A 260,405-nucleotide genomic window follows, 5' to 3' on the forward strand; every position below is an offset into this window, starting at 1 on the left:
TCATCATTATGGATGTAAATGCAACTGGGCGATAGTCATGGAGGCAGGTTACCACACTCTTCTTGGGCATCAATATGATTGAAGCCTGCTTAAAGCAGGTGAGTACCACATACTGCTGAAGTGAGATGTTAAAGATCTCAGTGAGCCCACCAGCCAGTTGGTTAGCCCAGGTCATTAATACATGGCCAGGTATCCCGTCTGGTTTGGATGCTCTCCCTGATTCACCATCCTGAAGGCAGCTGGCACTTCAGCTTCCGATACTGAGATTAAAGGATCATTGGGAGATTTGAGGGTTTGTGATGGTTCCCCCATGTTCTGATGGTCAAAGCGAGCACAAACAACATTGAGCTGATCTGGAACTGAAGGCCTGCTATCTCTCATGTCGCTTGATTCAACTTTGCAGGGGAAGATAGCATTCAAGTACTACCATAGCTGTGATTCTAGTTTGGGCTGAAATCACCATTTTGCCCATGAGATGGCTTTCTGGAGAACATACCTGTAGCCTCATCCTCCAGACCTGAACGCCTCTGATGTGGCCCTCAGCAAATTTCGGATCTCATGGTTCATCCAGGGCTTTTGATTGGGGAAGACTCTGAATGATTTAGTGGGGACACACTCATCTACAGCTGTTTTAATGAAGTCTGTTGAACCATGGTGTATTCATTCAGATCTCCAGATGAGTGCTTGAACATGGCCCAGTCCACTGACTCCGAGCAACCCTGTAATCATTCCTCTGCTTCTCGTGGTTTTCCTAATCTCTGGAGTCACTGTCTGTAGGCAGGTATAAGGGAGGGAATTCCAGAGCCTAGGGTCTCTTAAGATGCATTTGCCTGAGGTGAGCCATTGAATTTGGAGATAATCATGAGGCCAGAATTGGAGAGGTGCAAACGCTTTAGACAATTATGGAAATGCAAAAGATTACAGTGAAGAGAGAACCATGAGCTGGTTGACGAACATTCAAGGGACTGTTTAAAAATCTGCAGATGGAAAACTGAAATAACAAAGAGGAAATACTGGAAGTATTCAAAAAGTCAGTCTGCATCTGTGGAAAGAAAAACAGAGATAATATTTTAGGTTAATGAGCATTTCTGACCCGATTCTGATGAAAAGTAAATACTTACAGCATTCCCTGTTAGATGTGTCAGTAGACTTGCTGCAAGTTAGAAGAGTGGGGCTCTGAATGACTACGTAGTTTAGAAAGGAGTGCATTGGTGCAGCCAGGTCTAGCATTATCATTAGTTACACATGACAGATTCAGCTGCATTCCTATTATCCAAGTTCAGAGTCAGCAGATATTAAACTGGGTGAGACCGAGAGGCATTAATATGCAGATGACATGAAGGTTGGTGGTGTTGTAGACAGTTAGAAGTAGATTACAACAGGACATTGATAGGATGCAGAACTGGGCTGAGAAGTGACAGATGGAGTTCAACCCAGAAAAGTGTGAAGTCATTCACTTTGGAAGGGCAAATTTGAAAGCAGAGTACAAAGTTAATGGCAGGATTCGTAGCAGGGTGGAGGAATAGAGATATTTTGGGGTCCACATATATAGGTCCCTCAAAGTTGCAACACGTGTTGATGCGGTGTTTAAGAAGGTGTGCACGTCAAAGGATTGAGTTGAAGAGCTGCAAGGTAACTGTGCTGTCTTTACGACAGTTATTTAGTTTATAATATTTTCGCTTAGTAATTCATTCAATAGTATTTTCTAGTTAGAATTAGAAGTGTTTAAAGTATATTCATTGCATGTAAAATATATCGGCATGCGATGACGTCACATCCGGTTTCGCCGCGTCTTGTGGGAAAGTACCGGTTTGAAATTAGCGCGAGGGTGGGGGCTCACCTGAGCAGAAGTTGTTTTGCAGGCATGAGAAATCACAGTGAGAGCAACGCTGTAAGTTAATAGATAATCGATATATTGAACTAAGATGTTAATGCCGATCCTGTTAGAAGTAACGACGGTAGATAATGTTTATGCTTTCGTTAGTTAAAGAGTCGCGGATAGTTTGCATGGAAGTGTATTTAAAGTAGTCAATGGAGCAGGTAAACTCTCCCTGTATACTGCACCTTAGTGTAATGTAGTTATAGTCACCTTTGCAAGTATTTACACTTGAAATGTGATATTAAGGAAGGAACAAATACTGTATCAATCTTGTATTGTTTTATCAACAGTTTTCACCATATGTTAATGTGAAGAGTGAACAGTAAATGGTTAATCTTACTGCGATCTGGTTCTTATTAACTGTGGTTTATCTCGACATTAAATTCGGCGTTTCGTGACACGCGAAGGAGAACGTTATAGTGAAAAAGCGGCATTATCAGGTGTTTCAAGTGCTGCAATGTCAGCTCAATCCAGCATCAAGTCGACGCCGCCCAGCGACAAGGGCAGTAAACCGACATCAAGTAAGCCCACCCAGGCATTATCAGGTGTTCCAAGTGCTGCAATGTCAGCTCGATCCGGGATCAAGTCGATGGCGCCCAGCGACAAGGGCAGTAAACCAACATCAAGTAAGTCCACCCAGGCAAGAGCCAAGGCAGAAGCCGCCAAGGTGCGACTGCGTTACGCCAGACAAAAAGCAGTTTTGAAAATGAAACTGGCCATCAGAGAAGCCGAAATCCAGAAAGAACTGGCCATCAGAGAAGCCGAAATCCAGAAAGAAAAGGCTGCCAGAGAAGCCGAAATCCAGAAAGAAGCCGAAAAGGCTGCCAGAGAAGCCGAAAGGGCTGCCAAAGAAGCCGAAAGGGCCGCCAGAAAGGCAGAAGCCGCCAAGGTGCGACTGCGTTACGCCAGACAAGAAGCAGTTTTGAAAATGAAACTGGCCACCAGAGAAGCCGAAATCCAGAAAGAAAGGGCCTCCAGACAAAGAGAAGAGGCTGCCAGAGAAGCCGAAATCCAGAAAGAAAGGGCCTCCAGACAAAGAGAAGAGGCTGCCAGAGAAACCGAAATCCAGAAAGAAAGGGCCGCCAGACAAAGAGAAGAGGCTGCCAGAGAAGCCGAAATCCAGAAAGAAAGGGCCGCCAGAGAAGCCGAAAAGGCTGCCAGACAAAGAGAAGAAGCTGCCATGGCGGAAGCAGAGTACATAGAAGAAGCTGAAGGGTCGCGTGATCTGACCGAAGCAAGATCTACTTTAGAAAGGACCAGACTGGAACGCACAAGCGACTATGTACAATCTCAAATAGACAGGCAGGCTCGTCTCCCCTCTCCATACGTATTCGATAACTTCCCCAGCTACGAGGAACCTCAGAGAGTCACGATTGCATCACATCCATACGAGGAAGGAAATTTACCCTCACGGCTCCGTGATGAAGTCAAGAATGAAAGAACCGACAACGCTCCTTCACCCCCACAACAGGACGGCGGGGAGGGAGAGTTTCACTCCAGGACAACAATTGTCAGCTCGAACTGTACAGAAGTTTGCGGTCAAACTCAGTCAAGCCGTTCTTGTTCCAAGATCTGTCTCACTGAGGTGTACCCTAAAGAAGCACAACAAGACATTACCAAGCGTAAAGTAACCGACGAGACGCTAGGTCAGTCAGTCTTCGTTGAAACCGAGCACGGAAACAAACTTGCACAATCAGCTCAAGATACCATTTCTTTAAAACCCAAAGACACCAAGGTCTTCAGAGATGAAGCAAATAATGGGGTTGCCCCATTGCCTTTCAGAGAACCACGCCAGCGCTCACCAGATAACAAAGAGCAGGCAGTCAAACGGTTCACGTCCTTATGGAAAACCCAGAAAAGGAAACCTGAGATGCAGCAACGCACCCAATTGGCCCACGAGGTATTGTGCACCCTAATGGCAGAGGTCACAGCCATTATAAACGCACAATCATTCCTACCTGTGTCTTCTGACCCAGAAAACCCCTTTATACTTTTGCCATCAACGCTCCTTACGCAGAAGGCAGGAGCACCTCCTCCACCAGGAGACTTCTCAGACAAGGATTTGTACACAAAGCAATGGAGACAAGTCCAGGCTCTGGCAAATCAGTTCTGGCCTCGCTGGAGACAAAAATATCTACCTTTGTTGCAACAGAGAGAAAAGTGGACAGAACCCCGAAGGAATCTTCAAGTTGAAGACTTAGTCCTGCTCAGGGACAAGCAAATCGCCCGCAACAGCTGGCCAATGGCCAGAATCACTGCTACATTCCCTAGCGGGGATGGACATGTCAGGAAGATCGAATTGAAGACTACCGACCAAGGCGATGTGAAAATTTACCAAAGGCCAGTTACAGAAGTTATTCTACTTCTACCCAATGACTGATTAAGAGACTAAGTTTTGTACTCTGCTCATTGTGACCTTACGAAGGTCAAGCGGGGAGTGTGCTGTCTTTACGACAGTTATTTAGTTTATAATATTTTCGCTTAGTAATTCATTCAATAGTATTTTCTAGTTAGAATTAGAAGTGTTTAAAGTATATTCATTGCATGTAAAATATATCGGCAGGCGATGACGTCACATCCGGTTTCACCGCGTCTTGTGGGAAAATACCGGTTTGAAATTAGCGCGAGGGTGGGGGCTTACCACGAGGCTCACCTGAGCAGAAGTTGTTTTGCAGGCATGAGAAATCACAGTGAGAGCAACGCTGTAAGTTAATAGATAATCGATATATTGAACTAAGATGTTAATGCCGATCCTGTTAGAAGTAACGACGGTAGATAATGTTTATGCTTTCGTTAGTTAAAGAGTCGCGGATAGTTTGCATGGAAGTGTATTTAAAGTAGTCAATGGAGCAGGTAAACTCTCCCTGTATACTGCACCTTAGTGTAATGTAGTTATAGTCACCTTTGCAAGTATTTACACTTGAAATGTGATATTAAGGAAGGAACAAATACTGTATCAATCTTGTATTGTTTTATCAACAGTTTTCACCATATGTTAATGTGAAGAGTGAACAGTAAATGGTTAATCTTACTGCGATCTGGTTCTTATTAACTGTGGTTTATCTCGACGTTAAATTCGGCGTTTCGTGACACGCGAAGGAGAACGTTACAGTAACGTTGCAGCTCTATAAAACTCTTTAGATCACACTTGACGTATTGTATTCAGGTCTGGTCATGTCATTATAGGAATGAAGGATGTGGAAGCTTTAGAGAGGGTGCGGAGGAGATTTATCAGGATGCTGCCTGGATTAGAAAGCATGTTTTAAGGCTGACTGAGCTAGGGTGACGGATGAAAGGTGATAGAAGTGTATACGACCATAACAGGTATAGAGTGGACAGTCAGCACCTTTTACCCCAGAGTGGTAATGGCTAATACAAGAGGGCATAATTTAAAAGTAATTGTAAGAAGGTATGGGGGTGGATATCAGAGGTAAATTTCTCTCCTTTTTAAACTGAGCAGTAAATGCACTGTCAGGGATGATGACAAAGGCAGATACGTTCAGGACATTTAAGTAGCAACATGGATGAAAGAAACAATGGAGGGCTATGTGGAGGGAAGGTTTAGATAGGTATTGGTTTACGTCTAAAGGTCCATACAATATCATTGTCCAAAGGGCCTCATACTGTTTTATGTTCTAAGAACAGAGTTGGAAGTTGAACTCAGGGTTGACGGTGATACATTCTGGGGAAAGGTCTAATTCAACCACATTTAGCTGCCAAGGAAAGAAGCAGAATCCGTGATTAGTGAGCAGTGTAGTGGATGTTTATGAAGATAGCTAATTCAAATGAATTTCTGTTCCTCCAACATTGACAAGTAGCCCGAGAATGTTAGAAGCAGGAGTGCAGTGGAGATGTATTTGGCATTGTAATCTATTTCTTCAGATGATATTACAAGAAAATAATATGTAGCCACAAAATAAATGGATCAATAAATATCTGGAAGACATCAGAAATAAAATAAGACAAAGGAACAGAATTAGTCCATTTTGTCTTTGCTGATCCATTTCTCTCACAGCCCCAATCTCCTCCCTTCTCCCTGGAGAAGGGGTGCGAGAATGAAAAGGAAAGCAGATAATTATTTGGACAAATGGTTCCGCAGATGTTGAAAATCCAGAATAAAATACATAATATGCTGGAGAACTCTGCAGGGCTGGCAGAATCTATGGAGAGGAGTATATAGTTGCCCTTTTGGGTCAAGTCCTGATGAAGAATCTTGACCCAAAATGTTGACTGTTTATTCCTTTACATAGATGCTACCTGACCTGCCAAGTTCCTCAGCATTCTGTGAGTGTTGCTCCAGATAGCCACCTGGCAGTGACTGGTAGGGTAAGAATGGGACCATCTTGTGCGTGGTTCCACACCGATTAGTAATGGAGGATAGTATAGTTGATTGTCTCAAAAGGCTACAGTTCAAAGGCCATACAGTGGTTGTGTAGGGAAAGGGATAACAAGGGAAAGGCAGAGAGAGGGTGGGAGTAAGAATGGGGAGGCAGATGATGAAGCCAGTCTGGCTACACCTGAATGGAGAGGATTGTTAACCATATTGGCTAATGTCAGTGCAGGAAGGGGCATTGTGTGGCTTGCAGTTGGTGGGAGAAGGACTGAGAGAGAGCAGGAACTGGGTCCTGTGGACAAGAGAAGCTCAGAGAAAGCAAACTGAAGGAGAAAGGGCATTTCATCAGCTGCATCATGTGACTTAGGAGCCATCTGTCCAGTTGCTATGTTCAACACTTAGGCATCTCCACTGCTGAAACCTATAATGAATCAGCCTATACTTGGCTCCTCATTCCAGATCAACTTCAAATCTGCCCTCACCAGGATGTAACGGAAATTTACAAATGTATTAATATTAGTAAATAATGAACAATATTGCAATTCTATATCATTTAAACACAGCTGTTTTATTCAATTTTTCCTTCTACAAACAGCAATTTCTTTTGACAGATAAAATGTCACAGAGCTGGTGACCTCTCATTGACTACACAGCACAGGGTGTCTACATTCGTTTTGCCGGGATGGAAATAAAAGCAGAAATGTTGCTTCAGTAAGTACATCAAACTAGAATGTTCTGTGAGTCCGAGTCAATTATTTAGTCCTTGAATTCCAATTTTCGAAAACTTAATTGAACCCAGTTGTTGTCAATTAGTGCATTCATCTTGAAGGAATATTTAAATCTAATAGTAATGATAGAATTGTCAGCTCCCCTTTACAAAGATTATTCAGACAGCTGTTCTCAATACCTTTAGGCTCACAGAGACCTTCTGACCCTGTAATAAAGTGTGATACCACCATACAAACACTCAACACATTTATCAAGAATTCTCTCTCTCCATATTTTAACACATGCTCATCCTGTTAAAGTAGGAGTTAAAATAGGAGAGTGCAAAACTTCCAAATGAGAATTTAGTCTTCATGAGTTAACATCACACCAAGTGATCTGAGAAACTACATTGTACACAAATCACAGGAAACTGAGTACACATTCCAGGTGTCCATAAGACCAGAAGACATAGGGCCAAAATTAGGCCATTGAGTCCAAACATTTAAGAGGTAGTCTATGTTCGATGCATAATCAATGTTCTTCAATAATTTTCCTCCCCTATTCTCATGACAAATCTGCCTTTTCATGGAACATGGAATTGCAGTAACTATCAAGATATCCTGATGAAAGGGAACCCAGCAGTGACAAGGTTTTTAAATATGCAAGTTTTCCCATAGCATTCCCTGTCCTTCCCTGAAGGTCAACTCTCATATGCAATTTCTAACAGAAAGCACTGCATAATAATCAGGAATAGCGACCTTGACATACATTTCCATTCATTTTACACATATAATTACTCCCCGCCTATCAAAATCCAGGAGAAAAATGTTTCTATTTGTGCCAAAGTGCTTTGCCTTTGGTCATAAAAGCACGGGCAATAAAGTTCAAATGGAGTTTACCCTTTTGCCAAGTTCAAAATAGCTTATCTGAAAAGATCAGAGTCCACAAGGAGGCAGGATAACATGCTCACTGAATGAAAAAAAAAGTCTCCTTTAGTTGGGAACAGTACATCTAACACATTGAAGTATACCACATCTGGCATCAGGCCAAAAGAGTACACAATTAGCATAAGTGATCATGTCAAAATTGTCCTAAAAGTAATTCTGTCATAACCAGTGGTGTATTTGCAGGAAGTTGGATAGCAATAGATAGTAGTCAAATATGGCATTTTTATATGCATAGTGTACTAAAGTATTGACTGAAGTGTATTAAAGTCACACGATAGAAAACAATAAAACACAAGATAATCACCTCAGTGTTTACTTGGACATTAGACTTTGCACTGTTCAATTCATATGCAAAAGATTTTTTTTTGGAGACATTTTTCACATTAAAGGAAATATATAAATGTCAACCTTGTTTCATTTAACATGCTATTGCATATTTGGCAGAGTGGATCGTTTGATAATTATCACTAGAAACTTTGATATCTCAAGAGATTGCCAGAAGTACTGGAAGTGGCAATCTTCAGGTGTCAGCATCTCACTTGTTTGGGTTGCAAATTAACAACTGTATGTGGAATTTTGCAGAAATATTGGCTTCAGTGAATCACCGTCAGGAATACGTTTGGCCATTATTTTTGCCTGTAAGTGCTATTTCACATACTTTCATGTTTTCCAGTTGACAGTAGGGATACTATTTTAACCTGTGTAATTTGCTGTAATCAGATTGCTTTGGAGTGTATCCATGCAACACACTTGGTGTCCGCTTTATTAGATACATGATACTATACTTTCTGCTGCTGTAGCCCATCACTTCACAGTTCAACATGTTGACCGTCCAGAGATGCTCTTCTGCACACCACTGTTGAAATGAGTGGCTACCACCCTCCCGTCAGCTTGAACCAGTCTGGCCATTCTCCTCTGACCTCTCTCATTAACTAGATGTAATTGTCCACAGAATTGCTGCTACTAGATGTTTCTTCTTTGCTTTGTTTTTACACCATTCTCTGTAAACTCTAGGGACTGTTGTGTGTGAAAATCCCGGGAGATACTCAAACCACTCCATCTAGCACCAACAATCATTCCACAGTCCATATCACTTAGATCACATTTCTTTCCTATTCTGATGCTTAGTCTACACAACTGAACCTCTGGACCATGTCTACATGCTTTTATGCACTGAGTTGCTGCCACCTGATTGGCTGATTAGATAATTTGCATTAACGAGCAGGTGTACTGAGTACCTAATAAAGTGGCCACTAAATAGATAATCGGAGAGCAAAAAGCATTTATGAAAAATTATTATTGGTCTGTTAAAGAAATGATACTGTATCCAGAATGGAAATATGCAGAGAGATATTTATTGTACAAGCTGGAAATCTGAAAGAACAGAAATGTGAAAATGGTAAGCAGATCAGGCATCCGTGGAGAAAGAAACACCTTTCATCAGCCCCAGGGGGATGGTACAGATTGAACTGACTACGTAACAACAGAACCAGCAACAAGGCCATATGGAGGGTTATGCCCAGTTGCAAATCACAAGGGAGTTTAAACAACCTCTGAAATATTATGTTCTTTCTGTTACGAAGGATGAACAACTCTGATGGGCAGAAGGGTACAGAGTTGCCCATGTTTCCCCCTCCCCGGGAGAATCACAAACTGTTACTGTTACCACGCTGCTCATGAGAGAGATGAGAGAGAGACACAGATAAGAGGAAAATAAGTTGGAACATCAGCTGCTGATAAGAGAGAGGAGAGGAGCCATTGATTTACTGTTATGTCTTTTGGAGAGGGCTGTTTACTTGGTACCATTCTGTTCATTAAAATTCCTCAGTGGACAGCCGGAGTGGGCTGGTTTGATGGACTAAGCCATTCAAAACTGATTGACACCTGAGACCCCGTGAGTAGGGATAAAAGTGAGGTCTGGGGAGACACACCAAGAGACGCACTAGTGAGCACTGCTTAAGTGTTGGAACCCACGAGAAAGTGGGAGACATCAGAGACCGAATGAAGGATCGGTCAATTTTAACTCACAGTGTTTATAGCGAGGCCAGTGGGGGCTTGTGTGTGTGTCCACCCTTGCCTGGGTGATGAGTCCACCATAGAAGAACGGTCTAGCTAAAGGACAGAGAGGTCATACCTGAATGGCCACAACAACACATCGACGGATCAGGATCGTAAAGGAAGGTTTGAATTACTGTAGCTGTCACTGTTTGCTCGCCCCCTCTCTCTCTCTCTCTCTCCCTCCAATGGTTACAACAAAAGAATGAACAACTACCTCAGCCTACATGAACTGAACTGAACTTTATACTTTCCCATGATAATTCATTATCCCCAGACAACGATAGAGCTTGTTTATTATTGATTATTATTACACCCACACTTTTAGGTTTAGTATTGCAAACGTGTATTATCTGTATATTTGCATTGTTGATATTGATTTGTATATTTTACTAATAAACACTGTTTTGAAAATAGTACCAGACTCCAATGGATACTTCTATCTTTGCTGGTAAGACACACAGTTACGGGGTACGTAACATTTCAAAGAGCAAACATAAAAGAGGCAATAGCATAATAAAATGGAGACACATGACGAAGTAAGCCAAAGTCAGCTCGGTTTCCTTAAGGGGAAATCTTGCCTGACAAACCTGTTGGAATTCTTCGAGGAAATAGCAGGCAGGATAGACACAGGAGAATTAGTGATGTTGTGTACTTGGATTTTCAGAAGGCCTTTGACAAGATGCCGTACATGAGGCTGTTGAACAAGCTAAGAGTCCGTGATATTACAGGAAAGATACTCGCATGGATAGAAGATTAGCAGGAGGCAGAGAGTGGGAATAAAGGGGTCCTTTTTTGGTTGTCTTATTGTAATTAGTGGTGTTCTGCAAGGATCAGTTTTGGGACCATTTCTTTTTCACGTAATATGTCAAAGATTTGAATGATGGCTTTGTGACCGAGCTTGTGGAAGACACACAGATAGATGGAGAGGCAGGTAGTGTTGACTAAGTAGGGAGAGTGCAGAAGGACTTGGGCAGATTGGAGGACCGGGCAAGGAAGTGGCAATGGAATGTAGGGAAGTGCATGGTCATGTACTTCAGTGAAAGGAATAAAGGTGTAAACTATATTCTAAATGGGGAGAAAATTCATAATCAAAGATGCAAAGGGTCTTTGTGCAGGATTCCGTAAAGTTTAACTTGCACATTGAGTCAGTAGTAAGGAAGGCAAATGCAATCTTAACATTCATTTTTAAGAGGACTAGAATATAAAATCAAGGATGTAATGCTGAGGCTTTATAAGGCACTGGTCAGGCTGCTCCTGGAGTTTTTGGGCCCTTATCTATGAAAGGATATGCCGGCATTGGAGAGGGTCCAGAGGAGGTTCACAAGAACTATTCTGGGAATGAAAGAGTTAACATATGTGGAGCATTTGATGGCTCTGGGCCTGTACTCACTGGAATTTAGAAGAAGAGGGGATCTCATTGAAACCTATTGAATATTGAAAGGCCTGGACGGAGTGGACATGAAGAGGGTGTTTCCTATAGATGGGGAGTTTAGGGCCAGAGGACACAGCCTCAATAGAAGGATACCCCCTTACACCAGAGATGTAGGATGTTCTTTAGCCCGAGGGTGGTGAATCTGTCGACTTCATTGCCACAGACAGATGTGAAGGGCAACTTATTGGGTGTATTTAAAGCAGAGGTTGATAGTTCGTTAGTAAGGATGTGAGAAGTTACGGGAGAAGGCAGGAGAATGGGGTTGAGAGATAATACATCAGGCATGATTGAATGGTAGAGCAGACACGATGGGCCAAATGGCCTAATTCTACTCCCATGTCTTATGGTCTAAGGACAGGAAAAATCAAAAATTAAAGAATGCAAAGAACTTATGCAAATTTAATCAGTGCATCAAAAATATATTACACAAAGCATTAAACACAATGATATTTCAGCAGATCAGCAGTCCTAGTGTCCATTGTACAACATGATAAAGCTGCGGGCTGACAGCAAGAAGCAGGCGACAGCAGTTACAGCCCGAAAGGAATGCCATTAAAGTCTCAATTCACAGCAGGGAGCGAATACAGGTTCAGATTAAACACTGCCACAATTCATCACTGCACCCTGCCTGCTGGATCTCTTAACTGTTCTTTCTAAACAGGTGATTAACCCATTAGTTGATACAATTCCATTAAATATACTGTTTTATAATCTTTTAGAGGGTTAAAAATGAACAACACTTTGGAACAATATACAAAATTTATATATTTGAGATTGAACTACTTTGGTATTTGTAAAGGTAGATTGCGACATCCAACATGCACCATATAAAATAGTCTTTGTTATTTGAACTAATGTCCCTCTCTAGGACACAAGAACATCAAACTGATGGGAAAAGTAAACCTGAGAATAAACAAAAGTATTTTGGTGCATTCACCAAGTTACGGGTGGATTCAGTTCCTGTGACCTGATTGTAACCAGGACAGTCTGCAGGTCGGGCCACATTCCCATGTGGCAAAATCTGCCTCACAACAACCAAATCCATCCTCCTGGAGTCATCCTAACACACGCCTATGTATAGGCAATACACAAGTTGGGCTTATGTAGCCTGGGGAGAATTTGTAGCAATTTTTACATAAGTATCCAAAGTATTTTGTAGCTCATTACTAGGCACACAGTTCAGATGGTCTAAAGTCTGGTCTAAAAAGTGCCGTGATGTGAATGGGGGAGGGAGATCAAAGCTTGGCCTCTTATGGCTGAAAGATAGCTCCCATTGGCAATGGATCCAAATCACAAACAGAATTGCAAAAAGAGGAGAAATTGTGGTAAGTTCAACTTTATTGAGGTGCGAGCCAGGGTTGGCCAAGTGACTGAGGGAAGGCCTTTTGTCTGGGGATAGTGCCACACTAAGGCTGAGCAGAGGTTTAATCAAGGATTAAAAATGATGATCTTTGGTGCACAGAGTGAAAGATCCCAAGGGCAAAAAAAAAATGCAAAGATCTGACTATGCAACACAGAGACTGCCAGGTTTGATATCGAGTAAATCAAAAAGAGCAGGGATGTAGTGCAGGGCAGTAAACCCGGGGTGAAAAGTTAGTTGAATTATGGAGCAAGCACAAGTGGCTAAAAAGGCCTTTTCCTGCTATTTCCCTCCCCCATTCATTACTTTCAAGGTGCTTCCAGGGAACAGGAAATCAAATCAACAGGTTGACTATTGATGGTCCTGCAATCACAAGATGGGTGGAGTGGGGCAGGGTAATAGAGTTAGGAGGACGCCCGTCACAAAGCTCCAGTGACGGGTTCAAATACTAACACCGGATGCTGTCTGTGTGCAGTCTGCATTTTCTTCCCGGGACAGTGTGTACGCCTTCCAGATTCTTCCCACCTTCCCAAATCCTTGCAGGCTAGGAGGTTTTGATTGGCTACCGTAAGATGCCCCCAATATAGGTGGGTGATAACACTGATGAGACTATGCTGATAATAGGTCACAGGGAAAGTTAGTAGGGGAACAGGATTTGTGATATACACTCAATGGGCAAATACCTCGTCCTCCTCCCCAAGGGAAGAGGGAAGTGTGGAAACTGTGGGACGGCTCACACCATACCCAGGGAACCAGTCACAGGCCCTGATATACAGGGGAGGTTTTTACAAAGGAGTTTTTTGCTTCCCCATTACCTTCAGAGAGGCCGGAAAGCTCATCACTATTTTCATAACTGGTTCCAGTCTGCATCTTGTCACGCTGCTGCAGAACTCCACGGTGATCGACTGATGTGGCCACGGGGCTGCTGTAGGCATTTTCTGCTGTGATCGAACCCTCTGAGAACTCCCAAGGGATCTTTTGCCTTCGTAGATTGAAATCAAAATCCCATCCGGTCCAGCCGTAAAATGCAAGGGTGCTGAGGAAACCCTGCATTGGATTCAGGATACTCTGCAAAGGAACACAGCATCAGGCCTGAATATAGACACTGGACACTGGGATCTTGGAAACTAGGTTACACAATTTATTTGAAAAAAAATCAAAAATAGACGCAGGAAACTTCCAACTACAATAAAGATAACACTTCTTTTGCTGTATTGATTAGTAAACATGTAAAAGATCTCATACCTTCTTCACAAAAAGGAGAAAGTAGTTCCAATAATTAGCAATTAGTTCAGAGGAGGTGACTAATAAATTGGAGAGAGTGCCAAAGAGGTTTCTCAGGATACTGCCAAGAGAAAGAGAAGTTCGACTAAACTGGGATTGTTTTCCCTGCAGCATCTGAGCTCGAGAGATGACCTGATAGAGTTGTAAGAGACATGGACAGGATAGAGTCATAGACATGACAGCACAGAAACAGGCCCTTTGGCCCATTTAGTCTGTGCCAGACCATTAATCTGCCTAGTCCTATCAATCTACATCTGGACCATAGTCCTCCATCTCCCCCTCCCATCCAAGAATGTAACCATATAACAATTACAGCATGGAAACAGGCCATCTCGGCCCTTCTAGTCCATGCCGAACGCTTACTCTCACCTAGTCCCACCGACCTGCACTCAGCCCATAACCCTCCATTCCTCTCCTGTCCATATACCTATCCAATTTTTTTTTAAAAAAATGACGATATTGAACCTGCCTCTACCACTTCTACTGGAAGCTCGTTCCCCAACGAGCCAAATTTCTCTTAAATGTTGGGATCAAACCTGCATCCACCACTTAAGCTGGCAGCTCGATACAGAAAATCATTTTCCTCGGGTGGAAATATCCAATATTAAAAGGTGAGAGGAGGAAATTTAAATGAGATTTACAAGAACAAAAATTAAAGAAAAACAGCAGATGCTGGAAATCTGAAATAAAAATGAAATACTCTGCAAGTTAGGCAGCATCTGTGGGAGGAGAATTGAGTATTGTGAACAGATGAACAGTTTTGGGCCCCCCATCTTAGAAAAGATATGCTGACATTGGAGAGGGTCCAGAGGAGGTTGAGGAGGTTCAGAACAATGATTCCAGGAATGAAAGGGTTATCATACGAGGAACGTTAGATGGATCTGGGTCTGTACTCTCTGTAATTCAGAAGGATGAGTGGGAATCTCATTGAAACCTTTTGGATGTTGAAAGGCCTAGACAGAGTAGATGTGGAAAGGATGTTTCCCAAGGCGGGAGAGTCTAAGACAAGAGGGCACGGCCTCAGGATAGAGGGGCGTCCTTTCAAAGCAGAAATGCAGAGAAATTCCTTTAGCCAAAGGGTGGTGAATTTGAAGAATTTGTTGCCGCATGCAGCTGTGGAGGTCAGATCGTTGGGTGTATTTAAGGCAGAGATTGATAGGTTCTTGACTGGACATGGCATCAAAGGTTACGGGGAGAAGTCCAGGAACTGGGGTTGAGGAGGAGATAGAAAAAAGGATCAGCCATGATTGAAAGGTGGAGCAGACTAGATGGGCCAGATGGCCTAATTCTGCTCCTATGCCTTATGGTCTTATGCAGAAGCAGACTTAACATTTAACATCAAAGATCCTTAGAAAGGGTGCAGGAGAAATTTACAAGGATGTTGCCTGGTTTGGGGAGCATACCTTATGAGAATAGGTTGAGTGAACTCGGCCTTTTCTCCTTGGAGCGGTGGAGGATGAGAAGTGACCTGTTAAAGGTGTATAAGATGATGAGAGGCATTGATCATGTGGATAGTCAGAGGCTTTTTTCCCCAGGGCTGAAATGGATAACACGACAGGGTACAGTGTTAAACTGGTTGGAAGTGGGTACTGAGGAGATGTAAGGGATTTTTTTTTTTGCAGGGCATGTTAAGTGCTTGGAATGGGCTGCCAGCAACGGTGATGGAGGCAGATACGATAGGGTCTTTTAAGTGACTCCTGGATAGGTACATGGAGCTTAGAAAACTAGAGAATTATGGGTAACCCCAGGTAATTTCTAAGGTAAGGACATGTTCAGCACAGCTTTGTGGGCCAAAGGGCCTGTATTGTGCAGTAGGTTTTCTATGTTTCTATGTCTTTGACTTGTACATTTCTCTTCCAGCAGATATAGCCAGTATAATCTGCAGCATTTTCTGTTTTTGTTGCACACTTGTTTGTACACTGAAACATGCTCGTGTTCCAAACTAACATCCATCTAGGACGCCAGCAATGAGTTGACCAAAATCCAGTCTGACACAACACTAGAGTGGTTCACATCGTGAACCAAAAGCTGAGATGGATCCTGTGCTATTCCCGATTGGACCTCACTATCTCCACTGCAGAGCGTTCAGGGACGGGCATCAGCTCTCAGAGGCACACTCACCATAGCAGCCACACAACAGTAGCAGCGCACACTTCGGCTGCACCAGAGACAGCAAGCTCCGACAATCACTCAGAGAAACATGCAAATCCTTGTTAGAGCCATTCCAGGAAGAACGTCCTGTGAATTGGGGATCCAGGAGATGTGACAGATTCCCCACAAGGAGAGGCAGATAGGAGAAAGTCACGATTATCTCCACCTAGAGTGGGAAAGCACACAGCAGAGCAGGGCTGAAGGAAATGTCACAACCATTCCGCCAGAAACACCAAGCTAATCCACACATCATCGCCCACAGCAGCAGTGTGGAGATCCTCGACGGAGTACATATCAATCAGAGCACTTTAAGTGAGGCGCTCATCATCGGGAAGTACAGAGACGTTGAAGCAGATACTAATGTACCTGCAGAGGGATTTGTTCATTCATGGGTGAGGCTTACTGCAGGTGAGAGGATCATGTGGGTCACCTGGTCTGTTATAATTGCTGTATGATATCTGTGCCAAGGATTGTTGAGGTTGATGGAGCTCTGCTACCTCCTTCCAGGACTGAGACCAAACTCTGCACCATAAACACCTGTCCTCACCATTGCTCCTCCAGGACTGAGACCAAACTCTGCACCATAAACACCTGTCCTCACCATTGCTACTCCAGGACTGAGACCAAACTCTGCACCATAAACACCTGTCCTCACCATTGCTCCTCCAGGACTGAGACCAAACTCTGCACCATAAACACCTGTCCTCACCATTGCTCCTCCAGGACTGAGACCAAACTCTGCACCATAAACACCTGTCCTCACCATTGCTCCTCCAGGACTGAGACCAAACTCTGCACCATAAACACCTGTCCTCACCATTGCTCCTCCAGGACTGAGACCAAACTCTGCACCATAAACACCTGTCCTCACCATTGCTCCTCCAGGACTGTCATTCTAACACAACTCCCTTTTTCCTTCTTCCATAACTTGCTGCTACCCATATCTCATCTGCACCGCATTCACCAAGGAGCAGTGCTCACTGATCTGTAGTGGTCACTGGGCAAGCACTAGGCACTACCACGTTTCCCAACACTCATCCTCATTTTCATTTCCTCCATGGCTTCACCTTCCTTCTCCACGCGCCATCTCTCAGACGTAGGGGAGTACAACACGGGAACGTTTGGGCCACGAACCCAGTGTTCAATCTGAAGTCCAGAAGCTGAGGAAGTCAAAAGGCCCAACGTCTGCAGTCCACCCATCGACTGGAGGCTGGAGGCCTGTCCGGGTGGGTGAGAGGAACGGGGCTTGTGTTCCTGTTGATGGTTTGATGAGGTTGCTGCTCACGTTGCTTTGTGAACACGGTGGGCACACTATGTTGGGAATGGAATACGTGGCCACACTCACGGGCTGCTCCCAGCACATCTCTAGGTTGTGTTGGTTGTTCAAACTTCAGAATAAAATTTATTATCGGAGTACATGCATGTCACCACATACAGCCCCGAGATCCTTTCTCCTGGGGGAACACTCAGCAAATCTATAGAACAGTAACTGTAAACAGGATCAATGAAGTAGATCCTGTGGAAGGAGAGGTGCTGGCATGCTTTCTTCAGAATAATATTTATATAATGGGTCCAGGACTGGACCTCTGAGAGAGTGACACCCAGAAATTTAAAGTTTTTGATGCTGTCCAGCTCTGATCCTCCTGTGGCGGCCCGCACACGTAGGCCTTGAACCGCCATCGGGAGCCGCTGGCAGACACGCGGTAGTGCATTTGGAACGACTCGCTCGGGGCGGACCTTCCGGGGACAGTCTGATGTCACGTCCATCCTGCGGGTCACAGGGGCCAAAGGGAGGGGAGATGTAAGCGAGCGATTTTGAATCAGTAAAGTCATTCTGAGTGCAGCTCTCTCTGCCTCCATGTGTTTCTTTAGTAGCGAGTTGCGCGTGACTACATTGGTGACCTCGACGTTCCAGACGGCATCTGGAGACGGTGACTCAGCGACCAGCCATGAGTTCAAGCAACTCGCACAGCGCAGTCTCTCTGAAGCTCCCGACTTTCTGGGCCACTCAGCCCCATGTTTGGTTCGAGCAGGCTGAGGCCCAGTTCAAAGTCAGAGACATTACAGCCGACGCTACATGGTACTACTACGTGGTCAGCACGCTCGACCAGGAGACGGCAGGCCGGATCATCGACTTCCTTCGCCAGCCACCAGTGGAGGACAGGTACACAGGCGCTCCTGATCCGTACCTTCGGACTCTCCCGCCATGAACAGTCCGCACGTCTCCTACACATGGACGGCCTGGGTGACTGCACGCCATCCAAGCTCATGAATGATATGCTGGTGCTCATGGACGGCCATAAGCCATGCCTTCTAGTCGAACAGTTGTTCCTCAAACAAATGCCAGAGGACATTCGCCTCCTCCTCACGAGTGAGGATTTCAGCGACCCACGCAGGGTCGCGGCTAACGCAGACGTCCTATGGCAGAGCAAGCAATGTGGAGCAGCCTCCACTGGCCTAGCCCCAAAGCCCAGGCCCCACAACCGAAGCCATCAAGACCCACGGGGGAAAAAGACGAAAGTTCGGAGAAATGGTGTTTCTAACACCAAAGATGGGGCTCAGGCGCGTGCCGCTGCTGTCCACCATGTGCTTTTCCGGGAAACGCCGGGGCCAGCCGTCACTAATGACTACGACGGTTGGCCACCGAGACAGCCTCCTGTACCTCTGGGACCAACACTCCAGGCGGCACTTCCTGGTAGACACCAGGGCTGAAGTCAGCGTACTCCCCCCTTGAACATGGGCACTCGTAACGCGGTCCCAGGCCACGAACTCACTGCTGCAAATGGCACCAGTACTCGGACGTGCAGCCTGTGAACTATCACTCTGCATTTTGGGTCCAGCCGATTCAATTGGATTTTCACGTTGGCAGCAGTGTCACAGCCACTACTAGGGGCAACTTCCTATGAGCCAACTGCCTCCTGGTTGACTTGAAAGGCCAGCGTTTGGTCCATGCCAAAATGTTTCAGACTTTCCAGCTCGGAGAAGCCAAGCTACCGGCCCTCCACCTGGATTCCGTGACCCTCTCGGGTAACGAATTCGCCAGGGTGTTGGTGGAATTCCCCTTCACAGTCACCCCGCAGTTCTCCACGGCCGACCCCAAGCACGGCGTGCAGCGTCACATCCCCACGCAAGGACCGCCGCCGCTGCACGCCCGAGCTCGCAGGCTCCCACCAGACAAGCTCCGCCTCGCCAAGGAGGAGTTCCGTAAGATGGAAGAGATGGGAATCGTATGCCGCTCAGACAGTCCGTGGGCATCCCCGCTGCACGTGGTGCCCAAGTCCGCAGGAGGATGGAGGCCCTGCGGAGACTACAGAAGGCTCAACGATGCCACAACCGCCGACAGATACCCGGTATCCCACATCCAGGACTTCACGGCGAACCTGCACGGAGCGACCATTATCTCGAAAATCGACCTGGTCAGGGATACCATCAGATCCCAGTGCACCCCGACGAAGTGCCCAAGACAGCCCTCATCACCCCGTTCGGCTTGTCTGAATTCCTGAGGATGCCTTTCGGTCTCAAGAATGCAGCCCAAACTTTCCAAAGGCTCATGGATTCGGTGGGACACGGCCTGGATTTCATTTTCACTTACTTGGACAATATCCTGGTGGCCAGCAGTTTGCACCAAGAGCGTGTGGCACATTTGCACCAGCTCTGCCAACGCCTGAGCGACCATGGACTGGAAATCAATCCAGCGATTTGCCAGTTCGGGCTGACGGTGATCGACTTCTTGGGCCACAGAGTCAACCGACATGGCGCAGTTCCCCTACCGGACAAGGTCCAGGCCATCCGCCAGTTCCCCAAGCCCAGCACGGTACAGGGCCTGCAGGAGTTCATAGGGATGGTCAACTTTTATCATCAGTCCGTGCTGGTGGCAGCGCGCATCATGAGACCCTTATTCAGCCTGATGGCTGGCAAGGCCAAAGAAGTGGCATGGGACGCGGAGTCCATGGAGGTGTTCGAACAGGCCATGGAGGCGCTGGTGAAGGCGGCCCTCCTAGTGGACCCGAGAGTCGATGTACCCACGGCCCTCACAGTCGATGCTTCCGACACGGCAGTCGGTGGAGTCCTGGAGCAGCTCGTCGAGGACCAGTGGCGACCACTCACTTTCTTCAGCCGGCACCTATGGCCACCAGAGGTGAAGTACAGCGCCTTCGACAGAGAGTTGCTAGCGCTCTACCTGGCTGTCCGGCGCTTCCTCGAGGGAAGGGAGTTCACCGTGTATACGGACCACAACCCCCTCACCTTTGCACTGGCCAAGGTATCGGACCCATGGTCGGCTCGGCAGCAGAGGCATCTGTCCTTTATTTCAGAATCCACCACATCACAGGGAAGAACTGTCTCACCCCTGTCTCACCCCTGTCTCCACTCAGTAGGCATATCGTCCTCAGGAATAGACTATGCAGCACTGGCGGAAGCACAGCGGTCGGACACCGAGATCCTGGCTTACCGCACCGTCGTTTTGAGGCTCCAGTTGGAGGACGTCTCCTTCGGCCTGGCAGCGGATCAATTCCTGTGCGACGTGTCTACCGGCAAACCCCGACCTGTGGTACCAGCGGCATGGAGGCGCCGGGTATTCGACACGCTGCACGACCTGGCCCACCCGTCCATCCATCAAGCTGGTAGCGGACAGATTCGTCTGGCACGGTTTATGCAAACAGGTCGGACACTGAGCCAGGACCTGCGTACACTGCCAGACCGCCAAAGTCTAGCGGCACGTGAAGGCTCCCTTCTAGCAGTTCCGGCCGACGCACAGGAGGTTCCAATACATCCATGTGGACATCGTCGGCCCCCTGCCAGTCTCCCGGGGCGCCGGGTATATCTTTACTGTGGTAGACAGGTTCACCAGATGGTCAGAAGCTGTACCGCTCGCAGACACGTCCACTGAGTCCTGCGCCAGGACACTCATTGCAAACTGGATTGCCAGGTTCGGCCTCCCAACGGACATCACCTCCGACAGAGGGGCGCAGTTCACGTCTGGTTTGTGGACAGCACTGGCACAGCTCCTGGGCACCGAGCTGCATCACACCACAGCGTACCATCCCCAGTTCCACGGTTTGGTAGAGCGATTCCACCGGCATCTCAAGTCGGCCCTGATGGCACGCCTCAGGGGCCCCAACTGGACAGATGAGCTTCCCTGGGTCTTACTGGGCATCCGCACAGCCCCCAAGGAGGACCTGGACGCCTCCTCGGCGGACTTAGTCTATGGTGCCCCCCAACGGTTCCAGGTGAGTTCGTACCAGAGGCTCGAGGTTCGGAAGAAAATCCAACAGTGGTGCTGACGAGGCTGCGGGACAAGGTAGGGACCCTGGTACTGGTTCCGACCTCCAGGGATGGTCCCACGCCTCTGAGGTTGTGAGTATGTTTTTTACTTGCAGGGGCATGCACAGGTCAGCTCTACAGTGGCCGTACGAGGGACCCCCAAGGTGATCTGGGACAACGGAACCACGTGTGTGGTGGAGGTGGGTGGCCGGGAAGAGACTTTTACAGTGGACCGCCTCAAACCGGCGTACTTGGACATTGTGAGGGAACCCACACCGCACCGGCAAGGCCGGCCACACAGACTGGGGGCTCCATACCCCCGATGGACATTTCTGGGGGGTGGGGCAGGGTGTGGCAGCCCGCACACGCGGGACTCAAACCGCCATCGGGAACCGCGGGCAGACACACTTTAGCGCGTTTGGAACTACCTGCTTGGGGCGGACCTTCCGGGGACAGTCTGACGTCACATCCGCCCCGGGGGTCACAGGGGCCCATGGGAGGGGAGATGTAAGCGAGCGATTTTGAATCAGTAAAGTCATTCTGAGTTCAGCTCTCTCTGCCTCTGTGTGTTTCTTTAGTAGCGCGTTGCGTGCGACTACACTCCAATGATTACTGACTCATGGACCCCTGCTTTCCCTCTCCTGAAGTCTACAATCAAGTCTACATTGAGTGAGAGATTGTTGTTATTACACCACACAACCAAATTTTCGGTCTGCTTCCTGCATGCTAATCCATCACCCCTTTGATACAGCCCACAACACTGGTGTCATCAGCTAATGCCGATATGGTGTTGGAGCTGTATTTAGCAACACAGTCATAGGGTTAAAGTGATAGTCATATGTTGTTAACACAAACAAGGCATTTCACTCTATGTCTTGATGAACATATGAATAAATGAATCTGATCATATTGAAATTTAAATTGATATCATCCACCTGCACGAAGTCTATACCATCCACTCCTACCTGTTCACGCGCCTGTATAAATGCCTTGCCAATGTTGCTATTGTAACTGCTTCCATCACCACCCCTAGCAACAAAATCCAGGCACCTGCCACTGTGTCCATTAAAAAGGAAAATTGCCTTAAGAGATTCTTTAAAGCTCTGCCCTCTAGATATTTCCACTGTTGGGAAAAAGATATTATCTGCCTTATATCTCTCATCATTTTACAGACTTCTGCTAGCTTGCTCCTCAGCCTCAGACTCTCTAGTGAAAACAAGTCAAGTCTGCCCAACCTCTTGTTATACTTTCTATTTCAGGCAAGATGCTGGAAAACTTTCCTGCACCCTCTCTAAAGCCTTCACACCCTCCCTGTAATGTGGTGACCAGAACTGCACACAGTATTCCAAATGTAGCCAAAGTTTTCTACAGCTGCAACGTGACTTTCGAACATCTATATTGACATTGCTGTTTTATCTTGGCAACTCTATCTGCTCATGTTGCTATTTTCAGAGGGCTGTGGGCTAGCACCCTAAGGCCCCTTTCTACATCAATGCTCCCAAGGGTCCTGCTATTGACTATATACATTTAGACCATAAGATACAGGAGCAAAGTTAGGCCATTTGGCCCATCTAGTCTGCTCTGCCTTTTCTTACACTTGACCACCCAAAGTGCACATTTCTCCAGATACAGCATTATGTGCCACCCCCCCCCCACCCAAATTCCCCACTGATTTCTATCTTGCTGTATCCTTTGAAAAACTTCCTCCATTCCAGCAATCTTTCTGCCACTGGAGTACTATCTACAGTTCTCCGTCCCTCACTCTGCTCCTAATAGTCACATCTGAGCTTCTATAAGGCTCTGGCCAAAATGCACTTGTAGTTTTGGGACTGTTATCTAAGAAAGGATGTGCTGGCATTGGAGAGGGACCAGACAAGGTTTATGAGAATGATCTCAGGAGTGAAAGGGTTAACATAGCTGGAGCATTTGATGACTCTGGGCCTGTACACTAGGGCAGCACAAAAGTGTAATGCTTAGACAATGCTTTGCAGTACCAGTGACCCAGGTTCAGTACCCACTGCTGTCTGTGAGGAGTTTGTACGTTCCGCCCATGACTGCATGGGTTTCCTCTGGGTGTTCTGATTTCCTCCCACAGTCCAAAGCCATAACATTTGGTAAGTTAATTGGTCATTGTAAATTGCTCTGTGATTAGGCAAGGGTTAGACTGGGGATTGCTGGCTGGTGCAGCTCAAAGGGCTGAAAGGGCCTATTCCGTACTGTATCTCAATGAATAATCACTGGAGATTAGGAAACTGAGCAGGGGGATCTCATTGAAACCCATTGAATATTGAAAGCTCAAGAGAGAGTGGATGTGGACAGAACGTGTCCTATAGCGGGGGTAGTCTAGGACCAGAAGACACGGCTTCAGAATAAAAGGACATCTGTTTAGAATAGCAATGGGGAGTAACTTCTTTAGCCAGAGGGTGGTTACTATCCAGAATTCATTGCACAGGCAGCTCTGGAGGCCAAGTCATTGGGTGTATTTAAAACAGAGGTTGACCGGTTTTTGATTAGTAAGGGGATCAAAGGTTACAGGTAGAAGGCAGGACAATGGGGGTGAGAATAATCAGCCATGATGGAATGCCAGAAAAGACTTGACGGGCCAAATGGCCGATGTCTTATGATCTAGTACCTGTTACCAACCTATTGCTCACCTGCCTCGGTAACACGTGCAAGTCAGAGTCAAGTTTCACTGATTGTGCAGTTTGCAAGGCCCAGGGGAGCCTTACTTGGTAAAAGGTGCTGGTTAAAAGCTAATTGTTCCAGTCAGGAGGGGAAGAAAAGAGAAAAGAAATAGAAACGGCACAGATCTCTTAGCAGCAAGTATACTGTTAATGATGCAAGTCAAAGCAGCAGCTCTTCCTCAGTCAGCCTGAAGCACAAACTGGATTAATCAACGCTCAGAGTAACCAACCCCTGCAGTGCTGTCGCGGTCACCGGGAGCGGGACAAAGCAGCCAGTAATGGGCCAACGGCACCCCCTGCTGGCCACTGTACACACATGCACCGCTTGCAAAAGCAGAACAACCCAGAAAAGTAACAGCTTTGGTAAAGGTGTGACTTTTGCCAACAATCCTAGATTCTACATAAGAACAGATAATGCTAATGTTTATTTTTCTACAAAATTCAAATAAGCATTTTATAAATAATGTTATTTTACTAAGAAAAACACATTGGCAGATACAGGTGTCCACCGCTTTACTCCACTCCGCTTTTACAAAAGACCTACATCAGTAACATCTCCTCCACAATCTCCAGCAACACAGATGCGCCACAAGGCTGTGTACTAAGCCCACTGCTCTACTCGCTTTACACCGATGACTGTGTGGCTAAGTACAGCTCCAACACCATTTACAAGTTTGCTGATGACACCACAGTTGTGGGCTGTATCAAAGGGGGTGATGAATTAGCACCCAGGAGGGAGAATAAAGACTTAGCTGAGTGGTGTAATAACAATGTCTCTCACTCAATGTCAATAAGACGAAGGAACTGATTGTGGACTTCAGGAGAGGGAAACCAGAGGTCCATGGGCCAGTAATCATTGGAGGATCAGGGGTAGAGAGGGTCAGTAACTTTAAATTCCTGGTGTCACTATCTCAGAGGACCTGTCCTGGACACATCATATAAATGTAATTGTGAAGAATGCATGACAACACCTCTACTTCTTCAGGATCCTGCGGAGGTTCAGCATGTCGCCAAAAACCTTCACAAACTGTGGGAAGTGTATTGACTGGCAGTATTATGGCCTGGTATGGGAACACCAATGCCTTTGAATGGAAAATCCTACAAAAATTAGTGGATTTGGTCCAGTACATCATGGGTAAAACCCTTCCAAACATCAAGCACACCTAAATGAAATACCATCATAGGAAAGCAGCAAAGATCCTCACCACCCAGGCCATGCTCTTTTCTCACTGCTGCCATCAGGTAGAAGGTACAAGAGCCTCAGGACTCACAACACCAGGTTCAAGAAGAAAATGACAGGCTCTCGAATATAAGAGGTCAAACGCACTCATCAATAGAGACGTTACCACAACCAAAGATCTCACTTGAAGGATTCTTTATCTCATTATTTCATGCTCTCATTATTTACAGATATTTATTTATATCTGCATCTGCACAGTTTGTCATCCTCTGGGCTTTGCCGGTTCATTGATCCTGTTTACAGTTACTGTTCTATAGATTTGCTGAGTGTTCCCCCAGGAGAAAGGATCTCGGGGTTGTATGTGGTGACGTGTATGTACTCCGATAATAAATTTTATTCTGAAGTTTGAACAACCAACACAACCTAGAGATGTGCTGGGAGCAGCCCGTGAGTGTGGCCACGTATTCCATTCCCAACATAGTGTGCCCACCGTGTTCACAAAGCAACGTGAGCAGCAACCTCATCAAACCATCAACAGGAACACAAGCCCCGTTCCTCTCACCCACCTGGACAGGCCTCCAGCCTCCAGTCGATGGGTGGACTGCAGACGTTGGGCCTTTTGACTTCCTCAGCTTCTGGACTTCAGATTGAACACTGGGTTCGTGGCCCAAACGTTCCCGTGTTGTACTCCCCTACGTCTGAGAGATGGCGCGTGGAGAAGGAAGGTGAAGCCATGGAGGAAATGAAAATGAGGATGAGTGTTGGGAAACGTGGTAGTGCCTAGTGCTTGCCCAGTGACCGCTACAGATCAGTGAGCACTGCTCCTTGGTGAATGCGGTGCAGATGAGATATGGGTAGCAGCAAGTTATGGAAGAAGGAAAAAGGGAGTTGTGTTAGAATGGCAGTCCTGGAGGAGCAATGGTGAGGACAGGTGTTTATGGTGCAGAGTTTGGTCTCAGTCCTGGAGGAGCAATGGTGAGGACAGGTGTTTATGGTGCAGAGTTTGGTCTCAGTTCTGGAGGAGCAATGGTGAGGACAGGTGTTTATGGTGCAGAGTTTGGTCTCAGTCCTGGAGGAGCAATGGTGAGGACAGGTGTTTATGGTGCAGAGTTTGGTCTCAGTCCTGGAGGAGCAATGGTGAGGACAGGTGTTTATGGTGCAGAGTTTGGTCTCAGTCCTGGAGGAGCAATGGTGAGGACAGGTGTTTATGGTGCAGAGTTTGGTCTCAGTCCTGGAGGAGCAATGGTGAGGACAGGTGTTTATGGTGCAGAGTTTGGTCTCAGTCCTGGAGGAGCAATGGTGAGGACAGGTGTTTATGGTGCAGAGTTTGGTCTCAGTCCTGGAGGAGCAATGGTGAGGACAGGTGTTTATGGTGCAGAGTTTGGTCTCAGTCCTGGAGGAGCAATGGTGAGGACAGGTGTTTATGGTGCAGAGTTTGGTCTCAGTCCTGGAGGAGCAATGGTGAGGACAGGTGTTTATGGTGCAGAGTTTGGTCTCAGTCCTGGAGGAGCAATGGTGAGGACAGGTGTTTATGGTGCAGAGTTTGGTCTCAGTCCTGGAGGAGCAATGGTGAGGACAGGTGTTTATGGTGCAGAGTTTGGTCTCAGTCCTGGAGGAGCAATGGTGAGGACAGGTGTTTATGGTGCAGAGTTTGGTCTCAGTCCTGGAGGAGCAATGGTGAGGACAGGTGTTTATGGTGCAGAGTTTGGTCTCAGTCCTGGAGGAGCAATGGTGAGGACAGGTGTTTATGGTGCAGAGTTTGGTCTCAGTCCTGGAAGGAGGTAGCAGAGCTCCATCAACCTCAACAATCCTTGGCACAGATATCATACATCTGAGTATCATCAATTGCTGTAACACTGAGTGACATTCCTGCCTGTGGCCATCAAACTTTACAACTCCTCCCTCGGAGTGTCAGACACCCTGAGCCAATAGGCTGGTCCTGGACTTATTTCCACTTGGTATAATTTACCTATCATTATTTAATTATTTATGGTTTTATATTGCTATATTTCTTCACTATTCTTGGTTGGTGCGGCTGTAACGAAACCCAATTTCCCTCGGGATCAATAAAGTATGTCTGTCTGTCTGTTGTGACGGGTCACAACCTCTCACAACCTGCTGAGTGGGTCCACCTGCAGTAAGCCTCATCCATTTATTGCTCTTCATTTATTGCTATTTATTTAGTGTATATCTACATTTGCAGCTTGTGTACTGTTCCTGATGTTTACAGTAACTTTTCTATAGATTTGCTAAGTACGCCCTCAGGAAAAGAATCTGAGGGTTGTGTGTGGTGACATGTATGTACTCTGATAATTAATTTTACCTTGAACTTTGAATTTTTGGGGGGGAAAATTGGTACAGGAAGCAGGTGGTAAATGGAAGTGTTGTGAAGGAATAACTATTCCACTACACTGTCACAAATGAAAAATTTTCATTACAGAGGACTTATTGCCCTCTATCTATAGATAATGGGACTGTATGTTCAATATTTCAGATTGCAACTCAGGAAAATGTAGTCACCATGAAAGGTCAGTCATAAAAAACATAATGACACACCAGTTTTGTCTGTCAATCATCTGAAACAAGACACAGGGATTAAGATACACCAGGCTTGTGCTTGTATTGATCTAGGACATGTTGAGATCAAATGTTGGGTCTATTGAAGAACAAGTGTCCACAGGACACTCAAAGCTGCTGCACAGGTTGACTCTGTGGTTAAGAAAGCATATGGTGTATTGGCCTTCATCAACCGTGGAATTGAATTTAGGAGCCAAGAGGTAATGTTGCAGCAATATAGGACCCTGGTCAGACCCCACTTGGAGTACTGTGCTCATTTCTGGTCACCTCACTACAGGAAGGATGCAAAAACTATAGAAAGGGTGCAGAGGAGATTTAAAAGGATGTTGCCCAGATAGGGGAGCATGCCTTGTGAGAATAGGTTGAGTGAACTCGGCCTTTCCTCCTTGGAGCGATGGAGGATGAGAGGTGGCCTGTTAGAAGTGTACAGGATGATGAGAGATGTTGATCGTTTGGATAGTCAGAGGCTTTTTCCTAGGCCTGAAATGGCTACCACGAGGGGGCATAGTTTTAAGGTGCTTGGAAGTAGGTACAGAGGAAATGTCAGGGGATAAGTGTTTTTTTTTAAGCAGAGGGTTGCAAGTGTGTGGAATGGGCTGCCGGTGACAGTGGTGGAGGTGGATACGTTAGGGTCTTTTAAGAGACTCCTGGATAGGTACATGGAGCTTAGAAAAACAGAGGGCTATGGGTAACCCTAGGCAATTTCTAAGGTAAGGACATGTTTGGCACAGCTTTGTGGGCTGAAGGGGCTGTATTGTGCTGTAAGTTTTCTATGTTGCTATGTCATCAGGGGCTGATGGGATCTGTTGAGGGGCATTGAGAGAGAGAGAAGACAGCAGATTGCTGTAGACTTGGCAAACATCATTATATTCTCTGCAGCAACGGGCAGAGGCTCTGAAGACTGCCTATTAGCCAATATTTTTTCCTTTCTTGATGAAGGATAATAGATATACTCTGAGAGATAAAAGGACCTTGAGTTACACATCAAAGACCGGGAATTTAGTGGAGAGTATGGACTTGTGCACAACAGGTCACACCTTACAACCTTTACTTAGTCTCTTTTTGAGGTGATGAAGGTGATTGAACAGAGTAGTCCAGTGAATGTTGTATACATGGAATTTAGTAAGCATGGATTTTGACCAGTTCAAGCTGACAGGATGGAGACAGGAGCTTAAGAAACCATACAACAGTGGTGTGCAGAAGAGCATCTCCAAACCCACAACAGATTGAACCTTGAAGTGGATGGGCTACAGTACCAGAAGACAACGAACCTACTTTCAGTAGCCATTTTATCAGCTATAGGAGGCACGTAATAAAGTGGCCACTAAGTGGATATGTTAGTACTTCTATATCATAACCATCTACTGATGATGATATACAAATTGGATGAAAACATAGATGAGCTGATTAAGTTTGTAGACAACAAGAACTGGATGGAAATGTAGACAGTGAAGCTTGTCAAAGGACTCAGCAAGATATAGCCAACGCAAATACAGGCAGAAGAATAGCAGATGCATTTTAATCTGGGCAAGTGTGAAGTGTTTGGAGATCAAATGCAAGGGGAAGGTACAGCAAGGCCCATCAGAGCATTGCCATACAGAAGGACCTTGGGACACGAGTCCAGTTAACTGAAAGTGGTAACACAAGTCGAAGGCATATGGCATGCTTGCTTTCATAAGTCATGGTGCAATTGTGTAAAACCCTTGGTCAGGCTATATTTGGAGTACTGTATGCAGTCCAAGTCACCCTGTTACAGGAAGCGTATGAAGGCCTTGGAGAGGCTGCAGGAAGGTTCACCCACATGCTGCTTGGATTATTGATAAGGAGAGATAGGACAAACTTGGGGTGTTTTCTCAGGAGTGGAGGCTGAGCGAAGACCTGCTCGAACTTACTAAATTATGAGAGGCATAGATTAAATCAATAGAATCTTTCTCTGCCCCTTCCCTGAGTGGAACTATCATATACCAAAGGGCGAGGGGGGATATTTTAAAGGAGGGAATGTGAGGGTAAAATTATTTTTAAAACCAACACAGAATAGTAGGTGCCTGAAACACACTGCATCAGTAGTGGTGGTGGAAGCAGATACAATAGCGGGCTTAAACAAGCATTTAGACAAACACATTAACATGCAAGGAATGGAGGGATGTGAATTATCAGCATATAGGATTACAGTACGTTAGATTAAAATGGCATCATGGGAAATGCTGTTCTATGCTCAATGTCAAGATACCGTTCCCTGGGAGACAATAGTTCAGCATCTTGCCTTGAATATTAGCAACGCTTCACAAAGCACAGCTAGCTGATCTTCCTTCCAGGTTTTATTTCACCCAGAATGCAAAAGTCAACAGCTATTTATTTGCAAATCACAGCAGACTTGGAAACTGCTTTCACCTGCTTTCTTCCCGACACACAGGGGTAAAGATGTCAGGGGATCAACTACAAAACCTCAGCAAACCCAAGACTAACCAGCCGATGTTCTTCTCAAATTAGCAAGGCGGAGGTAGGGTGTGGACTTCTTTCATGTTTTAACACTCTGCATTTGTCAGAGTGGTGGGTTCCTCCTGGTAAAATACCCATGGCAAATGCGATGAGAAGCATCCATTGACAACTGTGTTGGCTGTACTTCATAACAATGTTTTCATTTGACTGAATGAGCACTTAGCTTGATTCCCTTTTTATCTCCCACGTTGACATTTGTAGGTCGAGTCGATCAGACTAATTAATCATATTGAATAACTGGTCTCTTGCTGTATTCTATAATCAGGTCTTTACACTTCAGTATGGATTATGATTTTGTGACAGCGTAATTTGTCTGAGCTGACAGGTGCACTTGCTCTGTGCTTGCTGGCACAATGGTGGTCATTGGTATTGAAATGAGAGCGAAGCACTTGTGGATCCAATTCAAGTGTTCAAAGCCCTCAGTGCCACCATTACCACCACGTTCTACAGAGACAGAAGCCTTTGGATTTGGAAGTTAATCCACTTGGAGAAACATTCCCTTTCTTCTCACCACACTTTCTCTCCTGTTGGATGCCAACTAGCTTTTCTTCCTTCCCCAGCAAAGTGCTGGAGGAACTGCGCAGCGTCTGTGAAGGGAAAGGGATGCTCATCATTTCTGGGACTGGACCTTCCACCTGGGCGCTTCCTTCCCAGTTCTGATGAGAAGTCCAGGACCTGAAATGTTGACCGTCTCCCTTCCACAGCTGCTGAGTGTTTGCGGCAATCTCCGGACCAAGCTGTTAACAGCCTTCCAGGCAAACCAATATGTTTTATATGTCAATGTGATGTAACCAGATTTCTAAGACGTCCTTTGACAAACTCGGCTAAAGAAAAACTACAGTGAACTTTTAAATTAAACCCAACAGTTAGCTTTTATTCTCATGAAGCATCGCTGTCCTGTTGAGGAATGATATGTGCTGTAGAATTTCAGACAGATGCCTTACCATGATAAACCAAGTGATGAGAGCTGCATTCTTGACATTCTTCTGCAGATCTTTGTTCATGTCTGGCTGCAGTTCAAGGTAGAATAAAAGGCTCTCATTGATGAGGTTTGGCAGCCAACTGTGTAGAAAGAAACAATATCTGTATCATTTCAGAAACACAGCAACGGACATAAAAGCTGCCTCTCCATCTCACACAATGGATTATTTGGTTTGTCAGTTATCTGACTGGTTGAACCATCGTCTGGTTTAGCAATCTGAATACACAGGAATGCCAGAAGCTGGAGCTGCGGACTCTGGCCGATACATCCCCCCCCATCAATGGGAGCATCCCCAGGTGGCCATGCCTGGAGAAGGCAACCTCCACCAAAGATCCCCACCATCTGAACCAAGCCATCTTCTCACAGCCCTGAAGTCCCACACCACCAAGTTCAAGAGCAGCTACTTCCCTTCAACTATTTGGTTCTTGAACCAACCGGAACAATCCAGATCACTAAGATACTATGGCCACTTTTCTCTAAAATGTGTTTTTTTTCTGTTCCAGTTGTGTTCTTTCTAGTACAAATTGGGCCTGACTTATGACTGTCTTCTGAATGTTGGTGCCATGGTGTTACAATTCCAGCCCGTGCTGCCTGTAAGAATGTTACCATTGCCCTGGGAACACACGTAATTGCACATTTGACCACAAATTCAACTATTTTAATGCACAGTTTGAAGTGTTCAAGCATGGCCAGTATTTTCCCCACATAAAAGGACCCAGGGCGTCAATGAAACGGGGACAAAGTGTTTTATTTTGGTTGGGAGAGGCAGTTTGGCCTGTTTTCTACACAGCAGGATATGTCTAACTGAAAGAATGGGACAAATTGGCTTAACACAGCACAGGGACACAAAGACCCCACCCCCAGGATGCGCCCTCTTCTCATTGCTACCATCAGGGAGGAGGTACAGGAGCCTGAAGACACACACTCAATGTTTCAGGAACAGCTTCTTCTCCTCCGCCATCAGATTTCTGAATGGACAATTAACCCATGAACACTACCTCACTTTTTTTTTGCTTTATTTTTGCACAACTTATTTAATAGAAGTATTTCTTATTGTAATTAAATGATATTATATGCCAGTGATATTAAACCTGATTCTGACTGATGGCGGTGCACTCTCTCAGAAGCCCACTGCAGTTGTTTAAAATGGAACAAGCAGCAATGACAATTCATAGAATGCAACAGACATGTAATTTAGCAGTGCTGTACACTAAATAAACACTGTCTGTTTCTGAAATGCAGTACTAGGATCTAGAACACAGAACATTACAACACAGTGCAGACCCTTCAGCCAACAGTGTTGTGTTGACCTTTTACTCAAAGATCAATCCAAACCTTCCCTCCTACAGAATCTTCAATCTTTCTATCCAATGAAAGAAATAGATGACCCATTACCAGCACTGTCTTATCGGGAATAAAGCAATCACAATGAAGGGATTCCAAAGTCCCCTGCCCAATTCAGAAAAATCAAATGCATAAGTAGGGTTTGAGAGGAAATTTTTTTTTAAAAAAGTGCAGAATAATGGTGACTTGGGTCTTGCTACCTTTAAAGTTCAAAATAAGCTCTAGAGGCTAAACAGTTTCCAGGTATGCAGGAAAAAAATTTGGGAGACAACTGGGAGACTAATATCCAACCTGAGGACCATAACCTTGAGGGCATTTGCTAGAGCTGCTGGGGAGGGTTTAAACTAAGTTGTCAGGGGGATGGAAACCAGATTTAAGGGGCTGAGAATGAGGCAGTTGGTATACAAGTCAATGCAGGGTGTAGTGACACCGTGAGGAAGGACAGGCAGATGATGGGGCAAGGTTGCAGTCAATGTCATGAGTTGAAGTGCAACATGGGGGCAAAATCAGAAAGGGTGATAAAGACAATACCAAGGGTGTTATATTTCAATGCACACAGTATACGGAATAAGGTAGATGAAATGCGCAGTTAGAGATTGGCAGGTATGACTTTGTCATGGCTTCACTGAGTCATGAATGAAAGAAGATTATAGTTGGTAGCTCAACATCCAAGGATACACATTGTATTGAAAGACTAGGCAGAGAGGGTAATTTGGCCTCTGTGGTAAAAATAGAAACAAAATCAAATCCCTAGAATGAAAGGACACGAGATCAGAGTCATGGAGAAGTACAGCACAAAAGCAGGCCCTTTAGCCCACCTAGTCCATGCCAAAACCATTTAAATTGCCTTATCCCTTCGACCTGCACCGAGACCATAGTGCTCCATAACCCTACTACCCATGTACCTATCCAAACTTCTTTTAAACGTTGAAATTGAGCTTGCATGCACCAATTGTGCTGGCAGCTCATTCCACACTCTCATGACCATTTAAGTGAAGAAGTTTCCCCTCAAGTTTCCCTTAAAACCTTTCACCCTGAACCCATGATCTCTAGTTGCAGTCTGACTCAACCTCAGTGGAAAAAAACCCTGTTTTCATTTACCTGATCTATACCCCTCATAACTTTGTATACATCTATCAGATCTCCTCTCAGTCTTCTACATTCTAAGGAATACAGTCCTAACTGATTCAAATTTTTCCTTATAACCCAGGTCCTCCAGACCTGGCACCATCCTTAAATTTTCGCTGTATTCTTTCAATCTTGTTTACATCTTTCCTGTAGCTAGGTGACTAGACTCAGTACTTTGATTTATGAAGGCCAATGTGCCAAGAGATTTCTATATGAGCCTATCTACCTGTGATGCCACTTTCAATGAATTATGGACCTGGATACCCAGATCCCTTTGCTCTACCACACTCCTCAATGCACTACCTGTCTTTGTGGCAGACCTACCCTGGCTGCCCCTACTGAAGTGCAAAACCTCACACTTGTCTTCATTGAATTCCATCTGCCCTTTTCCAGTCCACTTTTCCAGCTGATGCAGATCCCTCTGCAAGTCAAGGTGGCCTTCCTCACTGTCCACTACACCCCCAATCTTGGTGTCATCCGCAAATTTGCTGATCCAGTTAATCACATTATCAACCAGATCATTGATATAAATGATATACAACAAAGGACCCAGCACCAGTCCTTGCAGGATACCACGAGTCACAGGTCTCCGGTCAGAGAGGCAGCCATTTCCTCCCACTCTCTGGCTTCTCCCACAAAGCCAATGTCTAATCTAATCTCATCTTAAATTGTAAGTGACTGAACCTTCTTGAACAACCTCTCATGCGGTCCCTTGTCAAATGTCCATGCAGACAACATCCACTGCATTGCCTTCATCTACTTTTCTAGCAACTTGCTCAAAAAAACTCTTATAAGATTGGTTAGACATGATCTACCCTACATGACTATCCTTAATCAGTCCATGTCTATCTGAATATTTACATATCTGGTCCCTTAGAATACCTTCAAATAATTTTCACACAACTGATGTCAGACTCACAAGTCAATAATTTCTTGGTTTCTGTTTAGAGCCTATTTTTTAAAAAAAAAGCACAGTGGAGCATCATCGGCTATCCTCCAGTCCTTGGGTACCTCTCCTGTCGTTAAGGAAGAATTAAATATCTGTGCTAGGACCCCAGCAATTTCTGCACTTGCCTCTTGTAGGGTCTAACGACACACTTTGTCAGGCCCTGGGGATTTATCCACCCTGATTTGCCTCAGGATAGCAAATACCTCCTGCTCTCTAATCTGTACAGGGTCCTTGAAGTTGAAGCCACTTTGCCTCACTTCAATAGTCTCTGTGTCCACCTCCCAAGTAAATACAGGAGCAAAAAAAAAACAAAATGTAAGATCTCCCCTATCTGTTTTGGCTCCATACATGAATTAACATCCTGGTCTTCAGAGACCCAATTTTGTTCCCTGAAATCCTTTTGCTTGTAACATAGCTGTAGAATCCCTGAAGATCCTCCTTCACCTGGTCTGCTGAGAAACTTCATGCCTTCTTTTAGTGCTCCTGATGTCTTTCTTAAGTGTTCTCTTGCATTTCTTATACTCCATAAGACCTCATTTGTTCCTGCCAACTTAACCTGCTATGCACCACCTTTTTTCTCTTAACCAGTGCTCTAATATCTCTTGAAGACCAAGGTTCCCTTCACTTGTTATCTTTACCTTTTGTTCGGACAGGCACATACAAGCTTTGTACTCCCAAAATTTAGTTTTTGAAGGCTTCCCACTTACCAAGTACACCTTTGCCAGAAAACATCCTGTCCCAATCCACACTTGCCAGATCATTTCTGATACCATCAAAATTGGCCTTTCTCCAATTTAAAATCTCAAACTGTGGACCAGACCTATCTTCTTGCATATTTGCTTTGGAACTAACGGCATTGTGGTCACTGGATGCAAAGTGTTCCCCGACACAAACTTCTATCACCTGCCCTGTCTCATTCCCTAATAGATCCAGTATTGCACGCTCTTTTGTTGGGACTTCTATGTACTAATGAAGGAAACTTTTCTAAACACATTTGACAAACTCTATCCTATTTAGTCCCTTTACAGTATGGGATTCCCAGTCAAGATGTGGAAAGTTAAAATCACCTAGTACAACAAACTCAAGTTTCTTGCAACAGTCTGTGATCTTGCTACAAATTTGTTCATCTAAATCCCTAGGACTGTTGGATGGTCTGTAATACAACCCCATTAACATGGTCATACCTTTCTTATTTCTCAGTTCCACCCATAATGCCTCAGAAGATGAGTTCTCCAGTCTGGCCTGACAGAGCACCAGAGTGAAAATTTTCCTGACCGGTAATGCCACTCCTCCTCCTATACCCACTTCCACTTTGTCATGTCTAAAACAACAGAATGCCAGAATATTTAATTGTCAGTCCTGCCCCTCCTGCAACCACGTCTCACTAATGGCTACAATGTCATAATTCCGGATGTTGATCCGTGCTCTGAACTCATCTGTGTTTCCTACAATACATCTTGCGTTGAAATATACGTACCTTAGAACACTAGTTACACCATGCTCAACCTTTTAATTACTGACTTTGTTTGAGGTCTTACCAACATCTGACTCCACAACCTCCCACTAACTGTCCTGGCCTTGATGGGATTTATATACTGGTCGGCAAATAGTAGCCGGGATGTGGGATAAAAATTTCAATGGGAAATAGAAAATCCATGTAATAAGGGCAATGTTACAATAGTCATGAGGCACTTCAATAGGCAGGTAGATTAGGAAAATCAGGTTAGTGCTGAAACCCCAAGACAGAGAACTCGTAGAATGCCTTTCAGATGGCTTTTTAGAGTGCCTTGTGGTTGAGCCCACTAGGGGAAAGGCAATTCTGGATTGGGTGTTGTGCAATAACCAGATTTGATTAAGCTTAAGGTAAAGGAACCCTTAGGAGGCAGTGATTGTAATATGATAGAATTCACCCTGCAGTTTGAGAGGGAATGAAACTGGAGTCAAATGTATCAGAATTGCAGTGGTGTGAAGGGAATTACAGAGGTACAGGAGAGGAGCTGGTTAATAGCTAGAAGTAATGTAGGCAATTCAGAGGGCATAGAATAAATACAGCCCAAAGGTGAAGAAGTTTTCTAAAGAAAGGATGATGTAACTGTGGCTGACAAGGTAGTCAGAGACAGCATAAAAGCAAAAGATGGGACATATAATTTAGCAAAAATTAGTAGGAAATTAGAGGATTGGGAAGCTTTTAAAATCCAACAAAAGACAACTAAAGAAACCATAAGGACAGAAAAGATGAAATATGAAGGTAAGCTAGCTAATTATATCAAAAAGGATATTAAAAAGTTTTTTGTTAAACATATATAAATAGTATGAAAGAGGTGAGTGTTGATATTGAACCACTGATAAGCTGTTCTTGGAGGCAATAATGGGGGGGACAAAGAAATGGCAGATGAAGTATTTTACGTCAGTATGCATCACCAGCAGTATGCAAGAAATTCAAGTGTCAGATGGCAGAAGTGAGATCAGTTGCTATTACTAAGGAGAAGGTGCTTTGGAAGCTGGAAGTAGGTATGTTACATGGACCAGATGGACTACACCTGACGGTTCTGAAAGTGGGAGGTGAAGAAATTGTGGAGGCATTAGTTTTGATCTTTCAAGAATCAATAGATTCTGGAATGATTCCAGAGGACTGGAAGATTGCAAATGCCGCTCCACTCTTTAAGAAGGGAGGAAGGCAGGAGGAAGGAAATTATAGCCCAATTAGCCCAACTTCAGTGGCTGGGAAGATGTTTGAGTCCATCATTAAAGATTAGGTTTCAGGCTATTTGGAGGCACATGATAAAGTACGGCAAAGTTTCAGCATAGTTTCCTTAAGGGGAAATCGTGCCTGATATATCTATTGGAATTATTTGTGAAAATAATGGTCAGGGAATAAAAAGGAGAGTCAGTGGATAGTGATTACTTCGGTTATCAGAAGGCCTTTGACAAGGTGCAGCACGTGAGGCAGCTTAACAAGATAAGGGTCCATGGTATGACAGGAAAGATACTAGCATGGATAGATGATTGGCTGACTGGCAGGAAGCAAAGAGTTAGAAAAAAAAAAGAGGGTGGATTCTAAAAAAGAGGACTAGTGGTATTCCGAAGAAGTCTGCATTGGGACTGCTTCTTTTCATGTTATATGTCAATGATTTGGATGCTGGAATTGATGGCTTTGTGGCCAAGTTTGCAGACAGTACAATTATAGGTGGAGGGTCAGGTTGTGTTGCGGAAGCAGGGAGTCCGCAGAAGGACTCAGACAGATTGGGAGAATGGGCAAAGAGGTGGTAGATGGAATAGAGTGGAAGGAAGCGTATGGTCATGCACTTTGGGAGAAAGAATAAAGGCATAGTCTATTTCCTAAATGAAGAGAAAATTCAAAAAATCTGAAGTGCAAAGGGACTTGGGAGTCCTTGAGCAGAACTTGCTGGCTGAGTTGGTGGTGAGGAAGCAAATGCGATGTTAGTGTTCATTTCAAGAGGACTAAAACATTAAAACAAGGATGTAATGCTGAAACTTTATAAAGCACACGTGAGCCTGCACTTGAGATTTGTGCAGCTTTAGGCACCTTATCTAAGAAAAGTTGTGGCATTGAGAGAGCCCAGAGGTGGTTCACGAGAATGGTTCCTGGAATGAAAGTGTTAATGTGAGAGGAGTGTTTGATGGCTCTGGGCCTGTACTCACGGGAGTTCAGAAGAATGTAAAGGGGGAACTCATTGAAACCTATCGAATACTGAAATGCCTGGATGGAGTCGATGTGGAGAGGATGTTTCCAATAATGGGTGAGTCTAGGACCAGAAGGCACAATCTCAGATTAGATGGATAACCATTTAGAACATAGATGAGAACATTTTTTTTTAAACTAGAGGGTGGTGAATCTGTGGAAGTCATTGCCATGGACAGCTGTGCAGGCCAAGTCTTTGTGCACATTTAAGGCAGAGATTGATAGGTTCCTGATTAATCAGGGCATCAAAGGTTACAGGGAGAAGGCAGGAGAATGCGGTTGAGAGGGGTATTAGATCAGCCGTGATGGAATGGCTGAGCAGATTCAATGGGCTGAGTGGCCTAATTCTGTTCCTATATCTTATGGACTGAATAGCATGTTCATGAGGGAGCAGAAATGAACTCAATGGACAGAATAGCCTTTGTTTTTGGGCCATTACCACTAATGGCTCCAAAAACCCTGACCAACAATGATACCCACCTCCCCACAGCATTGCAGAAACCACTGGCTTCAGCAGCAAACAATCCTCATAATTACTGTACCCTACATTGAGAAGTCCTGCTTTGTGTGCTTTATGAGGGCTTATAACTGAGATCAGACAATTTCATGTGGAGGAAGGTTTTGAAGCAATATTGTCGTAGGCACTAAGATTGAGATCAAGCATGGCAGGATCAAAAGAACTAAATGTTCTACTCCTGCTCCAATGTCTCATTTCGTCTTGGTAATGCACATCACTGCACAACCATGTGTTATGGGAGTCTTGGATAAAAAAAAATTAATTCCTGTTTAGTAAGTACAAATGATAGAAAATAGCCAATGTAGTTAAATGCCATCTCTTACCAAATAATAAACACAAGCAGAATCTTGAAAAACCTTAACTTAATCTCTGTTGACAAACGCCTTTCATTTTCTGTGTAGATACCCTGTCTTTCCTTCAGCAATGAAGCAACTGAAAAATAAAGGACTTGTTATAGAACATCTTAACATATCCGATTAGCACAGATAAGATGGATCATTGACATACAGAATCCTACAATATCATCACATTCAGAAATACTATCATATACATGATACAGTGATCCAAATTGAAAGAAACTGACTGACAACGTTGTTAGTCATTTTCCTCAGTGAATTGCACACAACAGCTTCCACAGGCAAATGAAAACACGATGCCTGGTGAATTAATTCAGTGCCTATAAAAAGTATTCCACCCCCCCTCCCCCGGACGTTCTCATGTTTTATTGTTTTACAACATTGAATCACAGTGGATTTAACTTGACTTTTTTGACACTGATCAATAGAAAAGACCCTTTCATGTCAAAGTGAAAACGAATTTCTACAAATTTGGTCTAAATTTATTACAACTATTAAACCCAAATTATTGATTGCATAATTATTCACTGTCATGAAGACAGTATTTACCTTTGGTAGCAATTACAGCCTTGAGTCTGTGTGGATAGGTCTCTCTCAGCTTTGCACATATGGGCACTTCAATTTTTCCCCTATTCTTCTTTACAAAACTGCTCAAGCTCTGTCAGATTCCATGGGGATCATGAGTGAACAGCCCTTTTCAAGTCCAGCCACAAATTCTCAACTGGATTGAGGTCTGGACTCTGACTTGGCCACTCCAGGATATTAGCAGTTGTTTTTAAGTCATTCCTGTGTAGCTTTGGCTTTATGCTTGGGCTCACTCTTGCAGCAAAACAAATCTTCTCCCAAGTCGCAGTTCTCTTGCAGACTGCATGCAATAGGTTCTCCTCTAGGATTTCCCTGTATTTTGTTGCATTCATTTTACCCTCTACCTCCACAAGCTTTCCAGGGCCTGCTGCAGTGAAGCATCCCCACAGCACGATATAGCCACAAACATGCCTCACGGTAGGGATGGTTTGTTTTTGATGATGTGCAGTGTTTGGCTTATGCTAAACACGTTAAATCTGATGGCTAAAAGTTCTATTTTCATTTCATCAGTCCATAGAACCTTCTTCCAGCTGACTTCAGGGTCTCCCACATGTCTTCTGGCAAACACTAGCTGAGATTTCATGTGAATTTTTTCAATTGTGGCCTTCATGTTGCCACTCTCCTGTAAAGCTGCAACTGGTGAAGCACCCAGCCAACAGTTGTTGTATGTGCAGTCTCTCCCATCTCAGCCACTGAAGCTTGTAACTCCTCCAGAGTTGCAATAGGTCTCTTGGTGGCCTCCCTCACTCGTCCCCTTCTTGCACGGTCACTCAGTTTTTGAAGACAGCCTGCTCTGGGCAGATTTACAGCTGTGCCATATTCTTTCCATTTCTTGATGATTGACTTAACTGTACTCCAAGGGATATTCAGTGACTTGGAAATTTTCTTGTTTCCATCTCCTGACTTGTGCTTTTCACAAGGTTACTTTGAATGTTCTTTTGTCTTCATGGTGTAGTTTTTGCTGGGATACTGACTCACCAACATTGGACCTCCCAGATTGAGGTGTATTTTTACTACAATCAATTGAAACACCTTGACTGCACACAGGTGATCTTCATTTAACTGATTTTGTGACTTTTCAAACCTATTGGCTGCACCCCAGTGATGATTTGGTGTGTCATACTGAAGGGAGTGAATACTTATGCAACAAATATTTTGTGTTTTATATTTGTAATTAATTCAGACCACTTTGAAGAGATTTGGCTTCACTTTGATATGAAAGAGTTTTTTTTCTGTTTATTAGCATAAAAAAGCCAAATTAACTCCACTGTGATTCAATGTTGTAAAACAATAAAACATGAAGACTTCAGGTGGGGGGATGAATACTTTTTATAGGCACTGTAAATGCACACACAAAATGTTGGAGGAGCTCAGCAAGTCAGGCAGCATCTATGGAGGAGAATAAACAGTCAACCCTTCTGAAGGGTTCTGGTCTAAAATGTTGACTGGTTATTCCCCTCCATAGACTCTCCAACATTTTGTGCATTGCCAAAGATTTCCAGAATCTGCAGAATCTCTTGTGTTTATGACTCGATAGATTATTTTTTCCCCTCACTCACTCCCACGGCACAAATAAATGACCCTCAGTCATCAGGTAAATTAATTATACTCCTCACTTACTAGGTTGTGTTTGCTCCTCCTGCCACTCGAAGGCCTTGAATTATTCTTCCCATGAGACTTTGCCAACTGTCTGCTCAGCTTGAATGGAAAGCAGAATGCCACCACAAGCCACCAATAGGAATTGGAATTGCACAGCACCAATCATTAGCAGAAGGAAAGAGTTGTGGATCACACAATTCCATTTCCACCTTTCAAGGAAAGCCAAGGTCTGTGGCATCAGGGATCCCATGATTCCTATTCACTCATTGGATAGCTAGAGACAATGGTGATTCACCAAGGAGAAATGCACTTTAATTCTATAATCCATGCTGTTAAACAGAGGGTAAAGCAAATAGTGCCAGAAACTGGTGGAATGAAGCAGCTCCTGGTGAATGGTATGTAGCTTACATCTAGCTAGTAACATGAGATGGCAGGCAAAGGTGTGGAGCTAATTCCCTGACCAAATACCAATTAACGGGTGACATTATATTACCTGTGAATATTATTCCCTAGGAGTATAAGCACACTAAGTCAACCATGGGAACGTTACAGTAAGCCCAATGTCTGTACAGGATTTTCCAGTGGAAGGAACTGGATAAAATCCACAGAGATTGAATTTTCCCTAATGAACTAGAGGCACGGTGGTCAATAGTTCCTCAGCAGAGACCAACCTGTGCAGGATCTGGAAACAAAACCTCAGGCCCTTAACAGTTCATTAATCACCAAAAGCCTCCGCAAAATACCACTTGTTTAGATGTTGAAAACGAGCACATGAGCAACACTGGCATAAATCATATCAACATTGAAAACTCTTATTGATCCTACCTGCAGATGCAGCTTTCCAAAACAGAATGGGGTTAATAAACAGAACGAGCAACAGCGGAGCATAGGTAGTGACATAATGTGGAACTGCATGCTGAAGTCCATTTTCACAGCTGAAAGATGATTAAAATGATGTTAGCCATACCTGGGAATTGGTGGTAGGGTAACTCTCCCTACCACAAACCGTGGTCTCAGACGAAGTTGAAATGAGCCGGCACAATGTTGTGGGCTGAAGGGCCTGTACTGTACTGCAGTGTTCTGTGTTTCATTTTACAACAAGAGTGTGCCGTGAGAACTCTTAAGACCTTAAATGGACAAAAGCAAGTCCAAATTAAATGTTTTCTCACTAGTAGACAAAGATTACAAGTTACATGAGTTTATCTGGATATGCTCAAAAGCTCATCTGTATCTGAAAGCTGTTTCCCACTATCTTGCTCCTATGACCTCCATTTAGTAGCTTTTGAAGTCCGGTGTGGGGCTCAGATTTTCAAATTGATCCGTTTTGAGAGTGAATTATGGGATTCATAACATGATAATGGCATTACCATATCAGGGGTCCGTCCTGGGTCCAGCATGCAAGTGCCATCACAAACTGTGCCTCTACTTTCTTAGAAGTTTGCAAAGATTCATGTCACGTCTAAAACTTTGACCAACTTCTGCAGTGGACCTGACTGGTTGCATCGTGGCCTGATATGGAAACACCAGAGCCCTTGAATGGATAAGCCTACAAAAAGTAGTGGATACAGCCCAGCCCATCACATGCAAAGCCCTCCACATCATCAAAAGCATTTACAATGAGTGCTGCCACAAGAAAGGAGCATCCATCGTCAAGAACCCCCATCACCCAGGCCATGTTCTCTTCTCAGTGCTACCATTGCTCTGGATGTACAGGTGTCTTAAGTCCAGGTTCAGGAGCAGTTATTACCCTACAACATGGCTCCTGAACCAGTGTGGATAACTTCGCTCACCTCAACACAGAAATGACTCCACCGTCTGTAAACTCTTTTTCAAGAACTCTGCAACTCAGTATTATTTATTTACTTTTTTTATTAGCATTTGCACAATTTGTCTTCCAGTGCCCTTTGGTTGTTTGTCAATCGTTGCTGTTTATAGTTCTTCCTAAATTCTACTGTATTTCTTTATTTTTCTGTAAATGCCTGTAAGAAAATAAGTCTTGAGGTAATATATGGGGACGTACATGTACTTCGATATTAGATTTACTGTCATCTTTGAACTTTGATGATGGAACAGCTCATGGGCAAATCAACTCACCACTCTGCAGAACATCTGAAGGGAGGTTTGCTTTTACTGTACACCCACCAGACGTATTGGGCCACATTATAGGTCTATGATTTTTATGATGGAATTGATGGGTTTCTGGCCAAGATTGAGCATGATAGGTGGGTGGGCAAGTAGCATTGAGGAAGCAGGGACCCTGCAGAAGGACTTGGACACAAAGGATGATACACAAAGAGGTAGCAGATGGAATACAGTGTGGAGAAATGTATGGTGATGCATGTCAATAGAAGGAATAAAGGCATACACTACCTTCTAAATGGGGAGACTATCCAGAAATCATTGTTGCAAATAGGCTTGGGAGTCCTCGTGCAGGAATCCCTAGAGCTTAACTTGCAGATTGAGTCAGTGGTAAGGAAGGCAACTGAAGGATTAGCACTGTCTTATCCCCCCCTTGTTCAATCTCTTCCCACCTATGTTTGTGACACTTCTCACACTTGAATTTTTTCAATGATTTCAAGTTCCCTGGCCCCCACCACCTTATTTTCACCATGGACATCCAGTCCCTATATATCTCCATCCCCCACCCTGACGGTCTCAAAGCTCTTCGCTTCTTTTTGGATTCCAGACATAACCAATTTCCCTCTACCACCACTCTCCTCCGTCTAGCGGAATTAGTTCTTACTCCCAATAATTTCTCCTTTGGCTCCTCCCACTTCCTTCAAACCAAGGGTGTAGCCATGGGCACCCGCATGGGTCCCAGTTATACCTGCCTTTTTTGTTGGCTTTGTGGAACAGTCCATGTTCCAACTCTATACAGGTATCCGTCCCCCTCTTTTCCTTTGCTACATCGACGACTGCATTGGTGCTGCCTCTTGCACGCGTGCTGAGCTCAATGACTTTATTAACTTTGCTTCCAACTTTCACCCTGCCCTCAGATTTACCTGGTCCATTTCCGACACCTCCCTCCCCTTTCTTGATCTTTCTGTCTCCATCTCTGGAGACGGCTTATCTATTGATATCTACTATAAGCCTACAGACTCTCACAGCTACCTGGACTATTCCTCTTCCCACCCTGTCTCTTGCAAAAATGCTATCCCCTTCTCACAATTCCTCCGTCTCCACCGCATCTGCTCTCAGGATGAGGCTTTTCATTCCAGGACAAAGGAGCTGTCTTCCTTTTTTAAACAAAGGGGCTTCCCTTCTTCCACCATCAACTCTGCTCTCAAACACATTTCTCCTACTTCCCGCACATCTGCCCTCACCCCATCCACCTGCCACCCCACTTGGGATAGGGTTCCCCTTGTCCTCACCTACCAACCCACCAGCCTCCAGGTCCAACGTATAATTCTCCGTAACTTCCGCCACCTTCAACGGGATCCCACTACCAAACACATCTTTCCCTCCCTCCCATCTTTCTGCTTTTCACAGGGATCGCTCCCTACGCGACTCCCTTGTCCATTCATCCCCCTCAACCTTCCCACTGATCTCCCTCCTGGCACTTATCCTTGTAAGCGAAACAAGTGCTACACCTGCCCTTACACTTCCTCCCTCACCACCATTCAGGGCCCCAGACAGTCCTTCCAGGTGAGGTGACACTTCACATGTGAGTCGGCTGGTGTGATATACTGTGTCCTGTGCACCCGGTGGCCTTTTATATATTGGTGAGACCCGATGCAGACTGGGAGACCATTTCGCTGGACACCTATGCTTGGTCCGCCAGAGAAAGCAGGATCTCCCAGTGGCCACACATTTTAATTCCACGTCCCATTCCCATTCTGATATGTCTATCCATGGCCTCCTCTACTGTCAAGATGAATCCACAATCAGGTTGGAGGAACAACACCTTATATACCGGCTGGGTAGCCTCCAACCTGATGGCATGAACATTGACTTCTCTAACTTCCGTTAATGCCCCTGCTCCCCTTCTTACCCCATCTCTGACATACTTAGTTGTTCATTTTTTTTTTCTTTCTCTCTGCCCATCACCCTGCCTGTTCTCCATCTCCCTTTGGTGCTCCCCACCCTTTCTTTCTCCCAAGGCTTCCTGTCCCATGATCCTTTTCCCTTCTCCAGCTCTGTATCACTTTCGCCAATCACCTTTCCAGCTCTTAGCTTCATCCCACCCCCTCCGGTCTTCTCCTGTTGTTTCACATTTCCCCCTCCCCCCACTACTTTCAAATCTCTTAGTATCTCTCCTTTCAGTTAGTCCTGATGAAGGGTCTCGGCCCGAAACGTCGACAGTGCTTCTCCCTATAGATGCTGCCTGGCCTGCTGTGTTCCACCAGTATTTTGTGTGTGTTGTTTGAAAGGTTAGCATTCACTTTGAGAGGACTAGAATATAAAAGCAAGGTACAATGTTGAGGCTTTATAAGGGTATTGGTCAGACCTCATTAGGAGTATTGTGAGCAGTTTTGGGCCCTTTATCTAAGAAAGGATGTGTTGGCATGGGAGAAGGTCCAGAGGAGGTTTGTAAGAATGATTCTGGGAATGAAAGGGTTAATACACGAGGGGCATTTGTTGGGTCTGGGCCTGTACTCGCTGGAGTTTAGAAGAATGAGGGGTGATTTCATTGAATCCTGTGAAATATTGTAAGGCCAAGACAGAGTGGACATAGACAGGATGTTTCCAGTAGTGGGCGAGTCTAGGCACAACCTTAAAACAGACGGACATCCTTTAGAACAGAGATGAGGGTGAATTTTTTTTTCAGGCAAAGGGTGATGAATCTGTGAATTCACTGTCACAGATGGCTGTGGAGGTTAAGTCAGAGGGTATAAGTCAAGCAGAGGTTGATAGGTATTTGATTAGGAATGGTGTCAAAAGTTACAGCAAAAAAAGCAGGAAAGTGGGTTTGAGAGGGAAACTAAATTAACCATGATGGAATGGTGGAGTAGATTTAATGGGCTGAATGGCCAAATTCTACTCCTATGTCTAATGGCCTTATCCAATGAACTCATGCACTAATGTTATTATGTTAATTTTGACATGTAAATAATGTATAATTTATGTTAATTTAAGTCTTTTAACCTATGCTTGTAAAGCTTATAATATACTGCTGCTGCAAAAAGCCCATTTTCATGGCATTTATACCATGTACGATTATGACAATAAACTTGAACTTGAGCCCAGTGCCAGGGATGTTGTGATACAATTGTTAACCATCATGCAAGATGTCCCTTTGAATAATATAATTTAGAAGCTGCAGAAGGGGTTGAAATTCTACTATTATCTTATCAGGCAAGTGTGTGGGAAGTAGTGTTCAGCAATTTTGAACAATCACAAAATATTTCTTTAAACTGTGTCCAGTTTGTGAAAGTTAAGAGGAAAAAAAAGCTCTTCCAATCCCAACCTGAGTCAGAGCACCGAATCATACCTTTTGGCCCACCAGCTCCCTGCTGACCATCAATTATCTATATAAGAACATAAGAAATCGGAGCAGGAGTAGGACATCCGGCCCGTCAAGCCTGCCCTGCCGTTTAATAAGATCATTGTTGATCTTACTGAATGGCTGTCTTTCCACCTACCTGTCTTGCCCCCATAACTCTTAATTCCCCTCATTTGTAATGTACAAATCACATTTACCAGTATGGCCCAAGGCCCACAGCGCCTTGGCAATTCAAGTACTCATCTAGAAGCTTTTTAAATGTTGTGCGAATATCTACAAACGTTTGTACTTCTACAACCTTTTCAGGTCACATGTCCCACATTCCAGCTGCCCTCTCAGTGAAGAAGGTCTCCTCTTAACCTTGATAGTCCTCACCTCAAAACCCATGCCTCTTTGCCTTTAGGCACCTCTTCCATGGGTGTGGACTTACCTGGAAATCGAGGGAAAGTAGAGCATGCCTACACCTTCAACGCACAGGAGGGTCACCAGGCCCCAGGTCAACATGTGGTACAGCACAAGAATACTAAAAAAAAATGAATAACTTTTAATATCTATTATTAGTCAAAGTGCAACTGTTGAAGAGTTCGGATGGAAGAATGCAAGGTCAAAATCGCAGACGACACCAAGAGCAGGGGCGTAGTGCACAGCGAGGAAGGCTGTCAAAGGTTGCAGCAGGATTTGGACCAGCTGGAAAAATGGGCTGAAAATGAAGGATTGAATTTAATGCAAACAATTGGGAAGTGCTGCACTTCAGGACAAACCAGGATAAGTCTTACACAGTGAGCAGTAGGCTACTGAAGAGTGTGGTAGAACTGAGGGATCTGGGAATACAGACCCGTAATTTATTGTAAGTGGTGTCACAGGTAGATAAGAGTTGTAAAGAGAGCTTTTAGAACATGGGCCTTTGTAAATCAAAGTACTGAGTACAGGAGTTGGGATTATTTTAATGTTGTATAAGACTTTGGTGGACCCCAATTTGGATCACAGTGTCCCATACTGGACACCTATCTACAGGAAAGATATCAGTAAGATTGAAAGAATGCAGAGAAAATTTACAAGGCTTTTGCCAGGACTTGAGGACCTGAGTTATAGGGAAAGGTCAAATAGGTTAGGACTTTATTCCCTGAAGCACAGGAAAATAAGCAGGGATTAGACAGAGGTATACAAAATTATGAGGGGTATATAAAGGTTAAAAGCAAACAGGCATTTTTCACTGAGGTTAGATGAGACTACAACTAGAGGTCATGGGTTGGGTGAAAGGTGAAATGCATAAGGGGAACACGAAGGAGAACTTCTTCACTGAGGGTGGTGAAAGTGTGGAACAACCTGCCAGTGGAAGTGATGGAAGCAGGTTTAATTTCAATATTTAAGAGAAATTTGCTTAGGCATATGGATGAGATGGGAATGGAGGGCTATGGTACAGGTGCAGATCGATGGGACTAAGCAGTACAATCGTTCATTATGGACTAAATTGGCCAATGGGCCTGTCTCTGCTGTAATATTCTAGAAACTATAAACTATAGGGCATCATAAGGCCACAGATCCCCATCTTTGGATACTGTGCCACATCTTCATTTGTAAAGATCATCAACCCATGCTTTCCTCACCAAAGGGGTGGCTGCACAAGATTGGGGGATGAGGCAGAGGAAGGGAGGGAAGGATATTACCAGTGGAAACCCGACAGGGGGGCAGCACTGTCCAACTTCCACTACAGAGGTCTCAGATGAGGACTTCAAAGGGCAGATTTCACCAGGCGGTTTGCAGTGGTGCTTGCACCATAGATTCCCTGGAATGTAGGAGAATGAGGAGAGATTTGATATACAACGTTATGAGGGGCATAGATAGGGTAAATGCAACCATGTTTATTTTTTGTTCTCCCACAGACATTGGGTGAAACTAGAAATAGAGGTCATAGGTTAAGGGAGAAAGCTGAAATATTTATGGGGAACTTCTTCATTCAGGGGGTGCTACCAGTGTGGAACCAGCTGCCAGTGTAAGTGGTGGATTATGGGTTCAATTTCAACATTTAAGAGATGTTTGGATAAGCACGTGGATGGGGAATAGGGAGCTATGGTGCAGATGTGGGTCGACAGGACGAAGCAGAATAATGAACTAATTAGGCACAAGGTGTTGTGCAGAGTGTGAAGCTCATCCTTTCCTGTGATTGTAAGTGGCGACAGGGTGTGCCACCGCGAGCATTGGGGCAGAGTTACTGACAGAGTGGTAGGGACAGGCTATGAGGTTGCCTCCTCTTGCTCGGCAGCTACTCACACAATATTGGTCGGGAGGCTATATAGCAAGAGGCAGACCACCACCGATCTTGGTTCCCTCTCTGCAGAGTGCTCCAGGATCTCTTGACACACTTACACACCTGCCAGCACAGCAGTCTGTCCAAGATATGGGGTTTTCTTTCCAACACCGAGGCACATCAGTTGGGCCAACCTTATCACCCCTCTCCAGTCACCCTTAAGGTGCTCATGGCAAGTCCCCTTCTTGAATCTCCCAGTCCTTCTTATGAAAGTATTCCCATACTGCAGTTGGCCAGGGAATTCCAGGATCTAGACCCAGTGACAATGGAAGACCAGGGATGCATTTCCAAGCTGGAATGTTTTGTGACTTTATGCATTTCCATCTATCTGTAAGACCATAAGATATTGGAGAAGCAGGCCATTCGGCCCATCAGGTCTATGCTGCCATTCAATCATGGGCTGATCCAATTCTTCCAGTCATCCCCACTCACCTGCCTTCTCCCCATACCCTTTCATACCCAGGCTAATCAAGAACCTATCTATCTCTGCCTTAAATACACCCGTTGACTTGGCCTCCACAGCCGCAACAAATTCCGTAGATTTACCACCCTCTGATTAAAGTAATTTCTCCGCACCTCTGTTCTAAATGGACATCCTTCAATCCCGAAGTCGTGCCCTCTTGTCCTAGACTCCCCTACCATGGGAAATAACTTTGCCATATCTAATCTGTTCATGCCTTTTAACATTCGTATTGTTCCTATGAGATCCCCCCTCATTCTTCTGAACTCCAGGGAATACAGCTCAAAAGCTGCCAGACGTTCTTCATATGGTAACCCTTTCATTCCTGGAACCATTCTCGTGAACCTTCTCTAAACCCTCTCCAATGTCAGTATATCCTTTCCAAAATAAGGAGCCCAAATCTGCACACAATACTCCAAGTGTGGTCTCACGAGAGCCTTATAGAGCTTCAACATCACATCCCTGCACTTATATTCTATACCTGTAGAAATGAATGCCAACATTGCATTTGCCTTCTTCACCACCAACTCAACCTGGAGGTTAACCTTTAGGGTATCTTGCACAAGAACTCCTAAGTCCCTTTGCATCTCTTCATTTTAAATTCTCTCTCCATCTAAATGGTAGTCTGCCCATTTATTTCTTCCACTAAAGTGCATGACCATACACTTTCCAACATTGTATTTCATTTGTCACTTCTTTGCCCATTCCCTAAACTATCTAAGACTGTCTGCAAGCTCTCTGTTTCCTCAACACTACCTGTTCCTCCACCTAACTCCACTGGTAACTGGCAGCCAGTCAGAATAGAAGCCCTTTATTCCCACTCTCTGTTTTCTGCTGACCAGCCAATGCTCCACCCATGCTAGTAATTTCCCTGTAATTCCATGGGCTCTTATCTTGCTAAGCAGCCGCATGTGCAGCACCTTGTCAAAGGCCTTCTGAAAATCCAAGTACACCATGTCTACTGCATCTCCTTTGTCTACCCTGCTTGTAATTTCCTCAAAAAATTGCAGTAGGTTTGTCAGGCAGGATTTTCCTTTCAGGAAACCATACTAGCTTTGGCCTATTTTGTCACATGCCTCCAGGTACTCCATAATCTCATCCCTAACAATCGATTTCAACAAATTCCCAGACACTGATGTCAGGCTAATAGGTCTATAGTTTCCTTTCTGCTGCCTCCCACCCTTCTTAAATAGCAGAGTAACATTTGCAATTTTCCAGTCAACCAGTACAATGCCAGAATCCATCGATTCTTGAAAGATCATTGTTAATGCCTCCGCAATCTCTCCAGCTACTTCCTTTAAAACCCGAGGGTGCATTTCATCAGGTCCAGGAGATTTATCCACCCTCGGACCATTAAGCTTCCTGAGTACCTTCTCAGTCGTAATTTTCACTGCACATTCTTCACTTCCCTGACACTCTTGAATGTCCAATATACTGCAGACGTCTTCCACTGTGAAGACTGATGCAAAATACGCATTCAGTTCCTCTGCCATCTCTGTGTCTCTCATTACAATATCTCTGACATCATTTTCTATTGGTCCTATATCTACCCTCATCTCTCTTTTACCCTTTATATACTTAAAAAAGCTTTTAGTATCTGTGGCAGTAGAGGTCACAAGTTTGGGAGGCCAATTGCTGCAGGAGAAATTTGTAGATGGTTCACACTGCAGCAACTAGGCACCAGTTGTGGATAGGATACCAATCACTCATCCTGCTTTGTCCCAGGAGGTGCCGCTTTAGCGCTGTTGGAAATACACTTGTGCAGATGAATGAGGAATGTGGAAAGGTATAGTTAAATATCTTGCGCCATAGGTTCACTCTAAGGGTTCACTTTGCCCCCCAAAAATTTGTGCTCATAAATCCAGTTCTCTATCTCAAACTGCTCATGATGGGGCTGATGGTTAGAAATAATTCTTTAAAAGGGACAAATATTATCCAAAAGCAAGAACTGAAATGGTTAGGAAAAGAACATATTTACTGGTAAGAACATAACAAAGTTTACATGGAGAGGTCTGAGAATGGGGTTGAGAGGGTTAACAAATCAACCATGATGGAAAAGTGGAGCAGACTCAATGGGCTGAATGGCCTAATTCTGCTCCTGTGTCATGGTATTATAGTGCAGGATTAAATTAAGAGGAGAGATACCAGAATGTATCAGGACCTCAAAAGTACAAAAATCAAAATTACAGAATTCATAATTTTGTAAATCAAGACCATTTTAAAGCAAAGAAAATCTAGAGAAAAGGATCAACATTGGGTTAAAAATATGGAATAGTTCAGCAGAGGCACAGGCCCTTCAACCCACAATGTCTGTGCTGAATGTGATGCCAAATTAAACAATCTTCTCTGCCTGCATATGATCCACATCCTTGAGTGCTGAACGAATATCTGCTGAAAAAACTTCTAAATGGTATTGTATCTGCATCCACCACTATCCCTGGTATCCACTTCTACCCAGAGAGAGAAAAAACATTTTTCCCCTTGGGTAGAAATGTCAAATGCTAGATTGTCTACTCCGTTCCCTCTAAGTTGCTCAGGCGCACCACCGCACAGCAACTGAAAAGCTCCCACGAATGCAGCCTTCGTTGCTATGCAGCTGGAATTTTATTTTATATAATATAAATATAATTTTAAAATTATGCTACTATAATTGTGAAATATCCTATAATTACATTAATGAATATAATCCATTAGTTTTCTAAATAATAAGTGTACCACAACCTTTACTTTGAAACATTTTAGGGCTTCAACATTTTTACACTGTCGGTGTTTCAAGATACAACACTGTTACAAATTGTAATAATAGACACAGAATGGAAGTCAGTAACTCATTGTTAGTAAACTTTAGGCCTGCTGAACATTGACATCGCCTAGTCAGTATTCTTAGTATAGATAATAACCAAAAAAAAGGGCATTTAAAGTGCTGCACAGTTTTCAGGCTGTGTGAAAATGTCCCTCTTTGGGCAATGGTTGGACTACGCAGTTGTTAAAAAATTAGATGGAACATTGTTGTCTACCCTGTTTACAATAAACTTCAATCACGTCAGCCTCCAGTATTCCAGAGAAAATACGAGAAATTTGCTCAACCTCTCCTTACAGCTCGCATACTCTAAGCCAGTCAACATCCTGGTAAGCAACTTCTGCACCCTTTCCAAAGCCCCCACACCCTTGGTGCAAAGGGGCAATGAGAACTGTACACAATCAATTAATACAAAACACATGAAACACCGGCCTGGAGCACCCCCTTCAGACAGATTAACTGGCAGCACAAATCAGGTGTCCAATGTGGAAATCTCCCTGATATAAATGACTCAGTAGTTTTTGTTCGATGGCTTTTGAGAACGGAGATTTAATAAATATATTGCTAAAAACAGAATGGAATGAAAGAATACTAAAGATTGGCTTTGTCACATGTACCAGCAAGGATTGTGCTGGGGGTAATCTGAAAGTGTTGTCATGCTTCCAGTGCCAACATAGCATGCCCACAACTCACTAATCCTAACCTTAGGTCTTTGGAATATGGGAGGAAACTAGAGCACCCAGGGAAAACCCACATGGTCACAGAGGGAATGTACAAACTTTTTACAAACAGTAGCAGGAATTAAACCCCAACTGGTGATGCTGGCACTGTAAAGCAATGGTGCTAACTGCTATGTTACAATGCCACCCCAATCTAATCTTCAAATATCGGTCTCCTCCAAATCTTGTTCATGTTCATTGACAACAGATGATAGTGGTCCTGAATTGTGGGCTAAATGGCCTGTTCCTGTACTGTACTGTACTGTTCTATGTTCAAACTGTGAGGCAGACCTGACCAGCCTTCTCAAGTCCAGCTATAGACAAACAGATTGGTCTCCATCAGCTCCAACCAGCACCACATCGCCCGCATTAAGAGTCAGAGAGTCAGAGCATTACTCTTAGATTCCATTATCTAAAGCTATACAGTCAGTGGCCAATTTATTAGGCACCTCCTGTATATAATAGAATGGCCACTGAAGGTATGTTTATGATCTTCTGCTGCTGTAGCCCATCCACTTCAAGGTTCAATGTGTTGTGCATTCAAAGATACTCTCCTGCACACACCACTGTTGTAACACGTAGTTTCTTGAATTACTGATGCCTTCCTGTCAGCTTGAACCAGTCTGGCCATTCTCCTCTGATCTCTTTCATTAACAAGGCAGTTCACTGGATATTTTTTGTTTACCACACTGTTGTCTGTGAACTCTAGATAGAGTGCTGTGTGTGAAAAATCCCTGGAGATCAGCAGTTTCTGAGATACTCAAACCACCCCATCTGGCACCAACATTTATTCCACAGTCAAAGTCACTTAGATCACATTTCTTCATGTTTCATCTGAGCAACAATTGAACCTCTTGACTGTGCCTGCATACCGTAATGCAATAAGTTGCTGCTACATGATCGGCTGATTAGATATTTACATTAGCACGTACTTAATAAAGTGGCCAGTAAGTGTACGTGTATACTTAACAAGCTGCGTTGTAGACAATCTAAATAGAATTGCTGTATAAAATGAGGTATGATTCCTGTTGTAGAATTAGAAAATGCTCTTCATCACTGTGGACTAATTACTTATGAAACATTTATTTCATAATGGGTGATAGGGAGCAATTTTAATCATACATTATATGCCCCTGTGGCTTGGTAGGAACATATCTGAAGGCAGCAAGTGCTAATTATCTCACCAAGAGATCCTCCATAATGTTGCACTCAAACATCAGCACTTTTGTTCATTGTATCCTCAAATTAACTTGGTGTCTCTCCAGTTTTAAAATTTGCCACTCTAGTCAATGACACAGAGGTAATTACTATATTTGGAGGAGCTACAAGGAAATCATGACTGGCGGAGAATGATTACCGCTTTATTATTTGCTTTTCAGAAGTCTCCAAAAGAAAAGTCCCTTTGCTAAGTGTAACGTGGACATGTAACATGACAGGATTATGATGGGAAGGAGAGCAGAAGCAGCCAAAGAAAATTGAAATAATAGAAAAAAAAAGAAAATTATTAGCAACAGGAAAATCACATCAAGCAGACATGTTTCAATGATTCACAATTTTTTTAAAAAGACATCACTTGAACCCTTCTCTCATTTGCACACATTTGATTCTTTACACATAAACAAGATCTACCACTAACTTTCCTCATATTCTCTCATTCCATCCATCTAAAAATGTCTAATGTGTTTCCAATGTCATTGTGTTATAATCAACCTCTGTCAATAGTCTTTACATACACTAAAAATAACTCAATTAACATTCAATGCAACCACTTCAGCAAGAAGTTTTGGTTGCCTCACTACAGGAAGGATGTGGAAGCCATAGAAAGGGTGCAGAGGAGATTTACAAGGATGTTGCCTGGATTGCGGAGAATGCCTTATGAGGATAGGTTGAGTGAACTCAGCCTTTTCTCCTTGGAGCAGCGGAGGATGAGAGGTGACCTTGTAGAGGTGTATAAGATGTTGAGAGGCGTTAATCATGTGAATAGTCAGAGGCTTTTTCCCAGGGCTGAAATGGTTGCCACAAGAGGACACAGGTTTAAGGTGCTGGGGAGTAGGTACAGAGGAGATGTCAGGGGTAAGTATTTGTACTCAAAGAGTGGTGAGTGCGTGGAATGGGCTGCCGGCAATGGTGGTGGAGGTGGATACAATAGGATCTTTTAATAGACTTTTGGACAGGTACGTGCTTAGAAAAATAGAGGGCTATAGGTAAGCCTAGTAATTTCTAGGGTAGGGTTACGTTTGGCACAATTTTGTGGGCCGAAGGTCCTGTATTGTGCTGTAGGTTTTCTATGTTTCTAATTCTTAAGCTTATTATGGTATATTTTGGTGTAATAATTGAATGTAGCCCCAAATTACAAAAAGTGCAAATTAATTTTTAATGCTATAACGCACAAGTTGAATGTTATTCCTGGCTGCAATGTACGATGCTGTTAACAAACTCTTTACAGATAATTTACTCTGTGAACTTGCCTTAGTCCAGAAGATCGTTTTACAATAAGATAAACATCCACAGCATAGCAGAACAACCACCAGAATGTGGCACTGTAGAACAGCTGAATCCATATCTGAGAGGAAGGGACAAAAATTTAAATGCCTTTATTGCCATCAGATAAACAACTTACAAATTGATCATCTTAAATAGATAATAAGGGTGCAGAGAAAATGTTACTTCATAAACATGTTTTAATATCTTAATTGCAACATTAGAAAAAAGCACTGTTGAGTTTTACAAGCAATTTCTACTTACAGCACTGGCTACACAAAACGCTGTCGGCCACAATTCGGACTCATTAGCAGAGATTCTTGATGCAAAATTTGGAGAGCTAAGCCATACTGATGATCTGATTATAATACCTAAGGGGCAGATAGTCGTGAGAGAATTCTGAACATAGAGTAAGTAAGTACATTAGTAGCAGGAAACCTGCGATAAGTCAATCTCTTTTAAGCAATTACTAATGCTCTTTTTAGACCATTTCACTAGAACCCTTTTCACATATGGACACATCTAGTGCAAAAGAGAAAAAAGGAATAATAAGGTAGTGTTCATGAGCTGGTCAGAAATCTGATAGCAGAGGAGAAGCTGTTCCTAAATTACTGAGTGCAGGTCTTAGGCTCCTGTGCTACTTCCCTGATGGAAATAACAAGAAGAGGGTATAAGGGCCTTTCTGAGGAACTACCTTCAGTAGCTGTCCTTGACATCAGGGATTGTTTGTACCCATTATGGAACTGACTGAGTGTACAACCCTTTGCACCCTCTTGCAATCTTGTGCATTGGAGGCTCCATACCAGATTGTGATGTACCCAGTCAGAATGTTCTTCATTGTACACCTCCAGAAATTTGCAAGTCTTTTTGACTCCAAAGCTTCAGATGAAGGAGGGCCACTGGTGCGCCTTCTTCATTATTGTGTCTGTGTTCCGTGCAAGGTAGGGTCCTCGAGATGTTGACCCCAGGACGCTAAAGCTGCTCACCTTCTTCTCCGCTGACCCTTCAATGAGGACGGGCATGTGTCACCCTGACATCTCCTTCCTGAAGTCCACAGCCAGTTCTTTGGTCTTGCTGATGTTGAGTACAAAGTTATTGTTGTGACACCATGCAACCAGCTGATCTACCTCACACCTTTAAGCTGTCTTGTCACTATCTGATATTCTACCAACAAAGTAGCACCAATGACACCTTTAGAGATGACAGTTGAGGAGGAATGGATTCTGTAATTGGTGCTCTGTAGCTCTGGACTCACTTTCAGGGACTCTGTGTTTAATGGCTGATGTATTATTTGTTGACTTTTTTATTGCTTCAACGATTTGTTCTTTTTTCACACATTGGATGTTTGATGGTCTTTGTTGTGTGGATTTATTTTTAAAGTGGGTTTTATTGTGTTTCTTTGTTTTGTGGCTTCCTGCAAGAAGATAAATCTCGAGACTGTATAAATGTACTTCAGAATCAGGTTTAATAGTATCTGCATATGTTGTGAAATTTGTTAACTTTGCAGCAGCAGTACAATACATGCAATACATGATAAATATAGAAAAAAACTGAATTACTGTAAGTATGTCTATATTTAATAGCTACATTAAAATAAGTAGTGCAAAAATAAGTAATGCTTTGGCAGGATAGATTAGAGGGCTCATCTAGGGAGGCTATTTGGGTGGAATTGAGGATTGGGAAAGGTGTAGTAACACTTACAGGAGTGTTTTATAGACCACCTAATGGGGAGCGAGAATCGGAGGAGCAAATTTATAGGGAGATAGCAGATATTTGTAGTAAGCACAAGGTTGTGATTGTGGGAGATTTTAATTTTCCACACCTAGACTGGGTAGCCTATTCTGTAAAAGGGCTGAATGGTTTGGAGTTTGTAAAATGTGTGCAGGATAGTTTTTTGCAGCAATACATAGAGGTACCAACTAGAGAAGGGGCAGTGTTGGATCTCCTGTTAGGGAATGAGATAGGTCAGGTGACGGAGGTAAGTGTTGGACAGCACTTCGGTTCCAGTGATCACAATGCCATTAGTTTCAATATAATTACGGAGAAGGATAGGACTGGTCCCAGGGTTGAGATTTTTGATCGGAGAAAGGCTAACTTTGAGGAGATGTGAAAGGATTTAGAAAGAGTGGATTGGGACAATTTGTTTTATAGGAAGGATGTAATAGAGAAATGGAGGTCATTTAAAGGTGAAATTTTGAGGGTACAGAATCTTTATGTTCCTGATAGGTTGAAAGGAAAGGTTAAAAGTTTGAGAGAGCCATGGTTTTCAAGGGATATTGGAAACTTGGTTTGGAAAAAGAGGGAGATCTACAATAAATATAGGCAGTATGAAGTAAATGAGGTGTTCGAGGAATATATAGAATATGAAAAGAATCTTAAGAAAGAAATTAGAAAAACTAAAAGAAGGTATGAGCAAACACAAGGAAATCTGCAGATGCTGGAAATTCAAACAATAACACACACACAAAATGCCGGTGGAACACAGCATTTTGTGTGTGTTGTTGTAAGACGATATGAGGTTGCTTTGGCAAGTAAGGTGAAAATAAATCCAAAGGGTTTCTACAATTATATTAATAGCAAAAGGATAGTGAGGGATAAAATTGGTCCTTTAGAGAATCAGATTGGACAGCTATGTGCAGAGCCAAAAGATTTGGGGAAGATTTTGAACAATTTATTTTCTTTGGTACTCACTAAGGAGAAGAAAATTGAATTGTGCGAGGTAAGGGAAACAAGTAGGGTAGTTTTGGAAATTATGATGATTAAAGAAGAGGAAGTACTGGCGCTTTTAAAGAATACAAAAGTGGATAAATCTCCAGGTTCTGACAGGATATTCCCTAGGACCTTGAGGGAAGTTAGTGTAGAAATAGCAGGGGCTCTGACAGAAACATTTCAAATGTCATTAGAGACAGGGATGGTGCCAGAGGATTGGCATATTGCTCATGTGATTCCATTGTTTAAGAAGGGTTCTAAAAGTAAACCTAGCAATTATCGGCCTGTAAGTGTCTTTGAATACCCCTGCCAGTTGGTTGGCACAAGTTTTCAGAGCTCTACCACTTACTCCATCAGGACCTGCTGCCCTGCAAGGGTTCACCCTCCTAACATCAGCCCCTGAGACAGAGATCGTGGTCACCAGGTGCAGCAAGGAACCTGACAGCTGTAGTTTTATTCTCCCTCTCAAAGCCAGCATAAAAAGCGTTGAGCTCATCTGGTAGTGAAGTTTCACTGTCATTCACGATGTTGAGTTTCAGTCTGTAGGAAGCAGTATCTTGCAAACCCTGCCACAGTTGATGTGCATCCAATATCGCCTCCAACCTCACTCGGAATTGTCTCTTCACTCTTGAAATCGTCCTCCACAAGTCATACCTGGTCTTCTTATATAGACCTGGGTCACCTGACATAAATACCACGGATCTAGTCCTCAGCTGACAACGAACCTCCTGGTTCATCCATGGCTTTTTGTTTGGGAATATACAGTATATCTTTGTAGGCACACACTCATCCACACAGGTTTCAATGAAGATGGTGGCAACTGCAGCATACTCATCCAGGTTCGAAGACGAATCCCTGAACACAGTCCAGTCCACCGATTCAAAGCAGTCCTGTAGGCGCTCCTGTTCCTCTCTTGGTCCTCACTGCTGGTGTTACAGTCTTCAGTCTCTGCCGATACTCAGGGAGTAGAAGTACAGTCAGGTGATCAGACTTCTCGAAGTGAGGGCATGGAATAGCACAGTAAAAACTCTTCATCTTAGTGTAACAGTGGTCCAGTGTGTTGTTTTTTCTGGCACTACAACACATTGTAAAGGCAAGTGTCACCCAGTTTCTAAATAGACACTGAAACCATGAATACTACCTCAGTATTTTCTTATTTCTGTTATTTTGCACTACTTATTTTAACTTAACTATTATAATATATATATATATATATATATATATATATTTGATGTTACTCAGGCCTATCTCTATATTTATTTATCATTATTTCATTGTACTGCTGCTGTAAAGTTAACAAATTTAATGACATATGTCGGTGATGTTAAATCTGATTCTGATTTGTTGATAGTAATTATTTAGTGACTTTTTCAAGCTGACTTGGTTACTTTGAAAGTTTTGAACTTCTTTCCATTTAGTACAAGTTTTGCTTCTTTCTCTCTCCCAAGATATTTTAAGTTCTGGTGTGTCAGAGTAAAAATTAGCTGACTCTTACTTTTAACTTTCTTCTGAAATGTCATGATGCAAGAAATTCATAGTCTTGGCTTGTGTTCATGGCCACGTTAGAAAACAGCTTTGCAATTCCGACATGAGGGATGGGACAACAGAAGACAGGGAATAATACATATCCATCTCCATAAGTAATGTTGACAATGATATCCATTATGAAGTAACTACTGTAAAGTTTACACGAGGAGATCTGCAGATGCTGGAAATTCAAACAACAACACACACAAAATGCTGGTGGAACACAGCAGGCCAGGTAGCATCTATAGGGAGAAGCGCTGTCGACGTTTCGGGCCGAGACCCTTCGTCAGGACTAACTGAAAGAGAAGATAGTAAGAGATTTGAAAGTAGTGGGGGGGGAGGGGAAAATGCGAAATGATAGGAGAAGACCGGAGGGGGTGGGATGAAGCTAAGAGCTGGAAAGGTGATTGGCGAAAGTGATACAGAGCTGGAGAAGGGAAAGGATCATGAGACGGGAGGCCTCAGGAGAAAGAAAGGCGGGAGGAGCACCAGAGGGAGATGGAGAACAGGCAAACAACTAAATATGTCAGGGATGGGGTAAGAAGGGGAGGAGGGGCATTAATGGAGGTTAGAGAAGTCAATGTTCATGCCATCAGGTTGGAGGCTACCCAGCCGGTATATAAGGTGTTGTTCCTCCAACCTGAGTTTGGATTCATCTTGACAGTAGAGGAGGCCATGGATAGACATATCAGAATGGGAATGGGATGTGGAATTAAAATGTGTGGCCACTGGGAGATCCTGCTTTTTCTGGCGGACCGAGCATAGGTGTTCAGCAAAACAGTCTCCCAGTCTGTGTTGGGTCTCACCAATATATAAAAGGCCACACCGGGAGCACCGGATGCAGTATACCACACCAGCCGACTCACAGGTGAAGTGTCGCCTCACCTGGAAGGACTGTCTGGGGCCCTGAATGGTGGTGAGGGAGGAAGTGTAAGGGCAGGTGTAGCACTTGTTCCGTTTACAAGGATAAGTGCCAGGAGGGAGATCGGTGGGAAGGGATGGGGGGGATGAGTAGACAAGGGAGTTGCATAGGGAGCGATCCCTGCGAAAAGCAGAAAGGGTGGGGGGAGGGAAAAATGTGTTTGGTAGTGGGATCCCGTTGAAGGTGGCGGAAGCTACGGAGAATTATACGTTGGACCTGGAGGCTGGTGGGGTGGTAGGTAAGGACAAGGGGAACCCTATCCCGAGTGGGGTGGCGGGTGGATGGGGTGAGGGCAGATGTACGGGAAATGGGAGAGATGCGTTTGAGAGCAGAGTTGATGGTGGACGAAGGGAAGCCCCTTTGTTTAAAGCAGAATTGATGGCGGACTATAGACTTCCTTTTTTTTTAAAAGAATGACTCCAGAAATCCTCAACTTTTCAGAAGACTTTATGGGAAGAACCAAGTTGAAAGAGACAATACAGTTCAGGCAATTAGGAGAGCAATGCTCCTCTGTATATTTACTCTTTATTGTGTGCACCTGGATTTGCAAAGTAATGGAAAAACTGTGCACTTTATTTGGTGTTGGGATGGATACTTCCAAACTAATTCCATGTCCCCTTTGACACCCATCAGTTTTATCAACACACCATAGAAAGCACCATATCCGGATGTATCATAGCTTGGTAGGGCAACTGCTCTATCTGAAACCAGAAGAAGCTGCAGCTCAGCAAGTCATGGAAAGCCAGCCTCCTCTCCATGGACTCTGCCAGAGTCAGCATAATCAGAGCCCTCCCACCCTGGACATTCTCTCTTCTTCCCCCTCACATCAAGCAGAAGACAAAAAAACCTGATATTTGCTTCATGTAGAGGGGTTATTGGAGTTACCCCGAGTCATTATTTATTCAGACAAAAACCACAGAGGGAATTCTTTTCTAAAAGACTTCAACCTATAGATATGCTGTTGGCCCATTCACTGTGTGGACTCAGTGGAAACAGTTCGAGTGAGGCTGGGAAAATTCTTGCTTCAGACGATATTATAACCGTGCTTCTGTTTATGATTTAGTATTCGTAAGGAAAATAAAGAGGAAATGTATGGGCATAGAATACTTACAACAGTGATGAAGATAAGTAAAAACACATTTTACAGAAAACAGTTAGAGTATCAGGGAACCTCTTGCTTCAGTATCTTTGGCCTGATGAGGCTACCTCCTCAAATCCTTTCCATCCATTTTAAAAAGTTGCTCTCCCAGGAGAGAATGCAAGGGTAGTTCTGAGGACTTGTGCAATTTGCAGCATACACAGCTAACACCTTCCTGTTTAAGAATGGGCCTGACAACCCACCTGGTCTTGAACTTTAGTTCAGTTGAGTTACCTTTGGTCACAGTCAAACTTATAAAAGGACAAAACTATAAATTCTCCTTTTATAAAAAGTACAGAAGTATAAATCCTACTTTCTCATGAGAATGATCCCGGGAATAAAAGTGTTAAGAATGAAGCTTGTTTGATGGCTCTGGCCCTGTAATCACCAGCGTTTAAAAGAATGAGGGGGAAATATTATTGAAAACTATTGAATATTTAAAGGCCCAGACAGAGTAGATGTGGAGATGATAGAAGGATGTTAGAATGAAAGGACATCTCTTTAGAACAGAGATGAGAAGGAATTTCTTTAGCCTGAGCGTGGTGAATCTGTTACCACAGTTGCTTATGGACACCAAATCATTGGGTATATTTCAAGAGAGGTTGATAGTTTCTTGATTATTAAGGGTGTCAAAGGTTACTGGAAGGCAGAGAATAGGATTGAGAGGGATAATAAATGAGCCATGATGGAACGGCAGAGTACAATTGATAGGCCAGATGGCCTAATTCTGATCCTATGTTTTATTCTGTTAAATTACTTTCCTTTCACTCATCCAGGGGACTTTTTTTAAAAAAAAACTACTGTACCTGCTTTATGGTTTACATTCTGATACAAGTATGAAAAGAGAAGAGTGCAGCCATAGGAACTCCTAATTGTAGTTCCTCAAAGCACGATGCAGGAATCATAACAAAAGTGTCCAAACAACTAACTGCATACTTATTGCTTTATAACCAGTTGGCTTTGAAAATAAATCAAGAAACTGCAGATTCTGGAAATCTCAAACAAATTAGAAAAATAGCATGAACACTCAGTTGGTCTGGTGACATCCTCAGAAAGAGATGCAGCTCAATATTTCTGCTCAAAAGTGATGAAGGAATCAGTTGAAGAATGTTCAATCCAAAATGTCAACTGTTCCTCATTCTGTAATACTCAACAAGTATTTCCAGTAAATTCTGTTTTTAATTTTTCTTTCTTTTTAACCAATTCTGCCATTTATAGTATATTCCAGTTAATTGGGTCAGTGGTTATTTGCAGCAGCCACTTATTTGGGACAACACTTAAAAAGAACAAAACCTAATTGAGAAAATAGCAGGGACTCTCCTCGTTTATTTGGGACACTATGTCATTTAAGTGAGGCAGGAGACTGTTGCCAAACAGGTTTTAACAATCAGTCGTGTGTCATGGTTGTTAGACACTGCGTCATGTTTAGAGCAAACAGTTTTTAAAATAGCATCAGTTGCTTGTGATTGTGTTCATAAAGTAGTGAATTTTGTCACTGATAGTTGGCATGAAATAACCAGTATGACAATTCAGAACTGTGTCATTCACTGCAGATTCAAGCATTCAGGCTTAGAAATGCCAGAAACAGCAGTAAGTGAAAATGAAAATAATTTCATGATTTCAACAAGTTAGAAACTGCAAAGAATTTGAAGGTATAAACAATCATTTTGAATGTTACAATGAAAATGAAGATTTGAAAGGTGAAATCTTTGAAAGCATTGTATGAAGGCAGTTCATTATGTTCATGCTGATTTTGTACATTTACAGTCAATCAAAAGAACACGGCACATGCACCAGATGAATTCCTCTGTCAATAACTGTTGGATAACTAATAATGTCCACAGTTTTACAGTACTGTAGTAGTTTTGATAATATTCTAGCTTTTTCTATATTTCATTTAAATACATAATTTGGTACTCAGTCAAATGGGAATTTGTCCTTTTTATATATTTTTAACTATTTCCATGAACTTTCAGCTAATTGGGGTAGTCACTTAGGTAGGCCAAAATGTACTGGTCCTGAAGTGTTGCCAATTAACCAAAGTCTACTGTATAACATTATAGGCCAAGCCTAATCTTTTTTGAGGAAAAAGTTTTTCACTTACCTTCATCACTGTTATAAATATTCTGTACCCCATACATGGCTTTATTATTTTCCAAACCGACGCTGCATCATAAACAGGACTAATGCACAACGTGAATGACTCTGGTGCATTTGAATATATCTGTCACCAAGCGCTTCATCTTCCAATTACATCAGATTCATGTCCATTGATTAATGATCTTGAAGTGGATTTCATTGTAGGCTTGATATTAAAAATGAAATTAAGTACTTTGCTGTTTCATGTGTACTTTGCCAGTTTATGAAATTATTTAAAAATTCATGCCCCCAAACAAGATAGAACTTTCAAAAATGTAGAATCTTCACAAAGTCTGTATCCCAACCTCTTTGTTACAACATACTGTAGGAAAGGCAGCAACCTACTTTGTATGCATCAAGATTTTTTTTTTATGTTCTATAAACAAACAGAGGGCTGTGTAGGAGGGAATTCTCTCTAATTGCTAAGGTAAGTAGAACTCTAACAATACCTACGAAACCAGATATTATCTAAGACAGGGTAACCTGCTCGACCCCATCCAACAGCCTAAATATCCACTTCCCCAATTACTGGTGTATTTTGGCTGACAAAATGAGCTGCAGTTATTCGCCTCAGTGATTCCAACAGCACTTCTGAAACCAGTAACCTCTGTTCCCAAAGGACATGGGACTCAGGTTCTAAGAATACCACCACCTGCAAGGTCTCCTCCCAGATGGAAATGCAGCTGGTGCCCCTTTTATGTCACTAGGTCTAAATCAGGAACTCCTTTCACCACTTTGAGAGTGGCGTCGACAGCAGTTCAAGAAGGCAGCTCACCACCATCTTCTCAAGGGTAATTAATGCTGGCCTTGCTTGAAACTCTGCTTGAATAAAAGCAAAAGAAACAGAAGAAAAAAGAACTGGGAGCATTGGAGTTTGAGATGGATACTTAATTCAGCATTTTCTTTTAACATCTTGTCTGAAATAAGTCCATTCCAGGAAAGGGCACTGAGTTGGGAAATATTCGTGAACGTAACAAAGTAGATTGGGAAAATTTGGCTTTGTGAATGGCATACTAAAAACAGAAATAATGCTTATTCTTGTAAGTTATTGGCTGGGTCTTCACTTAGATTACTGCATATAAGCATGGATACCATGCTTGGAAAGGATGCCAATTATAGGAGTGAATATTACACTAATGCCCCAAAAAATTAAGTTGTACTTCTTTTCTTCAAGTATGGTCAACATTATTAGTAGATCCAGGAGGAGTTATGCAAACTTATTAAGAGCCTTGACAGATCAAATACGGAGAAACAGTTTTGACAATAAGTTAACAACAGAGTCATGGTTTTCAAATACAGTGGATTCTTGGTTAGTTGGGCCACAGGTTAATAAAGGAAGCTGCTTATTTTGGACAACTCTTAAAGAACAAAAACAAATTGAGAAAACTGTCAGAATTCCCTACATTATTGGGACACTATGCTGCTTAATCGAGGTAGGAGATTGTTACTTATTTAAAAGAAACACTATTTCTATCATTTCCAGAATTTCAATAAACAAAAAAGCTACTGCATATTCAAACAAAGTTTAAAAAAATTTTATTTAATGTCATGATTTTCTTAATTCTTTTCTTGGGATGTGAGCATTAAACACAAGCATTTAGTGTCCAGCATTCTCACTTAAAATACTACTTTACGCTATTGTATTGTATCAATCTGTGCTTTGAAGATAATTCCATGCTGCTCTTTGGTGGAGGCACCTTGATTCTGATCAACTGTACTGATTATTTTCCAAATCATGATACAGGCCTTCCTCTAGGGCAATCCTTGTCCTCCTCTCCCATAATCCCTGCTTTTTGTGCCCTTCATTATCTCTGTTAAGCAACAACTAGGTTGCAAAATGCTCTTCTTTCAAATCTTACAATGATGTTATCACTCTATCTCTGTAGTAGTCAGGAGGCTAACACTCACACATGATACTTACAATCTTTCCATTCTGATCTGTTAATCATCCTCTGGTTTAATCATTCCACTAATGGTGACTGTGCTCTAGAATTCCATTCCTGACCCTCTCATCCCTTTTCATTGAACAAGAGTTTTGTTATCTGCCATAATCACACCTCATTTTAAATATATTATCAAAGCAGGTACACCTTGAGATTTATCTTGCAGGTATTCACAAAACAAAATTCACAACAGAATCCACACAAAAATACACAACGAAGTCTGCCACACATCTGATATGCAAAAGAGTTCAAATCATGCAAACAATAAAAACGTAAATAGCACATAGTACATGAGCTCCAGTGTCCCTGAAACTGAGTCAGCTTAGTGCAGAAGCAAATGAAGCCCATGCAGGAATCCGATGGGTGCAGGGCAACAATTGTTCCTGAACTTGGTGGCATGGTACCCAAGCTTCCTGCTGATCCTGCCCAATGGTAGTAGCAAGAAGAGGGAGAGAACGATCAAAAGCAGTCATATGACTCAGAAAGACAACTTGTTTGATTACCCTCATGCAAAGAATCTTGCATTAATGTGTGGCAAAGCATATAAAGCAAGTATGTAATTTTTCTTCAGTCGTGAATGTAACAAATGGATTAGTGAGAGTTAAGTTGGCTCCTTCCTCTTGTTTTTCCGCTGGCCAAGCACGCTCCACTACTTTATTAATCTCTGGTACAGTTCTCCCATTTTGGATGCAACTTTAAAATATTAATGAGGAAGAATTGGTATGATTCAATGGGCAGAGATTACTGCCCGAAATACAAATTAGGAGCAGAACAGGCCACTCTGCTCTTCAAACCCAATCTGCAATTTTGGCTGAGCAGCACAGCGTCACAGAATAACCTTTCACCCTTTACTCATTGATAATCTGTCTTTAAAATATCCAAATACTGTTTCCATTAATATTTAAAGAAGAGAGTTCCAAAGAGTCATGACAACAGTGAGGAAAAAAATATTGACTTTGTCTTTGCCTTAACTGGGCAGATTCTTTGTATTAAACAGTTAAAGAAACTCCCACAAGAGAAAGCATTCTCTTCATATCCCCACACCACTCCCACTCCCCATCAGGAGTCCCTGCCAATCACATACCTCATACCTTTCATAGAAACTTGTGTTTCTCCATCTGCTTTGTTGTTATTTTATCATGATACAACTTATAGTTTGCTAAGCTATTGCAAATACCAGTTGGACATCAATACACAAGCAAGAGTCAAAGATTTCCTTCTGTCAAAGGTGCTTGGGTATCAGTTTTGTCTTAAGCAGATCTGGTAATCTCCTGGTTATCATTATGTATGATAGATTATTATTAGATTTAATTAATTCAATAGCTGAATTTAAATCCCTCAGTTGCCGAACTCAACTCCTTAACCCAGGCTTCCGAATTGCTGACAGAGGCTCATATCTGCAGCAGGAGAGATCATAGTAGCATATTGGAGATCCATCTTCAATTCCTGGGACAGGACCAAAGTCAGAGACAGAGAAATACCGCACAAAAACTGGCCCTTTGGCCCATCAAGCCCAAGCCATCTATCAACTACCCATTGTACATTAATCCCATTTTGCTCATAGAAACATAGAAAGCCTACAACACAATACAGGCCCTTTGGCCCACAAGGTTGTGCTGAACATGTCCCTACCTTAGAAATTGCTAGGCTTACCCATAGCCCTCTATTTTTCCAAGCTCCATGTACCTATCCAAAAGCCTCTTAAATGACCCTATCATATCTGCCTCCACCACCGTTGCCGGCAGCCCATTCCACACATTCACCACTCTCTGCATAAAAAACTTACCCCTGACATCTCCTCTGTACCTATTCCCCAGCACCTTACACCTGTGTCCTCTTGCGGCAACCTTTTCAGCCCTGGGGAAAAGCCTCTGACTATCACATGATCAATGCCTCTCATTATCTTATACACCTCTATCAGGTCACCTCAAGCCCAAGTTTACTCAACCTATTCTCATAAGGCATGCTCCCCAATCCAGGCAACATCCTTGTAAATTTTTTCTGCACCCTTTCTATGGTTTCCACATCCTTCCTGTAGTGAGGTGACCAGAACTGAGCACAGTACTCCAAGTGGGGTCTGACCAGGGTCCTATATAGCTGTAACACCATCTCTCGGCTCATAAATTCACTTCCACAATTGATGAAGGCCAATACACCGTATGCCTTCTTAACCACAGAGTCAACCTGCACAGCAGCTTTGAGAGTTCTAAGGACTCAGACCCCAAGATCCCTCTGATCCTCCATGCTGCCAAGACTCGAGCCATTAATACTATATTCTGCCATCATATTTGACCTACCAAAATGAACCACCTCACACTAATCTAGGTTGAACTCCATCTGCCACTTCTCAGCCCAGTTTTGCATCCTATCAATGTCCTGCAGTAACATCTGTCAGCCCTCCACACTATCCACAACACCCCCAACCTTTGTGTCATCAGCAAATTTACTAACCGATCCCTCCACTTCCTCATCCACGTCATTTATAAAAATCACAAAGAGTAAGGGTCCTAAAACAGATCCCTGAGGCACCGCACTGGTCATCGACCTCCATGCAGAATATGACCCGTGTACAACCATTCTTTGCCTTCTGTGGGCAAGCCAGTTCTGGATCCACAAAGCAATGTCTCCTTGAATCCCATGCCTCCTTACTTTCTCAATAAGCCTTGTATGGGGTACCTTATCACATGTTTTGCTGAAATCCATACACTGTACACTACATCTACTGTTCTTCCTTCATCAATGTGTTTACTCACATCCTCAAAAAATTCAAACATACATCTGCATCATCATCAACTCCCCTCCACCCCAGATTCTACCACTTGCCTCTACACTGGGGGCAACCCCAGATTCTACCACTTGCCTCTACACTGGGGGCAACCCCAGATTCTACCACTCACCTCTACACTGGGGGCAACTTACGGTGGCCAGTTAACCTACAAACCTGTACCTCCTTGGATGAGAACTGGAGGAAAGGCACTCAAGCAGAAATTAAGGTCAGGATTAAACCCATATCTCTGATACTGTAAGGTACCTACTCACTGTGATGACCAGTGGGTAAAATCTAACAGCTCCATTCCCATGTAACCTCCAAGGCTACTCATCTTGGACCAGCTCAACCATCTGATAACTCCATCACTGAACAGTTCCCATAGTTTACTTTCAAGGGCTCATCATCTCATATTCTTGACACCTATTGCATATTTATTTATTGTTTCCTATTTTTCTTTTGTATTTTCTTGGATTTACTGGGCATGCCCGGGAGGAAGTTAGTCTCAGGGTTCTATATGGTAACATCTATGTACTTTGATAATAAATTTGCTTTGAACTTTTTGATCCTGAGAAGGACAACTGGCTCAGTGAGCTCCCTTATAGTTGGAGTTTGTAGAATGAGATAATCATTTCCTTACGAAGCAATTATGACCGAAGTTGTGTTGCACGATTGTGAAGCATGCGGTGAAGGCTTGGTCAAAGTGCCTGCTGGCAATATTCTTACTTGGCCATTCTGATGGCTTTCTCTAGACCAGGCGAATGGAAAAAATGTTCAACCAGATCTACAAGCCTCTCCCCTCCAGAGCGCCAAATGTCTGCCTGGTGGCCTGAGGTTCGATGGAAAAATCCTCGGTTTCCACAAACCCCCATAAGACCAGCAGTTAAAATGATACCCCCTTTTCACCCAACTCTCTATTGGCATTTTACTCCCACATTTCGGAACCTGAGGCATCAACCCCACACAGCACGTTTACACTCTACGGGGTTGACAAGCTGGCAACGTTAGAAGCATTTCCAGCGAATATCCACACACCAGAAGATTTACCCGTTTTTTTTAAACCAGCATATATTCGGTGGACTAAATGTTGCGGCGTGACTAAGTAGCAGTACCGACATAAAGTACTGAAGACGTCCGCTATAATATTTTCTACAACTTAAAAACTTTGATTGAAAGTAAAGGTGGGAGTGGAGAGCCACCTACCTACACAGCCTAAGATGTCACAGATATTGATGATGAGCAGGATTCGAGAAGATGCTGATGGCTTCTGCAGAGGGTACTGGCTGAACCTGCGGTAGCTGAACCTCCGTTTTGGCAAGATCTGAATAAGTGTGCCCACAAGACTCAGACTGGCGCTGGCAACGCAGATGCCGTTGAAAAAGACAGGTTGAAAACCGAGGACAAAATCGGTGGCCGGGTCCCGAGTGGGGCAGCAAAAAGTTTCCAGGCGTGGAGAAGCCATAGGGACCAGGCGGACAGAGAGAGCGGGAGGATCATGAACCGCCTCTCTCCTGGATCACGGGACGAACATCATGTGTATTCTCTCAAGTCTCATCGCAATCTCACTCGCTGAGTCAATTCTCTTTTAAGTGACTGGGGGGAAAAAAACATTAGATTCCTTTGATAGACCGCGATTCCCGAGACTCTTTGTAGTAGGAAAGGAGAGGATCATTCGTTACTTTATAATTACGCGTGGATCCCCATGATAAACTTGTTCAGCCTTAGGGTAAGATGACAATGGCTGGGCCACCGTTGGTGAAGGGAGGTGTGGCGGTCTTCCACGTTCCTGATGTAATGATTTTAATGAATGAGATGCATCAAAGAACAATAAATAGTAACTTGATGCAGTTGGGGCCTTAAAAGGGTTATGAAGGCGGGTGCCTCTCATTTACTGTATTGTTAAAGCTCATTTTTTAAAATGTTAAGTGTCTCTCTTCAAATCATCTGAGGAATCTTTAGTTGCGGAAATAGTGAATAACTTGAATGAGGAATGTACTATATATTCATCTTCTTAAAACAAAAAGCACCATTGTAAATGGGGGAATTTTGAAAGAACACTTCAAACGTTTGAATAAACGATTACAATGTGAGTATTGTGTACACATCCCAAGCTAAAGGCCTCGTGCGTAATCACAAGTTTATTAAGCGAATGTTAACTACAGTTTGTAAGAGCCATGGAATGCGGCCATATTTTAAATTTATCACTTCAGTGGTAAAACTATCTTTTGAGCTAGTTCGGTGGAAGTCTTTCCGGCCGTTATTTGTGCCAGGCTTAGTGCTTTCTTCACACACATTGTGGCTTGAAATATTGGCGCCAACGCTTTTTATTAGTAGGAGTGCCTCAGAGAGGACAGAGCCAGGGATCTTCTCCACAGAATGACAAGTGTAGTGTAAATCTCCTGTGAGGCATGGATTAGATAATGCACGGGCAATAAATAGCCAGGTTTCCATTACCTCTCGGCAGTTTGCGAGTCTCGATTCTATTCATTTAAGTAAAACATAGTTTACACTTGTAGGTGTGAATAGTTGGAAACGACTTGGAGATGAGTTACCTGAATTCCTCTTCCTACTTTTCCCCAACACTTAAGATACTCTAAAGCCTGTATACCAATTTGCCCCAAAGGTTACCCATTGCTCCAGAATTTACTGACCTGTATGGGCTCTAGGTGGGTAAAATCTTAGTATTAAAATTGAAATTAGTAAACCCTACTGCACTAAGACCAAGCATTTCAGGCCACTGTGTCTATGCTGGCCATTAAGAACTTATCCCCAGTGAGGCCATTTACCAGCACTCTCCACCCTCTATGCAGCAGAGAACACAGGACATTCGGCCCAACTCATCCATGCTACCCATGTTACCTAACTGGGTTAGTCCCTTTTGGCTCATACTCTCTCTATACCTTTTCTAGCTAAGTGTCTTAACTATACAACAATTACAGCACAGAAACAGGCCATTTCAGCCCTTCTAGTCAGTGCTGAACACTTACTCTCACCTAGTCCCACTGACCTGCATTCAGCCCATAACCCTCCATTCCTTTCCTGTCCATATACCTATCCAATTTTACTTTAAATGACAATACCGAACCTGCCTCTACCACTTCTACTGGAAGCTCGTTCCACACAGCTACCACTCTCTGAGTAAAGAAATTCCCCCTCGTGTTACCCCTAAACTTTTGCCTCCTAACTCTCAAATCATCTCCTCTTGTTTGAATCTCCCCTACTCTCAATGGAAAAAGCCTATCCATGTCAACTCTATCTATCCCTCTCATAATTTTAAATACCTCTATCAAGTCCCCCCTCAACCTTCTACGCTCCAAAGAATAAAGACCTAACTTGTTCAACCTTTCTCTGTAACTTGGGTGCTGAAACCCAGGTAACATTCTAGTAAATCTTCTCTGTACTCTCTCTATTTTGTTGACATCTTTCCTATAATTTGGTGATCGGAAATGTACACAATACTCCAAATTCAGCCTTACCAATGCCTTGTACAATTTTAACATTACATTCCAACTCCTATACTCAATGTTCTGATTTATAAAGGCCAACATACCAAAAGCTTTCTTCACCACCCTATCCACAGGAGATTCCACCTTTAGGGAACTATGCACCATTATTCCTAGATCACTCTGTTCTACCGCATTCTTCAATGCCCTACCATTTACCACGTCTAGTCCTGACGAAGGGTCTCAGCCCGAAATGTCGACAGTGCTTCTCCTTATAGATGCTGCCAGGCCTGCTGTGTTCCACCAGCATTTTGTGTGTGTCATTTACCACGTATGTCCCATTTGGATTATTCCTACCAAAATGTAGCACCTTACACTTATCAGCATTTTACTCCATCTGCCATCGTTCAGCCCACTCTTCTAACTGGCCTAAATCTCTCCACAAGCTTTGAAAACCTACTTCATTACCCACAATGCCACCTACCTTAGTATCATCTGCATACTTACTAATCCAATTTACCACCCCATCATCCAGATCATTAATGTATATGACAAACAACATTGGACCCAGAACAGATCCCTGAGGCACACCACTAGTCACAAGCCTCCAACCTGACAAACAGTTATCCACCACTACTCTCTGGCATCTCCCATCCAGCCACTGTTGAATCCATTTTACTACTTCAATATTAACACCTAACGATTGAACCTTCCTAACTAACCTTCCATGCAGAACCTTGTCAAAGTCCTTACTGAAGTCCATATAGACAACATCCACTGCTTTACCCTTGTCAGCTTTCCTAGTAACCTCTTCAAAAATTTCAATCAGATTTGTCAAACATGATCTTTCCAAATTTTTTTTTAATCTCAAGACTGTACCCTGCTCTACCACTTCCTCTTGCAGTTCATTGCATGTACATACCATCCTCTGTTTGAAGAAATTGCCTTTTAAGTCCTTTTTGAAATCTTTCCCTTGTCATCTTAACCCCATGCACTCTAGTTCTGGACTTAAATACCCTGTGGAAAAGACTATGGTCATTTGTCTTTTCTTTGCCCTTTATGATCCTTAAAAAAACTCACCAAAGGTCACCCATCAACCCCTGGGGAAGAGGTCATATCTTCCAGCCTTATTAATATTTTAAACCCTACGGTCTCAGTAATACCTTCAAATCTTTTAGACCATAAAACCATAAGATATAGAAGCAGAATTAGGCCATTTGGCCCATCAAGTCTGCTCCACCATTTCATCATGGTGGATCCAATATTCCTCCCAGCCCCAGTCTCCTGCCTTCTCCCCATATCCCTTCATGCCCTGACTGTCAAGAATCTATCAGCCTCTGACTGAAATATACATAAAGACTTGGCCTTCACTGCTGCAGGTGGCAAAGAATTCCACAGATTCACCACTCTCAGGCTAAAGAAATTCCTCCTCATCTCTGTTGTAAAAGAAGGTCCCTCTATTCTGAGGCTGTGTTCTCTGGTTTTAGACTCACCCACTGTAGGAATCATGCTCTCCATATCCACTCTCAAAGCCTTTCAGCATTCGATAGGTTTCAATGAGGTTATCCTTTATTCTTCTGAATTCCAGTGAATGCAGCCCCGGATCCATCAAATGCTCTTCATATGACAAGCCGTTCAATCCTGGAACATTTCCAAGCACCTCCGTTGAACCCGCTCCAGTTTCAGCACATTCTTTCAAAGATAAGGAGCCAAAAATCTACTCACAATACTCCAAGTGAGGCCTCTGCAGTGCTTTACATTACATCCTTGCATTTATATTTTAGTCCTCTTGAAATGAACGCTAACATCACATTTGCCTTCCTCACCACAGGCTCAATCTGCAAATTAGTGTTTAGGGAATCCTGCACAAGGACTCCCAAGTTCCTTTGTGCCTCAGATTTTTTTGGTATTTTCTTTCCATTTAGAAAATAGTCAACCCTTTAATTTTATCTAAAGTGCAAGGCCATACAGTTCCTGAACGTGTATTCCATTTTCCATTCTTTGCCCATTCTCCTAATCTGTCAGTGTCCTTCTGTAGCATCTTTACTTCCTTAAAATTACCTGTCCTTCCACCTATCTTCATATCATCTGTAAACTTTGCAACAAAGCCATCAATTCCATCATCCAAAACATTCACATATAATGTAAAAAGAATCGGTCCCAACATGGACTCCTGTGAAACACCAATAGTCACCTGCAGTTAACCAGAAGAGGCTCCCTTTATTCCCGCTCTTAGCCTCCCGCCAGTCAACCACTGCTTTATCCATGCTAGAATTTATCCTGTAATACAATGGGCTCGTAGCTTGTTAAGCAGCCTCATGTATGGCACCTTGTCAAAGGCCTTCTGAAAATCCAAGTACAGAACATCAACTGATATTCTGCTTGTTATTTCTTCAAAGAATTCCAACAGATTTGTCAGGCAAAATTTTTGGCCTATTTTATCATGTGCCCCTGAGACCTCATCTTTAATAATCAACTCCAACATCTTCTGAACCACTGAGGCCAGAAAACTTGTCTATAGTTTCTTTTCTTCTGCCTCTCTCCATTCTTGAAGAGTGAAATGACATTTGCAATTTTCCAGTCTTCAGGACTCATCCCAAAATCTAGTGATTCTTGAAAGATTATTATTAATGCCTCAATGATATCTTCAGCCACCTCTTTCAGAACCTTGGGGTGTACATCATCTGGTCCAGGTGACTTATCTACCTTCAGACCTTTCAGTTTCCCAAGAACCTTCTCTAGTTATGGTAACTTCACACACTTCATGAGCCCTGACACCATACTGCTAGTGCCTTACACAGTGAAAACTGATGTAAAATATTCATTCAGTTCATCCGCCATTTCATTGTTCCCCCATTACTACCTGTCCAGCATCATTTTCCAGCGGTTCGATATTCACTCTCACCTTTTGCACTTTATATGAAGAAACTTTTGGTATCGTTTTTAAAATTATTGGCTTACTTATTTTTGTATTTCATCTTTTGCTTTTTGATGACTTTTTTGTTTGCTTTCTGTTGGTTTTTAAAAGCATCCCAATCCTCCTACTTCCCACTATTTTTTGCATTATTATATGCCCTCTTTTTGGCTTATATGTTGGCTTTGATTTCCCTTGTTTGCCGCGGTTCAGTCAACTTTTCTTTATAATATTTCTTCCTCTTTGGGATGTATATATCACGTGCCTTCCAAATCGCTTCCAGAAACTCCAGCCATTGCTGCTCTGCCATCATCCCTGCCAGTGTTCTTTTCCAATCATTTCTGGCCAACTCCTCTCTCATGCCTCTGTAATTCCCTTTACTCCACTATAATATGGATACATCTGACCTTAGCTTCTCTTTCTCAAATTTCAGGGTGAATTCAATCATATTATGATCACTTTCCTCTAAGGGTTCCTTTACCTTAAGCTCTCTAATCAATTTTGGTTTACTGCACAACACCCAATCCAGAATAGCTGATCCCTTAGTGGGCTCAACCATGAGCTGCTCTAAAAAGCTATCTCATAGGAATCTTGTTAGCCTTCCTGGAATCTGGCACCAACCTGATTTTACTAATCTACTTACACATTAAAATCTCCCATGACTATTGAACATTACCCTTTTGGCATGCATTTTCTATCCTGTTGTAATTTGTAGACCACATCCTTACTATTGTTTTGAGGGTCTGTACACAAGTCCCATCAAAGTCTTTTTATCCTTGCAGTTCCTTAGTTCTATCCACAATGATGTAACACCCTCCAACCCTGTCACCCTATTTCTAATGACTTGATTTCATTTTTCACCAACAGAGCAACACCACCCCCTCTACCTTCCTGCCCGTCTTTTCAATACAATGTGTATCCTCCGACATTAAGCTCCCAGCTATATTCTTGTTTCAGCCATGATTCAATGATGCCTACAACATGATATCTGCCAATCTGTAACTGTGCTGCAAGTTCATTTACCTTATCCCGTATACTGCACACATTCAAATATAACACCTTCAGTTCTGTATTCACCCCTTTAAGTGTTGTCTCCTTTTATATTGCAGCTCATCCTGCTGACTGCAATTTTGCCCTGTCAACAGCCTCTCCTTGCTACACATTGCTTCTGTTTGTAAACCAGCTACCTCATCTTCAGCACTATCATCCATCTTCCCTACGATATTTCTTGCATTGAAATATATACAGCTTGGGACACTAGTCGCACCATGCTCAGTCTTTTGATTCCCAACTTTTGTGTCCTTTCCAGTTTAATGACATCCTTCCTATAGCAAGGTGACTAAAATATGGCTTTATAAACATAGCTCTAACATTTCAATACTTCCTGAAAGTTGCAGAGTCTCTGCCTCCATCCCCATTCAGGCAGTGTGCTCAGATACCAATCAATTGGATGCAAAAACTCTTCCTCAGATCATTTCTAACCTCTTACCCTATACTAATGCCTTCTGGTTTAAGATGCAAAATGCTGGAAGAACTCAATGAGTTAGGCTGCATCCAAAGGAGGGAAATGGACTGTTGATTTTTCTGGTTGAGAACACTTCATCAGGACTGGAAAGAAAGAGAGGAGATAGCTGGTATAATAGGGTGAAGGGATGGGATGAAGCAAGAACTGTTGGGTGATAGGTGAGGGAGAGGTGACAAGCAGGGAAGGGAGGAGGTGTGGGGAAATGATGTCAGTCCTGGGAGATGTCTGGTATAAATAAATATTTCAAACAACCCCAAGGTCAGGTTTGGTGTGAAGTTATAGAGTATTACAGCATGGAAACAGGCCCTTTTATCCTGCCTAGTCCCATCAACCTGCACATGGACCTGCCCCTCTCATACTCCTCCCATTCATGTACTTATGTATGTTGCATTTCTATTTGTTCCGTGTCTTCTGTAAAGGCTTTCTGTTCTTATAGATCTCAGAAAGGTCAAAATTCCTTCTCCATCAGTCATATTACTTGTTGATGACTATGTTCCAAAATGAGGTTCCACTTGATCATCCATCTGACCTTGACATAATGGTCATTTTGATGGTTTAACTACTAAACAGTTCAAGTTAATATTTACTGCCCAGCTTTACAAAGGACAATATGGTTTATGTAGTTTAGTCCTACACCTGTTGACCACCTTATTTGATATAGAGCTTGTAAGGCTAAAATATTAGTGATGCCTACTGATGTCTAGTGATGCCATCAATGCCTACTTGGCATAAGTTAGCAAGACAAAAAGTGCAATATTAATTACACTTAATTCAAGGATTTGATTGGGGAAATTAAAATCCCATTGAAGCATAAAATGGAGACGACAAACCAAACAATCAACTTCCAGATCAAAAGAAACCCAAGGTATTGCACTTAACCAGTACAACGTACAATCTCAGGCAACACTTTCTATTTGCCCTACATGGTTATTTTCTGCCTGTTTCCACCCAATTTCCTCACAACTGTTTCTGTGCATCATGCTGCTCACATCCTGTAATACCTATGCCCTACAGATGCGCAGTAGAAAGCATCCTAACATGTTGCAGCATCTCACAGGACAGAAAATACAGAAAGGCTCTACAACCTGTAGTTAAATACCGATGCTGGGAAAAGGCCAGCGGCATCATGAAGTGCTCATGGACTGTTTTCCCCACTTCCATCTGGAAGGAGGCTACATCGCATCGGAGCCAGGAGCACCAAACTCAAAAGCATTTATTTTCCCCAAGAAGTAAGACTGATCAATATCTCCAGCCAATAACCACGAACCCATCACCACCACCACCACCACTATTTTATCATTTCCTGCCAGTCACCTTGCGTACAGACACTCTTTTATCTTGTGTCACTTTATGGACATATAGTCAATGTATGTAAGCTATCTCCTGTACTTATATTTATTGTGTGTTTTTATTATTATGTTCTTTAACTAATTATGTATTTACTGCAGCAGAAAAGGAGAAACAATATTTTGTTGTCCTTTACACTTGTGTGCTGGACATAAATAATCGTGAATCTTGAATGCTACTCAGATCAAGCTGACATTTACTGGTTAGCGTTATAAAGGACAGAACAGTTTATGTAGTTCAATGATACACAATGACATTTCTGACCACCTTCTATCATATTTGCTTTGCTAGTTCTATAAGTATTAATGGTCTGCATCAATGCTGACTTGGCAGAGGTCAACAAGACAAAAAGCCAAATTGCAATATTAATTTCACTTAATTCAAAGTCCTGATTGGGGAAGCTACAAACCCATTGAAGTGTGAAATGGAAATGACAAACCGAATGATCAAGTTCCAGATCAAAAGAAACCCAAGGTACAATATTATTGCATTTAGCCAGTACAACATATGATATATACATATACTGTAATTTATTTACTTATTTATTATTGTTTTTTCCTCTTCTTCTAGATTATGTATTGCAAATGTATTATAACAAATTTCACGACACATGTTGGTGATTTTAAAACTGATTCTGATCTCTGGCAGCACGCTCTATTTACGCCACAGTTATTCTCTGCACATTTGCACCCTATTTCCCCACAATAATTTCTGTGCATCGTGCTGGTATACCAATAATGAATTGCAAGGACAAAAACCACAGCACCAGTACAATCCAGAGAAGGTTTTATTTACTGTTACATTGAGCCTAGCCATCGTGTATGAAGTCATTCTGTCACACAAAGGGATGTTAAAAAGCATACTTTAAGTCTGAAGCATTGAAATACAACATCAGCTTCCAACAATGATTACAAATGTAATGTGACAATACATTCCCTTGAAATATTAAATTTGTAAATTTTTGTCAATGTAAAAATGTGGAATACCCCACAAAGAAGGATGTTCAGACCTGTTTAATGAAATAAACCCCATTTGAATATGTTTAATAGCTTTTAGTTTCAAACCAAGTTGAATATTTTCACATTGTGTCTACTATTTGAACAGCTAATCAAAAAGTAGAGAAGAGAATATATTGACTTTGCAGTATTGCACTGCAATGATTATATAGTAAGATCGCTTCAAATTTGAACCACCTCAGGAATTACCTCATAATTGAAGCAAATTGTGTACTCCTGCAACTTCACACCATTTCAGAAAAAGACATCTTCACTGGTTTACAAAGCTAAAATATGAAATATGTAGAATTAAAATATGTCAACATACATGCAGGATATACATCTTGACTTTATGACATGCCTAGCATGCACTAAAACATCTATTAAAAATTACATGAACTTCAATTTTCTTTTTACTCTGATTGTTGTCACAGCTTAAAAATACTGATACCAAAAACAACCACAATGCTCAACAAGATGGATAAAATTGGGGATAACCACATCAAAATTCAACATGTCAAGAAAGTCAAATTGATCAGAATGCATGCACAAACCTTATAGGAAGCAGCACGTATACCCTTCAACATAAACACAATAAAATAACCATTACCAGTGTCCCTGTACTTAACAGTCAATATCAGAAATATCACCAGGAACTTAACCATACTACTCACAGAGAATTGTTCGATATAAACAATCGCTTTCATTTTTTTTGATATAAATAATAATTTTTTTCAATACTGCAATGAAGTCAAAAACATCGTGCAGGAAAGTGTATTTTCAACTTTCTTTTTTGATTATTAGGTTGTAATTCATGTTGCTTGTGAAGGGGAGGGGTTAGTGTAGTCATGGACAAGAGCTGCTATGTGAAGCATAATTGCTGGCGGCTAATAAATGGAGCAGTGATAAAGAAAATTATAGAAGCAAATTGGTACATTGAAATTATTTAAATAATCTGTTCAGACTACTGAAAGTCCATCATCTTTAATGAATAGGTGGTGAAGTATAATGGCCATTGATTTGAAAGTAGTTATTACACACACCACTGATTGCAACTGAGGTTAGGACCAATTGCTCTAACTACCCACTCTTCCTTCTCATATAAAAAGGGTTATTTGTAGCAAGTACATTATGAATGAGAGTTGCATATACTTTGCTTTGCTTTTGATGAGGTGCAGCATAGTGAGGGGGTGTTCATTGTCCTAACACTGTGTGGAAGAGCCGCTCAATTTGTCTCATACCTCTCGCTCTTTCCCATAGCTCTGCCAATGTCCTATTTTAAATATTTATCTTATTTCTTTTCAAACTGTTTCATTCTCTATTTCAGGCACTAAATTTCAGATCACACTAACTTGCATGTATGTTTTTCTGATGAAGTTGCTGAATCTTTAGCAAATGAAACAAGTTCTCTGGTCACTAATACTTCTGCCATGGGTAGATTCCTTTCTGATCAAAATTCTATCTGTTTTGAACAGCTCATCAAACATCTTAACTGTCTTTGGTTTTAACTATCATCAACTCAAATCATTATTTATGTTACTCTCTCTCCAAAGATGCTGCCTGACCTACTGACTACTTCCACTACTTTATATTTTTATCTTGGATTTCCAGCATCTGCAGTAATTTGGGTGTTGGATCAGAGATGGATGCCTTTGACATCTCTATGTAGTAGAAGACTTCACTTTATTTATTCATTCACAGGACGTGGTCACACTGACAATGCCAGCTTTTATTCGCCTTTCTGTAATTGCCATGGATAGGAATCAACTGCATTGTCATATTTATTCAATATAATCTAGACTGAGGGAGAATGGCAGATTTCCTTCCATGAACAGCATTAGTGCAGCAGAAGGGTTATTAGTTTGTGCTGTGTTTACTGTGACTGAAACTATTTTTTTAAATCTTGAAATTAGTTTAATTTAAATACCCAGTTACCATGGTGGGTTTCAAATTCATGTCTCTGCAGAGAATTTTTCTCCCTGGTGGAATAATCAAGAATAATGGGATATAATATTTAAATCAGAGCTCTGCTCTCAGGACCCATTAAGGAAGCTTGCCTACTGTGTAAATTTTGTTGATTTATGTCATTCCAAGTGATCATGGGCACTGACTCAATTGGACCATTCAATACAGATACCAATAGACTTTATCAGTTCATAACTTCAAAGAATATAAAGCTAAGGCAGGCAATATTATTATTAAATTTATGTTTAATGTGGTCATCTAGGATTGGCTCACTTTAATCTTAATTGTCACATTAGCCAATAAAAATATTTCTTAAGACTGACATCATAAAACTGTGATATTTCTCACCGTGTTTTCAATCACAGCTTTTGTGTCAAATGAAACACAAGACTGTAGATGCTGAAATCTGGAGCAATAAAAATCCCAGCTTTTAGAAAAAATTCTGAGGGTCATCTGTGGAGGCAAAGGATGGTCACCATTTCAGGTGATGACCCTAAATCAGAATAGTTGGGTTCACATGTTGTTGAAAAATGATTACAGGTGCATTTCATCTGCATGTGTGACACAGATTACACCATAATCTCAGTAACTGATACTATATTTCAAGGACTTTGAACAACTATCATTTATCAAGACCTTGTACGCCTTCTCATTATCTTTCATGCACAACCTTATGCAGCCGGATATCTCTGCTGTTAATCCAAAGACAAGTTTGAATGCTATCAAATTGAAATGATTACATAAACTTGGAATTAAGATCTGCTGGCCTTTCTAATACAGTGATAATGAAACTGATGGATTGTTTGAGGTGCTCATCTGGTTCACTGATATCCATCAGGGCAGAAATCTGCCATCCTTACACATCCGGCCTATATTTTACACCAGATCCCACGTGTAGTTGACCTTTAACTTTCTCCTCAGTTCAGGAACAATTAGGGATCAACAATATATGCTAGTATTGCCAGTGATGTCTACACTCTGAATGAATAAAAATTGATTACCTACTCATGAGGAGTGTTTGATATCTCTAGAGTACTCGTTAGAATTTAGAAGAATGAGGGGTTATCTCATTGAAATCTATTGAACATAGGAGGGCCTATACAGAGTGGATGTGGAGAGGATCTTTCCAATAGTGGGGAGTCTAGGGCAAGATGGTACAGCCTCAGAATGCAGGGGCCATAGCCTCTGAGACTACATTGCTACTGCTGGACAGTTATAGATTTGAGCACAAGTCTCAAGAGGACTTGATCCTAGCACTACCACAAGAGCTACTGTTGACATCGTAAAGAGTTAATTTGAGCTGGCTAACAGCTTAAAAGTCTGTCTTTGAAGAGTAGTATATAGCACAGGAACTTTAGGGCTAAAATCCTTAAACTACCAGGTATAGGGCTCAGCCACTCCCCCACTAGTATCACAATGGGCATTGGGAACTTCAAGTACTCCAGGTCTACCCCATCAGCAAGCTTCTGATTGGCAGAGGAGTTGGACCTGGTGTAGACTGTGTTATGCCCTGCTACAGAAAGGTATCGGAGTTGGTTCACGAAGACATCGTGCCGTCCAACAGCAAGTGATTGTTTTGGAGGTTTCTCTTGTGATTGCAAAACCCTGGTGGACAATGATAATGTAAAATGCTGTAAGTCTGTTTCCCTTGTTTATTGGTGACACAGGCAGCAAGGGAGCTCGTGGCCTTAATTCCTTAATTGTAGTGAAGCCTAGGCCTCAAGCCGTGGGCTTGTCTGTTGCAGCAGTCAACACCATAGGTGGTGTAGTATGGCATCCATGCTGGTTGGGACTGACTCCTCCTGTCAGTGCTGCTATCCAGTTTTCAATGATTGTGCGCATGATTGTCTTCATCTGTGGACTGCTGAGAACTTCTTGCTCTTGCAGATAACCCCCATGCACCATCAATTTACAGGACATATCACTCAACTACTTGGACTATATATAGAAACATTTTATGTGTGTCTGTATGTTTACTTGTTTTCTTATATATGCCTTGTGCTGTGTATGACTGTTGGTACTGTGTTTTGCACCTTGGCCCCAGAGAAATACTGTTTCATTTGGCTGGATTCATGTATGGCTGAATGATAATTAAACTTGAACCTGAATATCGGACTGGTCTAAATCACAGCCTGTGCCTTTAATAATCGATTCATAACGTACGCTCATTGTAGATTGTCCCCATATGGCTTGACTTCATTTGAACCAAATCGATAAAGCAGTCACCAAAGATACAGAAGGAGCATGCAAATACAGTGACAAGCTTCAAACAAGATTGGAAAAGGGCACAGAGATAGATGTTTCATACATGACTGCGCATGCTTAAAATCTAGCCTCACCTTCTCATATCTTTAAAATTTATGTGGCAAGGCACATCAGAGAAGATAGTTATCATGGCCAGACCTGAAATACCAGGAATGGATGAACCAATTCTGAGTTCTTAAAATTGGCATTTTAATTAAAGCGGAAATTTTCTTGATCGCCAAATGCTTGATTTTCAGTCTTCTTCTGAATCGTCACCTGACTTTGAAAAAGAAATTATACAGCAACTGCAGAGTACCAAAAGGCCTAAAACTGTATGACTTATGATCAGAACAACGACCGAGAATATGTACACTGTTTTGTCACAGTAATCTTGCGGCTGATGAAAAGGTGGAATGAAATTTGGCAGAAACACGGAGAAAACCCAGCAATTCCCCAGTATAAACCAGACAAACAGGAACAGACTGAGGGTGATATGGATGTAATATCTGTGCAGATTTTGTCGCCAAGGATACTCGTCGTCATCATCGTCGCCGATCATGACTGACTTGTTAAGGAGGCGTCTCATTTTTGTGGAATCATACAAGAGGAAGGAGACCTGTGTGGTTAGAAAAGCAGAACAGACAATGTCAGACAGACAGAATTGTCTAATCAATCAGTAAAACACTTGGTACTGACTTCATGAACATCAGCAAAGTAGTTTAGAGGATGTGTCTGTATGAAATACGATATAAAACAAGAAAAAAAAATAAGACCATAGAACACAGGAGCAGAATTAGGTCATACTGTCCATTGCGTTTTCTCCATCATGGCTGATTCATTATACCTTTCAACTCCATTCTCCTGCCTTCTCCCTGTAAGCTTTGTTGCCATAACCTTTCTCTTGCCCTCCACGGCCACCATCGGCAATGAACTCCAGATTCATCACCCTACCCACTGGCTTGAGGAATTCCCCCTCTTCCCTTCTAAAGGGACTTCCTGATATTCTAAGTCTGTGCTCTGCCTCTGACTCCCCCACTATAGGAAACATCTTCTCCACGTCCACTCTATCAAGGCCTTTCAATATTCCATAGGTTTCAATGAGATACCCCACTCATTCCAGTGAACAGTGTGTACAAGTCCTTAGCCATAAAATGATCCTCATACGTTAACCCTTTCATTCCGGGGATTATTCTTGTGAGCCTCCTTGCTAGCATATCTTTTATTAGATAAGGGACACAACCAATGGATTCACTTTCAATGACTCTTCATCTCATGTTCTCAATACTTATTGCTTATTTATTTTTGATTATTATGACTTTTTTTCTTTCTTTTTGTATTTGTATAGTTTGTTGTATTTTTCACATTGGTTGTCTGTCCTGTTGGGCGCAGTCTTTTATTGACTCTATTATGTTTACTGTATTTACTGTGAATGCCCACAAGAAAATGGTTGTGACATATATGTACTTTGATAATAAACTTACTTTGAACTTTCAAAACAGTTCACCATACTCCAAGCCCAGTCCTTTTAAAGCATTATATCCTTGCAGTTATATTCTAGTCCTCTTGAAGTGAATGCTAACATTGCATCGACCTTCCTCACAACTGCAAGTTAAACTTTAGAGAATCCTGCATGAGGACTCCCAAGTCCCTTTGCACTTTTGGTTTCTGTTTAGAAAACATTCCTTCTATCAAAGTGCATGACCGTACTCTTCCCAAGACTGTTCAACCTGCCACTTGCCTGCCTATTCTCCTAATCCTTCTGCAGACTGCCTACTTCCTCAAACACTACTTGTCCCTCCACCTATCTCTGTATCATCCTCAAACTTGGCCGAAGAGGTATCAATCATTGACATGTAATGTGGAAAGAAGCAGTCCTGCCCAACACCGTCCCCTGCAGAACACCATTAATGAATGGCAGCCAACCAGAAAATTAGATTTAACCATTCGACAAAAAGATAAATAGAGACTTCCAATAATATAGCTGGATTTTATCTGTCTTTTAAATTTTTCTTAATGGTGATTGCATTTGTCAAGTGGAAAGCAATTAAACAGAAATGTATTGCTTAGTTAATTCCCAGAACATGGATCTCTCTGGCAAGGCTGTTTTTATTGCCCATTCTAACTGACCAACAACAGATCGGCTTACTGCACTATTTCAGGAGGACGTTGGAAGGTCAACTATTTTAATGAAGCTCCTACTGGATGAAGATTTCAGAGTGTTTCCCTGAAGGACCAGAGGGGTTTCACAACAATAAGGTAATTTCATAGCTAAGATTACCTTCCTTTGTAACATGTACATTAAAACATGCAGTCAAATGCTTCACTTGCACCATCATTTACGATGTTTTGGGGCAGCTTGCAGGCATCACCATGCATCCATTGCTAACAATCTACTAATCGTAACCCGTACTCCTTTGGAATGTGAGAGGAAACCCTGATGCACATGGTCATGGGGAGAATGTTTAAAAGCAGTGAGAATTGAGCCTCGATCTTTCGATCACAGCGCTGGAATACCATAACACCACCGACAACAGCTACTTCTTCCAGATTTACTTACTTATATTCTGCATCTGCCAGGCTGGGATCCAAACTCATGACTCTATTACTCATCCGAATCCCTGGATACCAGTCCAGTAACCCTGGCATGATGCTACCACAGGTTAAAAAAACATGGCAAAAATCACTTATGGCATTATCGGGAACAACTCCTGTTAGAGATGTAAATGAAAAAGCCCAGCTATCAGTTTACACCAGGTAAGTCCGCATGTAGCCAACCAAAAGAAATCTAGTTACAGTTTAGGAAAGCCTTTAGAATTTACCTCAAAATCTGCGGATGTGATATATCCGTACTCACAATACTATTCCCCAGCCTTCCCCAAATCTTGTTTCTACTTCCATTAGACTATAAGACACAGGAGCCAGAATGAGGCTATTTGACCTATTGAGTCTGCTCTACCATTCAATCATGGCTGATCCTTTTTTCCCCTCCTCATCCCCACTCCCCGGCCTTCTCCCCATAACGTTTGATGCCGTGTCATTCAAGAACCTATCAATCTCTGCCTTGAATACACCCAGTGATCTGGTCTCCACAGCTGCCTATGGTCACAAACTCCACAAATTCACCACCTCCTGGTTAAATACACTTCTCCACATCTGTGTTTTAAATAGATGCCACTCTATCTGGAGGCTGTGCCCTCTTGTCCTAGACTCCCCCACTATGAGAAACATCCTTTCCACATCTACTCTGTTTAGGTCTTCCAACCTTTGAAAAGTTTCAATGAGATTCCCCTCATCCTTCTAAATTCCAGTGCGTACAGACCCATCAAACGTTCCTCATATGATAACCTTTTCATTCCCCGAATCATCCTTGTGAACCTCCTCAGAACCCTCTCCAAAGCCAGCACATATTTTCTTAAATAAGGAGCAGAAAACTTCACAATACTCGAGGTGAGGCCTCACCAGTGCCTTATAAAGCCTCAGCATCACATCTCTGCTCTCATATTCTAGACCTCTTGAAATGAGTGCTAACGTTGCAACACACAAGATGCTGGTGGAACACAGCAGGCCAGGCAGCATCTATAAGGAGAAGCACTGTCAACGTTTTGGGCTGAGTGCTTCTCCTTATAGATGCTGCCTGGCCTGCTGTGTTCCACCAGCATTTTGTGTGTGTTGTTTGAATTTCCAGCATCTGCAGACTTCCTTGTGTTTGCTAACATTGCATCTGCCTTCCTCGTCACCAACTTAACCTACAAGTTAATCTTTAAGGTGTTCTGCACAAGGACTCCCAAGTCCCTTTGCTTCTCAGATTTTTGGATTTTCTCCCCATTTAGAAAACAGTCTGCACATTATTTCTACTACTAAAGTGCAGGACCATGCATTTTCCAACATTGTATTTCATTTGCCACTTTCTTGCCCATTCTCCTAATCTGTTTAAGTCCTTCTGCATCCTACCAGTTTCCTCAACACTACCCGCCCTTCCTTTGTATCATCTGCAAAACTTGGCAACAAAGCCATCTGTTTCATCATCTAAATCATTGATGTACAGCATAAAAAGAAGTGGCCCCAACACCAATCCCTGCAGAACACTACTAGTCACTGGCAGCCAACCAGAAAATGATCCCTTTATTCCCACTCACTGCCTCCTATCACCAATAGTCAATGCTCTAACCATGCCAGTAACTTTCCTGTAATACCATGACCCCTTAATGTGGTAAGCAGCCTCATGCGTGGCACCTTGTCAAAGGTCTTCTGAAAGTCCAAATATACAACATCCACTACATCCCCTTTATCTATCCTACTTGTAATCTCCTCAAAGAAATCCAACAGGTTCATCAGGCAGGATTTTATCTTAAAGAGACGATGCTGACTTTTCCCGTTGTAACTGCTTCAGTGGTGAACAAGACTAGCCTAGAAGTATCTGTAGGTTGATGTTCTAATCCCTCCATTTCCTACTACTGTATATCTTACAAGCTGGTCAGCTGTGGGGAGAAATTGATCACCCAGCACTACATTTTTGACCAACATGGGATTCAATATCTAAGAAGAGCAAAATATAAATAAACACCAGGGACTAGCTTCATGACTCCAGGTCTCAGTAACACATGTCTGAACCCAGGCTTGTGCAGTAGTTTCCAGTAACAACCTCTTTTCTCGTTGCAATCAGGAAGGTGGTACAGGAGACTTAGGCCCTACACCACTAGGTTCAGGAACAATTACTACCCCTCAACTATCAGGCTGTTGAACTGCAGTGAATAACTTCACTCACCCCATCACCGACTTGATTCCACAACCTATGGACTCACTTTCAAGGACTCTACAACTCACGTTCTCAATAATTATTTATTTTTTAATTGTTAGTTTGTATTTTTCTTTTTTGTATTTGCACAATTTATTGTCTTCTGCACATTGGTTGTTTGTCTGTCTATGGTGTGAGCAGCTTTTCATTGATTCTATTGTTTTTTGCATAGAAAAGCCTATAAAGGGTGTAGATATGGCAAAGTCCCGTACGGATACAGCTCTCCCCACCATTGAGCACATCTACACAGAGCGATATTGGAGGAAAGCAGCATCCATAATCAAGGAGCCCTACCATCCAGGCCATGGTCTGTTCTTGGTGCTGCCCTCAGGAAGGAAGTACAGCAGTCTCAGGACCCACACCATCAGATTCAGGAACAGTTATTACCCCTCAAACAACAGCTCTTGAAGTAGAGGGGATAACTTGACTCAAATTCACTCGCCCCATCACTGAACTGTTCTCACAACCTACAGACTCTCTTTTATTGACTCTTCATCTCATATTCTCAATATTTATTGCTAAGTTATTTTTCCCCTCTTTCCTTTTGTATTTGCACAGTTTGTTGTTTTTTTTTTGCATATTGGTTGTTTGTCCGTCCTGGTGAGTGTGGACTTTCACTGCCTGCAAGAAAATTAATCTCAGGGTTTTATATAGAGATGTATATGTATTTTGATAATAAATCTACTTTCAACTTTGAATTACTAATTTCAGAAATGGGGGTGTACTTCTAGATCATTTACTTTAATGCTTGAAGGTCCTCTTAGTTGGACCATGGATTACATTGGGTAAAGCATATATTTTCTCTGACTTTAAATAGCCAACTTCCAGATAATACAGGATTCCAACAATTGATATGTAGCATTTTGAACAGAGAACACAGAAGAGGGCATGGTATTAAAAAAAAGCATCCACTTTATCATCTCTACCCTGTTATGAACATTTTTTGGAGTGAGTACTCCAAGTGCCCCTTTTTGCACATTTAATCAGTCTGGGTTTACTTGCTCTTCACAAAGAACACACACCCTCTCCCCAAAGGAATGCACTTTGATTCTTTCATTTAATTTTGTCTGACCAGTTTAAGTACAAGAAACAAATGGAGGGATCCGGGCAATGGGACAAAAGGAGGACCTCACCCCCAAAACAATACACATTGTATTTGACAAACACAAGAAGATCTGCAGATGCTGGAAATCCAAGCAACACACACACAAAATGCTGGAGGAACTCAGCAGGTCAGGCAGAGTCTATCCAAAAGAGTAAACAGTCGACGTTTCGGTCCAGGCCCCTTCATTGAGACTGAAAGAAAGATGAGAAGTCAGAGTCAGAAAGTGGGGGGGAGGGAGGAAGTACTAGGTGGTAAGTGAAACTGGGAGTGGCGGGGGCTGAAGTAAAGAGCTGGGAAGTTAATTGGTGAAAGAGATAAAGGGCTGGAGCAGAGGAAATCTGTTAGGACAGAAGACCACCATGGAAGAAAGGGAAGGGGGAGGAGCACCAGAGCCAAGTGATGGGCAGGAAGGGAAAAAGGTAAGGGGGAAAATTGGAATGGGGGATGGTGAAGGAGAGTGGGTGTCAATTACTGGAAGTTTGAGAAATCGGTGTTCATACCATCATGTTGGAGGCTACCCAGATGGAGTACAAGGTTTTGGTCCTCCAATCCGAGTGTGGTCTCATTGTGGCAGTAGAGGAGGCCTTGGACTGACATGTTGGAATGGGAATGGGAAGTAGAATTGAAATGGGTGGCCACAGGAGATCCAGCTTTTTCTGGCACAATTGATATGTAGCTTTTTTCTGGTAAGTGCTCAGCGAAGCAGTCTCTCAGTCTATGTTGGGTACCTCCTTTTCTACTGATAGTTTTTTCTACTGATATCTTTTATAAACCCACTGATTCTCCCAGCTACTTTGACTACAATTCTTCCCACTTTGGCACTTGTAAAAATGTCATCCCCTTCTCTCAGTTCCTCCATCTTCACTGCATCTGTTCTCAAGATGAGGCTTTTCATTCCAGAACTAATGAAATGTCCTCCTTCTTCAAAGAAAAAGGCTTGCTTTCCTCCGCCATCAATGCTGCTCTCAACCTCATATGTTCCATTTTGCATATATTAGCTCTCACCCCGTCCTCTCACCATCCCACCAAGGATAGGGTTCCTCTTGTCCTCACCTACCACCCTATTAGCCACTACGTCCAGCACATAATTCTCCGTAACTTCTGCCATCTCCAACAGGATCCCACCTCTAAGCACATCTTACCCTGCCCCCCACTCTCCACAAGGATTGCTCCTTACATAAGAGATAGGAGCAGGAGTAGGCCAATCAGCCCCTCAAGCCTGCTCCGCCATTCAACAAGATCATGGCTGATCCAATCTAGTTATCACCGAATCCCACAAGGCAACAGTGCCAACCAACAGGGCACCATGCCGCCAATTATATTTTATTATTCATCCCGCCCAAACCCATGTGATCACCCAGGGAAAAAAAAACGATTTGCTAATTGAGGAGAAAAAATCTGGAAAATTCCTCTCCGACCCATCCAGGCTATCGGAAACTGGCCCAGGAGATCACATGGCTGATCTAAACCTAGCCTCATGTCCACTTACCTGCTCGCTCACCGTATCCCCTAATGCCATTTTTATCCAGGAAAATGTCTATCTTCGTTTTGAATTTATTGAGTGTAGAAGCTTCCACAGCTCTCTGGGGCAGTAAATTCCATAGCCCCACTACCCTCTGAGTGAAGAAATTTCTCCTCATCTCAGTCCTGGAACGGCATCCGCTTATTTTAACATTATGCCCCCTAGTCCTAGTTTCACCCATCATTGGGAACATTCTCCCCACATCCGCCCGATCAAGCCCCTTCACAATTTTATATGTTTCAATAAGATCGCTTCTCATTCTTCGGAACTCCAATGAGTAGAGTCCCAATTTACTCAACCTCTCATCATACACCAACCCACCCATCCCTGGAATTAACCTAGTGAACCTTCTCTGTACTGCCTCGAGAGCCAGTATGTCCTTTCTTAAATATGGACACCAGAACTGCATGCAGTACTCCAGGTGTGGTCTCACCAATACCCGGTACAACTGCAGTAAGACCTCCCTGTCCTTATACTCCATCCCCCTAGCAATAAAAGCCAGCATTCCATTGGCCTTCTTGACCACCTGCTGCACTTGCATACTAACTTCTTGTGTTTCCTGCACCAGGACCCCCAGATCCCTTTGCACAGAAGCTCTTTCCAGTTTCTCTCCATTTAGATAATAACTTGCTCTATTATTTTTCCTGCCAAAGTGCAAGACCTCAAACTTGTCAGTATTATATTTCATCTGCCAAATGTCTGCCCAATCACTCAGCCTATCTATGTTCCCCTGCAGGGTTTCAATGTTCTCCGCACTCATTACACTCCCTCCCATCAACAAACTTCGATACGTTGCACTTCGTCCCTTTCTCCAAATCATTAATATAGATTGTAAAGAGTTGGGGTCCCAACACCAACCCCTGCGGAACACCACTAGTCACCAACTGCCAGTCTGAGAATAAACCATTTATCCCAACTCTCTGATTTCTGTTAGAAAGCCAATCCTCCACCCATGCCAGAATATTATCCCCAATCCCATGATTTTTTACTTTAAGTAATAATCTTTGGTGTGGCACCTTGTCAAATGCCTTTTGGAAGTCCAAATACACCACATCCACTGGTTCCCCTTTATCTACCCTATATGTTATGTCCTCAAAGAACTCCAACAAATTTGTCAAACATGACTTCCCTTTTGTAAAGCCATGCTGACTTTGTCCTATTAAGCTATGTTTGTCCAAATGCGCTGTTACTGTTTCCTTAATTATCGATTCCAACATTTTGCCAACCACAGATGTTAGGCTAACTGGCCTTCTGTCTATTGCCCTTTTTAAATAGAGTTACATTAGTATTTTTCCAATCTGCCGGGACCATTGCCGAGTCCAGCGAGTTTTGAAAAATTATCACTAATGCATCCACAATCCCGACCGCCACTTCCCTTAAGACTCTAGGATGCAAGCCATCCGGTCCAGGGGATTTATCCACCTTCAGTCCCATTAATTTATCAAGTACCATTTCCTTGGTGATTTGAATTGTAGTTAGCTTCTCTCCCCCTAGAGCCCCCTGTTTATCCAGTGTTGGGATATTTTGAGTGTCCTCTACTGTAAAAACTGATACAAAATATTTGTTCAGCGTTTCCGCCATCTCCATGTCCCCTACCATTAATTTCCCGGTCTCATCTTCTAGGGAACCAACATTTACTTTAGCCACCCTTTTTCTTTTTATGTAACTATAAAAACTCTTACTATCTGCTTTTATGTTTTTCGCCAATTTACTTTCATAATCTATCTTCCCCTTCTTAATCAATCTTTTCGTTATTTGCTGCTGATCTTTAAAAGCTTCTCGATCTTCAATCTTCCCACTAGATTTAGCTACCTTATATAACTTTCTTTTTAGTCGTATACTTTGCTTTATTTCTTTACTTAGCCACGGATAACTATTTTTTCTTTTACACCCTTTTTTCTTCAGTGGAATATATTTTTCTTGATAGTTGTAAAATAACGCCTTAAATATACACCACTGATCAAGTACCGATCTACCCTTTAATCTATTTTCCCAATCCATCTTAAGCAATTCCACTCTCATACCATCATAGTCTCCTTTATTTAAGCTCAGTACGCTTGTTTGAGATCTAACCCTCCCATCCTCTTATTGAATATGGAATTCGACTATGTTATGGTCACTCATTCCAAGGGGATCCTTTACTAGGACATTTTTTTATTAGTCCTGTCTCATTACACAGGACCAGATCTAAGACTGCTTGCCCCCTTGTCGGCTCAGTAACGTATTGTTCAAGGAACCCATCCCGAATACACTCAATAAACTCTTCTTCAAGGCTGCCGTGTCTGACTTGATTAGTCCAGTCAATATGAAAGTTAAAATCCCCCATAATTATAGCTGTTCCCTTATTACAAGCCCCAACTATTTCCTGATTTATGCTCCGACCAACTGAGTTACAGCTGTCTGCCTTGTCTGTTCGTCCCTCCCCACTTTCCTCCTTCCTGCTTTTTATCCTTGCAAGTGGAAAAAGTGCCACACCGGCCTCTACACCTCCTCCCTCACTACCATTCAGGGGCCCAAACAGTCCTTCCAGGTGAGGCAACACTTCACCTGTGAGTCTGTTGGTATCATCTGCTCTATTTAGTGCTCTCGGTGTGGCCTCCTGTATATCAATAAGATCCAATATAGGCTGAGAGACCACTTCGCTGAGTACCTACGATCTGTCCACCAGAAAAAGCTGGATCTCCTGATGGCCACCCACTTCAATTCTACTTCCCATTCCCATTCCTATTCCGACATGTCAGTTCACGGCCTCCTCTACTGCCACAATGAGGCTACACTCAGGTGGAAGGGGCAGAACCTTATATTCCCTCTGGGTAGCCTCCAACCTGATGGCATGAACATTGATTTCTCAAACTTGCATTAATTCCCCCCCACACTCTCCTTCACCATTCTCCATTCCCATTTCCCACTCTCACCTCATCTCCTCACCTGCCCATCACCTCCCACTGGTACTTCTCCCCCTTCCCTTTCTTCTATGGTCTTCTACTCTCTCCTATCAGATTCCCCTTCTCCAGCCCTTTATCTCTTTCACCTGTCAACTTCCAGCTCTTTACTTCACCCCTCCTCCCCTCCTGGTTTCACCTATCACCTACCACCTTGTACTTCTTCCTCGCCTCCCCTCACCTTCTTACTCGGACTTCTCGTCTTTTTTTCCCCCAGTCTCAATGACTGAAACGTCGACAGTTTCCTCTTTTCCATAGAGGCTGCCTGGTCTGCTGAGTTCCTCCAGTGTTTTGTGTGTGTTGCTGGAATGATGTATTTGACTTTAAGCATTCCAGACTAGTTACAATTACATTTGCTTCACAAACTGTTGACTTGGTTTTGCACTCATACTGTACCTTCAAACTGCCAATGATTCCTCCAACCAGCAAATACAGTGGGATCAATGGCTGAATGGGGCAGCTATCCAAGAACTTCATTCCTGAAATATATAATCAGGACAGAGATTGTCAGCAAGCTGTGAGTTTTATTGCTCACTGTACACACCATCATCGAGTGTTCAGTTTTCCTTTCAAAACTGATCTTGCTTAAAATCTTCCCAATAGTATTGAAGTATCATGCACATTTAGTGTGGGGAATGTTATCAATTGTTCCATTTCAGAATTCTTCCTAGTATTAATCAGTAACTATCACTCACAGCTAGATGAACTGTGGAGAGCAATCTAACTGGTTGCATCACCATCTGGCACAGTGGGGCCACTGCACAGGATAGGGAAAAAGCTGCAAAATGTGTAGCCTCCTGCCATCAGGGACATCTTGAAAAGGAAATGCCTCAAAATTACAGCATCAATTGTTTAAGCATCCCACCCATTACCACCATCAAGGAGGAGGCAGGGGAGCCTGAAGACACACACTCAGCATTTTAGGAACAGCTTCTACCCTCTACCATCAGAGTTCTGAACAGTCAATGAACCCATGAACACTACCTTGTTCGTATTGCTTGTTCTTTTCACAGCTTGCTTATTTAATTTAATATATAGTTCTTTCTGTAATGTATAGTATCTTTTTACATATTGCCCTGTACTGCTGCCAAAAACCAACTAGTTTCATGACATATGTCAGTGATTCTGATTCTAGAACTGAAATTGGTTTGATATTGTCACATGTGCCTAGATACAGTGAAAAGTTTGTCTTGCATACTAGTCTTACAGACTATTCATTCTTTTCCCTTGTCCTCAGGTTGTACAAGGTAAAACAATAATAGAATGCAGAATAAAGTGTAACAGCTGCAGAGTAAGTGTAGAGCAGGCAAACATAAATGTCCAAATCAGATATATTTTAGAAAGAAGCATCTCAAAGATATATAAAATTATTCAGGTAAAGCCACAACCTCCACAGACAGATGAAATAAGACCCCACTGCCACCTACTGTCATTTTCATGGTCTTTTGCTTGAAATTGAATTCGTGAAAGACAAGAAGTTCTTGCTCTTGTAATAAAAACAATTTGTATTAATAAGGTTCCTTTTATAAGCTGGCGGGGTGGAAATACACAAAGGAGGTGTAAGGCCCTCTTTCCCTCTGTGAGCCTGCAGGTCACACTTGGACAAGGTGTAGCATCTGTGGAGCCCCCCCAGTTAGGGACATGTAAAGCCATGGGAGCAGGTGGTGGATGGTCGTATGAACAGCTGGTGCATGTCCCAAATCCTGGTTATGCAACCACTGGCGCCAGGCAGACAATCTCTGAAGAGTGTTGATAATGGCTGGTGACATATATCTTGTAAAGACCCTGCTCAGAAGAAGACAATGGCACATAACTTCTGTAGAAAAGTTTGTCAAGAATAATCACAGTCATGGCCGTGATCGCCCATGTCATACGACATGGCACATAATGATGATGATGATTTTATACATTTTCCCCAAAACTGCTAGCAGCTTTCCATTGAACTGCCAGGGGAGCCCACCCATACATTCAGGAAGTTTGATTGGGATTCCTTCACAAAAGTGTCGTCGTCCTCAGAGATGCTCAAATCAGGGTAAGGAAATCCAGTTCATGCTACCTTAAGCTTCATAAATTAAAAAACTAAACATTTTCCCACTAACATTTAATGTGAACACCTAATCTGCAATGTATTTGGCTGTTACATGATGATTTCTTAAATTACAAGGCCAGGCGTCCAGGAATAACGTTGACAGAAAGCCCGCAATATGGTTGCACTCATGTGGAAGTACTTCTGTTACTGCTTTCATATAAAAATTCCTTATTTTACATTTCCTTCCTGCTGGTGGCTCAGGAAGCTGCATTAACCCCAATTCTCCAACTAAAAATATCACCCAGGAAGCAGATCAAGGCATTTTCATGCCACTGTTGTACTGTATACCCAAGCAGATCAAAACTATTTCTCCACAAAGACACATACTTGGAAACACAATCATTGCTCATCTATTTCAAATTTCTCAGGGTATTCGGCCCATCAAGCCAAAGACAGCTCTCTAAGTATTTCTGTTCCCCCACTCAGTGCCTTGTGCCCATTCTCTCTCACATGCCCATCCCTTCACCCTGATTCCCTGATACTTTGTACTTAATTAAAACAAGGAATTAAAACCTTGACAAACTGAAACTGATTAACTGCAGGTTTCAATTGCTGGCAGGTACATTGCAGGTTCATTTAAATCAAAATGCTAACAATTTCAGTTTAATAATAAGACTGAAGCTTACATAATAAAGCTAACATCATAAAATACAGAATACACTTTATTTATTCTAATACAATGCCCAAAGAAATAAAGTTCCTTACCCACAAAAGCCATTGACAGAGGTAGAGCAAGGAAAGCAAGTAGACCAAAGATAAAGCAAGCTGTCGATGCAGATAGAAAAGAGATGAAAAACTTTATGGAGTTATTATTTAGAAATAAAACATCCAGGAAATCAAGGTTAGTAAAGTATGCTTCATATATTCAACATCCAACAAATTTGTCCAGAAAATACATTCTTAAGAATCAGGTTTCAATAAAGGAGAAAATGTTACAACCTTTCTCTAACATAATATTTTTCCCAAACACAGCCAATCAACGAGTTACACTACCCTATTTTTGAGCCATCACATCTACTCCTGTTCTCTCTACAATTTAACCACCATCTTCTCAAACCCTCTGTCCAACTGCATTCTTCCCCTGATACTAGAACCTAGTATCATGAAGCTGGAGGAGCTCAATGGGGCCCACAGCATTTACGGAAGGAAATTACCAGTTAGTTATTCATTGTACCGAACAAATGAAGTGTCAAAGCTTGTTCTTGTCATTTGCAAGTACAGAGGTGAAGGACGCCCTAATAGTCTTAAGAAAGACACAGGTTCCAGCCCTGATATATTTAGTTCAGAGAACATGAAAGGACAGATATAGTACAATAAGCAGAACTTACACGTCGCGGCTGAAAATCAGGGGTTTTGTCAATTAGATTAAATACAGTTGAACTGTTTTCATAACAAAAGAAAAAGATCCCTTTAAATTGGATAGTACACAAAAGATGAGACTCTCACTGATTAGTTAGACACTTTAATGGGATTCCTTGCAAAGGTTTGATTGTGGTCATAGACTGAATCCCAAAGGAGTTTTTATTACTGTGATCTTTGACTGCAATGAGAATGCATAACTCATTTACAGAATATCATTAAAGGTACTCAGATGGAGTTTTGCATTGTTTCCTTCGATCATGTTGGTTGCAAGTTATCCGTCAAAATATTAACAGTATTGAGATTTGGCATTTTAGGGACATATATTCTAATACATTCACCACTATTGAAGGAAAGAGGCAGTCGATGAAACGTTATTAAATAAAGTGTCAAACATGATGGTCAATGATTCACCATCAATTTCAATGTTGTTTATGGATTTACTGTAATGTATTCTAGATACTGAAGGAATGGATAAAGCTCTTTATATATCATTGGCATCTGCTGTAACATCGCATTTCTTAGTGATTCCTCTATTGATATTAAAAGAGTTCTTGAAATCAGTAGAAAGATGACAGCTGGAATATTAATGTTCTGAAGATTTCCTTCTACCATAAAGAAGATAATTGGGTCATTAATAAACCTAGGTTAGAGTTTGTTGAGCCTAACATGATTGACAAATCTACCCTGGGCCAGCTCTACATATGTAAGGCATGGCCATACCAGCTTCAGACAGGTGTCTCTGCTGTCTGCTCAGAAGAGCACATTAAATGATTTGAATCATGATGGGGCATTCCTAAGTACATCACTTTAACAATTTTAACTCCCTGCTCATTCAGCTCCCACCAGGTGGGTAAGGTCTAAAAATCACCTCTGATTTAAACAGCACCGCAATCAAATATGTTGTTGTACTCTTACAAATTAAAACTATAGGTAACTTCAGAACACAAATTTAGAATAGAAACAATTTTCAATATCTATCAGGTTGATACACATTTCTTTCTGAATGTACACATTTAATCTGGCACAATTTTGATGTTTAAAACCACTGTCTCAACCAGCTTCTAAACATTCCCTTTTCCAGGCTTTTCGTTTTATTCTCCACATTATGTGTGCACCTGCACAAAACCAGAAAGCATCCTCCCTCCTGACAGACCCCTCACCTTTCTATTTCATCCTGCTTTCAGTAAGCGAGCAACTGACAATAGGTTTCCTATGTATCCAAACCATTTATTTCCATGGTTACCAAGCATTTTTTTATCTATGCGATCTATTTTCTCATTATCCTATGATTGAGTTTTATTCTGCTGCAGTGTACATTAATGTCTGATGTACTATGGCCAACATCAGTAAAGAATCCTCATCCATGCAGAATATAATCTCTAAAACTATAACACACAGGAACAGAATTACACCATTTGGCCCATCGAGTCCGCTCCACCATCCCATCATGGCTGATTTATTAATCCTATAAACCCCATTTTCCTCCCTTCTCTTCATAACCTTTGACATCCTTACTAATCAAGACCTTATCAACCTCATCTTTAAGTATACCCACTGACTTGGCCTCTGCAGCCATTTGTGGCAATGATTCCCACAGATTCACCACCCTCTGGCTAAAGAAATTGCTCCTCTTCTCCGTTCTAAAAAGATGTCCTCGTATTCCGGACTTCTTCCCTCACCGATATACAGCCTTCCTACAATCTGTAAAGCACATTAAGTGTATTTAACCAGCCAGTGACATAAAATTGCTTCATGATGCTACTTGTAGTTGGTTTTCACATTGTTGTCTTCACGTTGTTTTTCATGAAGTTTCCTGTGAATTTCCCTAATGATCAACTCTAAGCAAATACACTCAATGGCCACTTTATTAGGTACACGTGTACACATGCTCATTAATGGAAATATATCTAATCAGCCAGTCTTGTGGCATGAAAGCATGCAGACCTGGTCCAGAGGTTCAGTTGTTGTTCAGACCAAATATCAGAATGGGTAAGAAATATGACCTAAGTGACTTTGACTGTGGAATGATTGTTGGTGCCAGACAGGGTGGTTTGAGTGTCTTAGAAACTGCTAATCTCCTGGGGTTTTCACATACAACAGCCTTTATAGTTTACAGAGAAAGTTGTGAGAAACAAAACACATGCAGTGAGTTCCAGTTCTGTGAGTAAAAACCCTTGTTAATGAGAGAGGTCAGAGGAGAATGGCCAGACAGGTTGAAGCTGACAGGAGGGTGACAGTAACTGCAATAACCACACATCACAGCAGTAGTGTGCTGACGAACATCTCCGATCCTTGAGGTGGATGGGCTACAGTGGCAGAAGACCAGAAACATACACTCAGTGGCTATTTTGCTAGGTATAGGAAATGTGCCTAATGTTTGTGAAACATGAGCAATAGTTTTCATCCTAAAACCCAACCTGCACATGATGGTTTGCTTCTGCCCCACTGTAGTCTTATTGGAGACTGGTAATTGGTCTTCAAATAAACCTCCAATGGCCTTCTAAAATTATGCACCACTTACTAATGGACTGCTATTGTGGCGACCCATTTCCTGGCACATCCGAACCGACTCACAATTAGATAGCCTACGGGGGTTTGCGAGCACAGAGCTTTGGAGCCTCTGCGCCATGGGGGGCAGGTTGAGGGAGGCTTAAAAGTGAGGCTGAAGATTTCGAATAAAGTTTTTTCCTTCGACTGCAGTTACCGACTCCGTGTCGTAATTTTAGCGCTGCGTGTAGCACACCGCTACACTATCATTTTGAGTCCATTAGAAGTGATTATTTAAGCTCATATTACCAGATCAAGTTGGACTCAAAATTACTCAGACTGTTGTAAGGATAAATAATAAGTATGAAAGTTAATACTGCTCCTTAACAGTCTGTCACGTCTGAATCCTAGTGATCCAAAGTACTTCCATATCCAGTTCCACCAGAACTTGTTTAGAATCCTGAAGCATATTTTGATAGGATTGTTTATCCTGTTTGCTGCATTTCTACCATTAGCTATAACCTGTGTCCAGTAGTGGAAATCAGGATTATGCTGTAGAGATAGCCCAAGTGTGAGGTATTCCTGAAGGCAGGCTCTGGCGATAATTATTTTAAGGAATATGTAATATTTCTAATTATTTTTTTATAACCAATAAAGATAAATATTTCATGCTTACCATTGCTGGCAATTTTTGAAATGCATCGATGACAAGCCTTTTCCACACCGGCTGACATTTTCCCAGACCTTTGCTAGTCCACAGGGTTTCTTTAAAAAAAAGATGTTTCTGAAAAAAAATGACAGTTTAAAACATTAATTCTACAAATATATTCTAAACATATTGATATTAATTAAATTAGTGCTAGTATTCTTGACTCAGAAACATTTAATTCCATGTTATTGTTTTCAGTATTTTCTATCATTCTTACCTTGAACTGCAAATCTCCTATTTCATGGTTGAAGACCCAACTCCCTATGACTGGGAATTACACACAGTGGCCACTTTATTAGGTACACCTGTACACATGATCGTTAATACAATCAGTCAATCATGTGGCAATAACTCAAACAGCCATTGTTGGCAGAATCTCAGATGGTGATGAGAGGGCATACAGGAGTGCAATATACCAGCTAGTCAAGTGGTGTTTCAGCAACAACCTCACGCTCAATGTCATTAAAGGCTTGTCACCAAAGAGCTGATTGTGGACTTCAGAAAGGGTAAGATGAAGGAATACACACCAGTCTTTATAGAGAGATCAGGGGTGGAGAGGGTGGGCAATTTCAAGTTCCTGGGTGTTAACATCTCCGAGGACCTAACCTGGTCCAACATATTGATGCAACTATAAAAAGGAAAGACAGCAGCTATATTTCATTAGGAGTTTGAAGAGATTGGTAATGTCACCTAAAATACTCAAATTTTTCTATAGATGTGCCTTGGAGAGCATTCTGATAGGCTGCATCACTGTCTAGTATGGAATTGGGGGGGGAGGGCAACTGCACAGGATTGAAGTAAGCTGCAGGAAGTGACAAAATTAGTCAGCTCTATCACAGGTACTAGCTTCTGTAGTATCCAAGACATCTTCAAGGAGTGGTGTCTCAAAAAGGCAGCATCCATCATTAAGGACCCCATCTCCCAGGACATGCCTCTTCTCACTGTTACCATCAGGTAGGAGGTACAGAAGCCTGAAGACACACACTCAGTGATTCAGGAACAGCCTCTTCCCCTCGCCATCTGATTCCTAAACAGACATTGAATCTTGAACATTACCTTACAGTTTTTATTTCTGCATTTGCACTACTTACTTTACTTAACCATTTGATAAATAAATAAATACAGATAAATATATATATATACACACACTTACTGTAATTCAGTTATTATATTATCACAAATTATATTGTACTGCTGCCACAAAGTTAACAAATTTCACGACATATGCTAGTGATATTAAACCCGATTCTAATGCATAAAAGCATGCAGACATGATCAAGAGGTTTAGTTGTTGTTCAGACTAGACATCTGAATGGGGAAGAAATGTGATGTAAGTGACTTTGACTGTGGAAATGATTGTTGGTGCCATATGGGGTGGTTTGAGTATCTATCCACACTATCCACAACTCCCCCAACCTTTGTGTCAACAGCAAATTTACTAACCCATCCCTCCACTTCCTCATCTAGGTCATTTATAAAATTCATGAAGAGAAGGGGTCCCAGAACAGATCCCAGAGGCACACCACTGGTCACTGACTCCATGTAGAATATGACATTTAGAACCACTCTTTGCCTTCTGTGGGCAAGCTAGTTCTGGATCCACAAAGCAATGTCCCCTTGAATCCCATGCCTGCTTACTTTCTCAATAAGCCTTGCATGGGGTACCTTATCAAATGCCTTGCTGAAATCCATATATACTACATCTACTACTCTACCTTCATCAATGTGTTTAGTCACATCCTCAAAAATTTCAATCAGGCTAGTAAGGCATGACCTGCCTTTGACAAAGCCATGTTGACTATTCCTAATCATATTATGCCTCTCCAAATGTTCATACATCTTGCCTCTCAGGATCTTCTCCATCAACTTACCAACCACTGAAGACTCACTGGTCTATGATTTCCTGGGCTATCTCTACTCCCTTTCTTGAATAAAAGAACAACATCTGCAACCCTCCAATCCTCTGGAACCTCTCCCATCTCCATTGATGATGCAAAGATCATCGCCAGAGGCTCAGCAATCTCCTCTCTTGCTTCTCACAGAAGCCTGAGGTACATCTTGTCCATTCCCGGTGACTTATCTAACTTTCCAAAACCTCCAGCACATCCTCTTTTGTAATATCTACATGTTCAAGCTTTTTATTCCACTGTAGGTCATCCCTACAATCACCAAGATACTTTTCTGTAGTGAATAATGAAGCAAAGCATTCATTAAGTACCTCTGCTATCTCCTTCGGTTCCACACACACTTTTCCACTGTCACATTTGATTTGTCCTATTCTCTCATGTCTTATCCTCTTGCTCGACATAAACATGTAGTATGCCTTGGGGTTTTCCTTAATCCTGTCCTTCAAGGCCTTCTCATGGCCCCTTTTGGTGCTCTTAATTTTATTCTTAAGCTCCTTCCTGCTAGCCTTATAATCTTCTAGATCTCTATCATTACCTAGTTTTTGAACCTTTCATAAGCTCTTCTTCATGACTAGATTTACAACAGCCTGTATACACCACGGTTCCTGTACCCTACCATCCTTTCCCTGTCTCACTGGAGCGTACCTGTACAGAAGCCCATGGAAATATTTCTTGAACAATTATCACGTCTTCTGTACATTTCCCTGAAAACATCTGTTCCCAATTTATGCTTCCAAGTTCCTGCCTGACAGCCTCATATGATAGCCCTTACTCCAATTAAATGCTTTCCTAACTTGTTTGTTCCTACCCCTCTCCAATGCTATGGTAAAGGAGATAGAATCTCCAAAATGCTCTCCCACTGAGAGATCTGACACCTGACCAAGTTCATTTCCCAATACTAGATCAAGTACAGTCTCTCCTCTTGTAGGCTTATTTACACAGTGTCAAGAAACCTTCCTGAACACACCTAGCAAACTCCATCCCATCTAAACCCCTTGCTCTAGGAAGATGCCAATCAATATTTGGGAAATTAAAATCTCCCACCACGACAACCCTGTTATTATTACACGTTTCAAAAATCTGTCTCCCTATCTGCTCCTCGATGTCCCTGTTACTACTGGGTGGTCTATAAAAAACACCCAGTCGAGTTATTGACCCTTTCCTGTTCCTAGCTTCCACCCACAGAGACTCCGTAGACAATCCCTCCATGACGTCCTCCTTTTCTACAGCCGTGACACTATCTCTGATCAACAGTGCCACACCCCCACCTCTTTTGCCTCCCTCCCTGTCCTTTCTGAAACATCTAAAACCTGGCACTCAAAGTAACCATTCCTGCCCCTGAGCCAACCAAGTCTCTGTAATGGCCACAACATCATAGCTCCAAGTACTGATCCACGCTCTAAGCTCATCCGCCTTGTTCATAATACTTCTTGCATTAAAATAGACACATCCCAAACCATCGGTCTGAATGCATCCCTTCCCTATCCTATCCTCCCTCACACGCCATCTCCAAGCTTTCTCTATTTGTGAACCAACCACCTCTACCTCCATCTCTTCAGTTCAGTTCCAAACCCCCAACAATTCTAGTTTAAATTCTCCCCAGTAACCTTAGCAAATCTCCCCACCAGGATATTGGTCCCCTGGGATTCAAGGGCAACCCATCCTTTTTGTACAGGTCACACCTGCCCCAAAAGAGGTCCCAATGATCCAGAAATTTGAATCCCTGCCCCCTGCTCCAATCCCTCAGCCACACATTTATCTCCACCTCATTCTATTCCTATACTCACTGACACATGACAGAGGTAGTAATCCCAAGATTACTACCTTTGTGGTCCTACTTCTCAACTTCCTTCCTAACTCCCTGTAGTCTGCTTTCAGGACCTCCTCCCTTTTCCTACCTATGTCGTTGGTACCAATATGTACTCTTGGTACCAATATCTCTGGCTGTTCTCCTTCCCACTGAAGGATATTGTGGACGCGATCAGCAACATTCCAGACCCAGGCACCTGGGAGGTATACTACCATCCGTGTCTCTTTCCTGCATCCACAGAATCGCCTATCTGACCCCCTAACTATAGAGTCCCCTATCACTGCTACCGTCCTCTTCCTTTCCCTATCCTTCTGAGCCACAGGGCCAGACTCTGTTACTTCCCCCAGGCAGGCCAATTTCCTCGGGATCAATAAAGTATGTCTGTCTGTCTGTCAACAATACTCAAACAGGAGTACTCATTGTTAAGGAGGACAGCCACAAGGGTACTCTCTAGTATCTGACATTGCCCTTCCCTCTCCTGACTGTTACCCACTTATTTGTCTCCCAAGGCCCCAGTGTGACTACCTGCCTATAGCTCCTATCTATCACCTCCTCACTGTCCCTGACCAGACGAAAGTCATTGAGCTGCACCTCCAGTTCCCTAACCCGGTCCCTAAGGAGCTGCAGCTCAACACACCTGGTGCAGATGTGGCCGGCTGGGAGGCTGGGAGTCTCCAAGATTTCCCACATCTGACACCAAGCACAGAACACCAGTCTCACACACATACTTCCTGTCTGTATTCTACACAGGCAACCTACCTTGCCTCGACTCGCTAGCACCTAAGCCCCATGGAACCAAACCACTCCTACTCCATTGTCTAGTCCTCTGATGCCTGTTCTATAAAGCTGTCTCCTTTTAAACTCTTCTCATTGTTCTAACTGGCTGACGTCCACGTGCTTGCACTGTGGATATTTCGCTGGACTGCGCAAACTTTCCCAATACTGTGACTTTACAGGTGGACTTTCTGATGTATTAATATACGGGCTTGTATGTGGTATGCAAAGTCAAAACACTCAAAAGATGCTACCGTCAGAAAGAGACCTAAGCTTAAAACGGGCATTTACGGACAAGGCCGCAGAGGGTGTGTGCAAGTCTGATCAGAATCATTAACCAAAGAGAAAATAAAAAGAGAGTGTAAAGTTTCAAACACAAACCTAGGTAAATCCATAAAATGAATGAATACGAAGCTGAATCGGACAACACAGAGTCTGAGAAAGGTGAGCTATCATGCCTAGAACTGTATAGCATTACTGAAGCAGAGCGCAAAATCATCAGGATCACAATAGATGTGTCTGGAGGAAAAGCGAAAATGGAGCTCAATACAGCGTCAGCTTTGTCTATAATTCCAGAGGCTGACCACAACAGTCTGTTTTCTAAGATACCATTAGAAAAGACCTCAGTGATGCTAAAGACCTACACAGGTGAAAAAGTGTCTCCCAAAGGCAAACTGAAAATAATTGTGACATATGGAAGCAAAACACAGCAGTTAGAGTTTTATGTGTTGAAAAGTGGAGGGCCAGCACTTTTCGGACATGAATGGTTCAGAAAAATCTGACTAGACTTGCACACAATCAAAGCTCCCAGTCTGGCATCAACCGCCAACTGCAGCCCATACGGTAGCACTAACCAGAGACTGGCACTGCTGCTTAATGCTAATGAGAAGGGGTTTGAGAAGGGGGTTGGTAAACTCAAAGGCATGAAGACCAGAATTGAACTGGATGAAGCAGCAACGCCAGGATTCCATAAAGCGTGACCAGTGCCTTACACACTACATGCTAAAGCAGATGCTGAACTGCAGAGCTAGGAGGCATCTGGCATTCTCTCCAAGACTGAATGGAGCAATTAGGCCAAACCCATTGACCTTGTGATCAGGAAAGGGAACACTGGAGCTGTTTGCATATGCAGAGACTTTAAAGTGAGCAAAAACCTTGTGCTGTGTACTGTGCAGTATCTCCCGTCATGAATAGAAGACATTCTTTGGATCTTTGGCAGACAGGGAGAGGCTTTCAAAGATTGACTTTTAAACAAACCTATCTACAAATGGAGATTGAGGAGACAAGCAGGAATTTCCTCACAATCAACACTCACAAGGGTGTAATCATCTCATCTTTGGCACTGTATCAGCTCCAGTAATTTGACAGAGCAATGGACCAAGTGCTCTAAGATATCCCAGGAACACAATGTTACCTTGATGACATCATAGTGACTGGCAAGAACGATGAGGAGCACCTCCAGAACCTTGGTAAAGTGCTCACCAGGCTGGGTGAGTATAGTCTGTGTGCAAAGAGAGAGAAATGTGAGTTTTTCAAGAATGAAAATCTCATATTGTGGACATGTCATTGACAAGCATTCTATCTTCACTTAAGTCACAAGTGAAGATTGAAGCAGTGCTGCAGGCACCCGAACAGGACAATGTATCACAACTGAGGTCATACTTGGGCCATGTAAACTACTACCGCCAGTTTCTCCCATACTTTGCTACAGTGCTGCACCCATTGAACTCACTGTTGAATACAGGGTCAAAGTGGGATGGTCAGAAAGATGTAAAAGAGCATTCAAGGAAACAGATGAACTGCTCACCCATTATGACCCTCCTTACCCAAAAAACTGGTATGTGATGTGTCCTCTATGGCATTGGAGCTACTTTGTCACACATTATGTAAGATGGATCTGAACGCCCAGTCGTATTCCCCTCAAGATCACTGATGAGTGTGGATTGCAACAACACACAGATCAACCAAGAAGCCCAAAGACTAATAGGGGGAATAAAGAAGTTCCAGCATTTCCTCTACAGACAAAAGTTTATACTAGTGACAGATCACCAGCCCCTTGTTTCCACTTTCAATCCCAGTGCTGTCCGCTACCCGGTTGCAACATTGGTATTTTTTCCTAAGAAGCCCAATCTTATGACATAGAATTCAGGTGTACCAAACAACACAGCAACACTGACAGCTTGGCACATCTTCCACTATTGACAACTGAAGAAGACAAGTCTTCATACTGTGACCCAGCTGAAGTGTTCCACACCGCGTTGGTGGACAAGTTGCTGGTAACAAATTCTGAAACACAAAGAGAAACAAGGATTGAACTGACATTGTCAAAAGTCTATGACATCACCATGCAAGGATGAGAACAACTGTTTGTATGTCAAAGAAAGCTGATGTGTGGATCTCATGTTGTGTTTCCCTCTAAACTGCATACCAGAGTGTTAGGGAATCTGCCTGAAGGACACCTGGGTACATTCCAGATGAAGAGTCTCGCCCGGAGCTACGTGTGGTGGCTGGGAATAGTCAGATTGAAGACTTGATCCAAAAGCTGTTTGGGATGCCAAAAAGTTCAAAATACAATCCCACAGGTACCATTACACCTGTGGGAGTGACCGTCATCACCATGGCAATGAGACTTTGCTGGGCCATTCATGGACTCCATGTTTCCGACTGCTGTGGATGCTCATTCAAACTGGCCTGAGGTAATACCAATGAAGTCAACCACCTCAGCAAAGACTGTTTGCACTATAAGGGCTGTCTTCCACAGGAATGGCATACCTGAACAAATTGTGAGTGACAACGGATCACGATGCAGAACATTCATGAAGAAAAATGGCATCAAACATTTCAAATCAGCTCCTCACCACCAGCAATAAATGGGTTAGCTGAAAGGTTTATCCAAACCTTCAAGAAGTCCATTAAAGGGATGGACCAGGGGGACATTTCTCTACAGCACAAGGTAGACACACCCCCTTTTGTGCATCAGAACTCTGTTCATGTGACAAGAAATCAAGCACCTGCAAAGCTGTTCATGAGCAGGAATCTGAGATCTCCTGAAACCAGATCTCTGGAGGGAAGTGCAGAATAAACAGTTCAGCCAGTTGCTAAGTAAATCAACAAGGAACTTTCAGGTTGGTCAGGAAGTCCTAGCATGTGATTACTGAGAAGACAAGTGGACACCTGGTAGGATAGATACAAGAACTGGGGCACTGATGTACACAGGGGATGTTGGAGACGTTATGTGGAGCAGATACTGGACACTATGCTGAAGGTCACACCTGAGTCAACTGCATTCAACAAGGTGGACACATCACAGCCGCCAGACTTACCCCAGTGACGATCATGTCACAAACAGCAACATGACACCTGCAACAGAAAAAGTTGTCTTTGACAAGCCACCAGCCAAACCTGGTGCCACTCCACAGGTCCAAAGGCGCTATCCTGAAAGAATCAAAGCGCCACCCAAAAGACTGGATCTTTAGTGTAGTGAAGTTAGTTATGGATTGTTATTGTGGAAACATATTTATTTGAATATGGTTTGCTAAAGGGAAATTGAACATTTTGTGACATAGACCATTTGATGGTATGTTAAGCTAAAAGGGGAGGAAGTGTAATGTATGGATCTATTTCTTTTAGTGCAATGACCCTCCTTAGAACTGATTATTCACTGATAACTACGCATGCACATTGATCTCTCTCTCACTACAATGTGAATACACCAGTTAATGCCACCTCTGTGTGTGTGCCTTTATTTAATTGATATGTAGTTGTACAGACACAACAAAGAGCCCTTGAGAGTGAGTCCATAGTTTGTGAGAGTTCAGCTATAGGGCAAGTGTAATTGAGTGGTTATCCCCTCTGGTTCAAGGGCCCGATGGTTGAGGGGTAGTAACCGTTCCTGCACCTGGTGGGATGAGTCCTGAGGCTCCTGTACCTTCTTCCTGCTGGCAGGCGCAAGAGAAGAGTGGGATCTGCATGCTGGGGGTCTCTGATGTTGGATGCTGCTTTCCTGCGACATCACTCCATGCAGATGGGCTCAATGGTGGGGAGGGCTTGACCTGTGATGGGCTGGGCCGTATCCACTGCTTTTTGCAGTATTTTCCATTTTCCACAAAAAACAATTCTGAGGAAGCAAAACTTTTTAAAAAAACTCTTTTTTCTCACTAGAAAGAAAATGAACATAATTTTCAAAAACTGCAGACAGACCATTTCCACTCAATTCCGCCCTTCCCACTCGGATGGATGAACATCACAGACACATCTTCAAGTGTGTGAATTGAATAATTGATTCAGAAGTAGTTGGTTGCCATGCACAGAAGCGAATAAACCATGCGATATGCACTTTGAATGTGGCTAGGCATGCCGTCTCAAGCCAGCATTTCAAAGATCTGTTCTAGACGTCTTTAGTTACAGTCAAGGCACGGAATTTAATTGTAGCTGAACTGGCTGTGGTTTCAAAATGCTGGGCATCATGCCAAACTTAAGTGAAAAAAAGCTTCATTTCAGTCACATTGCTGTTTGAACAGCATCCAAGAAACCAGTTACATAACGAAGGCTACCTAACCGAGTCTGACACACTGGTATCTATTGTTGTTCCTCCATCACTTCTCATCTCTGTGTTGCCACTGTCCGAGATTGTGACATCAAGTCCCACATCAGAGCTCTGGACATCCAAAACTCCCAAGTCGCAGTTCTCTTGCAGACTGCATCTGATTTTCCTCCAGGATTTCCCTGTATTTTGCTGCATTCATTTTACCCTCTACTTCCACAAGCCTTCCAGGGGCTGCTGCAGTGAAGCATCCCTACAGCACGATGCAGCCACCTCCATGATTCACGGTAGGGATGGTGTGCTTTTGATGTGCGGTATTTGGCTTACGCCAAACGTAGAGTTTAGTCTGATGGTTCAAAATTAAAAAGTTCAAACTTTGTTTCATCAGACCATAGAATTTTCTTCCAGCTGACTTCAGTCCTCCACATGACTCTAGCCAAAGTTTCATACAAGTTTCCCCCACCCCCACCCCCAGGAGTGGCTTTCTCCTTACCACTCTCCCATAAAGCTGTGACTGGTTAAACACCTGGGCAACAGTTGCTGTACGTGCGGTCTCCCCCATCTCGGCCTCTTAAGCTTGTAACTCCTCCGGCATGCTACAGGTCTCTTGGTGGCCCTCCCTCCCTCAGCTCCTTCTTGCACGGTCACTCCGTTTTTGAGGACAACCTGTTCTAGGCAGATTTACAACTGTGCCATATTCTTTCCATTTCTTGACGATTGACTTAACTGTACTCCAAGGGATATTCAGTGACTTGGAAATGTTCTTGTTTCCATCTCCTGACTTGTGCTTTTCAATAACCATTTCAGGGGGTTGCTTGGCATAGTCTTTTGTCTACATGGTGTAGTTTTAGCCAGGATTTAACTCACCAGTAGTTGACCTTCCAGATACAATGCATTTTCACTACAATCGATTGAAACAACTTGATTGCACACAGGTGATCTCCATTTAACTAATTATGTGGCTTTTAAAACCAATTGGCTGCATCAGGGATGATCTGGCATGTCATATTAAAGGGGGTGAATACTTATGCAATCAATTATTTTGTGTTTTATATTTCTAATTAATTTAGATTATTTTGCAGAGACCTGGTTTCACTTTGACACCAAAGAGGCTTTTTCAGCTGATCAGAGTCAAAAAAATCAAATTAAGTCCACAGTGATTCCACAATGTGATCCACAGTGAACAATAAAACATGAAAACTTCTGGGGCGGGGGGGTGAATACTTTTTATAGCACTGTACATTCAATTTCCACCCCAGATAAGCTCTAGTTTTCTTTGATTTAAAAAAAAGTTAAGTAATACCATTAGGGTTAGGGTTAACACGAGGAAATCTGCAGATGCTGGAAATTCAAACAAAAACACACAAAAAATGCTGGTGGAATGCAGCAGGCCAGGCAGCATCTATAGGGAGAAGCACTGTCGACGTTTCAGGCCGAGACCCTTCGTCAGGACTAACCAAAAGGAAAGATACCTGATGAAGGTCTCGGCCCGAAACGTCGACAGTGCTTCTCCCTATAGATGCTGCCAAGCCTGCTGTGTTCCACCAGCATCTTGTGAGGGTTAGGGTTAGTAATGCCATTGTCTTTGGCAGAAAAGGAACTTTGATGTTTCAGGTTGAAACCCTCCATCAGGACCCCTGTAGTACTGATGCAGAGCTGCAGAGGGCTGCAAACTCAGCCAGCTCCATCATCATCACTAGTCTCCCCAGCATCGAAATGGCAGTATCCATCATTAGGGACTCCTATCACCCAGGAATGTCCTCTTCTCATTGCTACTATCAAAGAGGTACAGACACATACTCAAGGTTTTAGGGACAGCTTCTTCCCCTCTGCTGTCAGATTTCTAAATGGCAATGAATCAATCCATGAACACTACCTCACTATTTTTGCCTTCAGTTTACACTATGTATTTAAGTTAATTTTTAAACTATAGTTCTTATTGTAACTTATAATTTTTTATGTATTGTGGTCTTACTGTATTGCACTGTACTGCTAACACAAAAACAACAAATTACACAACATATGTAAGTGAAACTAAACCTGATTCTGATCTGAAATGTTGACAATCCCTTTCCTCCCACAGATGCTGCTTGACCTGCTGAGTTCTTCCAGTGGATTGTTTGTTGTTCCAGGTTCTGGAATCTACAGTCTCCATGGCTACATTTTCTTTTCATTGTTCTGAACTCGTTCCTTCAGCAATCATCCCATACAGTTCTCTAGCTGGTATCTCGGTGAATTAAATTGTTTTAGAGTAAAAAACAGAAATTGCTGTTCACACTCGGCAGATCAGGCTGCATGTGTGGAAAGCAGATTTATTGCTTCAAGTGAAAAATCTTCCAAGAGACTTCAGCTGAAACATTAACTCAGGGAATTGAGAGCTATGACAACTGACACTGTAAAGGAGATCAGACCTAGCCAGAGCAGCCATGATCATACAAGCACAGGCTTGAAGGGCTGAGTGGCCTACATCTGCTTCTACTTTCTTATATTCTTTGTTTCTCTTTTCATAAATGCTGCTTGGCCTGCTGAATATTTCTGGTATGTTCTTTTTTTAATTTCAGATTTCCAGCAAGTGGTGTTTTCAACACGCATAGATGTTTCAGAGCTCCGATGTCTCGCCTGATGCTTTGCTGAGTCCTCCCTCAGCCCCACCTTCACTGCATCGGGGACAGGTGGCTTTTCACCACGGTGCCTTTCTCTCCACTCAGCCCTTCCACTGCTCACACTGCCCGTCGTCTCAAGACGATGCCAGATTAATGCTCTCCATACAATCCTGCACCTTCTCCCCACTGGAAAACTGCACCTATCCAGAATCCTGCTGCCAGTATCCCAACCTGCACCAAGCTTTGCTCTACTATCACCATTGTGCTTCTATGCTTAATCTGTCTTAAAAATTCCCTCCCTTCTTCAGCTGTATACTGTGTCATTGTCTCATCAAGGACTCTTTGATAATACCTTGCTGGGCCATTAACTCTATCACATAAAAGTAGGTGCAGAGGAATGTCACGGCCTTCCGAGCTCCCCTTCAATATAGAACATTACAGGCCCTTCAGCCCACATTGCTATGCCAACCTTTTAACCTACTCTAAAATCAATCTAACCCTTCTCTTGTAGATAGCCTTTGATTTTTCTGTCAGCCACAGACCTATCTAAGAGTTCCTTAAATGCCTCTAATGTATCTGCCCCTACCACCACCCCTGGCAGGGTGTGCCACACACCCGCCACTTTCTGTGTAAAGAACTAACTCCTGATATCCTCCCTATACTTTCCTCCACTCGCCTTAAAATTATGCCCCCCCCCCCCAAGTATTGGCTATTTCTGTGCAGGGAAATAGTCTCTTGCTATCCACTCGATATATGCCTCTTTATCATCCAGTACATCTCTTTCAAGTCACCTCTCATTCTCCGTCACTCCAATGAGAAAAGCCCCTTCGCACTCAACCCATCGTAATGGAGTGCGTGGAATGGGCTGCTGGCAGATGCGGAAACGATAGGGTCTTTTAACTTACCCCTGGATGGCTACCTGCAGCTTAGAGGGCTATGGGTAAAGTTTAGGTAGTTCTAAGGTAGGGACATGTTCAGCCCAGTTTTATGTACATATTGTGTACGGTATTGTGCTGTATGTTTTCTATGTTTCTATAAGACATGCTTTCTGATCCAGGCAGCATCCTGGTAAATCTCCTCTGCACCCTCTCTAAAGCTTCCACATCCTTCCTATAATGAGTTGAACACAATATTCCAAGTGTGGTCTATCCAGGGCTTTATGGAACTGCAACATTACCTGTGACTCTTAAACTTAATCTTCTACTAATGAGAGCCAACACTCCACACACATTCTTAACCACCCTATCAACTTGCACGGCAACTTTGGGGGACCTATGAAGGTGGACCCCAACTTCCCTCTGTTCTGTTGCATACCCAGGATCCTGCCATTAACCCTCTATTGTATTCCAGCTTTTAAACTCGTTCTGTTACTTCACTGCTGACTCAAACCCCTGGAATTACCCATTTCCTCAGTAGTGGTTCAAAGTTGCACTTCAGGAAAGACAGTTTGTTTTAAACTTCAAGTATGATGATCCATAATAATCAAACCATTGAACTAATTTAACAGTTCTTATTCCCCGCTAATTCTAACTTCACCTTTGATTTGCATTGAATTCACTTGAATATTTACAGTCCAATATTTCCACTACAATTTAATTAACTGACATCGAAAATATTCCAAGAGTCCCATTGGTGCCAAGACATTACAGTTAACGTTTCCCTGTCTTTCCAAATATCAATTCCCTGACAGACCTGGTGCTGGTCAGTTGGTGATTCTCACTAAAGTCCTATAACTAACGACCTAGGTACACAGAGATGGTTAATGACCAGGAAGCAGAAACCCTCGAAGGAATATGAAATGTTAGAACATACGCCCGGCAACGTCTTGTAACCATCCCGATGGAGACTAACCTCAAGTGCTTTTAGCAACCATCCCACATATTCGAATTTTGCAAAATATTTACAAGGTCGCAGTTCCCCGACGCAGATTAGAATGCAATAACAAAATGCTGGAGGAACTCAGCAGGCCGGGCAGCATCTCTGGAAAAAGACCCTCCATCCGACCCTTTATGTGTTGCTTGGATTTCCAACAACTGCGGATTTGCTCATGCCTGTGATTAGAATGCAAGGAATTGCTTTTGCGTAAACTTAAACCAATCCTTTCCTATTCCCAACTCTAGGCAGGTTTTTTTTAAACCATACAAGCTGTTCGTAAAATCCAGGGACTCAGCATTCTGTGAATCGGTTCAGAGTCACGAATTGGACCAAGTATTTCAGTGGAAAGGTCTGGACCGTGTTGGGGTTTGAGGCGCCGACTTGCAGTGGTGAACCTTTACAAATTGTTTTCAACAACTCGCTGACTTTAGAATGAAGTTCATTAAGTGTAAAGCGCAAACCGAAGAGGGCGAATTAAAAACAATCCTATACCCCACGAAGACGGTCGGCTTTTGATGTGGTTCTCATCTGCCCCGGTACAGAAAAGAGGCTTTTTTTTTGTACTATATTCACATTATATATTTTTTTGTCCGTATATGTGGACGTCTGACTGAATTAGCACTGGGAATTGACCAACACCATCAGAAATCCTAGCTTATTGGGGGCGATTTTCCTTTGCTCCTGCAGAATACTGCGGAACAGTCCCCGCCTGAAAGTCCAGAAATTGTTCCCGCGTTCTCTTGCATTGTTATTTGGAGTGAAAGTGAAGGGACGACCCTAGGGTTAGCAAGCAATGATGACAAGCCCCAGAAGCAGCAGAACGGAAAGATTCCTGCGTGTAATGATAACCCCACAAGTAAAGCAGAGAAACAGTTGGTCTTTTCCCTCTGATTTACCCGGGCGCCCAGCCGACTCTCATTTCTATAACAAATCCCCAGAGTGGAACTGTGTACAATGTCAGCAGCCGTAACAGTCCCGCTCTGCAGTCTCCACTCGCTTACCTTGATAGCTCTTTTGAAGGTTGTAAGGTAAACTGCGTAGATTTAAAGAAGGTTAATTCTTAAGGAGTAGTAAGTAACTGGAACTGCTCTGGGCACTTTGCAGACGCCTTTAGCTTCGGATTGTAGACACATTCAAAACTTGCACATTATCTCTTCTGATCTTTCTTTTAATCCTAGCCCTTTAAATGGCTCACTAGTAATCCGACCCTCGCGCCGCTTCTTGTACTCTCGGGTGAGGGTCGGCAGGGGCTTCTGCCGATGTTGCAAACATATCGCTGATAGACAGCGGTCTCAGCCAACACTGAGCTCAGGAAAATGCTGATCAGTCGCCAGCGAAGTGTCACTAGGGGGCAGCGTAGGGCAACATAACCCGAAAGCTACTGAAGCCAAATCTGATCCCAATCATTGGCTGAACCCTAAACCAGGTAAAAGATGATCACTCGCTGAGGACTGTAGGTACTGTGGGCGTCCAATCACCCCCAATAAGCTAGGATTTCTGATGGTGATTGTCTGTCAAAACAGTACTTATTACAGGAAAATCAAAATGCAAGAAAATTTTATGTTACATTGCAACTTCATGTAGCTTCTTTTGTTTTGTATTGCGTCTAACTGATATCTCTGGGTAGGAATAAATACACTTTCCATTGTGCCTTTGGTTTCTTTGTCAGAGTCCTCTTTCCAGATTGCCTGAGAGAATTCTGGGGAACTCCTAATGCACAGGAACATAAAACATGTTTTTACAAAACATTGCAGTGGAACGAGTAAGCTTTAAAATGAACCCAAGATAACTATTTACCTGTGATGCACAGCATGATTTTTTCTTTGTAAATGGAGAGAGATACGTTTGACTTTAAAAAAAAGACAGAAAAATGAACAAAATTCATGGGTTCATAAGCAATGAGTACTGGGTGATTATAAAATGAATGCAAACAAAACAAGCAGAAATGGCTGGCTACACTGGAGAGATAGACACATTTGATTGCACAACAAACAACTGGGTGATATAAAATGAATGAATTGAGTAGTATTTTGAAGCAAATTAAATAACCAATTCAAAACCAGTGCCAGTGTTGTTGAGTGCAATAGGGCAAAAAGCAGATAATTTGTTTAGAAGTTTCACTGTTCCAACCAAACCAGCTGAAATGAGCTTTACTGATATCATGAACATAATGCAGGAACATTTAGAACCAAAACCATTGTGGATTTCGGAATGCTTTAGGTTTCATAGGTTGAACCTAAAGGAAGGGGAGTCCATTTCAGTTTTGTGACTGCATTGAAGAGGTTGTCTGAGCATTGCCAGTTCAGTGTTGGGCTTAATGAAACACTGAGAACATTATTTAGTTTGTGGAACCTTACAAGAATGCAGTTAAAAACAACTCGTAATTGAAGCATAACTCACATTTAAAAGAGCAGTTGAAATTGCTGTATCAATGGAAACAGCAGTCAGAGATGCAATTGAGTTGCAGTCAGGAATAAAGTGAGCATGAACAAAATTACAACATCTAAACAAATTGTGTTACTGTTGTGGTCAGGGCTCACATACACCAGACCAATGCAGGTTTAAAGGTAAAATTTGCAGAAAATGCAACAACTAGGACAAATACAAAGAGTATGTTGGCCAGTCAAAAATAAATGGACTGCACAGGAAAGAGAAAAAGACAAGAAGTCAAGTCGTAGTTTCAAAAACTGCAGTAATCTGCATGTCTTTGATGAAAAATCTGATAATGTTGAGAGTGATACAGGACTGAGTTGCCTTAGGATTTACAATGTGAAAACTAACAACAGATAAGCAATATGGCTTACACCGGAAGTGAACAGCAAATTAATTAAAATGGAATTGGACAATGGTTCAGCTGTTTTGGTCATTCAAGTGAGTTTGAGTGGTGTTTCAGACACTGAACTGAAGCCTGCAGATATCGAATGAAGAATTTATACTGGGGAAAAAATAACTCCTGTGGGAATGACATGCATAACAGTGGAAGACAATAACCAACAAGCCACATTGGGCTTGCATGTGGTAAAAACAGGAAGACTAGCATTGTGGGGGCATGATTGGCTGAGACAACAAGAACTTGATTGGAAATCCATCCACCATTTGCATGCCACATCCCCTGCAATGGAGTCAATTGAAGGTAAATTAAGAAAGGAACAGGATGATCCATAGCAGTGTTCAAGGATGGCACTGGAAAACTCAAACACATCAAGGGTAAAATAGCATTAAATGAAAATGCCATGTCCAAGTTTTACAAAACCATCCAGTTCCTTGTACTATCCACAAATAAATAGTCTGTGAGCTAGACTGCATGGAGGCTGAAGGGATTTTTTCCGAGGTTGAGCGGAGCCCATGGGTAACGCCAGTGGTCCCTGTCAACAAGAAGAATGGGTCTGTCAGGATTTGTGGTGATTTTAAGGTCACCATCCACCTAGAACTGAAAGTAGACCAATACCTTCTGTCCAGGATAGAAGATACCTTTGCAAACCTTTCTGGAGGGAAACACTTAAGAAAAGTGGACTTATCTGAGGCCCACCCACAGATGGGGATAGAAGAAGAGTCCAATGTGCTTCTCACTATAAACACTCACAAAGGACTTCATTGCTAAAATAGGCCGAGTTTCGGAGTAGCGTCTGCACCTTCACCCTGGCAGAAAGTGATGGGCCAGGTGCTGCAAGGCTGCCCAGGCACTCAGTGTTATGGGAAGACATCATTGTTACCATTGAGGATGACAAGAAACATCTCTAAAATCTCAAGACAGTTTTAGAAAGGTTAGAAAACTATGGTCTCAGAGCACAATGCAGCAAGCGTGAATTCTTTAAACCAAGTATCACTTACCGTGGTCACACCATTGACACACAAGGATTACACAAATGTGCTGAGAAGATTCAAGCAGAAAGGGTAAGATGTGTCACAGTTGTGGCCCTTTTTAGGATTTTCAATTACTATTACAGGTTCATTCCAAATCCCCCACACCTTTATTGCAGGAAAGGGAAAACTTCCTAAGGTTGTAACAGGAGCTCCATCATTCGATCTCACTGTCTTGGAAATTCATTGTGTGGTGACAGTCTCCGACAGAAGAGCAAGTTAGTTGCATTTGAATGGGCAGCTGGGTGCAGCTGTCATCGGTGACGAACTCAGACAATTCGCACTTGTTTGTCAATCACACTTCATTTACTCGTGCACATGGACAACATTTCAGCCTCTGTCACTGACCTGATTTATAATTACAGCTCAAGATTGTCCATTTTTATACAGATATTGATCCAGTAGAAATTTTGTGCACTTCACAGTCCCATTACTTGCATATTTGAGTACCAATCATAATACACATTCCAGATGTTAATAACCAATATAATCCACACAGTAAAGACCAGTATTATTTAAGAATTAGTAAAATAACTTTAAATAGCTTTCCAAATAAGTAACTAAGTAACTGTCCAATAGCTAGTGTGCCTTACAGTCCTTCATTTGTGATCTTGTCTAGGTATGCCAGTGATCTCTGGTCCCAGGCTTGGACAAAGGGAAGTTATGTTCAGCTTGAGTGACTGTACAATGTCTACACCCAGTCTCTGTCAGCACATCATCTTAAATCTTGCCCTGCTGCAACTTCAATACAACAGTATAGTATAGTGCATGACATAAATAAATATATATACTGTGCAAAAGAGGTACAGTGAGGAATAGTTCATGAACCCCATTTGGAAATATGATGGCGGAGGGCAATAAACTGTTCCTAAAATGTTGGGTATGTATCTTTAGGCTCCTGTACCTCTTCCCTCATAGTATAAAGACCTGGAGTAGATGAAAGTGGGAAATTCTGGATGACAGGGTGGTGTGGAGGTGGGGAGGGAGAACAACCATTTATTGACCAAACTCTGAGGGCATGACTGTGAGTACTACTGGGTATTAAACGTTGGATAGAATCCTAGAGTCATAGATCACTGGAGCTCAGAAACAGGCCCATTGGCCCATCTAATCTATGCTGATCTGATGGGCTGAATCATTGTGGACAGTTCTGGTCACCCCATTACAGAAAGGACGTTGAGTCTTTGGAGAAGGTGCAGAAGAGGTTTACTAGAATGCTGCCCTGATTGGAGGGCATATGCTATAATGAGAGGTTGGACAAACTTGGGTTGTTTTCTCTGGAGCACAGAGACTGCGGGTGATCTGATAGAAGTCTGTAAGATTGTGAGAAGCACAGATAGAGTAGACAGACAATATCTTTTTCCAAGGGTTGAAGTGACTAATACCAGAAGGCATGCATTTAAGGTGAGAGGAGGAGATGGAGCGGCAGAGAATGTTGGTGCCTGGAATGCACTGCCTGGGGTGGTGGTAGAGGCAGAAACATTTTAAGAGACGTTTAGATTGGCACATGAATGTGAGAAAACTGGAGGGATATGGACCTTGTGTAGGCAGAAGAGATTAGTTACCCATTTTATTACGAATTTAATTGGTTTGGCACAACATTGTGGATGAAGTTCCTGTTCCTATGCTGTACTGTTCTATATTCTATGAACCAGTTTTCTGCCTAGTCCTGTTGACCTCCACTTGGACCATCGTTCTTCATACTCCTGCTATCCATGTATAATACTTAACCAAACTCCTCTGAAGTGTTGAAATCAAACTTGAATTCCCCACTCTCGATGGCAACTTGTTCCACATTTTCACCATCCTTTAAGTGAAGGAGCTCCCCCTCATGTTCCCCATAAACATTTCATCTTTTACCTTTAACTCATGACCTCTAGTTCTAGTCTCACCCAACTTCAGTGAAGAAAGCCTGCTTGCATTTACCCTAACTATGAGGAGGCCCTCTGTTGGGTGATGGGTCTTGAGTGACCATGGATATGGATAAAAGAAGAATAGAACTAACAGTTCAGTTTGACAGCCCTTCAGGAAACCCATGTCATCTTCAAGGGAAATTGAGCAGTGAGGGAGTCAGCTACTGTATTAGTGGGTTCTCTGGGCAAATCTGTGTGGGGGGTGATTCAACAGGGGAGAGACATGTTGTGGTGAGGATGGACTAGCTTTTTCAGTTTAGAAAGAAATATTTCAAGTAAAATGCACTTATTCCCAATTCCATAGAGTTTTACAATTTCCAACTACACAATTTACTCTCACCCAGCACCTTCAGGGCCCCTTGTTAGATGATGGTCTAAGCATGTCCCACCATGCTAACCATACTGCAATCCCAGTCCCCAATACTACATATGTTGAACCCTTCCTTTACCCTGTACCACAAAATATGTGACTATACCCACTATAAGCTGCAGATGGTAAAAATCCTGAGTAACACACATAAAATGCTGGAGGAAATCAGCAAGTCAGGCAGCATCTATGGAGAAGAATAAAGAGTTTATGTTTTGCACCAAGACCCAGACCTGATGAAGGGTCTCGCCCCAAAATATCGTATCTTTATTCCTCTCCTTAGGTGCTATCTGACTTGCTGAGATCCTCCAAGATATGTGACGAGGCTGTGTCCTCCAATGGTCACAGACCTGACTGGGAAGGCCTTTGTGTACCAAAGTATGCAGGCTGATACTATTGTGTATGGTAGTTCATGCCTTGTGTATAACGGAATACTGCAGGGAGGACCAATGCATCTGAGGTACTTTGACTCACTGTGCCTGGAGCAATTACTAGATTTACACAGCTTTATTTTCCCCTAAAGTGTCCATATAAAACACTTTGACTGTTGTTTTACTGCAGACAAATGCAATGATGAAATGCACAAAATCTCATTAGCAGTGAGATGATTAGCCAGCCTGTTTTGTGGTAGTTTGTGGGAGAGAAATATTACAAATGACAATAGTAAACTTCCTGTTAATGCTCCAAGCAACACACACAAAATGCTGCAAGTCAGGCAGCGTCTGTGGAAATGAATAAACAGACAACATTTTGGGCCGAGACCCTTTGTCAGGACTGGAAAGGAAGGGAGAAGAAGCCAGAATAAGAAGGTGGGGGAGAAGGGAAGGAGTTCAAGCTGGAATCCAGGTGGGTGGGGGAGGGGGGATGAAGTGAGAAGCTGGGAGGTGATAGGTGGAAAAGGTAAAGTGCTGACGAAGAAGGAGTCTGACAGGAGAGGAGAAGGGAAAAGGTTAGAGAGCAGTCAGAGTGGGGAAGTGAAGAAGAGAGGAGAGGGAGAGGGAAAATTACCAGAAGTTAGAGAGATCAGTGTCAACATCTCTGAAGATCTACCCTGGGCCCAAAATATTGTTACAATTACAAAGCAGGAGGCACAACAGCGGCTATATTTCATTAGGAGTTTGAGGAGATTTGGTATGTGGAAATTGTTCAAGATTCAGGATTGTTTATTGTCATTCATCAGTGACCGAGTGTAAAAACACAATAAAACAAATACAATCAATGTAAATACATAAGTTTAGCTTATATACATAGACTGATTGTATGTACATAAAGTGACATACAATATCTGTACAGAAGCTGACTGACAGGAAATGATATAGTAGTGGAGGTGGGAGTGTGGTTAATAGGTGCAGTTGCTGATCAGCCTGCTGGCTTGGGGGAGGTAACTGTTTCTGAGTCTGATGGTCCTGGCACGGACACTGTGTCACATCTTCTCTGATGGAGTATAAATAATAATCTAAAACAGGATTTTTAGAATTTAGAATTTATTTATATCTTACATCCATCCCACAACGTGAGGGAGTAAAAACCTTTGCACTATGACTCTGTCACAATGTACAGACATATGAATTTAAAAGTCTAATGGCTTGTAGAAAGAAGCCCTCCCACAGCCTGTTAGTCGTGGCTTTAGTGCTGCGGTACCATTGCCAGACGGAAGCAGCTGAAACGGTTTATGGTTGGGGTGACTGGTGTCCCTGATGATCTTCCAGGCCTTCCTTGCACACCTGCTGCTGTAAATATCCTCAACGGAGGGTAGTTCACATTCACAGATGCACTGCATTGTCCGTACCACACTCTGAAGTGCCCAACCATTGAGGTTGGTGCAGTTCCTTTACCCAGTGGTGATACAGCCAGTCAGGGTGCTCTCAATGGTGCCCCTGTAGAAGGTCTTGACGATTTGGGGGTTCATGCTGAACTTCTTCAGTCGCCTGAGGGTGAAGAGACGCTGTTGTGCTTGTTTTGCCACAAAGCCAGCGTGTACTGTCCAGGTGAGACCATCGGTGACGTATATACTGAGGAACTTGAAACTACTCACCCTCTCAACTGCAGACAAAAACTAAAGAACACAATAATAAAAACACAATAAATATAAATATTGTACATAAAATAGCTTATGTACATAGATTGATATTATTTACATATCTGCAACGTGATGCTAGGTACAGGAGCGTCTGACAGAGGTGTGCGAGGATGCATGCCAAGTTCTCTCCCTATGGTCCTTATTATTGTTTGCCCTCTACTTACTGCCCCATCACCATGTGATAACTCACTCACACAACTGCAAAGTATGGATTTATTACACTGGTAGAAGCCATACTATTGATTTCTGCTACTAAATCTCCAAACAAGCATTCATAAGTAATAGGAAGTCCAGCTCTGCTTATTCCAAGTTGCTAAGCAACAGAAAATGAGGATGAGGGACGCTGTTTATGGAACAGCAAGGATCTTTTAATTAATGGCTCTTCACTAATCTGTTTCAGGGTTTGTGCCGTTTTTCAGTGAGTGAAAAACATACTTGCTAGGGTGCAGCTTTAGCAACCAAATTTTTTTTAGTAAATTTGAAAAGCATTAAAATGAATTTCCTCCTGTAAAATCTGAACCTTTTTTTCATGACTGTAATTGAACCAGAGACACTCATTAGCACAATTTAACAAAGTTTAAAGTAGATTTATTATTACAGTATACGTTGCCATATACTACCTTGAAATTCATTTTCTTGCAGACATTCACAGTAGAACAAAGAAATACAATGGAATCAATGAAAAACTTACATGTAGAAATTGTGATAAGTTCAAGGTCAATTACCTTGTTCTTACCATGGGAACGATGCATTAGAATCCCATTTCTAAAAGATGAGTGTGGCTATAAATTATTGCACACTTTATAGACAGATGTAAATCTACGTTCATCATACCCGATTCTGTAGAAACATGATCTAAAACATTCTGCCATATTTTAACTGAACAGCAGTCAATTGCTTTAAGATCCTAAGTTGCTTGGTTATTAATCAGATAAAGACCTCTGCCTGAAGCAAGTATGGAGAGGTTCGTAAACAAGTGGGCTGCTTGCAACTTAAGTAGACCCTTGGAGATTGGTAGAACACATACTCCTTTCTAGAATCTAACAATGTCAAATGATGTTACAATGATTATGCAACACACACAAAATGCTGCAGGCCAGGCAGCATCTATGAAAAAGAGTAAACAGTTGACATTTTGGACTGAGACCCTTCATCAGGACTGGAAGGAAAGAGGAGGAGTCAGAATAAGAAGGTGGGGAGAGAGGAAGAAGAAGTACAATGATTATATTCTGTCTAAATGATTTCTGCAGTGTGAATACAATATGAACCGTATGTGGGCGTTTTGAGAATAAAATTGGTCCCAGGGAGAACTTCTCTATTTTCTGAAATGTTGCTTCAGGTGAGAGCAGATTGAGGCTCAGTTTATAATTTCATCTGAGAGATGAAAACATGTCCTTAAATATCAATACGCTCAAATGTAGATGAATTTCGGTAGATATTTCCCTTTTCCTGCCATGGTTTTTTTAATAAGTTGTTTATGGATACTGTATTTATCTTGTCCATATTTTCAAAGGGGATTATTTTCTGAAGTGACAAGCTCAGTGTAGCTTGAAATTCATCTTACCACAGTTTACACTGTTACTGCAGAGAGTTTCAATTTTTTTACAACGTAATCAGTCAATTAGCAATAGAAGTGCTTAAAGGTAAGAACAGAGTAGATTATTGGCAATCACAGGATATGAAAATTGCTTGGTCAATATTGTCATATGAAACCTAGGATTATGTTATTAGAGATCTGTGTTTATCTCAGCATTTTATTGTGATGTGAATATAGTCCTCTTATTATTACATGTGAATGTGCATCTGGAGAATCCAATATTAATTTCCCTTTATACATATTCTGGCACTGTATCAAGGCCCATACCAGATTTACATTTTTTCAGGAAGTATAATTATTCTGTACAGAGACTGCGGCATTTCCTCCTGTACTGACTGAGCACTAGCTCTGCGAGGAATTCAACAGCAAACTGGAAATAGGGCTTCACTGAATATTCTTCAAGATTCACAGCAGGGTATCTTTTCAGTAGGTTTTCCATCCCCCGGCAGCTGGCTTGGTGCACCAATTGCATTGTTGGTGGGGAAGTAGGCAAGAAGCAAACGGCAGGTAAGGGAGGAGAAGTAGGAGCATGACATGGCAGTTGTTTTAGGAAGATGGGAAAATTGATGAATTATGGGAATCAGATTGAGTTGAACATTTACAAGGCTAGTTCTTGGGAAGACTGTTCCAGGCCACACAGAGGCAAGCTTGTTCAGCCTGGAGAAACCACGTTGTTTCTTCTGTACCACAGGTCATGCTGTGAGTGCAACTACTTCATGGATCCTGCTCTTCTCACCTCTGTTTATGTGTCGGCATTCTGGATCTCTGGGAAATAGGCAGCAGAAAACAAACCGGAAAACATGAAAACATACATGCGCTTTAAAGGCAAATTAAAGAGCAAGTTGATCCTTGCAGTCCCAATCCACGGCCATCAGAACTGGAAATCAGTTAATTGGAGTGCAATTTGAAACTTAAACTATATTTTTTTCCACAGTGCATTTGTGGGGTTTAAAGTTATCCCTGTTGTTGTTTATAAATCCCAATTTCATTCCTATTGTGCTTCTTCTGCATTAGTTCAGCAAAGTTTTTCACAACAATGACCCTGTTGAAAATGAAACTTTAAGAAACTGCAATTACATACGTTCATTTTCCCAATGAATAACTATAAAATGTTAGTTAAATCTAATGTGTGTCAAAAGTACACTACGTGGTATACCGAGTCCTTGAAAGGTATACTTAACATTGCTTTCTCTTAAACGGAGAAAAGAAACACATAAACAATCTGCCTACATACATAAATTCATACTTTCAGTTAATGATTGAACATACAAAGTTGCAATAATTAGCTAATAATGAACAGAAATACGTATACATGGTTATATTGTGTTAATCACAATTTCCTCTTTGATTATTTCTTAAGGCTCTCTGTCATTGTGCCTCCTCTTTCACATCATCTTATCTCCTGACTTCTATTCTGCTTCCTGTGATTTCAGAGGGCTCCTCTTTCCTGCCCCCCCCCTTAAAATTAACACCCACGATGTACTCATTCTGAGTCACCCGAAGGACTCTCGGTCTATCTCAGACTCTTCAATCTATCTTGCCGCATTTCAGTTAGGCTGCATCAGGCTGACAGTAAACCTCCGGACTGCAGATGCAGGAATTTAGAGCAAACAGGTAAAGTTGGAGGAATTCAGTAGGTCAGGCAACATTTATGGAAAGAAATGTTTTGGGTTGCAGTCCTTCATCTCTAGTCCAGATTATGGTTGTCATTCCAAAATGTCAGCTCTCCATAGGTACTGTCTGACCTGCCGAATTCCTCCATCTTTTTATTAGTAAATTCATACCTATTGTGCTTGTCTCATAAGATCTCTCACATTGCATTGCAGTCCTCTCTTAATGGATCCAAATGGTTCTGCACTTGCTCCAGCCCATTCAACAATAGTGTTAGCAACAGAAGTATTGTAGACAAGAAGTTCTTCTCCATATTGTATGGTCCAAGCTCAGTTCAAAGTAACTCACTACACTGTTCTGTACAAAACCTTTTGCCTTTCACCTCATTTGTAGATTCTTGTAATGACGCAATCATTATCCCAAAATTTCACTGAACAGGCTCACTTATCTCCCCAAAAGATGATGGTGTTCTTTTAATTGCTTGCTACTAACTTTGGCAAATAGTGCAATTTACCATGATAATCGATAAAACAATTGAAAAATTAACTACCCTCAATCATTATCTGCTGCCTCCTATCACCTCGCCAATTTCAAGTCCAATTTGCCAGTTAGTCCTGGATCCATGTGCTCTTACCTTGTTGGAAAAGGAATCATCAAGTCATAGAAGGCCTTACATGCAGCCTACTCTCTTCAACACACTTACCTCTTCAAAACTCATCCAATTGCCTTCCTCTTTTTGTGTACAGCCATGATTATCAGTCTTGTTCTTCCCATGGATTTCAACTATATTATTTGCCCAGAAACATCTTCTGTCGTTTCATATACAACGCAGATGTTTGTCATCACTTGTAACTCCTAAGCTTATCGACCTATCTGGCTTATCCACAGCTTGTCATGATCACCTCTCTACATAGAAAACCCCACTCTCTAACTTTGGGCTGAATTGCCGACTCCCTCGAGCAGCAACATCCCAACCTTAGCATCGGTAATATTGGTATAGGCTCTTTGATTCAAACCAGCTACAAAATATCTTGCTTGAAGGCAGTTAACGAAAATCGCAATGACATATCAGGGATGCGGCACATTCAGTTTTTAAAGTATACTTATAATTAGTTGCACTTCAACATGCGATGGCATGGTAGTGTAATGGAGAGCACAACACTCTACAGCACCAGTGACCTGGGTTCAACTCCTGCTACTGCCAGTAAGGAATTAGTACATTTTCCCTTGACTGCATGGGTTTCTTCTGGGCACTCCGGTTTCCTCCAATATTCCAAAGATGTACTGGTTGGCAGATTAATAGGTCATTGTAAGTTGTTATGTGATTAGACTAGGATTAAATGGAGTGATTGCTGGGCAGTGGGGCTCAAAGGGTCAGAAGGGCCTACTCCATGTTGGTGTATGTAATAAAATAAATGCAGGTGTTATAATGGGAATATTAACAGTTAAGAATATAAGAGTTGGAAATGGTTCTGAAACCTCAAATAATAATTAACTAATGTAATGTGACATAAGGGATATGGTCCAGGTGCAGGTCAGTGGGACTAGGCAGAAAAATGGTTTGGCACAGCCAAGAAGGGCCAAAAGTCCTGTTTCTGTGCTGTAATGTTCTGTGGTTCTATAAGGAGTGCCCCTAGAGTTGGGTTAGAGCCACAAGGTAAGGATACAGCCAGGTAAGAAACCCCAGGTAAGATAACACCTGGAATATTGTATTCATTTCTGGTTGCCTCATTATATGAACAATGTGGAAGCTATAGAGAGGATGCCGAGGAGATTTACCAGGATGCTGACTAGAGTAGAGAGCATGTCTTATTGAAGAAAGGCTGAATGAGCAAGGGCTTTTCCCTTTGGTGAGGGAGGATGAGAGGTGGGTTGATAGAGACATACAAAATGATGAGGCATAGATTAAGTGGACAGCCAGAGAGATCTTTCCAAGACAGAACTGGCTAATACAAGGTGGCATTTTTAGGGTGATTAGAGGAAAGTATAGGGAGAGTGTCAAAGGTTGATTTTTTACACAAAGAATGATAAGCATATGGAACACACTGCCAGGGATGACGGTGGAGGAAGAAACATCAGGGCTATTTAAGAGACTATTAGATAAGGCAGATGGATGAAAGAAAAATGGAGGGCTATGCAAGAGGGAGGAATTAGGTTGATCATGGAGCAGGTTAAAGGGTTAGCACATCACTGTGGGCTGAAGGACCTGTAGTGTGCTGAAATGTTCTACACTTCAAAATCAGAATCAGGTTTATTATCACCGGCATGTGACGTGGAATTTGTTAATTTAGCAGCAACAGTTCAATGCAATGCATAATCTAGAAGAGAAAAATAAATAAATAAAATAAGAAAAAGTAATAGTAAATAAACAAGTAAATCAATTACAGTACACATATATTGAATAGAATTAAAAAAAAACACATAAAAGAAAGAAATACTGTATATTAAAAAAAGTGAGGTAGTGTCCAAGGATTCAATGTTCATTTAGGAATCAGATGGCAGAGGGGAAGGAGCTGTTCCTGAATCGCTGAGTGTGTGCCTTCAGGCTTCTGTACCCCCTACCTGATGGTAACAGTGAGAAAAGGGCATGCCCTGGGTGTTGGAGGTCCTTAATAACGGACGCTGCCTTTCTCAGACACCGCTCCCTGAAGATGTCCTGGATACTTTGTAGGCTAGTATCCAAGATGGAGCTGACTAGGTTTACAATGCTCTGCAACTTCTTTTGGTCCTGTGCAGTAGCCCCCACCCCCCATACCAGACAGTGATGCAGCCTGTCAGAATGCTCTCCACAGTACAACTAGAGAAGTTTTTGAGACATGCCAAATCTCTTCAAACTCCTAATAAAGTATAGCTGCTGCCTTGCCTTCTTTATGACTACATCAATATGTTGGGATCAGGTTAGATCCTCGGAGATCTTGACACCCAGGAACTTGAAGCTGCTCACTCTCTCTACTTCAGATCCCTCTATGAGGATTGCTGTGTGTTCCTTCATCTTACCCTTCCTGAAGTCCACAATCAGCTCTTTCGTCTTACTGACGTTGAGTTCCAGGTTGTTGCTGCGGCACCATTCCACTAGTTGGCATATCTCACTCCTGTACGCCCTCTTGTCACCACTTGAGATTCTACCAACAATGGTTGTATCGTCAACAAATTTGTAGATGGTATTTGAGCTATGCCAAGCCACACAGTCATGTGTATATAGAGAGTAGAGCAGTGGGCTAAGCACACACCCCTGAGGTGCGTCAGTGTTGATCGTCAGTGAGGAGGATATCACCAATCCGCACAGATTGTGGTCTTCTGGTTAGGAAGTCGAGGATCCAATTGCAGAGAAAGGTACAGAGGCCTAGGTTAACTTATGATTTGGCTTCCAGTTATCTAGCTAAAAGTTGAAAATCTTGCTTAACTTATGCATAACCACCAGTAGAGTTGCTATAAAAACTGCTTAATTATTATATGAATCAACTAGTTTGTTATTATACTTCTCTGAAAGCAACCTACCCTTCCTGCTTTCTCAGACCTAAAGTGATTCCTAGACTAAACGATTCAGTTGTCCTACAAGGGCTTTTTGAATGATCCATTAATAAAAAAAATGATCATGACAGAGCTCAGCAGGCCCCAGATCTTCTTTTATGGGCATCCAGACATGACCAATAAGTGCAGCCTGGATGGTTTTGCCCTCATTCTGAGAACAAATTACCTCCTAGGTTATAGAAGTTGAAAACTATTTCTAATCCTCCTCTTGGCCCGAAACGTCGACAGTGCTTCTCCTTATAGATGCTGCCTGGCCTGCTGTGTTCCACCAGCATCTTGTGTCTGTTGTTCTAATCCTCCTACTTCCTCAATGCTTCTTCTCCCATCTCCATAATCTCCCTTGCGGTGTTTTCGAGATTCTTATCCTGACAGGAACATCCTGTCATATCTTCAGTGAGGGGAGGGCTGTTGGTAAACGCACCCCTAGCACACATGCATTTACACACACACAAACGTTGCCTTGCCATTCTGTTGTCATTGCACTGAATGCACGCACTCAATGCTTCCCTGGTATATTCCAGTGATGGGTCCTAAACCGAACCGATGCGTTCGGGTTGGCTTTGTGGTGCCTTTCCCGTCATACACGGCAGAATATTCCATTTCTTTAGCAAAGGGGATGTGTATATATTGTTTGTTTACTGTATTGAAGGTAAGTATTTTGTAACGATTGGAACTACATTGTGACTACATTCTAATTCATATGTAGTCATAAATTAACTTCATTGGTAATTAAAGATGGTCTGTCCTGGTACCAAATAAGTAGGAGCTCAACACTCTGTGAGGGAGGGAGATTGGGGCTGGCAGGAGCTCACACTGGATAAAAACAGTATGGAGCTATTTTTGTGTTTTTGGGTAGATATATTTTTATAAATATTAGCAGTTTTCTTTTTGTCAATTTTGCTGATGTTTGTAAGTTTGATTTTTGATATACCTATTACACACCCTGGCACTAAAGTGCTAAGTGACTCCAGCCGTTTTTCCATTTGGTCAAATCCCATATATTTAACATCTTCTTCAGCAATTTCATCCAGTTTTTCAAGTTCATAGTGTTTGAAATTCACTTATTCCTTGTCTCTGCTGTACATTGCTGTTGGTTCAGTGTGGTGCTGCTCTGTCAGGATCATTTCTCTAGATCCCTAGATCTTTAAGGGCCTTGGGATAGTTCCCTCATTATCCAAATACTGTGCCTTTAGCCTTTCCTAATCAACCAATAATTCCACTTCAAGCCAGACTCTGTTACTGATAGCACTCTTCAGAATTCAAAGCTTTTGAACAATGCATGGCTGTGTTTCACAATAGGACCACTTAGCTTCCTTGTTCGTACACCCACACACAGATACACATTTACATCGGTAGATTGCAGCCGCTCCTGATATGTTAGAAAAGAAAATTACAGCTTCCAACTGTCATTAGCTGATATTGAAGCATTTACCTCATAAAGCGAAGTAATCAAGAGGAAATCATTGTGACAATGAGTCCACTTGGACTCGAAAGGTAATTTAATCAAATGATCCTGACTGCCTTATTTAAAGAACAGAACAGTACTCATGCTATTCTGTGAGAACACTTCACATGTCCAGGTATTGTGACTTTAATTAGAACTGATCATGGTGTAAATAACCAAAGTTCCTTAGCTTTAGCTTTTAGTATTTTCAGAATAAGATGCAGTAATAGTGACACTAAAAATATTCCACTAATCACATTCAAAATATTGATTAAAACAGTAATTAGCAACATAATCATTGCAAAGTGGTGCATTAGAAGATGGTCTGAAATCATGGAAAAGATACAACTTATTTATTTCTCAGAAAATGTGTAAAGTGATGGATAAATTAATGGATTTCTTCATCTCTGTGATAGTCATCCATCCTGCTTCTTCTATTGTCATTCCTGGCCATCTCTTCATACCCCGATTGTCATACTTTTTACCTTTCTTTAGTTCACAAGCTCTTTCCCATATTCTCCATGAAATATAATTCTGGCTTCCCAATTTCCCTCATCTTTTGAGTACACATGGTTCACAACAGCCTTGGTGCTTGGTCAAACTATTTCTCCTGCTCCTCTGTTCGTCAGTATTCTCCACATCCATAGGTTGAATTTCCTCTGGGCTTCTCCCGCTTTGCTGCTGCAACTTTGATGCCAACTCTGTTTACAAGCAGAAATATTACCCGTGTTGAAGTAACAGCCGTGGAACATAAATAAGACTGTAGAAATCCCCAGTACAAATCATCTTTCATATCTCATAGTGTCATAAAGTTATAGCACTGAAACAGGCCCCTCAGCTCAGCTCATGCTGACCAAGTTACCTGTCCCAGTTTCTCCCATTTGCCTGCATTTGGTCCATATCTCTCTAAACTTTTTTTATGCACGTACCTGTCCAAACAAAATTGTACCCACATTGACCAGTTCCTCATGCAGTTCATTCCACAAACCCGGCACCCTCTATGTGAAAATGTCACCCTCAAGTAGCTTTTAAATCTTTCCCCTCTCACTGTAAATCTATGCCCTCTAGTTTTAGATTCTCCTACCCCAGGGAAAGACTGTGTTATCTATTATCACATTATCTATTCCTGTTGTCTATTTAATAATCTCTATATGTCACGCCTCTGCTTCCCCTTCTCCGCAGACACACCGCTGTCTGTAAGGAGCTTGTATGTTCTCCGCGTGACCGTGTGAGCTTCCTCCCACAAAGCAAAGATGTGCCAGTTGGTAGGTTAATTGGTCATGGTTAATTGTCCTGCGATTAGGCTGGGGTTGCTGGGCAGCACGGCTCAGAGAGCTGGGTGGGCCAATTCAATGCTGCATCCCAACAAATAAATAAAGTCCCAGTTTGTCCAGTCACTCTAATAACGGAGGCCCTCAAGCCCCAGTAACATCCTTGTTAATCTTTTCTGCATCTATTTGAGATTCGACCCACTAAAGTGGCGTCGTCTACAAACTTGTAGATGGAGTTAAATCAGAATCTGTCCACACTGACAGGAGTGTTTGGGGTGTCGAAGTAGATGTAGCCTTGTGGAGCATGGTAGAGGTGTTGCTGCCTGTCTTTGCTGATTGAAGTCTGTTGAAATGGAAATCAAGGATCCAAAGCAAAGGGAGGTGCTGAGTCCCAGGTCCTGCAGTTTGGAGATGAGATTTCTTGGAATTCGAAATCTTAAATCGAAGCAAGAGGCGGAGAGTGAAGAAGTAAAGGCATCTCAGAGAGAATCCATTTTTTTTAACTGATCGGGGAAAAGAGGCTAGACTGCGCAGGCACATGATGTAGCGCGCCAAAGCTTTAAAAAAAATACCACCATATATAGCGGCCATCGTCGGAGTGGACTGGGTCAGAGTGGGACGGCTTTGGCTCAACAGGCAGAGGCGAGGGTAGGTTCCGGTAAGTTTTGTTTTGTTTGTTTAGAGTAGAGAGAATGCCAGGCAGGATGTTGGAATGCTCCTCTTGCAGGATGTGGGAAGTCAGGGAGACCTCCGGTCTCCCTGATAATGACACTTGCAAGAAGTGCATCCAGCTGCAGCTCCTAACAAACCGCGTTAGGGAACTGGAGCAGGAGCTTGATGACCTCTGGATCATTTGGGAGAATGAGGAATTCATAGATAGTAGCTACAGGGAGGCAGTTTCACCAAAGGAGCAGCACACAGGTAAATGGGTTACCATCAGGTGAGGGAAGGGGAAAGGGCAGGCAGAGCAGGGCTCCCCTGTGGCCATTCCCCTCAACAACAAGTATACCGATTTGGATACTGTTGGGAGGGTGGGGGGAGATGACCTGGGACAAGCTGTAGAAGCTATATCTCTGGCACTGAATCTGGTTCTGCAGTGCAGAAGGGAGGGGGGAAGAAGAGGAGAGTGGTAGTGATAGGGGACTCGATAGTTCAAGGTACAGACAAGAGGTTCTTTGGTCGTGACAGAGACTCCCGGAAGGTTTGTTGCCTCCCGGGTGCCAGGTTCAAGGATGTCTCTGTTTGCGTGCACAGCATTCTGAAATGGGAGGGTAAGACTTGTTCTAGAGCAGCTCTGACCTATGGTTAGACCACACTTAGACCCCCTCCAGTTCGCCTATCAGCCCCGACTAGGAGTTGACGATGCCATCGTCTACCTGCTGAACCGTGTCTACGCCCACCTGGACAAGCCGGCGAGCACTGTGAGGGTCATGTTTTTTGACTTCTCCAGTGCGTTCAACACCATCTGCCCTGCTCTGCTGGGTGAGAACCTGACAGTGATGCACGTGGATGATTCCCTGGTGTCATGGATTATTGATTACCTGACTGGCAGACCACAGTACGTGCGCTTGCAACACTGTGTATCAGGCAGAGTGGTCAGCAGCACTGGGGCTCCACAGGGGACTGTCCTGTCTCCCTTTCTCTTCACCATCTACACCTCGGACTTCAACTACTGCACAGAGTCTTGCCATCTTCAGAAGTTTTCTGATGACTCTGCCATAGTTGGATGCATCAGCAAGGGAGATGAGGCAGAGTACAGGGCTACGGTGGGAAACTTTGTCACATGGTGCGAGCAGAATCATCTTCAGCTTAATGTGAAAAAGACTAACGAGCTGGTGGTGAACCTGAGGAGGGCTAAGGCACCGGTGACCCCTGTTTCCATCCAAGGGGTCAGTGTGGACATGGTGGAGGATTACAAATAACTGGGGATATGAATTGACAATAAACTGGACTGGTCAAAGAACACTGAGGCTGTCTACAAGAAGGGTCAGAGCCGTCTCTATTTCCTGAGGAGACTGAGGTCCTTTAACATCTGCCGGACAATGCTGAGGATGTTCTATGAGGCTGCGGTGGGCAGTGCTGTCATGTTTGCTGTTGTGTGCTGGGGCAGCAGGCTGAGGGTAGCAGACACCAACAGAATCAACAAACTTATTCGTAAGGCCAGTAATGTTGTGGGGGTGGAACTGGACTCTCTGACGGTGGTGTCTGAAAAGAGGATGCTGTCCAAGTTGCATGCCATCTTGGACAATGACTCCCATCCACTCCATAATGTACTGGTTAGGCACAGGAGTACATTCAGCCAGAGACTCACTCCACCAAGATGCAACACTGAGCGTCATAGGAAGCCATTCCTATCTGTGGCCATCAAACTTTACAACTCCTCCCTCAGAGAGGGAGACACCCTGAGCCATTAGGCTGGTCCTGGACTTATTTCCACTTGGCATGATTAACTTATTATTATTTAATTATTTATTGTTTTATATTGCTATGTTTCTACACTATTCTTGGTTGGTGCGGCTGTAACGAAACCCAATTTTCCTCGGGATCAATAAAGTGTGTCTGTCTGTCTAAGAATAAGATGTTCTGGAAGATGAACACATGGCTGAGGAACTGGTGTAGGGGGCAGGGTTTCAGATTTCAGGATCATTGGGACCTCTTCTGGGGTAGGTGGGACCTGTACAAGAGAGGTGGGCTACACCTGGACTACAGGGGGACCAATATCCTTGCAGAGAGGTTTGTTAGTGCTATTGGGGGGGCATTAAACTAGATTTGCAGGGGGATGGGAACCACAGTGCCAGAGTAGATAGTGGAGCGGGTGTGAAAATAAATTATGTTAAAGTTTCATGCAAAGTCATAAATAGAAGGGTTGTGTGTGGTGGTAATAATCTTCTGAGGTGTCTATTTCAATGCGAGGAGTATTGCGGGAAAGGCTGACAAGCTGAGGGCATGGATTGACTCATGAATTATGACATTGTAGCCATTAGTGACACTTGGCTACAGGAGGGGCAGGACTGGCAGCTTAATGTTCCAGGGTTCCGATGTTTCAGACGTGATAGAGGCAGAGGGATGAAGGTTGGGGGGGGGTGGCATTGCTAGTCAGGGAAAATGTTATAGCAGGACAGGACAGATTAGAGGGCTTGATTACCGAGGCCATATGGGTGGAGCTGAGAAACAGAAAAAGTATGACCACATTAATGGAGTTGAATTATAGACCACCCAATAGTCAGTGAGAATTGGAGGAGCAAATCTGCAGAGAGATAGCAGACAACTGCAGGAAACATAAAGTTGTGATAGTAGGGGATTTTAATTTTCCACGTATTGATTGGGACTCCCATATTGTTAAAGGTCTAGACAGGTTAGAGCATGTAAAGTGTATTCAGGAAAGTTTTCTAAATCAATATATAGAGGTATCGACTAGAGAGGATGCAATATTAGATCTTCTATTAGGAAATGAGTTAGGACAGGTGACGGAAGTGTGTGTAGGGGAACACTTTGGTTCCAGTAACCATAACGTCATTAGTTTCAACTTGATCATGGATAAAGATAGATCTGGTCCTCGGGTTGAGGTTCTAAATTGGAAAAAAGCCAAATTTGAAGAAATGAGAAAGGATCTAAAAAGCTTGGATTGGAACAGGTTGTTTTCTGGCAAGGATGTCATTGGTAAGTGGGAGGCCTTCATAGGAGAAATTTTGAGAGTGCAGTTTGTATGTTCCAGTCAGGATTAAAGGCAAAGTGAATAAGAATAAGGAACCTTGGCTCTCTAGGGATATTGGAACTCTAATAAAGAAGAAGAGAGTGATGTATGACATGTATAGGAAACAGGGAGCAAATAAGGTACTTGAGGAGTATAAAAAGTGCAAAAAATTACTTAAGAAAGAAATCAGGAGGGCTAAAAGAAGACATGAGGTAGTTTTGGCAGTCAAGGTGAAGGATAATCCAAGGAGCTTCTACAGGTATATTAAGAACAAAAGGATAGTAAGGGATAAAATTGGTTCTCTTGAAGATCAAAGTGGTCGGCTATGTATGGAACCAAAAGAAATGATGGAGATCTTAAATGGGTTTTCTGCATCTATATTTACTAAGAAAACTGGCATGGAGTCAATGGAAATAAGGCAAGCAAGTAATGAGGTCATGGAACCTATACAGATTCAAGAGGAGGAGGTGCTTGCTATCTTGAGGCAAATCAGAGTAGATAAATCCCCAGGACCTGACAGGGTATTCCCTCAGACCTTGAAAGGCACTAGTGTTGAAACTGCAGGGGCCCTGGCAGATATATTTAAAATGTCGGTATCTATGGGTGAGGTGCCGAAGGATTGAAGGATAGCTCATGTTGTTCCATTGTTTAAAAAAGGCGCTAAAAGAAATCTGGGAAATTATAGGCCTGTAAGTTTGATGTTGGTAGTAGGCAAATTATTGGAAGGAATACTAAGGGATAGAATCTATAAGTATTTAGATAAACAGGGACTTATTAGGGAGAGTCAACATGATTTTGTGTATGGTAGGTCATGTTTAACAAATCTATTAGAGTTTTTTGAGGAAGTTACCAGGAAAGTGGATGAAGGGAAGGCAGTAGATGTTGTCTACATGGACTTCAGTAAGGCCTTTGACAAGATCCCGCATGGGAGGTTATTTAGGAAGATTCAGTCGCTAGGTATACATGGTGAGGTAGTAAATTGGATTAGACATTGGCTCAATGGAAGAAGCCAGAGAGTGGTAGTGGAGGATTGCTTCTCTGAGTGGAGGCCTGTGACTTGTGGTGAGCCACAGGGATCAGTGCTGGGTCCATTGTTATTTGTCATCTATACCAATGATCTGGATGATAATGTGGTAAATTGGATCAGCAAATTTGCTGATGATACAAAGTTTGGAGGTGTAGTGGACAGTATGGAAGGTTTTCAAAGCTTGCAGAGGGATCTGGACCAGCTGGAAAAATGGGCTGAAAAATGGCAGATGGAGTTTAATACAGACAAGTGTGAGGTATTGCACTTTGGAAGGAAAAACCAAGGTAGAAAATACAAGGTAAATGATAGGGCACAGAGGAGTGCAGTAGAACAGAGGGATCTAGGAATACAGATACAAAATTCCCTGTAAGTAGCATCACAGGTAGATAGGGTAGTAAAGGGAGCTTTTGGTACAGTGGCCTTTATAAATCAAAGTATTGAGTATAAGAGTTGGAATGTTATGGTGAGGTTGTATAAAGCATTGGTGAGCTCAAATTTGGAGTATTGTTTGCAGTTTTGGTCACCGAATTGCAGGAAGGATATTAATAAGGTTGAAAGAGTGCAGAGAAGGTTTACAAGGATATTGCCGGGACTTGAGAAACTGAGTTATGGAGAAAGGTTGAATAGGTTAGGACTTTATTCCCTGGAACTTAGAAGAATGAGGGGAGATTTGATAGAGGTATATAAAATAATGATGGGTATAGATCGAGTGAATGCAAGCAGGCTTTTTCCACTGAGACTAGAGGACATGGGTTAAAGGAGAAGGGGGAAAAGTTTAAAGGGAACATTATGGGGGGCTTCTTCACACAGAGAGTGGTGGGAGTGTGGAATGAGCTGCCAGATGAAATTGTAAATGCAGGCTCACTTTTAACATTTAAGAAAAACTTGGACAGGTACTTGGATGAGAGGTGCATGGAGGGATATGGTCCAGGTGCAGGTCAGTGGGACTAGGCAGAAAAATGGTTCGGCACAGTCAAGAAGGGCCAAAAGGCCTGTTTATGTGCTGTAATGTTCTATGGTTCTATGTTCTATGGAATTATAGTTTTGAAGGTGGAGCAGTAGACAATAAACAATAGTCTAATATAGATGTCTTTACTGTCCAGGTGATCCAGAGATATGTGTTGAGCCAGGGAGATGACATCCACCATGGATTTCATTTAGTGGTAAATAATTTCAGTGTGTTACCATTGTATGGGAGGCTGGAGATGATGTGTGCCATGATAAAACAGTTCATGATAATGAACAACAATGGATCCAGTACCGATCCCTGCATTGCATTACTGCTCACCCATTGCCTCATTAACCTGGATTCCACATGATCAACTTGCCATGCAGAATCTTCTCAAAAGTCTTGCTAATGTCCTTGTAGACAACGTCTATTACCTTGCTCAAAATTAATCCTCTTGGCCACTTCAGAAAACTCAATCAACTTTGTGATTGATGCACACAACCATGCTGTCCATTCCTAATCAGTTTGCCTTAATAGTACCCTTAATAGCAAAATGTTACCACTCACAAAATTTCATTAAAATGGAAGCACACCAGTTTCTCCATGTGTTATAGAGTCAATATCCTATTTGCTTTAAATGTTCTGTTATTGATTCCTTACACCACTTCTCTGCACTGCTAAAAGAGAATGTCACCGTAACAAGCATTGCTTTATTTTGTTTCATAACAATAAAATTAAAATTGGCTTTTTATCACATTGCATTATCAATATTGTCTGTGGAATCACAAGTGAATCCCTTGTGATGCAAAAAAAAAGAAAACATGGTGAGAACTAATGATATGACATAACTCAACCGCAGTGCTTAAAAAATATTTTAAACCAAAAACAGAATAGTAGAGCACAGAAACAAGCCCTTCAAATCACAAAGTCCATGCCGAACATGATGCCAAATTAAACTAATTGCTTCTGCCTGTACATTATGCACATCCCTCCATTCTTTGCATATTCAAGTGTCTACTTAAAAACCACTTAAACACCATTATTGTATTTGTTTCCACCATCAACCCTGGCGGTGTGTTCCAGACACCAATCACATCTTTTTTAAACATTCCTTCTCTCACCTTAAAGCTATGCTCCCTGCTACTTGAATTTCTATGGTCTGAAAAAGATTCAGATTGTCTACTCTATCTCTGTCTTTCTTCAATTTATAAACGTTCTTTGTGCCTCTCCTCAGCCTCTGACATGTCAGAGAAAACAGTTCACATTTGCCCAATTCCTAATTAAGGCTAATAGCCTGTAATATAGGCAGCATTCTGGTAAGTCTCTTCTCACACTATTCAAACTGACCCCATCCTTTCTGTAATGGGGTGACCAGAACTGCAGACAATACCTAAAGTGTGCCTTAACCAAAGTTTACTCTCATACTGAATCTTAAAGTTCAAAACAAATATATCATCAAATATATATCACCATATACTACCCTGAGATTCATTTTAGATCATAAGACATAGGAGCTGAAATAGGACATCTGGCCCATCAAGTCAGCTCTGCCATTTCATCTTGGCTAATTTATTATCCCTCTCAACCCCATTCTCCTTTGACGCCCTGACAAATCAAGAACCTCTGTGACTTACTGAACCCAATGACTTGGCCTCCACAACTATCTGTGGCAGTGAATTCCATAGATTGACAACCTTTGGCTAAAGAAGTTCCTCTTCATTTCTGTTCTAAATGTATGTCACTCTGAGGCTGTATTACCTAATGTGAGACACACACTATAGGAAACCTCCTCTCCACATCCATTCTATCTACTCCTTCCAATATTCAATAGGTTTCAATTAGATCTGACCCTCTCCTCCATTCTCCTAAAATCTAGCAAGTACAGGCCCAGATCCATCAAATGTTCCTCATACATTAAATCTTTCATTCCCAGAATCATTTTCATGAACCTCCCCTGGACCCTCTCCAACGTCAGCACATTTTTTCCTCAGATAATGGGTTCAAAACTGCTCACAATATTCCAAATGCAGTCTGGCCAATGTTTTACAAAGATTCAGCATTCTGTTGTTGCTCTTATATTCTATTGCTTTCAAAATGAATGCTAAGATTGCATTTGCCTACTTTACCACCAACACAACCCATAAGTTAACTTTAGGAAATCCTGCACAAGGACTCCCTTTGCACCAACAATTTTTGAATTTTCTCTCTGTTTATAAGAGCCTTTTATTTCTTCTACCGAAGTGCACGAACATACACTTCCCAACACTGTATTCCATCTACCATTTCTGCCCATTCTCCTCATCTCTCTAAGCCCTTTTATAACCTCCCTGCTTCCTCAAAACTACCTGCCCTTATTGGAGAATAAAGTTGTAACGTTTGCTGTGTGGCCAGCCTGGTGTTTGCTATTTGCTATGTATCCAATTTATTGGCCAGAATATAATCTCTGTATTGCCCCTGTGCTATTGAACGCATCAGTGCCTTAAGAATGTAGCTAACAGTGAAAGTAAGCATGTAGAGATAACGGTGGTAGACAGGGTTGTGGAGAGGTGTGATGGTATGAAAACCAATCAAAGCCGGGAAGGGGGACATGTGTTCCAAGGAGTAGACTAGACAGGATCATGTGATGGTGTGATGATATGATAACCAGACAAGGCACTAGAACAAGTATATGCTAATGTAACTGAGATAAGAGAGTACTATAAAGAATACTGTGTACTAGGCTCAGTGGGCAATTAGTGACACACTCATTAACTGTTTCAGCTTTTGTTTGCAAATAAAGGCTTAAACTTCTTGAAAAATCTTCTGCGTCTGGTTATTTCAAGAAACCTTGACACCCTCCACCTATCTTTGTATCATCTGCAAGCTTGCAACAAAGCCATTAATTCTGTCATCCAAGTCATTGACATATAAAAAGCGATCCCAACACAAACCCTTGTAGAACACACAAAATGCTGGCAGAACTCAGCAGGCCAGACAGCATCTATGGGAGGAGGTAGTGACAATGTTTCGGGCCGAAACCCTTCATCAGGAGTGAAGTAACATGGGATGGTCGAGGAGGGATAAGAAGCGGGGGGAGGGATGAAGTAGAGAGCTGGGAAGTGATAGGCTGGAGGGAAATGGGCTAGGGGGAAGGTGGAGAATTATGGGAAATAAAAGAGAAAGAAAAGTAGGGCTGAGGGGAGAGATTATAGTGAGGGGGGAAAAGAGAGAGAAAGAGAACCAGACTAAAATTATAAATAGGGATGGGGATAAGGGGGGGGGGGGCAGGGGTATCAACGGAGGTCAGTGAGTTGGATGTTCATGCCGGCAGGTAGGAGGCTACCCAGGCGGAAGATAAGGTATTGCTCCATTGACCTGCGTGTGGCCTCATCTTGACGGTAGAGGAGGCCATGGACAGACATGTCGGAGTGGGAGTGGTCTGTGGAATTGAAGTGTGTGGCCACAGGGAGATCCCGCCACTGCTGGAGGACTGAGCGCCGGTGTTCGGCGAAACTGTCTCCCAGTCTGTGGCGGGTTTCCCCAAGGTATAAATGGCCACATCGTGAGCACCGGATACAGTATATCACCCCAGTTGACTCGCAGGTGAAGTGGTGCCTCACCTGAAAGGACTGTCTGGGGCCTGGGATGGTGGTGAGGGAAGAAGTGTGGGGGCAGGTGTAGCACTTCTTCCATTTGCAGGGATGAGTGCCCGGAGGGAGGTCGGTGGGGAGGGATGGGGGGGATGAATGGACAAGGGAGTTGCGTAGGGCGCGATCCCTGCGGAAAGCCCTGCTGAAGGGTTTTGGCCTGAAACGTCGTTATTACCTCCTCCCATAGATGCTGTCTGGCCTGCTGAATTCTGCCAGCATTTTGTGTTTTTTATTTATTTCCAGCATCTGCAGATTCACTGGTGTTGCCCTTGTAGAATATGATTAGTTACCAGCAGCCAAAAGCCAAAAGGCTTGTCCAAACCCTTGTCCATTCCTGGTGAAAGGTCTACCTTCAGACCTCTCAGCTTCCCAAGCAGTCTCTCTATTAATAGCAGTTGAACTCACTTCTGCCTCCTAACACTCTCAAATTTCTGGCATTCTGCTTGTATCATCCACAGCAAAGACTGACACAAAATACTTATTAAGTTCATCTGCCATTTCTTTGTCCCCCATTACTACCTCTCCAGTATCTTTATCCAGTGGTCCGATGTCCACCCACGCCTTTCTTTTGCTTTGATATATCTGAAAAAACTTGTGGTATCCTCCTCTATGCTATTGCCTAACTTACCTTCATATTTCATCTTTTCTTGCCTTATGTCTTTTTTAGTTGCCCTCTGAGTTATAACATAGTTCAGTGAATGCCCAAAAGAACAATGGTAATAGGAGAATTGATAGTTAGGGGGACAAACAGGGATTTCTGTGGCCATGAAAGAGATGCCAGGATGGTGTGTTAGGGTCCAGCTTGTCTCAGAGCAGCTGTAGATGATTCTCAAGAGGGAGGGTAAGCAGACAAAGGTTACGGTATATATTGGCACCAATGACATAGGTAGAAAGGGGGAAGAGGTCCTGCACAGTGAGTAGGGAGTTAGAAAAGTGGCTGAAGAATAGGACTTCCAGTGTAATCTCTGAATTATTCCCAGTACCACATGTTAGTCAGGACAGGAATAGGATGATAAAACAAATGAACGAGTAGCTGAGGAGTGGTGCAAGGGGCAAGGTTTCAGATTTCTAGGTCATTGGGATCTCTTTTGGGGAAGATATGACCTAGACAAAAAGGACGTGAGGAACATTATGCAGCTTTGGGCCTGTACTCACTGGAATTTAGAAGAATGTGTTGGGATCTCATTGAAACCTACCAAATGTTGAAAGGACTAGATGTGGAGAGGATGTTTCCTATGGTGGAGGTGTCCAGAACTAGAGGTCACAGTCTCAAAATTGAGGGGTGACCCTTTAAAGCAGAGGGAAGGAGGAATTCTCTCAGCCAGAGAGTGGTGAATCTGTGGAATGCTCTGCCACAGACTGCGGTGGATGCCAAGTCCATGCATATATTTAAAGCAGAAGTTGATAGCTTCCTGATTGGTCCAGGCATCAAAGGATATGGTGAGAAGGCAAGTGTATGGGGTTGAGTGGGATCTGGGATCAGCTATGATGGAATGCCGGAGCATAGTCAGTGGGCTGAATGGCCTAATTCTGCTCCTATGTCTTATGGGCATGAAACACTTTGTATTTTTTTGTGTGTGAAGCATCAAATACGTGTTTCTAATTTAAGGCTTTCATCTCTACAGATGAATGGCTAACAGAGGAGTTGACTATTATAATGTAGTGACAATATATTTAAATTTTAAATAATGAAAGTCATTTTGGGAAGGTGCAACAGTGGACAGATAACTGTCTGTGAACCTCAGAAGTTACAGCTAATTATTCCAGGTAAATGTATACAGCAATAAATGTGGATGAAACTAATTTGTACAATGCTAATCCATCAGTTACCAATCCAAATGTTTGATTTCTGATAACCTTCTCTTATAGAAATCTCCAAAGCATTTCTTAATCATCTTGACAATCCAAGAGCACTGGACTTCTAATTTCATGGGTGTACAAGTCAGTTGCTACAACCTGGCCTTGTATGTTAATTCTTTAAACCGTGATATTACCTTAAAACTGCTCCTGTCTGAAGGTGAAAACTGAGCTTGGGAGTTTCAGCTCAAGGGTAGAACAGCTCTGAGGAATGAAGAATGAATACGGTGATTTAATGAAAGGTATTGTTATAATGTTCTGAGATGACAGCCTCAGTGGAAATAGTTATGGCTATTGAAAAGGGAACATAATTATTGTACAATTGTCACTTAGGACAGTTGGACAATAGAAATATCACCATGCCTCAAACAATTCAATAGGTATTATGCTTAATTGCAGTAATCAAAATCTATTCATAATTTTAAATGCCACAACAGCATTTAGTTAACTAAGCATATTCTATAGAATGATCAATTTGTCACCCATACTTATTTAATTCACGATAGAGCTATAACCTATGAATCACCATAATTAATCATGGCAAGTGCAGTCACTAGGTATCAGAAATGATGAAAAATAAAAGTAGCAACACTTAATGAACTGTTTATCCCTTGAATGATTCAGCCTCCAATGAAAGATGCTTCATTGAAAAGGGAACAAACTAGAAGAGGTGTTAGCCACTTTCATCAGGCTAGTGTAAAGTGCTGCAGCTAACAGAGCTGCTAGCCTTGAGTGCTGTGTGTGAACTTCACATGTTCTCTTTGTGACTACATGGATTTTCTGGGTGATCCAGTATCCACTCACATTCTAAAAAAGTTAAGGTTGGTAGCAGAAGGATGACTGTAAATTGCCTCTCATGTGCAGGTGAGTAGATAATAGGGGTTGATGAGCAGCACAATCTCAGTGGGTCAAATAGCATGTTTCTCTACTTCCCCATGACTCCTATAATTCTAAAGTTCTGATGATTCCATACTTACACTGTCACAGAATGAGTCTGCTGATCAATCAAAATGATTTGTTATTGAGTGTTTTCCTGAAGATCATGTTCATCATTATGATAAGCACTGAAGAGTGTTTAGGGACAGGGAAATCCATTGGCCCAATTAACACAACCTTATTTCCATATAGGTTCAACTCAAGGTTTAAATCTAATACCATGTATACTGATTATTCGTCTTCTCAGAAGTAGGGTTTATCTTGAATTCATTTACTTTCATGCCATTAACTGATTTGTTATTCTAAAAATTAGAACATAATTACCAAATAAATAGTAGAAGTAGATACAAGTTGGAAGTCTTCCACCTATTACCTCTCACTTTAATATTTCATCGTCCTCCCCCACCCACCCACCTACCCACTCACACAGTCTCATCTATCATCTGCCAACTTGTACTTCTTCCACTCCTCCCTCCACCTTATTCTACCGCCTTCCTTCTTACTTTTCAGATCTTATGAAAGGTCTCAGCCTGAAAAGTTGACTGTTCAGATGCTACATAACTTGCTGAGTTCCTCCAGCATTCAGTGTGTGTTGCTCAAGAATTCCAGCACCTGCAGAATCTTTTGTGAGTTGAAGTGGATCATACACACCTTGAAGTTGCTTCTCATTATTGAAGATCATGACTGATCATATACCTTTGGTTCACTTTCCTGTTCGAGCCCTATACTTGGTGCTCTGATTCAAAATCATCAACCAGAAATGTTGAACCTGTTTCATCCCAATCCTACCCTCTGGCCAAAAGACACCCCGTTCCTTTATTTCTTGACTCTTTTCTCTGGGGAAACAGCTTGCTAAGATCTACACAATTAATATCATATATTTTAATGAAAACATCTTACTAGAGATAAAATTGGCTCTGGCAGTTCAATCAAAAACAAAGGAACAAAAATTAATTCATGCACAAAAGAAAATGTAATTTCCGTTACAGTTGTCCATTCCACTCTCCTATTGTAGGTGTTTGCCCTGAAACATCTAATACAGAAATGCACTGTAACTCCCATATCATTTTTCCTTTCCCTATAACCTAGTAGGCCAGACTGTGCAGAATTACATGGACATCAGTAACAAATTACATGAAGAAGCTTAACTGCTCTTCACTGCCACATTATTCACTCTCTCAGAGCAATTCCACCTTCTGCTACTGAGACTAACATGTTTCTCCGTTATGAAAGAGTGCTTTAGACCCAAGGTATTAATTATTTCTCTCTCTAGTGATGCTGCCTGAGCTGCTGAGTTTTCCAGCATTTTCTGTTCTTATTTTAAAGTTTCAACACCCACATTTTTTTTTTGATTTTCACACCAGTTCGGAGTTTACAAATATGCTAATACTTCCAACAATTTAGAAAAAGAATGCTAAATAATACAATTGACCAGCAAGTTTCATATTGCCTTTGGCTATTTCACAGCGATTGTGTTTCCTTGTGTTGCTTTGCTTACAATATGCTTGTGGATTCATGGTTTTCTATATGGCAGGGATCACCACCAGCTGTAATTTCAACTTTGATGTGATTTCGGGAGCTCGTCTGCTAACCTAATAAAAGATAAACAAGAAACTTCTTCCCAATGTGTATGTTACATTCTAAGCGTGCTACTGTTTAGACACAGGAAATATCTTATGCAAGATGTTGTACTTATGTATTAAAGGGATTCAGCAGAAGCTGGAAAGTTTGAGCAACACATACAAAAAGTCCTGCTGAAGGGCCTCAGGTGGAAGCATCAGCTGTTTATCCCTCTCCAAAGATGCTGCCTGACTTGCTGAGTTCCTCCAGTATGTTGTGTGTGTTGTTGTACATATGTGTTCCTTGATCAGAGCCTATTATAATAATATATAAAATATAGCTCTCCACAAGATAATCTTTTTTTTACTCCACTCTTTCACTGACCACTCTTTTACATAGAATATAGAACATTACAGTACCTTTTACCCTACTGTAAGATCAATCTAACCCTTACTGCCTACACAGCTATCCATTTTTCTCTCATGCATGTGTCTATCCAAGAGCTTCTTAAATGTCCCGAATGAATCTGCTGCTGGAGGGCATTCTATGCACCCACTACTCTCTGCTTTTTCCACTGAGGTTGGGTGAGACTAAAACTAGAGCCATGGGTTAAGGCTGAAAGGTGAAATGTTTAAAGAGAACATGAGAGGGAAATTCTTGACTCAGAGGGTGGTGAGAAAGCGGATCAGCCTGCTAGTGGAAGTGGTGGATGCAGGTTTGATTTCGACATTTAAGAGAAATTTGGATAAGTGCATGAATGGAAGTAGAATAGAGGGTTATGGTCTGGGTGCAAGTTGATGGAACTGGGTAGATTGATGGCTTGGCATGGACTGGATGGGCCAAAAGGCCTGTTTCTGTGCTATATTTAGAGTTCTATGACTCTACACACTGAGGGAACAAACATAAACCAGGAATCCTGAGAAAAGCAAGTACACTTTGCACTAAAAATAATAATGTCACACTTAAAATGTTGTTTTGAGTTATTAAAGGAGGGATTCTCTACACCCTAGAGTCTAGGGGTACACTGCTTTGAATGATTAATTAACCATCTCGGTTGTTATAATGATCAAACATCTAACAAATCATTCACTAACTTCTTACTGGCACAATGTGTGGTGTAAAAAACTTGCCAGTCTCTGGGAGTTTGGCAAATAGATGACACCAGCTTTAAAGGCTTCACTCCACCACCCAGCCCCAACCTACCACCTCTACTCTGACTATTGTTTTGAGCCCTCGGCTTTTGTATGAGAAATTGAGTAGATAATGATTTACACATTGCATGTTAATTCACTGAACATGAACAATCCCATTTCATGGGAAATTATAGACCAGCAAGCCTTACTTCAGTGGTTGGTAAATTCATGGAGGAGATCCTGAGAGGCAGGATTTATGAACATTTGGAGAGACATAATATGATTAGGAATAGTCAGCATGTCTTTGTCAAAGGCAGGTCATGCCTTTCGAGCCTGATTGAAATTTTTAAGGATGTGACTAAACACATTGATGAAGGTAGAGCAGTAGATATAGTGTATATGGATTTCAGCAAGGCTTTTGATAAGGTACCCCATGCAAGGCTTGAGAAAATAAGGAGGCATGGGATCCAAGGGGACATTGCTTTGTGGATCCAGAACTGGCTTGCCCACAGAAGACAAAGAGTAGTTGTAGACGGATTATATTCTGCATGGAGGTCAGTGACCAGTGTTGTGCCTCAGGGATCTGTTCTGGGACCCCAGCTCTTCGTGATTTTTATAAATGACCTGGATGAGGAAGTGGAGGGATGTGCTCGTAAATTTGCTGATCACACAAAGGTTGAGGGTGTTGTGGATAGTGTGGAGGGCTGTCAAAGGTTACAGTGAGACTTTGATAGGATGCAGGTCTGGTCTGAGAAGTGGCAGATGGCTTTCAACCCAGATAAGTGTGAGGTGGTTCATTTTGGTAGTTCAAATATGATGGCAGAATATATCATTAATGCTAAAACCCTTGGCAGGATCAAAGGGATCTTGGGGTCTAAATCCATAGGACACTCAAAGCTGCTGTGCAGGTTGACTCTGTGGTTAAGAAGGTGTACGGTGCATTGGCCTTCATCAATCATGGCATTGAGTTGAGGAGCTGAGAGGTAATGTTGCAGTTAATTAGGACCCTGGTCAGACACCACTTGGAGTACTGTGCTCAATTCTGGTCACTTCACTATAGGAAGGATGTGGAAGCCATAGAAAGGGTGTAGAGGAGATTTTTAAGGACGTTGCCTGGATTGGGGAGCATGCCTTATAGCGACGGAGGATGAAAGGTGGCCTGATAGAGGTGTATAAGATGATGAAAGACATTGACCGTGTGGGTAGTCAGAGGCTTTTTCCCAGGGCTGCAATGGCTAGCACGAGAGGGCATAGTTTTAAGGTGCTTGGAGGTAGGTTCAGAGGAGATGTCAGCGATAAGTTTTTTTACGCAGCGAGTGGTGAGTGCGTGGAATAGGCTGTCGGTGGCAGTGATGGTGCCAAAAACGATAGGCTCTTTTAAGAGGCTCTTGGATAGGTACATGGCGCTGCGAAAAACAGAGGCTAAGGGTAAGCCTAGGTAATTTCGCAGGTAAGGACATGTTCGGCACAGCTTTGTGGGCCAAAGGGCCTGTATTGTGCTGTAGGTTTTCTATGTTTCTATTAAAAATAAATGCTGCAAAATATTTCCAGTGTCAATATCTAAATATATTACTTCTTTATTCTAATATTCTTCAGTGATACACAAGTCAGGAAATCAAACAAAATTTCCTGATTGCAAACCACAGTTAAGAAACTCCAAGGGTAAAAAGACCCTAATGGGAGTTGTAGACTGGCCGCTGAATAGTAGCTAGGATGTGCAATACAAATTATAATGAGAGATAGAAAGGGTATTGTTACAAGCATCATGGGGGATTTGAATATGCAGATAGCCTGGGAAACCCAGGTTGGTACTAGATCCCAAGAGAGAGAATTTATAGGATGCCTATGATATGGCATTTTAGAACAGCTTGTGATCAAGCCCCTAGAGTAAAAGCAATACTGGATCTGGTGTTGTGCAATTAATTAGATTTGATTAGGGACCATAAGGTAAAGGAACTCATATGATAGAATTCACCCCGCAGTTTGAGAGGGAGAATTGTAAAATTATATACATTGATATCACAGTTGAATAAAAGTAACTACAATATCATGAGAGAGGAGCTGGCCAAGGTTGATTGGGAGGGACTCTAGCAGAGATGACAGTAGAGCAGTAATGGTTGGAGTTTCTGGGAGTAATTTGGAAGATGCAGGATTGGGTCATTCCAAAGAAGAATTCTTGAGTGAGGATGAGGCAACCATGGTTGCCGAGGGAAGTCAAAAACAGCATAAAAGTAAAAGAATGGGTATACAATATAACAAATGGAAGTTGGCATCTAGTTGAATTGGGAAGCTTTTAAAAACCCACAGAAGGCAATTAAAAGAGCAGTAAGGAGAGAAAAGATGACAAATGAAGGTAAGCTAGCCAATAATATAAAAGAGACTTTTCAGATATATAAAAGAGGGTCAAGAGTGGATATTGGACTGCTGGAAAATGATGCTGGAGATGTAGTAATGGGGAACAAAGAAACAGCAGAGGAACTGAATAAGTATTTTGCATCATTGTTCACTGTAGAAAACATCAGCTGCATGCCAAAAATTTAAGAGGATCAGGGTGGCAGAATGGAGTGTAGTCACTATTACCATGGAGAAGGTGTCTTGGAAGGGGAAAGGTTTGAAGGTATATATGCAAGTCACCTGAACCAGGTGAACTACATCCCAGGGTTCTGAAGGAGGTAACTGAGGAGACTGTGGAGGCATTAAGTAATTATCTTTCAAGAATCACTAGATTCTGGAATGGGTTTCAGAGGACCAGAAAAATCATAAACACCACTCCATTCTTTAAGGAGAGGCAAAACATAGGAAATTATAGGCCAGTTAAACAGACTTCAGTGCTAGAGTGTTATTACAGATGAGGTTTTGGACTACAGTGAAGCAGGATTATGTCTGCATGCTTTCTCTTAAAGGGAAATTTTGTCTGACAAATCTATTGAATTCTTTGAGGAAATAATGGGCAGGATAGACAAAAGAGAGTCAAAGGAAATAGCTGACAGGCAGAAGGCAAAGAGTGATAATAAAATGGGCCATTCCTGGTTGGCTGCCATTGGGGCAGTTTTGGGTCTACCACTTTTCATGTTGTATGTTAATGATTTGGATGATGGAAGTCATGTTTTTGTGGCAAGTTTGAGGATGATACATAGATAGGTGGAGGAGCAGGTAGTGTTGAGAAAGCAGGAAGTCTGCAGACAGGCATATTAAGAGATGGGCAAAGAAGAGGCAGATTGTGGTGGTTCAGTCTGAAGTCCGTGGTCTGGTCCGCGTACTCCACACTCCGGGTTTTCTGGCGGTCCCTTGCTGCGGTTGGACTTAACTAGAAACACCTGAGGCTCATATTGGAACTGGGAATATAAGTGGCCCTGGTATTGAGTGTGGTTGGAGGTTGTCTGGTTAAGAGACTCATAGCACAGATGGCTGGTGGAAGGATAGAATGGACTCTTGCCAGCCTTGAGGCTGTGTTGGAGAACCATGGCTTCTGGAGCCTTGCTGGTAGTAGTTGGAGTGGTCATTGTGGTAGGGATTCAGCTGTTTCCTGGGCCAGCTGGGTGGCTGTCAGCCACTCTGAGCTAGGTAGGGATTTTGTTGCTTCTGTAGCCAGCCAAGGCTACTGGCTGTAATGGCTATTTGGAGCTATCCTGATGCAGAGGTGGAACTGTTTGTTGTTCCTTGGTGTTTGTCTCTTCCTGTCCTTGCTCCTGTGGGGTAAGTCTGGCTGTTCTGTTGTTGCCCTGTGGAGGGATCTGTCTTGCCTTGCCCTTGCCTCTGTGGGATAAGTCAGGCTGTTCTGCTGTCCCCCTGTGGGGGATCTATCTTGTCTTTGCCTCTGTTGGGTAGGTCAGGCTGTTCTGCTGTTACCTGATGGATGGTCCTGCCCCACCTTTGTGGAGTTATAGATGAGTCCCAGCTTGTTGGAGGATAAGTCCTGGCTCCATGTTGATGTACAGTTCCTAGTCTACCCCTAGCTCCAGCCTCTGAGTTCCCCAAGACCAAGTCTGCAGCCTCCAGACTTGACCCAAGCCTCAAGACTCCAAGTCCCTAGCCAAGCCTTGTCATGTCCTTGCCTGGATTTGGGGGTCTGAGCCCAAGGTAAGACCCAAGTTTTGGGTCCTTGTCCAGTCTTGGGCTTGGCGTCCATCCCAGGCTCCTTGATCCCAGTCCCTTGTCCTGGTCCTGCTTCCCCTGCCTAGACTGCATCCCATTCTGTCTTTGGGTTCTGTCTTGTCCTGTTTCTGGGATTCCAGTGTCTGTGTCCTGCAGCTGGGTCCTAATTGACACCTGACCTGTGACACAGATAGAACATAGAAAGCAAATGTATGATCCTGTACTTTGCAAGAAAGAATAAAGGTGCAGGCTACTTTCAAAATGGGAAGCAAATTCAGAAATTGGAAGTGTGAATGTTAACTTCCAGGTTCAGCTGGTAGTCAGGAAGGCAAATATAATGTTAACGTTGATTTAAAGGGAACTGAAATATGAAAGCAAGGATGTAACATGGAGGCTTTATAAGGTACTGGTCACTCCACATTTGGAGTTTTGTAAGCAGTTTTGTGCCCCATATCTAATAAAGGATGTGCTGGCATTGGTGAGGGTTCAGCAAGGTTCATGAGAATAATCCTGGGAATTAAAGGGTTAACACATGAGGAGTGTTTGATGACTCTGGAACTGTACTTGCTGGAGTATAGCATTGCTAGATCGTATTGAAAGCTATCAAATATTGAAAGGCCTGGATAGACTGGAAATGGAGAGAATGTTTTCAATAGTGGGAGAGTCTAAATCTACAGGGCACAATCTCAAAATACAAGGAGATCCCTTTAGAACAGATAAATTATTTTTAGCCAAAGGGAGGCAAATCTGAAATTCATTGTGGTTTAAGTCTTTGGGCATAGGTATTTCCTTAGTAAGGGTGTCATACAGTAGGTAATGGGGAGAAGGCATGAGAATAGGAGTTCTGAGGAAAAATCAATTGGCCTGATTGAATGACAGAGCAGACTCAGTGGGCCAAATGGCCTAATTCTCCTATGTTTTATGGTCTAAAATGAAGGGAATTATCTATGTTTCCTGTTTTTCATTACTGGTATGAACCACTTGTTCTCGGGGATTCCTGGCAAAAGATTTGTTTCCACTCTGGTTGTAGGGAGGGCAAGATGCCTGCAGGTGATTTTTTTTTTAAAAATATATGTGGGGTAGCCATTGTATGCTATTACTTAGTGGGGTCTTGGTCAAATTCAAGGTATCCAGAAACCAGGATTTGCCTGGTAGACCTGGTACAAAATGCCTGTGGACCAAATTACAGATACAGTTTGAAAACACTTGCATATATATGCAAGCACACACTACTTCCTCAGTCAGGTTTCCCCAATTTATTTCCTTGCCTGATTTGGTCTAACATGTCATTTAGTTAAAAAGCAGAATTTTTTTCTTCATTATTCAAGAGGTTGCTGCAGATCTGAACATGGTACAGGTACTCTCCACGTTATAACTGAGTTCGTTGCTGAGAACTGCTCATAACTTGAACTGTTCCTAAGTTGGAATAAGTACAAAGTATGTGGGACAGGATAAACAATTGAACAGAACACAAACAGCACAGAAAAAGCAGCAACCAGCAGTCTCAGTCTCATCGAGTGAGCAAGTGAATCTGCTTAGTGCTCTCAGCTTGGCCAATAATTGTTGCAGTTTGAGGTAATGGCATGCAGAAATGCCCTGTTTCCGCATGGCACAAAATGCCAACAAAACAAAATCCCATCTATCCGGCTAGTTTATTAATCCTTGTATGTAGAGTGTGTATAAAGTTAACCATTTGCAACCTGAGAAGAACTTGTAAATTTTGAGTGGACTACAATAATATCTTGGTTACATTCTTAAATATAGAAAACATTATGGAAACATTATTAACATTTGATTAGTTAAAAAGTGAAGTAGAAAGTACCCTTATGAATATCAATGATTTCTATTGCTAATGTACATGGAAAATCACTCTATTCAGAAATGAATTGAATCAATTTGAAATGAGTAAAATATTAAAATAAGTTTTATTGCGGTTTCATGCAATACAGACTTCCAAGGAGTAAAGTCTTTAGGATTAAGTCTAGAATGGCCTTCACAAACTTAAACTTCAGAAAACTACTGTTTCAGAAAGCTTGTGTATATTTATATAAAAACATACTTCATTTATAAAACAGTTTAGTCTTCATAAGTTCACACTGTACCAATATATTTTCTCAATTCATAGTCTTCATCCATCCTCAAACACAAGCTCTTTGTTTTACACTCCAGCCAGCAGAGGCCATTCATCACATTCATCCTGAAGACTTATTCTCTGATTTAATAATTTTTTTATTTTAGTGAATTAAGAGAATAATATATTTTAATTGGGCGCAGATATTGAACTTTGGAGAATCCTTTGATTCCTTTCATCAATTTTAAATGGATGCAGTTGGTGTTGCCTTATGCTTGATTATCAAACTTTTCTATGTTTGGCTTCCTGTAGCTGAAATTGAAAATAACAAGATTGTAATTACATTTAAGATTAATGGATGGAAAATATTCTATTTTAATCACCAAATAGGTGCAATTATTTTAAAAGAAAATTAAACACTGACACTGTACTCTAATTTTAAATAAATAGTACCCAATCAATTGTCCAAGTCAATATTGATGGATAAAGCACACATTATGTCTGCATTCATCACTTATTCTATTTCAAATTCCACGGAATGAGTTTAAGAACTGGAAATGAAGAGCAGGTGCAAGAAGGAAGAAAATACCTCTTTTTTTCAACAGTGCAGGACACTAATGAGTAAAATACAAAAGTCCAATAGAATTATGGATTTTAATGCATAGTTAGAATGTGTAACTTCTATTCTTAGAATAGAGGCAGATACAATACGGTCTTTTAAGAGACTCTTAGATAGCTTTGAAATATCGAGGGATATGCAGTAGGCTGTTTCTAGAGTAGGTTACATGGTTGGCACAACATTGTGGGATGAAAGGCCTGTAATTTGCTGTAGATTTTTATGCTCTGTGCTTTATTTCCATCCCTAAACATAAAATATTTAATTAATTCCACCAAACCTAATAACTTCAGAGAGAATTTTATGTAAAGCCTTTAACTGTCCATATTTACTTCATCACACTTAAATGGCAGATTTTACTTTCTATAAACATTTCCCTTGCATGGAAAGTCAATTATTACATCCTACGAGACGATTTAACATTTCAGTATGATCATAAATGTAGTTCTACCACTTGGCTAGACAAAGATGAGCATGATATTCCCAACACAACAGAAGAATGTTCATGTTAATTGGTGCTTATTGAAAACTTCAGAAATGGATCAGATCAAAGAAGGTATTATGCGATCAATTTCCCTGCCAGTTGATATGTAGTTCAAGGGAGGTCCATTTTGTCACTAATATTCTAGTTGTATATTCAGGGAGATATCCCTCTAATTGTAACAAAGAAATATATGTTGGGTATCTGGCATTTGTGCTCAAAATTTTTCAGACCAGCCACCAGTAGTGAATATTCAAAAGGATTCTGCTATTTGGGATATGCTACCATCGTAAAAATATAATTCTGTATGTTACCAGTCTACATTTAAAATGTTAAAGTTGAGTAAATCAGCAACTGGCACTGTTGTTCATGGTTTATTACCATTTTTGTGTTTAAAAACTTTAAAGAGAAGTAGATTCTCTTCTGAAGATCTGTGGAAATGAATAATGGTCTTTACAATTCCTAATTACAGCTTCCATATGGTTCAGTTCAGTCAATTACAATTGTTACATTTCAAAGTGTTTCAAAATACCCAAGTGTTTCAAAATCATAAATCAGTGAATTTAAGCAGACTCATTATGAGGAAAAGTTAAGTACAATTACTTACAGTTTTAACAATAATGAAGAAACCACCACAGAAACAGAGGAAGCAGCCATTGCAGCAGAACCCATCCATGGCTGTAAAACCAGGCCCAAAGGCAAAAACACACCTGGAAAACACAGAAGACAGTAATCTCTTTCTCAATCTCTCTGTATGTCACACACCACACCAGCCATCACTGCGTTCAGTTAGAGAGAACGCACACAAGCAGACTGATATGAAGAATGCTGTGAGGAAATGGAACCAGTGACTAAGGTCAAAAGAAGAACCTTACTTGCCTACAAGAATGATTCCAACCTCAGAATCGGAGATGTTCTTAAAGCTGCAAAGGTGGTCCAGAAAACTGCTCATCGCTACACCAACTACTGCCTGAACTTGTGCAGCAGACACAGGAGTTGCACGAGGTATGTATGAAGGCATCAACAAGGCCATAGGCCCCTTTGTCAGCACGACTACCCGTCTGAAGTCCATGACTAGAGAATTCATACCTGATCAAGCCAAGCAGCTTCAATGTTGGGTTGAGCACTATGCAGAGTTGTGCTCAGCCCAGAATCTGGTCACAAGCCCTGCACTCGAGGCTATTCCAGATCTACCAGTCACGGAAGAGCTAGATGCAATGGAAGAACTCAGCAAAGTCATTGACTATCTTGCTTGTGTGAATGCCCCTGGAAATTATGGCATCCCTCCATAAGTTTTGAAGAGTGGCAAACCAGCATTGCTGCAACATCTTCATGAGCTCCTCTGTCTTTGATGGGAGAGACGCTATGCCAGTGGTCCCCAACTACCAGGCCGCGAGGAAACAATATGAGTCAGCTGCACCTTTCTTCATTCCGTCACACCCACTGTTGAACTTGAATGCACGCAAGGTCATCTGTCACCTAAATGTAGTGATACCCTAGCACCAGGGATCACTGGTTGGTGTTGGGTAACCAACACTGCCTTGGGCAGCCGGCGGGAAATGCTGTTGATACTGGCCTGGAGCATGGACAGATGGCCGCTGTCTCTAAACCTGTTCAGCACACCGAATGTTCGTGGGGAACCCGGGGCTAAAATATTGGCAGACGACCTAATTCAGGCTCAGGGTTTCATAAGTAGCAGAGCAGCTACCTCACTGCGATCTACTGAAAGTCATCCCTCGAGCCAAACTTTTGTTGGCCAATAGATCCTACCTACCTACAATGGGTGGGGGTGGGTGGGCATACACACCCTGTTGCACTCCTTGCTCGGTTGGTCGCTCTTTTCGGACTGCGACTGCAGCGGCCCTGGTACGGGGCCCTCCGGCCCTTACCTTGTCCTCTCACTGTGTATTGCAATGATTTTATATATTCATATGAGGAAAATATGCGCTGTGTTTAATATCAAAACGTTACTTAAGATGTTATGATGCTATTGACTTGTAAGTGTTATAATTGATTTATCACTATATTCATGCGAGGAATATATGTGCTGTGTGTTTAATATTAATCTCATTAGATACACTCAATTTCATTTCTAAAAGGGTTTATTAGTCACTTATAAGTGACTTATAGTTGACTTATCACCTATATTCTGTTCGTGATTAACTCCACCCCCCCACCGGTCAGCCGGTCCGCAAGAATATTGTCAATATTAAACTGGTCCATGGTGTTAAAAAGGTTGGTGACCCCAGGGCTATGCACAACAAGACATGTGAGCTTCAAACATTGTCAACTTGTACAAGAACAAGGGTGATCACAGTAACTGTAACAACTACTGTGGCATCTCCCTCCTCAGCATTGTGGAAAAAGCCTTTGTCCAAGTCAATTTGCATGGCTGCAGCATCTTGCTCAAGGTGTCTCCCCAGAGTTGCAGTGTGGTTTTAGAGCAGGCAGATATACAGTGGATATGAACTTCTCATTACGCTAGCTTCAGGAGAAATGTCAAGAGCAGCAAAAAAAAACACTCTTCATTGCATTCATTGACTTGACAAAGGCATTTCATCTAGTCAACAGAAGTGGGCTCTTCAGGTTGCTGCAGAAGATGGGCTACCCTCCAACCTGCTGTCCATGATCACTTCCTTCCATAAAGACATGCACAGTACTGTTTGCTTTAACAATGCAATTTCCCAGTGAGAAGTGGAATAAAGCATGGCTGCTTTCTGGCATTGACATTCTTCAGCATCTTCTTCTCTATGTGCTTCAGTATGCTTCTGGAGAATGCGCAGAGGGAATCTACCTACATACCAGAGCTGATCACAAACTCAGTATTACTTGCCTTCGCTCCAAGACCAAGATCCAAGAGGTTTACTTTAGTGAGCTGTTGTTCACCAGTGATGCAGCATTGACCTCCCACACAAAAACCTAACTGCAGCATTTCATCGACCATGCTGCAAGGAGTTTGTACACACACATACATATACACAACAGTAGGCAGAGAGGGTGGCATGGCTCTGCTGGTAAAGAATGGTATCAGAACCACAGAAAGATGTGACAAAGGGTCGGAAGATGTTGAGTTAAGAAACTGCAAAGGTAAAAAAAAAGCCTGACAGCAGTTAAACACAGGCCTCCCAACAGTAACTGGAACACGAACCAGAAATTACAACAGGAAATAGAAAAGACGTGTCAAAAGGGCAATGTTATGGTAGTCATGGGAGATTTCAACACGCAGGTCAATTGAGAAAATCTCAAAAGAATGAATTTGTTGAATGTCTATGAGATGACTTTTTAGAGCAGCTTGTCGTTGAGCTTACTAGGGATCAGCTAGACTGGATTGGGTGTTATGTAATGAACAGGAGGTGGTTAGGGAGCTTAAGGTAAAAGAAGCCTTAAGAGACAGTGATCACAATATGACTGAGTACAACTTGAAATCTGATAGGGAGAAAGTAAAGTCTGACAAAGCAGTATTTGAGTAGAGTAAAGGAAATTGCTGTGGTATGAGAGAGGAGTTGGCCAAAGTAAATTGGAAGGAGATGCTGTCAATGTCCTCTAGGGAGGCCATTTGGGTGGAATTGAAGAATGGGAAAGATGCAGTAGCACTGATAGGAGTGTATTATAGGCCACCTAATGGGGCGCGTGAGTTGGAAGAGCAAATGTGTAAGGAGATAGCAGATATTTGTAGTAAACACAAGGTGGTGATTGTGGGAGATTTTAATTTTCCACACGTAGACTGGGAAGCTCATTCTGTAAAAGGGCTGGATGGTTTAGAGTTTGTGAAATGTGTGCAGGATAGTTTTTTGCAACAATACATAGAAGTACCGACTAGAGATAGGGCAGTGTTGGATCTCCTGTTAGGGAATGCGATAGGTCAGCTGACAGATGTATGTGTTGGGGAGCACTTCGGGTCCAGTGATCACAATAGCATTAGCTTCAATATAATTATGGAGGACAGGACTGGACCTAGAGTTGAGATTTTTGATTGGAGAAAGGCTAACTTTGAGGGGATGCGAAGGGATTTAGAGAGAGTGGATTGGGTCAAGTTGTTTTATGGGAAGGATGTAATAGAGAAATGGAGGTCATTTAAGGGTGAAATTATGAGGGTACAGAATCTTTATGTTCCTGTTAGGTTGAAAGGAAAGGTTAAAGGTTTGAGAGCACCATGGTTTTCAAGGGATATTAGAAATTTGGTTCAGAAAAAGAGGGATGTCTACAATAGATATAGGCAGCATGGAGTAAAGGAATTGCTCGAGGAATATAAAGAATGTAAAAGGAATCTTAAGAAAGAGATTAGAAAAGCTAAAAGAAGATACGAGGTTGGTTTGGCAAATAAGGTGAAAGTAAATCCGAAAGGTTTCTACAGTTATATTAAAAGCAAGAGGATAGTGAGGGATAAAATTGGCCCCTTAGAGAATCAGAGTGGTCAGCTATGTGTGGAACCGAAGGAGATGGGAGAGATTTTGAATGATTTCTTCTCTTCGGTATTCACTAAGGAGAAGGATATTGAATTGTCTAAGGTGTGGGAAACAAGTAAGGAAGTTATGGAACCTGTGACAATTAAAGAGGTGGAGGTACTGGCGCTTTTAAGAAATTTAAAAGTGGATAAATCTCCGGGTCCTGACAGGATATTCCCCAGGACCTTGAGGGAAGTTTGTGTAGAAATAGCAGGAGCTCTGACGGAGATCTTTAATATGTCATTAGAAACGGGGATTGTGCCGGAGGATTGGCGTATTGCTCATGTGGTTCCATTGTTTAAAAAGGGTTCTAGAAGGAAGCCTAGCAATTATAGACCTGTCAGCTTGACATCAGTGGTGGGTAAATTAATGGAAAGTATTCTTAGAGATAGTATTTATAATTATCTGGATAGACGGGATCTGATTAGAAGTAGCCAGCATGGATTTGTGCGTGGAAGGTCATGTTTGACAAACCTTATTGAATTTTTTGAAGAAGTTACGAGGAATGTTGATGAGGGTAAGGCAGTGGATGTAGTCTATATGGACTTCAGCAAAGCCTTTGACAAAGTTCCAAATGGAAGGTTAGTTAAGAAGGTTCAGTCGTTAGGTATTAATGCTGGAGTAATAAAATGGATTCAACAGTGGCTAGATGGGAGATGCCAGAGAGTAGTGGTGGATAATTGTTTATCGGGATGGAGGCCGGTGACTAGCAGGGTGCCTCAGGGATCTGTTTTGGGCCCAATGTTGTTTGTAATATACATAAATGATCTGGATGATGGGGTGGTAAATTGGATTAGTAAGTATGCCGATGATACTAAGGTAGGAGGTGTTGTGGATAATGAGGTGGATTTTCAAAGCTTGCAGGGAGATTTATGCCGGTTAGAAGAATGGGCTGAACGTTGGCAGATGGAGTTTAATGCTGAGAAGTGTGAGGTTCTACATTTTGGCAGGAATAATCCAAATAGAACATACAGAGTAAATGGTAGGGCATTGAGGAATGCAGAGGAACAGAGAGATCTAGGAATAACTGTGCATAGTTCCCTGAAAGTGGAGTCTCATGTAGATAGGGTGGTGAAGAGGGCTTTTGGAACGCTGGCCTTTATAAATCAAAGCATTGAGTACAGAAGTTGGGATGTAATGCTAAAGTTGTACAAGGCATTGGTAAGGCCAAATTTGGAATATTGTGTGCAGTTCTGGTCACCGAATTATAGGAAAGATATCAATAAATTAGAGAGAGTGCAGAGACGATTTACTAGGATGTTAACTGGGTTTCAGCAATTAAGTTACAGAGAAAGGTTGAACAAGTTAGGTCTCTATTCATTGGAGCGTAGAAGGTTGAGGGGGGATTTGATAAAATTTTGAGAGGGATAGATAGAGTTGACGTGAACAGGCTGTTTCCATTGAGAGTAGGGGAGATTCAAACTAGAGGACATGATTTGAGAGTTAGGGGGCAGAAGTTTAAGGGAAACACGAGGGGGTATTTCTTTACTCAAAGAGTGATAGCTGTGTGGAATGAGCTTCCTGTAGAAGTAGTAGAGGCCAGTTCAGTTGTGTCATTTAAGGTAAAATTGGATAGGTATATGGACAGGAAAGGAGTGGAGGGTTATGGGCTGAGTGCGGGTAGGTGGGACTAGGTGAGATTAAGGGTTCGGCACAGACTAGGAGGGCCAAGATGGCCTGTTTCCGTGCTGTGTTTGTTATATGGTTATAGGATGACAGCGGAGCAGCATTGGTGTGAGTTTCTGTGAAAAATGAGGAAAGTGCAGGATAAATGTATTCCAAAAATGAAGAAACACTCAAGTGGCAAAACAGGTCAACAGTGGCTGACAACGGAAAGTCAAAGCTAACATAAAAGCAAAAGAGAAGGCACACAAGAAAGCATAAATTAGTGGACAGATAGAGGATTAGGAAGCTTTTAAAAACCTACAGGGAGAAATTAAAGAATCTTTAGGAGGGAAAAGATGAAAAATGAAAGCAAGCTGGCAAACAATATCAAAGTCGATAGTGAAAGCTTTCTCAAGTAGAGAAATGACAGCGGATATAGGACCACTAGAGAATAAGGCTGGAGAAATAATAACGGGGGACAAGGAGACGGCAGATGAACTAAATGAGTATTTTTCATCAGTCTTCACTGTGGAAAACACTAGCAGTGTGCCGGATGTTGAAGGGTGTGAGGGAAAAGAAGTAGGTGCAGTTACTATCAATACTTTGTGGATCATAGTCCCTTTGGCAGCTTTGCTATTGCTGCTTGGTGCGTGATGGGGAGTTAATGCTTTTGCTGGAGGGAGGGGAGAGGGGGAAGGGTGATGCTTTTGCTGCTGCTTGTGTGTGGAAGGGGGGATGGGGTGTAGAATTCTAACATTTTTCTGTCATTTATTCTTAGTGTTTTTTTCTGTTTTGTGGATGTTCACAAAGAGAAAGAATTTCAAGTTGTATACTCTAAACGTACTCTGATATTAAGTTGAAGCATTGAACTCATATACATCATTACACACACATATGCACCCATATATAGTCACATACATATATACATCCACACATATATACACATATACAAATGCACATTGATATTCTTGCAGATATATATACAGATAAATATTTACACATAGTTACATATGTACTTATACATATACACACACATTGTGTGGGTAAATGTGTACACACACATATACATATAAATGCACACATTTACAGACATTTATAAACACATATAAATACCCATATTCATGCACACATGTATACTAACATACATATGTACAAATACAGTCACATACATATACATGCACACACATATATGCATATACAGACACACATATACACATACACATGTGCATATGCATATATAGACACATGCGTACATATGCAGATATTCACGCAATACATAAACATAATTACACACTTATACACAAATGCATATATACATATTTACTCATACACACAAATGCATATTTGTATACACATACATATTTACACACTTACAAACATACACATATACATACTTGCACATACATTCTCATATATTTACATGCATACATATACATATACACACTCATATACATATTTATATACTTGTACACATATATTTATACAAACATACATATTTGCACACTCATACACTTACACATACATACACGCACCTATACATATACACATACACGGACACACATACACAGATATACACTTATCCATAGACACACACATCCATGTACTTATACATAAATACACCAGCGCACAGTGCATATATACACACACACTTACACACATATACAAATTCACTAACACATACATCTAATTTACACACACACACATACATACTTAGAGACAAACACATATTTACATACACATATACATTTATACATATATACACACATACATATTTACACACATATATAAACTCACATACATAGAAACATAGAAAACCTACAGCACAATACAGGCCCTTCAGCCCACAAAGCTATGCTGAACATGTTCCTACCTTAGAAATTACTAGGTTTACCTATAGCCCTCTATTTTACTAAGTTCCATGTACCTATCCAAAAGTATCTTAAAAGACCCTATCGTATTCACCTCCACCACCGTTGCCAGCAGCCCATTCCATGCACTCACCACTCTCTGAGTGAAAAACTTACCCCTGACATCTCCTCTGTACCTACTCCCCAGCACCTTACACCTGTGCCCTCTTGTGGCAGCCATTTCAGCCCTGGGGAAAAAGCCTCTGACTATCCTCACAATCAATGCCTCTCATCATTTTATACACCTCTGTCAGGTCACCTCTCATTCTCTGTCACTCCACAGAGAAAAGGCCAAGTACACTCAACCTGTTTTCATAAGGTATGCTCCCCAATCCAGGCAATATCCTTGTAAATCTCCTCTACACCCTTTCTATGGTTTCCACATCCTACCTATAGTGAGGCAACCAAAACTGTGCACAGTACCCCAAGTGGGATCTGACCAGGGTCCTATATAGCTGCAACATTACCTCTCAGCTCCTAAACTCAATTCCATGACTGATGAAGGCCAATACACTGTACACCTTCTTAACCACAGAGTCAACCTACGCAGCTGCTTTGAGTGCCCTATGGACTTGGACCCCAAGATCCCTCTGATCCTCCACACTGTCAAGAGTCTTACCATTAATACACACACATATAAAACTTACACATATACAAATTCACACATATACATACTTAGACATAGACATTCACACATATATATTTACAGACACATAAATACACACATACATAATTACACAAACATATTTAGACATTTTTACAAACTCACATAAAAACACACATGTGCATATACATATTTACACACATATTCAAATTTAAACAAAAACACCTATATTTACAAAGATACATATACATACAATTCTACAATAATTACACACACATACATATTTACAGAAATACACACATTTACACATACATACACAAGCATTTCCAATGCACATCCTCGCACATCCTCACACATCCTCACTCACACTCACACTCACACACACACACACACACACACACACACACACACACACACACACATTTTTTTGGTGTTTGGCTTATGCCAAATATAGTGTTTAATCTGATGGTCAAAAAACTCAATTTTGGTTTCATCAGACTATAGAACCTCTTTTCAGCTGACTTCAGAGACTCTCACATGCCTTGTGGCAAACTCTGAGATTTCATGTGATTTCTTTCCAACAGTGGCTTTCTGGTTGCCACTCTCCTATAAAGCTGAGACTGGTGAAGCACCTGGGTAATGGTTATTCTATGTGCAGTCTCTCCCATCTTAGCCACTGAAGCTTGTAACTCCTCCAGAGTTGCAATAGGTCTCTTGGTGGCCTCCCTCACTCGTCCCCTTCTTGCACGGTCACTCAGTTTTTGAAGACAGCCTGCTCTGGGCAGATTTACAGCTGTGCCATATTCTTTCCATTTCTTGATAATTGAGCCAACTGTACTCCAAGGGATATTCAGTGACTTGGAAATGTTCTTGTATCCATCTCCTGACTTGTGCTTTTCAATAACCTTTTCACAGGGTTGCTTGGAGTGTAATTTTGTCTTCATTGTGTAGTTTTTTTGCCAGGATGCCGACTCACCAGCAGTTGGACCTTCCAGATACAGCTGTATTTTCACTACAATCAATGGACACACCTTGACTGCATCCAGGACTCCAAAAGCAGATCTCTATTTAACTAATTATGTGATTTCTAAAACCAACTGGCTATAGCAGTTATGATTTGCTGTGTCATATTAAAGAGGGGGAGTGTGAATACCAATCAGTTACTTTGTGTTTTATATTTGTAATTAATTTAGATCACTTTATAGAGATCTGTTTTCACTTTGACACAAGTCTTGTTCTGTTGATGTGTGTCAAAAAAGCCAAATTGAATCCTCTGTGATTCAATGCTATAAAACAAAAAAACATGAAAACTTCCAAGTGGGGTGAATGTTATATGCCAAAATGAAACTGTAATGTACAGCCTTGCACTCTGCTGCAGGTTTCTCCATGATATCATGCTGAATAAAAGGTATCACCACTTGAAGTCATCTCTAAAAACAAGCAGACATATACATACATACAGTGGCATGCAAAAGTGGAAGCACATCATATGTAGCTCTGATGAGAAAGCTAAGTCTGTTTGCTTTCGTCTCTCACATGTCCTTCCAGCTAATTTTCCTCCTTTATATGCTTTCCCACCACATACATTGGCCGTGCTTAGCCAGGAAGACAGCTTTGCACTTCTGTCTGACTCTTCTCATCGCCGCTTTGGAATTATGACCTTCTGCCAGGTGGGTCCACTTGTTTCCAGACCTACCTGGGACTCCTTTACCATAGAGACTGATGTTACTGATACACCTTTGGACACTGAGCCACTTCTTATCATCGATGTGATGGTTTGCTTGAGCAAAATCATGGTTGTTAGTGAGACCTCATAGACAGTGAGCCACGCGAGGTAGGAGTCCAAACTGCAAGCACCAGGGCTTTAGTTTTCCAGACAGCAAGGTCTTGTCGATGTTATCCAGGCCATTGGTGATGTGTTGCTTCAGTTGCTGCAACTGTTCTTTGTCCGTGAGGCTGTCATTGTACCATCAACCCAGCTTTTGACAGGCTGTTAGAATTGGGTCTTCACCAATGAAGAACTTTGTCTTTCAGCATTCTCTTGAGACTACGGAGATACTTTGTGACTAGCTGGGTTTGACTTTCACACATATGTACTTACACTTGTATACAAGGGTGTTTATTAGGTGCATCAAAAATCATTCAAACAAAAATTAAATAATGTATTTAACTTAAGTCTACACATGAATTAGAACATGATGCACCCCACAATGTAGTTACAATCATGTTACAAAATAAACAGAAGTATAAAAACAAGACATGCACATCCCCATTACTAAAGAAAAGGCATATTCCACCATGTGTGATGGGAAAGGCACCACAGAGCCAACACAGTGCATCAGCTCAATTTAGGATCCATTATGAAAATAATAAGAGCCAACACAGTGCAGCAACAACAGAATGGTATGGTGTGGTGTTGTGTAGTGTGGTGCGGTGCAGTGGTGGGTGGAGAGAGGGAGAGAGAAAGATTTTTATTTTGTAAATAAGCAAAATCTTCCACTTGTGCAATACCTTTAGGATGATTTCTTTTCAACATTTTCTTGCCCCAATAATCTTATAACACGCAGATGCTTGGTTACCCATTGAAACTAACTTTAGAAATTATCCTTCTGCAAAATGGAATATTAAAACAACTGCTATGCATCTCACAAATGTTGGTATTCCTGCACCTACTACCCTCAACCTAATGGGCTACCAACTACAAGGTAGGGAACAAATAACATTAGTTAACAATCCGTTTTCTAGTGAAAAAGCTGTGAGTAAGTGCTAAAAGTTTCACATACATGCTAAATTTTACAGTACTTGTATGAATCTACATGATATAAAAGTAACTATCATAGAAAGGGACAAATAGCATTCAGTGGAAAAATAAAATTAAGTTCAATATGCCAATTTTTGCAACAATTACATTTGCTGCTATGATCACATTAAAGAATGTAGGTGTAAGTAGAAATGATCAGGCATTCTCTACAGCATAGATTGTGCTATAATATTGTTGCATGGCAGTTCCAGTTAAAGTAGCATGCCAACATATGTCTGATAAAGATGTAAAAGATTTAAAGATACAGTTGGCCCTCCTTATCTGCAGGGGATTGGTTCTGGGATCCCCCGCGGATACCAAAAATTGGGGATGCTCAAGTCCCTAATTTAATCTGTCTTAGTGTGGTGGACTTTAGGACCCAGTGGAGCTCCAGACCTTATTTAACATGTTTCAGTGTGGTGGACTTTAGAACCCACTGCCCGTGACTGCTGCCGTTTCTGTTCCGTTAACAGAAAGCAATCAAGATTGAAAATAAAGTAGAAATAATAAAGCAATCGGAAAGAGGTGAAATGCCATCAGTCATTGGAAAAGTGTTAGGCTGCAATCAGTCAACAATTGGAACAATAGTAAAGGATAAATTGAGAATAATGGAAAGGCCCTGCCCCAATGAAAGCTACAATTATTACTAAGCAATGCAGTGGTTTAATTATGGAGATACATATGTTTCTTAAGTGTTTTATATACATAGAAAGGTAAAATACATACTATATACTAAGACAAACATTTGACTAACTGATGCTAAATAATACTGGATGTACCTGTTCTGACTTACTTATAATACCTAATACAAAGTAAATGCTATGTAAATAATTGTTATACTGTATTGTTAAGGGAATAATGACAAGAAAAAAATTCTGTACATGCTCAAACAACAAGTGCTGGAGAGAGAGCTTCTGGGTTTTCCCGATCCGCAGTTGGTTGAATCAGCGGGTGCGGAATCCGCGGATAAGGAGGGCCGACTGTAATCGTCTTTTATAAGAAGATCACTAGTAGCTGACAAACAGTAGGTAAATTTTATAGCCGTGTAATCTAATGCAGTACTGCATTTCATTGCTGATTGACCATTGCAGAGACTGCACTCCCCCACTCCTCTCTATGTCTCCAATTCTCTATCAAAATTTATCTGGGGACCAAGCTAGCATCCAAGTTGTACAGATTTGTAATGGTTTGTGTTACTCTGGTGCAATGGAATGTTTGATTGGTATCCAAAACTTTCTAGTATTATAGAAAATCACAACAAAATCTGGAGCAAACTATGTTCTTAATGTATTGCTCACTTCTCACCAGCTCCCAACATTAGTCCTTTCCCCATTAATACTTTGAAAATGGTTTAAAATATTCTATTAATTAACTTTAAAGGGAGAATGGTTTAAATAAAACATAAAAATAGAAAAAGCATACACTTACCAGCAGCAATAGGGATTCCAACCAGATTAAAAATTAATGCAAAAATAAAATTTATTCGAATGCGAGAAACAGTTTCTTTTGATAATTTGATGCTAGCCACAACATCTAGGAGATTGTTCTGGAAGTAAAAAGCAGAATGCATGTCATCACAGAATTTATATTAAGCAAATAGAAGGCACATTTAAATACTGAATTTCAACTCATTATTTACCTTCAGGCCACAAATTGATAATATAGACAATAAAGTATCAATTCTGTATTACATTAACATTAATTAGTTAACATTTGCTCACTCTCATCAGCACAACATCTGCTGCTTCAATTGCTACATCTGTGCCAGATCCAATGGCAATTCCCACATCAGCTTTTGCCAGGACGGGAGAGTCATTTATACCATCACCAACCATTGCGACCGTTTTACCCTGATCCTGAATCTCTTGAACTTTGGCTACTTTTTGTGGGGGAAGAACTTCTGCAAACACTTTCTTGATGCCAACCTTAAAAATAGAAAACACTTCTAAAAATAGAGATATTATTCTTTTTCTTAATAACAGAAAAACTTTTTTATAGAATTAAATAATCCTTTAACTGAGTGAAGTAAATCATTCATTCAGTTTTCATACGGTGCAAAGATCTTAGCAACGTGAAATATTTTTACAAGGCCTCCACAGAGGCCAGATCTCAACATCGTCAAGCAAGCTAAAAAGCCAAAGTCTGTAAAAGAACTGTGCCAGATATAACAAGATGCTCGGAACAACCAACCTGTTGATTTGCTTCTGAAACTGCAGGACAGTATACCTAAAAGAATTGATGCAGTTTTAAAGGCAAAGGGTGGTCACACAAGATATTGATTTGATTTAGCTTTTGTTTTTACTGTTTACTGTGCTTTATAGCAATTTTTGATACTGCTTACTTTGCTTTATGGGAAGTTTTTAATTCATTATTTTTGAAAGCATTATCATTTTACAGATTTTTTTACATGTGCCTAAGACTTCTGCACAGTACTGTACTGTATGTCTGATTATCTAGAACAAATATTTGCTTGAAAGTAGGACTTTAAATGAACACTGCCTCCTTCAAGGAGATGAATATACAGTTTATACAAACATTAAAAACAAGAAGATAAATAGGGGCACGGTAGGATCACCCAAGGACAAAGAAGGGAATATATGCCTAACACCAGAGGAAGCAGGATAAACAGGTACTTTGCATTGGTGCTCACCAAGAAGGACATGAAGAATTGCAAGATCAGGGAGGGGAATGCTGATATTCTAGGATATATTGATATCAAGTTGGAGAAGAACACTAAGATATGTAAGTCTTCGGGGCCTTTATAGTATCTAACCCAGGTTATTGAAAGATGCAAGAGAAGAAATTGCTGGGACCTCAGCAGAGATGTTTGTATCCTCTTTAACCACAGGCAAGGTAAATTCTTTTATTGTCACTTGTAATGGGGTACAGTGAAAAATGTGTTATGTTCCATTCATACATTATCAGTTTATTAAAACAGTGTATTGAGGTAGTACAAGGCATAATGAAAATAGAGTGCAGAGATAGTAACACAGAAAATTCTACAGGAACACAACAGTGCTGTGTAGGTAGACAATAAGGCACAAGATCTGGATTGACAGGGTCTGATTAGGAACAGTCAACATGGATTTGTGTGTGGAAGGTCATGCTTGATAGATCTTGAATTTTTTGAAGAGTTTTCTAGGAAAGTTGACAAGGGTAAAGCAGTGGATGTTGTCTTCAGTAAGACCTTTGACAAGGTTCCACACAGAAGATTAGTTAGGAAGGTTCAATTGTTAGGTATTAATATTGAAGTAGTAAAATGGATTCAACAGTAGCTGGATGGGAGATGCCAGAAAGTAGTGGTGGATAACTGTTTGTCAGATTGGAGGCCGATGACCAGTGGTGTGCCTCCGGGATCTGTACTGGGTCCAGTGTTGTTTGTCATATACATTAATGATCTGGATGAAGGGGTGGTAACTTGGATTAGTGAGTATGCAGATGATACTAAGATAGATGGTGTTGTGGATAATGAAGTAGGTTTTCAAAGCTTGCAGAGAGATTTAGGCCAGTTAGAAGAGTGGGCTGAAAGATGGCAGATGAAGCTTAATGCTGATAAGTATGAGGTGCTACATTTTGGTAGGAACAATCAAAATAAGACATACATGGTAAATGGTAGAGCATTGAAGAATGCAGTAGAACAGTGATCTAGGAATAATGGTGCATAGTTCCCTGAAGGTGGAATCTCATGTGGATAGGGTGGTGAAGAAAGATTTTGGTATGCTGGCCTTTATAAATCTGAGCACTGAGTATAGGAGTTGGGATGCAATGTTAAAATTGTACAAGGCATTGGTAAGGCCGAATTTGGAGTATTTATTCTTTATTTGGTCTTTATTCTTTGGAGTGTAGAAGGTTGAGGGGGGACTTGATAGAGGTATTTAAAATTATGAGAGGGATAGATAGAGTTGACGCTTTTTCCATTGAGAGTAGGGGAGATTCAAACAAGAGGACATGAGTTGAGAGTTAGGTGGCAAAAGTTTAGGGGTAACATGAGGGGGAACTTCTTTACTTAGAGAGTGGTAGCTGTGTGGAACGAGCTTCCAGTAGAAGTGGTAGAGGCAGGTTCGATATTGTAATTTAAAGTAAAATTGATAGGTATATGAACAGGAAAGGAATGGAGGGTTATGGGCTGAGTGCAGGTCGGTGGGACTAGGTGAGAGTAAGCATTCGGCACAGACTAGAACAGGGGTCGGCAACCTTTACCACTGAAAGAGCCATATGGACCCGTTTCCCACAGAAAAGAAAACACCGGGAGCCACAAAACCCGTTTGACATTTAAAGTGAAGTAACACTGCATACAACGTTTTTTTTTTGCCTTTATGCTATGTATAAACAAACTATAATGTGTTGCATTTATGAAATCGGTGAGCTCCTGCAGAGAAAACAAAATTACATTTTTGCATGCAACAAAAACATTTTGAACTCCGAAAAAAAGATGTTGGGTTGAAGGTTACTCCAAAGTTATCCTACCTTGGATCGAAAAATTAAAAGAAATCGCGCACTGGCGGGTGTCAGGCATTGACAGTGGTGACGTATATTAATAGCAATAAAAAACACGTTGTAGTGGTGTGCTACACGCAGTGCTAAAATAACGATACGGAGTCGGTAAACTGCAGTCAAAGATTACTTTATTCGAACTAAACAGTCTTGCTTTTAAGCCTCCCTCAACCCGCCCCCACCCGTGGGCGCAGATGCTCCAAAAGACACGTACTCACAAACCCCCGTAGGTTATCTCCCTTAGCCGGAACACTGGCTAATTGTGAGCCGGTTCGAATGTGCCAGGAAATGGGTCGCCACAACATTTTATTTAGATTGTACAAGATCACCATAATCTTCAAATTTAGAATTACATTTCAAAAACTAACAAACTAACATAAAATACATTTTAATTAAATACTCATCATTTATTTTCCAAAGCCACAGGGAGCCACAGTACAGAGATGAAAGAGCCGCGGGTTGCCGACCCCTGGACTAGAAGGACAGAGATGGCCTGTTTCCATGCTGTAATTGTTATCTGGTTATATTATAACCGGATAGTTTGTAAAGACAAGAGTCTATCTGATTGCTCTAGGGAACTGCTCAAGTCTTATTACAGCTGAATATAAGCTGTCCTTGAGCCTGGTGGTACATGCTTTCAGTTTCATGTATCTTCTATCTGATGGGAAGGGGGAGACTAATGTCTGGGATGGCTGGGTCTTTGATTATGTTGGCTTTTTACTGAGCCAATGAGAAATGTGCACAGAGACAAAGGAGGAGAGCTAGTTCCCATATTGTACTGAGCTATGTCCACCTTTTTTTTTTCAGTTTCTTGCAGTTACAGGCAAAGCAGTTGTCATACCATGCCATGATGCATCTGGATAAGATGCTTTCTATAATGCTTCAATAAAAAATGGTGAATTTTAAAGGGGACATGCCAAAGTTCTATAGCCTCCTGAGGAAAAGTAAGAGGCACTGGTGAGCTTTCTTAGCTGTTCTGTTACCATGTTGTACAAGCCAGGCTATTGCTGATGTTCACTCCTCAGAACCTGGACTCTGCACCACTGATGTGCACTGTCCCTTTCTGAAGTCAATGATTAGGTCATTTATTTTGCTGACTTGAGGGAAAAGTCGTTGTCATGACACCATGTCATTAGGCTTCTGGTCTTCCTCCTGTACTCTGAGATATGGCCTACTCTGATAGTATCATCTGCAAAGTTGCAAATGGAGCTAAAGCAGAATCTGGCTTGAGCATATAGGGAGTAGAATAGGATACAAAAAATAAGCACAGACATCATGGGCCAAAGGACCTTTTCCCGTGCTGTACTTACATGTTCATAAGGAATTTTAATGTTTATGTAGTCTCCTCTGCTGGAATTTAGAAAGAAGACAGTTAAGAAGATTAGTTTAAAAATACTAGGAAATGCATGGTGTAACTCGACTGGAAATTTACTTTTACTGTGGCAATAATGGCACAGGTGCACTATTGTCCAAATGGAAGAAGCCAGAATAAGAAGGTGGTGAGAAGGGAAGGAGTACAAGCTGGAAGGTGATAGGTGAAGCCAAATGAGGTGGAGTAGGTAATTGGAGGAGGGGAATTGAAGTAAGAAGCTAGGAAATGATGGGTGGAAAAGGTAAAGGGCTGAAGAAGAAGGAATCTGATTGGAGAGAATGGACCACAGGAGAAAGGGGAGCAGGAGCGGTATACATTTTTACCAGATAATATGTGAGTTTTTTCAAGACAGATACCCTGAGGAAGTATCTGCTTGTGGAGCTATTTAGAAATAGAAGCTATACTATCAGAATAAGGAGTTATCCATTACAATTATGAGGAATTTCTTCTCACAGATGGTTCTGAATTTTTAGAATTCTCCACTCAGGACTGCTGTGAAGGCTAGTCTAAATATAATTAAATATATTCAAAGTTGAAGCAGACAGATCATTAATCTCTAATACAGTGTTGGTTTATGAGGAAAGGGCAGGAAAGTAAAGATATGATCTTATTAAATGGCGGAATAAGTTACAAACTTTCATTTTTTGTTTTTTTTTGAATGGAGGTGCCATCCAGGTTGTTAGGTGTTCTGCAGTATCAAGAGTAAACATTAATTGAACAATGAACAGTCCTGAGGCAGATTCCTTCACAGTTGTTGTTTGACACACTGAGTTTCTCCAGCAGACTGTTTGTTGCTGCAGGTTCCAATTTCCACTTCCAATTCAGATTCCAATTCCATTAGTTTAAAATAGAAGGAAAACAGTTTCAAATACAGTCATGTACATGGAGAGATGTTTTTAATACCTACCTGGTGAGCAACTGCTGTTGCTACTTTGAAGTTATCACCCGTTAGAAGAACCACATCCACTCCCATATTTTCTAAGATGCTCACAGCCACTGCAGCTTCAGGTTTGATTGTATCTGCAATTACTATTATCCCACATAGCGTACCTTTCCAGAGAAAAACATATTTTATAGATGATTAGAAAATGCAATAAATTTTCAGAAATAAAGTGTCAGCTCTATTTGTACCTCCTCAAAGTAATTCAAACTTAGTTGATTCTATATTAATCATCATAGTTGCCTAAATATTTACTTGCCAACAAGTTTAGTCCAGCCTTCATCTTTTTTTTAGTTATCACATACCCTCAGTTGCTGCTTCATTAGGTATACCTGCTATTAATGCAAATATCTAATCAGTCATTCAAGTGGCAGCAACTCAACATATAAAAGCATGCACACATGATCAAGAGATTCAGTTGTTGACATCAGAATAGGGAAGAAATGTGATCTAAATTACTTTAACCTTGGTTTACACCAAGGTTTGAGTATCTTTGAAACTGTGTATCTCCTGGGACTTTCACACATAATAATCTCTAGTTTACAGAGAATGTTGTGAAAACCAGAAACATACAATGAGCAGCAGTTCTGTGGGTGAAAAGAGGGCTGATAAGAGGACTTGAGTGGGAGGTCAGGGAGAATAGCCAGACTGGAAAAAGCTAAAAAGAAAACAACAGTAACTCAACCATCTGTTACAGCATTGGTGTGCAGAAGAGCATCTCTGAATGCACAACATGTCAGACCTTAAACTGGATGTGCCACAGCAGCAAAAGACCATGAACAGATGCCATTTTATTAGATACCTTCAGCTAATTCACAAAATATTAGCAATCAATAATATAATATCACTTTAAACCTATAACTTTATGAAGATGCATAAAACATCCAGGAAGATTCCAAAAGTCCAGTTTTAATTTGTAATTTTCCCTACTTTTTTTCTTGCTTTCACATGGCTATTCCTAGACTCATTTATTTTTCACATTCTTTTGAGATTTTCTTTGCAGAGCTTTGCCAGGTGTTTTTGCTCATTAACTTCTCTGTACTAAAGTATCGGACCCTTACACTGTACGTAAAGGTACTTCCTTTCCCCCATGGTTGCCCCACTTTAGCTGTTGTGTTCTCTCAGAAACAGAATATCTGACTGACTGGGCTTAAACCTATTACTTTTGTAATAGGCTCATTATCCTATTTAAAAAGTCAGCTTACCTCGTGGAAATGATGAGGTGCCTGTGCCCTATCCCATTTCAGTTACATCATATGTGCGGATTGAAAACATGTTGGGGTTGGATTTGAGGCTACTTAATTCAACAATTGACATATCATTCTTTTGGGGTGTAGGAGTTCACTCAAAGTTTAGTTTGGCATTAGTATCTACAGTTAACAGTTACTGACAATATTAGTTACTTGTATATCCGTTGATCTGTGCAACAGTTGATATGCACAGTGTTGCTATTTTTCACAATTCAACCAAAAATGAAAAAATGTTAAACTAAATGAAATCATGCAGGTGCCAATTGTTTTGGATAATGATCTGTATTTTCAATGTGACACAGCCTAAGTGGGAAATTATATTTTAGCAATTCCTTCTCTGGGCTAATTGTATTAGCTTTACCATTAATAGTAACCATCACTGCAGTCTCTCCTTTAACTTCATGGTCAACCATAGCCTTGTCAAAATCACTTTCAACATGTAAACCATTGCGTGTCATCCACTCACGGTTTCCAATCAACACAGAGTAGATCTGAGAAGTTTCTGCACCTGCAAATGAGATAAAGTTCTTTGAATTAACTTACTTGCCGCACTTACACTTGTTCCCCCATCTTTTACAAAGTTTTTGATGCACTTGGTGCATTTTTTGCCCATTTGTGGATTATTCTCCAAATATTTACTTTAGTCACAAATCTGCCTTCATTCAAATAAATACAAATTTATAAGTAAAATATTTACCTTTATTTATTTGTGAGAACACCGCAACATGTGAATTATGAATCTGTTTTTGCTTTCTGTTAGGACTCAATTCACTTTTCATTAACACAGTTTCAATGCTGGTAACTTTGCAGCTGATGCCACAGCCTGCCACAGACTGAAAATCCATACAGTAACCAAGCACATCTGTGCCAAGTTCCTGAAAAAGTAAGAAAAACTTCATATCAATATAATTGTTAATATAATGCCAAACTTCCTTGAAATGCAATACAAATAATATTTTTTTGCATTTTTAAGTTAACAAACATCCCAAAAATCCAACACCTATATAAAGAACAAAGAGGTGCTAATAATTCACAACTAATTCAGAGAGGATGACTGTAAATGAAAATTTAAGGAAAAACAGTAGAAGCTAGAGATCTGGAATTAAAATACAAAATGTTGGAGACAGTCAGATTCATACGGCTTTGATCCAAGGCGCTTTCGGAAGTTAAGAAAGGCATAAAAATTGTTGCTTCGTGATCAGTTTATTAAGCACTAGCAGAACAAAGAGAATTATTAAGCACTAACAGAACAAAGAGAATTGGAAATATAGAACCGCAAAAGTTTAGTAGCTAAGAACAGTCTAAAAAGAATAAAGAAAGATGGCGAGCCTTTGTGTTCAGCTCTTTTTATACTACTGATAAGAAACATTTCATTCAAATTTGTAGGTAAGAGTTAAACAATCAGATAATTCCTTTTTTCAGTTCCTTCCCATGCTTTGTTTGGCTCATCCAGTGGCAACCTTGCCATTTCTTTAGCTTCTGTCTGTTTTCTCGAGGCCAAATTGCTAGCTCGATGCTCTAGCCAGCATGGATGGAAAGCATGCAAGGAGCTAGCCATATTTAAACCCAAGACTCTTTTTCCGAAATGTAGTGCTGAAACCACTGCACCACCGGCATACACATATATAAAAAAAACAAGCAGCTAATTAATTATTAAACTGCACAGAAAATAACAATTATATAGTCTAATCCTATGAACACTTAGTACATCAGGCAGCATCTGTAAAATAAAAGCACTTAATGTTTCAAATCTAGGACCAATCATCATCAGAGAAGTTGGAAAAACTTGTGCTGTTTTCTCCAGGGGACACTGAGGGGAGACAGTAAAAGTTTACAAGATTATGAGAAGTATAGAAAGACAGCTGGTATCTTTTTTGTGGATTTAATTAATACTCGAGGGCATGCATTTAAGGTGAGATGTGTGAAACAAGTTTTATGCATACAAGTGGATGGGTGGGATGTTTATTTTTTTAACAGAGAGTGGTGGAGGCAAATACAAGACTCTTAAGAGACTCTTAGATAGATTATAAGTTTGTGAGATGATACCACAGCTGTGGCTGTATCTCAAAAAATGATGAATCATAGTACAGCAAGGAGCAAGAGAACTTAGTAAATTTGTGTCATGACAACTTTTCCCTCAACGTGAAACAAAAATTCTGGTCGTTGACTTCTAGAAAAGGGCAGTGCACATGCTCCCATCTTCATTGACAGTGCTGAGGTTGAGAGGGTTAAGAATTTCAACTTCCTGGGAGTGAGCATCACCAATAGCCTGTTCTAGTCTAACCATATAGGTGCCACAGTCAAGAAAGCTCACCAATGTCTCTTCTTCCTCAGAAGATAGAGAAATTTGGCATATCCCTTACGAATTTCTGTCAATGCACTACAGAAAGCATCCTATTTGAATGCAAGACAGTTTAATATGGCAATGGTTCAAGAAACTGCAGAGAGATGTGGACACAACTCAGCACATCACAGAAACCAGCCTCTCCTACTCGCTGCCTGAGTAGTGCAGCCAGCATAATCAAAAGCTCCACCCATGCTGGACATTCTTTGTTCTCCCCTCTCCCATCAGGCAGAAAGCACAAAAGTCTGAAACACATACTAACAGGCTCAAGGACAGCTTCTACCCTGCTGTTATAAGTCTACTGAACAGTTTCCTAATAGGTTAAGAAGGTATCTTGACCTCACAATCTACCTCATTATGATCTTGCACCTTGTTGTCTGTCTGCACTGTACTTTCTCTGTAGTTGATGCACTTCATTCTGCATTCTGTTATTGTTTTATTTCAATGCATTGTGTAATGATTTGATCTGTATATATGACAACAATAAACCAACTCCAATCATAAATGTGCAGAGAATGGAAGGATATGGGCATCATGTAGGCAGAAGGGATCAGTTTAGTTAGATGTTTTATTTTAGTTTAATTAGTTTTGCACAACACCATGGGCTGAAAGATAAGTTCCTGTATTGTTCTGTGATCTGTCAGAGGTGATTAAAGGAATAAATGAAGAAACAAATTTTCTGATATCACAATAAAGAAAATGAAGAATAAAAATATACTTGAATAGCTCAATTTTTAACATGGTGAAAGATTAAAAAATGTATATATGGATCTTTAGACACTGAATAAGAATGGTATTTGGAGTTTAATACATATGGGCATGTTTAAACACTTAGAAATGTTACTGAATTTGTACAACCTATTATTTCAGCTTCAACTGAAACATTCTATGCAACTCAGTGTAACCCAGTATAACATTCGTATTGATTAAAAGGCAGAGACAATTTATTAGAATCAGATCTGGAATGTGCTAGCATAGTTCCGAAAATTGAAGACACAACAGATTTTATAAAGCCAAAATCTGGAGGAACAATTGATCTGCTGGATGAACTCATCAGATGGAGCAGGATCTGTGGAGGACGAAGAAACTGTTAATGTTTGGATCGAGACTCTACATCAGGACTGAGAGTGGAAAGGGAAGTTAATGAGCATAGGAAAGAGACAGAGAGCAGTAAGACCAGGGCTAGTGGGTGATTGGTAGATGGAGGAGCGACAAAGGATAACAGGTCTGATACAGTGTCTCACCCTACAGAATCTTCTCAACACACTGAGCTCCACTGGCAGAATATTGCTTGAAAATATGAAGTTGCACTGCATGAAAAATAAAGATGGAGAGATCAGGAACTGAGATTGGTAGGTGCTGGGGTGGAAACTAAAGAAAGCAACTGCTTGTTGAAGGCAGAGTCCAGAATTATCCTCACCTCAACAAGAATAAGATATTCCAACATAAACAGAGCTCTCATTAATTAACCTGCGCAATATTCAAAATAGCATTGGGCCAATAAATAATCAGCTGGAGCAATTCAGTGACTCAAGCAGCATCTGTGGAGGAAAGGAAATCTTGATAAATTCAGGTCAAAACCCTGTAACAGGATTGTTGACATTTTGGGTAAAAACCCTGCAGATTGTTTGTTGCTCCAGATTCTAGTATCTGTAGTCTCCGGTGCATTCATAATATTATTCCAACAGGCTCTCAGTGATTCCTATGGCTAAAATTAAACCCACCATATAATCCACCAAATAAAACATATGATTTTAGTGAGAAATTCACAGTGGCTTGAAAAAGTATTCACTCCCCACAACTATTTTCATATTTTACTGTCTAATTTTCTAAATTTAAAATATATTGAAGTAGGATTTTGAGCTAATTTACAAAACATTATGCATCATGTCAAATCAAAAGAAAAAACCCCAAAACACTGTCAACATTTACTAAAAACTAAAAACCAAAATTGTGAGGCTATAAAAAGTATTCATCCATTTCGTTAACTTTCCTCAGGTGCAGAAAATTGACAGACAGAGAGACATACTTTATTGATCCCGAGGGAAATTGGGTTTCGTTACAGTCGCACCAACCAAGAATAGTGTAGAAATATAGCAATATAAAACCATAAATAATTAAATAATAATAAGTAAATTATTCCAAGTGGAAATAAGTCCGGGACCAGCCTATCGGCTCAGGGTATCTGACACTCTGAGGGAGGAGTTGTAAAGTTTGATGGCCACAGGCAAGAATGACTTCCTATGATGCTCAGTGTTGCATCTCGGTGGAATGAGTCTCTGGCTGAACGTACTCCTGTGCCTAACCTGTACCTTACGGAGTGGATGGGAGACATTGTCCAAGATGGCATGCAACTTGGACAGCATTCTCCTTTCAGACACCACCGTCAGAGAGTCCAGTTCCACCCCCACAACATCACTGGCCTTACGAATGAGTTTGTTGATTCTGTTGGTGTTTGCTATCCTCAGCCTGCTGCCCCAGCACACAACAGCAAACATGACAGCACTGGCCACTACAGACTTATAGAACAACCTCAGCATCGTCCGGCAGATGTTAAAGGACCTCAGTCTCCTCAGGAAGTAGAGACGGATCTGACCCTTCTTGTAGACAGCCTCAGTGTTCTTTGGCTAGTCCAGTTTATTGTCAATTCGTATCCCCAGTTATTTGTAATCCTCCACCATGTCCACACTGACCCCTTGGCCCTCCTCAGGTCCACCACTAGGTCCTTAGTCTTTTTCACATTAAGCTGCAGATGATTCTGCTCACACCATGTGACAAAGTTTCCCATCGCAGCCCTGTACTCCGCCTCATCTCCCTTGCTGATACATCCAGCTAAGGCAGTGTCATCAGAAAACTTCTGAAGATGGCAAGACTCTGTGCAGTAGTTGAAGTCTCTTGTACCAGAGAGTACTGTGATGCCGACAGCCACTCTGAGCAAGGTGCAGAAGTCAATGGCTGCAAGTGGAGATGAAGTTCATGGCTCCGCAGCCTCTAAAGTCTTGCACAACAAAGGTGTAGATGGTGAAGAGAAAGGGAGACAGGACAGTCCCCTGTGGAGCCCCAGAGCTACTCTATCTGACACACAGTGTTGCAAGCGCATGTACTGTGGTCTGCCAGTCAGGTAATCAATAATCCATGACACCAGGGAAGCATCCACGTGCATCACTGTCAGCTTCTCACCCAGGAGAGCAGGGCAGATGGTGTTGAACGCACTGGAGAAGTCAAAAAGCATGACCCTCACAGTGCTCGCCGGCTTGTCCAGGTATTACCTTAACAACTCACTCACCCAATTTGTTGATGTATAAAATTGGAGGATCACTTGCTTTCATTGAATTCATAAGAATAAATACCAACCCCACCCCCCCAAGGTCCAACAGTATGGTAGATTTTCAAAAGATCAAACCAAAATGAGACAAAAGAGCATTCAAGACAAGTCATCATTATCATCATCATTATGTGACACGTTGTATGAAGTGGGCAAGCATGGTATCATGAATATGATTATTTTTGGCAAATTTTTCTACATAAGTGATTTGCCTTTATCTGGGCAGTGTTTTTACAAGATGGGTGGCCCCATCTGTAATTAATACTCTTCAGAAGTTGTCTGTCTAGCCTCAGAGGTCTCATAACCAGACTTGTAATATGCCATAGCTGTACATATAACCTTCCACCATTACTCTCATGGCTTCATGTGACCCTGATTGTTGGACTAAACAAGTGTTACACTTTGCCCAAGAATGACTTGCAGGCTAGCACTTTACGCCTCCTTTGATAGAGATGTATCTCCACCTTGCCAATGTCCCTGTCACATCAGGGAAATTATCATTGAGAAGCACAAATCTGAAGAAAATACAAGACCATCTAAAAGGCTCTGAATATACTACAGAGCTCAGTGCAGTCCAGCATGAAGAAGTGGAAAACATACGAAACTGCAGCCATTGCTGCTAGGTCAGGCTACCCCTCTAAACTCAGTCACCAGAGAAGAATGGCTCTTGTACCAGAGAGTACTGTGATGCCGACAGCCACTCTGAGCAAGGTGCAGAAGTCAATGGCTGCAAGTGGAGATGAAGTTCATGGCTCCGCAGCCTCTAAAGTCTTGCGCAACAAAGGTATTTATGGAAGAATGGTAAGGAAGAAGCCCTGGCTAAAAAAAAAACAAGCATACATATCACTGCCCATAAGAGTCACTTAGAAGATACTGAACAGAAGGTCTTGTGGTCAGATGAGACGAAAGTGGAACTTCTTGGCATCAATACTAAGCTGTATGTGTGTGACACAAACCTAATATTGCACGTTGGCAGGAAACATCAGCCCTGAAAGCTTAAACTGGGGAGCAAGTTCATCTCACAGCAGGATAATGATCCAAAGTACATTGCCAGAGCAACCATGGCTTCAAATGAAGAAAATTAACATCTTTGAGTGGCCCAGTCAGAGTCCTGACATTAACCTGATCAAACATCTCTGGCAAGACCTCAAAATTGCTGCCCACCTGCACTCTTCAACTAACCTGGCAAAACTTGAGCAAATTTGCAAAGAGAAATGAGCAAACCTTGCTCCATCAATTGTACAAAGCTAATAGCAATTTATCTAAAAAGACTACTGGCTGTAATAGCTGTGAGAGCTTCAACTAAGTGCTGAGCAATGGAGGATTAATATATTTGAACTGTTGACATTTCAGTCTTTGAACTTTAGTTTTTCATCCTTTACAATTTTTCCTGTTTTTGGGCTCTACTATGAAAAAAGGAGCATGTGATTTACAAATGAAAATTCTTTTAAATTGCTCAAAACCACTGGTTGTAATACTCATTTATGTGAGCAAAAGACTGGAGGCTGAATACTTTTACCAGACACTGTAGATTCAGCTAAGAAACTGAGAGAAGCTGTGAAAAAATATCTGAGACTTACTTCTCTACAATATTTGGTGATAGCACTTCCAAGAGGATGTTCACTACCAGATTCTGCGGTGCCAACAACTGCAAGAAATTTCTTCAGTGGTAGTTCAGCCACATCTCTCAGTACAAGAACCCTAATTACTTTAGGAGTACCATGTGTAATTGTACCAGTCTTGTCAAACATCACCACGTTTATCTAGAGACAAAAGCTCTTTTCAGTACAGTAGAATAATCAAAGCTGTCAAATGCAAGCTATTTTTTTCTAATAGAAATTAAAGACCTTTCAGGAAGAGTTATAATTATAGGATTCCACATAATGAGATACAAGGAATTGTACATGGGAATAAGGAAATAGCAGAGAAAATGAGCAAGTATTTTGTTAGCAAACACAAGGAAATCTGCAGATGCTGGGAATTCAAACAACAGCACACAAAATGCTGGTGGAACACAGCAGGCCAGGCAGCATCTATAGGGAGAAGCGCTGTCGACGTTTCGGGCCGAGACCCTTCGTCAGGACTCACAAATTCATTGAATTCCTGATGAATTGTAAGTATTTTGTTTCTTGCTTCATGTAAGATGACACAGAAGAGCTCCCAGAAAGAGTGTAGAGCAGTAGAACTAGAGTGAATGAAGTGCTCAAATTAACGTTAATGTGGAGAGTATGTTTCCTATGATGGGAAATCTAAGACGGGAGGGGACAGCCTCAGAATAGAGGAACATCCTTTTAGATGGGAGATGAGAAGGAATTTCTTTAGCTAGAGAGTGGTAGATCTGTGGAATTCATTGCTACAGGCAGCTCTAGAGACTATATTTAAGGCAGAGGTTGATAGATTCTTGATTATTCAGGTTATGAAAGGAAATGGGGACAAGGCAGGACATTTGGGGCTGAGGGGGAAATTAGATCAGCCATGATGAAATGGTGGAGCAGACTCAATGGGCTTAATTTGCTCCTATATCTTATGGTCTTATTAATTAACAAAAAAGTGTATTGAAAAGTTGATTGCATTGTAAGCCAATCAGTTCCCCAAGTTCTCCTGACCTACACCCAAGGTTTTGAAAGACTGCTTAGAAAATAGCAGGTGTACTTGACTTCTTCCAAAATCCCATGGATTCTAGGATAATTTCACAAACATTAAGCAAGCAAATATAACTCCATTATTTAAGATAGAAGAGAGAAAAAAGGGAAATATAAACCAGTAAGAATAATTTGAGTAGTAGGGAAAATACTAGAACCTATTTTTAAGTAATTAGCAGCAAAGTATAATAAAAGGATTGAACACAATTTATGTGAATTTTCAAGGGGTAATCCCATTTGACGCATTGGTTAGAGACCTTTGATGACATCTTGCAGAAAAAGATACGAGGAGTAATCAGTGGGATATGGTGTATTAACACTGTAAACTTTTGGCAATTATAGTACCTGCTGTGGATTGAGGACATTTTTCAACAGTAGGAATACATGGAACAGATTAAGAGATCATAACAATGTTGAGTGACAAAGTATTAGTGAGACCCAATTGCTCACAATCAATATCAATAATTTGGATGAGAGGATCAAGTGTGAATCATCTACATTACTAATAACACAAAATCAAGGGCAATGCTGGCCCTTTATCTCCTCCACAGCCCTGTGAATAATGAGTTTTATTATCGTTTGACCAAATGCCCATCAGAATGTTCCTCCAGTGTGACAAAGGTAATTGTTTACAACCACTGACCTTGTGTGCCATCTCTAGTGGTCCTCCACCTTTGATCAGAATGCCATTTTGAGCACCGATGCCTGTTCCCACCATGACAGCTGTAGGTACAGCTAGTCCCAGAGCACAGGGACATGCAATAGACAATACAGTAATGGAAGTCTTAAAAGCGAATCTAACTATCAGCTCAGCTTTAGAAATATTTTTGCTGTATCCCTAAAAACAAATCAAGGAGGTCATTTAATGTCATAGCATCAAAGAAGGATTATAAGACAGACACTATTTAGCCCATGTAATCGTGCTGTAAAACCAAAACACAATACCCAATCCAAGTCCATCTCCTAGCATCTGGTCCATAGCTATACAGGTCACAGTTTTTCAGAAGCACACCAAGCATTGTATTAATGTGGTGAAGGTTTCAGCCTCTACCATTATTTTTGGCACTACGTTCCCTATCAAACTCTGGGTGAAAAGAACTGCATATTTTCCCTCAAATCCTACAAATTACATTAAATTTATGCCATTGACTTTTGCCTCATCATCTGAATATTATATGTTCTTGATACCTGCTAGGTACAGGTATCAATTTTTAAGCAACATTTCGATGACAGACTGCCATCTTCATCAGGAATGATGTCTAGGCATGTCTAGTCCAGTGGTATATACACTCCCGGCATCTGATTGGTTAGTCCTCAAGCAATCAGGTTTCCATTGTACCATCTCATTTACAATTGAAATCTACTTCTTACTTAGAACTAGACCTTCATCTTTGTTAAAATTCTTTTTCTCTCGTTTTATTTCAATGGCTCCCTTCACTAGCTGATCCCAAAAAGCTACTGGCGTGGCACAGTAGTTTTGTGCCAAAGTTAATTCTGTGGCCATTGCAATGCAATGTTCTTCATATCTGAAAGCAAAACAAGTTCTTCTAATTTATTCTGTTTTTTTACCTTATTTTATACACGTCAAAAATAGTTTTACTCAGCCCCTAAGAAAATTATGCCAGCTTTCTAATTTTTCTACATAGGTGAAGTTTTAAATCTTGACAACATCTTGAGTACTTCCTCAGTGCAATATTTTCATTATACTTTATTGTCACCAAACAATTGATACTAGAGTGTACAATCATCACAGTGATATTTGTTCCTGCGCTTTGCGCTCCCTGAAGCACAAATTGATATAAGTATAATAAAAATTTAAATTATAAATCATAATTAGAAAAATAGAAAAGGGAAAGTAAGGTAGTGCAAGTCAGGTCCAGATATTTGGAAGGCACAGCCCAGATCCGGGTCAGGATCTGTTCAGCAGTCTTATCACAGTTGGAAAGAAGCTGTTCCAGATCTGAATGTACAACTGCATACTATATGCAATCTGCAGCTAACAAAGATTGTCTAAAAGATACTGGCCTAATTTCCTTGCTACTAAATTCTGTGGCTCAATTAACAAAGGAAGGAATCTGGTATGCCTTCATAAAATGCATTACTGTATCTACTTTTTAAAGATCTGTGGGTGTATACTCCAAGTTTCTTTTGTTTCTCTGCACTTTCAATGTCTTTCCCTTTACTCTCTACCCCCTAGATTTTGTATCATATGCAAACACATCAAATTAATACTTACACCAATGGTTCAGTTAACATCAATTCAGTGAGCACTGCATTATTACAGTGTTACAATAAGGAATATAAGACCTCATGTTGTAATATTTGTTATTACATTATTTGACAGCAAGCCACTTCAAATTACTTTATCTCATCTAAAGGTAGAGGCATGTCCAAATGTCAACCGATGCAACATCCTTTTCCAGTCTTAGCCTTGATAAATAATGTTGATATTGTCTGAAGTACAAAGTTTGTATTTGTATAACAGCTTTTTATTATAGTTTTATGATTTAGACACTTAAAAACACGTTTAAGTTTTACCAAGATAAGTTGCATAAGCAGTAACACCGTTAAAATATGAAAAGATTCTCACCAATACATTATGCGTCTGAGGATAGTCAAGGGAACGCTAGTAACTTGGGCAACAATTTAAAGAATGAACAGAGTAAGAATTAAATGTGATGCAATTTGGTATGACAAAGTGATGGGTGAATCTTGTTCTGATACTGAAACTGTTAGAAAACTCACCACCTATTTGAAAAAACTTTATTGAAACAGGTAATAACTAGCAAAAATCTTTAATTGACAGCATCTTATACTAATTAACTTCCTTCCTGGGATTGGTATAGGGAATTTCAAGTACAAGCTCTCAATGATGCGCCACTCAGAGACATCAAAGGCTTTGAAGAATCACACAATTTTTTTTAATCAGCTGTGTTTTATTTGGCAATCAAGTAAATCTGGATGACTATGATAATTTCTCCAAAGTCTAATTCTCTATTTGCTTGTAAGGAATATTTTGTTAAAAAATCAACCAAGAAGCTGCTTCTCTTATGATGGCTAGTGTATTATTTTGTTGACTTCCATGTACACACATTTCAATGGTTCAATAGTTCCATCTAATATTAGAGAATGTATACAATATACAACTTGAAATTCTTAACTTTCACAGCCATCCATGAAACAGAAGAAAACCCCCAAAACAAATGACAGAAAAAATGTTAAAACCCCATTTTTACTTACTGCCAAGTTCTTTTCCATGATGTCAAAATTAACAAAACCAATGATAATCCAGACAGCGAGTGTAATCAAAGACATGAGAACAATAAAGGGAACAAAATATCCACTTAGTTTATCTGCAAGCTGTTGAATAGGAGCCTAAAAAGTCAAGATATATTGTATTTAAAATTTATAAAATAAGCTGAAAGTTAAAAATTGTACTCTTGTATGGAAAAAAAATCCATGGAAACCAGTTTAATTTACTTGTTTTATCTTTAACTTCCCTCCTTCATTCACTGTCAAATTATCAATACCATTCTGGATGAGAGTAGTTTTTAAATATTTTATGCATTGATTTCATTACTTCTTGGGTAATCATCAATGTTATCTAAAGTCCCCTGATTCTGTGCAACAGCTTTTAATCAAACTACTTATGAAAAAGATTTATAACTGCTGAGATGATATTTTTTGATTTAAGAATGTTTTTCTTGACAGTATATAGCACATGCTAGTAAACATCAAGTCTAATAGCAAGACTGCATCAACATAATCTGTAAACCTCAAGAGCACATCACCACCAATCTGCAGATTATTGTCAAAGCACAGAAGTAAACTTAGAGATACCTATGGGGATTTGAATTGAAGATACCTCTGTTCTTTCATACAGCTAAGAATCCTGACATTAACCTTGTCCGTTGCCTTCAAGTTTAATCTTCCAAAGTGTATTACTTCATACATTTTTGGGTTGAACTCCAACTGACTCTTCTCAGCACAGCTCTGCACTCTGCCAATGTTCTTTTATAACCTACACATATATTTCTACTCTATCCATCTGCAAACCTATTAACCCAACGTTCAATTTTCTGATCCAAGTTGTTTATAAAATTCACAAAGAGTGAATATTATACAGTTAGAAGTCAGGATTGAACCTAGCTGCACCACTGTGTAGCTACTGATCGTGTTTCGTATAACTAGACTCTAATTTCATAGCACAAAAGTGTCAGATTTACCTTGGATGTCTGTGCTTCTTCTACTAGTTTAACGATCTGTGACAAGGTTGTGTCTGAACCCACATGGGTAGCTTGAATCAGCAGAGTCCCCTGTGCATTAATAGAACCAGCAATCACTATACTTCCTACTCCTTTTACAACTGGCATAGGCTCTCCTGAAAAATAAAACCATGAAGTAATCATGGAGAACATAAATTTGTAGTTTTACTTCTATACTTAGTACACTTCAGCAAAATACAAAGTCAAAACAATAATATAAACTATGCTGAACATAGGTTAGCTATGTAACAGTCTGCTTTGAGAGAGAACCAATACTTTTTATAAAGATTCAGACACTTGGGACTCACACCTTCAAGCTGATCTTACAGAAGAAAGTAAAATTCTTAATAATGAAATATGTTTATCTGGAGTACCATCTAAATTAAACTATACAGATAACACAATGTGGCACAGATGAGTCAAATAGGTAAAATACAAATGTTGATAATGAGGAATTTCTTCTTCATACAAAAGTCAATAGTCACCATACACTTAACTTGTGTTCTCAGCAAAGCCTTTTCCCTCCAATCTCAAAATCCCTTGCCCATCTTGAACAATAGTTATTGGATTGTATTCTTAATTTTTGAAAACAATTCAGTAGTTTGCATACTTTAATGGTTTTTGAATTTTTTTTAAATGTTTCCGATGTTAGAAACTTAATTTGTTGCAGCTTTGGCAGTAGCTAAGTCAGGGGTATGATGTGATGGCTGTCATTTATTTTATTTTATTTAAAGATACAGTGTGGAATAGGCCCTTCCATCTCTTTGAGAGACATCGCCCAGCAACTCACCTATTTAACCCTAGCCTAATCACAGGATAAATTACAATGACCAATTAACCTACTAATTTGGACTATGGAAGGAAACTGGAGCACCCGGAGAAAACCCACACATTCCATGAAGGGAACATACAGACTCCTTACAGATGACATCAGAATTGAACTCCAAAGTCCTACATTCTGAGCAGTAATTGTGTCATGCTAACCACTACACTACCGTGATCTCTTTCAACTTTGGGACTGAGAATGGAGCCACCCTATTTATACACTAAATTACCCAGTGTGAACCTTCTGGGGATAAGCATAGAGAGTACATTGGACAATAGAGGATAAAGGCAATGATTACTGGGATTCCTGAAATTTTGAAGCATTTATTCAAATCTACAAAATAAATACATCCTACTTAGGGACCAATTCATTGCATAATTCTGTAGATTGATATGTACCCAAATAACTATGAAATCTAAGTATGCTTGAAACAATTGAGTAGGATGAGCAGATAATGCACTTTGCTGTGAACATCAATTCCCACAGGTAGAATAATTGAAGAGTCTGGAGTGTTAAATATGGTAAAATGTGAGGTATTATTCCATAGCCAACACTGAGATTTTCAAATTTAAAAATGGTATGTACAATATTCCCATTATGTAGAATAGATATCATCTACTTCGGAAAACTTAGCATAATCTTTTGCATTCAGAAAATCAAATTACTAAAAAAAACTGAACAAGCAATTGGCCCAGGATGACACAATGGTGCAACTAAGTGCAAATACAAATCTCATTACCTGGAGGTCCAAATTACAGTACTATGCAAAAGTCTCAGTAATCCTAGATTTTTATAAAAATGTTGTTTTAATTTTTTTTGTCTTTTGCATTAGTGTATCAGTGTAAAAGAGCAAATTTTAGATTTCCAAGCATTTATTTTCCAAAAAATTAAATGTTAGAGAAATTTTTGTATTTTGTTAAAGAAAATAACATATTAAATAATAGACTACATTTCAAATAAAAACTATTACGTTGTAGGTGTATAGCCCAGTGCATGATTAAACAAAGGTAACTAAGAGGATGCTAATGAACAATGACATAATGAATTGAATGAACTAAACTGATTAATTGAAATAGAAACAGATGTACAAGGAATCAAACTGGGTAATGGACAATCAAACTAAAAGATGGGGGCATGGCACATGTGACAGTTTAACCTTCAAATTATCAATTCTTACATCATAGCAACAGTAAGCATTGCAACAAGGCACAAGATGGTCAACTTGCATCTGCAAGGTCTCTCCCTAGCAGAAATTTTGCAGCAGACAGGAGTTTCAAGATGCGCTGTTCAAGCTCTTTTGAAGAAGTACAAAGAAACGAGCAAAGTTGAAAACCAGAAACGCAGTGGTTGGCCATGGATATTGAATGCAACAGATAAGACATTCTTTCTAAATTGATAGAAGTCCAGCACTGCTATCAGCTTCGAACTCACAGAAGCCACTGGAAATTATATACACCCCTCTGCAGTGTGGACAAGTCAACGTTTAAATTTCAAAGTAAACATTATCAAAACACATATATGTCACCATATACCACTCTGAAATACATTTTCTTGCTAGCGCAATCAATAAATCCATAACAGAACAATAACCATAATAGAATCAATACAAGACCACCCCAACTTGAACATTCAACCAGCGTACAAACTTGAATACAGGTGTTCCCCGCTTTACGAAAATTCATTTTACGCCACTTGGCTTTTACGAAAGACCTACATTAGTATCTGTTTTCACTAACCGAAAGAAATTCGAAGAGGATTTTTACTTTTACGAAAAAGGCACCTGCTTTAAACTTGTGTTTACCCCGAGAAAGACTACCATAACTGTGAAGCTTTGTGCAGGCGGGTGTGTGCGCATGTGTGTACATGCCAATTTTTTCCTATAAATTGGTTTTGGCTAAATCTTCCCGTTTCTGGTAAGTGAAACTACACTGTACATACATTATTTCAATTTTATATACACTGTGCATTTATCATATAATTCCTGCTTTTACTATATGTTAGTGTTATTGTAGGTTTTATGTGTTATTTGGTAGGTTATTTTTTGGGTCTGTGAACACTCAACAATTTTTCCCATATAAATTAAAGGTAATTGCTTCTTCACTTTCGACATTTCAGCTTACAAAAGGTTTCATAGTAACGCTCTACTTTCAGACAGCGGGGGAAACCTGTATGGCATTAGAGCTGTGTTTAGTCACACACTGATAAGTGTAAAGCCAGTAGAGCAGGTGGCTAAGCACAGTACCTTGTGGTTCACCTGTGCTGATAGAAATTGTGGAGGAGATATTGTTGCCAATCTGAATTAACTACGATAAGTGAGGAAATCGACGATCCAATTCCACAAGGTCTTGAATCTTCATTAGTTTTGAGGGGATGATGGTATTGGATGTCAAGCTGCTTTTAATAAAGAGCATCCTAATGTATGCATCTTGGAAAAATTGCTGCTAAAAAGCCACTCCTCCAAAATGGAAACAAAGCCAAGAGACTCACCTTCACACAAAAACACAAGGACTGGTGTGCCGAACAATGGCAGAAAGGACTCAGGACTGACAAATGAAAATCTGAAAGATTTGACTCAAACAGGAGGCAGTTTATCTGTAGAGCACTGTATGAATGAATGTCTGCAGCCAACAGTAAGGCACAGTGGAGGTTCCCTGCAGGTTTGAGGCTGCTTTTCTGCAAATGGAGTTGGTGATCTGGTTAGAAATAATAGAACCCTTAATGCTGTGAAGTATAAGTGGATTGTTATTCATCAGGCAATACTATCATGGGGGCACTTGATCAGTACCAACTTCATTCTGCAAAAGGATAATGACCATGAGCACATGGCCACAGTCATAAAGAACTATCTTTATGGAAGTGAAAAGAACAAGGAGTTCTGTAACAGATGGCATTGCCTCCACAGAGCCCTGATCTCAACATCATCGAGGCTGTCTAAGATTACCTGGAAAGACAGAAGCAAGTGAGACAGCCAAAGTCTGTAGAAAAACTGAGGCAAGTTCTCCAAGATGCTTGGAACATCTACCAGCCAATTGTCTTATAAAACTGCATGAGTGTACCTAAGAGAATTGATGGTTTTAATTGATACTGTAGAAAATAAAATGTTTTGTACTCTCATTTTAAAATGTTATACAGTATTGTGCAGAAGTCTTAGGCACATGAAAACATTCTGTAAAATATAATGAAATGACAAAAATTCTAAATATCAAAAAATACCATAAAGAGCAGTAAACAGTAAAAAAACTAAATCAAATCAATTTTTGGTGTGACCACCCTTTGTCTTTAAAACTGCATTGATTCTCTTAGGTACATTTTAAAGGTAAGATTGATTTGATTTAGTTTTTTTTTACTGCTTACTCCTCTTTATGGTATTTTTTGATATTGTATAACATTTTTAAATGAGTACAAAACATTTTATTTTCTATATTGAAGATGATTCCTGAAATACTAGAAGTTTTGACTGGTGGTTAGAGTTGTGAGAGATCAATCACCTGAGCCTCAGGATATCGTCGTAGGGATATCTCAAGTCAGTGTACTAGGGTCAACAATCTTCAGCTACTTCTTCCCATCATTAAGTCATAAGTAAGTACGTTCCTGATAATTGCACAATGTTCAAATCCATTTACAACTCCTCAGTAAATGAACTAGTCCATTGCTGCATGCAGCAAGGTTTAGACCTTAGGTTTTAGATGGCGGTAAATATGATCTAGAGAAAGCCTAACCAGCTGAAACACAGATATTCAGTGTATTATCATCTCTGGGTTTTATACTATAAATATTCTGTAGTAGACTCTATTGAAGAGAACCTTCACTTCTTCGGCTACAATAGCAGGTCACAAACTGATACCTTCATTATTTATAAAGCATGAGCATGGTGCATGATCCACTTGTAGATCCAACAACTCTCACCATCCAGAACAAAATGATCTTGTTGATTGATGTAGTAGTAGTTAATAGTGTTGTCCCTGCACCTCTCAGTGACTCCCACGTGTGAGGAATTCACAGACTGTACAAGGAGAGTAATCAATAAAGTCGAGTTGAATATCCTGCAAGGCTGGTGTCCTGGTGTGCCTTGTACTCTCCCTCAATACCAACTCAGCAATTGGTACCACTGACCCCAACTACTGGCATGTTGGCAATAACATGAAACACCTACAAAATGTACCAGCGCTATTTGCTGGACTGCTCCAACAGTACCATGATCTCTACTACCAGCATATGCATGAAAACTGACACCACTCTAACTTGGAAATATATTGACATTCCTTCTTTATTGCTTGCCCTAGATCCTGAAAGTCTCTTCCCAACAATTCTTTAGGATTTTCTTCACCAGAGAGGCCACAGTAAATAATAAGGCAGCTCAGTACTAATTCCTCAAAAAACTACTAGGACTGGGCAACAAATGGTGGCCTTGCCAGCAAAACCTAGATTCTGAAAATTTAAATCCCCACTAAATTGCTTTTAATTTTTTAGGTATTTGTTTTATGACAGTCAATATTATGACATCTTTAGAAGACTCAGAAAGAAACATTGTAAGCCCAGTGAATTAAAAAAAAATAAAACATACCAGTAATGAGAGATTCGTCTGCCATAGAGGAACCTTCCAATACTTTTCCATCAACAGGAAATTTGCCACCGGGAACAATCTTTATAATATCACCTCTTTGGACTAAATCCACAGCTACTTGCTCCTCACTAAAAGAATCAAAATAAAGGAGAATATTTATGCTTGGAGATAGCAGTTGCAAAATGTTCTCAGAAAATTGTAATTTCTGATATAAACTATGTAATTTTTCACTACCATTATCAAATTCAAAAGACTTGCAGGATAAAACAAATGATTAACATAATACAAGTAAATCCTACTATAGAAATCTTTCTTGGACTTCAAAAACAGAGGCATATATGACCATAAGACCTAAGAGCAGAATTAGGTCATTTGGCCCATCGAGTCTACCCTGCCTTTTAATCATGGCTGATCCTTTTGTCCCCTCCTCAGTCCCACTCCCCGGCCTTCAACCCGTAACCTTTGATGGCATGGCCAATCAAGAATCTATCAATCTCCACCTTAAATACACTCAATGACCTGCCCTACACAGCTGTCTGTGCTTACAAATTCCACATATTCATCACCCTCTGGCTAAAGAAATTTCTCCACATCTTTGTTTGAAATGGATGGCCCTCTATCCTGAGGCTGTGTCCTCTTGTCCTACACTGCCCCACCATGGGAAACATCCTTTCCACATCTATTCTGTCTAGGCCTTTCAACATTCAAAAGGTTTCAATGAAATCCCCCAACACTGCATTTTCCAACATTCTATTTCATTTGCCATTTCTTGTCCATTCTCCTCATCTGTCCCTGTCCTTCTGCAGCCTAGCTGTTTCCTCAACATTACCTGCCCCTCCACCAATCTCCATATCATCTGCAAACTTGGCAACAAAGCCATCTATTTCAACATCTAAATCATTGATATACAGCATAAAAAGAAGTAATCCCAGCACTGACTCCTGTGGAACACAACTACTCACTGGCAGCCAATCAGAAAAGGATCCTTTTATTCCCACTGGCTGCCTGCTACCAATCAGCCAATGTTCCAACCATAGCAGTAACTTTCCTGTAATATCATGGGCTCTTAACTTGGTAAGCAGCTTCATGTGTGGTACCTTGTCAAAAGCCTTCTGAAAATTCAAATTTACAACATCCACTGCATCCACTTATCCTACATGTAATCTTGTCAAAGAACTCCAACAGGTTCGTCAGGCAAGATTTTCCCTTAAGGATACCATGCTGACTTTGTCCTATCTTGTCCTATGACAACTTCATCCTTAAAAAATTGACTCCTACATCTTCCCAACCACTGAGGTCGGGCTAACCACTCTATAATTACCTTTCTACTGCTTTCCTCCTCCTTAAAGAGTGCAGTGAAGTCAATTCTGCACATTCCTCATTTTCCCCAGAAAACACACCACTGCTGCCCTGCTGTCATCCCTGCCAGCATCTCCTTCCAATTTACTTTGGCCAACTCCTCTCTCATACCACTGTAACTTCCTTTACTCCACTGAAATACTGCTAGGTCAGACTATACTTTCTCCCTATCAAATTTCAAATTGAACTCAATCATACTGTGATCATTGCCTCCCAAGGGGTTCTTGAACTTAAGCTCCCTAATTGCTTCTGGTTCATTACATAACACCCAATTCAGTATAGCTGATCCCCTAGTAGACTTAATGACAAACTACTCTAAAATGCCACCTCGTCGGCATTAAGCATATTCACTCTCTCGAGATCAATTACCAAGCTAATTTTCCCAACTTATCTGCATGTTAAATTCTCCCATGACTATCATAACATTGCCCTTCTGACATGCCTTTTCTATTTGTCCATTGTATTCTGTAGTCCACATCCTAGCTACTGTTCGGAGGCACTGCCGTCAGGGTCTTTTTACCCTTGCAGTTTCTTAACTCAACCTACACGGATTCAACATCTTTCCATCTGACGTCACCTCTTTCTAATGATTGATGCCATTCTTTATCAGCAGAGCTAAGCCATACCTTCTGCCTACCTTCCAATTCCTCTGATACAGTGTGTAACCGTGAACATTCAGCTCCCAACTACACCATCCTACAGCCATGGACACAACATCATACCCGACAATCTGCAATAATGCAACAAGATCATCCACCTTATTTTTTATACTCCTGCATTGAGATATAACACTTTGAGTACTGTATTTGCTACCCATTTTGATTCTGCATCCTTAATGACTCATACTCACCCTACTGGCTGCAATCTTGTCCTATCATCTACCTGCCCTTCCCAACCGTCTGACTGCATGCTACCTTTGCTTTGCTTTATAAATCATCTGTCCTACCCTGAGCCCCTGCATTCTGGTTCCCATCTCCCTGCCAAATAAGTTTAAAAACATAAACTAGTTTTATGTGATTGATTGACTGTATATCAGATGGAGAAACACTTCAGGCTTTTTGGGGATATTCAAGCGCTGGCTAAATAAAGGAGGTGTATAACAGATATAGGAAGCAAGGAGCAAATGGGTGCTTGAGGAGTACAAGAAATACAAAAAAACACAATTGGGAAATTATGAAGGCTCAAAGAAGGCATGAGTTTGCAATGGTAGTCAAGATGAAGGGTTTCTATAGGAATACTAAGAGCAAAAGGATAGCAAGGTACAACATTGCTCCATTTGAAGATCAATGCGGTCAGCTATGCATGGAGCCAAAAGAGATGCTGGGGGGGTGGTGGGGGAATACTAAATGGATTTTTTGTATCTGTATTTACTGAGGAAATGGTCCAAAGGCTGCAGAACTGAGCCAAAATAGTAGTGAGGTCAAGGACTGTATACAGATTACTAAGGAGGAGGTGATTGCTGTTTTCAGGCAAATTAGGGTGGGTAAATCCCCAGGGCCTAACAAGGTGTTCCCTCAGAACCTTTTGGAGGCTAGTGCAGGGACCCTAGCAGAGATACTTAAAATATTCTTAGACACAGGTGAGGTGCAGGTGTACTAGCGGATAGCTAATGTTCCATTGTTCACGAACGGCTCTAAGAATATGCAGGAAAATTATAGGCTGGTGAGCCTGACATCAGTAATGATACTCTAAGGAACCGGATAGACAATTTGGATAGACAAGGACTGCTTCGGGATAGTCACCACAACTTTGTGTGTGGTAGGTCATGTCTAGGTCTGAAGGCAGATAAATCATCTGGATCCTATGGTCTACAGCCTGAGGTTCTGAAAGAGGGGGCTGGAGAAATTGTGGAGACATTAGTATTGATCTTTCAAGGATCTCTAAATTCTGGCATGGTTCCTGAAGAATAGAAATCTGAATATGTCACTCCACTCAAGAAGGGAGACAGGCAGAAGAAAGGGAATTATAGGCCAGTTGGTGTAACCTCAGTGGTTGGCAAGATGTTGGAGTTGATTGTTAAGGATGTAGTTTTGGGGTACTTGGAGGCAGATGATAAAGTAGGCCAAAGTCAACATGGGAAAATTTTGTGTGATAAATCTGTTGGAATTCTTTGAAGAAGTAACAACATGATAGACAAAGGAGAATCAGTGGGTGTTGTGTACTTGAATTTTCAGAAGGCTTTGACAAGGTGCCACACAAGAAACTCCTTAACAAGTTATGAGCCCATAACAGGGAAGATTCTAGCATGGATAAAACAGTGGTTGATTGGCAGAAGGCAAAGATTGGAAATAAAGGGAGCCTTTTCTGGTTGGCTGCCAATGACAAGTGGTATTCCACAGGGGTCTATGTTGGGATTAATTCTTTTTATATTATATGTCAATGATTTGGGTCTTGGAATTGGTAGCTTTAATGCAAAGTTTGAAGACAATATGAAGCTAGCAGGAGGGGCAGTTAGTATTGAGAAGTAGAGAGGCTATAGAAGGACTCAAACTGATTTGGAGAATGGGCAAAGATATGGCAGAAGGAATACAGTGTCAGGAAGTGCAAATGCACTTTTGTAGAAGAAGTAATAGTGTACACTATGTTCTAAATGGAGAGAAAATTCAAAAATCGAGGGTAAAGGGATTTTGGAGTTCTCGTGCAGAATTCCTTAAAGGTTGATTTTCAGGTTGAGTTGGTGGTGAGGAAGACAAATGCAATGTTAGCATTCATTTTGAGAGGACTAGAGTATTATTAATTTGAGGCTTTATAAAGAACTGCTAAGGCCTCACTTCTCGAGTATTATGGGCAGCTTTAGGCCCCTTATCTAAGAAACATCTACTGACAGTGGATGGGGTTTTAAAGGAGGTTCACGAGAATGATTCTGGATATGAAAGATTTGACATATGATCACTGATTAATGGATCTGAGCCTCTACCCACAGGAATTCAGAATGATGAAAGACCTTGATACAGTGGATGTGGAGAGGATGTTTCCTATAGTGGGAAAGTCTAAAACATGAGGGCACAACCTCAGACCAAAGGAACATTCATGTAGAATGGAGGATGAGGAGAAATTTCCTTAGCCAGAGAGTGGAGAATCTGTGGAATTCATTGCAAAAGACAGCCGTGGAGCCCAAATCACTGGGTATATTTAAGGCAGAAGTTGATAGGTTCTTAATAAATAAGGGCATGAAGGGTTATGGGGAAAAGACAGGAGATTAGGGGCTGAGTCAGAAATAGATCAGCCCCGATGAAATGGCAGATTAGAGTCGATTGACCAAATAGCCTAATGCTGCTCCTATACCTATGGTCTTATGGTCTAACCAATTTTACAGAATTTTTCAAGGATGCTACTAGGAAAGTTGATGAAGGAAATGCAGTGGATGTTGTCTACATGGACATAAGGAAGACTTATGCAAAGTCCAGCATGTAAGATGATCAAGAGGTTCTACTTTGAGAGGACAAATCAGGGTATGTCTTACATAGTGAATGGTAGGATGGAGAAGAATGTGATAGAATAAAGGCATCACAGGTAGGTAAAGAGAGTCTTTGACACATGACCTTCATAAATCAGAATATTGAGCACAGAGGTTGGAATGTTATGTTGAAATTATATAAGATGTTGATGAGGCCAAATTTGGACTATTTCAGTATTAATCTACAGGAAAGATAATACTAAGATTGAAATGGTACACAGCAGATGCTGCCAGGACTTGAGGACCTGAGTTATTGGGCAAGGTTCAATAGGTTGCGACTTCTTTCCCTTGACATAGGAGAATAGGGGATATTTGACAGAGGTATACAAAGTGGAGAGAAAGGTTGGGTGAGACTAGAACGAGAGGTCATCTGTATAGAGGCTTTGTTTGAAAAGTCAGCATTAAGCAAAGCAGTTTATTTATTGTTTTCAATTTTTTGAATGTTTTGCATTTTATACCCCCAGGCAATAGGGATAGTAATTCTCATATTTCAAAAAAAAATCATCTGAAGTTACTAGTGGAAATTACAACCAAGAATTATAATCCTATTGAATATCTAGTTCAAATTTCAAATTGCAGAATATACCTGTTTTTCCTATATACTCTGATGGATTCAACTGTTTAATTGTCATTTTCTTTGCAGTTTAACAATTAATTATCTGCTTGTATTATAGGTCATCTTTATATGCATAAAAATTTAATATGCCTCTAGTGTAAAGTACAACCACTGGAAAGCCCAGAAAGCTTGGCATTAAAGTGTCTTTCAAATTGGTTAACTTTTTACTGCAGTATTGACTAAATACTTCCTAATTAGATTATTATCTATAGATTAGAGTGGAATCTTTCTTATCTCCATGGGTATACATGTAGCTGTTATATGCTAGGCACAATCTTCAGATCCTCTCTTTTTCAAGTAGTAAGACTCCCTGTCTCTGTTCTATTCCTGTCCCCTTTGTTCGATCAACTTTTAATAAAATGATTACGAAACAACAGGTTTTACGCCTCATTACTGACTTCTAAAGAAGTTTGGATTAAAACTCCAGAATCCAACAATTTTGGCATAGTCAGCAGGATATTCTGGAGTTTAAAAATTGTTACATTTCAAGACAAAGAACTGGGAATTTTTAGTGCTCAGTTAATGGGGTCAGAACTTCCTCTTTTCTGAAAGAAAAGTTTTGGCTTCGAATATCAGATGGAAATTAGGATTGGGAATTGCTGTGTTGCTACTGAAAAAGGAGAAACAACTGTAGTGATGTTGGTTGCAATCTATTTTTATCATGGTCCAGATCAGTTCCCCTTTAAATTTAGTTAGGTTGCGTTATGATCCGGACTATTGACTCCTTGTTCCCTTCTAATTTTGTTTCACGTGTCCCTTGAGCTTGGCAATTAAGGTAACACTCTTGACCCGAACCAGCAGCTTATAAGCCTCTGGCTTTAGGCGTTCGGGGCGAGAGTGTTATGAAGTATTAGCAAGTCGCCGTCGCTATCACAAGCCAGAGTTATCTAGCCTGTATCGGAGTGCCGACAATTCGCCTTCCTTCGCCAGAGTGGGTCCGGGCAAGGTCAAACTGCCAGGGATGAGTTGAAGGTGGAGTCCTGACTGATGTTCATGCCCAGTGTCCGTGTCTATCCCTCAAAGAAGAGTCCCGGTTCGGTGCCTGAGTTGAAGGCGGAGTCCTGATTCGATGTTCATGCCCAGTGCCCATGTCTATCCCTCGAAGAGTCCTGGCTCGACGTTCCTGTCCTATGTTTGAATGTCCACATTCTGGCTGCAGTGATCAATGGTGTCCACATTCTGGCTGCAGTGATCAATGGTGTCCACATTCTGACTGCGGCGATCAATGGTGTCCACGTTCTGGCTGCGGCGAATCAAGGTCCTAGTCTCCAGGTCCAAGGTCCGCAACGATCCATGTTCCCCATCTCCAAGTCAAAGGTCCTTGGCGGTCCCAGTCATGGCCGCGACAATCCAAGTTCCCAATGTCCAAGTCGAAGTTCTGCGACGGTCCATGTTCCCAGTGTCTAAATCATGGCCGCGGCTATCTAAGTTTCCAGTTTCCAAGTCCAAGGTCTGCAGCAGTCCATGTCCATGTCCCTAGTCCGAGGTTCGTGTTCCTCTTTGATTTCCCGGTTCTCTGTGTAGCGAGTAATAAACGCTGTTTTATTGAACCTTAAAAAGAAGTGTTTGTGTCCTGCTTGTGGGTCCTCTCCCAGCACCCCTGCCCCCACTTGGTGACAATTTTGTCCTAATCTATTCAATTACGATCTATTTTGGTTGCGCAGCCATCTATTTTGATACTTGCTGAAAATAGCTGTTTTATCAATCTATTTGTGCAACAACTGATGCACCATCAATAACTCACACTGAGACGTAGGCGAGATATCGGCTTTTATTGACTGGAAGAAGGAACCAGGAGTGAGTGTCTATCATACAAGGTCCTGGAGACTGAGGCCGATCTTCAGGCCGCAGGTCTCCTTTATACAGGGGCCTGTGGGAGGAGCCACAGGAGCAGTCAGCAGGGGCGTGTCCCGACAGGCACATAGTTCACCACATTCACCCCCCCTTCGTTTGAAAAAGTCCTCATGTAGCGAAGGTTCTTACAAGTCAAGCCGATCAGGCGGTCGAATCTGTCGCTGCGATCTACGTAGCACCGGCTGTGACCGCATAGGTGCCGGCAACATTGGCGATTGCACAGGGGACGGGGGTTGCGCGTGTTCTTGCCCACTAGGCGCCGGTGATCCCTCATGCATGTGCGAGGCGCCTGGTATAAATGCGTACGAAACGCCCGGTATACAAGTGTCGTGAGGAGTCTGTGTAGGGCCTGGTGAGTACGGTGTCACCTCTGGTGCAGGGTTCACAGTTACCGGAGAGCCTTCAGGGTAGTGGTCTGCTGCACCTGCGGGTGCCAGGTCGCGGATGGAGACCGTGTCCTCCCGCCCATCAGGTAAGACCACGTAAGCATACTGGGGGTTCGCATGGAGAAGGTGAACCCTCTCCACCAGCGGGGAGTATTTATTGCTCCTCACATGTTTCCGGAGCAGCACTGGCCCCGGGGACGTCAGCCAAACTGGTAGGGTGGTCCCAGTGACAGACTTCCTGGGAAAAGAGAATAGGCGTTCGTGAGGGGTGGCATTGGTGGACGTACATAACAGAGAGCGGATAGAGTGCAGTGCCTCAGGGAGGACCTCCTGCCATCGAGAGACCGGCAACCCTTTGGACTTAAGGGCTAAAAGTGTGGCCTTCCACACTGTGGCATTCTCCCGCTCTACCTGGCCATTACCCCGGGGATTATAACTCGTGGTCCGACTGGTAGCAATGCCCCTAGCTAGCAAGTACTGGCGCAGCTCCTCACTCATAAAGGAGGACCCTCTATCACTGTGGATATAGCAGGGATACCCGAACAGAGTGAAGAGCTGGCGCAGGGCTTTTATGACGGACGTGGCAGTGGTGTCGGGGCAGGGGATGGCAAAGGGGAACCGTGAGAACTCGTCAATAACACTGAGAAAATAGACATTGCGATCAGTGGAGGGAAGGGGGCCCTTAAAGTCAACACTCAGGCGTTCAAAAGGGCGGGTGGCCTTGACAAGTTGTGCCGTGTCAGGACAGTAGAAGTGCGGTTTGCACTCGGCACAAATTTGGCAGTCCCTGGTCATCGTCCTGATGTCCTCCAGGGAGTACGGCAGGTTCCGAGCTTTCACAAAATGGTAAAATCGGGTGACCCCCGGATGGCAAAGTTGTGCATGAAGGGCGTACAGCTGGTCGAGCTGTGTGCTAGCACATGTTCCCCGGGATAGGGCATCAGGGGGCTCATTGAGTCTGCCAGGCCGGTACAGGATATCATAGGTGTAGGTGGAGAGTTCTATCCTCCACCGCAAAATCTTATCATTTTTGATCTTGCCCCGCTGTTGGTTGCTGAACAGGAACGCAACCGAGCGCTGGTCGGTCAGCACAGTGAATCTTTTGCCAGCAAGATAGTGCCTCCAGTGCCTAACAGCCTCCACTATGGCCTGGGCTTCTTTCTCCACCGCGGAGTGCCGAATTTCAGAGCCTTGGAGGGTGCGAGAAAAGAATGCTACTGGTCTGCCTTCCTGATTAAGGGTAGCAGCCAGAGCGAAATCGGAGGCATCACACTCCACTTGGAAGGGAGCGGTCTCGTCCACTGCATGCATCGTAGCTTTGGCAATGTCCGCTTTAATGCAGTTGAAGGCCGCGCAGGCCTCAGCAGAGAGGGGAAACGAGGTAGACTTGACCAGGGGGCGAGCCTTGTCTGCGTAATGGGGGACCCATTGGGCGTAATAGGAAAAAAACCCCAGGCACCGTCTGAGGGCCTTGAGAGTGGTGGGAAGAGGAAGCTCTAACAGGGGGCGCATACGTTCGGGATCAGGCCCAATAACCCCGTTTTCCACGACATACCCAAGTATAGCAAGGCGGGTGGTACCAAAAACACACTTGTCCCTGTTATAAGTAAGGTTCAGAGCTGCGGCCACTTGGAGAAACCGTTGGAGGTTGGCGTCGTGATCTGGCCTGTCATGACCACAGATGGTGATGTTATCCAGATAGGGAAATGTGGCCTGCAGTTGGTACTGGTCCACCATCCGGTCCATTTCCCTCTGGAAGACAGAGACACCATTCGTGACACCGAAAGGGATGCGCAGGAAGTGATAGAGCCGGCCGCCCGCCTCGAAGGCGGTGTAGGGGCGGTCCTCTGGGCAGATGGGGAGCTGGTGATAAGCGGATTTCAGATCTATTGTCGAGTACACCTTATACTGAGCAATCTGGTTGACCATATCCGCGATGCGGGGTAGGGGGTATGCATCAAGCTGCGTAAACCTATTGATGGTTTGACTATAGTCCACCACCATCCTATTTTTCTGCCCAGTCCGAACAACAACCACCTGGGCCCTCCAAGGGCTTGTGCTCGGCTCAATGATCCCCTCCCTGAGCAGCCGCTGCACCTCCGACTGAATGAAGGCCCGGTCCCCCGCGCTGTAACTCCTGCTTTTGGTTGCCACAGGTTTACAGTCGGGGGTCAGGTTGGCGAACAGCGGTGAGGGAGGGATCTTGAGAATGGAGAGGCTGCAAGTGTCGGTAGCGCAGCTGTTGGCCTGGTTCTGGATGGGATGTGTGTGTCCGTGTGTGTGTGTGGTCAGTAGCGGGGTATGTGAAGAAGTCCCACAAAACTGAGGATTCTTGACAGTGAGTGGTGGGAGGGGCCCGTCGTATACCATAGTCACACTTTTGAGATGGCTCTGGAAGTCCAGCCCCAATAGCACAGGTGCACACAGATTAGGCATGACCAGCAGTTCAAAGTCCCGATATTCTGTGCCTTGCACCACCAAAGTCGCTACACAACCCGCCCGGATGTCTGCGGACTGCGACCCAGAAGCCAAATGGAACCTCCGACTGACCGGCCGCGTTGCAAGTCCGCAGCGTCGCACTGTGTCCGGGTGAATAAAACTCCCAGTGCTGCCCGTGTCAAACAGGCATCCAGTCCAGTGCCCCTCCACCTGGATGTCCATCATGGATCTTGCAAGCTGGTGTGGGGCGCTTTGGTCGAGAGTCACAGTGGCCAGAGTTGGATCGCCGTCGGGGTACCCGGTCAGCATCGGAGGGTCGGGGGCGGGGCATGCTGACGCCGACAAAGATGGCCGCTCACATCCGGGGTACCCGGTCAGCATCCGAGGATCGGGGGCGGGGCGTGCTGACGTCGACAAAGATGGCCGCCCACATCCCGGCATGCAAGATGGCGGCCCCCACGTTTCACCCGCAGCGCTGCACTCCGCTCGAGGTTGAGACTTACAGACCTTGGCGAAGTGGCCCCGCTTTCTGCAGCTGGAGCAGGTCGCTTCTCGCGCTGGACAGCGTCGTCGAGGATGTTTCTTTTGGCCACAGAAATAACAAAGCACGAGTTTCTTACGGGCCACAGCCGTGGTCTGGGTCGGGGAGCTCGTGGAATGGCGACTGGCGGCGGCGTTGGCGAATTCGCTCCCGGGAGCCGGCGGTGGCGGGGTCTGAGGCGTCCACGAAACCGGCGGGGAATCGCGCGACTGGACAGCGTCGGTGTTATGCCGCGCAGCTTCTAGAGCGTTGGCCTTCTCTATCGCCGAGCTTAAGGTAAGATCCGAGTTCTCCAGCAGCCGCTGGCGCATGTACACTGACCTCAGTCCCGTCACAAAGGCGTCTCGCACCAGCAGCTCCGCATGCTGTTCTGCCGTGAGCGTCTTGCAGTCGCAAGCTCGGACGAGGGTCTGTAGTGCTCGGAGAAACTCAGCGCACGATTCGCCAGGCCGCTGTTGCCGGGTAGCTAAGCGATGTCTTGCGTAGACGGTGTTCACCGGCCGCAGGTACTGTCGTTTGAGGGCGTCCAGTGCCCCTTCGTAGGTCGGCAGGTCCCGGATAAAGGAGTAAACTTTGGAGGAGACCCTCGAGAGTAGGATTCTGTGCATAACGGCGGGTTCAGTCGCACGAAGCTCCGCCAAGTACGATTGGAAGCATGCAAGCCAGTGTTCAAAAGCGAGAGCTGCGTCAGGGTCTTGAGGGTCCAAATCCAACCGGTCCGGACGCAAAATGGGTTCCATGTTTTAAAACTTCCAGTCAATAAAATTGATGCACCATCAATAACTCACACTGAGACGTAGGCGAGATATCGGCTTTTATTGACTGGAAGAAGGAACCAGGAGTGAGTGTCTATCATACAAGGTCCTGGAGACTGAGGCCGATCTTCAGGCCGCAGGTCTCCTTTATACAGGGGCCGGTGGGAGGAGCCACAGGAGCAGTCAGCAGGGGCGTGTCCCGACAGGCACATAGTTCACCACAACAACCAGTCAAATATTTTAACAAAATGGTAATTCAATCGTGCGCTGTTCAGAGTTTCAAAGCGAACTGAAAACAAAATGTAAAAGTATGGCTGCTACTTTAAATGGACAGTCCTGTTAGTGGTGCTACTGCTGGTGCTCTGCCCTAAGGCTGCCACTGGCTTCTGAAGCTACATCTGAGGAATTACAGCTCACATTGGACAGTTTCCTTATACAACACCACCATCCAACTCCAGAAGAGTACAGCCTACAGCAGACAGACTCCAGGAACAAAGATACTATCTGAACTCTGAAAAATTATAGGATGGACATAACATGGAGTCTACAGCTATCTGTAGTGACTCAAGTGAGAATACAGTGATGTAACAATAAGATTCACAGCTATATCATAGCTTGCTCCAATAAAGACCAAGGGATTGAAGACACATAGGGCTGAGGATGAAACCATTGTTAATCAGTGTATTGACAAGCTAGTGGCAGATCCATCAACTATTGCTCAATCACTCAACAGTCTGCTGAAGGAAGTGCTCAAAGGACCCAGTGATTCTTAATGAAGAGCAACTGAAAGTGTTTAAAACTTTAAAGGTGATGTTGCATTAAGAACTCCTGATACAGGTAGACAATTCACCTTGCAAGTCAATGAGAAACACATGATCATAGTTTTAATTCCAAGAACATGGAGACTGACAGCGTACTGTTGGTTATTACTCAGTTGATGATCTGATTCTATACACTGATGGCTCCTCAATGATTGAGGAATTCAAATGGTGATTTCTGGAACTGAAGTGCTGGCATCGGGAAGCATAGCTCTTAGCGCCTCTATACAACAAGCAGAACTAAAATCTATGATTGAAGCCTGAAACTTGGCAGAAGAAAGATCAGCTAATATCTACATTGATTCTCAAAATGCTTTTAGAGTTGTTCATGACTTTGGAAACCTATGGAGACAAAGAGGATTTCTTACAGCTGTTGGAACCCGAATCAAAATGTCCAACTTGCTATATTTTTGCCAATTTCCCCCACTCATAATGTACCAGTTTACATGATTCATAATGTATATTTGTATTGATGATCAGAAATATTACAACTCAACAAAATTACTGTCAAATAATAAGAAACTAAATGTTCAAAGAATAATATGTACTTTATGTGTGGAAATGGAACCAACATCTCTCTTCCACGTAATTGGTTAGGATCTTTTTATTAAGGGTATGTTTTTTCTGCCATGATATATACACATGCCCCCTGATTTAGAAGTAATTAGACTTTTCAGAAGGAGGATGTTTCACATCAATTTTATTCCCATCTTATAGAACATAGAAAATCTACTGTACATTACTGGCCCTTTGGCCCATAATGTTGTGCCAACCATGCAACCTATTCTAGAAGCTACCTAGAATTTCTCTACCACATAGCCCTCTATTTTTCTAAGCTCAATGTACCTATCCAAGAATCTCTTAAAAGATCCTTTGTATCTGCCTCTACCACCTATGCTGGCAGTGCATTCCATGCACCCACCAGTCCCTGTGTGAAAAACATACTTCTGACATCCTCCTTGTACCTACTTCCAAGCACCTTAAAACTATGCCCCCTCATGTTAGCCATTTCAGCCCTGGGAAAAAGCCTCCGGCTATCCACACTATCAATGCCTCTCATCATCTTATAAACCTCCATCAGGTCACCTCTCATCCTTCATTGCTCCAAGGAGAAAAGGTCAAGTTCACTCAGCCTATTCTCATAAGGCAACATCCTTGTAAATCTCCACTGCACTCTCTCTATAACGTCCACACCCTTCCTGTAATGAGGTGACCAGAACTGAATACACTACTCCAAGTGGGGTCAAACTAAGGTCTTGTATAGCTGTAACATTACCTCATGACTCTTGAACTCTGTTCCACAGTAGATGAGAGCCAACACATGATATGCCTTCTTAACAACACTGTCAACCTGTGTAGCAGCTTTGAGTGTCCTATGGATCTCACTGATCCTCCATACTGCCAAGAGTCTTACCATTAATATTATATTCTGTCTTCAAATTTGACCTATCAAAATGAACCACTTCACACTTATCTGGGTTGAACTCCATCTGCCACTTATCAGCCCAGTTCTGCATCCTATCAATGTTCTGCTGTAACCTGTAACCTCTGACAACCCTCCAGATTATCCATGGCACCCCAACTTTTGTGTTTCAGCAAACTTACTAACCCACCCTTCTACTTCCTCATCCAGGCCATTATACAAATCACAAAGTGGAGGGGTCCCAGAACAGTTGCCTGTAGAACATCACTGGAATATGAATATGGCATTGCAAGGAGTACAAGAGAGATTAAAAACATTGCTGTAGCTTGTATTTAAGTAGTCTTTATCTGCATAACAGTTTAATATACCTCTAGCAGTTATACGAAGTGTAACAACTGGAAAGTTCTGGAAGCTCTGCATTAAGTGAATAAGTGGTTTTCTCATTGGTTTAACGTGTTAATTACAGTATTGACTAAGTGACTGGATTATTATTATCTCTAGATTAGAATGGAATTTTTCTAATCTCTATGGGCATAAAAGTAGCTGTTTAGACTAGGCATCTTCTTTAAGTAGTAAACCCCTGTCACTCTTCTTTCCCTGTTCCCTTTGTTCATTCAAATCTTAATTGTGAAGTTTGTTCATAACTTCTACAAGAACCTTGGGTATAAACACCAGCATCCAACAGCCCTAAACACATTATCTTGATTATTACTGGGGGAAGGATTGAGACTAGTCACTTTCCTATCATATACATGAGTGTATGGGAAATTGTATCATGAGTCAACAGCTATCATTCGATTGCAGTTTCCAGTTAGCCTACATAATGAAGTTGTAATAGCCCAAGTGCAAATTGACTAATCACTGTACAAACATATTGAATGCTATGTATTGGGTGGTGTAGCCAGAGAGGAATAAAAGTGTTACAACAATGAAAGTAAGACTGTAACATTCTAGATTATAGAGAGCCATTGCAACAGTTTGGATTCAAATTGTTAATTTACCCCAGTATAGAGTTGTCTGGTCCCAGTGCTACCACTGTAGCCTCTATAGCTTGAAGGGAAAGAAGCTTAGCCAATGCTCCAGAAGTCTTACTCTACAATACAGGAAACTGATGTTATCATAAGATAATTGTATTTGTTTATATTATCCTCTTGCACACCCCCCACCTCATTCCCAAATCTCTCCTTATTTCCTATTAAAACCTCTCCAAGATATACATTTCTTGCCTTTGGTACCTATTTTGATCAATTACCAGGCATATCCAAGTTTGGCAATAACATTGCTCTAATAAAGACTGCAGAAACTGCAAAGAATTGTGGACATGGCTCAGCACATCACTGAAACCAGCCCTTTCTCCATGGTTTCTGTCTATTCTTTTCACTGTCGAGGTAAAGCAGCCACATCATCAAAGGCTTTACTCATACTGGGCATTCTCTCTTATCCCCCATTCAATCAGGCAGACAACCCAAAAGGCTGAAAGCACAAAGTACCAGACTCAAGGACTGCTTTTATCCTGCTTTTGTAGGACTGTTGAATGATTAGCAGTATAATAAGGTGGACTTGACCTCAATTGATTTTATTGTGGTCTTGCGCGTTATTGTCTGCCTGCATTGCATTTTCTCTGTAATTCTAACATTTCACTTAGCATTTTTTATCTCTTTATACCACCTCAGTGCACTGATGCAATGAAATGATCTGTATGGTTGGCATTCAAAGCAATGTTTTTCATTGTAACTCAGAATATGTCAAAATAATAAACCAATTTATCTATTTACCAATTTCTTCTCTCTAAATTACTTTTTTACTTTCCTACCTCAAGAGAATTGCCAATTTGAGAGTATGACAGGCATAATATATAGCAACATGGCATTGATACTGAATGTATGGTGTGCTGGTTGGCTGACAGGAGGCTGCATCTCAATAATTTATACCAGCAGACCTTGAAAGTGATTAGCTTTCCAAAGTGATGACCATCAGTATAAAATAACAGGAATAACAGGTTCATCTAATGCACCACAAAGGCCAGACCACCCTATGTTTCTCCATTAGTCAGGAAAGATAAAGTAAACTGATATGAAATTAGAAGTTAGAATTCTCCCACTGATTTTGAGTCTTTGAATTAAGTAGAGAGAGAAAAAATTAGGAAACACTCGCACAATTTAATTACCCATTTAAGAACATAAATAATTTCAAGAATAAGAACTTTATGGTCTTGGTGGCTTCTGCAATCCAAAATGTTAATAATATTTACTGTCAAGAATATCACTAGTAATAGTCATTTTGGCATCTTAAAAGCCAAGATTGGCAACAATAAAATTATATAACCCATAAACATTAATGGCTTCAGAAGAGCAAAAAGTAAAATTTAACGTAACCAAATGGAGTAAAGGTTCATTGTGGTTTACACACTGAATAACAAGTAAGAAATATTTTCAACTGGAAATGACTCCACCCAGTAAATTATTTGAACGAAGAATTACCTTTGCTACATGCTCCAGCCATCTCCCCAAGGCAATGAAGACAAACAGCATTGGTGGAGTATCAAAGAAAGTCACTGGACTTTGTTCTGCCCTTTCAGCGATGGCCACAATCAGTATTACACAGGAGTACAGATATGCAGTGGTAGTTGCCAGAACGATGAGCACATCCATATTGGCAGTTTTATGCTTAAGAGACTTATAAGTTTGAATGTAGAAGTACCATCCTCCAATAAACTTAAAAAATATATATTAATTGAAATATTTTAACAATTAAATGTATGGAATACAGAACAGCAACTTTCATCAGGTAGCTATACGTTTCCTATATTTTATTCCCAAGCTATGTATTAGAACTTCTATTAGTAGTGAAGGATACGTAATTTTCTACAATTTATTTTTGAGTGTAAAATGTAAAAATATTCTCTTGAAAATTCAAGAAAAAAGCTACGGCTGATCCAATATCTGAAATGTTTATTCAAAGTGAATACTTACGTTTTCTAAACACCTTTTTAAAATACAATTTAATGAAGATATTAATACATCAATTTAAATTTAACTAATTTAAAGTATTATAAAATATTATATATTACAAAGTTAAGTTACTGATTTTCACATTTGAATATGTGAAAATTAATTAAGAAAGACCGAGATACCAATGAGCAAAATTTATTTACAGATTATTTCTGGTCACCAGATAAATCATACTTATTATAATATATGATGATTTATAAGATTTATTGTTTAATTAGTGGGAAGGAGAGTATCTTGCTACTACACTGTTGAATAAATAAGTTCCAGACCATCTCGTAATTTTCCGGAAATAGTTCACTTCTTAAGGCACGATTTTGGCAAGCAGAAGTAAGACCATAAGACATAGGAGCAGAATCAGGCCATTTGGCTCATTGAATCTGCTCCGCCATTCAGTCATTGCTGATCCTTTTCTCCTGTCCTCAGTCCCACTCCACAGCCTTCTCTCCATCACCTTTGATGCCATGGTCAATCAAGAACTCATCAAGCACTGCCTTAAGTAGACCCATAGAGCTGACGTCCACAGCTGCCTGTGGTAATAAATTTCACCACCCTCTGCCTAAAGAAATTTCTCTGCATCTCTGTTTTAAATGGATACCCCTCTTTCCTGAGGCTCCACCCTCTTGTCCCAGACTCCCCCACCATTGGAAACATCCTTTCCACATCTGCTCTGTCTAGGCCTTTCAACATTCAAAAGGTTTCAATGAGATCTCCCCTCATCCTTCTAAATTTCAGTGAGTACAGACTCAGAGATATCAAATGTTCCTTGTACTATAACCCTTTCATTCCCGGAATCATCCTTGTGAACCTTCTCTGAACCTTCCCCAATGCCAGCACAACTTTTCTTAGATGAGGAGCCCAAAACTGTTCACAATAGTCAAGAGGAGGCCTCACCAGTGCCTTATAAAGCTCAGCACTAAATCCCTGCTCTTGTATTCTAGACCTCTCAAAATGAATGCTAACATTGCATTTGTCTTCCTCACCACTGACTCTACCTGCAAGTTAACCTTTAGGTTGTTCTGTACAATGGCCCCCAAACCCATTTGCTTCTCAGATTTTTTGATTTTCTCCCCATTTAGAAAATAGTCTGCATATTTATTTCCACTACCAAAGTGCATGACCATGCATTTTCCAACATTGTATTTCATTTGTCACTATCTTGCCCATTCTCCTAATTTGTCTAAGTCCTTCTGTAGCCTACCTGTTTCCATAACACTACCTGCTCCTTCACCAATCTTTGTATCATCTGCAAACTTGGCAACAAAGCCATCAATCCCATCATCTAAATCTAAATTTATATACAGCATAAAAAGAAGCATTCCCAGCATCGACTCCTGGAGTACACAACTACTCACCAGCAGCCAACCAGAAAAGAATCCTTTTATTTCCACTCGCTGCTTCCAACCAATCAGCCAAAGCTGTAATCGTGCAGTAACTTTCCTGTAATACCATGGACTCATAACTTGGTAAGCAGCCTTGTGCATGGCACCTTGTCAAAGTCTTTAGAAAGTCCAAATGTACAACACCCACTGCATCTCCATTATCAATCCTACTTGTAATCTCCCCAAAAAATGGAAAAAGCAGTTGTTCATGACTGCCTTCTGCATGTGTTAGATCAGCATTAGGAGAATGAGCAGAGGGAACACAGAGTTGAATAGGTGGCTGGATGAAGAAAGGAAACAGATCTCTAAGTATGAGGTCATTTACTGCTTATAGAGTCATGGAATACTTGAGGAGGAATGTGCCCACCTTGACTTCAGTGAGGCATTTAAATTTCCAGAAGAGCCTGCTCACTGAAATTTAGCAGCTGGTCCAGAACAACCTCAGAACAGTCCAGGGACTTGATTGCCAGAGGATGAAGGGGTGGCCCATGGTAATGTATCCTTACTCTTGGGAATTGTGCTCGACTGAAGATAGGGACATTTTCAATATATTGTCATGTGTCGTCCACTGTGATGTAAAGGGAATGACTGAAATCCCTCTTTAAAGAGAACTAACTATATTTCCAACTCCCTTGCCAGAGATCTCCAGAGGAAGAAAGCACACAGCTTTGTTGGGGTTACAAACTTCATGTAAGTTGCTTAGTGGGCATGATTTATCTATCTACTTCACTCTGTATCAGAATGAAGGGGACCTTATCTCCTCAGTGTCCAGCTGGCACATGACCTTAGGCATCTTCGAGGGCTATGGGTAACCCGAAGTAATTTCTAAAGTACATGTTCAGTCCAGCATTATGGACCAAAGTGCCTGTATTGTGCTGTAGGTTTTCTAATTCCAACAGGTTTGTCAGGCAAGATTTTCCCTGAAGGAAACCATGCTGACTTTGTCCTATCTTGTCCTGTGTCACCAAGTACTCCATAACCTCACCCTTAGCAATTGACTGTTAACATCTTCCCAACCACTGAGATCAGGCTAACTGGTCTATAATTTCCTTTCTGCTGCCATCCTGCTTTCACAAAGAGTGGAGTACTGTTTGCAATTTTCCAGTCCTCTGGCACCATGCCAGAGTCCAATGATTTTTGAAAGATCATTACTAGTACCTCCACAATTTCTACCACTACCTCTTTCAAAACCCAAGGGTGAAGTTCATCTTGTCCAGATGTTTTATGTACCCTTAGGTCTTTCAGCTTTTTGAGCACCTTCTCCTTTGTAACAGTAACTGCACTCACTTCTCCTTCACACCCTTCAACATCGGGCACCCTGCTAGTGTCTTCCACAGTGAAATCTGATGCAAAATACTCACTTAGTTCATCTGCCATCTCCTTGGCCCCCAACATTATTTCTCCAGCTTCATTTCCTACATCCACTGTCATCTCTCTTTTATTTTTTACATACTTTTACTATCCACTTGGATATTGAAAGTCTGCTTTCACATTTCATCATTTCCCTCCTAATGATTCTTTTAGTTGCTCTCTGTCAGGCTTTAAAAGCTTCCCAATCCTCTGTCTTCACACTAATTTTTGCTTTGTTATACGCACTCTCTTTTGCTTTTGCAATAGCTTTGACTTCCCATGTCAGCCATGTTTGTACTATTTTGCCATTTGAGTATTCCATTGATTTTGGAATACATCTATCCTGCACTTACCTCATTTTTCCCAGCAACTCTCACCACTGCTGTTCTGCTTCTCATCCCTGCCAGCACCACCTTCCAACTTACTTTGGCCAACTCCTCTCTGATACCACTGTAATTTCCCTCACTCCACTGAAATACGCTAGGTCAGATTTCACTTTCTTCCTATCGAATTATAATTTGAACTCTGTCATATTGTGATCACTGCCTTCCATGGGTTCTTTTACCTTAAACTTCCTAATCACCTCTGGTTCATTACTTAACACCCAATCCAGCATAGCTGATCCCCTAGTAAGCTCAACGACAAACTGCTCTTAGTTCAAAAACAATGCAAGATGCATTTCATTTCTCCATTGTGTCTGCACTTAAATTTCATAGCCATTGTCAAACTATCTATGGCCCTTGGGACAATTCTTATCATGATTTGCCATATTCTGTAACTACAGAAAATACTATTCAATCAAGTTTAAGAATAGCAATAAGATTGACTCATCACATTTTCCTATTTAAGACACTTCCATTTACTTCTTTTTCTGACTTTTACTATATCTTGAGCAGTCCTGCTGCACCATAATTGTGGCTTTGATTGAATTCCATGGGCCAATGGCTTCATAGTAAACTCTTACTAAGGAGTTTATCAAGCACAAATTGCATTACATTGGTAAAATTTTTACAATAAACACATGATTTAACACAAATAAAACTCAAGGATTCTAGATATAATGAAAAGTGCAGAAAAATTCCAAATACCCTCTAATTGATTACAACATTTGGAAATTGAATCACCATTTGGCTCACTGATAGATATTTCATGAGGTCCCTTCCAGCCCACAGAAGGCCTGGTATCCATGTCTCCCTTTCAACTGAGCAGAACCCTTGTTCCCCTCCTCCCTTTCAACTCACTGAAACCCCATGGTAATCATACATAAACATGATTTCATGCATAGTATTACAGCTGATATTAGTTTGTCCTTGCAAAGTCACCCAATGTATATGTAATTTTAGCAATGGTATCTGAAGAAAAGTAGATTGGAAATGTTCTACCAGTAAAGTAAAACTCAAGTCAATCAATCATCATTACTCCCTTCATTTTTATTGAAAGAGCCAAAGGGCAGTGAAGCAAAGATTCAAAGGGAAGTACATGAGTGGAGGTTGCCAATGGAAAAGCTTGTATTACTAATTTAGTTAAAAGGTTTATTTTAAATAATAGAATTCCAGCCCTACACTAAAAAGCATGGGAATACAGGTTCAATTTGACTGTGCTATGTTCAATATTTAAGCTGTTATATATAAACTTCCAGTGCCAACTCACCTGGACAGGAGTACAAAGAACAAAGAAAACCAAATTAAGAATTGATAACCCAGGAAGAATATTTTGTTCAAGAGCTCTGGACCCACCATAGTTGTCCATTATCATTACGTATATCATTAGACCAAAAACAGGAATGCCAAAAACAAGGCTAATCAAGAAGGACTTCCTCCACCTAAAATTTACATGAAAACAAAATTATAATTATGATTCAGGGTAAATTAATGATTTCTATTGTTCAAAGAAATTCATAAACAGGCTTACTGTTTTATCTCCTCTTTATGGTCCAGATTATGTACTGCTGACTGGCTTTTGACTACAGATGCACTGTAGCCAAGTCCCTGTAATGGAAATGAAGTTCAGTAAATAAGATAAAATGACGTGTAATCAAGGGCAGTGAAATAAACTGATTAACATACATCTTCAATGAAAGACTAAGTGAATAAGACCTGTGATAAGGGTAACATATATGAACAGTTTTCTCCATTTATTGTCATTTTAAGAAGACATGTTTAAACAAGGTGCTGAGAAACCTCATAAAAGTGAAAATGGGATAGATTAAAATAGTAATAATGATAAAATAATTAAATGCAAATAAGAGCAAATGAGAGGCTGGCTAGGACATCAAAAGTAGGTGAGATATTTAGAAAATGAAATATCAAAAGCTGATAACAAGAGAGTTGCTAAAAGATCTGATGAGAGGGTTGCTAATTTGATGATCAAAAATAAAATCTGCAGATTTAGTCTCCTCTTTAAAGGAAGACTATTGTTATCTTTGCTGCAGTGCAGCGATGGATCATAAATTAATTCTAAGATGAGGTAAGTGTCCATTGAGGAAAAATGGTGCAGATTTGTCCTACACACTCCACAGTTTAGAAGATCGAGTGGTTGCCTCATGGAGATGGATAGCATTCAAGGGACTTGATAGGGATGTTTTCCCTAGTGGGAGGCTCCAGAAACAGAAGACATTATTTCAGAATAAAGAGACTGCCAAAATAGTAAGAGGTGGAAGAGTGTTCTAATTACAAGTATTTGGAATTCTCTAGTGAATAGTGAATATTAGGCACATTCAGTACAAAAGCAGATGGATTTTTATACTTCAATGTGGCCAAGTGTTATAGGGTTCATTAAGGTAAGTATAGTTGAGGCACAATGAGAAGAAAATCAGAGTGACGATTGAGTTGGGAGACTAAAATAAGTACAACTATGAAGAAAGAAAGAAACATTTTAAAAGGAAGATGAAATATTGAGTATTGGATATATGAAAGAAAGAACACAAAGGAAAAAATGAAAATGGATGCATGTGAGGAGTTAAAACACCAAGCTTACAGGGGCACCCTTGTAGTCAGAAGAGATGGGATTTGCAAAGCAATCACACAGGATACTTTTATTCTCCTCTGAAAAGGAACCACAAACTGAGCAATGAAATGTGATAGACTAAGGAAAGTACACAGAAATTAGTCATAAAGAAGGAACGTTTAGGATCAGGACTCTAATGTGGGAGAAAATAAATGTACAGATATTGGATCTGTTTTAATCAAAGGAAAGAAAGACTTACATTTATGTTGCATCTTTAACTACACCAAGACCTTTTATACAGTAAACCCAAAAAATGCAGCAGACAATCTATGCCAAGCATAGTCTCAAAATCAGATATTCAATATCAATCACAGAATTTGATTTTGTGAATGGTTGAAGAATTACCATTCACCAGGACACCACAGAATATCCATTGTATTCTGGAACCTTTTCTACCCACTTGAAGGGAGTAATAGCCTCAATTTAATGTTGCTAAAGAGGAGAAAGCAAATATTGAGGCTAAGAGAGGAAAGTGAGACCAAGTGGTACTTTATCATTGTAAAGAGATGAGAGCTGAACTGTACTAAATGTGGCTTTATTACAGCCAAATGCATTGGAGCCAAATAAAGCTCTACAAATTCAAAAGGGCAGTAGATATTAATAGTAACTAACATAAATTTCAGAACTGGCTCTACCTCAATTATTCTGATGACATCGCGTGGTCCCAGTAATTCAGGATCTAGCTTAACGTGGGCTTTTTTAGTGGCAAGATTCACTGACACGTGCAAAATCCCATCAACTCTATTTAATTTGGACTCAATATTGTGAACACAAGAAGCACAATTCATTCCAGTAATCTAAAAGAGACAAGTAATGTTGCAAAAGAAAAGAGAACTTATGATTGAGAAAAAATTGCTTATATTATTTATTAATTATTCATGACTTAATCCAACTGTAAAATCAAAGAGATCATAAAATAATCTGTCAAATTATGCAACATGCTAAAAAATGAATTTACAACTACCTGTAGATAAAAAAAAAGATTCTGCTGATGCTGGAAATCTTGATCAACACACACAAAATGTTGGAGGAATTCAGCAAGTCAGTCAGCATCTATGGAGAGGAATAAACAGTTGTCATTTCGGGCAGAGACCCTTCATGCAGTCCTGATGAAATACCTTTTCCTGTTTATTCTACGGTTTATTCCCTTCCATAAATGCTGCCTGAATTGCTGAGCTCCTCCAGCATCTTGTGTGTTACACTACCTGTCAACTTTAAGAAAATCTATAACAATAAGAACACCAATGTTGAGAGCTCATTTAGATAGCACAAGCATTGATTTATTTACTCTGCAATTTTCTTCAGAAGCTAACCAAGGTTAGTTTATTCTAGGTCTGTCAATGGTGCTTCATTCATGCTCTTCCTTGCATCTCACCCAGAAGGCTCATAATACTATGCTGAGCCACACAGTAAACCACTAAAGGCAATAATGAAGAAAGCACCTTATAATGAATTATGTCTTAAAACATAGGGTTATTATACCAAGCCATCATCCATTATGTTTCATGAGAACATAGGAAAATAAAGGTAGGTGTGGACCACTTAGCTCATAAACCTGGCTATACTCTATATAACAAAAGATTATCTGGCCCCAGCATCATCTCTCACAATAAGCACCAGTCCTCATTGAAGGGTCTGCTGTAGAAAGGCTGAGCAGCTTCAAGATACTGGGTATCAAAATCTCAGAGGACACAATAATGAATAAGACATACAAGCGTTTCTAACTTCATTATAAGTTTAATGAGATTTGGCATGACATTGCAATTTCAGAAAGAAAGCATTTTGACTGGTGGCATCGCAGCCTAGGAATGCATGTGTCTACAGGGCATGGTGGTGGACTCATCCAGTCTCATCATGTGTACAGCTGTCTGCACATCAAGGATATCTACAAGAGAATATGTCTGAGGAAGGTGACATCCTTCATTAAGGACCCCTAACACCCCGGCAACACACATCTCAATGTTCAATAATAGTTTTCTCCCCACGCCATCAGGCTCTTGAACTGACCTGAAAAATTCTAATACTACTTGAAGTATATTTCCTGCTCTAATGTTGTTTTAATGTCAATGTAATTTTGTCATGTAAGTTATGTATAATTTATGTTAATTTATGTCTGCAATATTTGTAAATAATACTGTGCTACTGCTGCAAAAAAGCTCATTCTCATGACATTTATACACTGAGTGTGCATGGCCATGACAATAAACTTGAACTCCAGGGATATATCCTCTAGGTGATGACTAACCCCATCGCATAACTATGGCCTCATGTTTGAGATTCTCCTACAAGCAGAAACAATTCATTATCTATCCTGTCATGCCTCCTATGGATCATATACTATACATTTCACTGAGCATCTCTCCTGAATCCAAATTAATATAGATCTAATTTCTTTAGACACTTATAATAGTCATTTCAGGGACTAGACTAATTAATCCATTTTGGACTGTCTCCAATACTAACATATCCCTTCTTAAATAAGGAGACCAAGACTTACTATTTGGGTCTTAGCAATTTGTTGCACTTGCCTGCTAACTCATTGTGATTCCTGCAGAAGAACACCTAGATTCCTTTGTATCTCGTTCATCTGCAACCTTTCTCCATTTAGTTAATAGTAATGGAGTCATTAAGCTGATGCAGCACAAAAACAAACCATTTAGCCCTCCATACCTATGTTAGTTAACCTTTTCTCCCCATCTACACTAATCCCATTTGCCTGCATTTGATCTGTATGCTTCTACACCTTTTCAATTAAGTGCCTGGTTAAATGTCTTTTAAGACAATGATTGTATCTGACTCCAGAATCAGAATCAATTCCTTTGGCACTAAGTTCCAGATATCAGCACTCTCTGGATAAAAAAAAAAACCTTTTCCTCAAATCCCTTTAAAACTACTACTTCTTATCTTAAAACTGAGCCTTCTTGTTCTTGATGGACTGCCATCGGCTGCTTTCAGATTCCTCTAATTAAAGTATATAACACCACATGTGCCTACATTACACTCCATCGGCCAAGTTTCCAATAACTCACTCAGCCTATTTATATCCAGTCCCAACATAACCTCCCACTTAAGATAGATGAACTTGTAACAGAGTTGTAGCTTGGCATGTATGATGTTGTAGGCATCACTGAATCATGGTGGGAAAAAAGATTATAGCTGCGAGCTTAATGTTGTATCTAAAGGCCAGGTAGGAAGGCAGAGGAGGTGGTGTTACTCATTTGGTAAAAATGAAATCAAATTATTAAAAAGAGGTGACATAGGGTGAGAAGGTGTTGAATCATTGTGGATAGAGCTAAGGAATGCAAGAGTAAAAAGACCCAGACCCAAACACAGTAGTAAGGATGTAGTCTACAAATTACAATGGGAGATAGAAATTGCATGCTAAAAGGGCAATGTTACAATAGTCATGGGGGGTTTCAATACATAAGTAGATTGGGAAAATCTGGTTGCTGCTGGATTCCAGGAGGGGAAATTTCTAGACTGCCTGCAAGACAGCTTCTTTGAGCAGCTAGTGTTTGAGCCCACTAGGGGATCAGCTATGCTGGATTGAGTGTTGTGCAATGAACCAGAATTGATTAGAGAGCTTGAGGTAAAAGGACCCTTAGCAGAAAGTGATCTTAATATCAAATTCAGCCTGAAATTTGAGAAGGAGAAGCTAAAGTCAGACATATCAGTATTATAGTGGAGTAAAAGGAATTACAGAAGCATGAGAGAGCAGTTAGCTAGAATTGATTGGAACACTGGCAGGGATGATGGCAGAGCAGCAATGGCCAGAAATTCTGAAAGCAATTTGAAGGCACAGCATATATACATCCCAAAGAGGAAGAAGTATTCTGAAGGCAAGATGACAAATGAAGTCAAAGCCAATGAGAGGGCATATAATAGAGCAAAGTAAGAGGTTAGGGATGCTTTTAAAAACCAACAGAAGGCAACTAAAAAAGTTATTAAGGAGATAAAGATGGTATACAAGTTAAACTAGTGAATAAAATCAAAGAGGATACAAAAAGTTTCTTCAGATATGTAAAGTGTAAAAGAGAGGTGATGGTGGATATCAGACCACTGGAAAACAATGCTAAAGATGAAGTAGTGGGGGACAAGGGAATAACAGATGAACTTAATATGTATTTTGCATCAGTCTTCACTGTGGAAGACAGTAGCAGTATGGTGGAAGTTCCAAGTGTCAGTGGTCATGAAGTGTGTGAAGTTACCATTACTTGAAAGAAGGTTCTTGGGAAACTGAAAGGTCTCAAGGTAGATAAGACACCTGGACCAGATGGCGTACACCCCAGGGTTCTGAAGAAGGTGGCTAAAGAGATTGTGGAGGCATTAGTCGTCATTTTACAAGAATCACTAGATTCTGGAATGGTTCTGTAAGACTGGAAAATTACAAATGTCACTCCATTCTTCAAGAAAGGAGAGAGGCAGAAGAAAGGAAACTTTAGGTCAGTTAGCCTATCCTCAGTGGTTGGGAAGATGTTGGAGTTGATTATTAAGGATGAGCTCTCAGGGCACTTGGAGGCACAGGATAAAATAGGCCATAGTCAGCATGGTTTCCTCAAGTGAAAATCTTGTCTGACAAATCTGTTGAAATTCTTTTAAGAATGAGTAAATTTGCTGATTACACAAAGGTTGGGGGTGTTGTGGATAGTGTGGAGGGCTGTCAGAGGTTACAGAGGGACATTGATAAGATGCAAAACTGGGCTGAGAAATGGCAGTTGGAGTTCAACCCAGATAAGTGTGAGGTGGTTCGTTTTGGTAGGTCAAATATGATGGAAGAATATAGTATTAATAGTAAGACTCTTGGTAGTGTGAAGGATCAGACGGATCTTGGGGTCTGAGTCCATAGGACACTCAAAGCTGCTGCGCAGATTGGATCTGTAATTAAGAAGGCATATGGTGCATTAGCCTTCATCAATTGTGGGATTGAGTTTAGGAGCAGAGAGGTAATGTTGCAGCAATATAGGACCCTGGTTAGACCCCACTTGGAGTACTCCGTTCAGTTCTGGTCACCTCACTACAGGAAGGATGTGGAAACCAAAGGCTGCTTAATAAGCTCAAACCCATGATATTACAAGAAAGATTCTTGCATAGATAAAGCAGTTGCTGATTGGCATGAGGCAAAGATTGGGAATAAAGGGAGCCTTTTCTGGTTAGCTGCCAGGGTCTGTGTTGGGACCCATTATTTTTACGTTATATGTCAATGATTTGGATGATGGAATTGATAGCTTTGTTGCAAAATTTGCAGATGATATGAAGATAGGTGGGGGGGGGGCAGGTAGTTTTGAGCAAGTAGAGGGGCTACAGAAGAACTTAGACAGATTAGGAGAATGGGCAAAGAAATGACAAATGGAATACAGTGTTGGGAAATGTATAGTCATGCACTTTGGTAAAAGAAATGGAAGGGTTGATTATTTTCTAAATGGACAGGAAATACAAAAAGGGAGTTGAGAGTCCTTATACTGGATTCCCTAAAGGTTGGTTTGCAGGCTGAGTCTGAGGTGAGAAAGTCAAATGTGATGTTAGAATTCATTTCAAGAGGACTAGAATATAAAAGCAAGTCTGTAATGTTGAGACTTGATAAAGCATTGGCGAGGCCTCTCTTTGGAATATTGGGAACAGTTTTTGGCCCTTTATCTTAGAAAGGATATGCTGAAGCCGGAGAAGGTTCAAAGGAGGTTCACGTAAATGATTCCAGGATTGAATGGCTTGTCATAGGAAGAGTATTTGATGGCTCTAGATCTGTACTCACTAGAATCCAGAAGAATGAGGGGTGACCTCATTGAAACCTATCAAATGGTAAAAGTCCTTGATAGAGTGGATGTGGAGAGGATGGTTCCTATGGTGGGAGAGTCTAAGACCAGAGGACACCAATTCAGAATAGAGGGGCATCCCTTTAGAATGGAGATGAGGAAGAATTTCATTAGCCAGAGAGTGATGAATGTAGAATTCTTTCCCACAAACAGCTGTGGAGACCAAGTCTTTATGAATATTTAAGACAGGACAATAAATTCTTGAATGGTCAGGGCATGAAGGGATATGGGAAGAAGGCAGAAGATTAGGGCTGAGAGGAAAATTGGATTAGCCATGATGAAATGCATGACGAAAAGCAGACTTGATGGATCAAATGGCCTAACACTGCTCCAATATATCTTATGGTCTTAAGATGATTTCATCAGCAAACTTGAAGTTTCAGTAAAAAAAATCTGATTGGCTTCTGTCACAAGGCACACATAATCTTGGACCTTTAAATTTACCACACCACTAGTTTAATATCAAAGAGGCAAAGTGGAATTCTATTTCTGACTTCTAAAAAGTATATACTTGTCATATATACTAATTGGATGTGGCAAGGCCAGTATGTCACCTGATCAGCCTGGCACCCTAGGCCAATTCAGAGGACAGATCAGGTAAGGATTCCCTAAAGGATGTTAATAACCTGAAAGGTTCTTACAGTGGCCTGTTCACTTTCACAAAAGTATCATACTTTCTGCCTTTGGATTTCTTTATTTATCTTTGTTGATGTTGCAGAATTAGAACACATGTCTCTAGACAATAGCCCAAGCCTCAGGATTTTAGTTCAGTCAATTAACCATGGTACTACCAGACTCCCTGGAAACACATTACATAGGAAGTTGATATAGTATTTTTTAACCATGTTATTGAATCCAATATCATTAGTTACTTCAAAGAATATAAAACATACTTACACTGAGTTCCAAGTTTCCAGCTGGAGACATATCTTCTATTACAGCTGCACCAAAACCTAAATCTTTGATTAATTCTGCAATGGCAGTAGGTTGGATGATAAGTGGGTTATATTTTACTTCTGCTTTTCCTGCCATTAGTGCTACCAGAATGGAATGTATACCTAAAAGACACCCACTATGTTTAAAATGTTATTTCACATTAAGGATAAATCATAAACACGTATGAGAAGTGAAAAGGGTCACAAAATGTGCAAAATAAGACAAGGAGCTGACCCTCACATTGACAGTTGTGATACAGGGAAAATTTAAGGTGGATTTAGGACAATACTCAGAGGAATCCCTGCAGAGATTCCTTGAGTGCCATCCAATACACCTTCCTTCAACCAGTAGACCAATTTCTGCTTAATTTGCATTGAGTTTTTACCATGACTCAGTAAAATTGTGCTCTCTAGTCCAAATCTAGTGCTCTCACTTTAACCGTGGAAATTCAGCTCCTTGCCCATGATTGGACCAAGGCAATAATGCAGTCTTATTAACTTCTGGAACACAAATTGAACACTAATTAACAGATTATCAGTAATTCATTTACTGTACATGTAGCTTCACTTTAAAGATTACAATAAACTAAAACAATGACAATTGGCCAGATTAAATATGTCCTATTTCTTGTGAAAGGACACAATTATTTTTCTAGTTTCTAAGTTAATTTACAAACTTTAGTTTAACAAACAGGATGCAAGTGTTCACTGCTTTTACTGAAACCAAAATACACAACCATTTCTTGATACTATATGACTTGAAGGGTCATCAGAAGGCCGTGACTGATTATCCTACAGGCAATTCAGGTTGACAGTGGCTGCAAACATTCTGACTTAATATGTTGTAGTAACATTTTGTGTTCTGCTATGATTGAAGATGGGAAGGCTCATGAATACTTCTCCTCCTGTTAGCTGTTTAATTGTCTTCCACCAGACACATTGTAAAAATTACTGAACAGATTCTGAGGTTGCATGTAATCTTGAGGTATTGTTTCAGGATTATTTGTAAGCACACCTGGCTCTTCTTGCACTATATTGCTCAATGAATTGAGTTGGTGTAATGGTTTGATGGAATCCAATAATCTATAACCTATTGAAAAGTCAGACACTTAGGCAGAAAGGGCTGGGGCAGGGACTGGTTCTGTTGGTAAAAAGATGAAATCAAATTATTAGCAGAGAAGTGAAATTCTCTACAAGTAGTTAATGTGATTTTAATTTTCTAAAATGCCTCCATTAAATTGGAAAGCAGAAGATTGTTTCTTTATTCTCAAATGTTGTGAACTGCTGAAAACTTGAAGTCAATTAGCTTAATATCTTCACAATAGCCTTTTCTTAGTTATAAAAACAGAAGCTATTACATGACAGAATTAAAATTCTATATCATTGTCTTATGATGTGAGTTTTGGTCTTCAGGATCCTGTACCTCTACCTTGACAGTGGAAACAAGAACAGGATATGCCTCCAATAGTAAAGATTCTTAATGAAGGATGCCGCCTTCTTGAGGCACCAACCCTTAAAAATGCCCTCTGTTGTGGGGAGGGTTTGCGCACTGGCTGAGTCCTGTTAACCCCATCACATTTGCAGTTAGAAAAGTTCAAAGTAATGAGGTAAGTCATCGCATTTCACCAAACTATTGTTGCTCTTCAGGGAACATTTGTTGTGGATAATGGGGAACAGGTAGACGTACCAAACCTGGATTTCCAAAAAGCATCTGTTAAGATGCCCCATTAAAGTTAAAGAAAAACTCATGGCATGTAATGTAACATAGTGGCATGGACATAAGATTCACTGGGTGACAGGAAATGGAATAGCATAAATGATCCTTCTTTTGGTTGGAAAATTGTAACAAATGGTATGCCACTGGGATCAGTGCTGGGTCTCAGCTTTCTATACTTGAAGTAAATGGCTTCTATGAAGCTACTTCAATGAAAATATGTTAACTAACTATGCTGATGACACTCAGACAGGTAGTAAAACAAATTGGGAAACCGTCATAAGGAGGCTACAAAAGAAAATAGATTGGGTAAGTGGGTGGCCAAAGATCTGGCAAGTGTGAGAAAATAAAAAATTGCATGTTATTTGTAAGAGACTGTAGAGATATGTGCAGAACTACCTTGGTGTCCAATTGTATGAATTGCAAAAGGCTAGGGCACAGGTACACAAAGCAGTTAGAAAACCTTACAGAATACTACCAGTTATTGTTAAGGAAATTAAATATAAAAGTATAAGGCCTCAGATACATAGGACACTGTTGAAACACCTGGAATATTTGTACTGTATTGGTCTCATTAATTTAAGTGCATTAGTACTTTGGAAGTTCAAAGAAGGTTTATTAGACTTGTACCTACAACAGGTGGGTTGTCTTGTGAAAGAAGGTTTCAATCATAGTCAATGAAAAACTCTGCTGACCATCAACCACTCATTTACACAAATATTAAACTATTCCCATTTTTTTTCATTCTCTTTACATTATCATAAATTGCCCCCAGATTCTACCATTCACCTACACAAGGGACAACTTGCATTGACTGACTAACCTACCAAATCATAAGTCATTAGGATATAGCATGGAGAATCCCAAGACAGGAAAAGTAAGGGTTGTTATTGCCAGACTTCCAGCATCATCAAGCTGTCAGCCCTTTACATATAATGTAATAATCAGTTAGCACTGATTCAATTAGCACCTTTGTTTCTGGGAATGTATACCGAGTTCCAAGCAAGATACATATGGACCTGTGACCTTTTGATCCAGAAGTGAAAGTGAAATCAGTTGTACTTTATTGGAATCTAGACTATTATTCTTTTCAACTACAACTGACATATATCACTAAATTATTGACCAGTTAAAATCATTTCTTACCTTCTTCTTTTTGAAGATTTCTTTCAATATTGGCAATACAGGAAGCACAAGTCATACCAGTGATCAGAAGGAAACATTTTTCTGTTGTCACATGGTCTTCATTATTTTGCTTATTGGATCTGGTCTTGGATGGTAGAAACTCAAGGGCATGATCATTGGTTGGCAAAATTTGATTCTTCCGATCAGCTGACCGTTCATTGTTTGTTGGTGTGGAATGACTTGGAGACTCTGTTAAAATAATGACAATAATCATGTCACCAGTATCCATGGTTTGGGACGCATAAAAGTCCACAATCAGAATAACATTACTTTCTCCAAAAGCTGATTTATGGAATGAAATAATTTACATGAATTTGAGGAACAAGTGAAGCAAGCACAACAATACAGGAGTTCATCCCTGCTTTCTGGCAGAAGCAGACTAAATGCATAGTTGAAAGGGCAAGTTTCAAATACAGCTCAGGTTCAAATATTCCATACAGCTCCTAACATATACCACTTGTTTTGGCAATGGGATGGGCATTCAACAGTTTCATGAAAGCTGTATCCCTGAATGAAAATGAGGATCTTACACATCAAAATAAATTTTCAATAAAATAGATCAGCTCATTTGGGAGGATGAAATGGACCTCTAGTTGTTCATGATGCACTGGAAAATCATGCCAAAAGTCTCCTGAATGTTTCTCCTTTCCCTCCTCAAAAGTCCCTTTTAAAACAACATTTTGGCATTGGCATGAAAATAAATGGTCAGGGAAATATAGTGGAAGATACAAAGGCTGTGGCCTCAGTTCCACTGACCCAGATTCAATCCAAATTTGTGTGGAGTTCTCACGACTGTGCAGATTTCCTCTAATGCTCGAGACAATAAGACAATAAGGTAGATTGCCTTGGATACTGTTGTGAGGGATGACACCCCCCAAGGGGAATGTTACAGAGATCGGGTTAATGGCACTGAGCATGGGTCAATGGTGCAGAAGGGAAAGAGGGAGAAGGGGGAGAGGTAAGTGGTAGGGGGCTCAATAATCAAGGGAACAGACAGAAGGTTCTGTGCACATGAATGGGACACCCAAATGGTATGTTGTCTCCCAGGTGCCAGGGTTAGGGACATCTCGGATCGTGTCTGCAGCATTTTGGACAGAGAGAACAGCCAGATATTTTGGTACATATTGGTGTCAATGACATAGAAAGGAAAAGCAAAGAGGTCCTGAAAAGAGAATTTAGAGAGCCAGGTAGAACACTGAGAAGCAGGACCTCCAGGGTCGTAATTTCTGGATTGCTGCCTGTGCCATGCACCACAGGACGGTAGAAACAGGATGATTTGGCAGATTAATGCGTGGCTGAGAAGCTGCTGCAGGGGGAGGTCTGACCTGTTCAAAAGTGACAGATAGCACCTGAACCCGAGGGGAAACCAATGTTCATGTGGGCAGGTTTGTTAGAGCTTTTGGAGAGGGTTTAATCTAATTTGTTATGGGTTGGGGTCAGGATTGAATGGACTCAGGAAAGGATGGAAGGTAAAAAAGCAAAGATAATGTGCAGTCAGACTGTCAGGAAGAGCAGACAGATGATAGAACAGAATCAAAGAGGGTAGTCAAATACAGGACTTAAAGTCAAAGATGAAGCCACACTCAGATTGGAGGAACAACACCTTATATTCCGTCTGGGTGGCCTCCAACCTGATGGCATGAACATTATTTCTCTAACTTCCGTTAATGCACCCCCTCCCCTTCTTACCACATCATTTACTTATTTATCTATTTATTTATCTATCTATCTATTTATTTATTATTCCTCTCCCCCCCCTTTTTTCTCCTCTCTCTGCCCCTCTCACAATCACTCCTTGCCTGCTCTCCATCTCCCTCTGGTGCTCCACTCCCCCTTTCTTTCTCCCTAGGCCACCTGTCCCATGATCCTTTCCCTTCTCCAGCTGTGTATCCCTTTTGCCAATCAACTTTCCAGCTCTTGGCTTCATTCCTCTCCCTCCTGTCTTCTCCTATCATTTTGGATCTCCCTCCTCTCCCTCCCACTTTCAAATCTCTTACTATTTTTTCTTTCAGTTAGTCCTGACGAAGGGTCCCGGCCCAAAACATCCACTATACTTCTTCGTATAGATGCTGCTTGGTCTGCTGCATACCACCAGCATTTTGTGTGTGTGTTACAGGACTTAAGATGTTATATCTCAATGCATGGAGTATAGGAAATAAGGTGGATGATCTTGTTGCACAATTACAGATTGTCAGATCTGATATTGTGGTCATCACTGAATTGTGCCTGAAGGAACGTTGTAGTTTGGAGCTGAATGTCCAAGATTGCATGTTGTAATGGAGGAATAGGAAGGTGGACAGAGGGGGTGGTTTGGCTCTGCTGGTAAAAAATGGCATCAAATCAGTAGAAAGATGTGACATAAAATCAGAAGACGTTGAATCCTTGTGGGTCGAGTTAAGAAATTGCAAGGATAAAAAGACCCTGATGGCAGTTACATACCGGACTCCCAATAATATCTGGGATGTGGACCACAGGAAATAGAAAAGGCAAGTCAAAGGGACAATGTTATAATAGTCATGGGAAATTTTAGCATGCAGGTTGATTGGGGAAATCAGTTTGGTAATGGTTCTCAAGAGAGTGAGTTTGTTGAATGCCTACGAGATAACTTTTTAGAGCAGTTTGTCATTGAGCCAAATAGGGGATCAACTATACTGGATTAGATGCTACATAATGAACCGGAGGTGATTAGGGAGTGCAAGGTAAAAAAAAACCCTAGAAGGTATGCTTGAGTTCAACTTGAAATTTGATAGGAAGAAAGTAAAGTCTGGCGTAGCAGTATTACAATGAAATCAGAATCAGGTTTATTATCACTGGCATGTGACGTGAAATTTGTTAATTTAGCAGCAGCAGTTCAATGCAATACATGATCAAGCAGAGAGAGAAAAAAATAATAATAAACAAAATAAAATATAATAATAAATAAACAAGTAAATCAATTAAGCATATTGAATAGATTATTAAAAATGTGCAAAAGCAGAAATACCGTATATTAAAAAAGTGAGGTAGTGTCCTAAGCTTCAATGTCCATTTAGAAATCGGATGGCATAGGGGAAGACGATGTTCCTGAATCACTGAGTGTGTGCCTTCAGGCTTTTATATCTCCTACCTGAGAAAAAGGGTATGCCCTGGGTGCTGAAGGTCCTTAATAATGGATGCTGCCTTTCTGAGACACCGCTCCTGAAAGAGGTCCTGGGTACTTATCCACTTCAGTGGCAAGAACAGGAAGGCAGATTACTATCTGAATGGTGTCAAGTTAGGAAAAGGGGAAGTACAAGGAGATCTAGGTGTCCTTGTTCATCAGTCACTGAAAGTAAGCAAGCAGGTACAGCAGGCAGTGAAGAAAGCTAAAGGCATGTTGGCCTTCATAACAAGGGGAGTTGAGTATAGGAGTAAAGAGGTCCTTCTGCAGTTGTACAGGGCCCTGGTAAGACCACACCTGGAGTATTGTGTGCAGTTTTGGTCTCCAAATTTGAGGAAGGACATTCTTGCTATTGAGGGAGTGCAGCATAGGTTCATGAGATTAATTTCCGGGATGGCGAGACTGTCATATGTTGAAAGATTGGAGTGACTGGGCTTGTATACACTGGAATTTGGAAGGATGAGAGGGGATCCGATTGAAACATATGAGATTATTAAGGGATTGGACACGCTAGAGGCAGAAAACATGTTCCTGATGTTGGGAGAGTCCAGAACCAGAGGCCACAGTTTAAGAATAAGGGGTAGGCCATTTAGAATGGAGGTGAGGAAGAACTTTTTCACCCAGAGAGTTGTGGATCTGTGGAATGCTCTGCCTCAGAAGGCAGTGGAGGCCAATACTCCGTATGCTTTCAAAAAAGAGTTAGATAGAGCTCTTAAAGATAGCTGAGTCAAGGGATATGGGGAGAAGGCAAGACCGGGGTATTGGATGTGAATGATCAGCCATGATCACAGTGAATGGTGGTGCTGGCTCAAAGGGCTGAATGGCCTACTCCTGCACCTATTGTCTATTGTCTACTTTGTAGGCTAGTGCCCAAGAAAGAGCTGACCAGATTTACAACCTTCTGCAGCTTCCTTTGGTTCTGTGCAGTAGCCCCTTGATACCAGACTGTGATGCAGCCTGTCAGAATGCTCTCCACAGTACAACTATAGAAGTTTTTGAATGTATTTGTTACAGTGGTATGAGACAGGAGCTGACCAAAGTAAATTGGAAAGAAATGCTTGCAGGGATGACAGAAGAGCTGCAATGGTGTGAGTTTCTAGGAAAAATGAGGAAGGTGTAGGATAGAAGTATTCCAAAAACAAATAAATATTCAAATGGCAAAATAGTACAACCATGGCTATTAAGGGAAGTCAAAGCCAATGTAAAAGCAAAAGAGAGGGCATACAACAAAGCAAAAATTAGTGGGAAGACAGAGGTATGGGAAGCTTTTAAAATCCTACAGAGAGCAACTAAAGGAATCATTAAGAGGGAAAAAGTGAAATATGAAAGCTACTAAAAAGTATCATGGTGAAAATAAAAGGCTTTTACAAGTATATAAAAAATAAAAGAGAGATGAGCATGGATATAGGACCACTAGAAAATGAGGCCAGAGAAATAATAATGGGGGTCAAGGAAATGGCAGATGAACTAAATGAGTATTTTTGCATCATTGTGGAAGACACTAGCAGTGTGCCAGATGTTGAAGAGTGGAGAACTGAGTGCAATTACTATTACAAATGAGAAGGCTGAAAGACCTAAGGGTACATAAGTCACCTGGACATGATGAACTTCACCCTTGGGTTCTGAAAGCAGTAGTGGTAGAGATTGTGGAAGCATTAGTAACGAATCTTTCAAAAATCATTGGACTCGGGCATGGTGCCAGAGGACTGGAAAATTGTAAACATCTTTGTAACATCTGAAAACTTGGCCACAAAACCATTGGTTTTGTCATCCAAATTATTGACATATAATGTGCAAAAATGTGGTCTCAACACAGAACCCTGTGGAACACCACTAGTCATTGGCAACCAACCAGAAAAGGCCCCTTTCATTCCCACACTGCATCCAATCGGCCAGTCTTCTCTCCGTGCTTGCATCTTTTCTGTAATACCATGGGCTCTTATCTTGTTCAGTACCTTGTCAAAGGTCTTCTGAAAATCCAAATTGACAACATCCACTGACTCTCCTTTGTCTATCCTGCCTATTATTTCCTCAAAGAACTTGTCAAGCAAGGTTCCCCCTTAAGGAAACCCTGCTTACTTCGGCCTATTTTATCATGTGCCTCTAAGTACCCCAAACCTCATTCTTAATAATAGACTCTAACAACCACTGAAGTCAGGCTAACTGGCCTAAAATTTCCTCTTTTGTTTCCTTCCTTCTGAAAGAGTGTAGAGAAATTTGTAATTTTCCGGTCCTCTGGAACCATTTCAGAATGTCATGATTCTTGAAAGATCATTACTAATGTCCCCACAAGAATCTAATAGTAGAATATGGGGAGTAGACAGGAATGTGGTAAGATTAAATGGGATTAGTGTCAGATCAGGTAACGATTAGAGGAAATGGGTACGATGGTTAGCACTAACTCACTGATCTAAAGAGCCTGTTTCTGTGTTTTATGATGAAGGCTGCCTACTCCTCAAATACTAGTAAGTGCTCAGTGCCCTTTCCCACTTCCAAGTGTGGTTTGGGAGTTGAGATACCTCAGATTCAAACATTATGCTGCATTTCACATACCGTCCTGCTGTACACTCGTATTAAGCCCTATTGAGACCTGTCCCACTTTAAGATAGGCTCTTTTATGTATATCCATCCGATTTACTTACAAAGATGCATCATAAATATCACTTGAAACTTTACCTTTAAAAATGATTTCATTACCATTATCCAATGTGAAAATACTTAAAATGTGATTAAGCAGAAAGTCAAAAGTTCAGTTATCCTACCATACAGAGAGGTATTATTCCCCATTGTATCTATGGCACTTCAGAATTTCTGAGTTTATAAATGATGTATTGAAGCTATTTGTTCCCTGTTTTTTGAATGGTGATATTTTGTTCAACTGTGCTTCTTTTCTTTGAGAGGTCCTGCTCTGAGGTGGTGCACAATTAAGTATAATTCCTCCAATGCCAATGATCACATCATTGGTTGTATTACACAAATGTTTTTAAGTACTCCAACTTGCAGATATAGACATGGTTTTGATGGAAATTGAAGCTGTCTTGTTTTATTTCACTTGGAAAGAAGCCATTAAATTTCTTCAGTGTTTTTAATGGTGCACCAGTCAAGAAAGGTTCATTTTCCACAATATTTTTCTGTTCCTGAAATACACTTCTGTTGACTTTTGACAACTTCTTTAATATTAGCAACGCAAGTCAAGCCTTCAATGTATTGCCTCCGTGTAGTCAACAAGTCAAGAAGTAGCTGTTAGTATCTGAGTAGAATAGGCACCTGAATGTATATAAAAAAGTTTTATGTTATTTCAAAGAATCATTTCAAAATAGTCAGATGCCTTAGTTTTGATTCCAGGAACACAGTGGACAGTTTCAGACCATTCTATGACTTTGCTCCAATGCTCATTAGTAACTGGAAGATGTCACTGATGAGGGGATTTGGGTTTGATCCCTGAAAACAGTATTAGTTAAGAGTGGTGATGGTGAGGGTGATAGCAAAAGTTGAAATCTAGAATCTAGATCAGAGGGAGGAAAGGACAAAAAAAAAGCATGGGCCACCAACTATGAATGTAGATACTTTTAAAGAAAATAGAATTAAGATAGCTAAATCTTTTTAAAAACCTATAGATTTATCTGTTAAATTATAGTTAATCTGATAAAACAACTGGAAGCAATGCAATATATTCTCATAGATCTGCCAGGATTACTTAATGGCAAAAATGTCTATATCTACAAATTTTGACTCATTTGATACGGCACTTGTCCAGCCCTTTTAGAAGTATTGATTGAACTAACATTGTTTACCAAGGACAACATTCTATATTTACATGCATCTGTGAGCAAAATGGTAGAGGTTGGCCATTATGGTCTACATATGAAGTTTCATGCCAAATGAACGGAACCAAATTTGAGAAAGGGGTTACATGCACAAATCTAGTTATATCAAGTGTGAGACACAAGTGATTCTGAAGATGCTGGAAATCTTGAGCATCACACACAAAATGCTGGAGGCATTCGGCATCTACAATGAAGGGTCTTAACCTGAAACATCATCTATTAATTTCCCTCCATAGAAGTTGCCCAACCTGCTAGTTCCTCACATGTGAGGACCTGATAATAAATTTCCAGACATTTCTCTAAAAACTTTACAAGGCCACCTGATCTGAGGCCATGCCACTTGATTCCAGTTTAGCTCATGCACAGCTGTCCATTAGGCACCTATTTCCCAAATTACCAACATACCATATGCAACACAAAGGCATGGTAATCATAGACAACCATTGAAGTCTAATCAATCCTGACAAATGCAGGTTAATTCTGTCCCTCAGAATATCTTCCAATAATTTCCCCACAACTAATGCTAGTATAATTAGAGAGCAATTATTTTACTTCTCTGTCATAATCATAAACAGTCAATGAAACAAGTGGCTCTAATATCTACCATAATGAAGTAACTTCAAGAGGCAGGTCATGACATGTATGAACTCCAGCTTTCTCAACATTAACCCATTGCATTTTGCCTACCATTGAAACAGGTCTATGATAGATACCTTCTCCTCGGTCCTACTCTCACCCCTGGAGGATCTGGACAGCAAAGACTCCTACAATAGACTATTGCTCTGCTTTCAATACTATTATTCCAATCAAACTCATCACCAAATTCTGGCCCCTGGGAGTTAATGCCTCCCTCTGCAGTTGAATTCTTGAAAAAGAAAATCAGATCACAATCAATAAGGATAGGCAGCAACACCTCCACCACAATTATTTTAAATACTGGTGCTCCACAAGGTTGCATCCTCTGTCCCCTAATCTACTTCCTTTACACTCGACTAGGTTCTGCTCTAACTTCATTACAAGCTTGCAAATACCACAGTAGTGGGCCACTTCTCACATAATAAGTTGTGAAGGAAGGAGATAAAGAATTCAGTGACATCATTACCCAGAGAAATTGGCAGTAACAGAACATTGCATTCTCAATGGCCATAGGATGGACTTCAATGGCACAAAACTACTGTGTCGTGCCAATGGCTTTTTTGTCACCAGGTAAAGGAAGCCATTGTAATAAAACTAGAAAAAAGGAATTTTAACAAAGGCAAAGGTCTCACTCAAAGTAAGAACTGGACTTCAATTGCAAACAAGGTAGGACAGCAGAAACCTAATTTGATGAGGACTAACTGATCAGGTGGGATCAAGGATAGGGATATATATACCACCAGACTAGACATGCCCAGGCATCATCCCTGCTGAAGAGGCAGAGTTTGTCATCAAAATGTCAGTTAAAATCGATAACTGTACCTGGCTGGAAGCCCAAGAACAGTTTATTCATGAGTGACATCCTGTCATGACAACATCCTTACATCCTTTCCCTCAATGTCAACAAAAGAGCTGGACACATTCAAGTCACAGCCAAAAAATCGCACCAACACTTCAACTTCCTCAGAAGGATTGAGAAATTTGGCAAGTTCAATTCGACTCTTACCATTTTCTATTTATGTACCAGAGAAAGCATTCTGTACCAGAGAATGCATAATGGCTTATTATTTCAGCTTCTCTGTATGTGACCACAAGAAGCTCAGAGAATTGTGAACACAGCTTAGCACATCATAGGAGCTAGCCTCTATTCTTTGCATTCTGCCTTTCATTATGCTGGCTGCCTCAGAAAAAGAACCAGCATAATAAAAGACCCCACCTACCCCGAACATTCTCTCTTCTCCTCTCTCCCAGTGGGCAGAAGATACAAAAGCCTGAAAGTATATATCACCAGGCTTAATGAAAGCTTCTTTCCAATGATAAAATGAACTCTTGGCCTCACAATCTACTTTGTTGGGATCTTACAGATTGCCAGGTATAATGTTGTAGCCATCACTGAATCTTGGGCGAAGGATGGAACTGAATGGCCAAGGTTACACATTATATTGGAGGGATAGGAAGATAAGTAGAGGGAGTGGTGTGGCTCCACTGGTAAAGAATGGTATCAAATCAGAAGATGTTGAATCCTCGTGGGTTGAGTTAAGAAACTGCACGGGTAAATAGACCCTGATGGCAGATATACAACAGTGGCTGGGAGGTGGATCACAGATTACACAGGAAATAGAAAAGAAATAGAAAAGGGAGATATTAACACAAAGTTCGATTTGGAAAATCAGGTTGATAATGGATCTCAAAAGAGTGAGTTTGTTGAATACCTAAGAGATGGCTTTTTAGAGCAGTTTGTCATTGAGCCTACTAGGGAATTAGCTATACTGGATTGAGTGTTATGTAATGAACTGAAGGCGATTAGGGAACTTAAGGTAGTAGAACCCTTAGGAATCAGTGATTACAATATGATTGAATTCCACTTGAAATGCGATAAGAAGAAACTAAAGTCTGATGTAGCAGTATTTCAGTGGAGTAAGGAAAATTACAGTGGTATGAGAGAGGAGTTGGCCAAAGTAAATTGGAAAGAACTGCTGGCAGGGATGTGAGCAGAGCAGCAATGGTACACGTTTCTGGGAAAAATGAAGAAGGTGCAGGATATATGTATTCTGAAAATGAAGAAATACTCAAATGGTAACATAGTACAACCATGGCTGACAAGGGAAGTCAAAGCTATTGTAAAAACAAAAGAAAGGGCATTCAACAAAGCAAAAATTAGTGGGAAGATAGGGGATTAGGAAGTTTTTTAAAACCTAAAGAGCAACTGAAAAAATCATTAGAAGGTAAATGATGAAATATGAAAGTGAGATAGCAAATGATATCAGTGAATAGTAAAAGTTTCTTCAAGTATGTTAAAAATAAAAAAGAAATGAGAGTGCATATAGGACCGCTAGAAAATGAGGTAGGAGAAATAATAACGGGAGACAAGAGGATAGCTGATGAACTAAATGAGTATTTTGCATCAGTCTTCTCTGTGAAGACAATAGCAATATGCCTAATGTTGTAGTGTGTGAAGGAAAAGAAGTGGGTGCAGCTACTATTACAAGAGAGAAGGTGCTCAAAAAGCTGAAAGACCTGAAGGTACATAAGTCACTTGGACCTGATGAACTGCACCCCAGGGTTCTGAAAGAAGTAGTGGTACAGATTGTAGAGACATTAGTAATGATCTTTCAAAAATCATTGGACTCTGGCATGGTATCAGAGGACTGGAAATTTGTAAATGACAATCCACTCTTTGAGAAAGGAGGAAGGCAGCAGAAAGGAAATTATAGACCAGTTAGCCTGACCTCAGTGGTTGGGAATTTGTTAGTCAATTGTTAAGGATGAGGTGATGGAGTACTTGGTGACACAGGACAAGATAGAACAAAGTCAGCATGGTTTCCTTCAGGGAAAATCCTGCCTGACAAACTTGTTGGAATTCTTTGAGGAGATTACAAGTTGGATAGATAAAGGGGATGCAGTAGATGTTGTATATTTGGACTTTCAGAAAGCCTTTGACATGGTGTCACACATGAGGCTGCTTACCAAGTTAGGAGCCCATGGAATTACAGGAGAGTTACTAACATGGTTAGAACCATGGCCGATTGGTAGGAGGCAGCAAATGGGAATAAAAGGATCCTTTTCTGGCTGGCTGCCAGTGACTAGTGGTGTTCTGCAGGAGTCGGTGTTGGGACCACTTCTTTTTATGCTGTATATAAATGATTTAGATGATGTAAATGATGGCTCTGTTGCCAAGTTTGTAAATGACACGAAGTTTGGTGGAGGGGCAGGTAGTGTTAAGGAAACAGGCAGGCTGCAGAAGGACTTAGACAAATTAGGAGAATGGGCAAGAAAGTGGTAAATGAAATATAATGTTGGAAAATGTATGGTCATGCACTTTGGTAGTAGAAGTAAATGTGCAGACCATTTTCTAAACGGGGAAAAAAATCCAATAATCTGAGATGCAAAGGGACTTGGGAGTCCTTGTGCAGAACATGCTAAGGATTAATTTACAGGTAGAGTTGGTGGTGAGGAAGGCAAATGCCATGTTAGCATTCATTTCAAGAGGTCTAGAATACAAGTGCAAGGATGTGATGCTTGATCAGGCACTGGTGAGGCCTCACCTTGAGTACTGTGAACAGTTTTGGGCCCCTCATCTTAGAAAGGATGTGCTGCCATTGGAGAGGGTCCAGAGGAGGTTCACAAGGATGATTCCAGGAATGAAAGGGTTATCATATGAGGAATATTTGATGGCTCTGGGTCTGTACTCGCTAGAATTCAGAAGGATAAGGAGGGATCTCATTGAAATCTTTCATATGTTGAAAGGTCTAGACAGAGTAGATGTAGAAAGGATGTTTCCCATAGTGGGAGAGTCTAGGACAAGAGGGCACAGCCTCAGGATAGAGGAGCTTTCAAAACAGAGATGCAGAGAAATTACTTTAGCCAAAAGGTGGTGAATTTGTGGAATTTGTTGCCACATACAGCTGTGGAGGCCTGGTCATTGGGTGTATTTAAGACAGAGATTGATAGGTTCTTTAATGGGGATGGCACCAAAGGTTACGGGGAGAAGACCGGGAACTGGGGTTGAGGAGGGGGAAAAAAAGGATCAACCAGGTGGAGCAGGCTCAATGGGCCAGTTGGCCTAATTCTGCTCCTATGTCTTATGGTTTTAAGGTCTTGCACTTTATCGTTTATCTGTGCTGCACTTTTACAGCAGTCTTTACACTTAATTCTGAGTGTTACTGTTTTATCATATTCTAGCTGTGTAATGTTTTGATCTCCAAAAACAGTATGCAAGACAAGCATTCCACGATATCTTGGTACACATAGTAATAATAAAGCAATCCCAATAAAACAGGATAAATTAATCAACCATGGCTTCATGAAAGGGACATAATTTCTCTTCAGTTTATTAGAGCTCTTTGAGGAAATATCAGCTAGTGTGGATAGAGGGGAATGAGTATATGTAGTACATATGAATTTTCAGAAGGCATTTGACAAGAAGCCACATTAAAAATTAATTTAGATTTGGTATTACAGCAAAAAGTTAAAGTTAACAAAAGTTAATGTGACTAGGAAATTCACTAATTATTTAACTGGGGAAAACACTTCAGAACACTGGAGCACATAGAAATTTAAGCATCCTTGTAAATGAAGCACAAAAAGGGGCCATACAGATGAAGCAATCAAGAAGGTTAATGGATTACTGAGTGTAAATTAGGGAACTACTATCACACTGTCCAAGACACAATTGCGGCTACATCTTGAGGATTATTTTCATTTCTGGGCACTGTTCTAAAGAAAAGTACATTACCATTTGAACTGTCTCCTCAACAACGTTCTGGGGACATTATCACCTGACGGACTGCACAGTGGAGGGGGCTTCGCCTCCTTCTTAACGTGCCTCAGGTACAGACCTTTCCCCTCCCGCAAGAGAAGTAATGGTGGCCAGCTGGCAGTCGGGGTGTGTCAGCGATCCCTGGTGACCGTAGGCATCAGCTGTGTGAGTGGGGACGACCTACGCGTTTATAAATAAACGTCCGCAGAGCCGCAGCTCCACCCGCCCGCTAACGGCCGCTCCCCGGGCAAAGCGATTTAATTTACCGCGCGGCGTTCCAGAGCTCCTCGCGGATTGAACGTAGGGCGCAAGGGCACCGCCGAATACCCATCTGAGCTCACGGTAAATGCCAACAATACTGCACGGGCCGCTGTCTCGTACCCATGCCATGTCAGGTGCTGTCGGGTTAAAAAGCACTTTGTCCAAAAGTGTAGGCCTGCACCCTATGGTAAGAAATGGTGGGAAAATTAATCACTGCAGGAGATTTGCTTTTCGAGGTGTTGATGTCAGCAATCAGACGCAGACTAGGAACGAACATTAAAATTAAAACTATAACGTGAAATGCTGGCAATACTCGGCACCGACAGGGAGAGAAACACATTTAGCACTTTGGCCAGTGACCTCTCATTCATATGATGAAGCATTTGCCCCTGCTGATGAAAGTCATGGGTAGATGCAGTGGGAATGGACTAGTCTTTCAAGCATAGCATACTCTCATACATTGCGAGCAGCAGGTGCAGGTCGTGAAGGAAATCACTTTCTATGATTCAATTAAGTGGGTTGGTATTAAACCAAGATAGGACATTGTTTTGAATCCCTTCACTCTCCACCTATGTGACATGACTTGCTAGGTAGTTCCAGCATTTTTTTATGCACTTTTGTTTTTAAAGGGTTGTGTATTTATTATGTTTGATTAAGCATTCTTGTTCATTTAAATAATTCATTAAGGGATATATGTAAAAATACGCTACATGTGATAAGTGCCCGCCTCACTTAAAGTAAAAACAAAGTACACACATTTATCTCCTGGTTCCTTGTTTTCCTTTCAATTAGCCTTTTTATGTTTTGGAGTTAGAAAACATACCAGAGATGACAAAGTATTTTTAAAATGAACCCGAATCAACTGCCTACCTGTTGAAGCGCAGTGAAACATTTTTTTAAAAAAAGTGCAGCTAGAAACAGTCGAGTAAAAAAAAGCGCAGCATGTGCCCATCAGAAAAATTGACAGACACAGGAGATTTTTTTTAAAAAAGGCAAGAAACTGATGAGTTCATGGGTTAATAAACAGTGAGCATTAGGTGATAGCAACATAAAGATTTTCACTCCTCATGTATGTGAAGGATGTAAGAAATAGTCAATTCAATAATCCTGAAAAACAGAAGAAATAGCTGGCTACATTGGAAAGACTGATGTGTTTGATTACACAACAAATAACTGGATATTGTATACTGAGCAGGTTGAGCAGTATTTTGAAGTAAATTAGATAGCCAGTGAGAAGCATATGTCAATTTTGCTGAGTGGATTGGATTTAAAGGCATACAATTTGCTTAGATGTTTAACTGCTCCAACCAAACCAGCCAAAATGAGCTGTGCTGGTATCATGAAGGTTCTGTAGAAACACTTAGACCTGAAGCCATTATTGATTGTAGAACACTTTAGGTTTCATAAGCGGAATCAAAGGGAAGGGGAGTCCAGTGTATGTGGTTAAATGAAGAAGCTGTCCAAGTATTGTCAGTTCACTGACGAGCTTAATGATACACTGAGAAATCATTTAGTTTGGGGAAATTTTACAAGAAAGCATTCAAAATCGGCTCCTAACTGAAACACAGCGTACATTTAAAAGAGTAGTTGAAATTGCTCTATCAATGGAAACAGCAGACAAAGGCACAACTGAGTTGCAGTCAGGAATGAAAATGAGCATGAACAAAATTGCAATGTCTAAACAGAAATCGACCTGGCCGAACAAACTATGTTAACATTGTGACAGGGGCTCACGTACACCAGACCAATGCAGATTTAAAGGCGAAGTTTGCAGAACATATAACAGAAGAGGACACTTTACAAAGAGTATGTCCGGCAGCCAAAAATAAATGGACTACACAGGGAAGAGAAAAAGATTCAGTTTCAAAAAGAGCACTAATCTGCATTTTGCTGATGAAAAATCTGATAATGATGAGAGTGACACAGGACTAGGTAGCCTTGAGATTTATAATGTGAAAGCTAACAATAGACAAACAATATGGCTTACACCAGAAGTGAACAGCAAATTAATTATAATTGAATTAGACACTGTCTCGGCAGTTTCAGTCATTCCACAGAATGAGTGAACGGCATTTCAAAGATACTAAACTGAAGCATGTAGATATCCAGCTAAGATCTTATACTGCAGAAAAGATCATTCCTGTGGGAATGACATTTGTAACAGTGAAATACAACAACTAACAAGCCACGTTGGGCTTGTATATGGTAAAAATAGGAGGGCCAACATTGTGGGGACATGATCGTCTGAGAGAACTACAACTTGACTGGAAATCCATCCACCCTGAAATAGAGTCAACTGAAGGTGAATTAAGAAAGATATTGGATGATGCCACAACTGTTTCCATGCTGTAGATCATGAACTAACAGAGAGCAAACAGGTGTTGATGCCAATCTTTATGCCTCTGATTGGAAAGCATGTTGGACCAAGGAAGGATCGTGTTATTCAGAGGAATCTTGAAAGTGATGAAAACAAAGGAATGACTACAACAGTTTTTGTAGACAACGTATCTACTGTAAGAAAGATTCTGATATGTTAATCAGGCAGTTACTTGCGAAATGTGGCTTGGTTTTAAGCTGGAAGAGAGTGTAAGGAGCTTCAGGAAATTTTGCAAGTATTAGACAATTGTGAGTATAAAGAACTAGAATCTTTTCCACATGCATTAAAGTTATTGCATGAACTTCAAGTGTGAGACAAAAAGCTGCTTGTAAAAGTAGATGCAAAGACCAAAGCCCAGCTGGGTGAATGGAAGGCCAAAAAGAAAGGGGTCAGTGGAGATGTGAAAACAGAGAATCCATCAGATGATGTTGTAGATGAGGAAACCAAGGAGAGAGATCAGATTGTAAAGGAAACAATAGAAGGATTAATAAGTGAATACTCCAGTGAACTAATTGCATTTCTCCAAGATCAGGATGTGCAAACTAGACGAAGAAAAAGGAAAAAGAGAGGTGTCCAGAGCTGCAAACTGCAGTACAACCACAATGAAGGAGGGCCCAGACCTGAGCTTGTTTTCACAGGCACATATTCCACCTTCCAAGTTGAAGGTCTTGTCAGGAAAGACGTCATCCTACGTGTAAGAAATCCTCCAGTGTGATTAAATCTTTAGGTCTGAATGGGAGAATTTTAAATTTATTACGTTGTGGATGTCTGTATAGAAGTTGTATTATATAGTATATTGTACATATAGTTAAGATGCATTCTACATTGAGTTGGAGTTTATAGCTATGCAGGGTTGTTATGTGCTTAATATTTCAGCAATATTTGGGCAATATTGTAAATATATTGTTTAAGGATCCTTGTTCATTTAAATAATTATGAGTTATATGTAAAAATACTTGAATTGCATATGTTGCGACACTACCTACCACATGATAAGTGCATGCCTTGCTTACTGTAAAAATGAAGTACATATGTTTATCTACTGGCTCCTTGTTTTTCTATCAATTCAATTTTTGTTTTGGAATTACAAAACACAACCTTGAAAAAGGTAGTTGCTTTCTCAGTCATGGCCAGTGAACATTTTTTCTTTAGTATAAAATCAATATTGGTACGTTGGAAATATTTTTTGGCTTCTTCAAGTTGAGTATGTTTTTCTTTTTGTAAAACTTACATCTGTCACAGCAGTGATGAGTTCTGGAGCAAACGTCAGGACTAAAAGATCTGCCTTAACCTTGTCTTCAGTGTATTTATTGTTTCAGCTGGGTCTCTGAGAAGCAGGACAAAATGGCAGTCATACCCCTTAGTTGGGAGTCACAATAATCCCAGTAAAGCACACAGTTTTTGTGTTCCGCATGGAGCTGCCCTTATGCTTACCGGCAACACAAACGGTATGGCTGTGAAATATATGTTCTTTGATTATATGACTTCTGAATATTCAGTTGGATCAAGGTGTGGAAACATTGAGGAGCACTGTTCATGTGCTAGCTGGATAGCAAGGTGGGTGAGTGAGATTATTTGATAAATAGGCTTTGAAAGGTCTTTCTCATTTCCACATTACTAAAAGAGCTCTTCTCCTTGCAAACCTTTAAATAATGAAGGTCAATTTCATTAACTTGTGTCATTAACATTTCTGTGATGCTGACTATTCTGATTATTAAGCATCGGCTTTATAAACAAACAGTACTTCCCTTCACTTGTGAATATTGATTTTTAAGATTTTGCACTCCTTTGATGTGTAGAGTTTAAAAGACCAGTTTTGGCGTATTGTTCTATCTTTTTGAAAGCTCTTGCCTTCTATTCTCAAACATTACTTCTGATGTTGACAATTTTGGGAAGCTATCTGTGTGATCAAATTACACAATACATGACTGTACAGTGCTTGTCAAATTTTGGACTGTCAGTATTTTTAGTTGCACAATTGTAAGCTAATGTTATGTTAAGGATTACTTACATCTTTTTACAATATCAATAAATTGCAAATATTTGTTCTGGTTGTAAGCTATTGATTCACTGTATCTAATCATCTGACATAGATAGCATCTTAATTGACACTGTCAATTAAAACAAATCAAGATATTTGGAAGTAAAGGTCCTATATATTGTTCACTGAGGATGTAATTTAGTGCATACTAAATATTGCATCATGAAACAATAAAATTCAACGAATTCAAGTATCATTACAACACTGGTCAGAGTACTGGCTTTTATGCAAATCAGGAGATGCATTAGAACAGAATGCTACATTGCTATTTGCTGTGGTGGCTATATTTTGTTTTAAATTAGTAGCTCATCCACAAGGTTCACACATTTATATAAAGATAATCTTCTCCAAGGAAAATGATCTTTTCATGATGGAGAACCTTGTGAGTTCCCGGGATCCCGAGAGCAATACTATCTAGAGTTTAGCTCCTGGTAGGGTCACATGGCAGTACATTCAAGGGGAAGGTTCCAGACAAAGAACGATCCAATAAAGATGTCAGCTGTGGAGCTGGCGGAAGATGATGACACATCACAACAGCACTGAAGGCAGAGGAAGGCCGCAACAATGAAGCGTCTTGCGTGTCATGTCGCAGAATACTGACTCCAATCTTTCAAGGACTGTGTGGTGGCTGCCTGTGCAACAGGCTCCCCATGTTAAATAAAATCAAATACAGGCATTCTCCATTAAGAGAATAACACCTTGGGAGAACATCATACTCAACTCAAATAGTAACACTACTTTTCAGATATTAAGTCTGTCAGCATGTTTTATGAACTTAAAATAATGTTGGATATTAATGAAGAATGTCACAATTGCTTATTTGTTGTTGTGCAGTTGTTAAGTCGAGTCCAACTCTTCATGACCTCATGGACTCCTGTACACCAAGCCTTCTTGTTGGGAACTACTTCTCTAAGATCCCCCAAGGTCATACGTATTGTCTGAGTAATATTGTCCATCATCATAGCCTCCATTGTCCTCTGCTTTTACTTTCTGCTTTACCTAACATGAGAGTCTTCTTCAAGGAACCCTGTCTTCTCATGATGCTGCCAAAATATTTGAGCTTTTGTCTCACAATGAAGCTTCCTAGTGAGCAGCCTAGCTGTATTTCTTCAAGTATTAACTTGTTGGATCTTCTTGCTGTCCAATTAACTTTTTTAACACTTACCTCATGCATCCAAGTTCAAAGGCATCAATTCTTTTGTACTTAGTCTACTAATAGTCCAACTGTCACAGCCATACATCACAACCGGAAATACCATAGACTTGACTATACCGATCTTCATAGACGATTTTGTGTCACTGCTCTTCAGTAGTTTAATCTAAATTTGCCTTTACTGCCCTCCCCAGAAGTAAGCACCAATTAATTTTGTGGCTGCAGTTACCATCTATAGAAATCCTTGAAGCGAGAAAGACAAATCTGTCACTACTTCCTTTCCACTTATTACCATGAAGTTAGTAGGGCTGGTCGACATAATCTTGGTTTTCTTAATTTTAAGCAACAAGCCAGCTTTTGCACTTTCTTCTTTCACTTTGATTAGAAGCTTCTTTAGATCCTCCTCACTTTCAGCCATTAGAGAAGTATCATCTGCATATCTGAGGTTGTTAATATTTTGTCCGGCAATTTTGATTCCAACATTTGAGTCCTTTAGACCAGCATTCCTCATGATGTGTTCAGCATATAGATTAAATAAGTAGGCAAATCAGGAGATGCATATTAATTAACACTCAGTATAATAGTATTTATAATAACCAAACTATATTATGTAATTTGATACACCCTAATATACACCTATCCATGTTGTCGAAAGAACCTCACAATTGTGGGCATAATTAGTGTTTATCCGAAGTTGATCCTGCAGATTTGACAGAAGTCCTCTTGAATCCTCATTTATCTGGCCAGACGTTGACTGGCCTCATCACATTTTTTGGTAATTTTTCACAACGATCCAGAATTCTCAAATTAAAACACAATTTTGCAAATCACTAAGGAGACACCAGCTTCCCAAATGTTATTCAGAAGTTTTATTTATAAAACCACACACAATAAATTGGTTTTGCTTAAACTGGGAATTTGTCAGCAACCAGCAATGAGAGATGACAAAACTAATGAGGGAGAAAATTGATTCTTAAGAGAAAATTGGCAAGTAATATCAGAACAAACAGCAAGAACCTTTATGGATATACTAAAAGGAAGAGGGTAGTTAAGTTAAGTGTGGACCCCTGGAGGTGAGACTTAATAAGAAGAAACATTCTTCTTATATGATTTATAATTTAAACTAATACTTTAGACTTCATGGTGTAGGACACTACAAATATCTGAAAGATAACAGATGGGATTGTTGCAAACTGCATGAAAAAAATTGTTACAAACCCTATCATAAGGAACAAGGTATTGGAAAAACGAACAGGATTAAAGTAGACAATCCACAAGGACTCCGTGGCCTGCATCAAAGTTAAAATTTATTAACAAACTACATATATGTCACAATATCCAACTCTGAGATTCATTTTCTTGTGGGCATACTCAATAAATAATCAAATCAGTGATAGACCACGGCAACTAAGCATAGATCCAGTGTGCAAAAGACAACAAATTGTGCAAACACAAAAAGAAAGGAACAACAATAATATTAATAAATAAATAAATATCGAGAACATAAGATGAAAAGTCCTTGAAAGTGAGTTCATAGTTTGTGGGAACATTTCAGTGATGGGGCAAATGAAGTTGAGTGATGTTAACCCCTTGGTTCAAGAGCCTGATGGTTGAGGAGCAATAACTGTCCCTGAACCTGGTGGTGTAAGTTCTGAGGCTTCTTTATCTTTTTCCTGATGGCAGTAGCGAGAAGAGAGCGTGACCTCAGTGGTGGGGGCCTCTGATGATGAATGCTGCTCTCCTATGACAATACTCCTCATAGATGTGCTCAATGGTGAGGAAGGTTTTAGCCATGATGGACTGGGTCATATTCACTACTTCTTATAGATTTTCCATTCAAGGGCATTGGTATTGAGGCATCAACTGAAGTTTTTCAAAGTTCCTGTGTAAGCCAATGAATTAAAAAAATTCAAATAAAGCTTTCTTCAAGAAAGGAGGGAGACAAAAGGTGGAGAACTATAATCCATTTACATCTTGTTAGCAAGATGCTGGAGTCTCTAATTAAAGACAATATTATTTAGAGAAGCTTAATACAATTGAACCAAGACAATATTGCTTTATGAAAAGGGAAGATTAAGTTTGCTAGAGTTCTTTGAGGAGGTGACAAGCTGATCGTTACAGTCAAAAGAAAGAAACATTTAGAGATATACTACAGTATTAATATTTCCAAATGGGATTTGACAAGCTGTTACATAAAACTGTGTGCCAGGAAGTCAAAGCATTGGAGTAAGTGTGTTTACATGGAAAGAAGAACTCATTATCACATGAAAAACAAGGACTCACTGACCTTAGAACCATGATCAAAAAGAGATCATTGCTCATGTGTAGTCTGAAAAGGTTTAAGTGTAAAGCACAAACCAAAAAGGGTAAATTAAAGAATAAGATCAATGTTTACACTCGAGGGGCGGGTCGGTCTATGCTTCTCTGTTCCCCAGTACAGAAGAGAAGCTTTTTGTTGTACTGTAAAGTTTGATATTTTTCCACAAAGTTGGGTTCCTGACTGAAATAGCACTGAGAACTGACCCACAGAAATCCTAAATGAAGTTAATGGTGATGATTGTTGACATTTGGGGTTGACAGTTGCTTTCCTCACATAGATGCTACTTGACTCGCTGAGGTAGAATAGAATAGAGTCATGGAACAGTATAGCACAGAAGCAGAAATGCCAAACCTGCTTTTAGAGCAGAAATAGAAGCAGAAAGCAGAAATGCCAAGCCAAATCTGCTTAGTCCCATCAACCTGCACCAGGACCATAGCCCTTCATGCACCCATCCATGTACCTATCAACCCTGAGATTCAACCTATCCAAATTCCTCTTAAATGCTGAAATCGACTCCACATCCAGTACTTGCTCTTGCAGCTTATTCCACACTCTCAGCGCCCTCTGAGTGAAGTTTCCCCTCATTTTCCTGTGGAAATATATTTGAAACTTTGCATATTTTTATGTATTTAATCATGTAAATTTACCAAATGGAACTTGTATAATCCCAGAGTGCTAAGTGTGTACATAATAGGAGGTAAGTAATGTTCTGATCATTGTGCATTGTGTAACTAAGGGAAGATTGCTATATTGTGTGGCTTTGACTACTGCAGATGACTCCCAGAACAGTTAACAAAGAATAGCCTGAAAACTTATATAAAAATGAACTTGGTAAGTTGTAAAACAGAAGTCCCAGCCATCTGGGGAGTGTAGGTGGTCTTCTCCTTGCAAGTAATAATCATGCCTTTGAACAGATCCACTCTGTTTATTGGTTTTCTGTTATAACACCTAGCAAAAGGTACCCAACATTTCCCTTAAACATTTCACCTTTCAGCCTTAACCCATGATATCTAGTTCTAGTCCCACCCAACCTCAGCAGGAAAAGCAAGCTTGCATTTACCCTATTTATACCCTCATAATTTTGTAAACCTCTATTAAATTTCCCATCAATCTGCTATATTTTAGAGAATAAAATCCTAACCTATTCAACCTTTCCCTATAACTCAAGTCTTCAAGACACAGCAACATCCTTGTAAGTTTTCACTGCACCCTTTTCAATCTTATTGATATCTTTCTTATAGGTGGGTGACCAAAATTGCACACAATACTCCAAATCAGGCCTCACCAATGTCATACAACTTCAACACAACATCCCAAGCCCTTTACTCAATAATTGATATATAAAAGCCAATGTGCCAAAAGCTTTATTTATGATCATATCTACCTGTGGTGCAACTTCCAAAGAATTATGGACCTGTATTCCCAGATCCATCTGTCCTACTGTACTCCTCATTGCTCTGCCTCTTTGCCTCTACCATGTAATATCCACATTGGTTGATCCTCCCTAAGTGCAACACCTCATAACAGCATTAAGTTCCATCTGCCATTTTACAACCCATTTTTGCAGCTGGTCCAGATACCTCTGCAAGCTTTGACTGTCTTCATCGCTCTCCACTACACCCCCAATCTTGGTGTCATCCACAAATTTACTGATCCACTTTACCACATCATCACCCAGATTGTTGATATAAATGACAAACAATGGACCAACCACCGATCAAATTTTAACAAAGCCAAAGGTCTCGCACTAAGTAAGAATTAGAATTCGATTGTAGACAGGTGGGAGAACAAAAACCTGATTGGATGAGGACTAACCAGTCAGGAGAGACGGACTACAGGGGTATAAATACCACCAGACTAGACATGCCCAGACATAATCTTTGATGATGTAGGCAGAGTTTGTCATCAAAATGTCAGTTACAATTGATACCTGTACCTGGCAGAAAGCCCGAAAAGGCTTTACTTGTCATATACACCGGGAAAGCACCAGATAATTTTTCCTATTGATGTTGCTTTCTTTTGAATTAAATGGTGCATATCTAATGAATATTTCCTCCATTGGTGGATTTCTGCTTTGGAGCCGCACTGGAGTTTCAGGTTAAGTTAAGTGCTCAGGCACTGTAATGTTCTGTAATTTGAATTGGAGACCAAAGTGCTTCAGGTGCGGTATCAGCTGTCCATGGTACCTGTGAACATGCGGTTCCTGGCAATCTGTATCCTTGGTAACAGTGCAAAAGAATTCAGGATTATTGCTGCAAAGAAATCCTGCAAAACTGGTTAATTCAGACTGAGTTCAATTCTGAAAGGACTTGGTTGAAAAACGTGAGCACCTCAAGTTCATACCAGCACTGAATGAATTTTAAGCTTCAACCTGCTTAAGGACTTCACCAAAGAAAACATTCCAAACTCCATTCCCACTGACCGATCAATTATGTGCTTGAAAGTCATTTTCTGAATGCAGTAACTCACAGAAGTGATAAAAGCTCACATGTATCTGTGAAAGGCTTGAATGCTCTCCAATTAGTGCTATTACTTAATATTGCAATATTGTTTTAATGTCTTTTTTATTTCTGGTGTACTTTTCAGGAAATGGCTTATTGGAACTTTTTTCATCAAAAGTATCATTCACTAGAATAATCTATTGTGTGGATGGGTCTAGTTTCTAGTTGTTATTTCTTTAATCTGATTTAGATTACATGCATTTATTGATCTTGTCCTTGGACTGACTCAACAGAATCATATTGCCAAAGCATATGTCTGGATGTAAACCACTGCCTTTCTGCTGGCTGTAGCCCATCCACTTTAAGTTTGATGTGTTGTGCATTTAAAGATGCTGTTCTGCACACCATTGTTGTAAAGCATGGCTTAGTGGAGTTACTGTCACCTTCATGTCAGCTTGAACCAGTCTAGAATTCTCCTCCGACCTCTCTCATTAACAAGCTGTTTTTGACCTTGTGGTTGTTTTTTTTTTGTTTCATTCTCTGTAAACTAGAGATTGCTGTGCATGGAAGTCCCAGGATGTCATCAGTTTCTGAGATACTCAAACCATCCTGTTTGGCATCAACAATCATTCCATGGTCAAAGTTACATAGATTACATTTCTTCTCCATTCTGACATTTGATCGGAAAAAAACAACTGAAATTCTTGACCTTGTCTGCATGCTTTTATGCATTGAGTTGCTGTCACATAATTGGCTGATTAGATATTTACATTAACAAACAGGTGAACAGGTGTACCTAGTGAAGTATTCACTGAGTATATGTCTGAACTATGTAGAGAGGAACATACGAAAAGGTGCCTTGTAGACGAAGTGGTAGAATAATTCCAGAGACTTAACTATTACAGAAGATACCAAGACAGGGACTCGGTGAAGAATTTGCCTGATTCATCAAAGCAGGTTTCATTGCTTGAAACTAAATTATTAAGGTTGGAATCATTTGAAATTATTTGCAACTAATAAAGGAATATAGTTGTTTAGCAAAGACATTGTCCTCTTTTCAAAAGCTGCATTGAATTAACAATAATGTTTTCAGATGCTTTTTTGATTGCAGAATATATAACCGGTAGAATGTTTTTTTTTACTTCATTATCATGCTGTTAGCTTTGCTTAATGAAGCAAAAAAAGGTATCTCACGGTATTTCTGTGGTGATGATTGCACTATTCAAAGTTCAGAGTTTTTGAACAATGCGCCCACACACTGATACAATTGAAAACTGACAAATGATGGCCTCTGCTGAGATTTAGAAAAGAAAATGATAGCTTCAAACTGTCATCAGCTGATATTGAAACAGTTAAAATAAAGACGAGAAATCAAAGGGAACCCATTGTGACAACTAATCTACTTGAACTGGGGAAGTAATTTAATCAAATTATCCTGACTGCCTTATTTAAAGAACAGTACAGTGCTCATGTTAATCTGTGAGATCATGTAACACATTCAGATATTTCTGCTTTAATCTGTTGGATATTGTAACTGATTGCAGTCTATGTAATAATTCAACAGTCAAGTAATATATCAATTAAGCAACTATACATTACATTACATAACGCAAATTTTTAGTGATCAAAATATGATGTTATAATGATACTGAAAGCGATTTATCAAGCGTATGGGCAATGTATGTTTGGAATAGTAATTAATTACACCAATTAACTATAAACAATACACAATAGACTACTGAAAGTGGGGCTAAATTAATGGAAATGGTGCAATTGACTTGTTTCCTTTAAAATTTCTAAAGTGACAATGAACAGCTTCCATTCCCAATTCTGGTTACCCTCTCATTTCTTCACTTCCCCTCATCTATGTAAGGTTCCCCTCCTCCTTCCCTTTGTTTCATGGTCCACTGTCCTCTTTTACATTTCTTCCACAGTCCATTGACTTCTCCCCTTAGATTCCTTCTTCTTCAACCCTTTACCTCTTCGACTTGACACATAAGTCTTACATCATTCCGTCTCCCCACCCACCTGCCTTTCTGCTCAACTGGTCTTGGCTTTCACCTGTTAGCTCCTCTCCACCCCGCCCCTTTATTCTGCCAAGTGCAGTAGATCAATTGTGCGAAAATATCAGTGCATTCAGGAGAAGATTGTTAAAGTTGGTAAAATGACAAGAATTTAGTACACACAGCTTGTGACATTGAATATTTTTACAGCAAGCTTATATCTTTTATGGGTGAACTCCATCTACCTCTTCTCAGTCTAGCTCTGCATCCTCTCAGTACTCCATTGTAACCTACAATAACCTACACGATCCATAACTCAACCAACCACATTGTCGCCTGAAAATTTATCAATCCACCCTTTCACATCCTCATTCAAGTAATTTATAAAATCACAAGAGAACAGATCCCTACAGAAAACCACTGGTCCCAAACCTCCAAACAGATTACACTCCTTTTATAACCACCACCAGTCATCTATGGGCAAGGCAATTATGATTAACACTTGCAACCATCCACTCATCTAGTACGACTCTTGTAGCCAGTGGAGAAGCAAAGATCATTGCCAAAGGCACAGCAATCTTTTCCCCTGCTTCCTTTACTAACCTGGATATATCCTGTCCAGCCCTGGGGACTTGTGTCTTCAAATGTTTTTCAAAAGTTCCGCACATCCTCTTTCTTAATGAAAATATGCTTCATTAAAGTTGGAGGGTCAAGTTAACTAAACAATTGCAATGCAATGTAATTATGCCACAAGGATTCCAAGTTTCTTTTCTTGCTGTGGTTTCTTCATGAGTAGAAATCTGGGACATGTCCTTTTCCTGTTATTAGCATCAGGGAGGAGGTATAGGAACCTGAAGACCCATGTTCATAGATTTAGGAAGAGTTTCTTCCTCTACACCGTCAGATTTCTAATTACTCCATAAATACTACCTTGTTCCATTTCTGCACAATTAATTTATTTTGTAATTCATAGTAATTTTGTGTCTTTGCACAGTGCTGCTGTCATGAAACAACACACTTCACAACATATAAGTCAGTGAAAATAAATCTGAATCTAAGTCTAATACTGAACAACTTAGGTACAATAACAATAATTCTGTGATATTCCAATTTCACTTTTCTTCTGAATGTTTTACTGTATCTTCACTAAGAATTCTGAAATACCTCATGTATGGGTCTTTGATTATGTTGGCTGCTCTCCCAAGGCAGTGAGAAGTATAGATGGAATCCTTGGAGAGGAAGTGTTTCCATAAAGTACTCAGCTGTGTCCACAGTTCTCTAAGTTTTCTTATGGTGTTGGGTTGAGCAATTACAATACCAAGCTGTGATGCATTCAGATTGGATACTTTTTATGGTGCATTTATAAAATATTGGTGTGGGTAAAAGGGGACCTGCTATATTTCCTTAGCCTTCCACTGATTTAGAGACGTGGTGTACTTTCTTGGCCATAGTGTCTATGTGGGTAGACTAGGTTCAAGCTATTGGTGATGTTAGCTTATGTAATGAATGGTTGCCACAGGCAGCTGTGGAGGCCAAGTCTTTACATATATTTAAGGCAGAGGTTAATGGATTCTCGACTGGTCAGGGCTTGAAGGGGTATGAGAAGAAGGCAGGAGATTGGGACTGAGAGGAAAAATGGATCAGCCATGATGAAATGATGGAGCAGACTGGATGGGTCAAATGGCCTAATTCTGCTCCTAGAACTTATGGTCTTATGCTGAAAGCTGGGAGATGATTTTGAAAGAGGCTAGGATTATTAACAGCTTTAAGTATTTCTGATTTTAGCAACTGTTCTAGTTTTCTTTTGAATTCAATGTTGAAACATTTAACTTTCTCATACTTCTTTAATCAAGTTGTTTACTGAAAAGTTATTTGAGCTTCTTCAGAGGGCACCATTATCATGAACTGAAATGTCAGTGCTGAAGGAAATACAGTCACTCTCTTTCAGTAGCAGGACTGACTAGCTTGTACTGGATTTAGTCTGGATGCTAGGACAGAAAGGAAGGGAAATGCTGTGAGCAAAACAGTTTGATATTTATGATACGTAATTACAATAATTCAGATCTATCGATTCATTGTGTTGCGTGCCATGACAGCATTTAATTAACAAAATGTGTTCTGCAAAAAGGTCATTTTGTCACCAACCTGAACATTATTCATGGAAGAACAATAACCTATGAATCATTGTAGTTAACCATAGCACATGAAAGTACTAGGTACCAGAAAGATGCATAATAAACGTATCAATATTCTGAGCTGTTTACCTTCTGATGTACTTCACATTTTAAAAAAACAGACAAGAGTCAGATGAGTTGTGTCGCATTTGTGCTGAAGTAACTATATGTTGTTTTGATACACAACTGGGGTCTCAATGCCAGCATGTACTGCCCTGGAATTGGCTGTGCTACATAAACGTAGCTTCCTGACTTTGCCAGTAAGGTGTGAAAAGTGTGTTTGTTACCAAGGTCTGTTCTTTGTTGCCATGGTTCATTCAACAAGCTGTTTCCAAGGTAAACATTTAGGAAAATCATTAACCTGGTGAAAGATATCCTTTGACTCTGTCTGAAATTTGCTGGTCTTCCAGGGCCACTGAATTTATGCATGATTGATGTTGCAGAACCATGTACTGGGGAAGCCTGAAACTTGTTAGTCACCAGAGTCTCTAAATGGTTTAAGGCCCTGCCCCCATTGTGCAATGGAGAGCTGGAAACCGTGTAAAAACCCATGGATTGTTTTCTCCGAGAATACATGTAGAAGAAAATTAGTATCATGCTGAAGAAATGTATTTAAAGATTAACTTTCTTGTCACGTGCAATGAAACATCAAAATCTTACAGTGAATGTGCCATTTGCATCAAAGACCAACCCATTCAAGGATGTGCTAGGCCAGCTCGGAAGTGTTACTTTATTTTGTTTTAGTGATGGAGTAGGCCCTTCCAGCCATACTGCCCCTCAGCCCCCAATTAGGTTATCCCCCTAACCTAATTACGGGACGATTAACATACCCAGTCCACCTTTGGACTGTGGGAGGAAGTCAGAGCACCCAGGGAAAACCCACGTACAGAGACTCCATACAGGACGGTGCTGGAATTGAACACTGAACTCTGAAATGCCCCAAGCTGTAAAGACGTTGTGCTAACCGCTACACTGCCCATTCCCCCAAAATAGGAAATGCTCAGCAAGTTAGACAGTCTGTGGAAAGGGAAACTGAGTTAACGTCGCAAACAAAGAACCCTTTGTCAGAACTGAAAACTTAAGAAAATGGTAATATCGAAGTGTGGGGAGGGTGGGGAATGGTTTGAATAGGACAAAGGAAATTGTAGTGTGAAGTCAGCATTATTCTAGTAATCAAGTGTTTGTAGAACCATCTAGATGAACCCCTCTCCTATCTTCTCTTCAATATAAGTTTGTGTTTTCTCACTTTCCCTGTTATGTTGAAGAATCTTGCACCTGAGAGTGTAACTCTGCTTCTCTTTTCACAGATGTTACCTGTCCCGCTGAGCTTTCCCAGCATTTTCTGTTTAGATTTTCTGGTCTTCTTTTGTTTCCCCTACTGTGGGGATCCAAGAAGAGATCTCTCTGGAGTCCTGATGAAGGCTCTTGGTCCAAGACATCGACTGTTTACTCTTTTCCATATATACTGCTTGGCCGGCTGAGTTCCTCCAGCATTTTGTGTGTGTCGCTTGGATTTCCAGCATCTGCAGATTTTTTCATCTCTGGAGAAGTATTGTTTTGTCTCTGGACTTTGAAAACACAAAAATTTCATGACAAAGTCAAGAGTGACCAAACACCTCTTAGGTATTTCAGCTGACAGCCGGTATCTATTTCTCAGGTCAAATTTAGAGTTATTATTGACAATTAAGAATAATTCCAGGATGAGTCCTATTTATAACTGGACTGGGTTTAGTCCCTATTAACCTTACCGGAAAGATAATGCGTTCCAAGATGTCTGCAAGGTTAATCTTGAGCTTTCATTTGCATTAGTAGTCATAGAAACATAGAAAATAGGTGCAGGAGTAGGCCATTCGGCCCTTCGAGCCTGCTCCGCCATTCAGTATGATCATGGCTGATCATCCAACTCGGAACCCTGTACCTGCTTTCTCTCCATACCCCCTGAACCCTTTAGCCACAAGGGCCATATATAATTTCCTCTTAAATATAGCCAATGAACCGGCCTCAACTGTTTCCTGTGGCAGAGAATTCCACAGATTCACCACTCTCTGTGTGAAGAAGTTTTTCCTCATCTCGGTCCTAAAAGGCTTCCCCTTTATCCTTAAACTGTGACCCCCTTATTCTGGATTTACCCAACATCAGAAACAATCTTCCTGCATTTAGCCTATCCAATCCTTTTAGAATTTTATACTTTTCAATAAGATCCCCCCTCAATCTTAAATTCCAGTGAGTATAAGCCTAGTCGATCCAGCCTTTCTTCATATGAAAGTCCTGCCATCCCAGGAATCAATCTGGCGAACCTTTCTTTGTACTCCCTCTATGGCAAGAATGTCTTTCCTCAGATTAGGGGACCAAAACTGCACACAATATTCTAGGTGCGGTCTCACCAAGGCCTTGTACAACTGTAGTAGAACCTCCCTGCTCCTGTACTCAAGTTCTTTTGCTATGAATGCCAACATACCATTTGCCTTTTTCACCACCTGCTGTACCTGCATGCCCACCTTCAATGACTGGTATACAATGACACCCAGGTCTCGTTGCACCTCCCCTTTTCCTAATCAGCCATTGTTCAGATAATAATCTGTTTTCCTGTTCTTGCAACCTGTTACGTACCCCGTAACTGGGTCACTTACCAGCAAAGATAGAGAGGTCCGTTGAAATCTGATGGTACTATTTTTTAACAGTATTTATTGGTAAAAATTAGTAAAAATAAGATCAATGCAACATACAGATAATATATGTTGGCAGTACTAAATCTAAAAGTGCGGGTATAATAATAATAAGAAATAGCTCTGTTGTTGTCTAGGGGATAATGTATTGTCCGATGGAAATATAAAAGTCACTCAAGTTCATGCAGGCGGCAGCCTTTGGTTGGAGTCAAGAGAGACAGATGTTTAAACTTGCCAGCTTTTCCTTTTTATGATGTTGATCCTTCGAGAGTTCCGTTTTTTTGTAGTCGGTCCTTTTAGCTAAACCGTTCCATGGACACCCGCCAATTCCTAGGCCAAGGAAAAGGATGCACGCGAGCCCCACCGGCTGTCACTATTAAACGCTGTCACGGGATTTCTAGCATTTCTCCGGGTGTGTCTAAAGGGGTTGTTCCCCAGACCCTCTTTTATCCTTACTCACGGGGTCTCACTTGTCAATCAGGTTGGAATGATGCCATCCCCCAACCAGCCCACGTTGTTCATTCCCTGAGGGCTTCCATGAAGTACAGTACTCAATACACAATTCCGTCTCCAAGAGACAATGGCCGTTTCCCGTGGCTTTGTATTGCTGAGGGGCCAGGACATTCCAAACCCCTTTGTAGATTCTGCGTGTCTTTCTCTCATTTCCTGGGTCTCCTGACTTGAATTAATAGTGATCTTGCGATTCTCAAAAAGGAGGGGGCTACTTTGTACCCTTCGAGTTGGGGCACAGGTGTAACACAACCAAAGTGGATAACCTTACATTTATCCACATTAAATTGCATCTGCCATGAATTTTCCCACTCACCCTGCATCCTCTTAGTATCCTCCTCCAGCTAACACCACCGCCCAGCTTCGTGTCATCCGCAAACTTGGAGATGCTGCATTTAATGACCTCATCTAAATCATTAATATATATTGTAAACAACTGGGGTCCCAGCACTGAGCCTTGTGGTACCCCACTAGTCACTGCCTGCCATTCTGAGAAGGTCCCTGAGGCACACCACTAGTCACCGGCCTCCAACCTGACAAACAGTTATGCACCACTACTCTTTATGAGTCATAGTGTGTAAACCCTTAATCATAGTTTCTCCATCATTTGAGAGTCGCTTTTACAGTAATAAGATAATTAATATAATATATAAGGAATCGGATTGTCAATTGAAAGGGCTATTCTAATATCCTAACACAAATTGATAAGACAGTATTATAATATTTATTACAACTTCATTTTAAGGGATAGGTGCTCCTAAAAGAATGGGTTCTGGAACTCAAAGCTCTAAGTTGTGCAAATGTACAAACAGAAGAATTTTTGAATACAGGAAAAAGATAAAAAAAGAAAGGAGGAGAGAGAGGGGGGGGAGAGAGAGAAGAAAAAAGAAAAAAAAGCACAGGAACAGCCCCTTAGCCCACAATGTTGTGTTAAAATAATTAAACTAGTAATTAAGTACCTAAATGAAACTAGTCCAAGGTTTTTTGGAAAACCCATGGTTTTCAAGGGATATTGGAAACTTGGTTAGGAAAAAGAGTGATATCTACAATAAATATAGGCAGCATGGAGTAAATTAGATGCTCAAGGAATATAAAGAATGTAAGAAGAATCTTAAGAAAGAAATTAGAAAAGCTAAAAGAAGATACAAGGTTGCTGCTTTGGCAAGTAAGGTGAAAATAAATCCAAAGGGTTTTTACAGTTATATTAATAGCAGAAGGATAGTGAGGGATAAAATTGGTCCCTTAGAGAATCAGAGTGGACAGCTATGTGTGGAGCTGAAAGAGATGGGGGAGATTTTGAACAATTTCTTTTCTTCAGTATTCGCTAAGGAGAAGGATATTGAATTGTGTAAGGTAAAGGAAACAAGTAGGGAAGTTATGGAAACTATGACGATTAAAGAGGAAGAAGTACTGGTGCTTTTAAGGATTATAAAAGTGGATAAATCTCTGGATCCTGACGGGATATTCCCTAGGACAGGGGTTGGCAACCCACGGCTCCAGAGCCGCATGCAGCTCTTTCATCTCTGTGCTGCGGCTCCCTATGGCTTTGGAAAATAAATGATGAGTATTTAATTAAAATTTATTTTATGTTAGTTTGTTAGTTTTTGAAATGTAATTCTAAATTTGAAGATTATGGTGATCTTGTACAATCTAAATAAAACGTGCTTTTTGTCGCTATAAATATATGTCACCACGGCCAATACCTGACACCCGCCAGTGCGCGATTTCTTTAATTTTTCGATCCAAGGTAGGCTAACTATGGAGAATTCTAAAAAAAGAAATGTGACTGAAGAAAACAGAATGTTTAATGAAACGTGGGCAGATTCATTTGCTTTCACTGCTGACGAGACTGGTTTACCGGTATGCTTAATATGCAATGAGAAACTAGCAAACAAGAAAAAGTCAAAAGTCGCAAGACATTTCCAGAATAATCACGCAGCCTTTGCTCAAAAATATCCGGATGGAGATGAGAGAAAAAAAAAGCCGTTTTGGAACTGATGCAGAAGGTCGATCTGAGCAAAAATCATTTCAAGAAGTAGATGATGTCTGGAAAATCAACGACATATGCTAGTTTTGTTGCCGCTCGGGAAATAGTCAGGCATGGGAAGCAGTTTACAGATGGTGAATATATAAAAGAATCTTTCATTAAGATTTCAGAACATCTATTCATGGACTTTAAAAACAAGAGTGAAATTGTGCAGAAGATCAGGGATATGCCCCTCTCTTCAAAGACAGAACCATAAAAATGAAAGAAGACATCAGAAGACAGTAAATTAAAGACATCAATTCAGCTGTGGCCTACTCGATTGCCTGTAACGAGTCTAAAGACAAATGTGATATTGAACAAATAGCGCTGTTCTGCCGGTATGTAAACTCTGCCGGGCCACAGGAAGAAATGATAGAGTTGATACCAATAAAAGTCCAAACACAGGGGGAGGACATCTCTGAGGCTGTCTTGAATTGTTTAAGAACCAAAGTAATAAAGACCACCCACCTGGTGTCAGTAGCTACTGATGGGGCACCAAGTATGACAGGAGCGCACAAGGGATTTGTGGCTTTACTGCAGAAGCTGCTGGACAGAAAGCTGCTGATTTTTCACTGCATCTTGCACCAAGAGGCACTGTGCGCTCAAACATTTCCTCCGGAATGCACAGAAGTAATGGATGTTGTCAGTCAGATTGTCAATAAAATAATGGCAAAAAGTTTAAATCACCGTCAATTCCGTTTGTTACTGGACGAGCTGGAAAGTGCATATTCTGATCTCCTGCTGCACAACAAAGTCCGCTGGCTGTCAAGAGGGGAGGTGCTGAAACACTTTGTCGCGTGTCTGTAAGAAGTGAAAACTTTCCTGGGCAGCAAAGTTCTCACCTTTCCTAAGCTGGAACAGCCAGAGTGCCTGTAAAAGCAACACTTCATGGTAGACATGACAGCGCACCTGAACACTCTGATCAAGGCTCTTCAGGGGAAAGGACGCACAGCCCTGCACATGTTGGAGGATGTTTTGGCATTTGAGCGCAAGTTGACAGTGCTTGCCAGAGATTTACAGAAAGGCACATTGTCTCACTTCCCCAATTTGAGAGAGTTCATACAAGCTCACGACATGATAAATTCGGAGTATTTACATTCTGCAATCATCGCAATGCAAACATCATTTGGGAAATGCTTCTTTGAGTTCAGACAGGTAAAAAACACATTGTCCTTCCCGGTCACTCCCCTAAGCATCGATCCATCACTACTGAATACGACTGCATTGGCAGGTGTGAGTCAACCTGATCTTGAGATGGAACTGGCCGACATAGCCGACAAAGACATATGGGTGTCCAAGTTTAGACGCTTGACAGCAGACCTTGAAGATGTTGCCCGTCAGAAGGCCATTCTTGCTCAGAATCACAAAGGGAGTGATATTGAAAACCTCCTCAAACCGGACAAACTTGTGTTCGAAACATGGAATGCTATCCCCGACATTTATGTAAACATTAAAAAGTATGCGCTTGGAGTCCTGTCGATCTTTGGATCCACATATGTATGTGAGCAGGTGTTCTCCAACATGAATTTTATTAAAAAGAAACATCGCGCACGACTCACAGATGACAGCTTGCGATCCTGTGTAAAGATGAAGATGACGTCATACAGCCCTGATGTGCAGACGCTGTGCGCTGAGGTCCAGGAGCAGAAATCCCATTAACCAAGTATGATAAATATTTTAATTGCCTATTATTTTACGTATATTCATATTTTTTCATTGTTCAGTGAAATAGTCCTTTTATTTTTCAGGTTGACAGCTGGCTGACGTTATTTTTGTTTTGCTGCTGGTGGACAATTTAAGTTCGGCGTTTTTTATAAATACAAGAAGGACTCAAATAGACATTGAGTATTTTACTTAAAAGTAACCTTCAACCAAACGTCTTTTTTTCGGAGTTCAAAATGTTTTTGTTGCATGCAGAAATGTAATTTTGTTTTCTCTGCAGGAGTTCATCGATTTCATAAATGCAACACATTATAGTTTGTTTATACATAGCATAAAGGCAAAAAAAAAACATTGTATGCAGTGTTAGTTCATTTTAAATGTCAGACGGGTTGTGTGGCTCCCAGTGTTTTCTTTTCTGTGGGAGACCGGTCCAATTGGCTCTTTCAGTGGTAAAGGTTGCCGACCCCTGCCCTAGGACCTTGAAGGAAGTTAGTGTAGAAATAGCAGGGGCTCTGACAGAAATATTTCAAATGTTATTAGAAACGGGGGATGGTGCCAGAGGATTGGTGTATTGCTCATGTGGTTCCATTGTTTAAAAAGGGTTCAAAGAGTAAACCTAACAATTAAAGGCCTGTCAGTTTGACGTCAGAGGTGGGTAAATTAATGGAAAGAATTCTTAGAGATGGTATATATATTTATCTGGATAGACAGGGGTCCTGATTAGGAACAGTCAACATGGATTTGTGCGTGGAAGGTCATGTTTGACAAATCTTATTGCATCTTTTGAAGAGGTTACTAGGCAAGTTGACGAGGGTAAAGCTGTGGATGTTGTCTATTTGGACTTCAGTAAGGCCTTTGACAAGGTTCCACATATAAGGTTAGTTAGGAAGGTTCAATCGTTAGGTATTAATATTGAAGTAGCAAAATGGATTCAACAGTGGCTGGATGGGCGATGCCAAAGAGTAGTGGTGCATAACTGTTTGTCAGGTTGGAGGCCGGTGACTAGTGGTGTACCTCAGGGATCTGTACTGGGTCCAATGTTGTTTGTCATATACATTAATGATCTAGATGATGGGGTGGTAAATTGGATTAGTAAGTATGCAGATGATACTAAGATAAGTGGTGTTGTGGATAATGAAGTAGGTTTTCCAAGCCTGCAGAAAGATTTAGGCCAGTTAGAAGAGTGGGCTGAACGATGGCAGATGGAGTTTAATGCTGATAAGTGTGAGGTACTACATTTTGGTAGGAATAATCCAAATAGGACATACATGGTAAATGGTAGAGCATTGAAGAATGCAGTAGAACAGAGTGATCTAGGAATAATGGTGCATAGTTCCCTGAAGGTGGAATCTCATGTGCATAGGGTGGTGAAGAAAGCTTTTGGTATGTTGGCCTTTATAAATCAGAGCATTGAGTATAGGAGTTGGGATGCAATGTTAAAATTGTACAAGGCATTGGTAAGGCCGAATTTGGAGTATTGTGTATAGTTCTGGTCACCGAATTATAGGAAAGATGTCAACAAAATGGAGAGAGTACAGAGAAGATTTACTAGAATATTACCTGGGTTTCAGCACCTAAGTTACAGAGAAAGGTAGAACAAGTTAGATCTTTATTCTTTGGAGCGTAGAAGGTTGAGGGGGGACTTGATAGATGTATTTATAATTATGAGGGGGATAGATAGAGTGGACGTGGATAGGCTTTTTCCATTGAGAGTAGGGGAGATTCAAACAAGAGGACGTGAGTTGAGAGTTAGGAGGCAAAAGTTTAAGGGTACACGAGGGAGAATTTCTTTACTCAGAGAGTGGTAGCTGTGTGGAATGAGCTTCCAGTAGAAGTGGTAGAGGCAGGTTTGATTTTGTTATTTATTTAAAAAAATGGATAGGTATATGGACAGGAAAGGAATGGAGGGTTATGGGCTGAGTGCAGGTCAGTGGGACTAGTTGAGAGTAAGCATTCGGCACGGACTAGAAGGGCCGAGATGGCCTGTTTCCATGCTGTAATTCTAATATGGTTATTCTTCCTACACAATATCCACATCCCTTCATTCTCTGCACATTCCACTGCCTGTCTGAAACTCTTGAAAGCCTTATATTTGCCTCCACCAGCAGCACATTCTTGGCACTCACCATTCGCTGTGTGAAAAAAAACTTGTTCCACACATCTCTTTTGAACTCACTAAATACATTACCTACAGTATTAGACAATTCAACCCTAAAGAAAAAAGTTACTGACTCCCTTTTAGACCATAAGACATAGGAGCAGAATTAGGCCATCAGCCCATTGAGTCTGCTCTGCCAATCCATCATGGCCAATCCCTGATCCCACTCAACCTCACACACCTGCCTTCTTGCTATATCTTCTGATGCCCCGACTGAGCAGAAAACAATGAACTTCTGCCTTAAATATACCCATGGTCTTGGCCTCCACCACAGGTTGTGGCAGAGCATTCTACAGATTCACTACTCTCTGGCTAAAATAATTCCTCCTTCCCTCTCTGTACTAAAAGACCATCCCTTAATTTTAAGGCTGTGCCCTCAAATTCTGGATACTCCCACCATAGAAAACATCCTCTCGACATCCACCCTATCTGGTCCTTTCAACATTCAGTAGGTTTCAATGAGATTGCCACACATTTTTCTAATTTCCCCTGAGTACAGGCCCAAAGCTACCAAATGCTCTTTATATGTTAACCCCTTTATTCCCAGAATCAACCTCAAGAACCTCCTCTAGACTCTTTCCAATGATAGCACATCCTTTCTGAGATATGGGGCCCAATACTGTTGACAATACTCCAAGTGCAGCCTGACTAGTGTCTTATAAAGACTCAGCATTATCTCCTTGCTTTTATATTTTATTCATCTTGAAATAAATGCCAACATTAGATTTGCCTTTTTTACCACAGACTTAACTTGTAAATTAATGTTCTGTGAGTCTGGCACGAGGACTCCTATATCCCTCTGCACCTCTGATGTTTGAACCTTCTCCTCATTTATATAATAGTCTGCACTATTGTTCCTTTTACCAAAATGCATTATCATACATTTCCCAACACTGTATTCCATCTGCCACTTTTTTACCTATTCTTTCAATTTGTCTGAACCCTGCTGGAAATGCATTACTACCTCAGCACTACCTACCCATCCACCTATCTTCGAATCATCCGCAAACTTTGCCACGAAGCCATCAATTCCATTATTTAAATCATTGTCAAACAATGTGAAAAGTAACGGTTCCAATACTGACCCCTGAGGAACATCACTTGCTGCTGGCAGCCAACCAGAAAAGGCCCCTTTTATTCCCACCCACTGCCTCCTGCCCATCAGCCATTCCTCTGTCCATGCCAGTATCTTTCCTGTAATGCCCCCAAGCCATGAGAATACTTAACTCCCTGCCACCACCCGGATCTCATCACGTATGAGGTGCCAGTGGTGTATACT

General features: G+C 41.3%; 5 protein-coding genes across 14 annotated transcripts; 2 read left to right on the forward strand and 3 right to left on the reverse strand.

Annotated features, from left to right (window-relative positions):
• The first annotated feature begins 1,316 nt into the window (after positions 1 to 1,316).
• On the forward strand, positions 1,317 to 9,479 carry LOC132390732 (plectin-like). Of its 3 annotated transcripts, XR_009510994.1 has the most exons (4): positions 1,317 to 1,632; positions 2,170 to 4,583; positions 6,824 to 6,923; positions 9,451 to 9,479. XR_009510994.1 is itself a non-coding variant. In XM_059963281.1 (2 exons), the coding sequence occupies exon 2, from the start codon at positions 2,337 to 2,339 to the stop codon at positions 4,257 to 4,259; it is 1,923 nt and encodes a 640-aa protein (XP_059819264.1). In that variant the 5' UTR covers positions 1,317 to 1,632; positions 2,170 to 2,336; the 3' UTR covers positions 4,260 to 4,984. The 3 variants fall into 3 exon arrangements, 1 of the variants encoding a protein (XP_059819264.1); XR_009510995.1 differs by lacking the exon at positions 1,317 to 1,632 and having other exon boundaries at positions 1,896 to 4,583; XM_059963281.1 differs by lacking the exons at positions 6,824 to 6,923; positions 9,451 to 9,479 and having other exon boundaries at positions 2,170 to 4,984.
• Positions 9,480 to 13,473: 3,994 nt separating this feature from the next.
• On the reverse strand, positions 13,474 to 70,353 carry gpr143 (G protein-coupled receptor 143). The gene is made up of 8 exons (XM_059963255.1): positions 70,077 to 70,353; positions 55,993 to 56,099; positions 55,716 to 55,810; positions 47,391 to 47,483; positions 42,343 to 42,452; positions 39,301 to 39,409; positions 31,299 to 31,416; positions 13,474 to 13,785 (listed from the first exon to the last, which is right to left on the reverse strand). The coding sequence occupies exons 1-8, from the start codon at positions 70,333 to 70,335 to the stop codon at positions 13,474 to 13,476; spliced, it is 1,203 nt and encodes a 400-aa protein (XP_059819238.1). The 5' UTR covers positions 70,336 to 70,353.
• A 13,179-nt stretch (positions 70,354 to 83,532) lies between these two features.
• LOC132391155 (transmembrane protein 272-like) lies at positions 83,533 to 115,134 on the reverse strand. 2 transcript variants are annotated; one of them, XM_059963995.1, is made up of 5 exons: positions 114,831 to 115,134; positions 106,223 to 106,309; positions 100,285 to 100,392; positions 94,067 to 94,149; positions 83,533 to 83,922 (listed from the first exon to the last, which is right to left on the reverse strand). In XM_059963995.1, the coding sequence occupies exons 3-5, from the start codon at positions 100,340 to 100,342 to the stop codon at positions 83,560 to 83,562; spliced, it is 504 nt and encodes a 167-aa protein (XP_059819978.1). In that variant the 5' UTR covers positions 100,343 to 100,392; positions 106,223 to 106,309; positions 114,831 to 115,134; the 3' UTR covers positions 83,533 to 83,559. The 2 variants fall into 2 exon arrangements, with proteins under 2 accessions (XP_059819978.1, XP_059819977.1); XM_059963994.1 differs by lacking the exon at positions 106,223 to 106,309.
• A 37,162-nt stretch (positions 115,135 to 152,296) lies between these two features.
• LOC132391152 (copper-transporting ATPase 2-like) lies at positions 152,297 to 250,418 on the reverse strand. 7 transcript variants are annotated; one of them, XM_059963985.1, is made up of 21 exons: positions 235,601 to 240,135; positions 228,875 to 229,379; positions 222,935 to 223,162; positions 220,037 to 220,197; positions 213,965 to 214,126; positions 212,235 to 212,311; positions 211,974 to 212,145; positions 207,064 to 207,297; positions 205,585 to 205,676; positions 190,936 to 191,063; positions 185,507 to 185,661; positions 184,521 to 184,655; positions 181,924 to 182,118; positions 180,219 to 180,401; positions 173,667 to 173,844; positions 173,331 to 173,477; positions 171,687 to 171,829; positions 166,635 to 166,838; positions 166,342 to 166,459; positions 154,160 to 154,262; positions 152,297 to 152,767 (listed from the first exon to the last, which is right to left on the reverse strand). In XM_059963985.1, exons 2-21 carry the CDS (start codon positions 228,897 to 228,899, stop codon positions 152,725 to 152,727), a joined length of 2,883 nt encoding a protein of 960 aa, XP_059819968.1. In that variant the 5' UTR covers positions 228,900 to 229,379; positions 235,601 to 240,135; the 3' UTR covers positions 152,297 to 152,724. The 7 variants fall into 7 exon arrangements, with proteins under 7 accessions (XP_059819968.1, XP_059819971.1, XP_059819969.1 ...); XM_059963988.1 differs by lacking the exons at positions 228,875 to 229,379; positions 235,601 to 240,135 and adding an exon at positions 250,195 to 250,418; XM_059963986.1 differs by lacking the exon at positions 180,219 to 180,401 and having other exon boundaries at positions 235,601 to 235,732.
• A 5,131-nt stretch (positions 250,419 to 255,549) lies between these two features.
• On the forward strand, positions 255,550 to 257,223 carry LOC132390733 (uncharacterized). The gene is made up of 2 exons (XM_059963282.1): positions 255,550 to 256,969; positions 257,055 to 257,223. The coding sequence occupies exon 1, from the start codon at positions 256,195 to 256,197 to the stop codon at positions 256,963 to 256,965; it is 771 nt and encodes a 256-aa protein (XP_059819265.1). The 5' UTR covers positions 255,550 to 256,194; the 3' UTR covers positions 256,966 to 256,969; positions 257,055 to 257,223.
• Positions 257,224 to 260,405: the final 3,182 nt, after the last annotated feature.

This window comes from Hypanus sabinus, chromosome 3, assembly GCF_030144855.1.
Source record: "Hypanus sabinus isolate sHypSab1 chromosome 3, sHypSab1.hap1, whole genome shotgun sequence".
Classification (NCBI taxonomy): domain Eukaryota; kingdom Metazoa; phylum Chordata; class Chondrichthyes; order Myliobatiformes; family Dasyatidae; genus Hypanus; species Hypanus sabinus.

Coding starts and splice junctions, on each gene's coding strand:
- LOC132390732 (XM_059963281.1), top strand. CDS start 2,337: ATGTCAGCTCAATCCAGCATCAAGTCGACGCCGCCCAGCGACAAGGGC.
- LOC132391155 (XM_059963994.1), bottom strand. CDS start 100,342: ATGTCAGCCGGTGTGGAAAAGGCTTGTCATCGATGCATTTCAAAAATT. Junction 94,150..100,284: donor TTCAAAAATTGCCAGCAATG/GTAAGCATGAAA, acceptor TATATATTTCAG/GAATGAAGTTCTTGGATAGC. Junction 83,923..94,066: donor GAATCATTGGCAGTTTGAAG/GTACAGTATGAG, acceptor CTAACCACACAG/GTCTCCTTCCTCTTGTATGA.
- LOC132390733 (XM_059963282.1), top strand. CDS start 256,195: ATGGTAGACATGACAGCGCACCTGAACACTCTGATCAAGGCTCTTCAG.
- gpr143 (XM_059963255.1), bottom strand. CDS start 70,335: ATGGCTTCTCCACGCCTGGAAACTTTTTGCTGCCCCACTCGGGACCCG. Junction 56,100..70,076: donor TGACATCTTAGGCTGTGTAG/GTAGGTGGCTCT, acceptor TCTGCCCCTTAG/GTATTATAATCAGATCATCA. Junction 31,417..39,300: donor CTGCTTGTGTTTATTATTTG/GTAAGAGATGGC, acceptor CTTTCTACACAG/TTGGCTGCCAAACCTCATCA.
- LOC132391152 (XM_059963985.1), bottom strand. CDS start 228,899: ATGGGGAATAATACCTCTCTGTATG. Junction 214,127..220,036: donor CTGGAAACTTGGAACTCAGT/GTAAGTATGTTT, acceptor TGTCTCTTTTAG/ATTACTGGAATGAATTGTGC. Junction 154,263..166,341: donor TGGAATCCCTATTGCTGCTG/GTAAGTGTATGC, acceptor TGTGTTTTCCAG/GTGTGTTTTTGCCTTTGGGC.